At 32.9% G+C, this 222,619-nt stretch overlaps 10 protein-coding genes and 2 long non-coding RNA genes across 21 annotated transcripts; 6 read left to right on the forward strand and 6 right to left on the reverse strand.

Moving 5' to 3' along the window:
* Positions 1–565: 565 nt before the first annotated feature.
* On the forward strand, positions 566–15,528 carry LOC148605996 (serine/threonine-protein phosphatase 4 catalytic subunit). Its single transcript, XM_088543761.1, has 9 exons — positions 566–602; positions 3,449–3,496; positions 3,940–4,063; positions 4,959–5,111; positions 6,847–7,020; positions 9,166–9,292; positions 11,216–11,405; positions 11,928–12,006; positions 13,569–15,528. Exons 2-9 carry the CDS (start codon positions 3,471–3,473, stop codon positions 13,617–13,619), a joined length of 924 nt encoding a protein of 307 aa, XP_088399887.1. The 5' UTR covers positions 566–602; positions 3,449–3,470; the 3' UTR covers positions 13,620–15,528.
* A 1,317-nt stretch (positions 15,529–16,845) lies between these two features.
* On the forward strand, positions 16,846–19,791 carry LOC148605997 (small nuclear ribonucleoprotein Sm D3-like). Its single transcript, XM_088543762.1, has 2 exons — positions 16,846–17,307; positions 19,095–19,791. Exons 1-2 carry the CDS (start codon positions 16,992–16,994, stop codon positions 19,160–19,162), a joined length of 384 nt encoding a protein of 127 aa, XP_088399888.1. The 5' UTR covers positions 16,846–16,991; the 3' UTR covers positions 19,163–19,791.
* Positions 19,792–25,059: 5,268 nt separating this feature from the next.
* Positions 25,060–80,087, forward strand: LOC148605998 (phosphatidylinositol 4-kinase alpha-like). Of its 5 annotated transcripts, XM_088544471.1 has the most exons (51): positions 25,060–25,191; positions 25,981–26,097; positions 26,694–26,781; positions 27,283–27,368; positions 27,606–27,681; positions 28,454–28,480; positions 28,952–29,430; positions 29,975–30,049; positions 30,744–30,843; positions 31,234–31,425; positions 32,635–32,735; positions 33,317–33,558; positions 34,363–34,458; positions 36,892–36,993; positions 39,501–39,518; positions 41,245–41,428; positions 45,627–45,730; positions 46,508–46,718; positions 47,214–47,322; positions 47,623–47,753; positions 48,396–48,529; positions 49,081–49,163; positions 50,603–50,673; positions 51,036–51,160; positions 51,820–51,901; positions 54,332–54,367; positions 55,417–55,500; positions 55,884–56,093; positions 56,764–56,856; positions 57,589–57,673; positions 58,418–58,477; positions 59,368–59,495; positions 59,888–60,046; positions 60,411–60,562; positions 62,404–62,511; positions 62,975–63,102; positions 63,416–63,550; positions 65,366–65,434; positions 68,788–69,052; positions 69,522–69,654; positions 70,985–71,110; positions 71,472–71,525; positions 73,791–73,911; positions 74,198–74,327; positions 74,815–74,885; positions 75,041–75,113; positions 76,876–77,029; positions 77,132–77,236; positions 77,729–77,854; positions 78,323–78,603; positions 79,503–80,087. In XM_088544471.1, exons 1-51 carry the CDS (start codon positions 25,078–25,080, stop codon positions 79,726–79,728), a joined length of 6,459 nt encoding a protein of 2,152 aa, XP_088400597.1. In that variant the 5' UTR covers positions 25,060–25,077; the 3' UTR covers positions 79,729–80,087. The 5 variants fall into 5 exon arrangements, with proteins under 5 accessions (XP_088400597.1, XP_088400599.1, XP_088400598.1 ...); XM_088544473.1 differs by lacking the exon at positions 54,332–54,367; XM_088544472.1 differs by lacking the exon at positions 39,501–39,518.
* A 420-nt stretch (positions 80,088–80,507) lies between these two features.
* On the reverse strand, positions 80,508–93,502 carry LOC148605999 (uncharacterized). 2 transcript variants are annotated; one of them, XM_088544477.1, is made up of 5 exons: positions 92,818–93,502; positions 90,431–90,553; positions 89,905–90,030; positions 86,924–86,968; positions 80,509–84,034 (listed from the first exon to the last, which is right to left on the reverse strand). In XM_088544477.1, exons 4-5 carry the CDS (start codon positions 86,933–86,935, stop codon positions 82,364–82,366), a joined length of 1,683 nt encoding a protein of 560 aa, XP_088400603.1. In that variant the 5' UTR covers positions 86,936–86,968; positions 89,905–90,030; positions 90,431–90,553; positions 92,818–93,502; the 3' UTR covers positions 80,509–82,363. The 2 variants fall into 2 exon arrangements, with proteins under 2 accessions (XP_088400604.1, XP_088400603.1); XM_088544478.1 differs by lacking the exon at positions 86,924–86,968 and having other exon boundaries at positions 80,508–84,034.
* Positions 93,503–93,617: 115 nt separating this feature from the next.
* Positions 93,618–156,656, reverse strand: LOC148606000 (protein mono-ADP-ribosyltransferase PARP4-like). Of its 4 annotated transcripts, none has more exons than XM_088544467.1 (41): positions 156,165–156,656; positions 154,271–154,655; positions 153,424–153,569; positions 153,024–153,119; positions 151,826–151,996; positions 151,035–151,172; positions 150,534–150,713; positions 149,750–149,910; positions 147,786–147,914; positions 146,904–147,002; positions 145,466–145,649; positions 144,643–144,796; positions 144,082–144,212; positions 142,714–142,840; positions 142,235–142,326; positions 141,809–141,973; positions 141,223–141,345; positions 140,880–141,014; positions 139,783–139,902; positions 138,845–138,985; positions 138,276–138,463; positions 137,108–137,207; positions 136,064–136,231; positions 135,624–135,704; positions 130,506–130,586; positions 130,075–130,176; positions 129,636–129,743; positions 128,654–128,800; positions 127,848–127,935; positions 126,896–127,078; positions 126,538–126,656; positions 125,465–125,509; positions 124,240–124,392; positions 121,953–122,456; positions 105,393–105,441; positions 103,680–103,755; positions 102,730–102,907; positions 97,463–99,986; positions 96,869–96,954; positions 95,718–95,817; positions 93,618–94,507 (listed from the first exon to the last, which is right to left on the reverse strand). In XM_088544467.1, exons 2-41 carry the CDS (start codon positions 154,605–154,607, stop codon positions 94,317–94,319), a joined length of 8,100 nt encoding a protein of 2,699 aa, XP_088400593.1. In that variant the 5' UTR covers positions 154,608–154,655; positions 156,165–156,656; the 3' UTR covers positions 93,618–94,316. The 4 variants fall into 4 exon arrangements, with proteins under 4 accessions (XP_088400593.1, XP_088400594.1, XP_088400595.1 ...); XM_088544468.1 differs by having other exon boundaries at positions 156,491–156,644; XM_088544470.1 differs by lacking the exons at positions 93,618–94,507; positions 95,718–95,817; positions 96,869–96,954; ... (2 more) ...; positions 103,680–103,755; positions 105,393–105,441 and adding an exon at positions 111,479–112,481.
* On the forward strand, positions 131,236–132,086 carry LOC148606001 (uncharacterized). Its single transcript, XR_015915032.1, has 2 exons — positions 131,236–131,541; positions 132,038–132,086. It is a non-coding gene; the product is annotated as an uncharacterized LOC148606001 (long non-coding RNA).
* An 11,477-nt stretch (positions 156,657–168,133) lies between the features above and the next one.
* Positions 168,134–170,341, reverse strand: LOC148606002 (uncharacterized). Of its 2 annotated transcripts, none has more exons than XR_015915447.1 (3): positions 170,232–170,341; positions 169,019–169,193; positions 168,134–168,281 (listed from the first exon to the last, which is right to left on the reverse strand). It is a non-coding gene; the product is annotated as an uncharacterized LOC148606002 (long non-coding RNA). The 2 variants fall into 2 exon arrangements; XR_015915448.1 differs by lacking the exon at positions 170,232–170,341 and adding an exon at positions 169,944–170,028.
* A 9-nt stretch (positions 170,342–170,350) lies between these two features.
* LOC148606003 (uncharacterized) lies at positions 170,351–172,125 on the forward strand. The gene is made up of 4 exons (XM_088546738.1): positions 170,351–170,508; positions 171,012–171,174; positions 171,487–171,635; positions 171,999–172,125. The coding sequence occupies exons 1-4, from the start codon at positions 170,439–170,441 to the stop codon at positions 172,073–172,075; spliced, it is 459 nt and encodes a 152-aa protein (XP_088402864.1). The 5' UTR covers positions 170,351–170,438; the 3' UTR covers positions 172,076–172,125.
* Positions 172,126–175,204: 3,079 nt separating this feature from the next.
* Positions 175,205–177,710, reverse strand: LOC148606004 (chondroitin proteoglycan-2-like). Its single transcript, XM_088545020.1, has 4 exons — positions 177,574–177,710; positions 176,749–176,905; positions 176,225–176,370; positions 175,205–175,359 (listed from the first exon to the last, which is right to left on the reverse strand). The coding sequence occupies exons 1-4, from the start codon at positions 177,626–177,628 to the stop codon at positions 175,277–175,279; spliced, it is 441 nt and encodes a 146-aa protein (XP_088401146.1). The 5' UTR covers positions 177,629–177,710; the 3' UTR covers positions 175,205–175,276.
* A 6,221-nt stretch (positions 177,711–183,931) lies between these two features.
* On the reverse strand, positions 183,932–195,011 carry LOC148606005 (chondroitin proteoglycan 2-like). Its single transcript, XM_088543731.1, has 4 exons — positions 194,852–195,011; positions 188,445–188,598; positions 187,213–187,358; positions 183,932–184,060 (listed from the first exon to the last, which is right to left on the reverse strand). Exons 1-4 carry the CDS (start codon positions 194,889–194,891, stop codon positions 183,963–183,965), a joined length of 438 nt encoding a protein of 145 aa, XP_088399857.1. The 5' UTR covers positions 194,892–195,011; the 3' UTR covers positions 183,932–183,962.
* Positions 195,012–196,036: 1,025 nt separating this feature from the next.
* LOC148606006 (uncharacterized) lies at positions 196,037–208,984 on the reverse strand. Its single transcript, XM_088543729.1, has 6 exons — positions 208,666–208,984; positions 206,462–206,611; positions 205,759–205,862; positions 201,822–201,872; positions 200,404–200,593; positions 196,037–199,564 (listed from the first exon to the last, which is right to left on the reverse strand). Exons 1-6 carry the CDS (start codon positions 208,731–208,733, stop codon positions 199,480–199,482), a joined length of 648 nt encoding a protein of 215 aa, XP_088399855.1. The 5' UTR covers positions 208,734–208,984; the 3' UTR covers positions 196,037–199,479.
* Positions 208,985–209,185: 201 nt separating this feature from the next.
* On the forward strand, positions 209,186–217,970 carry LOC148606007 (dCTP pyrophosphatase 1-like). Its single transcript, XM_088543730.1, has 4 exons — positions 209,186–209,345; positions 213,696–213,806; positions 214,417–214,451; positions 217,765–217,970. The coding sequence occupies exons 1-4, from the start codon at positions 209,239–209,241 to the stop codon at positions 217,953–217,955; spliced, it is 444 nt and encodes a 147-aa protein (XP_088399856.1). The 5' UTR covers positions 209,186–209,238; the 3' UTR covers positions 217,956–217,970.
* Positions 217,971–222,619: the final 4,649 nt, after the last annotated feature.

Here is a 222,619-nt window from a genome sequence, read left to right on the forward strand (position 1 = left end):
ACGAAAAAAAAACTAGTAGTTTGTAGTTTAAGGATTTATATATAGCAATATATATTTAACTCATTGGATAAACGTATATGGATTGAATATCATCCATAATATTATATAGAAATATGTATTTAACTCCTTGAATAAACGTAACTATATGGATTGAATGTCATTCGTAATATCAAAATGGTGAATTCAAATCAATTAAGGATTTTAATGTTAACAATACAGCAAGCTTGTGTTTAGATACGTACGTTTGATGTTGATCCCGTTCTTTCTTTTATTTTTTGGAATTTGACTATGATTTGATCGGTACAGAATTCAAACAATCGAGATAAATTGGTTCTGTACACGAGTATTTTGCTTTACTTGAAGGTCGTTGCTGTGCGTTACTTGACAAATCTCTTGTTGGTAATAAGTTAGGGAAAATGGTTTTGTTTTTTGTTTTTATTTTGTAGAAATAATTTTTGCGTTGTTAGTGGAAGAAATATCTTGCGTATAGACGAATTTGATTTGTTTTTCTTCAAAGAGTAAGAATGAAGTCTCGGGTGGAAGTTTTTACGATGTGACGTAAGTCAAACCGGAAGTTGAACTGTGACAAGCGAGAGTGGTTGGTAAGAACAGAGCTTTTACTTGTTTTCTTTCTTTAACATTATTTCTTTTCAAGGAGATGGTTTATATTGTACGCACCCGTCATAATCTTTTTTGATAATTTCATTCGGTTATCGTTTTCATAGTCTTAGTTTTTCTAATTGTGAAATGTTTTGTTCTTCATAACTAACCACTGACGTGAATTTTAATTTCTTCATTCTTCGCTGACGCTGGGTAGATGTAGTGAGTGAAGTCACAGTGTCTCCGATCAACACCTTTGAGACACCATTTCATAAAATGTCTAGAGTTTACTTTTTTGTTAACAAGATAAATTTTAATGTTCCAGACATTTTTAAACAGCTTCGGAATGAAACAAGCCCAGAATGAGTTGACCCCCCATTCAGTGCCCATACTACCCTTATATAGCAGATTTTTAGCCATTATGAAATTAGATAGTTTGGTAAATGTCATAATTTAGCTAAAAAAATAGTTATTGTTTTTGAAGTATCATTTCTGAAGAAGGTACACTTTTACAGTTGCATGTAATAAAATTCCCTTTTACATAGTAAATAAAATGGATTTCATTTCATTTACCATTTTTGTTGAATTTGATTAAGGATAATTTTATCTGTTGGAGTCAGCAAAAGATATTCCAAACATATGAAATGATTCCTTCAATCATAAATATAAAAAAAGGAGATGTTTATTTTTCCAGTGAGAGAGTCATCCACCAAATACCAAGAGATAAAACAATATTATCTCCAAGTAAATCTACAGCACTTTGAAGTGCTATGTATCGTAAAGATTCACCCAATACAAATGAGTCCTGATATCAAGCAGGGAATAAGTAATGGAATAAAATAGTGACAGAAGTAGTTACATTGTAAGAATTTTATTTTCCAGTCAAGGACCCTCACAGGTTGCAATTTTCAACATTGCAATTTTACTAATTACATGTACATGAAAACAATAAAGAATAATGGAGAAATGCTACATGGTTCATGTAGTATGCTAGATATTTAATATTGCTTTTTATCCCTTGAATTAATAGAATGCAGATTTAATATTTAATTTTGATAAATTATACATATACATGTATATCAAAATCAAATTTTTTTTTTCAGCAGAAGTAAATAGAACCACTCAGATCATACACAGCAGGTCAAATGTATTATTGTCTTTGTCATCTGAAGTAGTACTGTTATTATAGGGATTAAATTTTGGTGCACATGTACTTACTTAGTCCTCTTCGTACCTTCTTGTGTATAAGGTCTCCACCCATCTCCACAAGTCATCCCTATCTTTGGCCAGTGCCTTTCTTTGCCCTCTCCCAGGTGTATCCTTGCACTTTAAAAAATAAAATTTCAGTTTTCCAATTATTTTTTTACTGCCACCGACTACAAAAAATGGCAAGTGCAAAATTGTAATGCATGTATCTACTTTTTAAATTAGAGTTCTGGACAATGTAAAGTTAGTGTGAAGATTGAACGAAAATGGCAGCATATTTTTCACCACTTCATTAAATTCACGTTTAAGAGTTTTAGTAGTTCAAAAACAAATTAACACTGGCTAGAGATGATAAAATCAAAATACCTTTAATTGAAAAGATTGTAAAAAGTTTCTGTACATGATTTAAGAGTTGTAAAACCTAGTGGGTTTGTATTTATTATCAATAGGATGTTGATAAAGGGGAGATGCATGTAATTGGCAGGAAAATCAAAGCTATGATGTTTTGTGTAGAAATATGCAAAAGAACTTATAAAATAACTGAGAAAATTCTTTTAAAACATCATTTGTTGTCTTTTTTTTTCTGAAGACCATTTTACCCTCCATTATCATTGAAATATTATTTTATGAACATTGTAAACAATTTTTGAATCCCAGGATGATTTTAAAGGGAAATCATAGTGAAAAAAAGACAAGTTTCATTGTCTTCCAATTTATGACATATTACTAGTTTTTAATAATATTTTTGTATGTTTAAAAACCATAAGTCAATTCAGTTTGATTAAAAGCTTTTAAAAAGGTGATGGAGACTCTCATTGTAATTGTTAAATGAAAAAAGAAGACAAATGGGGAAAAAAATTAATTTTCATTACATCTATCTGCATACTCAATTTTCTGTCCCTGAATTCTTCTTGTACTTTGAAGTTTTTTTTTTTATATTTCCTTTTTACTTAGCCTTTCCGTTACAAATGAGAATTTGTTTGTGACTAAATGATTTGTAGGTAAATACAGTAGATTAGAATTCCACTTCTAAACTATGTCAGGTTAGATAATGGAATCTTTGAAAATAAAAAAAATGTTTTTATTTAAAATATCAAAAGTAGATATACCTTTCTGGTTCCCAAATTTGAAAAAAAATTTTCTCGGCCGACCAACCCCGTTCCAGTAAAAAATCTGTAAATCAATAAATTTGGAAAAAAAACTAGCCTTGTTACTATGTCTTCTTGTTGGTATTTTTTCATGCCGCTCTTTGATATTTTCTGAGACCAACAGATCTTTATAATACAAAAAGTGTAACACAAAAGTGACTAAATTATTTTAAAATCCTAACGTAAAACCTGAAATCGTCAATTTAAACTTTCAAAATGGTGGGTATTCTCAAACCATATTTCAACCACTGCCTGATTTCAGAGGGACTGATGCTTAAAATGCTCCCTTTTGGAGTGTAATATGTCATATTATGAGACATGTGCTTTGATAAGTTGTGGTACTGCTTAGTGAAAAGGAATGCGATTTTGAGTGATGAATGCTAAAATGAGGAAGGTGAGTTATACAGGGCCTGTTATTATAAGGGGCATATTAGTTTTTTTTTTGTATGAAGTTTATGGAGTTTTTTTATATGTTCCGACTTGAATTTTTTCAGGATTTTAAAGAACAAACAGAGAATGAGTGAAATCAGTGACTTAGACCGGTAAGTCTGATCAGACTGAGGACTAAACTATTCCAACTCTGCCTCATTCTTGGTGTCTAAAATAAAACATTTCACTACCTAGATGTACTCTGTATGGTAATGATTTTGATGAGATAGGAAACACATATGTCTTTAAGTATTAAATGTCAACATAAAGACATTTAAATAAACATTGTTTTATTTTAATTACTGTAAGTTATTTCTTAAATTTGTATTTTATCAAAATTTTACACTTTCTAATAAATTCATTGTGTTTACAAGTACCTACATGTACATGTACTGTCATGTATGTCATTAACTATTCAAGTCAATAAAGAGCTAACTGTTATTTACATTGTACCCGTATTTAGTTCAAAATGGAAAAAAAAAAGTAACAATTTCAATGTTTTAACTGAATTTCATTTAGAACTTGATGTTAGTGGACATGCATTAATGTGTTACAGACAAATTGAACAGCTGAAAAGATGTGAAATCATTAAAGAAAGTGAAGTAAAAGCATTGTGTGCTAAAGCAAGAGAAATATTGGTAGAAGAAAGTAATGTTCAGAGGGTAGATTCTCCTGTCACGGTGTGTAACATTATTTTTATGTTTGGGGTACATATATTGACAGGAAGTCTGTTCTTTCAGTTTGTTACCATATCCATCCCTTTTTCCATTGTCACTCATAATTTACATACAAAAGATTATCCTGAAGTTGCAGTCCCAAAGTAAAACATAAGTTTAGAATTAAATATCCATATTTATTAACACAACAGTATTTATATTGCTAAAAAAGGGTTATTTTAATGGAACTAAGCATATTTTGTGAAATCTACTGCAGTATATTGGCAATGCTGATCATCTTAGATACAAAACTGTATAAAACAGATTAATAAATTATTTAAAATAAGAAATTAAATTGTCATTTTCATTCAAATCTTGTGAGACATGGAGAGTTTGAAAGTTAATGTAATGATAAGTCACGAAGACTCAATTGGGGTAAAATAAGGTGACATGAATGATCACCCCATGACAAAACATTGATTGACATGAATGACCAACCCATGGCAAAACATTGATATTTTTAAATGAATCTGCATGAATTGTTTCAATTCTAATTGGTCTAGTTTCTTCATGTTTATGAAAAGATACAGCCTACGTATTGCATCACATCATTATAACAACCATTGTTCAGCAAAAATCTCTTGTGACATCAGTAAAATCTATGATGTCGGAAATAAGACTATCACATGTCTATGATATTGGTCATACGTTTATCATGGCAGTGGTCTAAATACCTTTCAATGATGTCATAGTAGACTCTGTAACAATTAAACATTTGAGACAAGCATCAGAAATGATGAAACATTACCAGGATGAATAGTGCAACACTAAGATGTTTTTCTAAGCTTCAAATGTAGCACATGCAAACACTGAGTGTTAGTAAATTTTAATGCAATATTGCTTTTTAATTTGATTGTAGGTTTGTGGTGATATACATGGACAGTTTTATGATTTAAAGGAACTATTTAAAGTTGGTGGTGATGTCCCTGACACCAACTATTTATTCATTGGAGACTTTGTTGATAGAGGCTTCTATAGTGTAGAAACATTTTTACTTCTTTTAGCTTTAAAGGTAAATGAAATAACTACATCACTCAAATTGAAACACAATATTTAAAGAAAGCATATTAGGATTTATTGTGGGTATTCCAGAAATAGTGGGGAAAAAAGCTTCAAACTCTATTTAATCAAGTCTCAAAATTCATATTCAACAAAATTGATCAAAATATAACAGATCTAGTTTTCAATCTATTATCTACACTGTCTAAATTTGTTCAATATAAAAATAAGGGAGATGTGGTACATTGTATGATTGCCAATGAGATAGTCATCTACCAAGTGTCAAGCATAATAAATGTGAAATTATTCATAAAAAGACAAAAATCGACCTAATATATACAAAAAATATTAAGCAAATAACAATTAACATAAAAAACAATGACAACCAAGTTATTTTTATATACATGTTTTAAACTCATTGTTTTACCAGTATTATCAAATTATTACATTTGTGAGTTAATGAGGTTTTTATAAATCAATGTTTCTGCCCATATCCCACTTATCTTGCAAGCGGTTAATTGGGTTTTCGATCCTTCAGGATCAAAATATCTTATGTCACCGGTCTACCACTGGAACTTCCCTACTATTTCTGAACACTACACAAAAATATAGTCCAAGTGTAATTCCTTTTATTTCATTCAATACCTCTTTTATAACAAGTAAATATGTTTCATGTGATTTATCTGCTCAATAATATTCTATTATTTATACAAAAAACTTCAGATTTAGTCCTGCAACTGAAGAATTGAGGGACTCCTTTTTGGCCTTGAAAGATATTTAGTAATAAATTTACATTTAGGGAATTTATTTCTTGCAGTAATGTATCTGGAAGGATAAAATATGTTTAATATTTTCATTTTAACACATTTATAAGTCAAATTATTCATTCTATCATTAATATTTTACCAAGTATAAATGGGAAGTGAAGAGCAGCGATTTTAACCAAGTAAAATTGGTGGGAACAATTGAAATTGATAAAAGTATCTAGATTTTTAAAATCTTGTGTTTAGGAAATTATTTTCTTAAGCTGATATTGGTTTTATTTAAGTATAATTGTTATGTATGAAAATACTCTGTTAATATAGCTTTTGAATATAAATGCACATTAACTTTTGGATAGTTTACTTGAAATAGGGAAAAATGTGAAATGGAACAAAAATTTGTGAATATGTGTGAAGTTGGATCAGTAGTATAGATTGACTTTCAGTTTATTCATATTAAAAGAGGACAGTTCTTAATAGTATTTAAATGCAATGTGTGATCACAATTTTATTTAACATCATGTAATCTTTGAAATTTTTTTCATGCTACATTTTTCACAAGAATCAAAAACTGCCAGTGCTATCAGCACTTTGATTTAAATTAAACTGTTCAACCTTGGATATCATATGTAGATGTACATGAAGATAATTATTGTTCAATGCTTAGGAGGGAAGATTATAGGCACCGAATGGCAATGAGGACTTATATTTGCAGGTGGTCTGAAACATGAATGGCTTAAAATCATTCTGATCTGTTTGAAATGATGTACATGTAACTCTTAAGTGATTGAAATTTTTAATTCTTGCATATTCCTGTTGCTTCATCACCAATATAACAACATAGCACTGCGTAATCAACAAAATTTTTAGTAGAGTAGAAATGGTTATGTATGCAAGACCTAAAATCATTCTAACCTCAGAGTCTTAGTGATATCCTGTTAGTAAGTTTATTTTTTAATTAAATTGTGAATTTTTCCTGTGTTGTAGGTTAGATATCCAGATAGAATAACATTAATACGAGGTAACCATGAAAGTCGGCAAATCACACAAGTATACGGTTTTTATGATGAATGTTTACGAAAATACGGGTCCATTACTGTATGGAGATACTGCACAGAAATATTTGATTACCTGAGTCTTTCTGCAATTATTGATGGAAAGGTGAGAAATTGTGAATCATTCACAAGATCTGTTGTTTTAGTATGACTTGATGATGACCACTATCAAGTATTCTCAATGTATTCCACCGAGTGCATAATTTCTCTTGTGACGTCAGTCAATGGGGGTAATTTAGAATAAACAGTTTGTACACACCTGACATATCTTGAAATGCTGTTATTGATAAGACAAGGCATTTTGGCTTTAATTCTGGAATTATTGCATCCATTGATTATTGAAATTTTGTCATTTAAATCTTATTAAATTTTTATTGTGCATTTGAGAAAAATACTGCATTAGTTGTGTAAAAAATCTATAATCATTATTAAATGTGAGTTTTAATTATTGCAATATTTAGTCAGTTGACTCGGTTGCATGACTTTCCAGGTAATTTGATAGGGCCTAATCTAGTTGGAGAAGTGACAATGTGTCGGAAATGGGTCAAGAGAATACAAGACTGAATCTGATATCTTGAATTTTTCTTCTGTTTGGGCAACTAAAAAAAACCAAATTTTTTTTACAGTACTGAAGGTTTTTACCAGACATGTCTGTTGGTCCTTTGATATTTCGTTTTCACTGAAATGAGCACAAACTTCTCCTTGTCTTCGATGTCTAGATTAGGCCCCAAATTCACACACTTCTGTATCATATTCACACAGGTTACCACAAGTTAAGTTTATTTCTACAACATTGTTTCAATCAAAGCACCGAAGGTGCTAAAACTCAGAAGTCGCTTGGTGTGCAACCTGCAAGATAGGTTCCCGATGTTTATTTTTTAAGCAATGTGCTAGAGTGTCGGTTTGAGAATGTTTTGGTGTTGAACTCATATTTCCCTTGCAACCTGCTGCAAAACAAAAAGAAGATCTACACAAATAACGTGAAAATAAGATTATTGCATTTGTTTATGCTCTTGAGACCTTAAACTCGAAAAAAGGCTGCTGATGATGTTGATTGTGACGCTTCTTGATAAAATGATTTTGATTATAATACCATTCACAGGGCATAGTTGAAAACCAACACCACCCAAAGAGAGATAAATTGTATTGGCTTTTAACTATCTTCTTTGAAATTACTACACGGCCAATTGTAAAAAATAGTTTGGGGTCTTGATTTACCAGTTCAACAATATTTAGCAGAAAATTAACATTTAAAATGTTTGAAATATCATCTTTTGGGATATCAGTGAAATATTTAAAGTTTATAAGAGAATCGCGCATTAATTTGAAGAAATTATTTCCGTCCGTGAAGTTGTCTGCCAGAAGCCCTTTTGTCATTCTTATACTTACAGACTTTTTGTATCGCGCTAGAACTCTAACAAATAGGCTTCTGGAACAGGGTTATGTTGCTACAAGATTAAAGTCATCACTACAGAAGTTTTATTGTTGTTATCATGAACTCGTGGATCGTTATGGTGTATCCATCACCATGAAAACTGATTTATTCAACGGGTTATAGTTTTCCTTCCCTCGTTTGTCTACCCCGATCTTGACTTCTTATGAACAACTAGGCGGGTGTTTCTAGAAAAGCAGAGGACACTTACCCTACCGGTGCACCTGGTCTATGCTCCCAGTTTTTAGTGGAGTCCGAGTTGCTCATTTGCTTTTGTTACTTTGTATGTGTGATTTTGGTTGCTTTGTGTTCTTTGTTGTGTGTGTCTGTTTTCCATGTCTGGTCTTTGTCCCTGGATTACATTCTTTTGATTACCGCTATAACCTTGGTTCCCCTGATCACTCCTACAATACTCGAAGTCACTGACGTAACTTTCAAGTAAAAAGCATAGAATGATGAACAATGCAATGGTTTTTTGCAGAGTCATTGTCAGAGATTTTCTTACTGTTTTCTTTGATGTGTAATTCCAAATCTCCTGATTTCAGAATTTTTTCCCAAGCAAAACAAATATATTGAATAAGATTAAAGTGGCAATTAACAATAATTTTTTGGGCATGGATATGTCACCAGAAATTATCACTTGAAGTTCAAATTAGTTCTATTGCTATAAAATATATAACATGTATTGAAAATAACATCTCAGCAAATTTTTGCCAGGAGAAAATTTTGATAGGGAGGTCTGACACTTGAGAGTTTTTGCAGGTTAACACCATTTAAAATCACTTGACCTAGTCTCAACATCATGTCATTGTTTTACAGATATTTTGTGTTCATGGTGGACTATCACCATCTATACAGACATTAGACCAGATCCGAGCTATAGACAGGAAACAGGAAGTACCACATGATGGTCCCATGTGTGACTTACTTTGGTCAGATCCTGAAGGTACATATAAATCTAGAAGTACAGTAGAGTTCGTGTATAATGAATGTCAGGGGACTGTCTTAGTTACTTCGTTATATGCATCATTCATTATATATGAAACTTTTTTTTTTCAAAACTAGGATTATCTCCCCTTTTATTTTTTTTAAATTGGTATTATTGCTTAAGACGTAGCAATATTGATGCGCTTTGACCAACAGTAAATTAAATACAGTCCAACCTTGATGTGTTGAACTCGGATTAGTCGAAATCTCGGATAACTCTAACTAATTACAAAGTCCCACCAAAACTCCCCTTACTCCAATACAATTTTACCTCGGATGAATCGAAACTTTGGATAACTTGAGGTAATCAATCAAGCCCCTCAATAGCACTTTAAGGTTAATTAACCCTGATGTCTCGAAGTCAACTAATTAGTCGGAAAACTGATTGATTTATTACAAACCATGATTGAAGTGTGTTTTAACAACAATTAGCATGGCTTTTAAAATTAATTTGTTGACACTCATTATGGTTTGATTTGTTTATTTAATCAATTTAAAATTGCGCGTGTTATTAAAAGAAACGAATTGTATTAAGAACATGCTGGAAATTACATTAACAGTGATATAAGATATTTTGATAAAAATTTTTTTAAAAAATACAGATGAACTGCAATGGTATCTGACTATTTAATGAAACTTCAAATAGATGATAGTAAGGGTATTTCAACGACTACACTCGTTTCGCTAGTGAATTTGAAATTTTATCGTAAAAATGTAGAAAACATGGTTTGACGATACTCCTGATTGTGAATCAAACAAAGCAACATGTTATGAACTATGACGTTTTTGATGTAGAAAAAACAAAAAAGGAAATTTCACTAAAACACTTGGTGTCGTTCAGTATTTCAAACATGATAAACAACATACAAAAAATTATCTTCTGATAAGGAACTCATGACATTACGAAGTACCGTGTAAAGTGAAGTACATGTACATGTACAAGCACAACAAATGATATAAATACAGAAACAATCATTGACCAAACTACTAGTATTTCCAGTTTATCCTCGACCTTGGATTACTCGAACCTCGTATAACTCGAACATTTTTGCATAGTCCCTTCGACTTAACGAGGTTCGACTGTAATTGTTTTGTAATGTGTATTCCTTATAAATGATGAGTAAAAATGAAAACAATTGTTTTTGTTGCTGTTGTAGCTGTTTTCATACTTTCTCTTTTATCAGTGTACATACTAACCCGTCCTTTTTGTAGGGCGCCCGAGCAAGAATCTGTGTAAAGATAAGCATCGCATGGTTAAACTGTTACATAGTATTGTGCTCAGTTTCCTTTCTATTCATATTGGAATTTCAATTCATTAAAGAATTTATTTATCAAGCCTTTTCAAGTCGGCAGTAATTTACACAGTATATTCGACTGCTTGAAGTGTGAAAAACTACTGTTTTGATGGAACTACCAACAAACGTAATCATTAAATCAAAAGTGATGAAAGTTTACAATCTGGGATGCTCTTGGGCTAAATTTTTCAGTGGCTTGGGTGTCATTATTTAATTGATATTCTAATTGAGTAATAAAACAAAAATACAGGTAAGATTAGCTGGTCTTCTAACTTTGTGTTGACATTATTGAAGAATTTTCATCTTTTATTTCATATTAAATATTTTGTTTACCATAGTCAAAATTATATCATCTTTAAATAGATTAAAGATGCTTTATGTCTCCAGGACCTAAACTTTTCAAGAATTATATGCATTGAAAAATAAATTTAAAGCCTTATTTACCATGATGTAAGGATATTTGAGACGTTATTGGACAGGACTATTACAATAGATGGTCATTGTATAAAGTGAACTTATAAATTAATCAAATGATGTAGTGATCAGATAGAATTTTCTTACACAGTAAACATTGGTGTTATTTGTAGATACACAGGGTTGGGGAGTAAGTCCTAGAGGAGCTGGTTATTTATTTGGTTCAGATGTCGCAGCACAGTTTAATGAGGCCAATAATATAAACTTGATATGTCGAGCACATCAATTGGTTATGGAAGGGTACAAGTGGCATTTTAATGAAACAGTATTAACAGTCTGGTCAGCGCCCAATTATTGTTACAGGTAGATAGTTCTTTTTACTTGTGTCAAAATATGAAAAAAATTAAACAATACAGCCGATCTTCTGTCAGTTTAAGTTAGCTTTGCAAGTATCTAGTAAAAAATTGAAAAAATCTTTTTGATTTAATATTTGATCAGCCCCTATCCAAATATTGATTGATCGGTAACCATATTGTAATTTAATTTAAATTATTTTAGATTTATCGAAGTTAATGATGTCACAGTTCCAAATTAGGTTATACTAAATAACCTGGGTGGCCCAAAGAGAACCTAGCAATCCAGGGGACAAAGAATTTTTTCAATGCAAAAAGAACTTTAAGTACACACAGAAAAATGAGCAGCATGAATGTACCCTAAAAAACCAAGTGTTTGACCCAAACATAAAGGTTTAACTACTCACTCATGAACTAAATAAAATTATATGTAACTTTATGAAAGGTCGAAAGAATTTGTGTTACTTTTCATATTTTTGTCATAAAATATTGTGATAAGGCAAGTTTGTTTAATTATGTGATGTTATTATAGGTGTGGAAATGTAGCTGCTATATTAGAATTAGATGAACATTTACAGAGAGATTTTACCATATTTGAGGCAGCTCCACAGGTAAACATTCCTTACTATTCATTCAAGTACACCCTTAAAACACACACCAAGAATCATGCATGCAGTCTAGGGTTGATAGACAAATATCATTCTTGCCCTTTGTGTATATCATTCTGCTGAAATAAAACCTGTATCAAAGCCAATATCAGCAGTCACCAGAAAACTTCACTTAACCTACCCTTCATATGACAACTATGATTTTGAAGGATGCAACAAGGGCTTTATAGGAAAGAACCTGGTTTATTATTTATTGCCATAAAAAAGAAAATGACATAATTACTCTAATGTGCTTTGTGAATTGGCCTGTTGGGACTACTCTCTGACTACTCTATGACAGGATACTAGTGTTTTTTGACATAACAATGAGTAGCTAGGGAGAAGTTACATTTCATGCATTTTTTATTCACTTCTTATTTTGATTTTAATAGATATAACAGAGTTAAATAATCATGATAAAATTTATCAATCCATTCTGACTTCCATATCAGCTAATGTACATGTAACTCATTGGAGGAAGGACCTGGGTATAAATATTCTGTAAAATGTGTTTTATCCATAATTAATTTTATGTGATATTTTCCTTCCTTTAAACAAATTATTTACTCCTAGGGATTTGAGTATAACAATTTCGGTAGTATTTAAAGGATGATGTTATTTGGTTGTGAATACACTTGACACCGAAAATTTTGCATGCTCATTACAGTTTGAATTTTTTGGTGCTTCTGCTGCATGTACTTGCACAAAAACTGTCTCCTACACTAATATTAATTTAACGGGATAAATTCATTCACAACCAGATAACATACCTGTATATGTTTTAAATTGAAGCATTTGAATTCAATAATTTTTGCATATTGACATAATTATGTTCTTCCCCACTTTAAATGGGAGACATTTTGGTGTTACCAGTGGATGGAGACATGAAATGTACATTTTTGAAGGCAAAAGCAAACTTTAATTTAAAATCTGCCTATAATCATGTATCTTGATCTGTTTTAATACTCTCTGTGTTAAATGAACACCTGTCTAAACTGAATAAAACCATCATGTCATAAGGTGCTAGGTTTAGAGTTCAGTATTGTTTGTTACCGCCAAAATAAAGCAGTTTCCACTGATAATCTCCATGTGTCAAAAATTTGCTCAAATAATCCCAAGTAAGATAAACTTTTTTTCATTTGGTAGTCAAATTATAGGTTCAAAGAGTAATCAAAGGAACCAAGATTCTAGCGGAAATCAAAAAGAATGTAATCCAGGGACAAAGACCGGACATGGAAAATAGACAAAGAACATAAAATTTCACTAATTTAATGTTTATAACTTGTCTTTTTCTTGACAATCTCTATGAAATAAATAATTCAAATTTCTCAATATAGAAAATAACATATATCCCTCCCTACAAAAATGGATGGGGATAGTTTTGAAAAAGGCCAACAGTATAACTGGTGTTTGCTGTATTTTTACAATGTATAGCATCTAAAATAACTAAATGTAAACAGTTCTGCTTTATTATCTTCATTCAACATTGTGTAGTTGGTCAAACTAATTTCTATTATGTATTACAGGAGTCTAGGGGAATTCCATCTAAGAAACCACAGCCAGATTATTTCTTATGATTTAATTGGACTATAAGTTATTATGATCAGGAGAAAGAAAATTACCATAATTAACGTCAGTGGAAGTGAAGTTTTATCCAGTGAACAAAATATTATTACAGAATGGATTAACATAGTGGCAATAGAAAATTGTAAACTTGTGAAAATTTCAGATATTTATTTATCCTGAAGGAGGGCCTAATCTAGACATCAATGACTGAGATAATTTTTTTGTAAATTCTGTTTGAAAAATAACAATATACATTTTTGATTATTTAATCTATTACAAAAACTTCTCCCTGTCAAAGACAAATGGGAGAAGTGAGTACAAAAACAAAGAGAATTTTTTGCTCATTTCTCTCCCTAGATTAGACCCTGCTGAAGCCTACACAGCTAATGCTTGTTTAACAAAACTATCAGGAAAAATCATCTCTCATCATTTCTTCCTATTTTACCTCAATCATGTAGAGCTTGAAAGTTTCCTGGTAATTTCGTTGATGTAAAAAACAAATCTGATATTAATAATTGTTATGTGTTAGAGCTGATTCATTAAATAACCATTGGGCCCAAAGAATTCTTTACAAAATTGAGTATCTACTACTTGAAGTAAGTTTTAATTAACTACACATCATTCAGTCAAAATCTATTCTGATTATTAAATACACTAACAGATAAAATTTGTTACCTTCTGTTCTATACCTTGTGTGGGATAACTAACATAGAATGTATGAACTGTTTCTCTGACATTTCTATAAGCTTCTACTTGTTATTGACATCTTTGTTTTTACTGTGAAACTTGTCTAGACATTAACCTAATAGGACAGAGTAGAGGTTTGTTCTCATTGAAGATGTGCATAGGTCATCTGACTTGCAGAAATTTTCATTTCTCTCGTCATTTTTCACAATAAGAGTGACGGAGAACCAGGAGATGAATTAAATAGACTTAGTGTGGTGATTTGTAATTTAATACTTTTTATATTACTACAAGTGAGGGTTGTCTCGCTGGTACATGTCTGAAGGGTACAATTCTGTAAATGTCATCAGTTGACTGTCTCTGTAGATTTATTTGAATACTAAATTAAAAATGTCAAGATTCCAGAATGGTTGTCCATGAAATGTAAATATTTGTTTCCATCGTCATATTATTTTTCTTTTCTGATTGATGTTTAAGCTTGTAAGAATAACCTGAGTGTACTTAAAGTGACAGTCTTAATCATATTCCATAACATCTGATGTATATAATTATCTATAAAATATCATGTACATTATCCTTATGTAAAGTCCTTTCAATTTGATTATCACATCTTATGATTTTCATTTGACCAATAGTGCTATTGTCATAAAAAAATATCAACGTAATTTCATCAGTTCATCTTGAATTGTTGGCTATTTATTGATTATTGCCAAATTTTTTTTCTACTACACAAGTTAATATTTAATGAGATAATGTCTTTACATGATTACCGTGCAAATAACTTATGATATTTATGTTCACATATACACACAAATAGTTGCTCACCTCTTAAATTTATGTTTACAGTTCAGAAGGCAAAACATTGTCACTTAGAAGAGATGTCTATTCAGGAAATTATATTGCACATTGATTCTGAAGTACTGAATTTTATTTAAATATTTTTTTGTTCTACAACTCATGGTTTATGATTGTTTTAATGTATGAAATTGAACTTTGTATGTCAATAGCCAACACAATCACTGTATTTGATTGCTGTCATCATCATTATTGAATGTTGTTTTTACTCCACAAATTTTATTATTATTTTTTATTATTACACCCAGACAATAGATGTATTCTAAGGAGACTTATTGCTGATTGATGTATGAAATATTTTGTAAGATAGAGTCCTTAGTCATTGTACAGTATCATTGTCTGAAATTCACATGGTTTTAAGATTAAAGTGATTTCAATTTGTCTGTTTGTTATGATTATAAGTTGTACCTTATGTGATACGTTCAGATATATATATATATATATATAAGAGATGTGTGTCTGTCTGTCTCTCCATTACAAATAATAACTTGAAAGTGGATTTTTGTTTAAACCAAGCACAGTTGTCATGTTTTGTAAACTCAGATCTAGTTTTGATTTTCTGCACTTACCCTGTAATCTTATTTGTAAATTTAATGTTATTATATGTCACCCCCTCCTTTTCTTCCACACTTTTTGTGATTTTCAGATGCTAACTTAAAAATCAATCAAAGATTTTTTTTCTTCGAAGTTTGTACAATTATTTAGTACTAAAAATATAAATCAAGTTAGATTTTCATCATAACCCCACATTTTTTTGTTCACCAGTTTGGCTGCTTTAAACCTTTACTATCCACTCTTTATGGTTTTGATTTTTATTGCCGCACAATGTGGCAGGATATCATTTTATGTCATATTTTGGTTTAGGTTAGGTCATCCTTATTAGGTTCATAATCAGCCAGCCAAAATAACTATTTAACAAGTTTCTATTCAGAAGTTATTTTATGCCTGACAATTCTCTAGATTACTGATGCATAACAAAGCTGAATAGGCCATAAAGGATATGTGGTCTTTTACACACCAGGAGTCCTGAATATAAGGTCATATGAGATAGAAGTAAAAATGGAAAAAAAACCTGAAACATCTGATCAGTCAACCTAGAAGAACAGCAAAATAAAAAAGAAAATAGGTTACAACCATATCCTCATCCTATGACCTTTGAATCATAGAGAATCTGATTTCAGTCTAACATGAATTAGTAAAAAAATATCTCCTGTGCATAGGTATAGACTGAACATGTTGCAATTTGAGGCCCATGTGACTCAATTAATTTCTCTGTGTACCTGATGCAAATAGCTGGCAGCTAGAGTGCTAAGAATACTAAGTTTTGGAATTTACAAGATCATAAGTTGTATGACCATGTACTGATAAAATGAACAAATCTATTACAAAAACTATTCAACTTCTTTTTTTTTACTATCAAAATTGAATTTTCAGCCTCTGGCTATACATATACATGTAACTTCATATCCTTACAGGTTTTACATCCTCATATCTATAAAAAAAAATCTATTTTTCTTGGTTCATTTTTTTACCGTTTTTTAAGTAAGTTTTCAAAAATCACAAATAAACTTAATTAAAAAATAAAAATAAAAATCAATTTGAACTTTACATTTAACAGTTAAAAACACCAATAATTTTGAAATAACTATGCCAAACTGGTCGTTTCGGTTTGTTGGTGTTAGTTTTTCATAAACTGGTGTTTGGACAAACCGGAAACGACCGGTGAGCGTATGCCGCCATTGTTTTTGTTTTCAAACATTGGGCTGAGTTAAATCCAAGACATCCTTGAACTATCTGCAGATTTGTGACGTGTAAATTGTAGGAATTCGGGATAAAAAGCAAAAATGTCGATCGGAGTACCAATTAAGGTTCTTCATGAAGCGGAAGGGCACATAGTGACCTGTGAAACAACGACTGGTGAAGTATATAGGGGGAAGCTTGTTGAGGCTGAAGACAACATGAATTGCCAGATGACAGCTATTACTTGTACCTTTCGAGACGGCAGAGTTGCACAGTTAGAAAATGTGTATCTGCGCGGTAGCAAAATTCGCTTTATGATTTTACCTGACATGTTGAAAAACGCACCTATGTTTAAAAGAGTGAAAGGTGGTTCAGGAGGAGGTGCAGGAAGAGGGAAATCGGCTATCCTCCGTGCACAAGGTATATTTATATTAACTTCATGAACTTTTTTTTTAAATGCCGATTATTCAATTAACGTACAGTTTCAAAACCAACATAATAATCTTGCAGTCTTAGTTGTAGGTCTCCCATAGTCCTCGGACCCTGCAACCCTCCTTTTTTTGTTTGGATATTGATATGTCGGGTTGGGGTCAGAACGATGTGCCATACAAAAAGTTGGAGATTCAGCGGTACCGATGAGTATTGCCCTTCACAGGCTTCTAATGACTTTCAGGTTGAAATCGTGTAGGTGGTGCATGCCTAGTTCGATTCGGGATTCATTTTTTAAAGACAACATCTTGTCATTGATAATAGCAATGATGAATTCTAGTCATGTAGGCACCAGGGGCGCATTTCTTTTGCCCGAATCTGAAACATGATTCTGAATCATTTTCATGTTTCACTGTTTCTTTTACTTGAAACAGAAACATGATATCGAAACATTTGAAACATAAGTGATTGATGTTTCAAACTGAAACACAAACCGAAACTGGTCCCGATATTATTTTGCTTCGCTACCAAGCCATTTTGTTACTTTTGAAACATGTTTGTTTTGATAGAAACTGAAACATGTTACAGTTTCTCAAATGTTGTATTTTTAATCACCGAATCATGTTTCTGTTTTTTGAAACTTTGTACTGAAACATTTTTCGGATTCAGGTAAAAGAAATGCGCCCCTGGTCAAATCGACACCTGTTTTTCATTTGTCTTGTTTGATTGATTAAAAGTACAAAATCTATGTTGTAACAAAATTTGTTTATATATGCAAAAAAGACTGAAAATTAAAGAAATTGGGAAATCATATTTTTATCTTCTTCTCTGAATCCACTTTGCCCATAAAACCAAATTTAGCAGGAATAATGTCATAAACATAAGGAAATTAAGTAGACATGATCACAAGTCATTGTAAGAAGTATAATGTTCACTTCACTGTTGGTCCATAGATATAGAAGCTCTGTACAAAACAACTACTGCAGTGTTAGAAAGTTGATTTTTTGTCAACATAGACCCTTCATAATTTTACATACTGTATTTATGTACTGTACATTTCAAAGGAAATTGAGCCAATTTCACTACAGACCTGCTCTGTTTTACATAGACTTGGTCCATAGGTCTACTGCTACTGTAATTCATAGCACTATAAACATATAAACTATAGATATGGCAAAAAGACATTGCACAAATTTGTATAAGGCATATTGTTTCAATAATCAAAAGTCGTCACAATTCATCACAAGTCAGATAATGTTCACTTTTCTGTGGGCCCATAGATAACGGCACACTCCCTTAAGAGGTGACAGATGCTGATACCCCTTTCAACGTTGTTGTTCAAAAGGGCAAACACTTTATCCTGGGCTTGTCGGCTCTTCTTGCGTTAAAACATCAATTAAATATTACTTATGTTTCATTTTAATCTTTTGTGTACAGATGATTTGTTCATCTAAAAAAAGTTCAAGTGATTTGTTTGTGTAAAAAAAAGTTCAAATTTTTATTAAAACTACAAAAATTTAATTTAAGATATAAAATAAGATATTTAATAAAGTAAGTGTTGAATTGACCAAAAACTGGTGCTGATTTAACCACATGCCTATTTGACTATTTGTGTATGTGCTGAAATGACCAGGTGCCGATTTGACTTGTACCCGTAATGATTTTCCAACATATTTGGCCTCGGAAATTATGCCAATTCAAAATACTTGGGTCAGTTGACAGAAGACAACCATCTTTTTTTGTCTGAAAATCAAAGATCGTTTTTAATCTGTTTTCAGCTGCTAGAGGAGCTCGTGGACGAGGGGGTGGTGGTAGAGGTGGAGGAGGTTTCCAGAGAAGACATTAAACCCATCTTTGTTATGAGTGAACTTTAATTGAGGACAAGTTTAGAAGACTATGATCATGTCAAATTTTTGTTGTTGATACATATATGTATGTACATTCATAGGAAACTCATTGATCAAACCATTTTCATATGCAGGTTATACATAAGGATTCTATGTCATAAATCATTATTATCAATTATCTGTCATATTTTCTTCATTGTTACTGTATACCTGTATGTACATGTTAATGATTGAAAACAAATTAAGGACACCTGTGAACAATTTCACTAAAAAGTTGTCAAATCGATTGTAAGTAATGATATGATAATAACATCATTACTTAGGATCTATTTCACACTCTAGACTTATGGTGGAATTGACCACAGAAGTGTATTTCTTTTAACGAAAATAGTAAGATTATGTTTCCATTTTAAATCAATAACCCACACAATTTTGTCTTGTAAGTTATGAATCTGCATTGAAAAGACATTGTGCATTTGTATTTGAGGTTTTTTGTCACATGGAGTATCCGGTTAGGTGCTCTATGTCATCAGGATCATGATATGATGCCTGGTTTGTGTTGTATTTTCTTAATGTTTTTATGATAATGTAAGGAAATTTTCAAATAAAAAAAAGATAAGTAATGACATATCTGTCTTTCTGAAGATTGTTGCCTTGATGGCATATGTAACATTCTTCACTAACAATTGGGAGTCAAGCATATAAACCAGTAGTCCAAACTTTAAGGTTTGAAAATGGCAGTTGGACTGTGAAAATTCCACTTTTAGGCCAGTTATATCTACATCAAAAATTCTCCATTATATGATTTGGCCTGTGGATCAAAAAAGTCAACTCTGAATGCTGTCATTACATTTAAATGGGTGGAGACACTGGTATATATTACTTTGATCAGATTTAACTTTTAACCACTTTCAGACTGTGTAAATGATCAATCCTGACTGACAAAATATAAATGTTATTCAGGACCAGCAATATTTATGAATATTGCATTAGAAGTGTTGGATGGGATGAACAGGATTCTTGAAGGACCACAAGACTAAATTAAGTTTGTGGATGTATTATGGTATGTCATTTTGCAGACATTTTGTGTTTCAACAAAAATAAGAAGTGTACAGTTCTATGTGAAATTAAATCAAGAGCAGGGAAGTGAGGATTGATTTTGTAGCTTGCAAAAGTGTTAAGGATTAGGGCCCAGGAACAAGTATTTTCTTGATAGGCAGACAGTAACTTGAGTAAATGTGAATAGATATCTTTGCAATTGCACCATGAGATGCTCTATCACTAACAATTATAAGGCTGGCACTGAATTTTAGACTTGTGACCTAATCTGATGAACAGGAAGGAGATATAGAAACAATTTTTTTAAGCTCACTGGGCCATGTGAGCTACTGCCATCACTTAATATCCGTCCTTCTTGTCATCAGCTTTTTTGTAAAACTCCTTTGGACCAATTAGAACCAAAGCAGTTTTTGATCTGTTGAAAAAACATGGCATCTGTTACTAAAAATAGAACACAGGGGTACGAGTTTATCTCATATATACTGGTATCCCAAAATTGTTAGTTTTATCAGAAGTCTGACGTGGTAATGGTGTTCACCATATCTATCTGGTCAATTTTTTGTGTAAATCTGTTGAGCCATGTTGGAGTTATTGCTCTTTACAACGTTTTTTTTTTTGCAACTTGAAAAAAATCTCCCCTGAAACTCCTGGACAGAATTCAGTGCAAACTGATTTGATTCTTCAAGTGTGAGCGTTAGGAATTTTTCTCCAAGGAAAAATAAGGCCGCTTTTACAAAAGAATAGAATTTGCTTGTAAAGTCAGATGAGCAATTTAGGCTTTTAAGATCTTGCAGTTCTGTGCTGGCAGAATGAAGTCTTAGAAGTTAAACAACGTAGTCCAATACGGTATTTCACACCTGGTTGACAAGGTAATTACCTAGCGTGGGGTCATAAACTTGTCACAGCGTAAGGCCAGGTGAAATTAAGTAACTTTCGAATGACAATTTTTAACAACATTTATGTTTAAGGTGACGAAAATTTATCTGAAATACTTTCTTTTTGAATGGATTTTTTTATACACTTTTTCAAATTTTTAGTGAAGAAAACGGTCTAAAACACTTTTGTAATTTATGAAATCCTTTCGTAAATGGCGAAATGACGAGCGCTAGCTAAATCACTGCAATACCTCTGAATGAGTTATGACTATACTAAAAATTGTGAGCATGGACCAGGTGCATCGGTAGGGTAAGCGTCCTCCGTTTTGTTAGATAAGTTAGAATTGACCTTGGAGGTTTACGGGAACCATTTAGAAAATTGGAGGCAACTTCGATACTGGTCAAATAAAATCCTTTGTCAAATGCAGTTTTGTATCCAGGATTGAACCCTGTAGTCGTATCAAGATGTGCTTTGGAAGCATTTTATTCTGATATCGTATCGATTAAATATAAATCAAAACAGAAACTCCACTGAAACTAATATATGGTGAATCTTGAGCTTAATAATCAGACATTTTTTACAAAATTCATATTGAGTTTACTATATACCAGTTAAAATGTAGGTGGTATGAATGAAATACCTCGTCTAAATAAAAACTCGCCCAACAAATCAGTAAAACAGACAAAATTATAACGACGTGCAACACATATTCTAACAAGCTGCCTATTAGAATACTGTCTCTAAATAGATCCACTGCCGACCACCACGACTGTCGAGGTTATTATATAAAATCCACATCTTCGCCATTTTTCAGATTCATTCGTCTTAAAAGGAAGATAGACAGGGGCGCACACGCCGCATCCCAATTGAATTTTCATCCACTCCCCCACCCCCACATAATAAAATTGCATCGCTTCGCTCTGCCTTAAACCCCAACTCCCATCCCCAGACGTGACTTCATATTACTAAAATATTTAATTACAGTGACGGAGCCAGGACCAAATCAATAAATGTGGAAGCCTATCGTAGCATATAAAAGGGGAGGCTTTATTTTAGTTGGTTTTTATTGCAAGCATGTTGATCTCGAAACAGAAACGGCGTAGAAGGCCGATACTTGCTGACTGGGATGTTTGTCCACTATTTCCATGTTGACTGCTGCGCTTGCAGCAGACAAGCGGTTTCCGAGTTAGAGACATGTTTGATTTATCAACAAAGGAATTATAGACACATGGTATAAAGAACTGCATCCATTGCATTTGGGATTACAGCAATGAATGTATACGTTCTGTGTTATCGAAGTAGAACGTTATGAACATATAAGAATATTAAAGATATTACACTGACTGTTATGTTCGCTTTATTAATCAGGAAGCAGATAAAAGTGGAACATTACTTCAAAACAGACTATATTTATAGAAATATAAGGAGAATAGGTATGATGAACATGTCAAAGAGACAACAACTCAACCGGAATGAAAATGTCACCCCAAAGCCAATGAACGACGCGGAAACCTTCAGAAAGCTTTAAAAAAACATTCACATTACATATGGAAAAAATGTTTCAAACACATGCCAAAAAGACTGTTTAGATCACATGTAGAAAACATTAAAATTACATGAGAATAAGTTTTAAAGAAATATTTTGCAACATTCTTAGTACACAGATTTTGAAAACGTTCCTTAAACATTTCTGAAAACTGTTTTTAAGGAACATTTCAATAATATTCCTGAGACCATACAGAATCACCTAAAAAATAAATTTTGGAAAAAAAATGTGTTCAGTCCATTAAAAAACATTTTTTTAGAATATTTCAAAAACTTTGCTACCTGGGACTACTAGCTATATAATCCCTTTTGGGATTCGGTGCTGGAGATATTTTTTGTTTTGACGATTCCAAATCATCTTCCAAGTATTAGATTCAATCAGTTGATTAAATGCGTTGAAATCGTTTACACTTATAACAAGCGACAATAGAGCTTTATTCGTGTTGGTCCTAAAATTGTAGGGACTTCAATGCTAAAACGAAAGTTATAACCAAGGTTCCTAATGTGTGCAAATAAACATTAAACAAAAAAGAATCCTATCATAAGAACTAAAATTAGTGAACAGATAACAAATAATAAGAGATAACTATTGCGCTTGTCATTCATGTCAAACCAATGTAGGACTTAACACCTAATTTCTTACCTGTTGATAAGTACATCTGAATAAAGAAAATATATTGAATTAGACAAACAAAATTAGTTCAGTAGGGAAGTATCTGTGATTTATTTCAACTGTGATATATACATGAAGTTGCTACCTTGAATTAACAGAACTTGGTTTCATACATTTCCATAAAGATCTAACAAGCACGAAAGTATGTACTTCTATCTATTCAACTTTCAAAAGCACCGAGATTGTACAAAACACAGTATATCAATTTTAAGTAACAAATTTGACCTCGATTTTTTTTTACACATTTGTGTAACTTAGATCACGATAACAAACATTTGTCATTACTATTTAATTTGATATAAATTAATCATGATGCACCATGAATCAATGATAAAGTTCTACTTAACATTCACTCTGGATAAATGTGTTCAATCAATGCAAGTTCTCAGAATGTTACATTTTCTCATATCGTTGGTTTTTTAAAAGATTTAACAACCTGTATCTTAATTCAAGTTTATAGTAGTCAGATAAAAAGTTATGTTTGAATAAGATGCCGTGCAGATTTATAGTATCAATTGAGTTAATTAACTTTTTACATGTATATATTAAGCTTAAAATAAAACTATGAGGATTTAACAGGACTGATATTTCAGGTTTTGATTCAAAGTGCATGACATTTATCTTAATTTTATTTTAGTTTTGGTAGTGTTCATATTTTACGAATGTAAAATGTAAACAACTGGGGACACATTGTTCAACTATTAAAGTACAAGTCCGGAAAAAAGTCAACCAAATAATAAACAGGAGCTGGGCATTCCACTATTTCAAGTATTTAATCCATCGACATTAATCTTCATCTTGATTTTGCTAATTATCAATTACTATTTACCGACCCATATTTAACCCAATACTTAACACGAGCACGGATACGAGATCATATTTTTACATTGTTGCAATGTTCAGGCACACATTGTCAAAAATTGAAAGTTTTGCGTGTTCTGATTTAAATTCAAGAATATGGTTTTTTTTTTTTAATTTCCCTTTATTAAAATTCGCGATAATGTTTTAACTTAAAACATAACCTTGAAGTTTTTATCGAATGTTTCACAACATTCTTTATATATCAAAAAATCATCAGAACATCACATTGGAACATTTTTGTGATATGATGGATACACGTATTTCCGTAAACATTTTTATTATGGAAAAAGTGTATATTTTTTAAATGTCTTTCAAAATGTCTGCATAGTTAATTATAAAAACATTTTAAAACGCTACGAGATAAAAGTGATTAAAATGTTTTTCCTGACTTTCTGAATGGTTCATTAAAAAATTTTAAGAAAAAATTTTGGAAAATATTTTCCAGAAAAGATTTTTGATATGTTTATGTGGAGTGTTTAAAATAATAAAAAAAAAAACACCATGTAATTTTACTTAATTCTAACTCTTTACTTTATACCGAATTGTCTTTTAAATGTACTATAATGTTTTTTTTCATTCCTGGAAGTGTTTTAAAAATATTACAACAATGTTTCTGTAGATCATTTTTTAGCACCACCAATACACTTTTAAAAATGTTTTTAAAATGGTTCGTGCTTCCTGGGTGTAGATGACGTCTTTTCACATGTGTCGGAAAAAGAGATGTCGGAAACAGCCATGTTCAGGTTTAACAGAAAAAATGTTAAATTCATGTTAATATAATGCTTAGTTCAATTGATATTAAACCATAGATCTGTAATTTTATTTAGGATTAATTTAAGCTGAAACAGTCTCCCTATATTCCGGGAAATGAAAACCGAACTTGTTTAATTATAATTGTACATGTCAAGGGGAGATAACCGTGAAAAAAAAATGACAGACGAAGCCTTCTTTTCGAAAGCATTTAGACAGTTTGCAAGAGCAACAGCAGCATCAAAACCAATTTCTCCAGAAAAGGTAGTAAACATATTAATTTGCACCCTTTAAAAACACACACAGATTCAAATATCATAAAGGGTAGGGGTTAAAAATCCACATGTTACCAATCTGTCAAAACAAACCACCATAATACCTTTTTGTGTTTTTTGTGTCTATTTGGTATGATTGGTTCTTGCCTGTCATTGTTCCTGTTTCATTTGTAATTTTAGTTCGAGTTTCCTCAGACCCAGATGGTAGGTTGCAGGGCCAGAGCCCAGACGAAAACAAGGGCTTAACAATGTTTGCAAGAGACTCCCAAATCATTTATCCAATAATTAGCAGGCTTAAAAACTGAACTTTGTTCACTTTAATTCCTTGAAAAGATACATTACTTTTCTTTTATGGGATTGAATCCATGCATTAATAAATCATAAGTGTTAAGTCTCCTACTGTTGGCCCGAGGCTTCAGATATTTCATAATAAAATTAACAGTGTAATATTTGAATTTTCAGCATAAAATTGTTATAAATTACTTCATTTTTTTTGTCATAACAAATTGATCTTGAACCTGTGATGAAAACCATTTATTTACATTGTAATATTGGGAAACATTGTGTGTCATCTTTCAGAGATATTGTCTCAATGAATTTGGAATTGAGTACAAATAATGTCTGTTACTAAACATTAAACACTTTGGGAAAACTACATTGAAAACCTTGGCAAATCTGTTTTTACAAAATTCTGAGAGGGGATCTCCCAGTTTAGAATATTTGTAGGTTAATACCTATGGTAAGTTTATTATGGATTCAATGTTTATTTTTTTTTAAGATCACAAGACTCTTAGACTTATGTCCAAGAGAATCAACTAGAGGTTTTCGTTTTGACAGACGAGCCCAGGAAGCTGTTATTGCTTTAGGAATATTTTATTTGGAATCTGGACTACAGGTATATGTAGACGATGAGATACATTGTACATGTATGAATAATAGTGCTTGTGAAATTTTAGTATTGTACCAGTTGCTCATATGATACCATTGGTAAATCATGAGAATAGATAGCTAACAATTTAAATGTAAGACCAGAGATAATTCTATAACCTTTGATGTAGGAATTCTATTCTTCCATACCTCAATATCACCAAAACAGAGGTTCAGGTAAATTTCCAGCCAAGTCTACCATTAGACTAGGCCAGGATGAAATCTTGTTATACCAAAGACAATTTGTTAACAACTATATTTGTACAGTCAGACCTGTCTAAACCTTTTGATTTTGTTCTGATAGCATGGTTAGACAGGTGTTTGATTTTGTTCTGATAGCATGGTTAGACAGATGTTTGATTTACACAGCTTCATCATGAAATTGATGTGACATTAACAAACTTCTGAAAATATTTGGTTTAGGCAGTTTTCTTGTTTATTCAGGTCTCAGTTTAGACAGGTTACACTATATTAACAGTTGAACAACCCAATGTTAAAAGTTAATGACTAAGTGATATACATGTGGTTGTTTATTGAATAATACAAGTACTTGTAATGTTTCAGTTTAAGGAGAAGATTTTACCATACTTATTGAATGTATTACATGGATTGACAAAAGCGCAATGGGTAGATAAACCAGTTAGAGGTAGAAGTAAGTCCAACATTACCTATAAAACTTAAACTTGGTTTTTATTTTTTTTAATGGTAACCAAAAAAAAAGATGGAGTATTACAAAACGTTCAGAAATTTCAAAATTTAAGAGCAGAGTTGAAGAAGTTTTATGGATCTTGACAAGTTTCTGTTTGGGTTTCATTCATAATATTATTGTAAGAATTTAAGAAGTTCCAATATTCATGTTTCAAAGTACCTAATCCAAAAACAAATATGTGTTAACATCAGTGTACTGCTCCCAAATGTTTGTTTGGGCAATTTCTTTACTTATTTACATGTGATCTGTAGTAGCTGTATACAGTGTAATATAGAAATGTTTTGGTACATTTGTGTGTACAATACAGAAAATTTGGTACTTTTCGGTATTGGACGGAAAACCCATATTAAACCTGCCACGATTCTAGTTTTCAGTTCTGTAAAGACTTGTACGTTTACTATTATATTGTTTCCTTAAAAAACTTTTTTTTTTTACTTTTTACAGTTTTACCATCTGCTGAATGTTTTAGTTTTTGTTTGAACACCATTTTAAGTGATGTTGCATACTTCGACAAAGATTCTAGGGACAAGGTTAGTACTCATAATAAAATTGATAAATGTGTTTGGGAAGATAAAACTCATTTCACATGCATATTTAAATGTTTTATCGTTATGTCCATTTAATTATTTTATTGTTATGCACATTTAAGTATTAAAGCAGATAAGAACTAACATATTTTATTTTAGGAGTAACTTGGAATAAACACGAGACTAAACTGACTCCTCTTATTCTGATTTTATGAGTTTGGAAATTTTCTTTCATTTTAGATAATATCTAGTCAGTTGGACCTGATAGAAGTTTTAACATCACTATGTGAAGGATCAAAGTATGATATCCCTAAAGGTAAAAATAAAATCAGAAGTTGAAGTTTTCTTATAAGATAGGCCTGTTTCTTAAAATCAACTTGTAAGATATACAATTAACATCCATATGTTTAATCAATTTGTGGTAAGCCAAATTCAAATTGTAATAAGGCTTGACTCTATTGAAGCTTCAAAAAACAAGATTCTCATGTACATGTATGATAAAACAATTGAAATTGAGAAATGATTGTTAAATTTTTTGGTCTGTGAAATATAAATTTAATAATGTGGTGCATCCTAGATAACTTACACACTCTGTACCACTTACATTGAAGTTATTTTGAATAGACAGATAAGATGTTTAAATTGTTCCTTTATAATTTAATTTTCAATTCACAAGTAAATCAACAAACTTAATAGTGTTAATAACCTAACAACATTTAAAAATTTAAATCTATGAGATGAAACATGAACATATATCAACCAATGAGAGGAGACATTACATCCATAATTATTAACCTAATATGTACAATGTGCGTGTCAACCAATGAGAGGAGACATTACATCCAAAATTATAAACCTAACATGTACAATGTGTCTGTCAACCAATGAGAGGAGACATTACATCCAAAATTATTAACCTAATGTGTACAATGTGTCTGTCAACCAATGAGAGGAGACATTACATCCAAAATAAACCTAATATGTCAGGGCTAATGTCCTGATTCTGAGCACCATAATTTACAACATAAATACATTCAGTAATTTTATAGACATGTAATTATATAGCTTAGATTTTTAATGATTTTTAGGTTATCAAAATTCTTCCAAAACTTCAGGTAATATTGGTGTTAACAGTTGTTTATTCTGTTTATTGCAAGCTGAGCTGGTGTACTGGGTTTCTGCATGATTTGTGTCTTTTAATGTCTTTGTGTTAAGTATTTTTATTTCAGTTTTCCCAGTATTTTGTCTTTGTCCAATTGTTGCATGAGGAAGTTAATATTGTATCTTGTTTTTTGGTTCCAATAAGTTTAGTTTACTGTGATAAGGAAGAAATATTTGTTTTCAAGTTCAGAAACTTTAGGATCTATGTAAATCTAGGGAAAATACTATCAATACTATATCAATAGATGTCAAAATCAGTACAGTATGCACTTTCCATAATTAGTATTGAAAATAATAGGATCTTACACTGGACCCCTTTTCTTTTGTTCAGAATTTTGAAAGTTAAAGTCTCCATTATGAGTCTCATTTTTTTTCTGTTGTTCCATATTTGTTTAAAATTTAAGTAAGATAAATGTGTATTTCAGAGGTTCTATGTACATCTACAGTTCCCATACTTATTGGTATGACAAGAGCCCTTGGTAGGACAACAGATGATGGAACATATCTTATATCCAAGTTATACCCACCTGAGAATGTTGTTAAAGTACCAGTTTCAGTCAAGGAAGAGCCTTTGGAGAAGACATTCAGTAGTTTCAGACCAATTCTTCCTAGGACCCTTTCTTCTCACATACTAAATCTGGAGATGTCAAGCCCTAATTCTCCAACAGGACATCAGAGCTTTGATAATCTCAGCTTCAGGTCCAGGGAGAGATCTCCATCTCCCATGATTCCCCAGAAAGAGGAGAAGAAAGACAGACTTGTAGATGATACTGTGCACTACTTTAACAAGATAGGATCAAACTTTACCAGAACAAAACCATGGGGATATGAAATTATTCCTGAGCACCCAGAGGAAGAACAACTGAAATTTTCTAGTAATCATCTTCAAAGACTACTGGCTGTTGTAAGTATATATATATATAGTTACTGTTTCTCATGTGATTTGTAATTGAGATTGAAAGTTAAAGAATGTTGTGAAAGATAGATTTATAAATTGAATTGCCAGTGTTTGTCCATGTTGTAAATTGGACTAATATCACACATAAGGACGGAATCAGTTTTGTTTCATATGTGTATTCATATTTTTAGAAAACAACTTGCATTAGGTTTTTGTATACCATTATGTGTTTTTGTTTTGCTAGCTACAATTAGAAGCTGCTTTTATGACTTTTTTCACAATCGTCAAATGTAAACCATTGATAAAGAAAGCTCAAAGAAGACTTCCCATTGTTACTCAGAAATTAATATAACACAATATTACTATAGTAGGACACAGGTAATTTTTGCAGTACATGTATAATAGGTTTTCTGTACAATACTTCTGTCTGTCTTTTTCATGTAAAAACTCTTACATTACACTACTGGTATATTAATATTGCTAAATCAATGATATGTTATTTTAAAATGACTTTATTGTAATATCTTTCAATGTCATTTTCTTATTTCAGGCAAAGAGGATCCTTTCTAAAGAAATCCTTTCAAGGCTTGATTCCATGTTGACAGATTTTTATGCTGAATACTCGGTAGGTTTTGTTCCCCATCTTATGTTTAAGCTGATTGTGAATATACATTAACATGTATGAATTGTGCTTGTAAATTTTCTCCTTTAAACATGGTCATGATATTATTATTATTTGTGTTACCATGGACTGAACATCCATTGTCTTTAATTTGTGTTACCATGTACTGAACATCCATGATCTTCAATTTTTGTTACATGGACTGAACATCCGTGTTCCTTAATTTGTGTTACCATGGACTAAATATCCATTATCTTTATTTTGTGTTACCACGGACTGAACATCACTCATCTCTAATTTTTGTTACCATGGACTGAACATCCGTGATCCTTAATTTGTGTTACCATGGACTGAACATCCATGATCTTTAATTTGTGTTACCATGGACTGAACATCTGTGATCTTTAATTTGTGTTACTACGGACTGAATATCCATGATCTTTAATTTAGTATAAGTGGAAGCAGGGGGTTAAATAATGATGTAAATGGCCTGTTGAAAGGCAATAATTAACTTAAATCTCCATCAGTTACTTTGAATGTGATATGACAGTTATGTTTTTTGGTCCCATATTTTAAAACTTCATCCGAAGGTTCCTTAAGGAGTCAGCCACTTCAGTAGAACAAACAGATATAGGCAATGGGTCAATTCCAATAAACTCATAATTAATCTGATTTGATATGATGTCTTATATTGTAGCATGAGAACAGATATTCATGGTTCCCATATAAATCCTTTAGTGAGACAGTCACTTTGGTTGTTGTTACCATGCTGAGGGATGTTCTTGAGCAGGAAACAGGTTAGAAACTGAAAAATCCAGACCTAATTTTCTTTGGCATTATGACATTTTACTTTTTCAAATCCTGATTTAGCTATATGATAAAATTTTTACCGTTTATTGACTTTTGATTTACCCTTTTTTGTTCATCTTGATCTGGTCCAAACAATGCTATCTGATTATGCACGGCAGACAGTATCTTTTACAGAATCTGTTTTAGAGTGATTAAGTCTGAACATGTTATGAAAGGTTCTTTTTCTTGTCTGTCATCAAAAAGTTCAGCAACTGAAGGCAAGACATTTGTAAATGATTTATACTATAGAGAATAGTTGTTAGGTGATTATAATGTTGACTTAGTGTAGTGTTTCAGAAAACTTTCAACTTGTAGTGTGTATTATTTTCTATTTACAGATTTACCAATCAGTTTTACCTCTGAAGTCCAAGAATTTGTAAAGGATTTATACAACAGTGGTCAGATAGAAATGACTAAGAAGCATTACCATCATAGAGAAATGGACAAAGATTTTAATCCTTACCAGCTAACTGTAGCAAGCTCCGCTGCCTGTGTTGACATTCTCTTTTGGGCAATCACTGATGAATCAGGCAAGTATTTTATCTGCTGATAGAAGTAAGATCTGCAGCCAGTGTCCATATCATTGGTTTGAACTAAGAAGCAATATCCTTTATAGGAATTATGGCCCCATAAATGCTCAAGATAAAACTTCAAGGTCACAGAGTCAAATATTTGTGTTGAGATGATGCAACACCTACTGTTGTCCTTGGTTTAAATTAAACAGTACTGTTAACTTGGTAAACTAGCAATGCTTTCCATTAAAGTAGTTTGTTATGGTTCAACCCCAGTTTCATGTTCCAGTATTTATTAATTTTAAACTGGTTCTTTACAGATGACATACACAGGCAAAATTATTTCACATAATTTTCACACGAATTTTACACGATTTTCACCTGAATTGAGCAAATAAACTTAGTGCCAAAGTTCACATGAAATTTGGGTGAATTGAGCCGTCACATTTAATTCACATGAAATGTTCACATTAACCATGCAAAATGAATTTCATGTGAGATTCACATGAATTTCACTTGAAGCTCCATTACCTTGCCTTTCACCTGAAGCTTGATTAACATGAATTTCACATGAAAAATATTTGCCTGTGTACCAGACAATCCAGAAGTAGAATTAACTAAACTCAATGTATACTGGTTAACAGGCTTCGTTGAAGTAATGATTAAAAACAAGTGGTTAATAGAAAACAAGCTTGGTTAAAGTAATGATTAAAAGCAAGTGGTTAATAGAAAACAAGCATGGTTAAAGTAATGATTAAAAACAAGTTAAGCTTTTATTATTCAAGTATGATTTTTAAAAGAGTTGTAATTTGGGTCAAATACTGTAAACATTAATTTTTACTGTGTACTAAATTTCACCATTTACGTGGTGAGCAGAAAATTACGAAAAATAGTACCCTCAGAATTGGAAATGTTCATTTCGTGAAACCTTGAAAAAAATGATACCCATGAAATTTATAGATTTACATTAGTATATATGAATATGTTCACATGACAGAATCCGTGAGAATAAGCAACACGGGAAATTTACAGTAGTATCTTTCCTAATATACATCATGTTCTGGTTTCTACTTTATGAATAGTTGCTGCCTTATGTTTGCAGATTAATGGGTTTGAGTCAGATTGAAATTGATTATAACAAATGGAAAAATTTTATGCATATTAATTTTTCCCCTTATTGTTTGGTTTGATTTTTAACATGTACCTTGATATTTTTTCTATGAACAGAAGCAGAGAGTTTGTGTTTGAAGTTGACAGAGAAGATAAGTGCTAACACTGAAAGGAAATTTTTACTGGCTCATACTCCTCTGTTACTGGTGGCTTTAGAGGTTTGTTAAGGATTATTTTTAATTTTTGACCAGGTTATGCTAAATAAGCAACTTTGGAAACAGTTTATGAACAGGCATAAATTATCCCAAAATTGGTTATGTGAGTATCACTTGTTGAAAAATTAAAGACATTGCTTATAATTTAATTTTAATTAATTAAAGTCAAAATTAAGATCTATCCCTTCATCAAAGCCTTTTTTAGTATGGTATTATTTGAATTGTGGACTGTGGACTAATTGACGTTAATGACGTCACAGTACCAAGTTAGCTTGCTCAGATGAAAAATAAACAATTGAATTAAATTATATATGAATAGAAATAATATTGAACATTTTTTTCTCAATAGAAAATGTAGTGTTAAATAAAAAAAAACAAAAAAAACTCTTGATTTGAATTTATAATTAAATTGTATATCGCCTGCTTTAATTGTTGATTGCAACCAATTTCCATTTATTGTTTAAATAAAATATGACTATTTTTTTTTATTAGAGCATAAGACTTAAGATAATTGAAATAGTTACATTTATCTTCTATATGTTTATCTTTTTTACACAATATTTAAAAAAATTCAAATTTGTCAGTCATTGGGAAAACTGGCTGTGAAGTTCCCCATTCTTGCCACAAGTATGTGTACCTCACTTCGTGACTTCTTGGTAACCCCTTCACCAATACTCAGTAAGCTGAACAAGTATGCCACATCATTTGGACGAAGCAGTATCAAGATCACTGTGACAGATAGTACAAATTCACCACAGAAGTCCTCCAATAAGTTACTGAAGTCTCTGGAGAATCTTAGAGATTGTGCTATCATGAATATCAGCAAGTAAGTTAAAAGAAAAATTTCAGGAACTGTGTTACATGTATATTGAAAATAACTAAGTACATGTAATTTAGAAAGAGACCAACGAAACCTCGCAATTTAAAGGAACTTTACCCCTAAATGTAAAATAGCTTACACATCAAGACAAAAGACTAAAAGCATGGGAAATAACACATACACTGAAAATAAATCAAAGGTTATTGGTCATGTATTTCAAGTTTTTGATTGGAGCTACTGTCACCTTCTGTAACCATTAATTAAAATCCTTTTTTTTTTGTCAATTTTCCAAAGTTTCTGCTGTGTTTCAAAATTGATGTTCATATTACATGTATGTAGTGCATATTAAAAGTATGTTTGTATATAGTACAACTCAATTTTTTCACATTACTAAACTGAATTTTGCCACTTATTAAAATAAAAAAAATATTAAAAGTTTCACTAGACAATAATTTGTGCTATCTGTAATCAGTTTTTTGCCATAAGAATGAAAAAGTCCTGAGACTTTTGATATTAAGAAACTGAATTCAGAATTGATATTGTAATTTCAAATGAAATGTGCACATTCACATGTATAATAGACATTTTTAAGATGGCATACATAAAACAAGTATAAATTGTTTCAATATGATGAAATGAAAGTCCACCAGATATTTACATGTATACAGTAGAGCTAAGATAAATCTTGAAATGAAATATGTGAAGTTCTGTATCCATATGAACTCCAAAGAAATTCTCTTGAAAATAAGATGTGAATCATTTAAAAGAAAAAAAAATTCAAATTGACATTATATAATTGTTTGACCTCAGGTGTCTGAAGGCTGGAGTTAAGGAGGATCCTGAGTGTGTACAAGCTTTCTTAGCATCAATATCTAACAGGCTTTACAGAGCTGAGATGTCAGACAGGTAAACTAATAAATCTCATTGACCAGAGAGCTCATTATACCTCCTTCATTGACTGGAGAGCTCATTATACCTCCTTCATTGACCGGAGAGCTCATTATACCTCCTTCATTGACCGGAGAGCTCATTATACCTCCTTCATTGACCGGAGAGCTCATTATACCTCATACATTGACCAGATAGCTCATTATACCTCCTTCATTGACCAGAGAGCTCATTATACCTCCTTCATTGCCCAGAGCTCATCATACCTCCTTCATTGACCAGAGAGCTCATTACACCTCCTTCATTGACCAGAGAGCTCATTATACCTCATTCATTGACCAGAGAGCTCATTATATACCCACAAGTAGGTGGTTTATTAGAATCACCTTGTCTGTTGCTCATTTTGTCTCTCTGTCATAATTGTTTATTTGCACTTATCTCCCCTCTCAATGGATGGATGACTATTTATAGATAAGTCATACTTTGTAAGTGATTTTGGTTGTTGTCTTAAACGAGTGGGGGTATACCTAGCATGACAATCCATGCAACTTCATGTTCTTCAATATTGATAATTATTAATAAGTTTTATCTGTGTTTGTCTGGTTGTCAGACATCTTCCAAGGTACATGTACATATATTTGTACCTATAAATACTTTAGGAAAAAGATTGTTCTATCATATTACCAAGTACTTAATTTTTTGTAAATTTGTCTTTTTCTATCTGTCTAATTCATGCATGTATGTATTATAGATTTCGACTTTCGAGTGAATAAATTTTATCTGTAACTTTATTAGATAGGATTTAAGGATTATTTATAAATCATTTGAATATACAATATATCTATGCAGGTCTAATAATTATGTCTCCCTCCACTTTGGTGGGAAGACAAATGTTTTTGGCTTATCCATCTGTTGTCTGTCTGTGGGTCCATATGTCTGTGTGTCCGTCACAAAGTTTTTCAGCGTAACTCTTCTGAAACCACTGAACCAAATTTTACAAAACTTGGTATGTAGCAAGAACATCATATGTAATTTCATATTACCAGGAAACTTTGATGCCTTAATTTTTTAGGAGTAATGCTCCTTTGAACTTAAAATTTGCTAAACAATCCTCATAAATTACCTTGTCAGTGTAACTCCTCTGAAACTACTTAATTTTATGAAACTTGGTATGTAGCAAGAATATCATATTTACATATAGTTGTGCATATTACTAGGAAATTTTGATCCCCCATTTTTTTGTAGGAGTTATGTCCCTTTGAAATCTGAAATTTGTCAAAAATCCTCATAAGTCCAACTCCTCTGAAACTATTGAACCAAATTTTACAAAACTTGGTATGTAGCAAGAACATCATATGTAGTTGTGCATATTCCCAGGAAATTATTATACCACAATTTTTGTAGGTTTTATGCCATTTGAAATTTGAAATTTGTAAAAAAATCCTCATAATTACCTTGTCAGTTCAAGTTCTCTGAAGCTATTGTACCGGTCAGTGCAACTTCTCTGTTGCCTCTCAACAGAATTTTTTGAAGCTGCTCTGTGGACGTGGTGGATACTGCAAGTGGATCCAGTTTGCGGGACTGGGGGAAACAGTTGTTTTTGCAGACAAAAACAAATTTTAATATGTTATCTTTTTTGGCCAATTTGAATCTTCTCAATTATGTTTTATCACATTTGCTTTGATGTAAAGTATGGATATAAAGATATGAAAACATACAAATACCATATTCAGGTGTAGTTGGAAAATTTCACTATTTTCTCAAGGTTTGAAGAATAGGGAAAATAAAAGCTTGCCAAATTTGATTCCAGATATTTTACATATAATTGTAATTATGTTAAATCAGAAGATGCTAAAAAAAATCAGACAGTGAAAATTTGATATCTCTATTCATAGAGTAAATTGTAAGATTTTGGTGAAAATTACTCACTATGTGGTGGCAAATCAATTTTGGTGCTCATAGTAAATTGTAATCATAAACTGTTACTCATATTTTTATAGTCCACTCTAACTTATATTTGACTGTATGCAACACTACATTACATTCTTTAAAGTTTATCTATGTTAATTTAGTGTGTCACATACAATTAAAGAAACATCCATTTGTTTTTCTGGAAATTTTCGTGTTAGTTAGAAACAAAGATATTTACTTACCACATTTTGTTTAGTTTTCAAAGAAGTACCTTGTACATAAAGGTAAACAAGGTTTGTACAAGGAACTAAACTAGATAATGAGGTTACATGTAAGGAGGTTTAATTAAATTTATTTAGAAACTTGTTTTAATATATGGGTGTTTTGTAATGGAACAACTGATATTAGAACTTTAGCTTGGCCTGTATAGATTGTTGTGATGCTGTAGAGATATATGATAGAATGCCTTTTATTTTGAAGTTTTGCATGTTTATATTAATAGAATGTTAGCTTTGCATGATACCAATGTTATCTCTGTAGGAAAGATGGGAAATCTCCTGAAGAGCGATGGAACCAGTTGAAACTTGTTTTGAAATTTGTACGACCCACTTCAGCTGGCATTCAACGCAGCGATGTCGAGAGGCAATGCTCAATATTTAACTCAATAATCAGCTATTTTACACAAGCTTTTAATAACAGTCTGTACCATGTCTTGTATAACAGCAGGCTTGACCATCCATTTTTGCCTCTAAAGGCTATTTTAATTTTTTAGGTCCAGAAAGGCAACTTGTAGATTCTGTCAGGCTATTAAGGTCTTGGGACTGAAATTTCCTTTGATCCTTGTTTGCTTTGTGTGTGTAGATCGTTCACTAGGGAAATTCTCATTTGCTTCAGTGAATTTTTTTTCAGAAAATGATTTCAATTTAAAATCTTTTCTGATATCATGAATATTGAAGTCTGTCAAAAATTGAAAGAAAAATATTTTTTCTACTTTGGTGGTTGATAATGCCAAACTAATGTATCTGTTTCCTGCTACCCTACTTACCCAAGTTTTTGTGCCCACGTTTAACATTTTAGGGACATTTGGCTCAAGCACTGTTAAAGTCTAGATTGTTTCCCCATTAACTCAATGTAAAATGTTTTTGAAAAATAAAATAATTTCCCTACCTTCCTAACTTGTTTTTTTTCTTACTGGTAGGAGGAAACAAGACTATTATTCTTTTTTGGCCTAATATGGATAGAAGCTCCATATGAATACTTTTGAATTACTTGTAATTGTACAAGAAAAACTTAATTTTCCTTTATTATTTACCGTAAGTTAGAAATTTACTCCTGAACTTCTGGCTTTCATTGTACTTTCTGGGTTCTATTTATCATTAAACTAAACATTTCAACTGTGTAATGGCAAGAGTATGACATTACCTATATGTATGTAAGTGGTCTTATAACTAATGGTACAGACTGTATATCACATGGCAGTTGTAAACATGACAATTTACTTTCATTTTACTTTTTTTGTGAATGAACTTAAAGCAAATCCCAATTCAAGCTACTTCTAGGGTTGTTGTAGGCTGATTTTTCCCTAAACTTCAATTGTCATAAAATTTTCATGTTTACATCAAATTTATAGACTACTAACACATTGATCTACAGATTCTATAGTTCACTGGTGTTTGTGTTAATTTAGAAAGCATCTACTTATCATCTTTTTAGATACACTCTTTTATCCTGCCATGTAGTGCAGAGCTTATAGATCATGGAGTTCTCCTGTCTGTTCACAGATTTATCTTAAAATTGAAACTGTTCTCTATACAGGAATCCATTACCTAGCAACTGTGTATAAATGTACTTAGCAAACTTTGTAAAGTTATGGGTTATTTCATGGTTGTGACCTAATTGTACCAGTTAGGTCATCCATGTTTATTTGTCCTACTTTAATTTAATTGATAATCCAGAGTAACTTTTATGGAGAGTTAACACATCTCGGTTTACACGATCTAGTTGATTGGTTTTTTATACACCACTTAACGAAGTTGCGACAGGAATAATGTTTTTGACCCATCCGTCCGTCAGCCCGTTGATTTTTGGTATATAAGTTCACCATGATAAGTTACAGGTCAAGTTTAACTTTTGTTCCGCTCCGATGATTTTTACTGAAATTACGGCCTTAAACTTAGCAAAATTCACGGAAATAACAGTTTTTTGGACTTTTCTAAATGCTTGCAGATATTGACATGATTTTTGGTATATAACTTCACCATGATATGTTACAGGTCAAGTTTAACTTTCGTTCTGCTCCAATGGTTTTTACCGATATTATGGCCTTAAACTTAGCAAAATTCACAAAAATAACAGTTTTCTGGACATTTTCTAAACACTTGCAGATATCGACATAATTTTTAATACAGAAATTCAACATGATAAGTTACAGGACAAGTTTGTAGTTGGTTCTGCTCTGATGATTTTTACTGAAATTATGCGCTTGAACTTAGCAGAATTAACAGAAAAAAAGTTTTCTGGACTTTTTTTCTAAACGCTTGGAGATATTGACATGATTTTTATTACAGAAATTCAACATGATAAGTTAGAGGACAAGTTTGTAGTTGGTTCAGCTCCGATGATTTTTACCAAAATTACGCGCCTTGAACTTAGCTAAATTCACAGAAATAACCATTTTTCAGACTTATTTTTTCTAAACGCTTGCAGATTATGGCATGATTTTTGGTAATTAAGTTCACCATGATATGTTACAGGTCAAGTGTACGTTTTGTTCAGCTACGATGATATTTACTTCCGATTAACTAAAACTCGAAGAAATCACAGTCTGGAGTTTGAAACTACCATTTTGAGTAACAGAATTTAGTTAGAAGATAAAGGTCTAATGCCTAAAAAACTCTTACTCTTTTTTTTATCAGGGTCTTTCTACATGTATTTCTCTTACAAACAAATTTACTTGAGTATACAACATGGGGACGCGTGGGGTATGTGAGTGCACTCACTATGGTTCTTTAATGATGTATTGAACTTGTGATTTACTGGAGTCACATGATTACAGCAAACAATATACTGGTCATCATAATCTGCTACTTTGAGTGACAACTCCTCAAATTTACAAATAACATTATATTTTAACTTTTTTTTATATGTAGAAATGATGAAACTAAAGGGTAATTTTTATATATGTTGCTTAGCAAACGATAAAAAAGGTGAAAAAGATCATCCCAGAAAAATTCCCAATGCTAGTCTCTCTTGCCACTATAACATCAAGCAACATTTTTTTATTTTTAATTAAGGGAAATGAAGATGATTCAACTCTTTTTATTATAATAACATAATGGTGAAGGGCTTTAAGGAAATATTATCATTGAGCATTAATGACAATATTATACATTACAGTCCATTTTTTAAAAATTATGCATATAAACAAAAATACTGGTTTTTATTGGTAAAAGTAGTTATTTAATGAAGTCAAATACCAGTGCATTTGGTTTTGGACTGAACACATGTACTATGCTAGACTAACATGATTAAAGACAATACATATATTTCATAATGATTAAGAATAATATCTTCCATTTAGTTGCTGCTCATGTAATACATGTATATATCTGCATCATAGTCTAGAGTCATTACTGCCGTAGTATCATGCCTATAGCTCAGTAAATTATCTGATAGTACCATACCGATGGCTTAGTAAACTATAGTACCATACCTATAGCTTAGTATACTATATACCATACCTGTAGCTTACTAAAAGCTTTTATTTATTTCTTTGCTTTGTTTTTAGAAGTTTTGTAAAAAACAAATGATAAGAAAACCACTTATATGTCTAGCTTTGAAGTGTTTCAGTATGTGTACAGTTTTGTAATATATTCTGATATTAAAGAAAGAACAACTGTCAAGGAGATGAGTTGTTGCTTTATGCTTAGAATTATATATTCCTACAATACTATCCTACAATAAGGTGCAAAGATTTTAGCATGAATTTGTTGATATAGCCCTGCATTGAATTATACTTACTAATTGCATGTCAATTTAATGATATAACCCTGCATTGAATTATACTTACCAATACCTGTTGTTTTTGTCACCTACAATTTTAATTTCTCTTTCAAGCTTTAGTTTTTGTGAATGACAAATATTTCTATAATCATTTAGTTTTCTCTTTTGTTTATTTGCTTAATTTACATTTTTCCTGCTTTAACATAATGCCTGGATAATTACTATACATTACATTTAATATTTGTATTGTTAATGTTCATATTTTTGTGGGAGATTATTTCTGATGAAACTTTTATTGTTTGACAAACTGGCTTGTTCCAGTAGATGCTTGAGGCCTTAAGACTTGAAGGAGAACCATTGACCCTATAATAGTTGATAAATTCATTAAGACTGGGAAGGTTTAGTTTCTGTTGATTTCTAAAGACTTATAATTAGTACTCACTGTTTAGTTTGTTGATATATACATATAAATGAGGATGAGGCCAGTATTTCCTTAAATTCAACATCAGGCAAAAATAAATAGAATGGAACCCTCCCCCTAAAAACAAATAGAATGGAACCCTCCCCGTAAAAACAAATAGAATGGAACCCTCCCGCCTAAAAACAAATAGAATAGAACCCTCCCCCCTAAAAACAAATAGAATGGAACCCTCCCTCCTAAAAACAAATAGAGTGGAACCCTCCCCCTCAAAAAAGTTCTTGTTAATAGATTATTTTTTTTTTCAAAATCCCTTTAATCCAGTTAATAAGTTGAATTGACATGAAGTCTGACAGTTTAATATGTATAGGAAACAAAAATGAAATCACACAGCAAAGATATGAACATTAACAGTACTTACTTGTAGAGATGATTTATAAATTGTAACATTTATTGCCTTTATCATCTATCAGGGAGTCAACTTTGATATCAACAAACACTATTCTGACTCTGGGACACATTGCTGTAGCATTAAAGGATACTCCAAAAACATCAGATTCTGTCATGCAGATATTCCAACAGAGGTTCTGTAGTCCACCATCATCACTAGACAAACTAATTGTTGATCAGATGGGGTGTATGATAATGGCTGGCTGTGTAAGTTAACCGCAACTTTTATTGTACGGGTAATCTGTTTAAATCTTTATCTTTAATACAAAATTGTATGAACTGCATTTATATTTCTTTTTTTGCATTATTTAACCCTTTGCCTTTGAGATATTCAAACTTGTTTGTTTACCGTACGTGACGTTATTTTACGGTAACGTCACAAGCGTCACTTTTCCTTTGTTACGACATCATTAATTAAACGTTGCAGGCACCTGTTACATTGTTAATTAATTGAACGCTCTAGACAACCATGTAATCTACATGGATAAACTATCTATACCCAAAACAATTACCATGATCATTGTATATTTCTGCTTTTATCTTACATCAAGTGAAGTGTTTTTCACTAACATACAAAGACGGAAGAAAGAAACAGAAACTGAATTTAGCCATTTTTATTTTGTTCATGATTTTCTATTGCTTGACTCCTCTGTAACTGCCCCTCTGGTATGAAATCGTTCAAAACATTCCCCTATGCACAGTCCTGCATTACAATGGTTATCCGGGCACCAAGTTCTCACTTTTGCACTGCAAACTTTACAGACTTTTCTTTTTTTATCTAAAATAAAATATGACATACGGCAAACTTTTACAGACTGATTAAAAATCGCTGCATTTCCATGCACCGGGAATGTTTATATTTTAGCGCGATAGATATTTGGTTGCATCTTCTGACCGATCTTTTACCAAGTTCATCATCAGTATAATTGGGTTTTTTTTACAGACTACCGTGCTTAAAAAAAACCTGAGATATTTCATGTAACTCAAAATAAACTTGAGGTGCGAAAGGCAAGTGATGTTGTGACAAACGGATGGAGAACAAATCAGTTTTTTAAGTTATAACAAGTCATCTACTTGTGGTTTTATATATAATAATAGGGGAAAGTGTTTCTTGAAATGAAAAACGCAATTTTATCTATAACTATAGTTATTTTGCCTGAACACGGGAAATTCATATCATAAATTATAGTGTTATAATAATCATGTACCTGGGATATAATGTATAAAATGACGTTTAGTCAATCTTAATGGGATGGGGTGAACGGCTGGTCTTCCTGTTCTTTTCTTCTTAAATCCCTATCAGTTCCTGGTAAAGACTGCATGCAAACTCTAAACAACTCATTTTGCTGACAAAACCTCTGTTTTGAAGGTATTAAATTATGTAGCTGTTCACTAAAAAGAAAATGAAACACTTTGAAGTCGAGAAGAAAAATCGGCTGTTCAAATAGTGTAGATTTTATATATTTTTTTTTCTAAAGATGTAGGTGACTTTTCCGAACAAATAAACGGACAGACAGGTTATAGACTATGTAACAAAAATAGTACATGTGAACAACTTAATTAAAGATATATTTAATAAAAAGAAAAGCTGATGGGAAAAAATTTTCTAAAAAAGAAGATCAACAAAGGTAAATATGACAAAGTATTAACCAGATAATAGCGGAACTTCACATTCAAAAATCTTACCAACTATTCTTAACAAGAAGTTAATAAGAAGTTTCTTCCAGAGCTTCACAGACTTGATACTTGGATCGTATGTGTAATTTGCTGGTCAGCTAAATCTACTCCACCAATCAGTTTGTTGTACATGTAGATTACTTGTGGTATATCATGTTCTGTTCCTCTTGCGTTTGTACGATTTTCTAGTCTCTAAAATTTGAAAGAGCTATAACTTTCTGCATATATTTGCGTGGATAAAGACAGCTATGTGTAGTCATTTCAGATGATATCAGAAATATCATAAACTAACATTATTTGAAAAAAGATAATTCTATGACATACACTATAATTTATTTGGCGATTGATTTAACCAGTATTTGCTACCTGTCGATAAATATTGGAAGAAAAAAAAACTTACTTTGGAGTATACATACTAGACAAAAAGTTGACTGTCTTTCTATCACCATATCTCTGCCATAATCTGTCCTGATTGTCTTACTACATGGTCACCTTTTGCCACTTTCTTCTTTTTGAAACTTTTTGGAATTCCTATTTGAGTGTTTCTGACTGTCCCGGTTAGGTAAGTTTAATTTTCATACATAGTGCGACATAAAAGAGGGCTCGTAAATCCATTATCTACAAATATGGGGTGATTTTTCCCATAGTAAGGCTCAACTAAACTTATCACAACATCATACCCCATTCCGTGTGTGCTATTTTGTCTAGCCATATTTCTTTTCCCTAAAAAATATTGGTACATTACCAATGGAATTAAAAAGGCATATTAAAACACACAAATGCATTTTCCCATCTTTTTATGTGTAACAGCCTTTTTATTACATGGAACACTATTGTAAGAAAATGTAACGGACTGTTTTATTACTGTTTATTAATAAGTTGATTTCTACATATTATATATTTGATGTATCAAAAGTTTGATTTAAATTAAATTAAATTTAACTCTTTTTTTAATTCATGATACCTCATGATTATAAACTTAAAGAATGTACATGTCTATTAGAGACGTCTTTTCAAACTAAAAAAAACACTTTCAGAAATGGAATTCAAGAAAACGTACCAGCATAAATATCCATACTAAGAGTATAACAGTGTCAGACTCTGCCAGAACCCAGAGTTTTGGACCAAAGCAATGGGCCTTCTTTGCCGGCATGTACTGAACCGTATAGTCTCTTCCTTTGTGTCCCACCATGATTTCATCTACGGTTAAATCCCGTGCTGCATCATAATTGTCCTTCAAAGTTTTATTCAGCAAATCTAGAACTCTTCTTACTTTATGGGTAGGATCATGGTGTTGATTTCCACGCAGAATCACCAAATTATTGTCATTTGCATGAAGGCACTGCAAAATGAACTGAAATCGATCACGGTGCATAATTTTACTGAACTCTGGTGTATTATACAGCCAAGATTTCTGGTTCTTGGTCCAATACAATTCAACTGTGGGTTTGCAAATAACACCTATGGCAAGCCATAAGCCAAGGAAAGCTGACATCTCTTCTTCTGTAACATTGATCCAATCCTTCAAACGCGAGTTTGGTTTCATCTCTTCAAAACTGCTTGCAATTTTCTGATGAGTGTATCTGTCTGTTTCCTGCCCTAAAGTACCAATCACATCTTCATTTTCATCCGATGACAACCAGTTGAAATTAGCTAATGGAGTTTCGTTTCTACCCGGAGCATTCCTCTGTCCACCTTATTCTGAAAAAGGTCTAATTTCATACGGAAATTTGAAGCTGTTAGAATCTTTAACGGTCCATAGAAAGTCAATGTCAATTTCATCATCACTCTCATCTTCATTATCATCACTACTCTCCTCGATTGCACTGATGTCTGAGGTGGGATCCAAGTCGTCCCCCATATATCCCGAGAGAAAGACGCTCCTTGAGGATATGTAACGTCTTTGTTGTAGTGACGTCATAGATATATTGACATCATCATTTTTTTCGGAAAAACATTTTGATTTTATTCTACAACAACTTTTTTACCAAATGGACTTTAAATACATAGAAAATAACCATTAATGTGAAGACCTGGAAGACCACTTTGGAAAGACATATATGTCCTTAGGGCAGTCTGCCTGCATGGACATATGTGTCCCTAGGGCAGGCAAAGAGTTAAAAATCCATAATTGACTATTAATTTGATTGCTTTTGTGTGTACTGTAAAAAGCAGACTCTTATTGACAACTTTTGATCATTATACATACAAATTACTGTAAATACATAGGCCTATGTTCAGTATGTTTTTGGTACTAAATGAAATGTGTAAAAAGTTGGTCATTGGACTTAGAGATGAAAGGTTAGTTATTTTTGACAAAATATTTACAACACCCATTTGAATGAAATTCTGTAAAGAATTTCATTTTCTCACTAAAGAGACAATCATATTCTTATTTTTAGCCTTGTGAAATATCCTAAAACGTGACCTTTGTGAAATAAAACGTTTTTTGTTCTCTGGTAAAAACAAAGGAATTAATTGGCGTGCTAATCACAAGCAGAGTGGTATTAATTGGCAAACTAATCACAAAACTAATCTTAAAAGAGAGAATAAGAATCAAATATTGCTAAAAAGTGCAAGACTAGGAAAACTCTGGCACCGTCGGGTAAAACTCCAGCACCGTCTGGTAAAATATCAACTTGTAATCTTATCCTAAGGAGTCTGAGATTCTCTGTCATGCATTTTCAGTAGTTTCAGATTCTTAATGTCTTTATTGCATATTTTGCAGTCTTCACTGTACCATGAGATAATGCAGATGTTTACGACAGTCTGTGTGGAGAGTAGTGCCCCTTACAATGAGAATGTAATGGATGAAAAGATCAAAGGCTACAGGTATATATGTCTTTATGATTTACTGGGAAATATAAATATAGAAAAAAAGTAGTTCTCTGAAACAATAGAAAAAATGAAGTTTCCCTTCAATTAGTAATTTGAATTGTACTGTTTTATTAAAAGTAATTATTGATACAGAAAAAAACAAGATTGAATATTATAGTTAAAGTGATTTATAGATTTAAATATAAGTATCGTACACATGTGTTTTTTGCTTGTATGAGAATTGGAAGTTTACATGAAATGATCGGTTAGCATTGAATATAGCCCAGTTTCTGATTCAGGCACAGGGGTTCATTACTAAACCATATAGGTCATGTACATTAGAAGGCCCGGACATCTGTGAATAGTCATTGCCAGTTGTTTAATCTGCTTCCTAATCTTGTTCCCTGGTCAATATCATAAGCAACTCAAAGATCGCTACAACGTACCTCTATATACAAATGTCTATGTATGTTTTTTGGCTTGTATGAGAATGGGAAGTTTGAATTAGAAGATGAAATGATTGGTTTGCATTGAATTTATGTAATATGTAATTGAAAACATTTGGGTCATCACGGTTACAAATGAGTACACAATCATATCAAGGGAACCAAGATTTTAGTGGAAGTCACCAAGTTTTAGAGCATATTGCATTCGTGCCATTTTGGATGTTGAAGGTAAGCCAAAATCAGTGACAGAGAACATTTGATGATTAGAGACTCTGAAGACTTCAGTCTTTGATTTTATTAAGTCATTATCCATCTTAATTATTGAGATTATGTTTTATTTCCACAGACAAGTTTCTCCTCAGGTCATCAATGCGTTTGCTAACATAGCAGCCAACATACAGGGTGAGAGTGAACAGTTAGAATTACTGGTTCGTCTACTGGAACTGTTTGTACAAATGGGTCTTGAAGCCAAACGTACCAGTGAGAAAGTGTCAGGTGTAATGAAGGCATCCAATAGTGCGGGAAATCTTGGTGTACTTATTCCTGTTATTGCTGTAGTAAGTTACACCACATATTGTTTATATATATTGAAATATATATTGTTACAGCAATTTTTGTTGTTATAACAAAACCTTGAGATAGAGGGCACCACAGGCTCTGTAACGTGTGTTTGATAACTTGACCTAGTCAGAACAATCACCTTGGCATTTACAGATTTATTGTTATTTTTAAAATTGTTGTATTTTGGTTTGAAGCAGTATGGTGTTTAATGTAGATGGGCAGATTCAGATTTTCTTAATAGAAATAATACTGTTTATGCATGTATGTGGGATCTATAATAATGAAGGATTGATATGCATTTACTTGAAGCATAGCTGGCAACTAGTCAAGTGCTGAGAAATGAAATCCAGTTACAGTAATATTTTGTAAAAAATGTTATTTAAAATAATGGTAATAAAAACATATCCAACACAATTGTACAGTTGTTGATACTTAGCAATAAAACCTTTCATTATTTCATTACCCTAAATCATGTATATTTTTGTTTACAGCTGACAAGGAACATGCCAAGGATAACTGATCCCAAGCCCCGCCTACATAAGTTATTTATAGATTTCTGGCAGTATTGTGTTGTTTTCTCTTTTGCTGTTGATGACTCTCGTAAGTAGATGTTTTATTCCTAATGACCGGAGTTAAATCTACAGATTCTCTTGTGGTTATTTTTTTCTGCTCTATGACATTGGTTGACTTACTTGTGAAAATTCCTGAAAAATACAGTACTATCAGTATGATTGTAATAATCACATTTACAATACAGCTATACATATAAAATGAATAGAGGGGGCATATATGGGCCTTACAGTTCTTTGTCCTTTCAATTTCCATATTGGAGCTATTTGACTAAGTGAATGCCTTTTAAGTCTAGCACAATATGATCAATAATGTATGTTGTGTTTACAGCATTGTGGCCTCCAGAATGGTTTGAAGGAGTATGTGAGATAGCTGTCAGATCTCCTCTACTGATCTCTAAATCTCATCTGAGGTCTGAGCTCCTGTACAATGTGGCCATGAAAAATGATACAGTTACACAGGTATGTTCTACTTTGGAGAATTTCATTTACACTTGTAATAGGAATGAGCTGGATAGTTAACAAACATGGCTGTTGTATTGGGGATGATTGGTGTGATCACACCCCTCTTTTGCAATTTATGGAATATCAAACTTGTAAAAAAAATTCTCTATCATCCCACTTAGCCAGAACCTGTGGAAGATCCTCTTAAATATCTATTAACTAACTGTACATAGACTTCATGTACAAACAAACAAATTAAGCAAATAAAACCTTTCATATAGAAGTACAGCATGTTAAATCATTTCAGGAAATGAAAACAAAAATAGTGTAACATGTGTAAAGTACTATCCTAATTTTACTTACTCTACGCAATATAGGGTATAATGTTTTTGCTGTGTCTGTACGTCAGTTTTCTTTTTTCACCACAATTCCTCTCAAATTATTTAAGAAAATTGTACAAAATTGTATATGTAGTGAGAACACAATATTTAGTTGTGTACAGTTAATGGAAATTTTGATCTCTCAAATGTCTATGTCAGTAATTGATAATTGCATCCTCAGTTTGTTGAGAAATATTATCTGTTTCCTGGCTGAGAAAGCACCAGTCTATGAGATGAAAGGAAAATTTCTCAAAATAGCAGTAATATTTTGTATTTTCAGGCCGAGTTATCAGATTTGAGAAACAGTATTTGTCAGTTGTTGGATAATAATGCTGAAATATACTACTTGGTACAGAAGTTACAGTTCACACAATGTATATATCTACTGTCAGTGTTTAGACTGGAGAGCCTGAGGTATACTGTCAATTTAGAAAACATTTGGATGTTTTCTCTATGGAGTAAAATATGACTGATTTGAATTTTGAATAATTTAAACTTGCATTATAGATGCATGATTTTTCTCAATATAATTAAAGATAAATTGCTTTTGTCACATAAATGGCAATAGTTAATGCATGAAATCATTTCTAAATTTACAGTCCATATATTTAATTTTCTCTTGAGAAATTTCCTGACAGGAATCGTAAGCCTGATGTAAATTGAGAAATTTTGATATCTTGACAGCTTTTTCTTAAAGTAACATTTTTCTTCAAAGTTTTTGAACATTAAAACAGATAAATAAGAAAAAAAAGTTAAATAACCTCCAAAATAACAACATACTCATTGTAATAAAGGTACATGAGAAAAGGACTCAATGAGCTTAACTGAAACGTTTTATATACTTTAAGTTGTATTGGTATTATTTATGGCAAACAGAAGTTCATGTAGTAATACATTTCTCTTTAGTTTTCAGTTGAATATTTAGGTTGATTTAATTCTCCTATATGTACATGTATGTATTTCAGAGTGGAGTATTCCAATGAAGTAGAGTCTGTACAGGGACTGTACCAATATCTAGAAGAAAGTACAATATTCAAAGATAAAGCTGGTAATATTCTCATTTATATTATGTTGACTTTATGTAATACTGTCTATAAAATCAGGCTTTTGGTGTTAAATCTATACAAAGTACTTTTTATTATTATGATTATGATCAGGTACATAGTTTTATTCTGGTTCCAAATAAATTATTCCGAAATAGCAGTAGTTTTGAAGGTGACAGAAATATCAGGTTGATTTATTTCTCTGGAAATAAAGTACCACAGCAGGCCTTGTGAGAGGGAATGTGATGTTCTGTTCAGATGTTAAAAACTCCTGTATCACAGCAGGCCTTGTGAGAGGGAATGTGATGTTCTGTCTAGATGTTAAAAACTCCTGTATCACAGCAGGCCTTGTAAGCGGGGAATTGATGTTCTGTCCAGATGTTCAAAACTCCTGTATCACAGCAGGCCTTGTAAGCAGGGATGTGATGTTCTGTCCAGATGTTAAGAAGCAGTCTTTGTAAGAATCATGCAAAATCTGAAAAAAAGTGATACACCCCAAAAAAGGCTACATATTTTTTATTTTTGTAATTAAGTTGTTTTATGGGTCTATACTATGAAATGTGTAATTATTCATTCATATCTGCCTGCTCTTAGGAGATAATCAACATTGAAAATCCAGTAGATTCTATTGTATTTGAGTGTCATTTACAGAGTTATCTCCCTTAATTTTGAAATCTTCAGTGCATTCTATATAATTTTTATCTCCTATGAACATGGGTTATATGAATCACCACATGTAACTTTAAGTTTACTATGACATTTCAAACAAAATATCAAAAATAAAAATATGTAGGCTTTTAACCCATGAATCACATTTTGCATGATCCTTAGCTGGAGTGCTACTTAAAAACTCCTGTATCACAGCAGGCCTTGTAAGGGGGAATGTGATGTTCTGTCCAGATGTTAAAAACTCCTGTATAACAGCAGGCCTTGTAAGGGGGAATGTGATGTTCTGTCCAGATGTTAAAAGCTCCTGTATAACAGCAGGCCTTGTAAGGGGGAATGTGATGTTCTGTCCAGATGTTAAAAACTCCTGTATAACAGCAGGCCTTGTAAGGGGGAATGTGATGTTCTGTCCAGATGTTAAAAACTTGTTATTCTTGTCTTATTAATATATTGTCATAGGGGATTGTTGATGCTTTCTTTCTTTGTAGCAGTAGCTGGAATCAGAACTTATCAGAAGTACTAAAGAACAATTGGAATAATTTTCAATTTTATCCATCATTATCTTCTTTATGGGTATCAGTTTTATGGTCTGATTTATTATAATATTTTTCAAGGGGTTTTAAATAGGTTTATTATATGCTAATTCACTGTTTACAAATGCATGTACATTAATCTCTCTATTCTAATTTTTCGTGGGGGAATAGTTGATAATCTTTTATTGTTTCAGGGATATTAGAGATGTTCTAGAAAAGTTTTCGATAGATTTTTATTTTTTCAGGGATGTGGACTTGTATCAGAGCTGTTATAGACAAAGTTTTTGATAAATTTTTAGTAGCCATGAGTGAAAAGGTACACTAATGTATTGCAGTGCATGTTAAACCATTTATGGAAAAGGACCTATTTAGCTCATGGGCACATCATTTCAGAAAGGAATGCCTCACACTGAAACAACTTTACCAGATCTCTTTAAACACTTCATTAGTTGATAGACTCATGCTATATATTGATAGGATACATATTGATAGGTTTATTTGATTCTTTTATATATCACACAAATTTCATATTTGTATATTCAGAAATCAATGTATTTATCTGAACAAAAACAGCTTTATCTGGTTGAGTAGTAATTTGAAATTAGGATTTTTTTAACGTTTTACCTAATCTGATTTCCTAATGTGTTATGTGTATGAGGATTTTTTTTTGTATTTAAGCCAAAGACAGAGATTAAGGAGAGAGAACTTGATTTACTGGCTCAGTTTTTACTGGTCAAATTTAACCACATTTATAAAAGAATCAGAACAGTAGCAGATATACATCTATCAAGACTTGTTGAAAAGTAAGAATTAGGAGCGAAATTTAAGTTAGATGCTATAATTTCACTCTTGGATTTAGTTTTTTCTTTTAAAAGTAGCTGTAATTTGATTCCAATGAAAAATTCATTTTTCTCTTTACACATCGTGCACAGTAAAATCTTATTGATTTTTACTCTCACAAAAAAATCAACAATTTAATCTAATGTACGACTACATATGCCTTGTAGATTTCTCATAGATTAGAGAGTCCTTGGCTTGGAACAAGAATAATCTACCCATTTTTGTATTATGACAGAGCTTGATTATAACATCTTTTTTTTTCTACTAAAATCAACATTTTACCTGATTGTAGTACAGTTATACCAGTATCAACTAAAACCCAGGCTTTGAGTGATCAAGCCTGAGTTTCATAAAAAAAATCTCAAAATGGGGATTATCCTCAAATCCTTGAGTTTTATTTCAAGTGATTTGATTGGTGAAAACTTCCGAAAGACCTAAATTTTGACATTCTCTATGAAACCATACCCAGGACCTTATGGTATATGATTTTTATATGCCCCGCTAAAGTTGGGCAGTATGTAGTGATCAGAATGTCCTGGACTTCCGATGGTTTGTTTGTTCATCACACTTTGTATGAACTATTCCTGAACCACTTAAATGACATTTCATGATGTATTTTCAGATTTCCCCATCTATTGTGGAGTGGTACAGTACTCGGCACAATGTTTGATATACTACAGCTGTTATCCAGCTCATTAGAAGTGGTAGGTCATTATCTGTGTGGTACAGGATCAGGGCAATACAAAACTGAATAAAAGTTACATGACTTCCATGATAACTCTAATCAAAGAGTGTAAAATTAATGTTGTCAGCTGTGAATATTTTCAGATTTAAGTTATTTTATAAGGTTTGTGGCCTGAAGGGAATTACAAAATTACAATTATTTCCCTTGTTTAAATTCTCCTTTTGAAAAAAACAAAGCATTTTTAAGGGACTTTCATGGAAGGATGATTTGTATCATTATAAGTGTTATAACCATTATAAGTGTTATAACCTTTGTAAGTGTTATAAGTGTAAGTTATAAAATCGAGTATATAAGAATAGTATTATGTTTGCTGGTTTTTTTTACCTACCTTATCTCAGATTAAGGTAGGGCATGGCACAAATCTTTTACATACTAATTGTATGTGGTAATTCTACATGTATTAATGGTATGAGAAATACATGATAATAAAGTGACTGAGTTTAAGCATGACTATATTGTTGTGTATTTTAGATTTCTTACTGAATGATTGCCTGACTTTATAACTGTGTGTTTTAGATTGTTTCCTGAACAAATTGCCTTACTTTATAACTGTGTGTTTTAGATTGTTTCCTGAACAAATTGCCTTACTTTATAACTGTGTATTTTAGATTGTTTCCTGAACAAATTGCCTTACTTTATAACTGTGTGTTTTAGATTGTTTCCTGAACAAATTGCCTTACTTTATAACTGTGTGTTTTAGATTGCCTTGATTTACTGTAGAATTGCTTCTATTGTATAGACATTATTTAGATCTGTGTTAATATTGTTTTTATTTTGACTGATTTTAGGAATGGTTTTGTGTAAGATATATATAACACGATTTTGTTTTTTCTTTGGAACTAATCACACACCTGTTTTGTGCACATTTTTCTCTCCATATTTGCCATTTTATGTAAAGAGTGCTTGCAATCAGGATATTTTATAATTGAAAAAAAAAATAATGCGTCAATAAAAGTTTGGGTGTTATCAGTTATCAGTAAAAGTCATTTCAGTGAACTTCAGATGGAGTTATACAGTATCTTCCTAATTTCATTATCATAACTACCTTATCATCATTTCAATGTTATATAGGTAATCAAAGTTAATTTTATTCCTCCAACTAAGTGTGGAACATGTTTTTCACACTACGCATAACTGATAAATAGAGTTTTGTTTGAATATACTTTAACAGATTGCAAACAATCTTGACATTAAGACCGAAGTACTATGGATATTGTATTATTCTCCTCACACAGTATGGTTAATTTGAAGTGGTGTAGTGATAGCTTAGTTAAAACTTATTACTCCTAACCTGCCCCAGAATCCCTTATCCCAATAATGTTAAAGAGTTATATTAAATATGAATAAGGTTTTATGGTGATACCATTTATGGAAGGTTTAGTCATTATGAATTATTTGTTTCCTAAGAAGTGTGTGCCCTAAACTTCCCTAGCTTTGACCAAGTTGATTTTTCTGTTTCATGAAAAAATAATTTTGATAGATTGACGGTGACCCCTCTATACAGTTTGATGGACAGGTAGTCTTTTTAATTTTTAACTGTTGATAGATTGACGGTGACCCTTCTGTACAGGTTGCTGGACAGGTAGTCTGTAAATTTTTAACTATTGATAGATTGACGGTGACCCTTCTGTACAGGTTGCTGGACAGGTAGTCTGTAAATTTTTAACTATTGATAGATTGACGGTGACCCTTCTGTACAGGTTGCTGGACAGGTAGTCTGTAAATTTTAACTGTTGATAGATTGACGGTGACCCTTCTGTACAGGTTGCTGGACAGGTAGTCTGTAAATTTTAACTGTTGATAGATTGACGGTGACCCTTCTGTACAGGTTGCTGGACAGGTAGTCTGTAAATTTTAACTGTTGATAGATTGACGGTGACCCTTCTGTACAGGTTGCTGGACAGGTAGTCTGTAAATTTTTAACTGTTGATAGATTGACAGTGACCCTTCTGTACAGGTTGCTGGACAGGTAGTCTGTAAATTTTTAACTGTTGATAGATTGACGGTGACCCCTCTATACAGTTTGATGGACAGGTAGTCTTTTTAATTTTTAACTATTGATAGATTGACGGTGACCCTTCTGTACAGGTTGCTGGACAGGTAATCTGTAAATTTTTAACTGTTGATAGATTGACGGTGACCCTTCTGTACAGGTTGCTGGACAGGTAGTCTGTAAATTTTAACTATTGATAGATTGACGGTGACCCTTCTGTACAGGTTGCTGGACAGGTAATCTGTAAATTTTTAACTGTTGATAGATTGACGGTGACCCTTCTGTACAGGTTGCTGGACAGGTAGTCTTTTTAATTTTTAACTATTGATAGATTGACGGTGACCCTTCTGTACAGGTTGCTGGACAGGTAATCTGTAAATTTTTAACTATTGATAGATTGACGGTGACCCTTCTGTACAGGTTGCTGGACAGGTAATCTGTAAATTTTAACTGTTGTTTTGTCCTTTTGGTTATTTTATAGTTTTGTTGTTTACTTTTTTGTTTGTTTGTTTATCTTTTTCATTTTAAAGGTTATTGCTTTTTGAGGTTCTAACATTTAGATTTTAGATTCTATCAGTTATAAAAAGATTTGAAAGACAATACATGTATCATGAACTTATTTAAAAAAGAAATAACTTTTGAAGAATTGTGTATCAGAAGATTGATTGATTATAGAATCTTGATTTGTTTGTCTTTCTACAGCACATCTTACCCCTTAATTCAGTATGACCATTGAATTGTTGTGTGATGACTGAAAACACACATTTTATGCATCACAATAAATGGAAGATTGAATACTCCACAAAGAACATCAATTAAAGAACCCAATCAAGTGCAGAGATTGTACTATGTTATAACATATATCCATTCTATCTTTGGTTGGTTCCATACGTTGTGAGATATGATGTCTGTTTCCATTTTGTGCAACTCACACTTCATGCAACAGCGTAATGGTCATACTGAATTTTTACAGGTTGTATATGTAGAATATTCTTACTACACTTGATTGTTACTTTTATCTTTGTTGTCAAAAAGGAAAAAACAACTTTACAAATAACTAGGACCTATTACATATGATAGCCCAGTATGACAAGGCTTTCTTTACACTAGATAACAGGTTCTGTAGTAAAATGTGGGAAGCCTAGCTCCATAGTTTATGTAGTAAGAAAACTTCTGGTTAAATTAGGTAAATTATTGACGTTACATGATATGACATCAATTCATTCAGAGTTCTTACTAGATAAAACAATCTCTAATTTAGATTTGTAGTTTATGCATGTATATATTACCTTATATTACAAGCTTGCTTTAAATGTGGCTGTTTTTTTTCAAGAATCAAGAGAATGTAACATTCATGTCGTAGTAATGCGATGCTTTAATTATAACTTACAGTCACATATACAGTGTGTTATTTTATTCTGTGATTGTAAAAAAAAGAAACAAATGAAGAATTGGAGTCATTTGTTGTCTGTTCATTGTAGGACCCCAATGAAGAAGCTCCAGAATTTGATGTTCCTGGTACACCTTTCAGATTCAGAGTCAGAGATAATCTTGCTGATAGAGAGGTAAGTTTATAAAGAGAAAAGAAGCTCCAGAATTTTACATTTCTGGTACCTATTACAGATTCAGAGTCCGACATAACCTCACTGACAGAGAGGTAATGTTAAAGTTTTTTTTTAACAAGGTCACAGTAAATAACATTGTCATTGGAAATTACCAGTATTTTAGTATCACAACAGTAGTCAGATAACATCAGACAGTAAGAACCACTGATAAATGATAAAGTGGACAACAAATTTGAATATTCATCCTACGAAGGACTTATATGCGTGATTATAGTAATACAACTTTCTCATGCAATGATTCATCTGTCTCTGTACAATTTGGTCTCTTTTTAAATTGAAGGTTTTCTGTCATAAACTTGGAAGTGAAATATATTTTATTACAGAGTACAGTGAAGGATTTTGCTGCATATAGCAAACAATTACTCCAAGAATCAATGAAGTGGGCACCGAACACAACCAAGTCCCATCTGGCTCAGTATCTTCATGGTGTGGAGAACTCTAGAGAGAGCCTAAAGTACCACAGTGGTGTAGCACTGGCCATGGAGAGTGTACAGACCTATGCTGGATACAATAGAACAGCATCTCCCCTCGCAGTAAGTGTAGACTGAGGTTTCGCTTCTTACATTTCCATTATTTAACATATTTAAATGGTTTCTTTCCTAGCTTCATTGCGAATATCCATGAAAAAAGATTACTGTGAAAGTACTATTGTTCATGGCGTATCAATTTTCATGGGTAACCCAAACCACGAATTTCGGTTCGCAATGAAAAGGAGATTTCTTTTGATGTGTACACTGAAAACCTCCAAACCACAAATTCAAGAATCTATAAACTTGTGTTTCTTCCCTAATGTACAAAAATTGGTATCCACGAACTAAAGGACTTTCACAGTACTTTAAGTGCATTAGATTGGAAAGCTATGGATTTTAAAATTATTCTTTGAATGGTATGGTAGTGGCAGACATTGTCCTTAGGCAAATAATACTGAAACTTTTCTTCTAACAGCTTTAAGGCAAATCATTCACATAAGTAAACAGTATTCATACTGATTTGTATTACATTGCATATATGTTTTAAAGTACATATTTTGATGGATAGATCTATATTCAAAGGTTTGGTTTTCAAAAAGTGGGCATTTTCCCTGTATGTATAAAGAGAGACAAGCTGTTTTGTTTATACATTTTGTAAACATTCTCTCAATTTTGATCAAACATTGAAACTTCAGCTAGTACTGTTTTAGAATTCACATTCTTGTTATTTCAGTCGTCCACATTAGAAAGAAGACCAGCCAGTGTTACCAAAGATAGTTCAAGCTTCATGGCTAATCTCAATCTTAGAAGTAGATATACTGGAGAGGTTTGTAAACATTTATCATTTAAAGTTTTTTATTATACTTCCAATATTGCTATCACCTATTTTGTCAGTCCCTCTGTCTGTCCTTCATATACTTTTCGTAACAGATTTCTCAGCTTCCATGAGAGGGAATGCTTAGATATTTGGTATATTGCTTTTGTGCAATGAAATGTGTGGTGTTTTCTCTTTTCAGGTTCCTCGCTCTTCTGTTTCCTGCTTACTGATTGACTAATGATTTTTCAGATGGTACATGATGGGCATTTTTGTAACAGATTTCTCAGCTTTTATGAAAAGAAAAGCATAGATATTTGGTATTTTGCTTTTGAATGATGACTTGTAATGTGCCTCCCTTTCCTAGGTTTGACTAGAATGATTGAGTGGGGTATTCTTAGCACAATGTAGCATTGTTGGAGTTGTTTTAAACATTTAACTCAGTGGGTTATATTCTTGTATTGATTGATGCTTATTAAATGTTTTATTAATAAAACACAACAGTTTATACTGTTAACATATTAGTTTTTCTGATTTTCCTGACTTCTTCCAAGTGAACATAGACGTATCAACTTTTGTTATAAAAAAAAAATGTCAGAGGTTCACTGTGTTCAAAAATCTATTTCACTGTTACTATTTTTGAAGTTTTGTTTATCTGATCACTTTAAAATTTTAATCTGAATTATTGTCATTTTGAAAGACATTTGTCAGTGCTATGAAGTAAATTTTCTCTATGATGTAAAGGTTGCTGGAATGAAGGCGATATGTAAAGATGAACAGTTGGCTCAGTTGTTATATGGAGAACTGGAGAAGTCACTGAAGAAACAAGGTAGAACTGTTGTCCTGTGTAACAAAACGGTCTTACTCAACTGAACATGCAAATGATGTATAAAGTCATTCAAACATTGAATTCTACTTTGAAGTGAACTTATATGATTATATAGATAGCAGTGATTTATTTATTCCTTGTATAAATTTTTTTTTAATTTCACTTTTGGACTTTCTCCCTTACATACAACACCAAAATCAATTGCCGATTACAAAATTTTAAATGAATGATGAAAATAGCATGGAGAGAATCTATATAATTAATCAATTTTTTATTATGAATAACCAGATATAATTACTCTTGCCAAAAATGCATGAAGATTTAACATGCAAAACAATTTCTGCACACTCGTTAAATTTAGATGTTCTGCTGTACTTGTGGTAATATTTTTGTTATGGACTCTTTCCAATTAATTATCCCAATGTGACTGGACTGAATACTGGTATGTACCAATAAATATGACTGGACTGAATACTGTTATGTACCAATAAATGTAAAATTACTTTCATTGACTTTGAGATTTCATTGTTTGTAAAGTTTTAATAAATGAGTACCCTGACAACTTGTATTCATATCTATTGTTTTGTTGCATGTTTAACCATGCTTTACAAAAAAAGACTTCAAAATATTTCAGAACAATGTTTGTCTGTTCTTTTAGTCATGTATTTTACAAATAATACATTTCACTCTAACATGTACAATTATATATCTCATATTTCAATACACTTTAACCTTCCATTACAGAGGATGAAGCCTGTATACAAGCTCTGTTCAGAGTCTGTGCTTTCCTTGTTACAAGTAAAGGTATGTTATATATATATATAGAAATGAGATGTACAAAACCTCACTAGGAGACTCAACTCACAGTTAATAAAAACAATGAAAATACTTTGTTTACTGCCATACCACTCTCAGTGACAATCTAGTTAGGGTTGATTTTAGTAGCTCTCTAGGTAGAAATCTACATTCTTATATGGTGGTGTTGGCTTCAATCTCATCAATTTATATAAGAAAAAAAATTTGATAGCAATGCATAGTTTATCTTCCCAAACCTTCTTAGAAATCAAAAGGAGAAAGTTTGGTAAAGACCCCTTTTGGCCTCTTAATTTGGGCATTTTTGAAAATTTGATTAAAGCTAATTTCTAGGTAGTAGTAGTATAGTAAAATGGTCACAAATGCTGAATATAAGATGTTTTTGACGAGATTCATGATGTTATTCCATAAATAACAGTATGCATTTATGTGACTTTTACAAAAAAACCTTTTACTTATAAGTTTTTAGCAATTTTTAAGATGGTTTTTGTATGGAATGAAAGTGGCTACACATTTGTTGACTTAAGGTATTTCTACACATGTTGTGACTGACAATTATACACAAAATGTATGAAGCACAAGAGTCAGCATGCATGTGGCCATTGTTGAAAGAGTGAAAAACTGTGCAAAATTTGGTGTTTTCCAACCTTTTTAACAGATTTTCCTAGTCTAAGCCAAGTTTGAAGGACATATATGACTGTATGACCATAAACCAGTAAAATCAATTATAGAATACATTAAGGAGCTGGAGAAACAACATAAAATTTTCTTCATGTAGACTTTGTTTTCGTGGCCAAATTTTGCCCTTACTGAACGAACTTCTTTAATAAGGACAAACATTTTGTTGGTGAGTCATTTCTTTTTTTTGTTTTAATTTCTAGACTGCCACCGACACTTACTTCATGCTTTGTGTTGGACTGCAGTTCGACAGTTTACAAGTAAAACAATGGAGGCAGCTGTATCCTGCTGGGACTGGCTCCTCGCAGCAAGGAGAGATCTTAATATTGAGGTATAGTGGAGAAAAAAATCATAATTAGAATTGTTTAAAAATGAAATGAGAATTGATGAAAATAAGATCTGGAGTTTTAACATTATTAAGGAATAAGTCTGATAAAATAACCAATTTAAACTGCTTCACTTTAAGAAGGAATTACAACCTTGATGAATTGTAAATCACAAATTTGTGCTTTAGAATGAGTGTAAGTGGATATAAAGTCTTAGGCTTGAATTTTCTGACCGTTTTGATGCTTTTCTAATTTTAAAAATCGTCTTTATAATGAGCACACCCACTCAAACCTCCCTAATTGTCATTACTCTTATAAACTCTTTTGCTGTTTCCAATTGGTTAGACACAAAAACATCAACAAAGGGAAGTAATTGATTACTTTAATCTATTCCCAGTTTTTCTGTGAGATGTCTGCAGCCTGGCAGGTGACTATAGACAAAAAATTAGGTATATTTAGAGAAGACAAACCTGATATAGACCCTCTGGCTAAAACAGAGAATGATTTACTAGGTCCTAATTCTCCCATTGTTGGACCTCATCTCTTGTGGACACAGGTAAATATTTATACTTTTATTATTGTAAAAGAAATTTTGTTGGTCAATAATCAAGGTCTATGATACATGAAATAGAATTTTATATGAAAACTTTGTTTACCCCAATTGATTTACATGAAACTCTTACAGATAGAAGCTTGTATAAAAGGTGATGCCTCTCAACTTTGAAAGATTAGATCAAAGGTCAAGGTCATGACTGAAAAAAGAAATTTTGGCAGGGTAGACACCTGCACTGCTTTTGTTAATTGACTTTTATCATGGTTATCACTAATGTCATTTGTCTTTGTCTATAATGATATGCCTTACTTCGATTTTAGCATTTTAATTTTTTAACATTAAAACATAATTATCCATTACTTTACAGTTTTTAGCTGAAAGGATAGAGATATCTAAGTACTGTAGTAATGACCAAGTCAGTATCCTTACAGCTCTACTGAATAAATCATTGTCTATCAGTGTAGGGAAAAATCCTCCCATGATATCAAGACATCCCTCAGCAATGGGGCCTAGGATGAGGTAAGGATATCTTTGTCAGTTGGTATTGGGGAATACCAAACTACACTCAGCGACTTGTGTTTCTCTAACACTCAAGTCGGAGTTTCAAATCCATGTTAGTTGGTGAAACATGGTGTCAGTCATTTTTTTTCATCGTGAATTGTGAGTGTTACACCCACCCAGCTGGGACATTGTATATTCCAGTTGTTAATTGTGTATGGAGAACCACCGACCTGGGTGAAAAATCACCCAGCACGGTGAAGTTAATCTCATTGATCTTTGCCAACAATATCGATGTTAGTACCTGAGCTCCCAGAAAATTCATGTGGGACCCCAGAAAGGGGGTCCGGAAAACATGTGAAAATTCTTAATCCAATCGCCGAAATTGATACTAGTTGATATGTCCAGCTTTAATCCAAGCCAGTGGCACAATAAAACAGCGGTTGAGACGATTAGTATGTGGTATTATAGATTGACAAATATAACGTGAAAATTGTGAAAAAAAGACCTTTATTGTTGATACATAATTCATGACTGTTCTTTGTTGAGTAATTATAATTAATTGCAGTTCATGTGATGACCAGACACACATCAGAGACATTGTAAACAATGTGTTCATTTAAATTTCTAAAAATAGACAACTCTATATGTGTGAGGTTTGTCAAGGAATTTTTTTTATACAGGAGTAAACATTGGTCGGCATTAGTGAAAGTTCGAAACAGTTTAACAAAATTTATAATGAAAATAAAGACATATCTAGGTTGTATTTGAAATGTACTTTAAATGAGAAATTTCTCAGAGTTAAATCAAAGCATTTTAGTATGAAAACGACCAGCAGAGGATGCTGTCTCATCCTCATTTGGGCAACATCTTGTAACTTATATAATTATTACTGACAATGTTCTCAGTTCTGATCAATGGCTTATACTTTACAATTCTCATGCACACATTATCTTGGGACCTGTAATTAGTTTCTTTTATTTCTGCAAAAGTTGTTCAATTATTAAAACTATCAGAAAGTAAAAGCATCACCGGTCTGTTTTTACAAGTCTGTCACTCCAGTCAAATTACAAAAATCAATACATTCAAAGTGTTTAATTTATATTTATAAATAGTAATTATCAATTTACAAATGCAAAATTAAAATATCAAAAGATTGCATTATTACTTGATAAAAATACGAAGTAATATTTTTACATGATATCTCCCACTCATTGGACGTAACTGTAAAAAAGAACAAAAACAAACAAAAACAAAATAAAAACAACACACCAACAAATGATAAACGTACAAAATATTAAAAAAAAAGATGATGCCGAATTTTTAATCACATGACTAATTTTAATTTCTTTATCTTAACTGGAGTGTTCCGAATTACCAGAGAAATAGAAACACAATATACATCGTATCTTACAATGAATTCCCCATAATGCCTCATTGAATTTGACGACTATTTCAATATACAAATGTTCAGTGCTGGCTAGGTGGAATCTGGGTGGTAAACACTCAAAATGTTGGTGTAACACTGTGTTTCACTCAGGTCGGACTAGAGTGTTAGAGAAACAAATGTCGCCGAATGTAGTGTATATTTTACTACTCTGGTATAAAAAATGAGGCTAAAAATTTAGTGTTTGGTAGTAGCAAGGTTAAGTTCATTTTACACAAGAAATCTTACACAGGATAACAAAAAAATTACTTTTTTGTAATGGTATGAATCACTCATAATTGGGAACAGTTATCAATAACACAAAATGTTGTATGTTTTGTGACAAGGAGATACCTTACTAAACTCCACATGTAAAATTGTCTTCAAAGGGATATAGCTCTGTATGGTAACCATTGATTTTATTTAATTTTTACAGACTGCTCTGTATGGGACTGTCGTTGCTACAAGGAGATACCTTACCAAACACTACATGTAAAACTGTCCTCAGAGAAAGGATCTATGCCACAGCTCTGGATTATTTTGCGTAAGTTGGTCTAAATATTTGTCTTCCTTTTATCTCACTGACTTAAATTCTCCCTTTCAGCCCAGGTAAATGAGGAAAAAATATGGATGCATGTGACCATATTATGTACTCATGAAAATTTTACTAAAATTGCAACAACCAAATTAGCATAGGTCAAAATCCCTGGCTTTTTCCGTGTTCATTATAGTAAAAGCAACCATAATTTTAAAAAAATGGATTTCGTTGAATAAAAATTACATCTTGTTATTAATGAAAAATCTTTTTCTCGACAGTAGTTGTATTGCCTTTTGTAGCTCAAGTAATATTAAAATGATGTGTTGGATTCCCTCTTTTGTTGAGAGTCAAGAACAGATTACACACACCATAGTGTTTAATAGATATGTTTATAATTGTTTACTTTAAATGTAACCTGGCTGACAACGTTCTGTAAAAAATAGACCAGTAATTTAATCACTTTTTGCAGAAAGAGACCAGCTTTCCCATCTCACAAAGGATCAGAGCTAAGAGAGGATATTAATATACTGATCAAGTTCTTCAATCTGATGCATCAGGACAAGAAATACCTCACTCAGAGTGTTGTCCCTTTCTCAGGTATACTTATTGACAGAGGAAGGCAACACCTCACTCAGAGTATTGTCCCTTTCTTAAGTATACTTAATAATATAAGGAAGGCAACACCTCACTCAGAGTATTGTCCCTTTCTCAGGTATGCGCAATGATATGAGGAGGGCAACATCTTACTCATTTTTAGCATAATCATGCCAGTGGAAAGAAAAAAACTGTATTGAAGAGAATTTGATTTATTTAACATTACATGAAAGTAGTTTTACTGCAAATCAGAAAAAAGGAAACAAATATTTATGTAATAATGGGCATTGGCTCACAGATTTCTTGTTGTTTTTAGCTACATCAGATACAGAGCCTCCTCACTCATTAGGGTTGTCCTGGTCAGGAGGAATTACTCCAGAGAACATTACAAAATCAAAGTGGATGGTACCACTGAATGCCAGTATTGGAGGTTACTCCAAACGATCTGCTAGTATGTATCTGTCTAAATAATCAACCATAAGTAGGTTACATGTCACACTGCTTCTCTTCCTATTTCACAAATGGTGGGCTAAATATTAGTTGGTTTAATGTTTTTTTTTCAGTTATTTTTTCTCTCCTGTTAAATGTAGATCTGTAAATAGTTTTTTTATTTTTAGATGTTAGAATAGGCTAGGTCACAGACTTTCTTAGCTTTATAGTGAATTCTTCTATAGTGAAGTACATAAAATGAAGAAATATTTTTTATAGATAGTATTATTTAGTATATGTGTTTTATACCCTCCACTCAATGAGGTGGTGGTATATTGGAATCACCTTGTTGGTCCAACATTTCATTTTGCTTTAGATAAATTTCCTTTACTTTAAGTTAGATCTTGAAAGATCAATTTTTCATGCAGAACTTGGAGAATTATTGTTTTATATCACAAATAACATTTATGTATTACATTTTGATCATTAAAACATCATTGGTGTGAATTATATCCATGGATTGTTTAGTCACTTCATCTATCTAATAAGGTACTTAGTTTTCTATAATTGTCATTGACTGGATAAGAAATGCTGATTTTAGGCATGATGATTAAATGCTGTGACATATTTTAAGCCAATTAAAAAGTTTAAAAACTTCATGAACTTACATGTCTCATTGAAAAGTGTATATATTTATTATATATCAGGCTTCAGTAGCTATCAGCGCCTTAGTTTAAGTAGTGGTCCGCGTCCAAGTTTCGATGCCTATGGCAAGTATAATACTGTATTGAATGCATTGATGTGATGTGATGATTGTTAAGTATGGCCAGTTTTAGGCAAATATTGCATCTTTACAACTTTAAAATATTACTGTAAAAAATTGGTATTATATGTTATTCTGTGATGGTATTGCAAGTTTTGTGATGGAAAAAATGCCTTTCAGCTTCACAATTTTGTGCATGGTTTCTGGGAAAATTTATAATCTTTGACTTGAGCTTTAGTGTGTAATAATGTAAGAATATACTTCCTGTGATTTCTTGAAACTATGGAATTTATAATGAATATTCAAGTTCTCCCCACTTTAGTGTGTAATATCATAAAGGAAAGATGTTCAAACTGTCGTGTACCTTGCAAATAAAAATCTCCAGTGACAAAAACATTTTTCTCACACTGGTTTGGAAATGAGAAAATTGAGTAGAAATTGGACAGAAATGATAGAAGGCATAATGACCAAAAATATTAAAATGGATTGCTTTTCATCACTAGATGGAAGTTACTCAGATCAATTCACACACTTTTGTATGTATTCTCTAAGTTTTTTGTATCAACTGTTTTCGTTCGCAAGTGGGTTCAGTTATGTCAAGTAAGTATGGACATTTGTTGCCATATTGGTTGTGGTGTCTTCCTATAATTTTATTCATCCCATGGAACAAAATGGTAGCAATGTTTTTAACACATTTATTAGTTACCTTCCTTTTGATATATTTTTACCACACAGTATTATTAGAAAGGTGAAAGTTGGTATTATTACAAGGGATTAGATCAGATTGCAGAGGGAGATTTGATCTTGTTGACAGATATTTTTTTACTATCTCTCATACATAACAAGATATTCGAAAGTATCCATCAAAACATAGAGAAAGATTGTGAAGTCATCTTCATTTGAATCAATGAAAATGACATCACACACCTCACACTGCTTGTGTGGTCTTTAAAGATTGTCAGTATCAAAATTGAAAGCAACTGTTATTCTATAAATATATTACTCAAGGGGTTACACATATTTTAAAGGTGAGGTATAAAAGATAAAAAGATATGTGAATTTCGTCCATTTTAGGTCGTCCTGATTTATACTACGCCCTCAACAGGATAGCTGATTGTTCAGTTAACAAATCTTTCAACACTCGTAGGTTCTATTTACATGCATAAATCAACTAACTCCATGGTTACTAAACTGAACTTTGTTGTAGTATGGGTTACCTCCCTTGTCTTGCATGACCAGCATTTTACTGTTAATTCGACTCAGTTGTAATTGTCAATGATAACACAGATAGGCAGGGGATTGTTTATAGAATTAAGAAATGTAACATATGCAAAATTTTAAAATTTACAAAATTGCAAAGGTCTGGATAGAAATTATCAACATAGTTATAGCAAGCTTTTATGTCAAGACCTTCAGAACTGTTTTCTTTTTCTGTAAATGATTACACAGTCATGGTAATGTTTATGAAAGTGTGTAGTCAGCTGTGTTTTTTAGTATTGTCAAGTGACCTAATTGTGTTTCCTAAGGGAAAATGAAAGCACATGGCTAAGAAATGATAATCAATTTAAATGTATGCTGCACAAAATGTTTTTTATTACACTGAAGACTTGGATATGTCATAAAATTATTTCATCATTTAGAACATATAGTGAGGGTAAAGCGTCTCACCACTTTATGGCCCCAACTAGGCAGTCTATTAACAAGAGCTCTCTGACATCGTCTTGATAAGGCCAAGAATATTTTTTGCTAAGTTTCTTGATCTGCAGTAACACAAACAATAAAACCATTAAACAATATTTTTAACTGCAACAAATAGGAAAAATATTTGTGAAATAGAAGAAAAACTCAACATCAGAAAGTAAAATGATATTTCGTCTTGGATATAACAGTGATCACAATAGAATATTGTTCCTCATCTTACTGCAGTATGATTTGTGCAATATTTCAGATGCATTCAGACAAGATTTGTTGAATTACTTCAAAATTTTCTATTATTGTGTTTTTATTTAGAGGCTTGATACATTGTAACACTTTTACTTTTGCCTAAAGTAAGTTTGATTTCTTAGGGCTATGTTAACTGTCTTATTGATTTTACACCTTTGCAATTTTTTACATTGAATCCGAAAAAATGATCAATATAAATTTTAAACTTTGTTGAAATAATTAAAACGTTATCCTTTTGTTGTCTTATTAACACTTGTTTTTTTTTGCCAAGTCTCTTCACAAAAACTTTCATCAAACCTTAGATGCATAAGCAGAGGCATATAAGCCAAAAATTGATTGGTAAACAAAAACTAGTGGTACTGCTTTAGCAGTACCTGCCGTTCTAGGCACTACATCCCAGATAAGTCAGCTAATATTTCAACATTCAATCTAAAAGCCCAAAAATATCTTACTTAGTAACAAAACCTGTTATTTGTAAATGACACACACTACAAAGTTTTTTATGGCATGTAACAGCAATCTTTCAACTCTGAACATTTGGGCAAAATTTGTCATCTATTGTGGCATAAACTCTTGAGTAACTATGTGACAATGTTAGATTTACTGTGTGTCTCTCAAGTTGTTGCATATCTCTATATGTTATTATGGCTGGTTGTTTTTGTTGCATTATGATAATCAGCTTTAATTGTCCCTCTTGGCTTGTTTATTAAGTGTCAGTTCCTGTAAGAATCAGGCAGTAGGTGAAACATGGTATGAAAAACTTTTCATTTTGATAGTGTAACGAAGACTTTAAAAAATGCTAACTCAGGAATTGATAGGGAAAAAATCCTCAAATCAACTTTTAATTAAAACACACAAGACCTTCAAGGAATAAGAACATTGTGGATGGTTTTAAAGGATAAGATTTTCCATATCGTGCTGGCCCATCGAGTTACAATTTCATTGAAATGCACTTTTCATGGGCAGATAACTTTGTCAAAAACCTCATTTTTCTAAGATTTTATTGAAAAATTTCTGTGCAAAGCCAGTGATGTAGAGATAAAATAATGGTCTTTTCAAATAATGAAAGTATCCTTGAGTGATATTACATTGTCAGATCGGTGGGGTTTTGACATGCATGTTTCAAAATTCCCATATTGCCTGATTCTTACAAACACTTACACTGAAGTTCTGAATACATGTTTACACAGAAAATATAATATAGTAACATGGCTGTTAGTACTTGAATAATTCCATGCTAGGGCTGTTGAACTTTCAGTGGTCTGTCATTATTTTATTTATGCACATGTACCTAGGAAAAATTGCATCATATGTTTGCATATTTTCTTCATATGTTTTTGAACATATGGAAACATGTGTTTAGGACCAAGGAAACATAAATTATGTTCTTGAAGGTATGGAACATATGTTTTGAAAACACGAAAAAAAAAACAAATGTTGTAATTTTTCCTTTTTCTGGTATACAAAAACTTGGTTAATAGCATGAAGCTGTGTATATGGTATTTATATCAGTATAACATTATGTACTCATTGCATGAATGCTTATAGTAAGATGTGCAACATTGATAATAAGAAAATCTATAAATATATAAATATACTTTCAATTTATTTTACTTATGTTATTGACAATTATTTAAATGTGTGTCATTTGATAGATTTACTCCCAGCTGCTGTGTTTAAAGGTCATAATTGACTTTTGAAATGGTTGTGGGACTTTTATTTGAATTTGTAGGCGTTACAAACTTTTTTAAGGAGAGAATTGTGACTCATCAGTTAGACAGTAAAAAAAAAATGGAGAAAATGTAATTTTCTAATACATTTTGCCAGTGATGAAAATATTTTTTGTAATATCTATTTATTACCCGGTAATTGTCGAGAAAATGAAAAACTTATATGGCTTACACTACCTAAAAGTTCTGGCAGTGAATGGTTTGAAAGGAATCATATGGTGTAAGAAGTCAAAAATTGAATGACTGAGGTTTTTTATGGTCTTGACTACTCTTTTACTACTCTTTTTCACTACATATTCAGTAATTTTTTCATTTCAGACAAAGTAGAAATGGGAGCATTGAATGTTTTTTTGTGATTTGTTATACATATGATGTGTATCAGTATTTCATTGCAGGAAATTCTTACATTGCTATATTTAATAAATGACCTGTCTTTTCATTTTTTGTTTCTATTCTTATTTCATGATTAAATTATGTTATTGTATCAAACCATGAAAATGCACACAATTAAATAGGTACTTAAAAATGGTGAAAGCAGGTGTAGAAGCTGCTGCACTCTGCCCATCTGTTTGTTCTATAGTACATAGGGGTCCTACATTGTGTATTCTGTAAATGAAATAAATATTAAACCAATATTATTCAAATTTTGCACAGTGATTCTATGCATATTGAAGATATGCACATTATATCATGGACAAGGTTATCCATTTTTTTTTTACATTTTTAGCATATTGAACTTACCATTTTTTCATTTGCATTTTTTTAGTACATTACTTAGGGATTTTAATCAGTATTGTATGATGTCTGTCTGACTGGTTACAGGTGGTACAAGAAAGACAACAGCAACCAGCACTGGGTATGTTAAAGAGTATCTGAAGAAAAGGAACCTAATTCTGACACTTGTAGCTGCCCAGATAGAAACTATGATTACTTGGCATAATCCCCTTGATAATCCAGAGAGAAAATTCCCCGGTGACGACAAAGTCATGTTATATCTGTCTCAGCCAATCACAGAGAAGCAATGGAGGGAGTATGCTCGACTGTCTTGGGATATTTCACCATTACTAGCTGTTTATCTACCACTGAGGTGGGATGATTTTACATTTTGATGAAGAAAAATCATGCATTCATCTCCCACTAAAATCAACCAAATCAAGCCAAATCAAGAACAATAACTCTTGCAAAGTGCTAATTTTATGTACAATCTATATGTTTTTATCTCAAAAGCGCAACAACCAAATGAAAAACTAAGACTGGTCATGTGATCAGTCAATGTTTCTGAACAAGAAATAAAACTGAATTTGGTGGGTTTTTGACATGCATGAATCACCTGCTGTCTGATTTTTAGAAAGACTTCTACTTACGAACAAGAATTCTGGATTTACCTTTGTAATAATTCTTTAATTTTATCTAAAAGCATATAGTGCCATATTTATTTGTAGATACATTGTATTGGGAAGTGATCATTTCTATGTCAGATAGATTTAATAGGCATGTTAAGGTTTTAGGACTTCTGTCTGATCTTTACAATGACTTTAAATTGTTTTATTTGATAGATTTACCAACTCTGATGCAGCCAAGAGAGAAGTAAGAAGATTAGTCCGACTGAATCCTGGTGATGCTAGTCATATTCCTGAAGCTGTTCACTTCCTGGTTACAGCTCAAAGTTTAGAAGCTGAGGCACCAGAGGTCTGTATGGATAAAGGAAAACTTTTTTATCTGCCACTTTATCATTTTTCCATTGTCTTTACTGCCTGATATTTTCCGTCTCAGTTGTCATGATGCTAAAAATATCAGCAATTAATAATGACACTATAACGTCAGCAATATGTAATGACAGTATGACATCAGTAATATCTTATGACACTATGACATCAGCAATATCTAATGACAGTATGACATCAGCAATATCTAATGACAGTATGACATCAGCAATGTCTAATGACAGTATGACATCAGCAATATATAATGACATTATGACATCAGCAATATTTAATGACAGTATGACATCAGCAATATCTAATGACACTATGACATCAGCAATATCTAATGATAATATAATATCAAATTGATTGTGATGTCACTTATAAACAGAATAACATCAGTTTTGAACATCTCGACAGAACAAATCTCACCATATTGGGCACACAGTCACTATTAAATTTTGTGTCTTGACTTCAAAACTGCCCTTACTTTGTATTTCATTTGCTTTAGTATAACTGATATTTTCTACAAACCTCCGTTATAAAATATAAGAAGAATGGATATGGTGAATATGTCAAGAGACAACAACATAACTTGGATGAAAATTGTCACCCTAAGTCCACCTGTAAGTCTTCAATGTATGACGAGGAAACCCTCACACCACAGGACAGGCTGCTGCTGGCCCCCCAAAAAACATACACAGGTACAGCGAAATAGTTGTCTCTGTATACTCCAGTAACATAAAAATAAACTGATAGTGAAAACAAAACAAGACATACTAAAAATTATTTTAATTTATAATATTTAAATAGTCTTAATTTAATTTGGTTGCCAAGGGTTATTTGTTGTTTCACACAATCCAATATGCAGTTGATTTAGAGTTATCCTTCTTGTTCATGCATGCCTGGTGATAGAGGGTACTTCCTTAGTATAAATATTTTGTGAGTGTACGACCAAAGCTTTTTTCAACTGCATGTGCCGCACATTCAACAACCCACATCACATGTTGAATTCTATTCCATCCAACTTTGTAATATTTGTTGCATTGTAAAAAAAGCAGCAGTATTAATGGTATAAATAGGATCTACCTTCTCTGTCTGTATGTCTTTTTGTTCATCCGTCTTTCTCTAAATCTGTCTATCTGTCTGTCATTCATTTTGTCTTTCAATGAACTTTACCTTGTCATTCATTTTGTCTTTCATTTATTTCAGAATTCTTTGTAAGATGTCAATATTTTTGGCCTCTTTTTGTTTCAGGGGACCCTTAGAATGATGTTGTGTAATGTGGTACTATATTTGGCCTGTTCTTGTTTCAGGTGACCCATATATTGACATGGTGTAAGGTATCCCCAGTTGTTGCCCTGTCCTATTTCTCCAGGCAGTACCCTCCTCACCCTTTGACAGCACAGTTTGCTGTTAGGACCCTCAGAATACATGAACCAGTGAGTACATTACAATAATTTCATATGAATTCATTAAATACATCTTACACTTACATGGGAGTGATTCATCTCATCTGTTATATATAATCTTTTGTAGATGAATTTAGTAGACCCTTTGAATAGCATCTGCTGTGCTGAATTCATTATGAAAACTTCCATTATGAGATGACTTTTTTACTGTGTGAAATATTGTGTAATGCTTTCCTTAACCACCAGTGACATCAGATAATATGTACATAACAAATGTTATTTTACTTATTTTAATTGAAAACTAAAAAGTTACTGTACATGTGAAAAATATTACTGGTATTTTTACAGTGAGAAATTCAGTAAGCTCACCTTTATCTGATTTGTTTTCCAGGAAGCACTTATATTTTACATTCCACAGTTGGTTCAGGCTTTAAGATATGATACTGTAAGTTAACTTAACAAAGATATATTACATGGTTCTAGTCATTAAAATTATTGCTACAACTACCAAATTGCATTTTTCAAAGTACAATGAACCCTGTGTAAGCCAAACTGAATAACTCAAACATCTGTCTAAACCAGACACTTTTCCTTTTATATCTGTATAAATATATTTTGAACATTGGTAAATAGAACACCTGTCTAAACTAAACACATGTCTAAACTGAACACCTGTTTAAACTGAGCACCTGTCTAAACTGAACATCTGTCTAACTGAACACAGGTCTAAACCAAACACCTGTCTAAACTGAACACCTGTCTAAACCAAACACCTGTCTCAACTAAACACATGTCTAAACTGAACACCTGTTTAAACTGAGCACCTGTCTAAACTGAACACCTGTCTAACTGAACACAGGTCTAAACCAAACACCTGTCTAAACTGAACACCTGTCTAAACCAAACATCTGTCTAAACCAAACACCTGTCTAAACCATGTCAAGTCCACAAAAGGTTTGGTTTACACAGGTTTCACTGTGATCAAACATCATTACATACAGTAGTTATATGTTATTATATCAAGTCCCATATTCAATGTGGATCCTGAAGAATTTGAAAGATCTTTTAGAGAACCTCAATTCAAGATTATTATCATAATATAAAAGCATTAAAACCTATGATTTTTCAACACTGTATACTTCTTTTCCCCATACTCAGTTAAAATTTCAACTTAAAAACATTATACATCATTGTAAACTTCTCTAAAAAAGATACAAATACATTTGTATATCATTATTGGTAGAGATTTCTCATACTTTGTAAAAAATAATTCCAAATCATTTTCCAAAAATTTTCCAAATTGCTGGAATTTTTTATCGACAACATATTTGCCCAGTGTGGTGGGTGTATTTTTCAACAAATGGTTGGCATTCAAATGAGAACAAATTGTGCTCCTCTAATTGCTGACTTATTCCTTTACTCTTATGAGGCTGACTTTATAACTGATCTGATCTGAAAGGAAGAACATCATTTTTCTAGGTCTTTTAATCTCAGTTTCTGCTATGTAGATGACGTATTATCGTTAAAAAATCCAGGTTTCAGGGATTTGATACATTGCATTGACCCCAGAACTTGAGATAAAGGATACTACAGACACAGTGAAGTCAGCCTCATCTCTTGACCTACACTTAGAGATCCATGGTAATGGAAACTATTGACCAAACTTTACAACAAACGTGATAACTTTTCATTCAGAAATGTCAACTTTCCTTTCATCTGTGGCAACATCCCTTCAACACCTGTGTATGGAGTTTTCATATCACAACTCATGCATTATGCCAGAGCTTGCTGTAACTACACAGACTTTTTGTGTCGCACTAGACTTCTTACAATTAGGCCTCTGGAACAGGGTTATGTTGCTACAAGATTGAAGTCATCACTACAGAAGTTTTATGGTCGTTATCATGAACCTGTGGATCGTTACAGTATATCCATCTGCACTATGAAAACTGATATGTTCACTGTGTCATAGTTTTCCTTTCCTCTTTTGTCTTTTTATGAGCAACTCAGCAGGTTTTTCTAGAAAAGCAGAGGATGCTTACCCCACTGGTGCACCTGATCCATGCTCTCAGTTTTTAGTGCACTCCGAGTTGCTCATTTACTTTGTTATTTTGTATATATTATTTTATATTCTTTTTTGTGTATGTCTGTCTTCCATGTCTGATCTTTGTCCCTGGATTATATTCTTTAGATTTTCTCTAGAATCTTGGTTCCCTTGGTTACTCTTACTTTAAGATTAGCTATTTATTAGATTTTATTCTGTGTACTGCTGATCGAGATACTGGTTACACACATTCTGTGGACTGCTGAAATATACTGGTCTGCCAATTACGCACATTTTGTGGACTGCTGAGATAGACTAGTCCACCAGTAAAGTATATTCTGTGGAATGCTGAGATATACTGGTCCACCAGTTAGGTATATTCTGTGGACTGCTGAAATCTACTGGTCCACCAGTTAGGTATATTCTGTGGAGTGCTGAGATTTACTAGTCCGCCAGTTACTTCATATATTCTGTGGAATGCTGAGATATACTGGTCCACCAGTTATGTGTATTCTGTGGACTGCTGAGATATACAGATCCACCAATTACACACATGCTGTATTTTTTTGCCACTCACAGAACAGTTCAAGGCGAACTTCCAGCTAGTAGCAAGCGAAGTGTTTGATACAGCTCGTGCTTGTTGTAAATTTAATTTGATACTTTCAGATGGGTTATGTACAAGATTTCATTTTGTGGGCTTCCAAGAAATCCCAGCTACTGGCTCACCAGTTACTATGGAACATGCAGACTAATAAATTCACTGATGAAGAGTCTACCATTAAAGATAGTAAGTAGATAAGTGAATAGCCAGGTTTGTTACATATATTTATTCAGATTTCTACTGTGCAAGATGTTCCTACAAAGAGTTCAATCACTTTCAAAATTAAGAAGTTTGGCTTTTATTCCTACAGAAATACCCCAAAAATAAAAGAAATTACATTGTCTCTTTATACATGTGTTTTCCCAAAATTAATGATTTTATTTTAATTTTTGGCTTTTACACCCAAAACAAGAAGGATGTGTTTACCATGATAAACACCACCTTTAATGGAAGTTATATTCCATTTTTGTAGGCCAGATAGGTGACTTGTTGGACACATTGATGAATGACATTAAGAAATCTTTATCAGGACCAGCTTTGGAGTTTTACCAGAGAGAGTTTGAATTTTTTGATGAGATAACATCAATTTCTGGTACAATCAGGTAACTAGTTTGGGTCTTATAGACTGTAACCTATAAAATCTGAAATTTCCCCTTTTTCCAAAGATGCAATCATAGATAAGTTTTATAGTTTTGGATGACATTTTAAAAAATGTTTGTGCTATGACCTTGCTTTAACAGGCCCATGTTTTACAGATACATTATGGTATACTGCTTCTATCTGCCCATTCATGTGTTGTGCAATGAATAAAAATGCTTTGAAAGAATTTTTCATTATTGATTTTTGTATGTACAATGTTTGTCTAATTGAAGGAAAACCCCACTCATTTTTTGTTGTTGTAATTTTTCATATTTCCAAAAGATTTAAAAGACTAACACTAAATATGGTAGAATAGTTGTATCATATGCAGTGTTTATTAAAATATATATGAAAAAATGCCCGGTTTAAAACTGAGAATACTTCAAAGAGAACTTCATATCTGTAGACTAGATACAAGTCTTTATAACTATTGTGATATATATGTTTCAGACCATTCCCTAAAGGCCCTGAGAGGAAGAAAGCCTGTTTAGAAGAACTAAAGAAAGTCAAGCTACGTCCTGGTTAGATTATTTACTATGGCTTTTTTAAATGTTCATTATACATATTGTGTTCATATATTGAGTTTATATTTCCGTGTAAGAATGTGTATGTAGCTTTGTGATAAAACTTCAGCTTTTCTGCCATTCATTTCACCATTATATATGTTACATTGTAGGTTGTTATCTTCCATCAAATCCTGAAGCTATTGTTACAGAAATAGATTATAACTCTGGAACTCCAATGCAGAGGTAATCCCTGTTACTAAATACAAACCGTAACTCTGAAACTCCTATGCAGGGGTAAGTCCTGTCACTGAATATAGATTACAACTCAGGAACTCCAGTGCAGGGGTAAATCCTGTCACTAAATATAGATTATAATTCTGGAACTCAAATGCAAAGGGAAGTCCTGTTACCAAATATAGATATTAACTTGGGAACTACTTTCAGAGGTAGGCTTTTTTACTTATTGTAAATCATAACTTATAAACTCAAATCCACAGGTATGACCTTTACTCTATGTAGATAACAACTCTGGAACTCTAATGCTACTAAATATAGGTAATAACTCTTGGACCCCAAAGCCCAAAAAAAAACCCAGTTGTAGCCCATGAGTATAGATTATAACAATAGAACTCCATGAGAAAACAATTTCAGCTTCACTGCCCAGGTTTACTTACATATAGTTTTGAAAGCAGCTGACAAATTCTATAACTTCAGTGCACAGATAAATTTTGCTGTTATGATATAAATGTAAAATAATGCAATTATATTTTATCTATTCCATTTTATCTCTCCTTGATTGTTTACAGTATACAGTACGATATATGTTAAGCAATGATAAGTTGTTCAGCTGGTATCATAGGTATTACATGACAATAATAAAAGGATAAAAGTGAATAACCAAGGTGGATCATGAGTTCAGAAGAATATCATTAGGATAGGGGGGTACTTGTTACGTGGTGCAGAAGAATACCCAAATTATAAGATGGGGGTACTTGTTACGTGGTGCAGAAGAATACCCAAATTATAGGATGGGGGGTACTTGTTATGTGGTGCAGAAGAATACCCAGATTATAGGATTGGGGGGTGTGTACTTGTTACGTGGTGCAGAAGAATACCCAGATTAAAGGATTGGGGGTACTTGTTACGTGGTGCAGAAGAATACCCAAATTATAGGATGGGGGGTACTTGTTACATGGTGCAGAAGAATACCCAAATTATAGGATGGGGGTACTTGTTACGTGGTGCAGAAGAATACCCAAATTATAGGATGGGGGGTACTTGTTACATGGTGCAGAAGAATACCCAAATTATAGGATGGGGGGTACTTGTTATGTGGTGCAGAAGAATACCCAAATTATAGGATGGGGGGTACTTGTTATGTGGTGCAGAAGAATACCCAGATTATAGGATTGGAGATACTTGTTACATGCTAGAGATTAATCCTCAAGTGTCATTGGCATGAGTGATTATATGTTGGTTATTTATGATAACCCATTAATTATCCTATTTATTATATAGATTTTCTTCATAATTTATCACTATTTTCAGAATGAATTTTAAATTCTGTGATGGGGGATTTATATTCATGTTGTGACATTTAGCTGGGAGAATGATAGTAAAATTACAGAATTTTTTTCACTGTGTGAATTGATCGAAATTTATCACACCAGGAACATTCAATAAAACATTGCTATCTATTTAAAAAAAGAAATGAGTAATGAAGCTCCTTCATTAAACCAGAGAAAGGTATAAAAAAAACAAAAAAACTTGGAAACCATGAAGACGTAAATAAATGTCTTTTTATGAAGGTTAATATGATAAACAAGTTTTCCTATATGTGTATAGCATTCTTTCTTTGTTTATGAAAAAAGCATTTTAAAATCTAATAACATTCTTGCATAAACATTTACAAAATGCATGCTCTTTTTTTTTTTTTTTTTTTTTTTTTTTTGAAGAAAGTCCAATGGGAAATGACTCCAAATAAATTACTTTTTTCCTTTGACAGTGCTGCCAAGGCTCCATTCCTTGCTAACTTTAAAGTACAGCGATGCGGAGTGAACAAATTAGAAGAACTTGGTCTAGGACATAATATTAACATCAGTATGGGAAGTCAGTATTGGCAAGCTTGTATATTTAAAGTAGGAGACGACATTAGACAGGTAAAACTTGAAAGACTAAAAACAATAAATTCCTTGAAATGGAAAGGCTCTTATAACACATAAATGATATGTTTTTTCCTTCACTATTCCTTTTATTTTCAGGATACTTTGGCAATACAGTTTATAGACATGTTTAAAAATATATTTGAACAGACAGGACTGGAAATATTTCTGAAGCCATACAGAGTTGTACCAACAGCTCCTGGGGTAAGTTTAATATAATATGTCACATTATTGTCATTTAGAAAACCAGAGCCGCTGTGGATGGTTCCATAAAAGGTCTTAAAATTTTAGATTGACCCAAAGTCATAATGTCTCAATCGATACCCTTAATGTTACTGCTACACATTTTATGTATAATACAAATAAGGAACCAGTTGTTTAGTCAGCACCTTTAGTGTTTATTTTTTATACAAAAAATCATATAGAAAGCACATTTTTTCTAATGACATGTTTTCAGGTTTTTTTCCTTCAATCCTAAATATATGTTTTTCATATTCTTCTAATGTTGGTCCTAAATAAGCTTGTGTATAGCCCCAAATAAGCCTACCTAGAATTGTCAGCATGCAGTAGGTTCCCTTAGGCTCTTCCATTAAAACAAATGATTTTCTGTTGAATTCTTGTTTTCAATGGTTCACTGTTCTATCTACTGTTGCTTGTTTTAAGCAGTTTTACATGTATATTCTCTTGACTTAACAGTGTGGGGTAATAGAAGTCGTACCCGACAGTAAATCACGTGACCAAATTGGTAAAGAAACAGATATTAGTTTACATCAGTATTTCATACAGACATATGGAGAAGAATATTCATTGGAATTCCAGAATGTAAGTCATATTGTGCCAGCTGAAGTGTTGAATTACAAAATGTTAGTCATAAGTAAAGTTCTTTCACCATAATAAGATTTTCAGTGTAATATGGGGAGAACATCATAGAGTGAGTCTTTCTTTGATTGAATGACCATTACCTGACGAAATGTCTTAGGTTAGTATGACTGGATACAGTATTTTATCATGTGACTTTATTTTTCAGGCTCAACACAACTTCATTGTCAGTATGGCTGGATACAGTATTTTATCATGTTACTATTTTTTTCAGGCTCGACACAACTTCATTGTCAGTATGGCTGGATACAGTATTTTATTGTGTGACTTTATTTTTCAGGCTTGACACAACTTCATGTCAGTATGGCTGGATACAGTATTTTATCATGTGACTTTATTTTTCAGGCTCGACACAACTTAATTGTCAGTATGGCTGGATACAGTATTTTATCATGTTACTATTTTTTCCAGGCTCGACACAACTTCATTGTCAGTATGGCTGGATACAGTATTTTATCATACCTTCTACAATTCAAAGATCGACACAATGGGAACTTAATGTTGAACAAACTTGGTCACATGATTCATATAGATTTTGGCTTTATGTTCGAGAGCTCACCTGGAGGTAATCTTGGATGGGAACCAGATCTAAAACTGACGGATGAAATGGTGATGATAATGGGTGGAAACATGGAAGCTCCGCCATTCCAGTATTTCATGGAGTTATGTGTCCAGGGATATTTAGCCGTTAGGTAAGAATGAGAAGTCAATAAATTAGCCATTAAGACAGATTATGCTTAAAATTTTTTATATATAGATATGTTAGCTCTATGCAATTCAATACAGTGTAAAATACTTGGCTAAATGATGTTTTGTGAGCTTTTCAAAATCATTTTTGCAAAAATTAATTATTTAAATTGACTTCCATATAACATGCAGTATGCTCTTTTCATAGGTGATGCATTGAAAACTTTGATGATTTGTTTTAAAATACATTGAGGTAGAAGAACTGTCTACATGACATGTGTTATTGAAAAGAAGTAGATGCTTACCCTAACAATGCACCTGGTATGTGCCCCCATTAGATGCATACCCTACCAATGCACCTGGTGTGTGTGCTCCCATTAGAGTCTCATTAACTTTTGTTTCTATAGTTGTGTTATTTTAGTTACTTCAGGTTCTTTTTTTGGGTGTGTCTATGTTCTTTGTGTGGTCGTTTACCCTGATTTGTAGTCTTTGTGATTAACGTTTTATTCCTGGTTCCCTTGATTTCCCTTACATAGAGGTACCAGTCAAATGTATTGGAAAATTCAGTGTCTAGGAAATTATTAAAAATTACACGTATTTGTTACAAAATATAATGATATGAGAATATTGTGTTGGTGGTTTGTTTCATATATTTACTAAATATGCATACCCTACTATCAAGAGATAGTTTTTCTGTTTTTTTTCACATGTTTACTTTACATTTCAGGCTATACCATGAGGAAATTGTATCATTAGTGTGATTTATGTATTTACTTCACATTTCAGGCCATATCATGAGGACATTGTATTGCTTGTTTCCTTCATATATTTACTTTACATTTCAGGCCATACCATGAGGAGATTGTATCACTAGTGTGGTTTATGTATTTACTTTAAATTTCAGGCCATACCATGAGGAGATTGTATCATTAGTGTCACTGATGTTAGATACAGGACTTCCATGTTTTAGAGGGCAGACAATCAAACAATTAAAATACAGACTACAGATTGATAAAAGTAATCATGAAGCTGCAGCCTATCTGACAGGAATTATCAAGAAATGTTACTTAAGTTTCCGTTCTAAATCTTATGATATGATTCAGTGGGTACAGAACCAAATTCCATATTAATTCTGGTGTAATTGTTGGATGTCATTTAACTAATTTGGTAGAAAACCAAATACTATATTAATTCTGACATCTTGTTTGAAAGGAGTAATTTATGAAGTTTTATTATTGTTGTGAAGTGCTGTACTTATTCTGTTTCTTTTCAAGATTTGTACTTAATATTTTATTATGAATTGGTGCATTTCAATGGACCTGTGTTTTTCAGACTAAAATTCCACATTTGTAATTTAGATTTTCATTAGAAGTTCTAATATAACACTATCAAATAGATTCTAATTTTATGACAGTTTTCACTGTTCCATAAGAATTGGGTGTGCAATATATTTATTTATTTATAAAAGATAAATCAATAATTTATTGTGTGTATGATATTTCTTTTATTTGTTAAATGCCTTGTAAAACCCCACTGCAGACATACGTCTGTCCACAGTCATGAGAGGCCATTTATGTGTTGTTTTCATTTTTAATTCATTTTAAGAAGTGTCATTGTTCTGTTACCATTGATTTTATTACTTTTGTTGCTGGGGACTTTTAGAGCTTACTTAAATGTGTGTTTTCACTTACTGAAGACCATCTCTGGAATTGTTTACTATTGTGTATTTAGGTCATTTGTTACATTTCACCATATCCTTTAGTGTTTCTATTATATTAATAGTACTATAGGTAGAGACACTCTCCGAATACTTCAACAATGATCCCAGCAACACCATATTGTTGCATGTGATGGTATATGTGCTGTATATTATACATACATGTATACCTGTGCTGTTTATCATACATACATACATGTATACCTGTGCTGTTTATCATACATACATGTATACATGTGCTGTTTATCATACATACATGTATACCTGTACTGTCTATTGGATATACATGTATTATGTTGAAGTAGTTAGTTGAACCTCATAGTTAATGCTTATTATAGCCCAATGCATTGAATCAACATGATTCACAAAAGAGGACAATACAAAAAGAATTGCGAAGTCTATTCACTTCAGTGAAAAGTTCATTGCCTTTGAAATAGCCATATCCTCAAAATATGCTTTTCAAGTAAACAGACAATTGATTCTTTTTAGTCAGCAAATCAAACCCAAATTCAAATCACATTCAATATTTCAATATATAACAGAGCACAAATTGTTCATAACATCAGCTTAAAGGATTAACAATGCCACCAATCCAAACAGAACAATCTTTAAATGGTATTTACTTGCTTCAATAAATATCACACTCCTGTACTTAAATAGAAATACTAATGAGTGAAAAAAAACTTATCCAAACAATTGTATTAATAGTTGAACAACAACAAAAAGCAAGTCACACGAACATTAAGTAGTTACACAAAGGTAAGCATAAAGAAATGACATCGACCAAATGATATTAACAAATCATTAATAAACATTAAAGTAAATACAATTGTTAAACAGCTTTTGAATATTGAAGAACAACAAAATAATTAACATAAAAGGGAATTTGATGATATTTATGATCAATTTTTGGTAACATTAATGGAAAAAAATGACAATGACAATATACTCCTTATGCATGTTCTGTAGATATATCCAAACATGTTTTGGTATTAGGTATGTAAATTGGAAAATAATTTTTTTTTCACACATATATATAAGCGTCTATTCAAAGTTGAACTTACCAGTTTCAAAACAATAAAGTGTTAAAGGTGTGCATTTTTTGACGATTCATACACATTTCGGATCTAGTCTGTTTACTTGGCATAAAAAAAAATAGAAAATAGAAAAAAAAGTAGGTTCTCAATTTAAAATCTAAGACTTTACTGATCAACAGGTTTAATATTTAGAAAATACTGATAATTGTTGTATATTATATAGATGTTACATCTCTATCTTTCAATGATGTCTGTAATTAACACTAAATCTTGTAATTTTTATCCGTCCTTACCGTTTATTATGGACCTACGAACTTATTGTTAAAATAGTTATTAATTGTGGTAAAAGAGAGCCATCCTGGTGTATTTCATGGAACATTGTAATAGTATAAGATACGTACATGTACGTCAAGTCAATTAACAGTAATTCTCTACTTGTATCATATCAAAGTCCTTTTTTGTAACTATCATTATCTTATAATGTTGTAAGTGTTACTCACGTCACCATCAACCCTGTGGAAGACGGAAGGATATAATGTGTAAGTGTTACCCACATCACCATCAACCCTGTGGAAGACGTAAGGATATAATGTGAAAGTGGTACCCACATTACCATCAACCATGTGGAAGACGGAAGGACATAATGTTGTGTTACCCACATATTTGTCATTATCAACCCCGTGGAAGATGGAAGGATATGATGTGTAAGTGTTATCTACATATTTGTCACCATCAACCATGTGGAAGACGGAAAGACATTACGTATGTACGTTGAACCTTTCAAGGTCTAGTGTATAGTTAAATTTATGATTGTATCCGAATCTCATCGTTCAACATGTATTGACATTATACATAAGTTATCTACAATTAATATTTGAAAAAGTAAAGTATATAAGTGTCAGAGAGTTTGGTCAGATTTACTCCATGTCATATATTTGTTTAAATGTCAAAAGTTTGGTCAGGTTTACTCCGTGGCATATATTTGTTAAAATGTCAAAAGTTGGGTCAGGTTTACTCCATGGCATATATTCGAACCATACCCATATCATCTGTTATTACAACAAGTTCTTTTGTATGGTGATTGTAATTAACAGCAGTGGGATAATTCAAATCATTTTCCACACTCAGCAGTTGATTTGCTGATTTATCTTCAGGAAATATAGCTATTAAGTTGTGAGAACTTCGGCCAACCACTAATATGTTATTGTTGTTGTCGATGGTCAAACCTACGGGTTTCTCTAAAGTAGCTTGATCTTGATATTTAAACATGACTTTGTATTTAGAGTCAAGTACAATGACTTCGTTTGTAGTCTCTGGACACGTGTAACAAATCCTATCACGCGCAACAACCACGTGGGAATCATAAGAAACATTCCTGTCCGTTATTATATCGTTTATCGTAACCGTGTTGATGTTCAGTCGTTTTATTCCAAAGCCTGGTACGCAGAACAATATATGGTGGTCATCCTTGTAGGCGATGCCTGTAACCTTATCCCACGTGGACAATGTTTTGATCACTTTTTCCCTTGGCACATCAACAATTGATATGATTTCAGCACTGGGATGAGATATAGCTACCTGATCCTCGTTTACAGGTGTAACATCATAAGGTTCATCTCGGAATCGGATAGAAAATTTCATGGTCCTGTCTGGATTAAATAGTTTTAATTGTTTATCACTGTAACTAGTCAATGCAACCATTCCATTCGGTAAAGTACAAACACCATCTAGTACTTCTTCTACTTCTATATCATGTTCATGTCGAAGACTTATTTGATTTTTCCTTGATGCCGGATTTTGGGCTTGGTTCGGTTCACTGGGTTCGATTGTCAACGTCGTTGGTTTGATGAAAACTTTGACATCTCCTAGTAAGTTGGTACTTGGGAATAAAGTCTCTATTTCCGGTTTGTTATTCAGAAATAAGTTTATATGGTCCAGGGCTTTACTTTCAAACATTTTTTCGAGACTGTTCTTTGATTCAAAAACAAAGTTTTCCAGTTCTTTGATACATAGAAATGTTTGAGTGTTCGATGCATATTGTTTTATAGATTCAATTTGATCCAGAACTCCACTTGTCTTTGCTTCCATGGTTTGAAGTTGTTCCAGAGATTTTAAAACTTCGTTTTCATATCTTTCGACCTTAGTTTCAATATTAGTTATTGTATTCTTCTTCAACTGTTCGAGGTGGTTAATTATCTCATCTACTGTTTTCTGCAAAGCGGTTATCATTTCACCTTTCTGATTGTCGATTTCAGTTAATTTGATTTGGCATTCTTTTACGCAGTTTTGCAAGACCTGGCAAGTTCTTGTTATCTCAAGTATGACTCCATCAAAGGCGTATGAAGTTTTTACATTTGTTACGATGTCACCGAGGAAAGACACCTCTTTGCAATTCTTGTGGTTTCTTTTACGACACCCATTACATATAAGTTGATCGTGGTCTCTGCAGAAATGATCAAATCTCTCCTTGTGCTCTGGACACTTCATACTAATATTCTTGATTAAAGGAGGTAATTTGAGGTAGTTTTCATGGGATATAGTTTCATGCTCTCTAGATAATCGGCTTTGCATATGCCTTTGAAGGCAGACGTAGCAAAATGACTTTTCACAGTCTGGACACCAATCAACTGGAACATATTTTTTGTTTGTTTTCTTACATTCACCACAGACAGTCATTGCAACCTAAAATTAAATAAATATTAATCCGCCGTTAACTCTGTACGACCTCTGACGAACAACGATATAGTTTTCACGGGTATTGCAAAAATAGTAGATGTTCACCTTCTCAGCGCTTCCCGATATTTTGTCGGGATTGCTTTCTTTCTTGCTGTTGTATAGTCTATGTATTGTGCAAATTGTTCTTTGTCCTTTATCTTTGTTTGTGTGTTTTGTAGAGCGTACTGAAACCAAACTGAAAATTGCGCGTGGTTAGTCGTTATCCACTCGATCAGTCTACAAACACGACTATAAACGAATAATGATTAATATAGGGAAAAGACAGTACAACCTTTAATTGCGAATCAAAATCGTTGGATTTATTCTCCAGCTTAAAACTAGTTATTATAATAATATTACATTTAATTTCTGTTTACATTGTGGCACCTAATCATGCATACATGATGAAGCCGTAAAACAAACGTTTTGTAGGCGTATTGCGCGAAGCTTTATATCCTAATTCGAAGCAGTGTGAGAGAACTGGATTCTTTTTTCGTGTAAATATATCGACCACCACATAGCGCACACATTTTCATCAGAAACACAAGAAAATAAATAATGAGCATAAATGGGTGATAAAGTCACGGATGTTCCTTTTTTATTATCATATTCTTTAATTTTTTTATTCGTTTTAATTGCAAAACCTTGACTATCTTTTACATCTGATCGAGGAGGTGAATTTGCGATTCAATTTTAAGCGGGGACATACAGTAGAACTTTATATATCGACTGTATGTCGATATTCGCTAGAATTCGGGATTGCTCAAATACCTTCGATTTCTCCAACACAATTCAACATGTTCGGAATACCAAAAATTACTACTTTATAATCAATGAAAATGTAATTTGATTTCTCAAACTTTTTTTTTAAATATACCGTGGATTGCTACCATACAAACAGTGGTTTTTCGTTTTGCACGCATTTTTTCTTTTTAATTTAATACTTTAATTTGATTTTGTTGTCTGGTTACTATGTGTCGTCAAAACCTTGCTATAGGAATTCGTTTAAGATAAAGATTTATTTTTTATTTTCAATGTTTCAGTAGATTTTGAATGTTAAGAATGTTTTAAGATAAATATGTAAAAACCGTATTAATAATTTCAGTAGATTTTTAATGTTTCAGTAGATTTTGAATGTTTAGAATGTTTCAAGATAAATATGTAAAAACCGTATTGATAATTTCAGTTGATGTTGAATGTTTGTGTAGATTTTAAATGTATCAGTAGATTTTGGTTGATTTTTTATGTTTCAGTAGATTTTGGGAGATTTTGCATGTTTCAGTAGATTTTTAATGTTTCAGTAGATTTTTGATGTTTCAGTAGATTTGTGTTGGTTTAACATGTTTCAGTAGATTTTTGGTGTTTCAATAAATTTTGGATGTTCCAGTAAATTTTGGATGTATCAGTACATTTTGATGTATCAGTACATTTTGATGTTTCAGTAGATTTTGGATGTTTTAGTAGATTTTGGATGTACCATTGCTCGGGCGTTAAACCCCAACAATCAGTCATTCATGGATGTATCAGTACATTTGGATGTTTCAGTAGATTTTTGATGTTTCAGTAGATTTTGAATGTTTCAGTAGATCTTGAATGTTTTAGTAGATTTTGGATGTTTCAGTAGATTTTGAATGTTTTAGTAGATTTTGGATGTTTTAGTAGATTTTGAATGTTTTAGTAGATTTTGAATGTTTCAAAAGATTTTGAATGTTTTAGTAGATTTTGAATGTTTCAGTAGATTTTGAATGTTTCAAAAGATTTTGAATGTTTCAAAAGATTTTGAATGTTTTAGTAGATTTTGAATGTTTAAGTAGCTTTTGAATGTTTCAGTAGATTTTGAATGTTTTAGTAGATTTTGAATGTTTCAGAAGATTTTGAATGTTTCAGAAGATTTTGAATGTTTCAAAAGATTTTGAATGTTATAGTAGATTTTGAATGTTTCAGAAGATTTTGAATGTTTCAGAAGATTTTGAATGTTTCAAAAGATTTTGAATGTTTCAGAAGATTTTGAATGTTTCAGAAGATTTTGAATGTTTCAAAAGATTTTGAATGTTATAGTAGATTTTGAATGTTTCAGAAGATTTTGAATGTTTCAGTAGATTTTGAATGTTTCAGAAGATTTTGAATGTTTCAAAAGATTTTGAATGTTTCAGTAGATTTTGAATGTTTCAGAAGATTTTGAATGTTTCAAAAGATTTTGAATGTTTCAGAAGATTTTGAATGTTATAGTAGATTTTGAATGTTTCAGAAGATTTTGAATGTTATAGTAGATTTTGAATGTTTTTGTAGAATTTTGATGTTTCAATAGATTTTGGATGTTTCAGTAGATTTGTGTTGCTACAAGATTAAAGTCATTACTAACAAATAGGCTTCTGGAACAGGGTCATCACTACAAAAGTTTGATGGTCGTCATCATGAACTTGTGGATCGTTATGGTGTATCCATCTGCAACATGAACATTGATTCGTTCATCGGGTCATAGTTTCCCTTTCATCGTTTGTCTACCCCGGACTTGACTTTTTATGAGCAACTCGGCGGGTGTTTATAGAAAAACAGAGGACGCTTTTTAATGGAGTCCGAGTTGCTCATTTGCTATTGTTACTTTGTATGTATGGTTTTAGTTATTTTATATTCTTTGTTGTGTATGTCTGTTTTCCATGTCGGGTCTTTGCCCCTGGATTACATCCTTTTGATTACCGCTATAACCTTGGTTCCCTTGATTACTCTTTAACATGTTTCAATAGATTTTGGATGTTTCAATAGATTTTGGATGTTTCAGTAGATTTCGAATGTTTCAGAAGATTTTGAATGTTTTAGTAGATTTTGGATGGAGAATTATATTTACTAATGTCTCACCTGACTACTCATTGTGAACCACTGCCAAACCACGTTCGTCTCTACCTGGTAAACAAAGTACTTTTATCATAGAAATTTCTCAATACAAGTGTTTTAAGGCTAGAATCTTGGTTCCCTTGATTACTTTTTTTTTTAAAGAATTTACCATTCTTCAGCATGTAGTAGAATCAAGTACATAGGAAGATTAATTGTATACATGTCAAAAAGTACTAAAAACGAAAACTATCGAAATAGGAAGCCAAATCCATAATTGATTTCAAAAATTTTAGACAAATTCTATAGTTTTTACAACTTTCGTCTATTTGTATTTAAGTTTGATTACTGCATGTCAATGTTAAAGTCTGTCTTGCCTACTTCACTTCGCCTTTCCCCTTGGTTTTTTTAATTTTTTTTTGTTGTTCTTTAAATTGTTTAAATGAAATTTTTTTTCTTTTACCTATTTATAATTAACTTACAATTCACTGATGCAATACAAAACAAGTAAATCAAATGATTAGTGAATCACTCTATGAAAGTGATCATAACTTTTTATATGCATTGAAATTTCTCTTTTCTTGGCTTTTTGGAGGATTTAATTCAATGTCATTTCTTGGACATGCAAGGTTGTTTTCCCATGTAGAGCATTTAAATCTCATAAAATTTCCAAAATAAATGAATTGATTTGACAGTAAGAAGTTTCAGACGATAGCTGTACTTGATTTTACTCCCTCTATTTTTCATTGTATGATGCTATAAAAACAGAAGTTAAGTATGGCAAGATATTTTTTTATCAAATGAAAAGTGATCAAACTTCATATTATATTGTAAAGACATGCCATGTCCTTGAAGCAAGCTCCAATTCTTTATCAAGGAATTCTAATTTCAAGTCTATTACTATACTATTTCAAAATCTACTCACACGTGTAAATTCTTTAGTAATATATTAAACCATTTTATTTCTCATATCCCGATTCCATATACACAACCTATATTTTAATTCCAATTTTCTTATACACAAAAACCTATTCACAATTCCCTATTGCCCATGAAATGGGAGGAAATTAAGACTTCTTAACTTCTTTCCACATTACTCATTCATATCTGACACATTTGAATAGTTTAGTTTCATATTGTGCTTTACTCTAACCGATAAACATTTTGTAGGGTTACATATCTTCACGACATCATTTACCATTTATATATAATGGCCTGTGATGGCAATCGTAAACCTATAAATTTGTCTGCCTAGTCCAACTTTCACGTATGCCGATTTCTATTTTTATAATGCTCGTTTAGATAAGTATGACATTGGTGTCATGTTCAATTCGAAGAGTGATTCTAGACGAAAAGATAAAAGCTCCTTGCTAACCATTGCACCGTGTCAAAGCTTCAATTCAATAAGACGAGTATACTGCTAAGCCATACTTAGCAAATATATTGAATAAAAAAATAATGAAGTTCTTTGTTGTGCGTGTATTTTTTCTTCGTATAGTCTTTGTTCCACGATTATCTTCTGTTTAAAGGCGCTAATATTGTTAGCGACCTCTTGCACGCGTAATTTTGTATATGAGTTGCGTAATTACATATATTACTACATCAACTAGGTGCCATGGAACCGTCATTTCCAGCTTCATCCGAGATCAATATGTAGCTCCTAAATACCATACACATGTGTTCTACGTGTATTTTTACTTGCACGACAGTGGGAAGGAAGTTAACATTAAAAAATGAAATGATCAATTTGCATTGACTTTTTTTGTAATATAGCTGAGAAACGCCTACTCTTCGAGCTTTTTTGTTTGAAAAACATTCGGGTCATCACGGTTACGAAGTCCCCCCGTGCAGGTCAGGGTGTCAAAAGAATAGGCCTGCAGCAGCGCTAAGCTTGTCGTAAAAGGCGACTAAGTAGTGCTCAGAAGCCTAGGCAGAGGCTAGGAAGCTCTGCCCACAGAGCAACTGGGTTGTGTGCCCTAGGTGGTGGAATGGGGTACCCCTGGCGTGTTAAATGCTGGTGTTGTCAGGCTATAATACCGAAAAACTGACCGCAAACCATAGTGGTGCACCGTGTTGGTAACGAGGCCACGTTCCTCGCACGTTAAAGAACCCTACTGTGGTATTCTCCCGGAGTAGGAACCATAGGGCTCCGCCACAGGAGGCTAAATTGGCCGACCCTATCCACCTCTTCCTATTTCCTGTGGCAATCAAAATTTGTCGACCCCATTATCCTGGTGTCCCATCCCATTTTCCATTTCATCATCATTTCATGTTCATTTTATCATCCACTCCATGTTCATCGCCTGAATATAGCTGAAATATTGCTGCTCTGGCGTTAAACCCCAACAATCAATCAATCAATCAATCGGTTACGAAGTCACCCGATGTTAGAGAACATCGCAACCATTTCGAACTTACTCGAAATTTACAATCTTAGCCGATTGACGAACTGTTGCGTTACACTTCAATGTTCAAAGTCGTATCATATAAAATTCTAATGAGCTTTTAAAACCGTCACAATATAGTTCCAAAATGTCAAGTATATTTTCGAAAAATGAATACACTTGTTTTGCTAGTAATGTACAGATGTATGATGTCAAAAGATGTGAAATGGAAAAGAACATGAATCTATATTATCAATCATAATCCTTGTATAGTCTTTCTAACATCGACCTTAAATGTTCAAGTTTCAGCTCACTAATTTTTTTAATTTTTTGAACTCTGAACAAAGCCTATACATTTATCTATGCCAGGGTTTATGTTGAATAAAAAAGAAAGTCACTGATTAATGTTGCAAGCAAACCAAAATCAGTAGCAAAGAATATTTGACGATTAGCGACTTTGAAGACTTCAGTCTCTGACTTTATTACCGTTCGAATCCTGGTTCCCTTGATTTTCCTTTCACACTAGATAAAGCCAATTTGCAAAATATACACTAGGTAGAAACAATATGTAATGAGTGTAGTTGATAAAATTCATATAGAACTTACTCTTCTAGTAATACTTACAATTTCATTGATTCCTGAAAGGTATTAATACCACGAGACAATATCATCTGTTAGTATTGAAATATACTGATCTGTCATAAGTATCTACACCTGTATCATGACATTTCAAACACTAGACAGTCCAGTCTGTAAATATTGAATTAAAATAGTCTTTGTCAACTTATCTAAGAGATACGTAATATAATATTGCCATGATATTATCTAGTTGATATTTTAAAGTGTTGTTTCTAATAAGTGTCATGCATATATTATAGTATCTTTTTATGTACTTGTTATTTTGTAGTCATTTAAGATTGTTGTGTATGTCTGTTTTCCATATCTGGTCTTTGTCCCTGGTTTACATTCTTTTGATAACCGCTATAACCTTGGTACCCTTGATTACTCTTTATTACCGTACGAACCTTTGGAACTAGATAAAGTCAGTTTGCAAAATATACTATTCTGAATTAACACCAGTTAAGAACAATGTGTAGTGATTATAGTCGCTAAAAATTCACACAGAATCTACCCAACTAGTAAAACTTACATTTTCATTAATTCCTGAAGGGTACTAAAACCACGACATTACCATCTGCTAGTATTGAAATAAACTTATCTGTTTCAGAAGTATCTACTGAATTTTAACACTTCCAACACGAGACAGTCCAGCCTATAAATATTGAATTATTGAATTATTAAACTATTGACCAAACTTTACGAAAAATGTGATGACTTTTCATTCAGAATTGTCAACTTTCCTTTCATCTGTGACAACATCCCTTCGGCACCTGCGTATGTTCATATCACAACTCATACGTTATGCCAGAGCTTGCCGAAACTATGAAGACTTTTTGTATCGCGCTAGAACTCTAACAAATAGGCTTCTGGAACAGGGTTATAATGCTACAAAATTGAAGTGATCACTACAGAAGTTTTATGGTCGTCAACTCGTGGATCGTTATGATGTATGAAAACACCATGAAAACTGATTTATTCAACGGGTCATAGTTTACCTTTCCTCGTTTATCTACCCCGGACTTTTTATGAGAAACTCGGCGGGTGTTTCTAGAAAAGCAGAGGACGCTTACCCTACCGGTGCACCTGGTCCATGCTCCCAGTTTTTAGTGGAGTCCGAGTTGCTCATTTACTTTTGTTACTTTGTATGTATGATTTTAGTTACTTTATGTTCTTTGTTGTGTATGTCTGTTTTCCATGTCTGGTCTTTGTCCCTGGATTACATTCTTTTGATTACCGCTATAACCTTAGTTCCCTTGATTACTCTTTAATAAGTAATCGACTCCTTTACCTTTTTGCAAACGTAATCGCCCCGCCCTGCCGGTGCACCTAATTCATTATTTCAGTTATTTCACTTTCTTTGTTTTGTGTGTATTTGCTTTGTCTAATCGTTATCCATGGATTTAATTTTTTTAAATTACCATTCGAATCATGGTCCCCTTAATTTCCCTCTCAAGAAACGTGCTTTTGTAAAATTCGCATGAAATATTTACATGGCTTTTTAAATTATTACATACAGGTTGTCTGACGAAATAGTTCGACATTTACCAATTCATTTTTGGTCTCTGTTCCTTACCTGGTAATTAAACAGTGTTGTTTTTCGTATATCATATATGATGTAAAACGGTCGAACAATTTTAAAATCTTATGGTTAAGTACAGTTAAGGTACAATATTGTTAATCAAATTGTAAGAATTTTTAATTACTAGTATACAATAGTAGAAGCTATTCTCTAGTCCGTTTAAAATTCATATCTACACTTTAATTGTTAAACTGGTAGATTATTCACGTCTTGTTATTTGATACATTTAAATTCTCACATCGCAATTCCATATAAACAACCTGCATTCTATATCCGTTTGACATAACTAATCTGATCCGAAAGAAGGAACATCGTTTAGCTAGATCCTTTAATCTCAGTTTCTGCTATATAGATGACGTATTATCGTTAAACAATCCTAGTTTCGGGGATTTGATACATCGCATCTAAGTCCACAGAACTTGAAATAAAGGATACTACAGACGCTGTGAGGACAGCCTCATATCTTGACCTACACTTTGAGATTGATGGTGAAGTTAAACTATCGACCAAACTTGACGACAAACGTGATGACTTTTCATTCAGAATTGTCAACTTTCCTTTCATCTGTGGCAACATCCCTTCGGCACCTGCGTATGGAGTGTTCATATCACAACTCATACGTTATGCCAGAGCTTGCCGAAACTATGAAGACTTTTTGTATCGCGCTAGAAATCTTAACAAATAGGCTTCTGGAACAGGGTCATCACTACAAAAGTTTTATGGTCGTCATCATGAACCTGTGGATCGTTACAGTGTATCCATCTGCAACATGAAAATCGATTCGTTCAACGGGTCATAGTTTTCCTTTCCTCGTTTGTCTACCCCGGACTTGACTTTTTATGAGAAACTCGGCGGGTGTTTCTAGAAAAGCAGAGGGCGCTTACACTACCGGTGCACCTGGTCCATGCTCCCAGTTTTTAGTGGAGTCCGAGTTGCTCATTTGCTTTTGTTACTTTGTATGTATGGTTTTAGTTATTTTATATTCTTTGTTGTGTATGTCTGTTTTCCATGTCTGGTCTTTGTCCCTGGATTACATCCTTTTGATTACCGCTATAACCTTGGTTCCCTTGATTACTCTTTAACATGTTTCAATGGATTTTGGATTTATCAGTTCGCCTGAATATATCAGAAATATTGCTGTTCGGGCGTTAAACCCCAACCATCAATCAATCATAGACGTATCAGTACATTTGGATGTTTCAGTAGATTTTTAACGTTTATGTATATTTTTTGATGTTTCAGTAGATTTTGGATGTATCAGTACATTTGGATGTTTCAGTAGCTTTTGAATGTTTTAGTAAATTTTGGATGGAGAATTATATTTACTAATGTCTCACCTGGCTACTCATTGTGAACCACTGCCAAACCACGTTCGTCTCTACCTGGTAAACAAAGTACTTTTATCATAGAAATTTCTCAATACAAGTGTTTAAGGCTAGAATCTTGGTTCCCTTGATTACTTTTTTTAAAGAATTTACCATTCTTCAGCATGTAGTAGAATCAAGTATATAGGAAGATTAATTGTATACATGTCAAAAAGTACTAAAAACGAAAACTATCGAAATAGGAAGCCAAATCCATAATTGATTTTAAAAATTTTAGACAAATTCTATAGTTCGAGTTGCTCATTTACTTTTGTTACTTTGTATGTATGATTTTAGTTACTTTATGTTCTTCGTTGTGTATGTCTGTTTTCCATGTCTGGTCTTTGTCCCTGGATTACATTCTTTCGATTACCGCTATAACCTTGGTTCCCTTGAGGCTTGATTACTCTTTCACCGCACTCGCTTACAATGCGGAGAACGGTGGTGTACTACAAGAAGTGTGAACTGATCACCATTCTAGAACAGCTGCTCACTCCCAGTTTACAGTGGATTCGTGCTGTTTTTATGTTATGTAAGTTGTTTTTTTTTCGCCTGCTCTTCCTCTCAGGTTCTGTTTCGTTCATGGAAATACTTTGGTATTCTACATTTTTCTATCAATAAATAAGTGTAAGAACTGAATTTGTGAAAGTTTTATCCGAATTCATACAGTGGTTTCTGGGTAGTTGCAGATTAGACCTGGGGACAGACAGACAGCATGATCAATATAACCTTCCCCCTTTGAGGAAGGTAAAGGCAAAAAGAATAACGAACAGTTAAACATCTTATTACTTTAAAGTGGTATCACAGCTTTCACATAGCTTCATAAAAAAATAGTGCGATAATAATCTAAAAGCAGTTGGGGTACACATATACAAAATATATCATCAGTGATTTAATGTAAAATATTTGAAATACAATTTCTTTTTATTAAAGTTGTAAGCAATCAAACATGAATTATAGAAGTTGGGAGAGAAACAAACAATATATTTAGGCCTTATCACATTTCAATTCACAGCAAAATGCTAAATAGCATTTAGGAAATAAAAAAAAAAGTAGACTTACATTATAACTTAAAATTTAACAAATATAAATTCATTTGTATAACAACAGCTCATCACAGTAAATTGACAATATCATAACCTTAGATGTAAAACGGCTTCAATCATCTTCCAGTATCTACCAAGACAAATAGTCTGCTAAGTAAACTTTTTAAATATCAATAACAAGTTATTCAACATTAACATGATTGATTTTCTAGTTATCTTAGTGTTTAGACATATACAACAAATTTCGTATAGGAAGTGTGGACATACAGTTTGTTTCTCTAACTTCTATACTTTTCAATCATACAAGCAAAATAAAGTTTTCTGATGAAATCTTGCACATTCATTGCTATCTCAAGATCTCTAATTAAATGTGATTGTTCTTTCCATATCTGTACTAACCAATTATAAACAGGAACCAACTCTTTCCTAATTAACTTTATATTTTGCGTTTTTTTTGTCTTGTGTAAATTTAATAAGAACACCACCTTCTGTTACTGAATGGGTAAGTGTAATATCATTGAACTGATTAATATCTATATCTATGTATTCTTCTACCAGAAATATAAACACAAACACAGCTGCTAAGACTTGATGCACAGTCATCTGTGTCCTAGGTGCTAAAAAAACAACATATACTTATAGATAATAGGTGATCACAAAAAGTTTTATATCAATTATAAAAGTGGGCATAAGTATATGGGAAAAGTTAGAAATACCAAAACTTTTACACTACGGAGTTGTGTGTAGATGGGTACTGGTATGCTAAGAGATTTGTTTGGAATTCATTTGGGGAATTTTTAAAATTGTTTACACAACAACAATGACCTATTATATATGGAGTCTCCTTTTTAACAAAGAGAACAGATTGACACTATTTTTATGATCTTCCAGTGTTCTACACTGTTTTTATTGGTTGTAAGTGTACTTTCATTTTCGAGTTTCACATGTTCTGTCCTGTTTTATAGGTTGTTAGTGAAGTTTGTGTTTTTAGTTTCACATGTTCTGTCCTGTTTTTATAGGTTGTTTGTGAAGTTTGTGTTTTGAGTCTCACATGGTGTATACTGTTTTTATTGCTTCTTAGTGAAGTTTGTGTTTTGAGTCTCACATGTTCTGTCCTGTTTTTATAGGTTGTTAGTGAAGTTTGTGTTTTTAGTTTCACATGTTCTGTCCTGTTTTTATAGGTTGTTTGTGAAGTTTGTGTTTTGAGTCTCACATGTTCTGTCCTGTTTTTATAGGTTGTTAGTGAAGTTTGTGTTTTTTTAAGTTTCATATGTTCTATACTGTTTTTATTGCTTCTGAGTGAAGTTTGTGTTTGAATTTCACATGTTCTATACTGTTTTTATTGCTTCTTAGTGTAGTTCGTGTTTTGAGTTTCACATGTTATATACAGTTTTTATTGATTATTAGTGTACTTTGAGTTTTGAGTTTCACATGTGCTATACTGTTTTTATTGCTTCTTAGTGAAGTTTGTGTTTTGAGTTTCACATGTTCTATACTGTTTTTATTGATTATTAGTGTACTTTGAGTTTTGAGTTTCACATGTGCTATATTGTTTTTATAAGTTGTTAGTGAAGTTTGAGTTTTGAGTTTCACATGTTCTGTCCTGTTTTCATAGGTTGTTAGTGAAGTTTGTGTTTTGGGTTGCATATGTTCTATACTGTTTTTATTGCTTGTTAGTGAAGTTTGTGTTTTGAGTTTCACATGTTCTATACTATTTTTATTGCTTGTTAGTGAGTTTATTGTGTACCATTATTTTCTTTCCCAAAGTTATACAATGTATGTAAGGGCAGTTATATAAGTTCATAGGCCTATAAAACAATCATGTACCTAATGAGTTCAGTCCTTGTTGTGTTAAAATCTGAACTATCTTCTTATAAGACAAACCCAATTGTTCACACAGGTCTGGGGTCAAATTCCAGTACTTTCCCTATTTAAGTAAAAAAATGAAAATTACATGAACAGCTACATACAAAACAATTTCAATTTCATTTGTATTTATTTTTTCTGGGGTCAAATTCCGGTACTTTCCCTAGTGAAATTAACAGACAAACCAGAATGGAAATTACATAACAAGCTGTATACACATAAATTCACATTTTATATGCTTCTAATATTTTAAGTAGTTTCACTATAAATATACATCAAATTTTCCCTATAGATGTTGTTACCATTCATTTCAGCTTGATCCTTTGCTGTAAATCAATCTTTTTACATTTATTTCCTATAAATTTAGATAAATCTCTTATCATTCATTTCATTACAGTTATGAATAATTGACAACATTTCCTTAATATATAAATAGCAGTGATTTATCGGTTGTTTCCCTCTCAAGTTGTCAAAATATAGAGCTTCATGGAGAACAGCATGATACAACTGCAGTAGTCCAATCCTGAACAGTGGGGCAAGTGTGGACTAAATATTAGTTATTGTCACACTTCAGCATAGTATAGAACTTATAGTTCATTGTGGAGACAACATCTGGTTTGGACACAATATAGCACAAAATTTGAAAATTAATTAAAAATTTTCAAAAACAAACAAAAAATAAATAAGGTTGATTTTTATGGGTGTGGCACATCTGACCCCTTTTTACTTCAAAACGGTAAGCGATATCTGAAATCTGATTGAAAAATGCAGGAATGGATTTGCATAGGAATTCAATAAGAAGTTATATTTTTATAATAAAAATTAAAAAAAATTTTAAAAGTTGTACAGGGGCGAAGCCTAACATATTTTGTACCCCTTTAACTCCAAACTATTAAAAATAAGCCTACCCTGTAAACAATTTTGAAAGCAGAATTTCAAAAGAAGCAGATTGACATCGTTTCAAAATTAATGGATGCCAATGACGACAGGTTTATACGATTGTACAAGTGAAAAAATTTTGCCATCATATAAAAATCGCACATATACATGAGATAGTAGTAACATCATTATCAAACTAAAATTTCATACCTTAATTTTTATATATGCTTTACCTCTATTAAATCTGGAAGCTTGTCTCGTAAATTGAGTCTTTTTCGTCTTTTTACAATACCACACCATTTACCACAAAGCTTCTCATCTGCAAATATAGTTCTATTAGTTCTTAATTGTGAATTTTCAGTCTAAAAGCAAAAAAATGTTAAAAGATAAACAGCATATATAAATGCATATATAACACGAAGTTACAGTACTATAAATAACAAAACCAAGATCATTTGACACAGATGCACTACAATGGAAAGGGGAACAGTTACAAAATTACCAACTTCTATGAATGTGATATACTTATAGACAACTTATATGTGTACAACTAAATAATATGACTTAGCATAATAACTATGCACTATTCTCCTTTTTTTCTCTCTCTTTTTTTTTATTTTGAGGTCCAACCTTTGAAAGGCATTCTACTAAAACTGAGCCACCACCTTCACTGAATTCTACCACCAAAGATAATTGAAAAATACAGAGGAAAACAATAAACCTGTGTATAAATGAACAACAGATTTGTGTACAAACATTCTGAACTTAAACCTTTTTTTTCTGATAAAATACAGTTTTAATACAAAATGGTTATGAATTTCCATTACCTGATTCCTTGACAGTACTTGCATGTTCCGTTGTACTTCTCAGATCATCATCTGGTGATATATGTTTGAGTCTTTCAATTTTGTCAGCTGATTTTGATCTCCTAGATGACCTGTCCATAAGACTAGATGATTCTAATTTTCTTTCAGTTGACCTCCAATTTCTAACTCTAAACCTAGATCTGCTTCTTAGCCTTGATCTGGTTCTTTTCTGTCTTCTGCATCTTGACCATGACCTAGTTCTTGACCTCCAATCTCTACTTTCTGACCTAGATCTGTTTCCTGAAATCCACCTGTCTGCTGATCTTGATCTGGTTCTTTTCCATCTTCTGCATCTTGACCATGACCTAGTTCTTGACCTCCAGTCTCTAATTTTTGACCTAGATCTGCTTCTTGAAATCCACCGGTCTGCTGATCTTGATCTGGTTCTTTTCCGTCTTCTGCATCTTGACCATGACCTAGTTCTTGACCTCCAGTCTCTACTTTCTGACCTAGATCTGCTTCTTGAAATCCACCTGTCTGCTGATCTTGATCTGGTTCTTTTCGGTCTTCTGCATCTTGACCATGACCTAGTTCTTGACCTCCAATCTCTACTTTCTGACCTAGATCTGCTTCTTGACACTGATTTATCATCTGAGGATTTTGATCTGGATCTTGCATTCCATCTTTTGCCTTCCCTTGACCTTGAACTAATTTTTAACCTCAATCTTCTACTTTTAGTCCTAGATCTGCTTCTTGAAATTGATCTGTTATCTGCTGATCTTGTTCTTGTCTTCCATTTTCTATTTCTTGATTTTGACCTAGATCTACTTCTTGAAAGTAACCTATCACCTACTGACCTTGATCTGGTCCTTGACCAATATCTTCTTCCTCTTGACTTTGACCTACTTCTCAGTCTCAACCTCTTTCTTTTGCCTCCAGACTTTGACATGTTTTTAAACATCCTTTCTCTCGATCTAGATCGACTCATTGACCTTGATCTAAAGCTTTGGTCTCTTGATTTCGATCTATCTGATTCAAATCTATTATCTCTAAAATTTGACCTTTGTGTTATCTGTCTGACCCTGTCCTTTGACATTGACATTTTTCCTCTCATATCTCTTCCTAAAAAGCTTACATCTCCTTGAATCTCATCTCTCACTGTTCTATTTTTTGGATCAAAATGAGCTTCTTCAGTATCTAAAAGTTTCAGGTAATTACTGCTTGGATATTGTCCATCATAAAATGTGTCCTTGGTATCTAAACCAAACAACATTGGGTCAGGCTTAGGAGATATTTCATGAAAAAGATGAAAGTCTTTTCTGGTAGAGGTACTTTTTCCTTTTTCTTGACTTTCGGTCAAAGGCACTGCAGTATACTTTTGCATCTGATAAGAAGGACTGGTTGGACTGTAAGAAGGACTGGTTGGACTATAAGAAGGACTGGTTGGACTGTAAGAAGGATCTGTCGGCCTGTAAGAAGGGCTTGCTGGTCTGCAAGAAGGGTTTGTTGGCCTGTAACTTGGTTTAGTACACTGATAACTAATGTCTTGACTGTGAATTGTACCACATGGACCAGATAATAGGTAGCCTGGAGTTGCATGATTAAGCCTTATTTGACTTTGACCTAGTTGATGATATAGACCAGAAGGTTCGTAGCCTTGAGTTGCTGGATGAGGGCTTGATTGACTGTAACTTTGACCTAGTTGATGATATAGACCAGAAGATTCATAGCCTTGAGTTGCTGGATGAGGGCTTGATTGACTGTAACTTGGACCTAGTTGATGATACTGCTCATCACTAGAAGTTGTTGGTCTGTAACTGCCACTGGTAAAGGTGTCACCTGACTGATGGTTTACATTTGTTGCCTCGCTAATAATTCCAGTATCAACAGGAATCTGGACAGAATCGACATTTATATATGAACTATGCAATTGTGTGAAATCCGGTTTTTGGTGTCGTGATCCTGAGAAAACCATATTTTCAGGTCTAAAATCTGAAGCAAAATATTGATTTAATATCCTCATTGAGTCTACACCTTCATGCTCATTTACTTTATCACCATTGACATCTTGTTCAGATGGCTGCACTGATTTATTAGTCACAGTTCTCATAGCATGATTGATGTTACGTTGCAGTGAACACAGCTGAGACTGCTTGTCTTTTGAGGATGTACTGCCACTTTTTAGTGTATTATAGGGATTAAACGATTTCATTAAAATCTGTTGACATACTTCTGAATGTGGTTTGCTACTATGACTAATCTTCTGTGTTGGTTCTTGCCTTTGTTTAGACTCACTGTTTCCCATTAGTTTTAACTGTTGTAGTGGTTGCTGCTGCTGTTGCTGTTGCAGTAGTAGTTTCTCTCTCTGGTGTTCAGTTACTTGTGGCTGTTGCTGAAAAGTTTCACAAGAAAATGATGTCTGCTGGTCTACAATGTCTACCTCTGCAAGTCCAAGACCTGACTGTCCATGGAGAAATGGTAATGAAGAGCCAAACAGACTGTCCTCATCTTCCTCAGGAAGGGGAATATGTAAGGTCTTATCTAACTACAAAATAAATGATATACTTTTCATAACTTCAAATGTATCTGCCTAACAAATCATGAACAAAATGAATTGTTTTAGTCACAGAAATAACACACTTGTTCTCACACTAACCTAATTTGAAACTATTATAACTCTTCAATGCAATTAAGGTCTAACATCTACCTGGTAGAATCAGACTAACAACGGACTTGCAGCTCTTAATTACAAGTCAGTCTTCTTAAGTTTCAGATAACACACAAGACAAGAGCAATAAAATGTTCTGTAGAATGCAGCTTGATATGACCACAGTGGTTAAACCCTGAACAATTGCATTGGGGCAAGCTTAATTCAGTTCAGAATTTGAGTTGTTATCTATTGTTTGACACAAAATAAGATTCTGACACAGAATTAAACTGTCCAAAGAACTTTAAAATTTCCATTTAAACATTTTTAAAACTAATTTGGCATGATATTCCTGATTCAAAAATTAAGATTCATCTTTACCTTTAGACAAATAGGGCCTCAATTTCACAACTAATTTCCCCCGACTACAGACAAACCTGTGTATCTGGACTTTTTTCCAAATCTTGGCCTTGAAAGATTTTTAGTAATAAATTTGCTTTATTTAGTTTTTGCCAAAATGTTCCAAGATGTGTTTATCATACTTATCAGTCCAAATCTTCATCTTTTTCAACAATATTTTATAACTGACAAAGGAATTTTTAACCAAGTAAAATTAGCGAGAAATTCAAAATGAATAAGCCTCCATTTTTTTAAATCCCATGTTCATCTAGGAAATTATTTTCTTAAGCAGAGTATTTGAATGTAATTGTAATTCAATTTTTGTACAGGTTTTTAAAAACTGTGAAAAAGGCAAAATAAAACAAAATTTGAATATGAGTGTGAAGTCAGATACGGTTGAACTACATATATCCATACCTGTTGACTCACCCATATTAGGGGGGTGGGAGTCCCACAAAATCATGAAAAATTTAGAATCTCTCATATAAAAATGCAGATTTGTGGTTAAAATTATTATATATTGTGTGGAAAATACAAAGTTATTATTTTTTTTTATAAAAATATTGCTTTTATGTAAAAATCTCCCACATGAGACAGTGCCAGCTAGGGAGAATCTCCAACATGAGACAATGCCAGCTAGGAAGAATCTCCTACATGAGACAGTGCCAGTGAGAGAGAATCTCCCACATGAGACAGTGCCAGCTAGGGAGAATCTCCAACATGAGACAGTGCCAGCTAGGAAGAATCTCCAACATGAGACAGTGCCAGCTAGGGAGAATCTCCAACATGAGACAGTGCCAGCTAGGGAGAATCTCCAACATGAGACAGTGCCAGCTAGGGAGAATCTCCTACATGAGACAGTGCCAGTGAGAGAGAATCTCCCACATGAGACAGTGCCAGCTAGGGAGAATCTCCAACATGAGACAGTGCCAGTGAGGGAGAATCTCCTACATGAGACAGTGCCAGTGAGAGAGAATCTCCCACATGAGACAGTGCCAGCTAGGGAGAATCTCCAACACGAGACAGTGCCAGCTAGGAAGAATCTCCAACATGAGACAGTGCCAGTGAGGGAGAATCTCCCACATTAACTGCTATAAAGGTTATAGGTATGCATATCTCAGAAATCAGTATTAAAGATTAACATTCAGTTAAAACATTAAAACAAAACAGTTCTAAGTTATGTGGTAAATGAAAATTTATGATTACAGTATTATTTACATTTATTATTCACTTTTTTATTACCAGGTATATTCTTATAGGTGGATTCAGGAAATGGGGGAGTGCATATGCCTGCTTCTTATGAAATTGAAACAATTTCAGAGTGTCATATACTTTATGTCAAAATTTGAAAAGTACTCAGAAAGGAAATGTATATAGTTCAATAAATTTGTTTATTTAATTATTACATGTATCACTGTTAGGTGTTCACTGATTTGATTTTATCTCATGTGGTCACATAAATGAAACTACAAATATCCATAGGCACACTTAAGGTTCATCATTACCTTTTGAGAAATATGACCTCAATATAAAATGAATGCAACTTTCTATAGGGGATGCCATGCTTTAAAATTCTTCCTCAAACCTTCATTTGTTGTTAAGTCCAGATTTTAATTTTATTTGCAGCAATGAGAGAATATTATCAAACTGAATAATTGCCTGTAACATATTTACTGATTTTAAAGATATTTTAATTGATATAAAAGGAATTATATATATACACTGTATACTGTGTATTCCTCAGTAACAGTACAGAAGTTCCTGACATGGAGCAGTGACATACAGCATCAAAAACCCAGACATCTTTTAATTTCTTAGCACATATATAAGTATAATGATGACACATCATTCAAGCTTAATTGATACAGCTCTGAATTAGGATTAATAGAAATTATGCGACTCCTTTTTTGGCCTCTAATTCCTAATCAGTCACAATTCTAGTTTTCCTCTAGTATATAATTGTATGGCACTATAAGGTATAATTTCAAGATCTCAAATGTTAGTCTGGACATCAGGAAAATGTTTGTTTGTTAACTCTTTTTGCCCCTTATTCCTGAACAGTTCAAGTCACGAACCCCAAAATAAACCCCAGCCTACCTTAGGTGGTGTGGCATGTCATGGTACATTTATATAGAGATAGAATTAATTTTACTCCAGTCATTGTCCAGATATCAGGAAAATGATCCTTCAAAGCCCTTGTTTTGCCCCTTATTCATAAATGGTTCAAGTCAAAATTACTTACTAATTTGTTAATCTGTTCCTCATCAAGGTTTATCTTTGAAGGCATCAAACAAACATTTGTGACATCATGGGAAAATGTTACTTCTGGAGGCATCAGACTTATGCCTGTGGCACTAAGGGAAGTACCTCTATTTTCACTCTGCTTATAACTACTAGCTTCTTGAAGACAAGAATATTCACTACAAAGTACATAAGAATTCTTTTCATTTCCAATTTAATAACAAATGTTATTTCACTGTGTAGCATCACTCAAGAATGCTTCCTCTATTTCAAAAGACCATTATTTGATCTCTGCATCACTGGATTTGCTAAGAAATTTTGCAATAGAGAGTAAGAAATTGAGGTTTTCAACAGAGTTGTCTGCCCTTTCAATATTCATTTACAGTGCACTTAAATGAAATTATATTTTAATGCACCAACATATGGAAAATCTTTTTTCCCTTGATTTTGATTGTGCAAATAGTCATATTAGATTATCAAAATGATAGATTTTTTCATACCATGTTTCACCCATAGTTATAGTCTGAAAACTGTGAATTTCCCCCCTTAATTTATAAATTACGTCCCATAACTCTAAATCATAAATAAAAACAATTAAAATCAAAAGGGAGCTTTAATCAATATAAAGAAATTATTCTCTAAAGTTTCATTTAAATTGCTACATGTTTTTTGAATTATAGTCCAAAATAAAAAAAAATAAAAAACAATTTTTAATGAGTGAAGTCCCATAACTCAGAAACGAAAAAAATTAGAAATTTATAAAAATTGAAAGAGAGCTCACATCAATCCAAAAAAAAAATTCACGAAAGTTTTACCAAAAAAATGGCGGTAGCATTTTTGAGTTATTGTGCAATGTGTGAACCATGGACAGTAAATGGACTCCAGTATACTATAATTGGTATTGTCTTAAAAGACAGGCTTATAAAAATCATACAATAATGTTATACATACTCCATATCATTTGATGCCAAAATGGATTGTTGAAGATCTCTGTCGGGGGAAATAGATTTCATCTTTTTCTTCTTGACTGAAAAACATATTACATTTTTAACTGTACATTTTTTGGTACACTTGATTCTGACCATTAGTTCAGCTTCTCATTATAATTGACCTTAAAAACAAGTCTTTGTATGAATCAGGCAAAATGGGAAACATATCATACATCAACTGATCTGACAACATAATGGGAAACATGCATGACATACACCCATTGATCTGACAACATAATGGGAAACATGCATGACATACACCCATTGATCTGACAACATAATGGGAAACATGCATGACATACACCCATTGATCTAGCAACATCATGGGAAACATGCATGACACACATCCATTGATCTGACAACATAATGGGAAACATGCATGACATACACCCATTGATCTGACAACATAATGGGAAACATGCATGACATATATCCACATCCATTGATCTGACAACATAATGGGAAACATGCATGACATACATCAACTGATCTGACAACATAATGGGAAACATGCATGACATACATCCATTGATCTGACAACATAATGGGAAACATGCATGACATACATCCATTGATCTGACAACATAATGGGAAACATGCATGTCATACACCCATTGATCTGACAACATAATGGGAAACATGCATGACATACACCCATTGATCTGACAACATAATGGAAAACATGCATGACATATATCCACATCCATTGATCTGACAACATAATGGGAAACATGCATGTTATACACCCATTGATCTGACAACATAATGGGAAACATGCATGACATACACCCATTGATCTGACAACATAATGGGAAACATGCATGACATACACACATTGATCTGACAACATAATGGAAAACATGCATGACATACATCAACTGATCTGACAACATAATGGGAAACATGCATGACATACATCCATTGATCTGACAACATAATTTCTCTCAAGGAAGTCCTCTCTATTTAAAATGACAAATCAGTATCATTTGATATGTGTGGAAATATTTCATTTAAGGTTTTTGACTGAGTTATCTACCCTTGAAGCATTCTTTTGAAGAACATTTCAATGAAACTATACTTAATTTTACCAATATGTTGTGGAAAGGACAAGAAACATTTAATTAGCAGACCATCTAAGAATCAATCAAGAAAGGACAAGAAACATTTAATTAGCAGACCACCTAAGAATCAATCAATATGTAATTCATGGTTGGAAAGCCTATATATTTTTATTTTTGAAATTTTGTTTAAAATGTTAAAGTTAACTGAAATTGATATGTAGATTTTCATAGAACAAAATCGTTCTTTAAAGATAAAAATTATATAGAATGTAAAGTAGAATTCAAAATTTAAGGAAGATAACCCTATGAATGACACTATAACACAATAGGAATTGTTAGATTTCAATGTGGATTATCACCTAAGAGCAAACAGATTGAAATGAGTAATAATACATTTCATGATATAGACCAATAACACAACTTAATAACAAAATGTGTAACCTATTTTGGGGTGTGACACACATATAACAGAATTTGCATGATTCTTACAATGACTACTACTTAAAGCCTTTCTAAGTTAAAAATTTATTTATTGCATTTTAGGTTCTTATAAATTTGGCCGAAGTAAATTGCTCACTAAATAAATTTCTTCCTTATTTGTGGTAAAAACTTACCTTTTTGAAACAATCTATCTGAAGCTCCACTGTGTTCTTCAGCTAAGGTCTGATGTCAAAAAATAAAATGAAAAAATATCAAGACTTTCATCTTATATTAAAACTAAACCAATAGTTGTGAATATTTCAGGTATTATAACTTATGTCTGGTATATAACAAATTTGGTAGAAAATGCCTATCAGACAACCTCAGCATGCCAATAAATACAACATGAAATTGCACGTCATCATCCACGGCATACCTTGCTCACTCCTACAGGAATTGATATCGAACAGCATCCAAAATAGTTTTCAACTTATACCCCATCTATATAAAGCCACACACCAAATTTGAAATCAATTCATTCATTGCGAGTCAAGATAATTGTGACAAATTCATACAGACAGGGAGAATAAAGACGGGATAGATAAGGTTAATCCAATATACCACCCACTTATTGACTGGGGTATAAAAAGATACTTTAGCCTACTTACTTTTACTTAACCAAAATGGCCTCCATGAGAAAGAGTAATGAAGGGAACCAAGGTTATAGTGCTAATCAAAAGAATGTAATCCAGGGACAAAGACCAGACATGGAAAACAGACATACATAAAGAACATAAAGTAAATAAAATCATACGTACACAACAAAGAACATAAAGTAACTAAAATCATACATACAAAGTAGCAAAAGCAAATGAGCAACTCGGACTCGATTAAAAACTGGGAGCATGGACAAGGTGCACCAGAAGGGTAAGTGTCCTCTGCTTTTCCAGAAACACACGTCTATATCATCCTATATCAAAAACACAGGATTTTGCAAACCGATTTTGGTGTGCAATTTCAAGACTAGAATTCATTACTTTATTAGCTCTTGAAAAGTTAAAATTTGGTATGTAATGGAAGTCCATAAAAAATATGTATATTCTTATCTATAGTTATTGGTGTTTTGGGAATGGAAAATTAAAAAAAAAAAGCAACAAAATATTGACCTTCTGAAATTCATGAAGTTCAACATGGAGTCAAATATTATGGAAGTCTGTACACTAAGCAGTGTGTAAATGTCATAGAGTGAAAAAGTTGTTTATTGTACAACAATAAATAATTTCTTTCTTTGAATTTACAAGAGTTCAACTTTCCAGCCAAATCCTGTGTTTTTGATGTCACACAGCCACAGCTTGTCTGACAAATCATCCATAGGATGTCTCAGCAATCTTAATCCAATACAAACTTTAAGGTAAAATAAAATAACAAAACTGAAGGAAAATTGGGGTTTTACTGAAATACTATTTGAACAAAACAGACAATGATTTATATATTTCACAGGCATTTGGGACATGAATGATTTTGATCACCCCCTTTTTTTTCTGGAGAACAAATATTTTTGCCTGATTTGTTTCTAAGATTAAAAATTGTATAATTGTCAGTGTCTTATTCATTGGAAAATATAATAAAGTAATGCCTGGTACCATCATCTAATAAAACAATTAATAATTATCATATGGTGCTAAATTTATATAATTATCATATGGTAATTCATTCATATGATTATCATATGTTAATTTTGGTTAGGAAACATCTGCTATATTTTTGTAAAAAAAAATATGATTATCATTTAATACTATAATCATAATTAAACCATATGTAAACTGAAACACATGTTAATAATATAATGCTTGATTCATATAATAATCATATGTAACAAGCCTGTGGCACCTTTAGCAGTTTATTGTTTATTCCATCCATTAAAGATTACAGTTCTACAGGTCATACAACAGACATGACCTAGGTGTCAACAGTTCAGCTGGAGTTGCTTACCTTAAAGTTTGGTTTATGTTTTATCCCTACATGTTTTGTTTTGTTATTGCACAGTTTATTATATTTGTTTTGCAAGACCTGAGGTGGTTGATGTGTGGTATATACAGGTGTATATATAGTGGATCCTTTCTAAACCGACCATTCTTGGACTGCAAATTGTTTACAGAGGTTAAAAATAAACTAATATAAAGAGACTTTAAAAAGAGTCTGTTTCAGACTGGGTTTGGGATTTTACAAGGTTTGGTTTGAACAAGTTTCACTGTATATATTTAAGTAATGCACTGTTTCATAATATGTTCAGGTTGCACTATAATAATAAATATATAATGTTAGAACTGTCAAATTAGCGAGGCAAATTTTTGGTCGTTCCCTCCATGGGACTTGAACTCGTACCGCTGTGACATCTATGGCTACACCCCCTGCACAAAGTCCAATGCCCTAGACCACTTGGCCAGCTAGGCTATATATAAATATAGCTTTCGCTGGCTGGATCATTCCTCCTCGTAGGATTAATCAAGGGCTGTAACTTAGCACATGATGTATGGTAGTATGGAAGTGTGACCCAAGCTGTGTTATGGATATGCTGGATTAACTCCAGGGATCTAACAATAATTCTTTTTCTTTATTGAACATTTAAATATGATGCCTAAACTTTCCAATAAAATTTCACTAAAATCCAAGACACAGTTAAAAGTTTCACTTGCAAGAGAGATGTTTTAACAAACCAGGTATTTATTTTACATTAGCAATATATAATAGGGTATAAACAACTTTACATGAATATAAACTTTTTCAAAAAAGTGATTCACTGTAAGACTTTTGAACTACCTTAGATGTTTGTTGTCCGGGGCTCAGTTGCTTTAAAGATTTATCCACTGGATGAGTCTAATGTAATCTATATAAGATATCCAATGGATGAGTCTTGTAAATTTACATAAGATATCCACTGGATGAGTCTAGTACAATCTAATAAGATATCCACTGGATGTGTCTAGTAAAATTTATAACATAAGATATCCACTGGATGAGTCTAGTACAATCTAAATAAGATATCCACTGGATGTGTCTAGTGAAATTTATAAAAATTTATGTAAGATATCCATAGGATAAGTAAAATCTTTCTAAGAAATCCACTGGCTAAGTCTAGTAAATATATATATATGAGATATCCACTGGATAAGTCTAATGTAATCTATGTAAAATATCCACTGGATAAGTCTAATGCAACCTATATAAGATATCCACTAGATAAATGTAGTAAAATTTATATGAGAAATCCACTGGATGAGTATAATAAATTTTTTATGAGATAACCACTGGATGAGTCAAGTAAAATTGATATATGATATCCAATAGACAAGTCTAGTAAAATCTATACAAGGAATCTACTGGTTATGTCTAATGTAATATATATAAGATATCCATTGGATAAGTCTAGTTTAATCTATGCAAGTTATCAACTGGACAATGTTATTTGCTGGTGCATAGGTTACTTTCCCCATATCCAATCTTTTCCTATAGTAAAATCTACACCAGTTATCCATTGGGTTAATAGTTAAAAAATTCCTAAAACCTAAGTCTACTGGTCAATAAGACACCGCAAGTTTATAAATGTTGATTTTTATTGTTATTACAGATATTTGATCAATCCATAGAAAAAGACATTAAATTCACAGAAATTTCATATACATGAATGTAAAAGATAACTAGACCTACACAATGTGTAAACAGACAGACAGACATAAATACAGGACATTACTCACTCTGATTGAGTATTTTTTTATTTTAAATTTCACCCCCATAAAACCACAGGGATTTTCTTTTAAGCCTTTTGTATCTCAGGAAAACAAATCATGTACTAATTGTAGATCATCAAAAATATTTTGTTATCACACTGATAAATTCTATAGTGCTATTGTATTTGGTAAAAGTTGCCCTAAGTAGTAATATATACTGCACAAGCTTGTAGGTCTAAAAATGTAAGGTATTTGCATGAAAATTGAGAATATAAATCCATGTAAAATTTTATAGTGCATGAACTTGCGACTTAAAAATAAAATTCTATTTCCTAGTTTGAAAGGAATTACAATGGCAGATTTTGGATGCTAACTTCAAAGGAGCATAACTCCCATATATATTCAGTATCCAATCTTCCGCATACAATGCACAAATATATATATTGCGCTCCTAGTACGTCTTCAGTTCTTTTATCAATTCTGAACATTAATTTGCAAAGAGTTGGAAAAACAAAAATAAAAAGCTTTGCCGAGTGCAGCATGATACCACCGCAGCAAATTAAATTCCAAAGCCTCCCTGACACACTAAACATAGGGACTTAAAGTTTATTATGGACACAGTAAGTCAATTGGACACCATTCATTTTGTATAGCACAATATTTTGAAATTCAATTGAAAGTATATAAGTCTGCTTCAGGGTGCATTCATGAATCACTTTGTACCTCATTATCTCAAAAACAGTAAATGATAGGATTTATTTAGTAAGCATTCTATTTAAAACTCCTGTATTTAGGCTGGGATTTTTATATGAAATCCAATAAAAAATCTTTTCAAAATTGCACAAAAAACAAAAACAAGTCCATTTCTTAGGATATGGTCCCCTTTGGCCCCTTACAACTGGCATACCATCAAAGAAATCTAAAATCTGATTGAAAAATTCAGGGAGGGATTTTCATGAGAAATCTAAAATTTTCTTTTTCAAAATTGCACCAAAAATTAATAAAAAAGAATTTTTTTTATGGTGTGGCACACAATGGCCCCTTATAATTCAACAAGAGGCTCCCAGGAGCCTGAATCGCTCACCTTGTTAAACTTTGTCTTTTAAGGACAATAAATATAACAAGAAGTTGTCAAACTATTTTGACTCAAGAAGACTTTGGTAGGACTTGTCATAAGGATCATTTCAGCAATTGAAAGTTTCTATCTATTTTGGTTTTCAAGATATTGGTTGAAAACTGTAAAAAAAGAAGTCATTTTTCATCTTTCAAGGGCAATAACTCTTACAAGGAGTCCCCTGACAACTTTGATCCCTGAAGACAGTTGAAAGCCTTATAATAAGGATCATTTTAGCAATTGAAAGTTTGGCTAATCCTAACGGCTTTGGAGATATATGTGAAAAACTACTGTCTGACCACTATGTTTTATTTTTAGTAATGGTGAACATATTTTTTCACCGGAAAAAAAATCCCCAAATCAGTTCTGTGCAGGATACCCCAAGGAACATTCATACCAGGTTTGGTTCCAATTGGTCAAGTAGTGTCAGAGAAGAAGATTTTTTAAAGAGAATATTATTAATATTAATGTCAAAAAGGGCAATAACTCCAACATGGCTTAACAGATTAAAATGAAAATTTGAGCACAGATAGATCTCATCATGCTGAACACTATTAACTGTGTCACAATTTGGCTAAACCCAACAGTTTTGGAGATATATGCAAAAAATTACTGTCTGACCTCTATCTCCTATTTTTAAAATGGCTGTATGTTTTTGAACAGATCAAAAATCCCCACATCAGTTCTATGCAGAGTACCCCAAGAAATATTCATACCAAGTTTGATTCCAATTGGTCAAGTAGTGTCAGAGAAGAAGAGTTTTGAAAAACTATTAACAATGACGACAGATGCCAAGCGATGCCAATAGCTCACATGGCCTTCAGCCAGGTGAGCTAAAAAAATGTAAAAGATATCTAAAATCTGATTGAAAAAGGCAGGCAAGGATTTTCATGAGGAATTTAATAAAAAAAATTTCAAAATCAGACCAGAAATAATAAGCTATCATCAAGAAATCAGCCCCTTTCTTCTTACTTGGCTCAAGTCAACCCACAAAAATCAATCACAGTCTACTTTTTAAGGTATGGGAACTTGTAATACAATTTCAAAAAGATTCACACACTAATAATCAAGATATTTTCTGGACATCAGGGAAATGCATGGTTCTGCCTGAAAAGGTCAATTATTTACCAAGTCTGACCATTGTTGTATAGAATATTTTAGGCCACTTATTCTAAAATGGTTGGGTTCATAAGTCCAAAATCAATAAAAACCTTCCTTTTGAGGTTTGGAACCTTGTTATAAAATTTACAGATGACGACAACACCATACCAATGTCCTTGTTATAAAATTTACAGATGACGACAACACCATATCAATGTATGACTGCAATTTTTTTGCAGTTGTATAAAAAAAATCTGAAGCACTGATGAATAGACTAATGGAAGCACTAACAGGTCAAAAAAGAACTTCATTGTATATAAATAAATAACATTAAGAAGCCAGAATAATCAGATTTCATTGTACCCTGACATACAGAATTTATCAACTTGGGCAACAGATTAGTATCTGATCTCGAAACTTCCAAAAATTTTGTAAGATATGACACATTCACACATTCTTCAACCTTTGCATTATTCTAACAAACTATTTCATCTAATTATCTGGCCCAAAGGATTTGGGGTCTAGTTGAACTTTTCTTTATATTTCATTCTATTTTGCTTGCCTATAGCATCAATCATGGGTAGTTCACTATAAGTGTTTTTAATGCTATTGAAAGCAGCCATAACAGACAGATCGTACTTCAATAACAACTGTATACCACAACAAACATCATCCAACACACCTCGTTTCTCATTGATTTCACCAATAGAAACAGAGTCAGAATGTTTTTGTACCCAAATAACAATGTCATCACACTTTTTAACAATTCTCTTTCTATATTCCTCATTGATCTTAATTCTCACAACTTCATCAGTTACAAGTTTTTTCATTCTCCATGCATAATTCATTAAATCTAGCAGTTCTGACACAAGCTGACACCACAACTTATCCGAATCCTTGTTCTTCTCTGAGTTAACTATCATATGATTAATTTCAGCTGAACTCAACCTTGCCTTGTCTGTGACCGCCAGCTTGCTAGAATTACCAGTGGCCATATCACACGCAGCAATGTTCAAAATCCCATTAGCATCCAGGTCAAAGGTCACCTCCACTAAAGGCACTCCTTTAGGAGCTGGAATTATTCTTTCTAATAAGAGCTGGCCAATTAACCAATTGTCCATCACCCTTGACCTTTCACCTTCATAGATATTAATGAGCATGCTTGTCTGGTTGTCACATGATGTGGTAAATATCTGACTTCTTTTTGTTGGAATGGTTGAGTTACGTTTGATCAGAGAGTTCATCATACCAAATGTAGTTTCCACACCGAGAGACAATGGTGTAACATCAAGAAGGAGTAAGCATTGTACCATTTCTGTCTCTCTCTTCAAACATAGCCTCTAAAATGATAAATTATAGCCACTATAACGCTTCCCTGATAATTATCAGCAAGTTTTTGTAAGAATCAGGCTAACTTTGTAAGATCTGAAACATTCATGTCACTCTTAACAACATACATAGAAATGTGTCTACACCAAACCCTGAAAAAACCGAAAAACCAGTCATCACCAGACACTTATACAATCCTCTTGCGTCTATTTTAATGTATTTTGAACCTGACTAAACCAAACATCTGTCTAAATCAAGCAAATTCTACAGTTTAAAAGGGTTTCATGCAAAAATTCAACAACATCTCCCAAAGGTGTCCATGTCAAAGTGAAAGTTAAAGCTCCATTTGTGGAAATTTCTCCTGTCTTAATTCATTTTTTTAGCTTGAAATCATAATAAACTAATTCAATTCTTGTCAAAGCAATTTTCAAAAACATACTTTGGCAAATCTTCTGCTTTGAGAAAATTTTGAAAAGATCTCCTATTTTGTTGAACACCTATGGGGTAATCTCTCAGGAAAATTTTCAACAAAATGTCAGGAAATTGATCTTCGTGACAGAGCTATCTTCTCATTCATTGTTTATTTTCAATTCATTTCAATGAAATTATTTACTCATCTCATCTATATGATATAATACACCATATCTCTATCTTTAAATATATATTGATATTGGCAACAGCAAAATAACCTGTTCAGAGTTGTGGGTTCCTTTAAACTATGAAAAAATAAAACGCTTCACCCAGCAGAGCAAGATATGATCACAGCAGGTTGTTCACTTGGGGCAAGTGTGACGACAAAATTTTGACACACTTTAATGTAGGGACAGTTCATTTTTGACACAACAACTGGTTTGGATACAATACTGCACAATATTTTGAAATTAAATATAAGTAGCTGTCTTTGTAAGAATCTTGCAAAATCTGAAAAATGTGATACACCTCAAAAAAGGCTACATATTGTTATTTTTTGTAATTAAGTTGTTTTATGGGTCTGTACTATGTGTAATTATTCACTCAAATCTGCCTGCTCTTTGGAGATAATCAACATTGAAAATCCAATAGATTCTATTGTATTTGAGTATAATTTACAGAGTTATCTCCCTTACTTTTAAAATCTACATTGCAGTCTATAACTGTTATCTCCAAAGAACATGGTTAATATGAAACACTGAATGTTAATTTCTGTTAACTATGACAATTTAAACAAAATCTCAAAAATAAAAATATGTAGGTTTTTTACCCATGAATCACATTTTGCCTGATTTTTAGCTAGAGTGCTACTTAAGTAAAAGTTTTTACTTCCAGAGTGATTTCATGGACCTTTTGTACCTAATTATCACAAAAACCAAAAATAAATTATAACTATATACTCCCCATTGGTAAGTAGAAGGGTATAATAAGATGATTCTTTTATGCTGCCATGACCCCCTTAAAAATGTGTCTTTATGTTGAATACCATAAGAGATACCTGAAATCTGATTGAAAAATGGACAAGAATTTTCATAAGAAATCCATTTAAAAAACAAATAATTAAAAATAGGAACAAAAACAAAACTAGACGTTCTAAAGAGCCTCGATCCCTCACCTGAAGAATTTTCAATCATGAGTTCTTTTAAAAAAGGTCCATATACTTTTATTCATGCTATTGTTTGGTAACAGAAAGACTCTTGTTTTTTTGGTCCTAAAACATGTATAAAAATAGGAAAAAGCTATCCACCAAAAACCAAGCAATGAACAATTAAACTTCTACAGGTCATCACACGGTCTTCAAAGATGAACATAACCAATTCCATAATAAAAAAGCTGTAAAAAGCCCAAAAATAAATGAAGTGAATAAAACTATTCATAAAAGACGGAAATCAACCTAACCTATAGAAAAAAACAAATAATAATGAACATTAAGAAACAAAGCCAACCACTGGACTAGAGGTTCCTCAGGCTTGGGACAGGCACAGAGAGAAACAAAGACAACCACTGGACTAGAGGTTCCTCAGGCTTGGGACAGGCACAGACAGAAACAAAGACAACCACTGGACTAGAGGTCTGGCTTGGGACAAGCACAGAGAGAAACAGATGACCACTGGACTAGAGGTCTGGCTTGGGACAGGCACAGAGAGAAACAAAGACGACCACTGGACTAGAGGTTCCTCAGGCTTGGGACAGGCACAGAGAGAAACAGATGACCACTGGACTAGAGGTCTGGCTTGGGACAGGCACAGTGAGAAACAAAGACAACCACTGGACTAGAGGTTCCTCAGGCTTGGGACAGGCACAGAGAGAAACAAAGACAACCACTGGACTAGAGGTTCCTCAGGCTTGGGACAGGCACAGAGAGAAACAAAGACAACCACTGGACTAGAGATTCCTCAGGCTTGGGACAGGTACAGAGAGAAACAAAGACAACCACTGGACTAGAGGTCTGGTTTGGGACAGGCACAGAGAGAAACAAAGACAACCACTGGACTAGAGGTCTGGTTTGGGACAGGCACAGAGAGAAACAGGTGACCACTGGACTAGAGGTCTGGCTTGGGACAGGCACAGAGAGAAACAAAGACAACCACTGGACTAGAGGTTCCTCAGGCTTGGGACAGGCACAGAGAGAAACAAAGACAACCACTGGACTAGAGGTCTGGCTTGGGACAGGCACAGAGAGAATCAAAGACAACCACTGGACTAGAGGTCTGGCTTGGAACAAAAACAGAAACAGATGACCACTGGACTAGAGGTCTGGCTTGGGACAGGCACAGAGAGAAACAAAGACAACCACTGGACTAGAGGTCTGGCTTGGGACAAGCACAGAGAGAAACAAAGACAACCAGTGGACTAGAGGTCTGGCTTGGGACAAGCACAGAGAGAAACAAAGACAACGACTGGACTAGAGGTTCCTCAGGCTTGGGACAGGCACAGACAGAAACAAAGACAACCACTGGACTAGAGGTCTGGCTTGGGACAAGCACAGAGAGAACAAAGACAACGACTGGACTAGAGGTTCCTCAGGCTTGGGACAGGCACAGAGAGAAACAAAGACAACAACTGGACTAGAGGTTTCTCAGGCTTGGGACAGGCACAGAGAGAAACAGATGACTACTGGACTAGAGGTCTGGCTTGGGACAGGCACAGAGAGAAACAAAGACAACCACTGGACTAGAGGACAGGCAAAGAGAGAAACAAAGACAACCACTGGACTAGAGGTCTGGCTTGGGACAAGCACAGAGAGAAACAAAGACAACCACTGGACTAGAGGTCTGGCTTGGGACATCAGGTCATCACACAGTCTTCAAAGATGAACATAACCAATTCCATAATAAAAAAGCTGTAAAAGGCCCAAAAATAAATGAAGTGAATAAAACTATTCATAAAAGACGGAAATCAACATAACCTATAGAAAAAAACAAATAATAATGAACATTAAGAAACAAAGACAACACTGGACTAGAGGTTCCTCGGGCTTGGGACAGGCATAGAGAGAAACAAAGACAACCACTGGATTAGAGGTTCCTCAGGCTTGGGACAGGCACAGAGAGAAACAAAGACAACCACTGGACTAGAGGTCTGGCTTGGGACAAGCACAGAGAGAAACAGATGACCACTGGACTAGAGGTCTGGCTTGGGACAGGCACAGAGAGAAACAAAGACAACCACTGGACTAGAGGTTCCTCAGGCTTGGGACAGGCACAGACAGAAACAAAGACAACCACTGGACTAGAGGTCTGGCTTGGGACAGGCACAGAGAGAAACAGATGACCACTGGTCTAGAGGTCTGGCTTGGGACAGGCACAGAGAGAAACAAAGACAACCACTGGAATAGAGGTTTGGCTTGGGACAAGCATAGAGAGAAACAGATGACCACTGGACTAGAGGTCTGGCTTGGGACAGGCACAGAGAGAAACAAAGACAACCACTAAACTAGAGGTCTGGCTTGGGACAGGCACAGAGAGAAACAGATGACCACGACTAGAGGTCTGGCTTGGGACAGGCACAGAGAGAAACAAAGACAACCACTGGACTAGAGGTCTGGCTTGGGACAAGCACAGAGAGAAACAGATGACCACTGGACTAGAGGTCTGGCTTGGGACAAGCATAGAGAGAAACAAAGACAACCACTGGACTAGAGGTCTGGCTTGGGACAAGCACAGAGAGAACCAGATGACCACTGGACTAGAGGACTGGCTTGAGACAAGCACAGAGAGAAACATATGACCACTGGACTAGAGGTCTGGCTTGGGACAAGCAAAGAGAGAAACAAAGACAACCACTGGACTAGAGGTCTGGCTTGGGACAAGCACAGAGAGAAACAGATGACCACTGGACTAGAGGTCTGGCTTGGGACAGGCACAGAGAGAAACAAATACAACCACTGGACTAGAGGTTCCTCAGGCTTGGGACAGGCACAGAGAGAGAAACAAAGACAACCACTGGACTAGAGGTCTGGCTTGGGACAGGCACAGAGAGAAACAGATGACCACTGGTCTAGAGGTCTGGCTTGGGACAGGCACAGAGAGAAACAAAGTCTAGTCCAGTGGTCGTCTTTGTTTCTCTCTGTGCCTGTCCCAAACCAGAAACCTCTAGTCCAGTTGTCGTCTTTGTTTCTCTCTGTGCCTGTCCCAAGTCAGAAACAAAGACGACCACTGGACTAGAGGCTCCTCAGGCTTGGGACATGCACAGAGACACAAAGACATCCACTGGACTAGAGGTTCTTTGGGTTTGGGACAGGCACAGACAGAACAAAGATGACCAGTGGGCTAGAGGTTCCTGGCTTGGGACAGGCACAGAGAGAAACAAAGACGAACACTGGACTAGAGGTTCCTGGCTGGGGATAAAGTATTTGACAGGTAGAACATGTTTGTGAGCTAAACATTGTTGGCCATTACCCTAAAAAATAATCTCATTCTGACCTTTGTGGTATAAAACATTTTGCTACAATATCTTAGAGATCCATATGATTATACTTTAAATTCTTACTTTTAGTGTCTAATTCTAAAATGTTCCGATCCCATAACCCAAACAATCAACAAAATCTTCCTTTAATGGTTAGGAATATTGATTTAGAATACATCAAGATCCACCTCCTAATATTCAAGTTTTTTGCATAAAAACCAAGTGTCAACATATTACAACAGTACATACAATTGTTCAAAGCAAACTTGCTGCCACATAAAAATAGATGCTGAAACTGAACAGTTATTGTGATTACACAGAGTACATCAAAAGTAGACAAATCTTCTATTTTGAACCAAGGTTTTTGACATGGTAGAAATAAGTTAGGATCAGACTGCAGATATCCTTGAAAAAAAATTTTCTGGCCCGATTTTTTGTTTAAAGATACAATTTGGCCAGCATCTTATTGGGGCTCATACTTTACCCATAGCAAAAATAAATATCAACAGAGTGTAATGGAGCAAAAATTTGATCTGTAACTCAACAAGATACGATCACATATCAAACATCTATTTAATACCTGAAAGAAAGTGGAAAAAAGTTAGAAACTATAATTCAGAATGAAAAAAAATGATTGAAAAACTAAACAATTTGCCCCAGCTAATCCAAGTACAACAAAACCAGTTAAATGTAAAACCCATAAGTTCAATAACTCCCCTTGGAGTCTTCTATTGGTAATTACTGCGAAAGTATTATTTTGTTCGTGGGGTACCAATTTTCCTGTTTTCTTTTATTTTGTAAACCATAAAATTTGGTTCCCAAGGAAAAGAGAAATTTCCCAGTTGTTTGTATGATAGAGTTGTCAATACCACAAATTCCTGAATCGACAAATTGATCAACTACAACAACTGTTTCCCACAAATATATAAGCTACAACAACTGGTTCCCACAAATATATAAACCACAACAACTGGTTCCCATAAATAACTAAACTACAACAACTGGTTCCCACAAATATCTAAACAACAACAACTGGTTCACATATAAATAAACTACAACAACTGGTTTCCACAAATAATAGTATATGCCTTTAAATCTTCATATAATGCCCAACCTTCTATAAAAATTTCACAACATTCTCTTATGCAGTTTAGGAGGTATGTGTTGCACTTATAACATTTAATATGTAAAACCTTTAAATCAGGTTCTCTCTATTCCAACAGAAATTATATTCATTCATGCACATCCAAGTATGATGCCCATCCTTCATATAAAATTTTATCAAAATCCCAAGAGCAGTTAAGTAGCAGTTGCACTTACGACAAGTAATGTGGAAAGATGTACTGACAGACAGACAGGTGATTCTTATATACCTCTGATTGCAGGGTATAATTATTCTAAGTTAAGGGTACTTAAGCAAATGTGAAATAGACCTTTAAAACTAGCCTACTACTTTTGAATACAACAAAGCTAACACTTGCCAGAAGCTTCCATTTTCAGCATGAATTCTATCTTTTCTTCTTGTCATTTCAAGTCAAATCTGCCTCCTCTTGTTAAAGTGGAACCACAAAAAATATGTGTCCAACTGAACAGATCAATTCATAATTAGCTATGCTAAAGCTCATGATATGCCCACACCCTGTAAGTTTGCACCAAAACAGAAAGAAAACAAATGTTTTTTTTTCCATTATTTCAAATACTGTATCTCAAAAAATTCTGTTATCCTACAATGCTTAGATAAAAGGATTGTAAAGGTCTACTGTAATATTTCCACCTAAAAATGGCCATGTTAAATTTTATTGCTATCTCATTATTTTAATGCCAACTTATTGTCCCCATTGAATTAACTGATAAAACACACCAAATGCCATGTTTATATTATAAAAAGGGCATAAAAAACTTTAATCATTTAACATAACAGATAAATCTTGAAGCATAATAGGTGTACTTGGTCTTTATTACTGTGGCTGAAGTATGTTTTCAAACTTCTTTAATCATTTACTTTATGCCTTGGTAAAATTTCTCGGTTGCAAAAATAATCTAATAATATGTTCTGAACACAAAGGCAGCTTGGTATAAAAAATAAAAATGTTTTGCAGGAAGCAGTTTAATACAACTGTAGATGTTGAACCTTGAATAGTTATGGTAGGTGTGGACACCAACCTCGAATCAGTTCTGGATTTAGAATATGATTTTAGATGTTTTACTAAGGATAATATTTTGACCAGAATCAAATTGATCAAATAACTCAATAACTACCAGTTTGACTGTACATGATAATATAGACAGATAAACAGACTAAGTTATTCCAATTCACCCGAAACTTTTACTTGTGGAGGGTATGATAAATAATAATTTTTGCATTTCAAGGGCAATAACTCTAACATGAAATTGTCCAACAATTTTGACTCCATGAAGACTTTGGTAGGACTTATCATGAGGATCATTTCATCAATTGAAAAGTTTCATTCTACCTATTGAAATTTTCAAGATATTGACTGAAAACTGCAAAAAAACATAATTTTTTTGACTTTCAAGGGCAATAACTCTTATATGGAGTTGTGTGACAACTTTGATCACTGGAGATTTTTGTAGGCCTTATTATAAGAATCATTTCAGCAATTGAAAGTTTCATTCTATCTATCATAGTTTTCAAGATATAGGCTGAAAACTGTAAAAAAAAGTCATTTTTCACCTCTCAAGGACAATAACACTTACATAGAGTTGTCTGACAACTTTGATCCCTGGAGACTTTTGTAGGACTTATAATAAGGATATTCAGCAATTGAAAGATATTGTCCAAACTTAATGGTTTTGGAGATATATGCAAAAAACTACTGTAAAACCCTTATGTTCTATTTTTCAGTAAAGACAACCATGTTTTTTAAGTTTCAGGATATTGTGATTGGCAGTAAGACCCAAAAAGAGAACATTATTTTTAATTTAGATGGTAATGATATCCTCTGTAAGGATGAAGTAAATCTACTAGGTATAACATTTAATTTTAAATTGAATTTTAATAGCCATATCTCTAATATATGTAAAAAGGCATCACAACAATTAAATGTATTAAAAAGAATTGGAAATCATCTAAGTAAATTTGGTAAACTTACAATATATTATTCTTTTATACTTGCAAATTTCAACTATTGTCCATTAGTATGGCATTTTTGTAATGAAAGCTGTACAAACAAGTTAGAAAAGATTCAAGAAAGGGCTTTACGCTTTATTTATAATGATGATAAAAGTACATATGGAGAGTTGTTAATAAAGTCTAAGATGCCATCCTGAAGAGTAAGACGATTGAGATTTTTAGCTATACATGTACATAAAATAATAAACAAACTTACTCCTGTATACTTATACATGATATGATAACTGCTAAAGAAATTTCTTACTCTTTTAGGTATAGAAACTTGGTGAACATTCCAAGAATAGACACAACCAAGTATGGCCTGCACTCTGTCAGCTATGGGGCAGATAAACTGTGGAACCAACTTCCAAAAAAATTAAGAGGGGACATGGGCCTTGATCAATTTAAAAGTTTGATCAATAAGTGGGAGGGGAAAGGATGTTCTTGTTCCTTTTGCCAATAGTTTGGCTTACCCAACTGACAGATGCAACATCATTCCTTAAAATCCTTCAATATATCATTTTAATCTTGCTGGCATGCTAATTTTAATGCTTTTAGCTGCTTAGTAACATCTGCCTTTTAAATTTAGTCTGCATTGCTTTTATTTTAGTGCTTTTTTCATGTGCTTGATTACTTGCATGTTATTTATAATTTGTATGTCATGTTGATTTCAGTTAATATGTCTGTCTTGTGTTTTATTTATGTCTATTTCTTACTATTTAAGTAGTAAAAGCATATCTACATCACAGATGCTTCAGTTTCAGTTGTTTTCAAGATGTATTCAATTTTTTTAGGCAAAAAAGACCAAACTGAGAAAAATGATGTGCCACCAATTGCCTGATTTTTACACAGAATGGTACTTAAATTTCTAAGCACCCAGTAAACAATAACTATATTAAACAAGATTTTCCTTCTTACTCAAGTTATTATTTGGACATCAGGCCTAATTCTGGCTTTTTGAACCCTAAATACTTAAATACATGTAGTTCAAGTCAAAACCTAGAAAAAAAATCTCTACCTCCCTTTCATGGCATGGCATCTTGTGATATAGAAATCAATATACTTGTTATTGTCTTTACTCAAATAAACTGGCATCTAATTGCTACCTACATGAATGAATGCTTCAATTATTGTAAATTCAAAAAATAATCAGAACTTTTAATTTATTATACAGTAAGTGAAAAAGAAAATTTCTTTGAACCATTTGTAATCAAATTATTATTGAGGATATTGTTTGTATTAAATCTCCTTTGCCTGTTTGTCACTCCTTTTTCAGTTATGTAGGAGAAGTTACAAATATGCAATACGTGACAAACAATTAACCTTTATAAGCTACATTTTTTTTTTAACATTTGAGACTTTAGTGAAATTGATAAAGCATCGTTTTGATGGATGGATGAATAGATGGACGGATGGAAGGATAGATGAATGCACATATAAAACAATTGACCATTGATGGACTGTCACTCACCTCATTCAATCCTTTCTCCATATCCTTTTGTTCTCCCTCTATCTCTGGCACACTTTCCTCTATAATGTCTCTACTATCTCTAACCTGGTTTACATGTGTTCTGTGTACTTCATTTTCCTCATCCGACTCTGAACTACTGTAACAGATTGGTACACATTTTTTACGTTTCTTTTCTACCCTTGTAGCCAGACCAACCAAATCATAATCAATGCCATCATCATCATCATCATCTTCATCATCATCACTACCCAAATCATCATTATTGTCAGTAACATCATCATCATCATCACTGTATATTTGTTTTCGTGCTGCCTTGGTAGCTATCTGCTTTCCAGGAAATGAATTGTCTTTCCTTGCCACTTTACTAGCAAGACTGACTGGCTTCCCAGGTGAGCTGGCCCTTTTTTCGGTAAGAGTAGGTAGTTGACCAGGAGGTCCAAATATTTTTCTATGTGTCATAGTATGACAAGTGTCCTCAAGATTTACAACATATTTTTCTTCTGCCTATAAAGATACAGTACAATTTTAAAACATTAAATATCATCTAAGTTTATTCCTTTATTTTGAATGAATTAAATAAAACAACTTATGGCTCACTTCAACATGAATAAAAACACAAAATGCAACCTTGAACTTTGACTTTGAAATCAATTAGGTTCAAGGTTATCTTCAGGTTTATATCATATGTTAATTCTAGAGAGTTCACAAGGATGTTCTAGAGTAGAAGTTTAATTCTATGACCTTGGTAATCAGAGAGAGTTCATAGGGATGTTCTAGAGTAGAAGTTTAATTCTATGACCTTGGTAATCAGAGAGTTCATAGGGATGTTCTAGAGTAGAAGTTTAATTCTATGACCTTGGTAATCAGAGAGTTCATAGGGATGTTCTAGAGTAGAAGTTTAATTCTATGACCTTGGTAATCACTAATATTTCTAAATGATGGAAAATAAAACTGTTTATCACTTAATAATATAATGTCCCTGTATATAATTAATTTGATTGTTTATTTCTCTTCTACGCCATGAACCAACTTAGTACTGTGATGTCATTGACATCTATTGGTCCATATTCCACAATTCAAAACTAAACTTGGTCAAAGATTAAAAACAATCCATAAATAAATGAAGAGCTTCATGGAGTGCAGCGTGACAAACTCTGTTCACCTTGGGCAAGTGTGGACACAATATTAGTTTTTGACACACTTAAGCATAGGGACTTATAGTTCATTATTAACACAACAACTGGTCTAAACACAAAGTAATGGATAAGAGATGGGTCCCCTTATGTCCCATATTCACAAATGACTGTCCATTCAATTCAAAATCTAAAATAAGAGATGCACAATGGGAACATGTAATAAAGATTCTGTGAAAGTTTCATTCAATTCCAATTGGATATAAAGAAACAGTAATGGAAAAGAGGTGTTCCCCCATGTATCCGAAGGAGGAAGGCACGAATGAAGGAAGGAGAGGCACCCCTATTACTATATACCCCAACTTTGCAATTTGGGGTATAAAAAGAAATTCAAAATTGGACCAACAACAAAAAAGTTTTTTTTGTATGGCCCAAATTTACCCCTTTAACTCCAAAAGAGTACAAGAAAAACTAACCCTGTAAGATATTTTTAAAACAAAATTTTGAAAGGAATAGATTGACATCAGACTCATAAAAATTGGATCAACAACAACATTTCCTAACACTTCCCTAATGATAACACCCATTTGCTCACTTTTATCCCCTTATTTCAAAAAGAGGTGAGGCAAAACCTCAAAAACTACAGTGGCATACACCATGACACTAGGAACGATGTTATGAAATTTCGAAAAGATCAAATAAGTTTTACTCAAGTTTTCAGAAGTAAACTAAAGTTAATGGATGCCAAATACAATGAAGACAACAATGACGACAAGGTGATACCATTACACAACCAAACAAATTTTTGTGTCATATAAAAATGGGATAATTATCTATAAATGGTTAGTGACAATAATAAATCACTTGTACCCAGAAGAATGAAACTGGAAAAAGTTCTTGGTAAGCGGGAAGGTTTGCAGGTTGCCAATTTTTCCCACAATAAATTCTGCGACATATTCACTTCGAGCTTAGGTACTTAAAGCACAACTTAGCATCTTTCAAAATAAGAATTGTCAAAATTTTTGGCATACTTTTTTGCCTCAAAATCGTCAAATTTTACACCCGCTAAAATAACCTGCTATTCAGTATATCATACAACAATATCCTTCATACTTTGTACAATAAAAAAATATAAGAACAACAGAACTGCATACCTCTTCTTTTTCCTTCGAAATAATCTCATCATAATCATCATCTCTTTTTTTGTCACCTAATTCTTCATCAGCAAGATTAAGTAGTTCATCGGGTGGTCCACATACTTTCCTGTGTCTCACTATGCGACCAGTGTTAATGGACATGGCCATAGCCTATAAAGATAAAGTACTAAAAATCAGAATACATTTAAATTTGTTTATGTAAAGAAATAATTAATTATTTTACAAACTTGAGGCTCTAAAGAGCAATGTTATTTCACAGATCAAAAATCCAAACTGCATAATTAACTGGATAACCTATGGAACAATCATACTAATTTTCATTGAAATCTGTCTATAAGTTTCTGAGGTGAAGACTTTTGAAAAAAAGGTAAACGATGACAAGGACAACAACAAATGCAAAGTGATGGCAATAGTTCACAGGGCCTATGGCCAAGACAGCTAAAACACCATCTAAAGGATGGCAAAAGTTCACATGGCCTATGGCCAAGACAGCTAAAACACCACAAAAAGGATGGCAATAGTTCACATGGCCTATGGCCAATACAGCTAAAACACCACAAAAAGGATGGCAAAAGTTCACAAGGCCTATGGCCAAGACAGCTAAAACACCACAAAAAGGATGGCAAAAGTTCACAAGGCCTATGGCCAAGACAGCTAAAACACCATCTAAAGGATGGCAATAGTTCACATGGCCTATGGCCAAGACAACTAAAACTCCACCCAAAGGATGGCAAAAGTTCACAGGGCCTATGGCCAAGACAGCTAAAACACCACAAAAAGGATGGCAAAAGTTCACAAGGCCTATGGCCAAGACAGCTAAAACACCACAAAAAGGATGGCAATAGTTCACATGGCCTATGGCCAAGACAGCTAAAACACCATCTAAAGGATGGCAATAGTTCACATGGCCTATGGCCAAGACAACTAAAACTCCACCCAAAGGATGGCAAAAGTTCACATGGCCTATGGCCAAGACAGCTAAAACACCACCAAAATGATGGCAATAGTTCACATGGCCTATGGCAAAGATAGCTAAAACACCATCTAAAGGATGGCAAAAGTTCACATGGCCTATGGCAAAGATAGCTAAAACACCATCTAAAGGATGGCAATAGTTCACATGGCCTATGACCAAGACAGCTGAAACACCACCAAAAGGATGGCAATAGTTCACAGGGCCTATGGCCAAGATAGCTAAAACACCAGCAAAAGAACTACATACCCTTTCTCCATAATCATCATCATCATCACAATATTGCAGAATATCCTGAAAAATAACATAAATCACAAGTAATAAATGAAGTTATGTTTCATTAAAATTAGGACAAGTATTATAGTATGGCATGGTTTATAGTCCTGTAATATCAATTGTTGAAATGTTCCCTGTTACTTGTTAAGTCATGAAAACCATTATGAAAACTCCAAATATTTTCCCCATGTCCACCAAAAGGGGAACCTTCTCACAGAGTTTCAAATTGTGGGGCTGACTGGACAAAATCATTTTCCAGAATTATTTTGAGAAACAAAACAGATAGAGTAAATTACTAATGTTTTTTCCGGGTCAGAGACTTATCATCATTCCTTAAAAACTTTCCCATTTTTACTTGCTATTTATTATTAATATTTTCTAGAAGAGATAAGGCACAGACCATTTTATTCTTGATCTGCGATGGGCCTAGGATTTTTTGTAGGATATCAACAAAACCTTAAAAAGTATTTAAAAGGGCATCCAGGCAAACACCAGGCAGTGAGTTGCACATCTATTTCATATTGCAAATGCATTCTTTCTCTTAATTTTACTTTTTTTATTAAAAAGTAAAAGAGAAATAAATTACATAGGAAGCATTGAAATTCATTGAAAACAGGAAGTTTAACTCTTTATTTTGGTGCAAAATTTGGTTGCTTTATTAGGGAACTTTAAAATCATTTTCCAAGCATCCATTGTCGCATTAAAAACAATCTTTTTACTATCTGACATGCATATGATATAAACATTACATCAGAACAAAAAATTCAGAGTGATAAAATTAACCATGTGCCAACCATATCATAGGATCTGCCTAATTTCTACATTCTAAATTCTCCAATCCTCAAAGTTCTATTTTCAGTAATTTTAGTAACATTTACTTTTATCTGTGACCAACTGACATCAAAATAACTGTAGATATCTTCATTTGAGTTTTCATCTCTGTGAGTTTCATTCAAAAGTGGTAGTTATTCATAATGAAATAATGGGAAAAGGATGATCAACAAAAATATGAGTTCTATTCAACTGAGAACAACAAATCAACTTACAAAAGAGGATGCCATGGGCATTGGTTCAGATAGTTTTAACATTCTTTTAGGCAGCAGAGGAGCTTCAGTACCACCTCTCAGCCTGAGCACCAGAAACACTTCACTAGCGTTCTGTATTCCTAAGCAAAATATACAAGCATCATAAATTAGACAATGAGAGTATGACAAAATTTGTTAAAAATGACACAACTAATGCCTCTGGTCTTGTTTGAAAGACAATTTGTTCAAAGTACATTTTGCCAAAACTTGCTTCACATAGAAAGTCATACCCACTCATAATGTGATTTCTCATAGGTAGAAATATTGTACTAGTTTCTTAATTAAAAACCATTTAAGTTGAAACATTTTCAGAACATACCATAATCTTCCAGAGTAAAATCATCCTCAAGTTGTCTTCCCTGATAAACAAGCCTCTGACTATCAAGGGAATTCCCCTCTTTGTCCCAGATCTTGACCTTCAGATCCCTAATGGTATCAGTCCTGTTCATATCAAATTCAATAGTTCTCCCAGTAAGAGTCTTCACAAATATATTATAAGGGTCTGAAAAATAATACATACTGGATGACTAATTTTAATCGACCACTGGGTTCATTGCCAAAGGTACAACAGCAACCATTTTTTTAAATATGAAAACTTTGTTATAAGCAGACTAAACTAGTATTAAAGAAGCAAATTATATCTACTAATGTTAGAAATTGTACACTTTACTGTGGCAACAATATTTTTATTTCTCACATGTGTTGATCTGATTTTACTCAATGAACCTATTTTGGATTCAGAAATTTAGGATTACGCTGTCTATGGAAGAATAGATATCCAATAAAGATTTAATGAAAATCTATAGACACATTGCACACAGCTAAGTTACCATTTTGTTTTCTTCAAAGATCTGTTTCTAACAGCATTATAGTATGAAATCTCTTTAATCTTTAAATAGCCTCCATATATCATACAATTTGTTCTCTTGCTCAATTCTAATCAGGTGTATGATTTAAAATAAACAATCATCCTACAGCACATACTGTTTAAGTGCTTTAATTCATGGATACCAATTAATTTTGGTGTATAATGGAAGAAACAAAAGTTTGTGGATTCTTTTTTAGTGTTTTCAGTGTTCTAAAACATGTACATAACTCTACAACAAAAACATCTACAAACAAAACAATGAAGTGAAAGAGAGCTTTATTATAATTATCACTGTTAACAGCTTTGAAATGTTAATGTATACTATGTTGTTGTACATATAGATATTGAAGTCATGGATATCTATAATACCGGTACTTCCCTAAAAACAAGTTAAATACACTACCTGGACATTTTTGCTGTAAAGTTTTGACAATATCAGAGCATGCTTCACTTCCAGTCTGCTTACAAAAATTTATAACATTTTCTTTTACCTGAAATAATTCATAAATAGAGTACCTACAAAAATGCCTCAATTAGGACAACCAAAAAAGTTTTTTTGCTTCTCTTATCCTCTATTGTCTCAGAAGGTGCCTCATTACAAGTTTATTGCTCTATAAATATGTTTCTAAAATGCATCTCCCTCATTGTTAATGGCTCTAAGCAATGTGAAAAACACCTGCATCACTTTTCTTAGGCAGTAAAAATGTAAAAAAAAAATGCCTCTCACCCAGTCAAAGGTGTAAAGTTAAAGATAATTATTTTGACCATATATTTGGCTCTACATACACATGTAAATTATATTTTTTTTTTATCTTAAATGCCTGTTACCATGCACTGTGAAGAATATGTTTATCTAATAAAGTTGGAGTAACTATTATCTACATGCATTGTTGGAATAACCTTCATTTTTTATCAACATTAAAATATTGTGAATTTTATTTTGTCATGTTCTTACACTTTTTCTATTAAATCTTGATTTTTCTGGAATAGTAATCAAGGGAACCAAGACCAGATATATAAAACAGACGGACACAACATAGCACATAAAATTCCATAAAAAGAATGTATATGACAAACCCAAGTGTTGATCAAACAAGTTGTACTAGTACCAAAAACTGCTACACCACAAATGACTTTAAATGTTCCATCATAAAAATTCTGTTTTATAATTAATTCTCAGTTCATGTACTCCACAACAATAAATCTTACAGTAATCAGTAGATCTCTATTTTCTGACTGTTCAAGGTTGTCAAGGTAACCAACAAGTGAAGTGTAACATCTTTCAGCTTCCATCTGTGAAAATGACTCAGCAATAGCTGCCTTGCGTAATATTTCCTCAACAGCAACACAAGCATCCTAAATATAAAACAAAATTTTAACTGGAAAACACAAAGAACAAGCCCATTAAAAAGCATACCCTATTCTCTCAAGTGGACTCAAATTATGACCTCACAATTAATAACCGCTTTCAGAGACCTAATAGTATTTATTTTCATTTATGCACATCTGCATGTGTTGCTTAAGTTTTCTGTAAAATCAAATAAAATGTATTTATCAAACTAAAACATTTCTTCTCCTCCAATATTTTAATTCTGAAATCGAGAATTTTTCTTATTAATAGAACATTAAATTACTGCTCCCATTCAGGATTAAATCCATTAAACTGTTCAGGAAAAGTTGTACTTACAAGGTTGTAACATAAAACCCTTACAGTGAATTTTCTCCCTTTGCAGACATCAGACAATGACTATCTTAAGTCATGCACATCTACTTATGTTAATTCTTTTTCTATAATGCTTTTCTAGTTCTATGTATTTTTACCCGAAAAAATCTTCCATCATACTGACAAATTAAAAATTTTGTGTACTAATAAAATAAGTGAGAATGCCCATATCAAAGGATGATGACACATACTGTTGTTTTACAGATAAAATAGGGACCTTCATAAAAAAAAGAAAATTTAGAATGAAGTATTTGATGTATTAACAGATAAAAGAAACACAATCCTTCATTATCAGCTTTTAATTATCACATTTCTACAGTTAAAACTTTAGGAGATTTTTCACCAGAGGCTTGACTACAGAAAATATAATAATTAAATGCTTCCAAACAAAAATTTGACATACATGTAACTTTTGAAATAGTAGTAAAACATTATCAACAATATGTTTATATAGTGTATATACCATACCTTTTCCTCAAACATGTCAGCATTCTGCCATCCCATATATGGTAAAACATCTACAGTTTCCATGGCAACCAGTTCTGTTATTGATGGGCCATCTACCTTTTCTTCATTCTAAGTATGACAGGGAAGTGTTTTAGATTAAAAATTCTGAGAAAAAATTCTGCATGTTTAAAAAATCTAAACAAAAAAAGACCAACAACAAGCAGGTAAAGTTTAGAAATTAATAATTGAACAATCAATCAATTCAAATGTTTCAAAAATAACAAACTTCTTTGCAAACGTCAAGCTTCATAGGATCACTGAGTTGGAATCGTGGGATTAAAATGTTTGAAAAGATTCTGACCTGAATGAAAACGGTCAACAATGATGTGTCAATATAGAACACTATTAACACGTGTAATCTCTCTCCATCTATAAGATTGGTAAAAATAGTTTTACTCACCTTATCTCTCTCTTCCACAGCTATAAAGCTTGTATAGGGAGTAACAATGGAATATTCCTTACTCAGCCCAATAATATAGGACTTCTTTTCAATTTTCTGAACCTGAAATCCAGAAAAAATGTATTTATCAAACTAAAATATTACTTCTCCTCCAATATTTTAATTCTGAACTCATGAATTTTTTTGATAAATAAAACATTAAAACTGCAGCTGGGATTTAATTAAAACTTTTCACTTTGCTAATCAATTAAAATGTCAATGTGTTAATTTTCAGGTGTACTTATTTTTACTATTTTCTCGGTTATCAGAAAATGTAAAACATAGTACCTGCAAAATTGATATTTTACACTATATAAACCAAAATAATTTGTAGTTTTGTACTCTTTAATCTCAACATAATTCGTCTATTTCTATTCTACTATATAGTTCACCTGATCAAAGGTTGTATCACTGGAGAACACCCCGTCTTCATAATCCCTGATAACTGCCCTTGCTGTCAGCTGATGTAGCATCTGTACAATTTACATATTTCTAAATTAATGAATACCTTACAAATCATTTTTTTTTATGAATCCCGTTTTTTTTTTTTTTTGCTTCAGAATGTGTTTGATTTGCAGGAACTGCTTAACCAATACAATTTCTTTTTAAGGAGTCTCGAGGGTATAAATTTGAAATTACAGATATTTCTCAGACTTTGCACTTTGAAACCTTTTAATATATGGATTAGAAAAAGTGCAAAAAAAGTAGGGGTCACCAACCATCTAAGCTGCCTGTCCATCCCTAAAATTTAGGTCATTTTCCATATAATTCACCCAAATTTAACAAAGAATGCTAGGGCAATTCTTTTCTTCACGACCAAATATGGTAAAAAAAGATAACAACTAAATTACAGAATTTCATTACACTCTCAAATTTTAATGTATTAATAGCAAAGATCAGAAAAATGCAAAAAAATGTATCTGTCACCGTGCTTTTAAATAAAATAAATGGCAAATATTGTGTTCCCATGGCAACAGAAAGTGACATTTTTTAGTCAAAATCAGTCATTTTTTACATCGTAGTATCGCTAAATGATCACACAAGACAATATATAGGTGCATTTTATTAATCTCTTTTTGCATGTTGATTCTAACTTTTCTCATCCTGAATTAGTTCTGTAATGTTCTCAATTACAATTTTGATATTTTTCCCTTGTCCCAATAGGTATTGTTTAGTTATATTTTCATTGGTTATATCTAACATTTGATATATTTAGATGTTCTAATAATTAACCTATTCCTATGTCCTATTTCATGACCCTAGGGTACGCTTGATTTCTATTTTGGATATTGTACTTTTACTTTCATTTTTAAGTCATTTCCTGTTTCCGGGTTTGAGATTAAATGTGAACCACATAAGTCAGAGCATTGAACCAATGCGTTTTCCATCGAGATTTTTTGAGTCAATCTTTTCATGACAGACCACTATGTAAGTCTTATTATTATCTTTAATGCTTACATTTTATAGTTGCATACATATTTTTGATGGGAAAAGAGAAATTAATGATATTTTTTACACAATTGGCACACATGTTGTTTTCTTACATTTTGCCTAGATAAGCCATGCCTTTATAGTTTATGATAGGTATTTTGAGTTGTTTTCATTCCACTTGCAGTATTAATGATATTGTGACGTAAAATATGATATATCATAATTATTTATGCATCCCACATTCCCTTCACCAGTTTTGAGATATTTTGAGATACTTTGAGGGGGAGACTTTCCTGTTTGAAAAATTGATCTTACCCCTGCATCATAAAGGGAGATAATTCAAGTTTATTTCATAACACTTTTCTTTAAAATATTGTGTGATGTATTATTTGTTATATGTATTTTGATTCTGATAAATATCTTTGATATTTTGAATGTATGATAATTTTGATTGGACAATTATTTAGGAAAATCCTTTTTTGTATATTTTCAGCTTTTTACCACACACTATGTGCATTCATCAAATAAAAGTGAACTTCAAATGTTTTTTGATTGAGGCCCATAGATGGTTATCTATCTGTCTGTACCTGTCTGGCTACGAGGTGGAATAAGTTCTATATTGGTCAAATTTTAAAGGGTTTTTGTTGGAAAATCATGTTTTTTATTGAAAAATCAGAGATTTTGAGAATTGAGTCATGTTTGCATGATATCTTGAGTTTTTAATAGCTTTAAAAAAAGTTTGCATCTGGCTTGTGATTATAAACAACTTGGAAAAGGTCTTGATGGAAATATTTGAAAAAAGATTTTTGGGGGAAAACAGGTTTTTACTGAAAAATCATAGATTTTGAGAATTAAGTCCTGTTGACCTGATAACTTAAGTTTTTGATAGCTTTTAATAAAAGTTTGCATCTGGTTTGTGATTATAATCATCTTGGAGAAGGTCTTCATGGACATATTTGAATACAACATTTTTTGGAGGAAAAACATAGGTTTTTATTGAAAAATCACAGATTTTGAGAATTGAGTCCCTTTGACTTGATAACTTGAGTTTTTGATTGATTTCAATAATAGTCAGCATCTTGCTTGTGATTATATTCATCACGGAGAAGGTCTTGATCGTCATATTTTAATAAAGTGTTTTTTTTTGTTTTTTTTTTTAAATTCACAGACTTTTGTTGAAAAATCACAGGTTTGGAAAATATATGTCAAGTATATGTCACACATTTAAGTACTAGGCAGTTCTTTAATTTAACCTTTAGCTCAAACTTTTGATGATTGCCATCAATGGGGAGCTTACATAAAGTGATGTGATTTAATGATTACCATGTTCTAACCTTGGCTTTGACCACATGATCCGAAAATGTATTTTAAATTTTGTGCATTGTATTCATGTACTTTTCCTTTAATTGAGGGACTTGTATACATGTACATTGTATTTGGTTACCTCTAAACCAATGGAAACAATAAAGTGCATTGCATGTTCAATGATCATTTGCTTTATCACCTTGAGTTCCATAAAACTAAAGATGTAGATCAAGTGCCAAGGTCATCAAAATATGGTTTAGGTCACAATAGGTGCCCTTAGTTTACTTTGTAGTATTTTATTCAAATATTGAACCTGTTTGAACTCTCTACCTGCAGTAAGCAGAAGCTGTCTCTATTATAATTCTATTATAGGATAACACAATAAAATTATTTGTAGAATGTGTATGGAGTAATTCTATTAAAGGATTGCATGATAAATTGAATGTAGAATGTGTATTGAGTGATTTTATATGAGAATAAAATAATAGAATTACATATAAAATGTGTCTGGAGTGTTTTTATATCAGGATTACCTTATAAAATTGAATGTAGAATGAGTATGGAGTGACTTTATACCAGGATTACCTAATAAAATTGCATGTAGAGTGTATTGAGTGATTTCATGTAAGGATACCATAACAAAATTGCATGTAGAATGTGTATTGAGTGATTTTATATAAGGATAAAATAATAAAATTGCATTTAAAATGTGTATGAGTGTTTTTTATATCAGTACATGTATTACCAAATAAAACTGCAAGAAGAATGTGTAGGGGGTGATTTTATATCAGGAGTACCTAATCAAATTGGATGTAGAATGAGTATGGAGTAATTTTATATAAAGATTGCATGTAGAGTGTGTATTGCGTGAATTCATATAAGGGTTACAGGATAAAATTGAGAGTACAAAAAATGTATAATGAGCATGGAGTGATTTTATATAAAAATAAAATAATAAAATTGCATTTGAAATGTGTATGAGGGTTTTTATATCAGAATTGACTAATAAAATTACATGAAGAATGTTTTTATTGAGTGATTTTATATAAAGATTACATGATGAAGTTGCATTTAGAATGTGTATTGGGTGATTTCATATAAGGATTATATGATAAAATTGGATGTAGATTGTGTATAGTTTTCTTTGTATAAAGGATAACTTAATGGAATTTAATGTAGAATGTGTGAGTGGTTATTGTATGAAAGGAGTCCTCCATGAAATTTCTGGTAGATTAAGGTGGCAATTTTTTTATATAACTGAATTAATATAAAATTAGTGTTTAGTGATTTTGCATTAGGATTTCTTCATAATTGTTTGATAAAATGGCCATGGAGTGATTTAACGTAAGCACCACAAAATTAAAAATACATGTATTACTTAAAATCTTTGTTGTTACATAAAAATGTATCTATACAGTGTTCCATTGGGCCTTAGTTTTGCAACACATATGATGTGTCTGGCATATGTCTTTCAATAGGTATCAATTATTTTAATACATGTATAAGCTATATGTACACGTATATATACATGTTAATTGTATATACATCTTCATTTCATGTCAACATTAAAATTCTTTTAGAGGGTAGGGTTCAAGTAGTTTATAAAATATAACAGGCAAACTAATACCTTCACTTTAGACAAGCCTTTTTGATTCTGATAAAATGCACTGTGGTATCCCTTTGTCAGAATACTGCTTACCGCATGTAGAGTTATACAGTTGGTTGTCAATCTTCTATGACTGGTATGGCACAGAAAAGTGGCCAATAGTATTCCAGATTATATGAGGCTTTTTAAGATTGTCAAAACTCAGTGAATCTGTGTTTGGACTGTTCAAGACATAGCTGTGATTGTAAAGATACAGTTAAAACTAGTTGAGAATTAGTTGACACAACTAATAGTGGGAAATATTTACATTTGGTTGTTTCCTCACCAACATAACATTTTCGAAACGACAGGAATGTAAACAAAAAAGCTTACAATGTCATTTCTTTGAATTCGCTCTCAGTCAAGAATGACTTGTAGTAAAACTGCTGAAAAGTATACCTAGATCTACTTAGTAGTAATTCAAGACAGAAATTTACAATAGATACCAATCAAAAGCAGTTTACTTTCCTGAAAATTTAAACAGCATGGGTGCAGACATTACTGGAAGTGAAATACGACAATGACTAGATCTAATTTGAACGTACAAAAAAAAAGTTATTTTATTTATTATTCGTTGTGAAGTGATGATTTTACGACAACAGTGATGCAATTTGGAAAACGTGTGCACCACCTTGTGCAGTGGGCATCAATTTTAAGACCCGCGAGCCTCCTTAAACAAAGAAATAACATATAGATGCAGTATTAAATGTGTCAAGACATAAAATATTATCAAACTTGACTTTGGCAGGTCTAACCTTAAAATACAATTATATTTACTTTCTTCCTTTATGTAGTCATTATTTCTAATAAATTATAATAAATTTCAAATCATTCAAAATAAAGTTGTACCAGTAACCCTAAGAATCATGCAGGGTATGATTATTGGGTCAAAAGATCACATTTTTATTCTAAATACTTTTTAGCATGTTGTTAAAATACTTTAGAGTATTGAATTTCACCAAAGGACTCATACAATATGTCTTCTAGGGTCATCCCTAAAGGGAGGTAACTCTGATACTATCAACACATTCCATGACAACATTTCCCTCATATCTTTTACTTGAAGTTTCTAGAAGTAAAATCATCATCCATCAGTTAATATACATTCTGATGGTTTACTGGTAAGTACCTTTCCCTTGGTTATATTAAGTTCTGTTGTAGATACCATTGTAGAGAACTCATTCCCATCAACACAAGCACTCAACTTGGCCTAGAAAATATTATACATTATAACAGATATATACAGGTTTATCCAGTTTAATTTTCTTGTAACAGACACTCAATTTTAAGACATTTTTTTTTAATCAAAAGTAGAGACAGCATAACTCCACCTGTGAGAGTCTTTACAATTAAAAACTGATACAATATACATAAAAAAATAGATATATGGAATTTTATCGGTTCAGATGGAGACAGCATACTACAAAGAGTTTTTATGAACCTTAATTATCAAACTGACCATAGAACATATGACTGTGTACTTCAAAGGACTATAAAAACTCATATCAACCCCTAGGAATCACTGAAAAACAAATTTTACCACTTTTGAAGATTTAACTATTCTGTTACCTGTGTACAGTTAGGAACAAATCCATATATCACCTGACGGGTGCCATTAAACAGAGAAGGTATTATACTTGGAGCCTGGATAATGTTACTGTGCTTAGCATAGCATATCCACTGTATACTGACATCAGATACACCTGGTTGGCATGCCCTCTCTGTCTGACCCTCAATCTACAATACAGAACATTTATTTAACATGGTTAAAAACCATTTCCAAATGCCTCTTTTCTTCTGAAACCAGTAGTTCATAAATAGCAAAAAAAAGAAAATAAGTTAAGCAAACTAGTCTGCTTAATCAGTATGACCATTGCATTGCTGTGTGAACTGCACAGACTGAAATCAGACATTGTAACTCACGATTAGAAACCATCTGATATATCACAATGTAGTAAATTCCCAGCATTTTATTTGATTCACTAATATTTATATCTATTGTGGTGGATCGTTGGATTGTTCCATTTATCGTGAGGTACAATGTCTGTTTCCAGTTCCAGCTCACTTTACACAGCAACACAACAGTCATATTTAATTTATACTGGTTGTACATTCTTAAATGCTTATTTGTAGACATGAACTCTTTCTTTTCTTTGCAATTCTAATTTCACCAAATTTAATGCAACATGTTATGATAGTATGGAGACTGCTCCAGGATTTACAAGGTAAATATCTGAATATAAAAATATTAATATTTGAGATCTAATGATAGTTTTTGCAAAATTCATCATGTTTATCAGAGTCATACCTGTTTGGTAGAAGATTCTCCCCCTATTTCCACTGTCTTATGTTGGAGATTTTTATGTAGAGACAAATTTTTAATTTTTTATGTGAAAATTCAATAACTTATTATTTTTCACAGAAAATATATGAATTTTAACCAAAACTTCTCACAAATCTTACATTTTTTATGTGGAATATTCTAAGTTTTTCATTGATTTTGTGGGAGTCTCCAGTCTTATGTGGGAGGGTTAACAGGTAAGATCAAATTAGGTGACCTACCTTAATTATCCCACTGTTACTATAAAACTACATATCCCTGACCCTACCTACCTTTGCCTGCCAGTTAGATTTGGTCTTGTAATTGTAATACTGAAATGTCCCTCCTCCAATCGTTGCCATGGTTTTCATTAGATGCTGGTTCACAGTAGGTCTGTAAATGAGAACAATAAATGTTTCCAAAAACTGAAAATGAATTATTAAATCTCATACCAAGTAAACAATAATAACTGTATCAGGGTTAGGGGTACAAGAATATAAATACATTTGTAAATCCACTTTTTGTATTTGATATCATCCAGTGCATTGAAATTTAAGATGCTTTAAATACAGAACATTTGGATACAAATTAACTTTTTTGAATACAAATTTCAAATTGCCAGTTCGAGCTATTCCAACAAGAATTCTGTACACATTGTCATGCTAGGTATACCCCACTTGTAAGGCAATCCCATAAAACCAGAGGTGTAACCTCCACTTGTAAGGCAATCCCATAAAACCACAGGTATACCCCCCACTTGTAAGGCAATCCAATGAAACCACAGGTATACCCCCCACTAGTAAGGCAATCCCATGAAACCACAGGTATACCCCCACTTGTAAGGCAATCCCATGAAACCACAAGTATACCCCCACTCTTAAGGCAATGCCATGAAACCACAGGTATACCCCCACTTGTAAGGCAATCCCATGAAACCACAGGTATACCCCCACTTGTAAGGCAATCCCCCATGAATGTCCACTTGTATGGCAATCCCATAAAACCACAGGTATACCCCCCACTTGTAAGGCAATCCCATGAAACCACAGGTATACCCCCACTTGTAAGGCAATCCCATGAAACCACAGGTATAACCCCCACTTGTAAGGCAATCTCATGAAACCACAGGCATAACCCCCCACTTGTAAGGCAACCCCATGAAACCACAGGTATAACCCCCACTTGTAAGGCAATCCCATGAAACCACAAGTTGATAAAGGAATGCAACCAAAATTGCTTGCAATGTATGTCTTACTTATGTAATGCCACATATATTAATTCATCCATACAGATTTGTGATAATTATGGCATAATTTGGACAGACACACCAACAAACAAGGTCACAGGTTCCAAAAACATTACACACACACACACACACACACACTGAGTGGGGGTCTAATTGCAGGTTATAGGTTATAGTCATTACATCCACATAATATTCATCATCAAATTGAAGCTCACCCAACTCCTGCAGTAAATAATCTATTCTGGGGGTTCATTTTCCTAACCAATGACCGTGTCTCTTCTACACATGTCATGTGACCATCTGATATTAGAATAACACTCCTGCTGCCATCTGGAGGATAGAGTAAGAACAAGGACTGTAACAACGTAATGACAACAGTTCCTCCCTGATCTGGTTCGGCTGACTGTTTGAAAAAAAAATAAATGATTTCAAGACATATTAATTTTCATCATTACAGCTTGGTTACCATGTATTTCGAATGCTCAAATGTTTATTTCTTGTGTTATTTTTCAGCTTTCAGTCCATAACTTAAACAGCACATTTCTCATCAATATTTTTTTATATCTGACATATCAAAGTGTTAAAGAGTTCAGATTAGTTTAAACCAGACTCAAATTTTACTTATATCACACTCTACAATATGTCACTAAAAAGACATCTGTTGTCACCATTAGGGAAATTTTGTGTCTATAAATTATGACATTATCATACATGGAATAAAAAAAAACTACACCTTCACAGCAGAAATAGCAAAGTGTGTTAAAGCTGGAAATATGACACTAACCTGTACAAAGTTGATAGCTTTCTCCACAGCTGACTTGGTTTTGAGTTGAGGTGAAGGAAACAGTTCAGAGAAGGTTGTTCCAAATATTACCACATTAAAGCTTGACTGATCTGGCAACTTGGTCAAAGACAGAAGGAAAACCTGAAAAACATAACTGATTCAGAACCACATAAAGAAATCATTTTTATTGTAAAAATAGTTATAGCTTCTGTAATTTAGAAATTTTATCACTGTTCTTTCTTAATCCCTTCATGCTCTGAGAGCAACCATTTGAATGAGGTTGGTTTATCTAGAAATGCACTGAAAAATGGTTGTTTATAATTCATCAGGACCCATTATGAGTACTGGTCAATGAAAATTGCATAGAATGAAGATACAACATAAGGAAAACCTGAACATGTGATTTTTGCCTCCCTCCTTCTAATAAAAGAACCAAATTAACATGTTCTTTAAAGTTGATTACAGAGGTACAGATAAACTAGAGGATCTTGAAGAGCCTGAATTGCTCACCTGGCAAACCATGCCCTATTAACTAAGTAAAGGTATCATGCTTTGTTACCATGTTTGGGAAAAAAATGCTAAAAAAAGAGCATACATTGATGAATGCTGTAATTTCAACAGAGTACCTAAGCCACTTTAAAATGTTGGAAATGCCTTCAAAGTGTTTTTAGAACCTGACAATGACAATGGACGCCAAGTGATAAATTTGATATCTGACAGCAAGCAAAATTGCTTAAAATGAATACCCTATATATAAAAGCCACATACCAAACTAAAAATCAATCCATTCATTTGGAGCCAAAATATTTGTGACTTAGATGGACGAACAGATGGACAAGATGGTTCTAATATACCATCCACTAATTGAGCAGGGGTATAATTAACATTAAAATTTAAGCAGTTTTTGCCACAGGTTTATAGATTTAAACCATAAATACCTTTTTAGCATCTCTAGCAGCTTGTCCTTTCATGGAGTTAGACATGTCTAGAAGATATATCACTTCTTGTTGAGGGTCAAAATCTGCATCAAACTCAGGATAAAATGTCAGCATACAGGCCTGCAATTATACAACTCTGTAGTAAACACAATTAGAACAGCTCAATGAGGTCCTCTAAAACATAATCATATATATATATATACAATAATAAATGTATTTACGTGAATAGACAGTCTTCTAAATCAATTTATCATTAAAGTTTTGTGCAATTGTAAAAAAAAATTTGCATACAATATTTTTCAAAATAAATCTGAAGAATTACAACTATAGCTCTGGTTAATTTGAACAGCTGAGAAATGGTCTGTGACCTTAGTGACCTTATAAGATATTTATAATGCAGACTACATGGAAGTGTATGACATTCCCTTGTCATGATCTTTGACACTAAAACATGTCTAGTTTGATTGAAATCTACTAAAAATTGTCGTAGTGATAATACAGAATAAAAATGTGACTTTCATCCCATCTTTCTTTGAAAATCAGAAGCATTCCAGATTTACCAAAGGACTAAGTGTTTGGAGTTCCATAAAAATCAATTAAGGGAGATAGATTTTAAAGTGTTCGGAAAATGACAGATAGACACAAATTATGACATTATATTCATCAGTAAAATGTAAAAGGTGTATTGCAAAGTACCCACTCTAATATTATAGACCTAGGCTTAGTTTCATAAAAAAAATATCTCAAGTCAATAAATCCCTGAAAAAATTTCCTTTGAGCAATCTGACTAGGCAATGGCTTTTAGAAATTATATGAGAAACTGTGAAAAGTATCATGTCCAACACTGATTTTGAAAAAAAGACTTTTTCATAATCTAGCATGTAATATAGCTTGCCATTCAAAATAAGATTTACTTAGGTGGAAAGTTTTATTATTCCCTTTACTTTAAAGTCAGATTTTGGTTAGGTGGTTGAGTTGTAGCTTTTCTCAAAAGGTAATTTTACCAATATCTTTAATTTACATCCACTATTAAATTGAACTTTGACCTTTTGTTTTTTCTTTGTTAACTATTTTATACATGTTATTATGTAACTTACCTGGCTATCCTTACCCGGATGATGTTCTACCCACATTCTTGGTACATGTATTTCTGCCATGGTTACCAGTAACTGGAAACCATCGTCAAGGTGATTATTTTTTGGAAGTTCTACTACTGCTTTTGTTGCTGTTTTCTACATGAAAAAGTAAAATTAGAGTCAGTTAGGCTTCAAATAAGAGTACCCATTTAATTGGTATCAATGCACTACCTACTTTTCTGATTTTCTAAATATAAATGTACATGATGGACAAGGATTTTTTTACTACTACAAAAATTATACAGACCTTTTCCCTCCATTTATTTCTATGAAAAAAGTTGAAATCAATATTTTTATCATTCACCTTCATTTTGATTTGATGAGTTGGTGACCTTATATCTCTGATGTCAAAGGGCATCTCTATGGCAACCTGAACTGATATGTCACATCTTCCACTGTCCTTGACATTCAATGATGACAAATCAGACTGTAATTAAATTAAATCAAACAGATATAAAATTGGAATGACTACATAAACACAAGTTATTATAGGGATTTTCTATACAAATGGTTATAATTTTGTTATTTACAATTGACAAACAATTATCCTGTTTTTCATCAATATTTCCCATTATTTTGGTAAAGTTAAGTAGAGACTGAGTACTTAATGAATGACGCTAGATTCAGTACTTAATGAATGATGCTTATAGTCCCAACAATTCAAATGCTTCTACCAAATCACAAATAATTTTAGCTGATGCCAATTGAATATATTGCAAATACTCACTTTAAATTTTTTCAAAAGGAACAATACAGGATACAAGACCAGATTTTAAATTTTTGAAAAAGGCCTTCTAAAAAAAAAGCAGGATCCGAGCTATAAATGGACATTGTTTGTTAATCTAAGACACAAAATTAACAAAAACTGTTCTACATAAACTTCACTATACCTGAGTTTTCTGAGCAAGTGCAGTATCTTTAATCCATGGAGCAACAGAAGCAGGCAGATTAAATGCTACAGCCTCACTTTCAGTTTGGAGTTCTGCTATGTAGGTTATCTTGATCAGAACTCTAGCTTGTGGAGGTAGATTTCCCACACTTACAGTAAAGACATCCTGAAATACCAATCATACTATGATTGAAAGTGCTATACATGTAAAAATGAAGAAAACAGAAGATTTTTTAGTAACTTTGTGTCCAACTTATAAAGTTGGCAACTTCCTTAAACATTTTTTCTCAACATACATGTAAAGCATCCATCAAATATCTATAGCTCTATACTTAATATACATATTTTTGTGATGAATAATCAGAATTTTTTACCAGAGAAAACTTTCACAATATTATTGAGGTGGGGAAAAAACTAAAAAACCTACAGGTTCCTCTTCATCCATCAGATAGGCTCCATGGCCTTTACTAATGGCCTCTTTGTACTCTTTGTGAGCCGTCTCCTTCTCCTTTACTTCTCCTATTTATAAGAAAGAACATGCAGCATTATTTTATACAAAATGTCTTTTTTTTAATCACTTCTGTATATATAAATTGAACTCTAAAGTGGCTTTTTTCATTGGAATGTTACAGACTATATTTTTGACAGTGAATTGTCTATGTTGTATGAAACCTCCAATTATTACACTCTTTGTTATAAACATTAATGACAAAGATCTTCTTTACACACCTTAAAATATTTTTGAATTTCAAATTCACCAAGCATAGAGAGATATTCTTGCATGGTTTTTAATAACCAACAATGTTTAAGACTACAAATTGGCTTTACACTGCTATTATTTTCAATATAATATCATTTTCTTAAAGATTTACAATTTTGCAGACCATTCCTCCATCAGATACAAACCTATGATGTGTTTCCCATTGATAAAAGCTTCAAAACCACAGACAGCAGCAGTATCATCCAAAGGAAAGACATATTTAGCTTCTATTGGTTCATTGTTATCATTTTTATACTCCTGTAATATCACAACCTGGAAAAGGGAGAAGTTAAATTGCCATTAAATAACAACCTGGAAAGGGGAGACAAATTCCCATTAAATCACAACATGGAAAAGAAATAGATAAATTCCCATTAAATCACAACCTAGAAGGGGGAGATAAATTCCCATTAAATCACAACCTGGAGAAGGGAGATAAATTCCCATTGAATCACAACCTGGAAAGGGGAGATAAATCCCCGTAAAATCACAACCTGGAATGGGGAGGTAAATTCGCGCAAGATCACAAACTGGAAAGGGGAGATCAATAAAAAAAAGTGTCAAGTGATATTCATTGTAAATGTAAGTATTTCAGCATGTTAACACAGAATAAATGTAATAAAAAAAGTAAAATGCAAAGAACTTAATTGTCAACCTGAACTAAATTGCTTATCCAACTGAAATTAGCATAAGGTCATTTAACAGCTTAACAGGTCAGCACTGACATGGACAGATTAGCACTGACATGGACAGATTTTTAGAGAAATCTTTCCTGTGAATACTGACCTTAGCAACCAAGTCTATCAGATTACCTCTGACATGCATAGACTTAATAGGACCTTTCTTGTCAATACTGACCTTGGCAACCAAGTCTATCAGATTAGCACTGACATGGACAGATTTTTAGAGAAATCTTTCCTGTGAATACTGACCTTAGCAACCAAGTCTATCAGATTAGCACTGACATGGACAGATTTTTAGAGAAATCTTTCCTGTGAATACTTACCTTAGCAACCAAGTCTATCAGATTACCTCTGACATGCATAGACTTAATAGGACCTTTCTTGTCAATACTGACCTTAGCAACCAAGTCTATCAGATTAGCACTGACATGGACAAATTTAGAGAGATCTTTCCTGTGAATATTGACCTTGGCAACCAAGTCTATCAGATTAGCACTGACATGGACAGATTTTTAGAGAAATCTTTCCTGTGAATACTTACCTTAGCAACCAAGTCTATCAGATTACCTCTGACATGCATAGACTTAATAGGACCTTTCTTGTCAATACTGACCTTGGCAACCAAGTCTATCAGATTAGCACTGACATGGACAAATTTAGAGAGATCTTTCCTGTGAATATTGACCTTGGCAACCAAGTCTGTCAGATTAGCACTGACATGGACATATTTTAAAGAGATCTTTCCTGTCAATACTGACCTTAGCAACCAAGTCTATCAGATTAGCTCTGACATAGACAGATTTTAGAGAGATCTTTCCTGTGAATACTGACCTTAGCAACCAGGTCTAATAGGTTAGCTCTGACATGGACAGATTTTAGAGGTACAGATTTCTTTCCCTTGCCTATCAGTCCAGCTGTTACTTTATTTAGAGGATCTGGTACATCCTTCACATCTGATAGACCTTAAACAGACAAAATAATTCAAATAGAAATAGTATCTTTTTTGGAAGGCATGTATGTCAAACCAAAATTTCAATTGATTTTCTCACAAGAAATATAGGAAGATAAAAAAATGTAACTTTTATATATGATTATATAACTAACAAGTAAGCTTCCATACTGAAGTTTTTATGGTACTATTTTATATACATAAAGATCAAAAGCAATTACAACTGAAAAGTGAAAGTTAACTTTATAAATATAACAAGATAACAAAAAAATTATTTGAAACATTTGATGTGACTTAGCAGCACCTAGGACAGATACTAGAGAGACATACAATGATGTACGACAAAAGCTGAAATATATACATTACACTAAGATTTAAATTATGTATTAAATACATGATCATCCAGGCTAATGTATATTCACATTATATATTATAGTACATACTGATGTCTTCAGTGACCTCCATATCAGTTTCTTTTTCTAAGGTCAAGGTCAAAGACATGTCATCTAATGGCGTCACTTCGTCGCTAGGTAGACTGACCTCAACAAGGTATTTCATTCTTTGCTGTCTTGGATTGTATATTACAAACTCATCATCCTACAATGAACATTACTTCATCCTCAATAAAATGTAACTTGTACAAATAAAATACATCAAAACATTAAAGGGAGCTTCTATCCATGACAAAGACTGTCATCATACTCCCTCAGAGTGTCATTCAACTTATAGTCAACTGAGAGTATTATGTAATGACATTCTGTAAACTCTCTTCAGTTGGCATTTCTCCAAGAAAGGTAAAGCTGAGAAATACCCAGCTGGTAGTTGGACATACTCAGATCCAGTTCTTTGATCAGGTATCCTGGAAGCTGGATTCCCCTACCAACATGTTACAAACAGATCTACTAAAAGAATCCCTATAAGGAGCAGTTGTGTGATACCTGAAAGGGTAGTCAACACCATAAAAAACCCATCATCATTGTCATCAGGGAGGTTCCTATATCTAGATACCCTTAACTGTTCCCCTATACTCAGTCTGTTAACTGTTTATCTGATGTCTTGACACCTTTTAAATTGTCATATTCGTCAGGGGCTCCTTGAGGGTATATCCTATCTTCAGACACCCCTAATGGGACCCCTATAATCACCATAAAGTATATCAATTGTTTAACTGATGTCTAGACACCTGTTGAACTGTCATAAACATCAGCAATGCTCCTAGAGCATATGTCCTATCTTCAGACATCCCTAACTGACTCCTATACTCACCATAAAGTCTGTCAACTGTTTATCTGATGTCTTGACGCCTTGAACACTGTCATAACCATCAGGGGGCTCCTTAAGGGTACTGATTACTGTGGTAGAAGGATAAATCTTCCCCAGACAGACCTCACTGAGTAGTAACAACCTTGATCCATGTACTGCACTCGGATGTGAATACATTAAAGATTTGCTGTAAAAAAGAAATTTAAAAACAAACTTACAAATAAGTTTTTTGACAAATTTATGACAACTCTACTAATTATAGTTTTACAACATTTGTCCGTCAATCTCTCTGCCTAGTCAGCGGTCCACAATTCATGTAAGTGTAACTCCTCCAAAACCAGTCAATTTACAGGATGGTTTGGCATCATATCTGGGTTTGCATAAATGAACATTATCATTGAGAGAAGACTCAAACGGCAGATAATCCAACTTCATGGTTTTACATGTTGAAACCTTGTAAGAGCAACTCCTTCACTGATCAAGAGATTTTGATGGAAATTTATAGTCTGGCTGTGCATCATATGTAGATTAGCATGAAAGAATATGATTGCTGTAAGAGGACTGCAAGGGGAGATAATCCAAATTAAAAGTTTCACATGCTAAAACCTCATAAGGACAACTCCTCCTAAATTGCTTAAGATGATAAATGATAAGTCAACTTGTTTTACGAACTTTTATTATCCTGATTTAATGGGAGATATAATTCATTCCCTAAATAATAAGGGTGCACTGTACAGTAACATTTAGGCACACTGTTTCGCACACCAAGTTATCCTTGTCAAATTTTGTAAAACTTAAAATTAAAAGTTGAATTTTGGTGGATACATTGTTTAAATGTAGTTAAGCATTTATACATAGACAGATGTAATATATGTAATAGTAAACAGGTGTAATTTAAAGGAAGAATGGTATCCAGAACGCTTCATTCTGCTGCCGTATTAGGTTTTCTCCTCAGCATCAGATGGCTGATTTTCAAAATACCTTATTTTGCACGAACTTTTGGAACTAAAATTGTGAGAGATTGAATCAAAAAGGGTCTTATTTTTGTTATCCTTTTTCCACCTACTCCATGCATGCTTTCATCCTGTGGTAGTGTCCACGTGCCTGATATTTTATTAAACATAGTAAGTGGCTGTTAGTTTTGGAAAGGCATTCCTGATTTGTACTAAAACTCAGTAATATTTTTTTTAGTATGTTACCATGGCTACTGGATTTTATAACAATAATCACTAAATTACTGATAAATGACTTGAACCTCCACACACCAAGGATTTAAAAAATATGCACTTTTTTATGACAAAACACTAGAAATTTCTGTGCGGACTGCCTCAAAACAGCTTTATTTCAACAAAATGAGACCAAATTTTTCAGAAATTACCTAACTGTATTGTACTACCTAAGGTTTACATTAACAAAGAAATTTATCTAGTTGGTAATTTACCTGGCTGAGTTAGAGAAGTATATACCACTACCAAGCATTCCTCCATCTGTACGAGTTATACCATGCTCATCTTCTACAAATGCTGGCAACAACAACCCTCTGTCAAAAGATCATAAATATAGCCATGAACAAACTAACTTTAGTGAAGTTCTTATGAAGGGATAACTATATAGTCATGCAGTGAAAGATCTCAAATTTACATAAAATTGAAAGATCTAAAATTTACATAAAATTGAAAAATCTAAAATTTACATAAAATTGAAAAATCTAAAATTTACATAAAAAAGAAGCTCAATATTTGATCGGGATCATTTGAATACTGTAAACATATTAATTTGCAGTGTTCTAATTTTCCCTATTTTCATGTTGGACATAAAAAGTGCAGAAAATAGTACCTGCGAAATCAATTACTAAAACTTTATAACTGTAATCATTTTTTGAAACCTCAAAAATTGATACCCGTGAATATAATCATTTGAGAGAAAAAGTGAAAATTAGCAACCGCGAAATTAATATGTTTACAGTACCCATCAGACAATTGTTCAATGTATAGTGTCTTGACAGTGACACTTAAGCTAGGACTTTCTGGAAATTTTTCTGCTATCTGATTCTCAAACCTTTTGGTAAAATCTATGAATATCATATCAATTTGTTTTTTTTTTATGTTTGCTTTCACCTATTATAAACATTGTTAATGTCTCTGTTGACCTTTGACGTTTCAAATTAAGGTTTTTATTTCAAACATGGTCTAAACTGACATACATTTGTTGTCAGAAGACATCATTGACAGCTGCAACAAACATATTTGTATAGATGTTATAGCATTTGTTTGAATTAGAATCTCACCTAGACATGATACCTAGGAAGTTATGGAAATCTCACCTAGACAGGATACCTAGGAAGTTATGGAAACCTGAAGAATGCATCAGTAACTGTACATTTCCAACATCAGACATAAAACATATATCCTCTAGAGTTCTCTCTAACTTGTAAACATTCAAAATCTTTACACTGAAATGGAATTAATCAAACTTTTCAATCATCAGACAGTACTTATCAACCTAAAAATACTTACATGTATTTGTATACTGTAACTGTACTTATTTTGGCACTGTATTGTATTTGTTTTCTCGAATTTTACGATCAGTTATTATTCTCAAAAAAAAAAATTACTTATAAACACATTGTACATGCATTTAACCTTAAGCATATGGTAATTTTCAACATGAATGGAACTGAAATACTAGCATAAAAGTTCGAAAACCATCAATTGTGAAAATAAGAATAATTATAGTATGCTATTTGTTTAATGATGGAGATGTGAATTATTATTGTACTGCAGGTTACTTTGGAGATGTGGATTGTTACTGAACTGTAGGTTATGATGGAGATGTGGATTGTTATTGTACTGTAGGTTACTATGGAGATGTGGTAGTCATTGTACTATAGGTTACTATGGAGATGTGGATTGTTATATTACTGTAAGTTACTATAGAGATATTGATTGTTAGTGTACTTTAGGTTGCTATGGAGATGTGGATTGTTATTGTACTGCAGGTTACTATGGAGATGTGCATTGTTAGTGTACATTAGGTTACTATGGAGATGTAAATTGTTATTGAACTGAAGGTTGCTGTGGATATGTGGATTGTTACTGAACTGCATGTTACTATGGAGATATGGATTGTTAGTGTACTTTAGGTTGTTATGGAGATGTGGATTGTTGTTACTGAACTGTAGGTTATTATGGAGATATGTATTATTATTGAACTGCATATTATTATGGAGATATGGATTGTTAGTGTACTTTAGGTTATTATGAAGATCAGGATTGTTATTGTACTATAGGTTACCATGAAGATGTGGATTGTTACTGTACTTTAGGTTACTATGGAGATATGGATTGTTACTGTACTTTAGGTTACTATCAAGATGTGGATTGTTACTGTACTTTAGGTTACTATCAAGATGTGGATTGGTATAGTACTACAGGTTGATATGGAGGTGTGGATTGTTATTGTACTGCAAGTTACTATGGAGATGAGGATTGTTACTGAACTGTAGGTTATTATGGAGATATGGATTGTTACTGAACTGTAGGTTACTATGGAGATGTGGATTGTTAGTGTAGTGCAGGTTCTGTAACTTGGATTGATCTTTCCTTTAGTGATTAATATTCACATTAAGATCACATTAAGATGATAACTTGCCATGAAGTTTAAGATCTCTCTTATATCAATAATTTATGACAAAGCCAAATTTAATTAACTAGGCCATTGCAAGCATAGCATCCTTTCAGTGTGAAAACTGAACTCTTTGACTTGACCTGTGACTGGCATTGAGGCCATCAATATGGTTCTAGATATTCATAGTGATTCGAGTGTTCAAATGACTGACAGGACTGCACAGTAACATTACAATCTTTTCATAGCTTTTACGTTGGGTGGAAAATAAATTTCTTTATTAACCTTTCTTTGGTTATACCATAAAGCATGCAATTTTCATGATTTCCAAATTTTGCCTATGAATAGGGGGGGATTAAATTTTTGTGGTCTCTGTTTTTCATATCTTTAGATTTAACAGAATAAAAATTTAATGCAAGATATCTGAACTTAAAATTTTATGAGCTTTTATTATCAGGATTCCCTAAACCACAGAAAAAATAGCATAAATTAGAATCTTTTGAAAATTTACTACTAAATTGTTATTATTTTCATTTACTTTAACATGCAAGATAGAACATACACAAAAATTATATGTGTATATTTATATAATTTATATAACAAATCTAATTAGAATGCTTATAATACAGGAAAAAAAGCTGTACAGGATAGTAAATATCTTACTCAGTAGTAGTTGTTTCCACCAATTTAGTCACATGACTGAATTCATCACATGATGGATCTAACAGAGTCACATGACAACTGAGGGCTTTATATTTAGCAACAGTTGAAGCATGAGGTGACCAATCAGTTGCCTCCCCTACTCCAATGATGTCCCTGATGAGCTGGAAAAGAAACATGACATGTTTTCACATCTCCTTTGATTCTGTATGAGGATTTGTATATCTGGGTCAGGTTTAGTAAAAATACTGGTTTTTCCTAAAATCCATCCTCAAACCAAACTTCTGGCAATTTGAAAATTTGAGGATTTTAGATTTTTTATGAAACCAAACTCTTCCCAGCATACATTGTTCACATGGAAATCATATGAATTGAGCTTCACGTAAAATTTACATGAAGTGAATATGAAGTTCTTATGATAGATATGCAAACTTTGATATGAATTTCATGTACATGTAAAAACACTTTTCACACAAAATCAAATTTTCTCTGAAGAATGGCATGTTTGATCAATTAAAGTAAAAATCAAGTCATATTTTCCATGTGAACTAGATAAAGCAAAATATCAATAATAGAAATGTTATCTGACAAGATAAAAAATTAAAAACAGTTAACCAAAGACTTGGAGATCAGTTGTATCAACAAAGATAGAATCTCCTGCTGTGCTATATTCATCCTTTATTTGGTTACAAAAAACGACAAAAGTAAATTTTCATGAAAATCATAAAAAATCAAAGAACATAAAACTCTAAACAGTTCGAATATTGTTATTTCATTGTAATTCTACCTGACAAAGGTCTTGTTTAGCTGACACTTCAGACAGGGTGAGTCTCTCAGCATGTTGTTGGTTTTTATGAGGTAACGCTCCATAAAAGTCTTCAGTCAAAGATAATAGTTTCTCCATATCTGTGTTGCCATGTTTATAACACTGTTTCAGTTGGTACAGAACTGTTTCAGCCTGCGCAACCTAAAACACCCTCATTTTTAATTGCTGAAAATAACTATTTCTTTCATTATATGGATGTGATACCACTTTGGATAACTTGCAATATAAAATGAACATATTTATCTTAACACAATATGGAAGTTTCAGAATAAATGCTCTGTTGTAAACAGCTTGTTCAACCACTAAATTCAAACCCAGTTGGGGCAAGTATTTGACAACATTCAAGTTTTCAAGATATCCATGTCCTAATTCATTATAATAGACAAAGTGTTTTATGTTGTCATTTTATTTCACTTTCAAACAACTTAATCTTCATCAAAACCATATGCAGATTTTACAAACTTTTGAGGGTTTCATCAAGGCAGGAGGGGCAGATAACTCATGTTCAGCATTCTTTAGAGCCTCAGTCCACAGTAATTCTACCAATTGGCCTACAGATTTGGTTATCTCTGTTGATGTATTACACAACTCTGACAGAATCTGAAGTTTTGAAACAGTGTAGTAGAAATATATATAATACAATGACATCTGGTAATACATGTGAAATTAAGTTGCAGGCTCTATAAAAATCAGACAGGTGATTCATGCATGTCATGCAAACCCACCTTATTCACTTTTATTTCTAATTCAGAGTGTTATAGACCACATAACATGTCTTAGTTTGTCATTCAGTTATTGCACTTTGGAGATAAAAACTATATAGATAGTGTATGAAATTGGCACTTTGCAAGAGTTATTGTTCTTGATTTGGTTTGTTTGTTTGATTTTAGTAGGAGATGAAAGTACAAAATGTAAGGTTTTATCAAAAGTTTTTATCTGCATACAGAAAGGAGTATTGTTTCATAAAAAATATAGTATATGCAGACTGAAAAAGCATTGTTTGTTGGGTGGGTTTTTCTACACCAATTATCACCCCTACCATTAGCAGCCTAGGGTCAGAATGGACTGGTAATTAAAATGTAAGATAGTTAACATTTTAAAACAAACCCCTGCATCTTTTTTATATTTGTTTAGACTCATTTTCTGTTTTCTTGATGGGAAATATCTTCAATGTGAATGCATTTTGTAAAGAGTTAAAGTTTTTCGTAACTTTGCATGATTCTAATAAGAAGCTAAATACAGAAGTTTCCTACCATTCTAGCTTTTGGAGATCCCAGTTGATTACTAGAGAATGCTGGTTGAGTCAATGTAGCCATACTGTATGGGGATGATGTATACTGTCGGTATAACTGTTCATATACACTTAGGGCTTCTGCTGGTGTGTCTAAATACCACACAGTTGGGTCACATGTACAAGTGATGTTCTAAAAAATGTCAATAAATAAAAGAATAAACACATCATGAATTCTTTTTCTAATCAATGAATTATAAAAATATATGTACCCATTGTTTATCTGGCAACTTACAATGTCCTTGACCTTGCTCCACTCAATACAAAAAATCAGGAAAATATTTGTGTGATAAACTAATATTCTAAATAGTCTGCATCAAAAAACAAAATCAAATGTATATGTTATGTTACAAAGACATATTAAACTACACATACTGTGAACAGGCTCATAAAATGTATAGCCTTAACTTTCTCCATAAAAATACAAGTACATTTGTACAGAGAAAAACAAATATGTATGATTATGTAAATTTACAATAAAATGTTACAATAATATCATATAACATCACTGGCAGATTACTTGTATTACAGTTCATGCAGAAATGTGAAAAAAATGAAGAAGAAAATATATATCAAAGAAAATCTTTACCTTGGGAATTCAATCATGCAAAAAAATTCTGTAATATGTGATACACCCCAAAAAAGGCTACACATTTTTATTTTTGTTATTAAGTTGCTTTAAAGGCCTATATTATGAAATGTGTAATCATTCATTCCAATATGTCTGCTCTTAAGAGATAATTCACACTGAAAATCCAGTGGTTTCTACTGTATTTTAGTGTTATCTACCTCCATTTAGTTTGAATTTTACAGTACATTCTTTATAACTTATATCTCTTATGACCTGGGGTTATATGAAAAATCACATATTACTTTCTGCTTACTATAACATTTTAAATAAAACATCAAAAATAAAAATATGTAGGCATTCCAACCATGAATTACATTTTGCATGATTCTTAGCTAGAGTACTATTTAATAGCTTGGTGCTTCCACTAGATCATCTCCAAATCCTTGAATCCAAAAATATTTCTCTACCTTGGTGCTCTTATATGGTTATTTTTTTGATTTGGTAGCATCACTTATAACTATGAAAATTAGTACCCCAATAATACTGATGAAAATGCCAAACTTATATTGAGTAATATAGTGAACATTACTTTAACTTCATCAACAGATCCAGATTGACTGTGAAGTCTGTATTTATCTTCATCTGTCAAAACATGGATCTCTAATATCTGCAGCTTGTTCTTATTCTGAAAAAAAATATTCATGCATGTTCATAATGATCACAATCGGAATCACAAGTTGGAATGTTTTACAATGGGCTAAATCAACAATGGCAAATGTTAATAAGAGCAAAATATATTCCATAGTGAACAAGATTTGGGGCAAAACAAACCAAAATCTAGGATACTTTACATGTAATGGTATGTGTGCATTGTTGTCAATTTAAACATGAGTACTACCAAAAAGCAACTATATCAGTACTGCATTTTATATTTAAAAATAACTAAGAATTATATTAAATACAACCATATGATGAAGATTTCCACTTACTTTCAGAAGAGTCCATTTTGCTAGGACATAAGGTATATCAGGTTCGTAGGGGGCCCCTGGATCTGTATAGGTCCAACATTTTACATTGTTTAAGCTGATATTAACTTTCTTCTTTTTCTTCTTCATCAAACTCTTTTGAACTTTTCCTTTCATAAAATTTTAAAGAATTATCAATGTCATACTAAGATCTAATGAGTGACTAAAGAATTATCAATGTCATACTAAGATCTAATGTGTGACTACTGTTAGTATATGTACATGTATGTCTATAAGTCTTAGTTATCACAATACCTGCATCTGTCAGAAGCCAAACCATTTGATCTTTCAACTTCTACCGTAGTTTTATCCATCAACAAATTAAGTTGACCTCGCTCTCACTTTTCTCTTTTGTCTACCCTGTACATGACTTTTATGAGGAGATGTTGCTAGAGGACACTTACCTGGTGTTCCTATTTTTAGTAGTTTAGGTTGCTTATTTACATTTGTTTCTTATATGTGTGTGATATTTTGGTTATTTTATGTTCTTTGTTGTGTGTGCATCTCTTTTCCTTGTCTTATCATTATACCTGGATTATGATCTTTTTAATCACCATTCTAATCCCAGATCCCTTGATCTGCCTTTTACACACACAAGGTAAATGTCAATTAGAAGCCTAGTTCTTCACCTAACTGATGGTGGGTGAAAAGTAAAAATGGTGGGCATTTATCAAATGCCTGGATAAATCAAAGTAAATTTATAAAGTATTTTTTCCACTTTTAGGGAAAAAAATAGCATAAAAAGACATGTCTGTAAATGTACTAGTTATATATTCAATACTGTAATGTAAAACAGTTATTGATATCTTACCCACTATTTTTCCTTTCTTAAAATCATCATTTTCAGACAATCCAGCAATAATAAATTTATCCTTAGATAAAAGCTTCTTCTTAGCTAAGCATTCATCAATGAAATCACTCTTTAATAAAGGTATATAATATTTCTTGCACTGTCTAATCTTAAAACTGGTCTTTGTTGTGATCTCCTCAAACAAAATGACAAATGACACCTTCTTTGTGACAATGTACGATAACATCCCTCCATTTCCTGTGATCTTCCTCTTCCACATCATTTTGTCTTTGAAAGACATTCTAGATGGTAACTCCAACACTACAGTGCAGTTATGAAATACACCTATTTCTCCCATTTTATATGCAAAGATTAAATCACTCTATCCTCATGTATACAAGTATATCTAAAAATATAAAAAAGTGCAAGTTTGATAGAATTTTTCATTAAGTGGAATTTTCTTTTGTCAATGTGCATTTTAACCTTATTAAAACACACAAACTTAAATATCCAAATATTTCTGAGAGTCATATCATGCTCTCCTCATTGTTCTAGTAAGGATTTGAAAAGGGCAGGGTGCAAGTCAGAAAAAGGCCAATTTTACATGTAAATGTCATTGATAAAAGGGCAATTATTTTAGGTAGTACAATACTGTTACTGTTAGGTCATTTCTGAAAATTTTGTCTCATTTTGTTGAAATAAAGCTGAAATAATGAGGCAGTCTGCACAGAAATTTCTAGTGTTTTGTCATTAAAAAGTGCATATTATTGAAATCCTTGGTGTGTGGAGGTTCAAGTCATTTATAAGTAATTTAATGGTTATTGTTATAATTATTCCAGCAGCCATGGTAACATACTGAAAAAAATATTACTGAGTTTTAATACAAATCAGGGGTGCCTTTCCAAAACAAACAGCCAAATACTATGTTTTATAAAATATCAGGCACTTAGACACTACCACAGGATGAACGCATGCATGGAGTAGGTGGAAAAAGGGTAACAAAAATAAGACCCTTTTCGATTCATTCTCTAACAATTTTAGTTCCAAAAGATCGTGCGAAATAGGGTATTTTGAATATCAGTCATCTGATGCTCAGGAGAGAACGTAATACAGCAGGGGACTGAAACGTTCAGAATACCATTCTCCATTTAAATTACACCTGTAAACATTACATATATTACATCTGTCTATGTATAAATGCTTAACTACATTTAAACAATATATCAGCCAAATTTCAACTTTTAATTTTAGTTTTATAAAATTTGACAAGGGTAACTTGGTGTGCAAAAGAGTGCACCTTAATGTAACTGTATAGTGCACCCTTAGCCTCGTAATCAATTAGCACATAACTCGGACACAATGGTAAAATCAAGTTTCAATTAAAATAGAGTAATATTTAAATTCATTACTTTCGGCACAATCTTCTCTCTTTGACTTTAAAATTTTCAGGTCATTATATGTACAAATATTTTCCAGCTGAATTAAGGTATTTAGGGAACATTGTTTTATATTTTCAATAAAACAGTTTTCAAAACATTTTCACATGGTTACATTAAGTATTAAGTGAAAATAATTCAAAACTTTAAATCATTTCTTCAATGCACTAAACAGATCTATTGTTGACTTTATTCATGGAAGAATAATGATATTTGCTGGTATTTCAATTGAAGAAAATGCAGAGAAAAAAACAAATTTCATGATTAAAAACAGCAGAGTGCCCGAGAAACCGCAAAAAAAAGCAGCATGTGTCACCAAAAAGGGCATGGGCATCAATTAAAAAGGGTGGGCACTGCACCTTGTTCAAGCGAAGTAGCTAGACCACTGCTCTCCTTTTTCACATCCCTTTTTTCCCCACTGTATGGACTCAAAATTAAAAATTACCAAATGACATGCATTTGACTCTTGATACATGTACCTTGACAGCCCAGTCTCTGTGGGTCGCCAGATCAGAGAAAGCCTCTAGGCATACTGAATCTCCAAAGGAATTACATAAAGCAGTCTGTACTTTTATTACTGAGACTGTCACAATAGCTGGCACTTGTTTCAGGCAATTCGAGTTTGCCACACAGATCTTCAAATTCACCCCCCACTACCCTTAGAAACAACTGCCTCGGGAGATTAGTTAGACAAATAAGGTCGACTACAAAATTTAATACATGCGCATAGCCCGATAGGAATATTAATATACATATAGCACTTTTAGCTACTATCAGTCTATTGTGTTGATAATTGTGTGTTTACCGCTATGACAAAAACAATGAATAATTTCAACCCATGTTTTCAGTCTTATGTGATGTCATGGCAATTGCAAACATCGCATTTCAAGTAGTATATAAGTATATACTGTTTCTTCGTGGAGCCGGTGGAGGGGCAAAACAAACTACATGTAAGCACTATTTTTAGAAACAAATATAATTGTGAAATCCACCTCGGAATATGTATTATTCCGAATATTGTTTATAAAAATCAAAGAACTCATGTACTGAATCAATTAATATCAATTTTATGCCACAAGTAATCGTCAAATTGCAAAAATAGGGATAAGATATATTAAAGGAAAGAACCAGGATCGACTTCAAACGTAATACACAAGCTTCTTATTGTGAATTGTTAGTATAGAACTCTGATTTAAATTTTTATTAGGAATGAAACATTCTTTTGATTACCGCTATAACCATTGATTACTCTTTGATCTTCGATTTAACTTAATTCATAAATTATTCATCAGAGAGAACCATGATGTGTCTAACTTTAAATGTGGTAATGGTTTTATTTCTGATACATCGAAAAAAATCCACAAGAGGCAGATAATGTACCGTCTAATGCATATTTTTTTTGAACTGAATTTTTAGAATTAATTATCCTTTTTATATTATGGACATTTCTACAGCGTTTTTGATAAAAAAAAAGGTTTAAGTAGATATAATTTCATCTATGAGCTCCACAATTAACATTTGCATTTATTTGGCAACTTCAAATCTATAAATGATATATCTTCATACACACTAGTTAGTGGTCTGAAATAACCCCCGTGCGCCTCACTCATCAACCAAAATATGATTTTCAGGTACACTTATACCTCCCATTTACGAATCTTTTTGTCGCCAAAAAATAAACTGAAGCATTTTTGTAATTTTTTGATTACTTGTTATACCTCTTTGAGGCAAAAATCCATTTTTTACGTTTTATTTTATTCTTCGAACTTCTTCTATCTACAAAACGAAGTAAACTGACATTGAAACCGAAAAATATAAGCCTGAAATGAGTAGATAAGTTTGATTCATCGATAATTAGAACAATACCAAACATGTCTATTGTTCACCCTTTATAAGCGAAAAAAATAACATTTCGGTTTATGTTGAGTTATTTTTTTTCATGGGTAGGTGTGACAATTGTTCACCTCACTTGACTTAGAAAAGACCAATTATTTATTACTTGGGCTTATTTGAAATCTAACTTAAGTCGTTATATAAATTTAGATTTAGTGTACCACACAAAAGCTTGTTTACACTATGGTATTATGAAAAAAAAGGAAATAACGGGTGATACAGAAGAAATTCTGAAATTCTGAAAATTCCCTTTTTGAGTTTTTAGTAATTGTCACCACGAAGGGAAAATCTAAGCGCATGAACTGGTCAGATATGTTGGGTACCTCATCATCTTAATTATAAATGCCTAAAAATACGAGTTTTATTGTGCCGGTATGCTGTGAATGAGAATTTTGTTTGATACTGAGACCAGTTTTCTAGGGGCAGGGGTAATATTTTTAACATTTAATGAAAATTCTTTCTTGAAAAATAGTTTTACTTGATTTATTCATGTAGACAATTACATAACCTATCGAATGGAACCTAATTTTAGACGTTTTATTTGAGCAATAACTTGTAGAGTCGAATTTATGTTACTTTTACGGAAAAATCGAGAATCCCATTTTTTTGTTTTCAGGTAAAGTATGACTATACGAAAATCGCCATTAAAAGAACCCCAGAAGTATTTATTGATATAGTACAAGTATGGACACAGATTGGTATTGCCCGAAGAGCAAATTTGAACATACATGCATACGTTTTGTCTTTAATGTGTTTGCATTGTCTAGAAAACTCCTCCATTTATTGATATCAATAATTTAATTGTCGATATATATCCATTAACATATGTTACTATATATTATTATTATTATTACAAAACATTTAAATAGTGCATTATATGATACAATTACTCTAAGCGCTTTACATAAATTAAAATCACAATTAAGAATGCAAAAATGTACAAAATAAAATATCAGAACTTAAAAAATGATAAAAATAATATTATGGATGCATAAAAAAAAATTATATTATATATTTACACAGACCAATTAAAATGAACCATAAGCAAAAATCAAAATCAAGAAAGAGTAATCAAGGGAACCAAGTTTATAGCGGTAATCAAAAGAATGTAATCCAGGGACAAAGACCAGACATGGAAAACAGACATACACAACAAAGAACATAAAGTAACTAAAATCGTACATACAAAGTAACAAAAGTAAATGAGCAACTCGGACTCCACTAAAAACTGGGAGCATGGACCAGGTGCACCAGTAGGGTAAGCGTGCTCTGCTTTTCTAGAAACACCCGCCGAGTTGCTCATAAAAAGTCAAGTCCGGGGTAGACAAACGAGGAAAGGAAAACTATGATCCGTTGAATAAATCAGTTTTCATGGTGCTGATGGATACACCATAACGATCCACGAGTTCATGATGACGACCGTAAAACTTCTGTAGTCTTCAAGAAACTTCAAGAAGCCATTAATAAAAATGATATGGAAACCGTCATACAAAATTAAAAATTAAAAATATAATGATTCAGATAAAAATGAATAAAATGTATGTTATCTAAAAAGCAAGTTTAAAAAGATGAGTCTTGAGATCTTTTTTTAAAACGTCCAGGGAATTCACATTTCGTAGTTTGGAGGGCAAGCTGTTCCATAAAGTGGCCGCATATTTATCAAAACGTCTCTCTCCGTAGGATTTAGTTCTTACTTTCGGCACTTGTAGTAGGTTGCTATTTTCAGAACGCAAGGTTCGTACAGGTCTATAAACAGATATAAGTTCTTGGAGATATGTTGGTGCTTTTTCATGTAGATCTTTGAAAACATACATTAAGATCTTGTACTGACAACGAAACTCGATCGGAAGCCAGTGGAGCGCAACAAGAACAGGTGTGATATGTTCATGCTTTATCGTTTTTGTCACTAGTCTTGCAGCGGTATTTTGTATTCGCTGAAGCTTCGTTATAATCCCTGCATTAACACCATACAATATAGCATTGTCGTAATCCAGCCGAAAAGTTACTTACCAACAGACTAAAGTTTTACAGTCGTCCTCTGTTATATGAGATCGAATACGACTAATATTACACATATGATAGAAACACGATCTGCTGATGGCACTTGATTGATTTTCCATACTCAAGGTATTGTTAAAGAGGACACCAAGATTTTTAACACATGGTACGTCAGTCAGTATTGCCCCATCAAAAGCAAGCAGAAAGTTGGTTAAACGATTTTTCGGAAAGAAAATGATAACTTCAGTTTTGTCTTTGTTCAGTTTAAGTAAATTAGAGCTCATCCATGCACTTATATCGGAAAGACATCGCTCTAATTTCGCAGACACCTCGGACCAGTCATCAAGAGGCTTTATTATCAAATACACCTAGGTATCTTCAGCATATCCGTGATCCGACATGTTGTGACGCCTGCAAATCTCGCCCAGCGGTTTGGCAAACATGCAGTAAAATTTAGGCCCCAATACGAGCCTTGAGGCAAACCAAATTGAAGTGTCTTATCATCAGAGAGAACATTACCAACGGCTACACATTGAGTTCTATTAGATAAGCAAGAGCAAATCCATCGAAGAGCACTGCCAGAATATGCAAATTCAAGTCTTTTGAATAGAATGTCGTGATCATTAACGGCAAAAGCTGCAGATAAATCGAGCATGAGAAGAACTGTATAGCAGTTGTTGTCCAAAGCAGTTGTTATGTCATGATGGACCCGTATGAGAGCGGTCTCGGTTGAATAATAAGCTTTATAAGCTGATTGTAGTCGATCAGTGATCGTCGTTGTTTGATTCCACACGACGCTCAATTTGAGATGCAACTACCTTCTCGACAGCTTTCGATATGAAAGGTAGGTTTGAAACAGGCCGAAAGTTTTTTTAAAACCTCTTTGTCTAGATCCGGTTTTTTCAGCTGTGGTCGTACTATAGCCCTTTTAAATGTTGATGGCAAGGTTGCGTCGGATAGCGATTTATTCACTATGCTTTTGATGGATCTAAACATGGCTTAATTAAGAAAGTTGGCATCGGGTCTAATTCTCATGATTTACTTGGAGCAGATCTTACGAATTTCTTCGCAAAATGTCGGTGGAAACGAAGTTAGTGTTTCGCTTGTAAATTCGATGTCAGCTCGAAGAACATCATCATCAATTTTCTTTCACTAAGTTCTTTACGGATAGTTTCAATTTTTCCAAGAAAGAATTCTCCAAATTTATTTGCCAAGTCTTCTTCACTCGTGTGCGATGGAAGGATAGTTTCTCGCTTATTTCCCATTAGATGGTTCGTTAGTTTGTAAAGCTCTTTTTGATCGTTTCCAATTTCCTCGATCTTGTTTGAATAATAATAATATCTACTGACATAAAAAAAATAGGGAACAAATTCCACAGTGGCTTGCCATAACCATAAGACAAGTCATATACACATGACAATGCTTCTTTCTTGAAGGTATACTTGCATGGATGTGTTGAACCTGATATGTCATGTTAAGGATTGACCATTTCACTTTATGTACGTTAGGTAAAATTTCGGACTCTCAGTTTTTGGTTTTTTTAGATTAACAGAAACCAACAGTGTGGTATGTGTCGGTTACATGGATGGCCGAAATTTGAAAACGGAAGAGGCCATAAACTAAAAATTAAATAGGAGTATTCCTTTAGTGGTTTGTAAAATCATATCAAAATTTCATAACTATTGATCAACCATAACTAAAGTCATCGCATGAAAACCAAGTGATATGGACGACGACACGGACGCCGCCGACGATGACGCCGGTGTGAGCACCATACCAATATACGATCGCGATTTTTTTGGCAGTGACACTATTATATATATATAGGCAGATTCGGAATTTGGCATGCTTCATTTCAATTCCTTAAAAAGCCTGTCATTCACTCTTCCTTAGGACCAAATTAGTAGTCAGTGTGTGTGTGAGACTTGCTAAGAATTCACATATATACTTATGAAAGGTCTTTGTTTTTACATTAGTCCTAGTTAAACAGTTCTCTATATCAAAAGAGAATAAAACTGCAAAACTGTAAAGTTTTCCAACTTACAGTCATGAAAATTCTTATGAATCAAAATTAAAATACCGGTATATGAAGGACTTTAAGGCTAAATCCATCGATACTGGCTCACGGTTAACACTTCAAAATCAATATTTCAACTAATTCTTGTATCAAACAATTTTATCAAATTCTAAATAGCCTGAAAAATGTTTCCTATACTATAATACTTGTTCTGCAGCTGTATAAAATATGTCTAGAGGCACTGCCAGTTTTATTTGGTTTCAGAACCAACATACCAAGTATGTACATTCAGTACCTCACAACATTGTCATTAACTTTAGAATCTCCCTTTTCATTAAATCCCGTAAGTCTTCTTCACAATTTAACAAAACTTAGTTACGTGAGGAGTAGTGATGCCTTGATACTTAATAAAACCCTAAATGTTTAAGTATGAATGTGTTTAAAAGTATATTTTTATGTATATGTACAAACTTTACTTTATTGGCAGGAAGTAAAAAAAAAAGGAAAATGGCGCAAATAAAAATCATATTAAGAGTTGTCAGTACACGCATTCTGACATGTACATATATAGCAAAACTAAAAATCGTTGGAGCTCCACGGGAATATACTTACTTGGACACTGTACTTTTACGTGTACATAATGCCTATAAGTATAATGTAGATCGAGTCCCCGAAACTTCATGTTACTGTAATGGGCAGCTAATTGGATTACCCCAACTCAACAGATTCCTCAATGCAATGTGTTTTGCAACAAAATAGCTTGCCAGACAACCTTTAGCACTGCTGGAGTAATAAATAGACCATTTTATTAGGCCTAAAAATATGTTATGTTTCCGGTCACCCTACCGACCCTCTTTTAGACCCTCTACCCAAAAGCTTTTATTTGTTATTTTGAAAAAAGTAATTATAAAGTTTGCCGATTGTCTTTCAGAAAAAAGTAGAAAATTAAGCCATAGATGTTTTTTTTTCTATCCTAGATGGAAAAACAAAAAGAAATATTGATTGTTTATATTTAGATTCGATTGTAAACACACGTGCCGTGAGTGTGCTCTTGGTCGTGGATAATACATTGGAGATTTCTCATCTATTGACTAGCGTGCACCATTAAGTTGACCTACATTTCTGTCTTACATGCACTTGGAAGCGTTGATTTTATCCCAAAAGTATTTTGATGGGTCAAAGATTCAGCAAATGCTGTTGGCTGTACAATATACAGCGTACAAATTACAAATTGGATCATTATGTCACGGATCGACATCAAACGACGTGATAATGAACGAATTTAACGAATGAACGTGGTCACATGACAACTAATTTCCCCATTTCCCCGAGTACACCATGATTCCTCATACTTTGTAAGAAATAATTCCAAATCATCTTCCAGATGAACAGAGAAAAATGTTTACAAAATGCTAGATGCCGTCGAGGACTATGCAAGAAAATGGATAAAACGAGAACTAGAAGACATTGATTCTCTGTCAGAATGGTTAAATTCTGTGAGGTCTTTAATTTTGAAACGAATGAAAGTTTTAAGTAGGTCAATGAGTGCCAAGGCTACATCGGTTTTCAAAGACCCCGATGTAGCAAAAACATTGTCTACTATACATGACAAATATGTTGTCGTACCAGCAGACAAAGCCCAAAACAACATTGTTTTTGTCTGCAAAACGTTTTACATCCAGTGTTTATTATCAGAGGTAGACGTAGAAAATAAGACCTATACTGCTACCACACTCTCCAAAGAAGAGATTGTGGAAAACCATAAATCTGTGCTTTCCTCTTTTGGTCTCTCTACCAAGGACGATGATTGTGATTTACCGTCTATGTACTGGATTCCTAAACTCCACAAGAATCCATACAAACAACGTTTCATAGCTGGATCTGCAAAATGTAATATGTTCGAGTTGCTCATTTGTTCTTGTTACTTTGTATGTATGATTTTAGTTACTTTATATTCTTTGTTGGGTGTGTCTGTTTTTCATGTCTGGTCTTTGTCCCTGGATTACATTCTTTTGATTACCGCTATAACCTTGGTTCCCTTGATTACTCTTTCACATTCACGGGTATGACCATGCCCCGGGATTGTGTGAACGCTTCAGTGCTTTACACCGTCCGTGAGAGACCCCAGATGATAGCCAAGGGCGTTAATACCCCCCCCCCCGTCCGTCATGCATTACAAATACCACATGAGTGCAAGCCGGGTCTAACAGTATTGAGAATATATGATAGCACGAAAACGAAAATTAAACCAAATATAGGAATAGTCAGCTGATGGTCGGCGTCACTCATACTGTGCAAAATGATTGGCTAACAGTGTGTTACGAAAGAATTTTGGGGATTTTAGTGGAACAAGTTCATTCAAATTCAATTAAAGTGTTCTATTACTTATTTCCTGCGTGATAGGAACAGAAAAGCGGCCAGACATTTTGAACACTGAAAACAACTTTAGTTTGTTTGTTGGGGTTTAACGCCCGAGCAGCAATATTTCAGCTATATTCAGGCGATGACCATGAAATGATGATGAAATAAAAAATGGGTCGGGACAAAAGGACAATGGGGTCGAGCAATTTTGAGCAATTTTGATTGCCATTGGAAATAGGGAGAAGTGGGTAGGTTCGGGCAATTTAGCCTCCTGTGGCGGAGCCCTATGGTTCCTACTCCGGGAGAATACCACAGTAGAGTATTTTAACGTGCGAGGAACGTGGCATCTTTCCCAACACGGTGCACCACTATGGTTTGCGGTCAGGTTTTCCGTGTCATAGCCTGACAACCCCAGACACGACAGGGGTACCCCATTGCATTCTGGTTTACTTTCAAAAGACCAACGAGTAATCTTCTAGCAGAAATTATTATAATGGCAAAATTAAAATGTAACGTAATTCACAGAAACAACTTAAGTTTCACTGATATTGTAACGTCACATGAAAGAGTAATCAAGGGAACCAAGATTATAGGGAAGTCAAAAGAATGTAATCCAGGGATAAAGACAAGATCTGGAAAACAGACAAACACAACAAAGAACATAAAGTAACTACCTAAGATAATACATACAAAGTAATAAAAGTAAATGAGCAACTCGGACTAAAAACTGGGAGCATGGACCAGGTGCACCGGTAGGGTAATCGTCCTCTGCTTTTCTAAAAACATCCGCCGAGCTGCTCATAAAAAGTAAAGTCCAGGGTAGACAAAAGTAGAAAGGAAAACTATGATACCTTGAACAAATTAGTTTTCATGGTGCAGATGAATACACCATTATGATAACGATTTACGATTTCACGATGACGACCATAAAACATTTGTAGTGATGACTTCAAACTTGTAGCAACATAACCCTGCTCCAGAAGCCTAACTGTAAGAAGTCTAGCGCGATACAAAAAGTCTACGTAGTTACGGCAAGCTCTGGCATAACGTATGAGTTGTGATATGAAAACTCCATACGCAGGCTGAAGGGATGTTGCCGGAGATGAAAGGAAAGTTGACAGTTCTGAATGAAAAGTCATCACGTTTGTCGTAAAGTTTGGTCAATAGTTTTCATTTACCATCGATCTATACGTGTAGGTATGAAGATATGAGGCTGACTTCACAGTGCCTGTAGTATCCTTTATCTCAAGTTATTTGGGGTAGATGCAATGTATCAAATCTCCGAAACTATGATTGTTTAAAGATACTACGTCATCTATATAACTGAGAAATAGAAATTGATCGTTGGTATATGCTTAAAGTTGCATCATAAAATATTTTATTGTAGCTATGCATGAGTTCAATATATATTCCTTGTTTTCAAGTGATCTGAATAAACAAAAACAAAAACTAATTTATCTATATCAGTTCACGAAGAAGCATACATATTTGTTTTTGTGATTACTTAAATTCTTGCAATGATTAAATCGTTTTTGAATGGCATTTGTTTTTCGAAAGTTATCCCTATCTTTGTTTAGCATTAATTTAATGTTTCTCACGAAAAGTTGTCATGTTAAACAATCTTCTGTAAACCAAAATACACAGTTTATGAAACGGTGAATTACGTTACAATGTTGTGAATTACGTTACACCGCAATATATACCAATGCTTCATTTATATATCATACATAGCAATATACTATTGTCATAACATCTATACATGCATTCTCCGTTTCTAAATGAAATTAACTAAAAATCAATAATATCTAAATAATTGCACTTAACAGAAATTAAGGATAGTTACGACTAGAGGGAATGTTTACATCAGGAACGCCCAAATATAATTGTTCCCGCGTCACAACTTCCATTCTAAAGATGCCGTATGATAGGCGATGTCACTGATAATGATCAATATTTAATTTGTTCCGAGAACAGTGCTTTTTATCCGTTTAAAAGAAATTACCGTAACGTAATACACGGTAACGTAATTCACGGATTTGTACTTTACCAAGAATGTGAAAAATCCGTTTAAGAGTCATTTATGACTGACATTGGTGTATGTATAAATAAGAATATGGAAAATTTGTTATCACTATTAACAGATGCAAGAGACACCGTAACGTAATTCACAATTACATACACATTCGGAAAAAGGATAAAAATCATGTATATTTTCAATAAAAACATTATCCTTTACGTGTGAATAATTCATTTTCATCTTGTTTATAATTTTATTGTATTTGTTTGCTCACATAGACTTACCGTATGTGTCAGTTACATTTGCATTACAGCTCTAGCAAAATTGTAACGTAATTCACTCTGTATCATGGGACATCCGTATTTTGTGGCAACAATTTTTTTATTCTAGAAAACTTATTTGGCGTTCTTCATTTGGAGTATTTATATCTTTCTATGCATTTTTAAAGGGAACCCTAGTTTGTGACAGAAGGTTTTTGTCGATTGAGTCTTAGATATTTATCGTCTTTGTTCAGTGAACACTGTTTTTACAATCTGTTATAACCCTGATAGTAATTTAAAGCCAAAACTATCCCAGGAAATAGCTTGTTGTCTTTTGAAATAGCTTAATGTGACTACAAAAATTAGCTTTGGCACACTTTAACTGAATTTGAGTGGGTTTATTTCCACACAGACAGTCGAATTGTCTGCTCGAAGCAACGATGTCCTACCTTTATAATGCACAAAATAAAGGCTGTAATGGATATATGGATAGACTTTTTCAACTTTATTTCTATAGTGTTATTTAACTAAATTGAAAATACATGTACCAAGTAATCCATTTTTTACTGAAGCATAAATACTCTAGGGGTTTTAACATGGAAAAATGTCAATTTGAGCGAATTTTTTGTTTAAATATACTGCCACAGGAAGGTTAGACGCTCAAACAATTGAGTCACAAAATCTTTGGTTTTTTATCCAAACTTGTACAAATATAGGCTTATATTGAAAAAGAATTCGAGTATATTCTTTGGCGACAAATTGATTCGGTAAAGGGAGGTATAAAGGCACCTAAAATCACCACGAAGCTGATGAGTTTGCACTGATGTACTATACCTGCTTTTCCGTAATTTGTAGATTCTTTCTGCTGCCTCTTGTTTACATAACTTCTGCCTTAGTGTCTGTCTCAATGTACTGTTTGATTTACCCAAACCATTATATTTATTTAGTTTTGCGTGACAAACCAATTGATATAATTATAACAAGATATGAAGAAACCGAACAAAAACAGTATGTTCTGTAGCATTCACGCTCGGAGCACTGTTACATGGTTTTATACAAACCAATCTAAAACTTTATTGCATGTGTATATAACAGTGGTCAGACTGACTAAAGACAGATAGCATTAATGATATTACGAGTTGCAACGATTCTGCAGAGAGTAATAAATGTATAGCAATTCACTTTATCTTGAACTATTGAACTTTAAGTAAACACTACATGTTTCTCATTGCATTTGGACAAAATAAATATGTGAAAATGTCAGTGTACATCTTGTAATGTTTACTTAAAGGTCAAGATAAAGGTTAATTTTATGATTTATTACTCTCTGCAGAACCGTTGGAAATCGTAATGACATTAATGGCTATCTTTCTTTTTTGACGGTCCTTGCCGGTAGCATGGATCGCCTTTCATCTTTCTTCAGGTCATATATATATATATTGTAATGAATGGTATGTAATGTTGTGAAGTAGAGGAGTTTTAAGGCTTACTACTTGTGCTTGATCCAACTGCAGCTATAGTACTGACATTATAAAGTATGTTTACCTCCTTCACATCATTGTAGGTATAATTCGGTCATTTTTATACACCTTATCAAAATAAAAACAAAAAATGATATTACATACAATATCTTAAATATAATTCCACAATGATAAATAGATAGTTAATCTTTAATTACCCACAAAATTGAAGAAAATTGTAGTAAACTAAAGATATGTGTTTCCTTCAATGATAAGATGCATAGGGCGAAGTGTTGCCTTTTGCATTTTCCGACAAACTGTTTATCAAAATAAATGAAACATGACATCATATCCTTTGTAAAGGATAATCATTTTGACATACAGCCTTGCTTTGTTTGTAAAAGTTGCAAATTTTCTGTAATTGTTTTAAAAATAACGAAAATGAACTGAAAAGCTTCTTATTAGTGGTTCACGATCCTTGCTCCATTCACGACCAAGCTGTACTATTTAAGTTATATCATCAATCTGTTTACGCTCATTTCCCTCTCTTGACAGTTGATAGTGTGAAGCGGTGTACATACGTAGTTTACCTATAAAAAGTAAAAGAAATAGGAGTCATATAATGTTAATACAATGTAACTATAATCCTATCCATGTTGGTGGAAAATAGTCTATATAGTTGTCACTAAAAGCTTTTCGGCATTGGATGCCAATATCAACAGAGTACTTAGCCTCCAGAGTTAACCACCCAGGCCACCAACTAAAGCTTCTAATTGTTATTATATCTGGCCGTAAAGGGTTACAGTAGCAAGTTCAACAGATGCTGAGTTGTCATGAATATACTCTACGATGATGACCTTTGGCATATTCTGTTGTTGAGTCCGTTTGTATCGACAAGAAAAATCGTATTATCATATTTGCTTATGTAATAGTTGACTGTAAATACTGTTTTGCTGCCAAATTATAACCAATTATAATTATATTATAATTATAATAGTTTTTTTGACGATCACCACGTTGCACAGGTACACAAAGGTATACGTTGTCTAATTAGTTATAATTCTATATTTGTAATTAACATATTTTCCTAAAAATATTTTCGACTGCTATTTTATGTGGCTGCGACTGAAATGTGTCTTGTTCTCTAATTAAAAAAAAACACTGATAATATTGTAAAAAGTTCTGTAAACTAACTGAAGACACAGGTTCAAAATCAAGGAGAGATTTTTCAAACATTGCACTATGTTTTACATTTGAACAATACTTAGATACCGGGATACCTTGAGGTACAACAGAAGTGTTGAATGTTTTATAAAGATATCCATACCTTTGGTGATTGCGATTGACGTCCTTAAAACGGTGGGTAGATAGAAAAAGATTTGTTTAATTGTTTTGTAATTTTCCAAGGATACACTATTAGATGATTATTTTCTTCTGACCATGCACAAAATTCAAAGATCAGCACAATCATTATTAATCCACACCAATAATAACTCTGTAGGCTAAAAATAAGAAAATAAAAAAGACTATTGAGTAGTAGTGAATTACGAAGCGAGCTAACTTTTTTCAAACATATCTAAAATAATTTCTTGATGTCTTTAAAATTAGCTGATTTATGAAAGAGTAATCAAGGGAACCAAGGTTATCGCGGTAATCAAAAGAATATAATTCAGGGACAAAGACCAGACATGGAAAACAGACATACACAACAAAGAACATAAAGTAACTAAAATCGTACATAAAAAGTAATAAAAGTAAATGAGCAACTCGGACTCCACTAAAAACTGGGAGCATGGACCAGGTGCACCGGTAGGGTAATCGTCCTCTGCTTTTCTAGAAACACCTGCCGAGTTGCTCATAAAAAGTAAAGTCCGGTGTAGACAAACGAGGGGAGGAAAACTATGAAAATACGACATCTTGCATAACAGGTAAGCATTGAATACATACCCCAAATGAATATAAAAAAAGTACTTCAGAGATCCAGAAATTATTTTCGTATGATACGTTATTCAGTTATATCTTCAGTGACTTGCCCCATGTTTGAAAAGTTCCGGGCATGTGAAAGTGATTTACTAAGTTGTTTAGTAGTTTTTATATAATAAATAATCGGATTAAATTGATTCTTCTCTGTTGACCATACCCTGAATTCCAGGACGAATACTATTGTTTAAAGACCACAACAAGCAGCATGTGATATAAAACACACAACAAATAATAAGAGACATATTGCAATTATGTATTTAACAGCTTACAAAACAAGAAACAAACAAAAAATTCCAGGAATCAGAACATTTTATAAGAGAAACAACAATAAACAACCACACAGTTCAGTATATAGAGCTTCCGGCCCTAATTCACAGGAAACGCGCAGTAATTCAGATCGTTCTGAAAATTCGTTCAGGAGGGAGGAAGGACCTGATCTTTTTTAAAAAGTTGTTCCAGGAACGGGGGAGTTAGGCTATTATTTTTTACCTACAATTTATCACACAGGTATACAAAATAGAGAATTTATGAAATAATAAAGTGGATGAGAATAATACCAGGATATATTCGTTGTCTCTTTCTTGTACCTTTATCCCACTATAACTTATGATAAGGGTCATTCCCTCTTTGGATCGGCCTTTGCCTGACTATTCTTGTCCATGTCATTTTAAAGTGAATCAGAAATGCTTTAAGCATGTGTATAATAGGTACACGTTTACGCGTAAATTCCGACCTCAAATGACCTTTCTTATCACGTTCTATTAATGGCGTCTCACAATATAATAACAATGGACTATACACCAATTATTCTTATATTCTTTGTATACTGCTTTGGTAAGTCTAAATACTTGTGGTATTTTCTTGGATTCTTGGACTCGTCTGAAGCCCAGTCGAGGTACTTTTTAACTCGATGTTTATTCTAGGCATCTATGTCATCAGTTTATTGATAAGTCTTTGAAAGTCTTACGGAGTTTCCTAGAATATCTTGGGCGGTCTTTCATTCCAAAATCAGGGATAGAATGTTCTTATGCAGACGAGTATTTGTTCAATTATTTAGCCCATTTGGAGTTCAGTACCTCACTTAGATTTAAATAACCGATTTTATGAAAGATTTTACTTTCTAATCTACCACTAACAATTGAAAAAGTTAAGCATGAAAAGTTACTATCGTTAAACAGTTCACACTCTAAATTCAATTGAAGTTCCAAGGTAAATATTTTCAGATAAGACCCATGCAGTCGTACCTGTTCTCCGTTATGTATTTTTAATATAAGTATTGGACTATTGCGCAGTATGAACTATTGACAACTTTTACTGACTATCACTTTACCTTTTAGAGCTATCATGTTCAGCTGACTGTACTGGAAAACCAAACGGCAGATATCAAATAGACTGCGAGTCTTACTACGTCTGTGCCAACGGAACATCTCAAGTTCACAACTGCCCAACACCTCCTGCAGAAAACATTGTCTTCAATAATGTGTCAAAAATATGTGACAAGTAAGAATTAACCTTGAACGCATCATTGAAGTTGTATTTTTAAAGCCTAGAGTAACTCATTCAGTAAGATCTACTGTATTATTTTAGTTACTTTACGTTCTTTGTCGTGTTCATCTGTTTTCCATGCCTGGTCGTTGTCCCTTGATTACATTCTTTTGATTTCCGCTAGAATCTTGGTTACTTTGGTTACTCTTTGTAAATATCCTCTTGCTCTATGTGGACACCTGATTCGGAAATAAAAGATGCATTATGTTATATTATACTTTTCTTGAACAAATGAGTTCTGATCAATACGTACATTTTCCACCGTAGGCCTAGTAACGTAGGACCATCTTGTAGTAATTTCCATTACGACTGTACTAATAAAGGCGACGGGGATTATGCCGATACTAACTCACATTGCCAGCGGTTTGCTGTTTGTTATAATGGAAAGTTACAGGGATTTCAGCACTGTGCTGGTGGTAAGTACAATACCTTTGTTTCAAATCATATTTATGATGCTTTTATTGCATTATCGAACTAGGGGCGAATGTTTTAGACTCTAGTCACCTAAAACCAACACACCCCATGATTTTACTGACGTTGAGAGTAAAGTCGTGGGAGTTAAAACAAATAGACGATACATGTACGAAACAAGAAAAGACAGAAAAGTCAGCACAAATCATACAAAAGATCTAAAACGCAGCGACCTCCTCTAAAACGATTACATTGAATATATGCATCTGTGTATTATATGTTCATTGACTTGCATTTCTATATTGTTTAATGACAACAAGTGGAAATATAAAGTTATTGTTGAATTTTTATTTAATCTTTTTTTTCAGATTTGGTTTTTGATGAAATAAATCAAACGTGTAATTGGAAGGAAAACGTTGCTCCACCATGCGGAACCAAAGTTTAAGACAATTTGTTAAAACAGATCATCATTTCAGTGAAAAGTTTGAAACTTCATTATGTTCTTTCATAGATAATAAGCAAAAAATTAAAATATCAACAATCACTGGCAATTAAAGCAAAGATACACACACAAACACACACACACGTACAGTGTTTATCTAAAATGATGTTATGTGGTCAATGATTCTTTTTCCAAAATGAAAAGCAAGCAAGATTTTTCAAGTGAAGTCAAATTAAGAATACAAAATGTTAAATAAAAAAGAATACATAACCCAACAAAGAAAAACACAAGCGTCTATATTGTAATAAATTCTCAAAATGTGATCAAACTTGGACTCAATTCCTCGATCGTAATAATTCTTAAAACGAAGACTAAAAGCGGTAGCTCAATGAAAAAAATTAGTATCCAAGAAAAAAACTTTAAATGTATACACTTTTCTTTTGGCATTCTTAACAACTTAAATTAAAACCAAATTTTAAACGGATATAGTCTATATTAAATGACGGAGTAGATAATTAGGTGGTACCAAGACAAGCCTTTCATGGGACATACTGTTTTTTTGACATACTGCTTTGTGTCACGTCGAAAAATCTACATGTTGATATTTATAGTTTAAATCTTTGAGCATCGCTACACACGACAGTTATCAAGATATTGAGCAAACTGTTGGTATAATGAATCCCATCAATCGTAAAAAGAACAAAACAATTGGACCAAATACAAAAAAGCGGTGAATGTAGGAGAAATCAAGGGAACCAAGATTATAGCGGTAATCAAAAGAATGTAATCAAAGGACAAAGACCAGACATGGAAAACAGACATACACAAAAAAGAACATAAAGTAACTAAATCATTCATACAAAGTAACAAAAAGAAATGAGCAACTCGAAGTCCACTAAAAACTGCGAGCATGGACCAGGTGCACCGGTAGGGTAAGCGCCCTCTGCTTTTCTAGAAACACCCGCCAAGTTGCTCATAAAAAGTAAAGTCCGGGGTAGACAAACGAGGAAAGGAAAACTATGATCCGTTGAATAAATCAGTTTTCATGGTGCTGATGGATACACCATAACGATCCACGAGTTCATGATGACGATCATAAAACTTCTGTAGTGACGACTTCAATCTTGTAGCAACATAACCCTGTTCCAGAAGCCTATTTGTTAGAGTTCTAGCGCGATACAAAAAGTCTGGGTAGTTTCGGCAAGCTCTGGCATAACGTATGAGTTGTGAGAAGAACACTCCATACGCAGGTGTTGAAGGGATGTTGCCACAGATGAAAGGAAAGTTGACAACATTGAATGAAAAGTCATCACGTTTGTCGTAAAGTTTGGTCAATAGTTTTCCTTTACCGTCGAGTCCTAAGTGTAGGTCAAGATATGAGGCTGACTTCACAGTGTCAGTAATATTCTTTATCTCAAGTTCTTTGAGGGTAGATGCGATGTATCAAATCCTCGAAATTAGGATTGTTTAAAGATAATACGTCGTCTATATAGCGGAAACTGAGATTAAAGGATCTAGCCAAACGATATTCTTTCTTTCTGATCAGTTTTTTGTTTTTTTTAGTTTTCTAGTTTTTTGGTTTTTGTTTTGTTTTGTTTTTGTTTTGTTTTGTTTTGTTTTGTTTGTTTTTGGTTTTTGCTTTGTTTTTTTTTGTGAGAGTCTGTCTGTATTCATCTGAGACGAGACGCCATCAGTTGCATTTTATCATCAATTTTAGTTAAAAAGGAACCATGTGGATATTAACAATATAATTAAGCTGGATCAAGAAATATATTTCACCAAAAATGTTTGGAATTGATACATTATTAACCAATGGAAAGTACAGACGGAAAACAGAGGCTGATTCAACAACCAATCAACGCTAACAATCCTAGAAACAGCTATTGTTGTGGTGACATTGAAAGCTAGGTGAATGTGTTTAGATAATGTTGTCCTTATGCCAAAAAAGATAGGTCACCATAAATATACTTCAGATCCATGGGTGGCCATGAGTTGACATTTTTTATCCCAGTGGGTTCGTTGTCTCTTTAACATATTCACCATTTCCATTCTCGTTACGCGTATACATATATGATAGCAAATACACAAATACCAATCATATATTTGGCAAATTTCGATATGGTAGCTATACATGTGTTTCAAGAGGTAACCTATCACTAGTATAAATCAAATATATAAGATTTAAATCCAAAATTATTGTATATAAGAAGTACTCAAAACCAAAACCATCTAAATAGGAAACCAAATCCTTCACTTAGAGGTTCCACCATGTACAATACAAGGAATGAAGCCTCAGTGTTTAGCTACTTTGAAATTTTGATATTTTAATAAAAATCTGATATAATTCGGGGTCAGACAAGACTGACTCATGGGTTGGTGAATACTCTTGGAGACCTTTGGTCCACCAGCAAATAACGGAGTGAAATGGGATGGTGCTTCGGAAGCTCAGCATGTCCCACTCCATTGAAGTAAACATCCTCGCGTTTGTCACATAGGTTTCCATTTCATATGTGAGATTAATATTAAAAGGAGATTATTTATATATGATACTAGATTTCTACAACGGAAACTAAAATTAAGGGACTGAGCTAATCACTCCTATTTTTCAGTTGTAGTCCCTGTAAAATATAGAACCATATAATTTATAGAGTGGGTCACTATTTGTTCCCATATTTATTTTAATGATCCGACTAATCACCTGTCCTCCAATCTCGGCAAATATATATTGTCAACCATACATCGGAGTAGAAGTTCTTGTAAAAAATCAATTTCACAATCCACATCTTCAGTTTTTATATGTAATCTATATTCGGTTCGCTACATTGTGGGATTAGACCGGCCTTGGTTCCTGTGTTTCACATTCAGGCCATGTACAGGTAGATAGGACAAAAGTAGTCTCTATATAAGGACAATATCGTATAACATTACTCCTGTTTCTAGAATTTCATGGATGATTTGACATGCCACTTGAGAACACATCGAGAAAATGTGTGATGAAAGTTTACATTTCGGTATTTGCTTTACAAGATTAACGCTTACCCTACCTATGATTACTCTTTTGACCAAAACTGAAAGCAAAAAATGCATTAAAACAAATCATGATCAAACTAAAATACAACAAAACAAAACACATAAATTTTTATACATTTTCTTTCCATAAAACATTGGTTCTCTAAAGATATCTATGTTTTGGTCATATATATTTTATCCTGTTGAGTGAGTTCCACACGGAGGTGCCACATTCGCTGGCCAGTTACAAATCTGCTGAGATGGATCGAATACCAGTCCTTCAAGATAGAGAAAATTGTTGCATGGTTCTTCAATAACAAATATCTTTATGCTTTAAGATTTTTACTTTTTTTCTTGTCCGATACCCTTCCTTACAATTAACGTTTTCTCCTAGATGTTGTCCGAGTTACTTGATTACCTCTTTTGTCCTAATAGTAAGATGTTGTCCGAGTTACGTGATTACCTCTTTTGTCCTAGTAGTAGATGTTGTCCGACTTGATTACCTATTTTGGTTGTTGTTTTGCTGATATTATTATTTTTTTCACTTCTTTTTAAACTTTTGATGTCTCGATTGGACAGTAACGTCAAGCTTATGTTCAGGGGTGACATTTTACTAATTTTTTACTCAATTTTACTGCCTTTTTTAGCACACGGAACACGTTCTAACAATGTGATTCAAAGTTGGCACAAAAATAATAGAGCGCTATCATAGTTCATTTATATTCATTACAGTAATTTTAAGTTAGTTTACTGTCATTACAGTAATTATAAGTTAGTTAACTTTCATTACAGTAATTAGAAATAAATTTACCGTCATTAAATTTTTTAGAAGTTAGTTTTGCAGTAATTTTGTAAGTAAATGTACCCTCAATACAGTGATTGTAAATTTATTTACTCCATTGCAGTGATTGTAAGTTAGTTCACCCTCATTACAGAGATTGTAAGTTTGTTTACCTTCATCAAAGTGAGTGTAAGTTAGTTTACCTTCATAACAGCAATTGTAAATTATGTTACATTCATTATAGTAATTGTAAGTTAATTTACCCTAATTACACGTGTTGTGCTGATTGAAAGTTAGTTTACCTTCTTTACAGTAATGGTAAGTTTGTTTACCTTAATTACTTGAATTGTAAGTTTGTTTACCTGCATTACAGTGATTGTGACCAAAGAACACTCCTCCGCTACAGGTGTAATATGATTTACAGTTATTGAACATATCTGGGTACCTTCCGTCAGGGGTATTTGTGCAATCTTCTATCTGGCCGCAAGGCAAGCCAACATTTGCAGGGCTAGAATATGAAAAGAAAGTAATGCTGCGATTGAAAAATAGAGATACTACTATACTCAATTTTACACATTATTAATGAGTGTATATAACAAGTTTTAAAATACATTTTCATTGCATGACAGGACGACTACATAAATTAAAAGACGCAATTAGCACAGAGAAAGTTCAGGCTATGTATTTATTGGATATTAATCAAAGATATTTTAATAATTCTAATGCATAAAAAAGTAAAGTACAAAACAAGAATTTTAAATTTTTGAACCTCCTATTTGTTCAATTTTTAAATAAAATTTGTGCAAAATGTTAGCAAAATAAAGCAAATGATTACTTTTCCAAAGACCTACAATCGTTAGTAGTAATATTAAGGTATTATACATACTCATCGCACTTTTTCGTAACGTTGTTGTAGACTGTATTGGTATTAGGTGGATCAGGACAATTGATAATCGTAGCCACACCTCCTACACATGACAGGTAAGATCGACATCCTATTTCATAGTTACCATCAGCTTTATCAGAACAGTCTCCTGTCAGGCCTTAATAAAAAGCATATTAAAAATTATCTCATACATTTATCGTCATAGAGCACGGGAAACGTTATTGCTAGATCAATCTACATAAATACGAGTACGAGGTCACCAAAAATAGAAAATCCCCAAACGATGCAGAGCCGGGAACACCAAAACAAGAGGAAATCTCCAATCTTAACAAGGCCATAAACACTTAAAGGACAACAGACAACTGTGAACGAATGGTAAAATACAAAGTACTACAAAAGTTAAAAAAACAACAAAAAGATATTTCGGATATATTTTGCCATTTCTGCATACTTTATTTACATCTTTATAATATGTGATGTAAACACCTGATGACACTCCTGTTTCTAAGGGAGTTCATAATGCCATTTCTTTGGTTTTTTGTGTTATGTCTTGTTTTCAATATCTTGAGTTTTATATGTAATATGTTTTATTCAGTACGCTACATTATGTATGTAGATCGTCTTTGTTTCCTGTTTTCATGTCCGGGCCATGCTTATTTTTGAATTCTGGTATATTTGAATTATTCCAATGCTGACGCTTCGGTATTTTTTTTGCCGATATTTAGTGACATCGTTTCCTTCTTTCTTCCACTACTGAAGCTTCACCATTTTTTGCCGACATTTTCACTATGATGTATCAATTTAAACGTAGATAAACTGACTTACCGGATGCTAAACAGATAGACAGCAGTAAAAATACGAAAACAGTAAACGATGACATTGTTCTTCACGAGCTGCGTTCTTATCTCCTTTGAAAGTCATAATTTATGTCATAGTAAGAGTTAAACCAGAACTATGTGTTATAATAGTGCACTTATCTTGGCTACAGTGCAAATATGTAAAATCATGGTATTGTTAGGGTCAAAGATCTATCGTTAGTAAATTGTGACAAGTCATAAATAGTTCATAATATCGGCAAAATATATTATACCGAGGCATAAAAAGAGATATCAGAATTCAAAGATATGGCGAAGAACACGTACTATCTACATACACAATGTAGAAAACAAAGGTGACTTTAGATGCTCTGGAAATGGAAGCATGTCCTCTTTCGCAGCAGTCAGACGTCATTTATCCCTTTGCAGGTCAGTAGATCTGCCTAAGGTGGATTTAGATCGTTTGAAACAAGTGTTCCAAATTTTGGAGAAAATTTACTCATATATATTTTTTGCATAAGGCTAGTCGGTGCCTAAGTCGTGAAATCTTAAGATAGCTTTTCTCGCATCTGTACAATAAAAATTTCATACTGGACATCAACCACACTAAACTTATTAAGTGATGATAACAAAAAAAGGCTGAACAACCCCTGTCTGTCTTTGAATCTTATTTGAGAGTATCCTTCCTCTACTTGGAAGTCAGTGTACAAATCAGTTCTAAAAAGATTTTAGATATTTTGATTGGCATAAATAATATCTCAAAGCAGTATTAGTTTTGTTTGGAGTCTACATCATTACCAAACAATAACCATCAGAACACAATAGTAATGACTATATGTTTAGATGTGAATTATCCACTTTTTTTTGGCGTCAGAAAATTTACATTCTGAAAATGTAACAGTCCTTTTACAAAACCAAGATTACCATAATATTTACGATACATATATATTTTCTCCAATGATAGCTACATCAATTGGTGGAAATTTAGACACCGTAAAAGAGCTGCCTTAATATCATGCTGATCCTAACTTTGGTCACAGAATTAGGTGAACTATATGAGGTAATCGCAGTGTATTACATGTTTTATAGCCCCCTTTTTAACGTTTGAAATTTCCGATTAGTGTCGCTTTTATATACTGCTCTGCCAAGGAGATACATTACATTTAGTTAGAATTCTGCTAATGTGTGGAACTGATCATTGCAAAATCGGGCTATCGGAGAAGGATCTAGAATTTCCAATAATGTTGGCTTCCTGTCTGCAAAATCTTTAGTTAGTTAAGTGATTAATCGAATGTGATACTTAGTACTCGTTGTGGGTTTAGCCCGCTATAAAAAAAACCGTTTTCAACTTTATTTTCGGAAATCCCTCAGTCATGTCTATAGTTTGACTATTCCGTTTGACTATTGTTCGGAATTTGCCGAACAGTTTGGTAGTTTTGCTATCATTTTCTATTGATTATGAGACAGTCCGATATTTCCTTTTTCCTTTTAAGAACGACGCAAATCTAATCTTCATGATTGATTTAAAACAGTTTTCTACTAAACATCATTGCATATTACTTAAATAGTTTATCTGCAAAACTGGAATTGCAGGGAAGACGAGTAATGTAGATGCCATAAACCCCGTTATTCATATCTTCATGACCATCACAAAATTGAAGAGCCATTAATTAACATGGTTCAGATGTTAATGTGTGTAATGAAGATGGCACCGAATACATTGTGGTTAATATTTACCTCGTTTCGATATTGTTAAAACACTGTGCAGATATCATTATTACAACAAAACAAAACAGAACCATTATTTGGCTTTGTGTTGGAATGGTAATATCATGATTGTTGCAAATGATAATTACATCCAGTGGATGACGTTTTCATCAAAATTTGATTTATTGCATGGGCTTGAAACCATATAAAACATTTAACAGTTAAATAGTTAATCAGGTAATTTAACCGGTGTGCAGAAATAGCTCTGGAAAACTATACTGCATACCGGGTTTTGTTTTGTTGATTTCCCGACTTTACACAAGGTTGCACTATACAGATGCGATTACGGTGCATTGTTTCGTACACAAAGTTGACTCGGTCTAATTTTTTAAAAAAAACTTTAAAATAAAAGTTGAAATTTGCTGGAAATATTGATTGTGGGTAGTAGAGCATTCGTACATAAAACTTGTGAAGGTAAAGAGGTGTAAAATACATGTTTTAAGCTATCCGGAAAAATTCTGGTTCTTATCGGATAGCTAAAACAGTATACAGCCTTAGGCTTATGACAAACAGAATCCGGGATTTACTTTTCATACTTTTAGCCTTAAATGCCATATTAGATACTAACAAATTAGTTGTTAGGCTACAATTCCACAACAATAGCACTTTTAGGAGGTCAAAGGACGCCACTTTCTTGTTTTGAGTGGTTTTAATTTTTTTAATTATAAAGATAGCCCATTTCATGAAATACATAAATACAGCTATTGTAAGGTTGGAATGCACTGAATCTGATGGAGGTGGGAAAGTGTTAAATTGCCTATAGAATCAATATCTATTCTCCAATTTCAATAAATTTGGTATTTTTGTAATTTTCATATACAGAGCTTTCCTTCCAAAAAGTACAAAATATTTACATCTTATAAAGAATCCTTCTCCTTAAGGTTGCACTATATAGATGCGATTGAGGTGCACTTTTTCGTACTCAAAGTTGACTCGGTCTAATTTTTTAACACTTTAAAGTCAAAGTTGAAACTTGCTGGAAATATTGATTGTGGATAGTAGAGCATTCGTAAATAAATAGATGCAAAACTTGTGATAATAAAGAGGTGTAAAATATCCGATAAGATTCGAGTCCACGCCGAATTAGGTTCTCTTCTCTGCATCAACTGACTGCTTTTCAAAAAAAGCAAAAAACTGTAAGAATAAAAATCATAAAACAATGAGCAGGCAAAAGTACACTTATTTTTTGCTTTTTTTTTACAATAATACATGTGTGGACACAGACTGGTATTGCCCGAGGGGCAAGTATGGACGCAGACTGGTATTGCCTGAAGAGCAAATTTGAACGTTCATACGTTTTGTCTGGAATGTCTAGAAAACTCCTCCATTAATTAATATCAATAATTGAATTATGCGTATGTTGATATATATCCATTAACATATGTTACCAAATGTCTACTGACATCAATAAATGGGGGAACAAATTCTACAATGGCTTGCCATAACCATAAGACAAGTCATATACATATAACAATGCTTCTTTCTTGAAGGTGTACTTGCATGGATGTGTTGAACTTGATGTATCATGTTAAGGATTGACCATTTCACTTTGTGTTACTTTATTTTTTTGTTGTGTATGTCGGTTTTCCATGTCTGGTCTTTGTCCCTGGATTACATTCTTTTGATTACCGCTATAACCATGGTTCCATTGATTACTCTTTCACTTTATGTACGTTAGCTTGGTAAAATTCTAGACTCTCATTTTTTTTTTAATTAACAGAAACCAACAGTGTGGTATCTGCCAGTTACAGGGATGGCCCTAATTTGAAAACGATTGGGGTTATAAACTCAAAATTAAGTAGGAGCATTTCATTAGTAGTCAGTAAAATCATATAAAAAATTTCATAACAATTGATTTACCATAACTAAAGTCATCGCACGAAAACCAAGTGAATATGGACGATGACGAGACGGATGCCGCCGACGATTACGCTGCTGCCAGCACCACACCAATATACGACCGCATTTTTTTTACATATATAGGGTCTTTGTTTTACATTAGTCCTAGTTCAATAGTTCTTTATCAAAAGATGATAAAACTGCAAAACTGTTAAATTTTCCCACTTACAGTCATGTACTCATCAGAAAACATTCAAAATTCTTATAAATCAAAATTACAATATCGGTATATGAAGGACTTAAAGGCTAAATTCATCGATCATGGCTCACAGTTAGCACTTCAAAATCAATATTTCAACTAAATCTTGTATCAAACAATTTTATCAACTTCTAAATACCTGAACAATGTTTTCTATACTATAGTACTTGTTTTGCAGTTGTATAAAATACATGCAGAGGCACTGCCAGTATTATTTGGTTTCAGAACCAACATAACGCGTAGTACATTCAGTACTTCACAACACTGTCATTAACATTAGAATCTCTACTTCATTCAATCTTGTAAATCTTCTTCACAATTTAACAAAACTTAATTATTTTTATTTGTGTAGTATTAATGAATTGATACTTAATACAATCCCCACCCTTTTAACAAATGTTCAACTATGAATGTGACTAAAATTATAGTTTTATGTACATGTACAAACTTCACTTTATTTAGCACGAAGTCATAAACAAAAAATGGTTAAATTAAAAATCATATTAAGAGTTGTCAGTTCATGCAGTCTGACATACATATTTAGCAAAACTATAAACCGTTGAAGCTCCTCGGGAATGTACTTACATGGACATTGTACTTTTACGTGAACGTAATGTCTATATATATAATGTAGAGTCCCCTAAACTTCATGTTACAGTAATGAGCAGCTAATTGGACTACCCCAACTCAACAGATTCTTCAATGCCATGTGTTTTGCAACAAAATAGCTTGCCAGGCACGGCTGGAGTAATAAATAGACCATCCTGTTAGGCCTAAAAATATGTTATGTTTCCGGTCACCCTACCGACCCTCCTTCAGACCCCCTACCCATATGTTTTTATCTGTTAGTTTGGGAAAAAAATAATAAAGTCTGCCGATTATCTTTCACAAAAAGGTAGTAAATAAAGCCTTAGATTTTTTCTTTCCTAGATGGAGAAACAAAGAGAATATTGGTTGCTTATATTAAGAATCGATTGTAAACACAAATGCCGTGAGTGTGCTCTCGCTCGTGGATAATACCTTTTGGGATTCGGCACTTGAAATAATATTTTTTTTACCACCACCGTAAAAAAAATAATATATCTAGCACCGAATCCCAAAAGGGATTAGGCCGTGGACTAAGTCAATTAGTTTTGCATATTTGGTCAATTGTATTCTAAGTTTGGTGTCACTATGACTTATTCCATTTAAAAAAAATAAATAACAATAAATCCCTACCTACCGACCCGACAAAATTTTAGAGTTGTGATCGGAAACTTAACATTATTTTTCGGCCTTGGAGATTACTCTGCAATTTACTGGCATGCACCATTAAGTTGACTTACCTTTCTGTCTTACATGCACTTAGAAGTGTTGATTTTATCCCAAAAAGTATTTTGCTGGGTCAAAAATTCAGCAAATGTTATAGGCCGTGGAACACTAGGTCACGGATCGACATTAAATCACGTGATAATGCATTAAATGAATTTAATGAATGAAAGTGGTCACATGACTAATTTCCCCGAATACACCATGACCCACGTTCACGGGTATGACTATATCCGGGGACTGTGTAAACGCGCCAATGCTTTACACCGTCAGTGAGAGACCCCAAATGATAGTCAAGGGCGTTAAGAAATCCTTCTGTCCGTCATGTATTACAAATATCACGTATGAATGCAAACCAGGTCTAACAGTATTGAGTGTATATGTTAGCACGAAAACGAAAATTAAACCAAATATAGGAACAGTCAGCAGATGGTCTGCGTCTCTCATATCGTGCAAATGATTGGCTAAGACTGTGTTACGAAAGGTGTGGCGTGATTGGATTGAACTGTTCAGGTCAAATTGTTTGAGAGTGTACAGTTAGCGAGCGTCGTTTATTTGATAGAGTTATAGTAGTATCCACGTCAATCTGCCACTATTTTCCTTTTATGTGTCATTTGCATATTGTTCATTCAAATATTTTCATCAATCATGGCGGATGAATATTCTATGTATCATCCTCGTTTGCATATTACTGCTTTGGTTATTTGGACGAATGGTTTTATCCAATTACAAGTGGTGAACACAACGCAAAATAGTTTTTACAGGGAAAAATAGTTGAATTCGATATAGCTTTATTTGCACAATTAGTCATAAATTATCTGCAGTGACCTATCTATAGAGTGGAACCTAAGCAGTTAAACTCTATATATCTGAGAAGCAATGAGTATACGGCAGTGATTTCACGATAATGGGTTTCTGCTAATTGATTGTTAAAAATATTTATAAGGAGATGTCAATAGGCAACACTGGTATACTTTCTAAGGAGATATCAGGAGGCAACGAAAGGGAGATACCAAAAGGCGGCACCAATATGCTTTATAAGGATCCTTGTCAGAAAGCATCCACTGTATTGTATAACGACAAACTATTAAGCAACACTGGAATATTTCGTAAGGAGTAGCAAGCAGGTAATATCAGAATATTCTGTAAGGAGATTCTATTAAGAAACACAAGTATATGTAATGAGAAGACCAGCAAGAAATATCAGTTTATTTTTAATAATTTATTTATCCATGCCTGACAGTTGTCGGATGCCATGTTCCGCAGGGTGGGGGTACATTCCTTGGCCAGTTACATGTCTGAAGTTTTTGGTCAAATACTAAACCTTAAAATATAGAATAAAGATACATAAATACTAATGAAGAAAGCATAAAAAACCGTTATCCATCTCTAAATTCAAGTCTCAATAAGGTATTATCTAATTTGTTAGTACTGTTAGACAGTCATGTATATTATCTAATTTGTTCGGTACTGTTAGACAGTCATGTATATTATCTAATTTGTTCGATACTGTTAGACAGACATGTATACTATCAAATTTGTCCAGGACTGTTAGACAGTCATGTATAATTTGTCCAGTACTGTTAGACAGTCATGTATAATTTGTCCAGTACTGTTAGACAGTCATGTATATTATCTAATTTGTTCGGTACTGTTAGACAGACATGTATACTATCAAATTTGTCCAGGACTGTTAGACAGTCATGTATAATTTGTCCAGTACTGTTAGACAGTCATGTATAATTTGTCCAGTACTGTTAGACAGTCATGTATATTTTGTCCAGTACTGTTAAACAGTCATGTATATTATCTAATTTGTTCGATACTGTTAGACAGTCATGTATATTATCTAATTTGTCCAGTACTGTTAGACAGTCATGTATATTATCTAATTTGTTCGGTACTGTTAGACAGACATGTATACTATCAAATTTGTCCAGGACTGTTAGACAGTCATGTATAATTTGTCCAGTACTGTTAGACAGTCATGTATAATTTGTACAGTACTGTTAAACAGTCATGTGTATTATCTAATTTGTTCGATACTGTTAGACAGTCATGTATATTATCTCATTTGTCCAGTACTGTTAGACAGTCATGTATAATTTGTCCAGTACTGTTAGACAGTCATGTATAATTTGTCCAGTACTGTTAGACAGTCATGTATATTATCTAATTTGTTCGGTACTGTTAGACAGACATGTATACTATCAAATTTGTCCAGGACTGTTAGACAGTCATGTATAATTTGTCCAGTACTGTTAGACAGTCATGTATAATTTGTCCAGTACTGTTAAACAGTCATGTATATTATCTAATTTGTTCGATACTGTTAGACAGTCATGTATATTATCTCATTTGTCCAGTACTGTTAGACAGTCATGTATAATTTGTCCAGTACTGTTAGACAGTCATGTATATTATCTAATTTGTTCGGTACTGTTAGACAGTCATGTATATTATATCATTTGTCCGGTACTGTTAGACATTCATGTATATTATCTAATTTGTTCGGTACTGTTAGACAGTCATGCATATTATCTAATTTGTCCAGTACTGTTAAACAGTCATGTATATTATCTAATTTGTTCGATACTGTTAGACAGTCATGTATATTATATCATTTGTCCGGTACTGTTAGACATTCATGTATATTATCTAATTTGTTCGGTACTGTTAGACAGTCATGCATATTATCTAATTTGTCCAGTACTGTTAAACAGTCATGTATATTATCTAATTTGTTCGGTACTGTTAGACAGTCATGTATATTATATCATTTGTCCGGTACTGTTAGACAGTCATGTATAATTTGTCCAGTACTGTTAGACAGTCATGTATGATTTGTTCAGTACTGTTAGATGTATATTTTAATCTTATTAAATGTTTGATTTAGATTTAATTGATTTTCGTTGCTAGTTTACTGTCGGTAAGATGGCGATTAGTGCCTGAAGCGTATATATTTTGGGTCGTTGTATATTGCATAATCCTGAACGGGTTCACTGCATTGCATATATACTTTTATTCGATGAATAGACCCTTTTATGGTAATTTGGTGAGCATGCTCAATTTACACTTCCGCGAGATAGGGATTTGGTAGAACAAAAGAATTTTCATATGCATGCACATCTACTAGCCCACCGTTAGCACAAAAGGGTCTATTCTATTATTCTTATTTGTTTTAGCCCCAAACTATGACATTGCAAACCCGTTTTTCATAGAATGTTATCATTTTATAAATTCTGAGAAAAGGAGACTTATTTTGAACTCAAACTGAAAGTGAAGGGGCAAACGAAAATAGTTTGTTTGTCTTTTTTTCTGAAAATGCTTGATAAATCAAAGACTGAAGTCTTTAAAGTCGCCAATCGTCAATTATGCAGTGTCACTGATTTTGGCTAACTTTCAACATCTGAAATGATACAAATGCGATATGCTAAAAAAACCGGGGGACTTCCGCTAAAATCTTGGTTCCGTTGATATTATTGCGTACCCTTTCGTACCAGTTATGACCCGAATGTTCTCAATCATCCGGAACACGGTAAAACAACTGGCAATGGCTATATATAGATATCGGTGTCCTGATAATATAAATGACCTTTATATAATTAATTGTAAGAATAATCAAGGGAACCAAGGTTATAGCGATATTCAAAAGAATGTAATCCAGGGACAAAGACCAGACAAGGAAAACAGACATAGACAACAAAGGACATAAAGTAAATAAAATCATACATACAAAGTAACAGAAGCAAATGAGCAACTCGGACTCCACTAAAAACTGGGAGCATGGACCAAATGCACGAACGAACGCCTGTGTTTGAATCGGAAACTGGGTAATACTCAAATTCAATGTTAACCGATCATTTAATCTTCTAATGTAAACTCTTATGCTGCTGGTAATGAATATTCATAAATATCGAGGCGTGCTGATGTATATGACCTATATAGTCTTGGAACATGCCTCAATGTCTGAATCGGAAGCTTGGTAATGTTCAAAGCTAATCGATCTTTTCTTTGCTGTGTGTGTCTGTTTTCCATGTCTGGTCTTTGAGCCTGGATTACATTCTTTTGATTACCCTATAACCTTGGTTCCCTTAATTACTCTTTCATGTAAACTTCCCGTTCTCGTACAAGCAAGAAACACGCATAGAACACACGTGTATGATACTTAAGAGGTACGCTTTTATGTCGAATGAAGCAAGGAATATGACGCTATTGCGATAAACACGGCGAGGATCCGCAGTATTACGTGACGTATGACAACATATTTATGCAAATCATATGCGAATATTAAGTACTGATATTACGAGTGAAAGAAGTCGCTAACAATATTAGCGACTTAAAAAGAATGACTAAACTTCTAATTTTGCCCATACAGTTCCCGAATTGCTTAAAAACTGCTAAAGCTAAAACTAATCATTATACATTTTGTTCAAACATAGGAGGTTTCCTTCATCTGGATTATATGAATTTTACCTGGTGTACAAGAATTATGTCCGAAGAATGTGCCAAACTGACAAGTGTAGTAGGTTATACAGTGGTCAAAGAGATCTGGATACCGTCCATCAGATAACCCAGAACAGTCTTGTCTCTTACCGCATGGTAAACCAACATTATTCGGTCTATAATAGAATGAAGGTATTGACACTTTCGTGTTAGCTACAAGGTAGTCGATGAGCATGCTTCATAATGAAAATTATTTTGTTCTACCACAGGCCATCCTCGCGGACGTATTTATCATGCATACTTGACGACTATCCTGCAGTTAACTACAGTTTTACAATATTTTTTTTAATAATATATAGAAAATCATAATGAGAACATGTAGTGAATTGAATATAAAGGTTTTAATATGTACAATAATATATATATAACAAATAAAAGTGTGTTAGGGTTAAGGTTCTAGTCTTTCGACACATATGTCAATTGATCGATAAACAAACCTAAAATATTATTATTATTATTATTATTATTATTATTATACAATACATATAAAGCGCCTATCTAATACAAAAATTACTCTAAACGCTGTACATAAAATAGATATAAGTTACAAATAAAGACAATTTCCCTTGAATACTAAAACATGGATGTTTCATCAGGGTAGAATATGTTCATAGGATCAGAAAGTAAAACTATGGACATCATAGTTAGACTGAAGAACAGAATACAAATCCGGGAACCAAAACTAGACCAAGAAAACAGTTATAAACACAAATTAATTACAATTAATTACACACAAAAAAAAAAAAAAATAAATGAGCAACCTTGACGCCGCTAAAAACTGGGAGTTTGTCCCATATACATCCATATGATAAGCATTTTTTTTCTATAAACAGTTTCTCCTTTTTCTTTTTTAAGCCAATAAAGTTTTAAATGGTGATGATCTGAGTAGTCAGCACTTGGGTATTTTGAGTATATACGTTATCAAAGGTGTTGATGCATGCAAACTATATATACAAAAGAAAAAAAATATTTAAACGATGTTTGGATTTGGAACGTAAACAAGAAAACAAACACAAAACAAAACAACACAAAACAAAATACACACATACTTACTTCTGAATGTTGTATTTTATATGATGCATGCACCTACACATCTCTTTAAGGACTCGCCGCTATGTTAAAACATAATTTACAAATTCATACTATCAAACAGTTTGCCAATTCTCCTTATGTTTATTAGAAATACAAGTGTATATACTTACGAATCACATCGCTTAGTGATATTATTGTAGACAGTGTTTATGTTGGGTGGATCAGGACAATTGTGGACTGTGGCAACACCATTAGTACAGATCAGGTATGATCTACAACCGATTTCATAGTTACCATCCGATCTACCGTTGCAATCGGCTGACTCTAAAAATCAAGACAATTTTTTAGGCTTCTTGAACAGAGTTTTGTTGCTACAAGATTGAAGTCGTCACTGCAGAAGTTTCGAGGTCGTCATGAACTCGTGGATCGTTACGCTATATCTGTCTAAGAACCGATTTGTTCAACGTGCCATAGCTTAAATTTCCTCTGTCGTCTATCCCAGATTTGACTTTTTGTGAGCAGCTCGGTGGGTGTTTCTAGAAAAGAAGAGGACGCTTACACTACCGGACACCTGGTCCTTACTTCCAGTTGTTAGTGGAGTCCGAGTTGCTCATATATTTTTGTTGCTTTGAACGTATTATTATGGTTATTTCATGTATTTAGTTTTCCATCTTGGTTCCCTTGATTACTCTTTTAAATAGTGTCATCCAACCTATAATAATAGAAAAACAGTTTGGACAATTTTAACGGTAGATCACTCCTTTGTGTAGATTTTTATAATATTACTCATTATGTAGGTAAAGATGGTGGATGACATACTTCAAAATTTTGATTTATAAAACATAGGTATGCGAATTTGTTTGAAGTTATTGAGTCCATCTAACACTGGTTTCTTACAAGATTTTATATCATTGTAAAGGAGTTTCTCGGTAACAATTCAATTCTAGCCTAAAGATTTTTTAAAGAATTTCCAATAAGAAAACTTCTCCATGAAAAAATGATTTGTTTAATGTGTCATAGTTCTCCTTTCCTTTTTCGTCTACCCCGGATTTGACTTTTTATGATCAACTCGGCAGGTGTTTCTAGAAAAGCAGAGGACGCTTGCCTTACCGGTGCAACTGGTCTATGTTCCACGCTAATTCAATTTTGTTACTTAAGCTTTGTATGTATTATTTTAGTTACTTTATGTTCTTTGTTGTGTCTGTCTGTTTTCCATGTCTGGTCTTTGTCCCTGGATTACATTTTTTTTTTATTTCCGCTAGAATTTTGGTTCCCTTGGTTACTCTCTTATTCTTAATGATTAATTAGGAGAAGGTAAATGATAAATGGGTTATAGATTTTGGTTAAAGAATTATTTTCTCCTACTATAGATCGATGACAAAAAATGCACGTGACATTAAATCCATCTCGAGGTGTGTTAAATTCTGCGAAAGTTTTTGCGATTGTTTCTATTTTTTCATTTGAGAAGCCGATTATCCATCAACCTTTTTTAAAATTTTTGAATGAAACTATTTTTCCATATTCTATAGTAAAATTAGGATTATGACATGCTCGCTATACTCGCGTGTTAAAATGATAATATACTAGAAATGATTTAAACCATTTATGTATAAAATTGTAATTAATTTAATTTAAAAAGAAACAATAGTTTATTTGTTGCAGAATTCAACAGTATTTAAATTGCTGGAAATGTACAGTTTTGTTGGTAATGGTAAGATCATAATGAATGAAGCAACATTTAATGGACAACCATTTAATTTGAGAAGTTGAGGGGAAAAGGGGGGTTGGTAAATTTTGCATCTTTTTTGGCGGAAGAATAAGTTTTCTCCATTTTTAGGGCAATGATTTTCATAAAAGATCAGCAACAAGGCCATTTAAAAAAAAGATGTTTTCCCCTACCCAACCTACCCATATGAAATTCGCCCCACCAAAAATATATTACAATTTCAGCTTCTGCTGCAGAAAAACTGGTATAAGGATAATCAAACTTAAATAGAAAAAACATAAAAATGCTAAAAAAGGTCTTCAACTCTTAAAAACTTAAAAAACTGATGTGACCATTAGGTGTCAAGATCCTTACAATATTTGTAGATGCTAACAGTGCAGATGAAAATTGTATTCAAGGTAAAATCACTGACATGCCCTTCAATCAATGTGCATTCTGTAAGTGACTTTTCATCTATCCCTGACAATTTGGATGTGCAAAATAAATGTGTTTTTACAGAACCAAAATGGCAGGTCGTCTATTGCCTTAAATGGTTATATCGGAAAGATTCTTTTGGTTATTTTCAATGCAACCTTTTTCATAATCTTATGATACATTTTATAGAATCAATATCCTTGTTGAAAAAAAGATTTTGCCTACTTTCTTAAAATAATATTCTCTAGGAAAAAACACATAATTTCAAATGTGATCCAAAATACATGTATTTAAAATACCTCTCCCTTGACAAGTTGGTATTATACAGTGACTAGGTGTTTGTCTGTCAGTCTGTTCGTAACATGTGAGGGTGCCCATCTTTTATACACAACTCCTGAACAACTGAATCAAATTTCTTAAAACTTTGTTACATAATGTAGATGTGCACCTCTTAGATTTTGATTTGAATGATACATGTATATGGGGTTTTCCATAGCAAAACATCAACTTTGCCATTATTCAGCAAGGATGGTTACCATCTCTTATCTGAAACTCTTCTTAGTCTGTTGTATAGATGTTTTTGAATGTTTTTGAATTTCTGAATGAAATTTCATGAAATTTTCACAGAATCTTCATTACATAACTTAGATATGTATACCTAGATACATTAGCTAGGGATGGACTAGGGGTTTCCATCCTTTAGCTGTGACACCTTGACAACTGAATCAAATTTCATGAAACTTTCACATTATGTGAATGTTTACCTCTTTATTTTAGATTTAGATCTAAATGACTTTTACATTTTTAAATAACATGTAACATTTTAAGCCCATTGCAATGTCAGTAAAACTTGCAGTTGTTTATATACAGACTTAAACAATAACAACTACGCAAGTAATAACTTTCTCTGTAAAAATGCAACCATTTTTCTAATGTATTACCAAGTTTTCATGATACAGAAGTTACAGTCCTTGAATTTTAAAAATTTCATAGAAATAATAGTTTTCTGGACTTTTTTTTCTAAACGCTTGCAGATGTTTTTTTCAAATACATGTACATCTTCTTTAAGGTCCAGTATGTGGACATAAGGTTCTTCAATTTCACATATGATAAACTATGTAATGATGAATTTATTCACTGAATATGTAGTTGTTTCTTTGGTATGGATATAATTTCCTTGCCAAAAATTTGACCAGAAGGTGACCAAAAAATAAACAATTTGACAACATCCGAATATTGGTAAATTTCAAACAATTTTTCTGTCCTTTCAATAATTATCAGACGTCTTTATGTTTCCTCTTTTGTAATGGACTGAAGTCTCAAAATTCAAAATAAAATCATTCAACACTTCAAGATTAATTTTCAGTTGTATTTTAGGCCAATTAGATCCTTTATTCCCCCTTTTCCTTTTACACAAACGAAGGCCATAGTAAGCAAATATGCATGAGAAAAATATTGTAATCTGATTTAATCGTAGAAATTTAATTTGACCCTAACTCTAAACATTGAATCAGGGGTTATCTTTGCATACTCCAGCTTGCTTGTTATTTGTACCTAAATTTAATGTCTTATACGCTTTCAATCCATAATTTATTGAATATACAAGAAAACATAGGATTTATACATTTTATAGAAATACAGCTGTTTAACATAAGTCAAACAATCACGAAACAGTTGCTGTACAGTAGTAAAGTGCATAACGACCAAAGTCATTTTTTTATTACGATGAACCAGCGAGCGTCCACAGCAGTGGGTTTTCTTGTCCATAGCCAGAATGTCAAAAGAAGTTTGTTTCTTCTAGTGTTCTTGAAAGGCACATTTTGAAAGGATCCCATCAGTATATTAAATTGTCAGGAACAGATGTAGTAAAACAAATGTGGGTTGACAAATACAACACAATTGGTAGTTTAATACAAGACAGTAATTGGGCAATCTTGTGTCTCATGTTTCACAGAAGATGCTGTTGATGAAGGATGGGCTTTAAAGAACAATTCGGTTTTCTCCCAAAATGAAAACTTTCTTGAAAACCATTTATGATGAAGGTGAAAAAACAAGGAAGCGCCCATATGATGATATTTGTGAGAGGTTAAGGAAGCAAAGAGGGGATAATAGTTCAAAAAAGTTTTCCCCACATGAATGGCTATCTGTTAGCCAAATTAAAAGCTTGTTTGCAAGTTTTACATCTAGTTAGGCAACATTCAAGGCAGGACATCCCACCTGTTGCAGATTTTGTAGCAGAAGAAATTGAAAATGTAAATGACATTGAACTAAAGAATGTTTTGCCTGAAATAGAGAGTTTAGAAATACAGGAGAACTTGTTTGACTTAACTGATAAGATTTGTCTACAGATCTTGACTAATTTCATGTACCGGGAGATAATTGAATTGTCACAATCACAAAAGCATCATTGACTTGACTGGTGTTGTAAAAATTTATACATTTTTGCATTATATAGGACCCCACACCAAGGGTGCTGTGTTCTATAGTTTTCATCTTGTCTGTCTGTCAGTGCATTGGTCTGTTGTTCTTTAATTTTTTTGTAGACAAAACTATTTAAAAAAAAAAAACATGGTATAAATATGGATTTTTACACATACATGTTAATGTATGTTAAGGAGTTACATTGGACATGTCAATTTATGATTTAGAAAAAAAAAGTTTGTTTTTATCAAAATATAATGAGCTTCATTTCTCCCCTTTCATTTGTGTATTTGTTTGTGAGTTAATTTTAACTTAAATCCAACTACTTGTTACAATGATGTAATAGATCTGTTATGGAAATTGTTACTCCATGATAACTTGATACCTAGCAGACCAAAACCGCCCACTTTAGTATACATGGGCAACCCCTATTGTCTGCTTTAATTTTAGTGTAAACATTATTTTATTAAAGAAAGAATATGTCAGCATAATAATGAACACATTCGGGATTGGAAAACAAGTGACACAGCACTTTTATAAATTCCTTTCCTGTGCTTTAATTTTGGTCTCGCCTGCGACGAAAGATGTGGAAGGCGAGACTTGGGTTTGCTTTTCTGGCGACGGTGGCAACAGGGACGGCGTTACAAATTTAACATTAAGTTTTCTGACAAGTTCATTTAAACATGAACCCTTTATGCTAAATCAATGATATTTAGTGATTTGTTTGATTTGTATTTTGTGTTGTGAAGAAATGGTGTGTTTTTAGCGTTGTCTGAAAAACGCAAAATTTCATCATTTCATGTCTGTGTTAGATATACAAGAACATGAGTGCCCACTTTTTATTCTTAAATTAGTTTGTACTATACCTTAATGTTGCAATACCATGTAGTTTAATCTGCTGTCAACAATGGATGAGATCTTATCACCTTCTTAAAATTTGTTGTATTTTCATCATCCCCCCCCAAAAAAAACCCAGGATATATGATTATCTCACTTTGCTAGACTACTCCTAGAACTTTATTCTTTCATTTTAATAATGTGTTATATCTATTTTACAATCAAACTTACTGATTATAAAAGATTTATGCACTTGATTTGTATCCTGCTCTCTATTTTTCAACTTCAGTATTGTCAAAAAAACCTGAATTACCTTTCAGAAAAACTGGTTCCCTCTCTAACAAACTCCATTACTCCTTACAGAAAAAGATTCCAGTTGAAATATTATTGGTGAATTCTTATAATACTAAGGTTTCAATTATCAGAATGTTTCATCCTGATTTGAAGACCCCCTTGTAGCAGATAATACATGGTTCTATGATAGATGGGGTGTTAAATAATAAAGACAAATAATAAATTACAATTGAGGATTATATATGGGATTATTTACATGGAATATGGTTGGGGACAATAGACATTCCGATAGTCGACAAGTGTGTGGCGGAAATGCCGAACCTTTAAACAGTGCTCTTTTGAGTCAGACTTTTTGCAGCTGTATAAATCATTTTTATCACCATGTAATCCACGATTTAGTGACCGAGTTGAAAATAAAGGGCAGTATAGACGCATAGACGTTACAAGCTTTCTGAATGAATAACATATTTCGTTTATCATCTCATCGTCGAAATTTTGCTGTGACGCAATGACTTCAATGCCAGTAGTGCACACTTATCCTGCTTCGCTGGTTATTTATAGTATGTGTCACGTGATTGTGGTTTTTTTTTCTTCGTAGACAGATTCTTAATATCCTAACGAGAAGAATCCTTCACTTTTATGGCTAGCCAAACCTCCCATGAAGTCATAATTGGTGGAAAGAGTTAACTAGGTAAAAAGTGGAAATCAAAAGAATGTAATCCAGGGACAAAGACCAGAGAGTGGAAACAGACACACACAACCAAGAACATAAATATGATATGTAATAAGCGGAACTTACTGCATATATCAGCACCATCTCAGTGGAGTTAATTTTTATGGAAAGTTCCATATCAAACTTTCAATCCAGCAGTATGATTAACTTACCTGCAAAGGGGATAGCAAGAAGAAAAATGGCGAATAGCATGTCGTCTGCTGGACAGTCTAGATAGTATGAATGAATTAGTTATCTTTGTACTCTTATCACTAACTTGAGTAGGTCAAAAATTACGTCTTCCTTACAGAGATAAGATTCTCTGGAAATTCAAGTGATTTCATACACGTAATGTTTCTGATATCGTGGAGAAGTGCATATAACGCATTGAAGGTAAATTCGGTACCATAGGAAATACTTGGGCCATTTTCATCGTTATTCATATAGACTGAAATAAAGATATTTTCGTTTTATCTCTAAGAGGGACTTACAATCCAAAATCAATTATGTGCTTAAAGTTCCTGTCAGCACTATGTACGATGGTTGGGTTTTGTCTTAAGTAATTCGGTATACCTAGTTTTGCTTTTGACCATCAGTTCCATGACATGGTCCACTCGTTCTATGATCTTCAAATTACAATTAAAATTGGTCATGGTGACTGACGTTTAATGGCAGCAAGCATAAATATATCTATAGATCTAAGGCTTTTCTCTCACAAGCCCCAAGAACCATGTGAGTTGAAAAAAACAAGGTCGTAAAATATTTCATGACTAAACAATAAAATGCTCTGAAGGGTATGACGTATGTCTTTGTATCATATGTTCGTGTTATTTTTATTTTTACGTATTTGAATTATCCCACTTGTGATGCTTTGGTATATTTTTGTCAATATATATCTAATAATTAAGATCGAGCTGTGCAATTGGTTTGATATACATGCCGTATTCTTTCTATTGAAATAGGCGCTTGTTTGATCAAGCAAGGGTGAAACAATCAATTATAGATTAAAACAAATATAGCATCGTACCTCTTATAATGCAAAATTAATAATTACCAGTAGTGCAGGCATCTGAGACAAACGTGCAGAAAAAATGTTTTGTCGTCTTCTACAAAATTGGTTACAAAGATTTAAAAGCATTATAAAACGTAATTTAACTATTGGACAACATACAAAAATACCACTCATATTAATATTGAAAGTTTTGATAAGTTGTACACTATTAATCAGATGGAACCTGGTTTCTTTAGAGTTAGTTATATGAGTAAGTCTCTGCATGTCTTTGTTCCCAATGTAGACATGTATGATCACAATTGGATCAGAAACGGCAAATGCTAGTATATCTAGATAAATGAATAAATATCTTTTTGATGATTTTATCAAATTTTCAAAATAAAATTGAAAAAATGAGCAATAGTTAAACAAATTGTGCTGTCCCACAATCAATACAATTAATGTACAGTGATAATGAAAATAGTAACAAGTAATCCTCTATAAAGTGGACTCTACAAAAATATAATAACTTTAATTTAGATCTCTGATTAAACTGGCAAATGTGCAACATATGTTTAGGACCAGTATGGTAAATTTGCTATTGTGTGGTTTACGTTCTTAGGCTCTTAATTTTTAATTTTTGATGAACTATATCTATGTTGTTTTATTCATTTATATTTATTTTGATATAATCATTTAATATGCTCAAATTCGTATTTCATGATTCTTATTTAATATTTTTTTGATATAATCTTATATAAACTTATATCTGAAAATATTATCTTGTATAAAGACATTTGGTTGCAATTACATGTACACATAGCATAAATCGCTTTGAGATTCATTCTGCACATACTAGTTACATTCTCTAAATAAATGATTTGATAGAGTGCAGCATTTTTTTCTATTAAAACAGCTTCTTGTAAAATACTGCATAAAGAGAAGAACAAACAATTAGATTGTAACAAATAAAGCAGCGTAACTCTTACAACAGTATTGATTACAGTACCAGTGGAGCACACATCTGATTACAATATTGATTACAGTACCAGTGGAGCAGACATCTGATTACAGTATTGATTACAGTACCAGTGGAGCAGACATCTGATTACAGTATTGTTTACAGTACCAGTGGAGCAGACATCTGAGAGAACTTGTAGTAAAAATGTTTTCTCCTACCAAAAAATGTATACAAAGATTTCAAGGCATATTTAAACAGAATATATTTATAAGACATCATACTTCACAAAATACAAAATCACCACTCATAATAATATTGAATGTTTCGGCATGTTGTACACTATATATAAGATGTAACTTGGTTTCTTGACAGTTAGTAAGGCTATGAATGTCCTTTTTTTCAATTTGTAGGCAATAAGGTTAAATTATATTTTCAATATAAATTTCCAGGATACAGATTTGACAACCACGACTAGACAAGTAAACAATCTCAGATTATATTGCACTAACATTTGATTACAGATACAATCAAACTTGTAAGCAAGAACTTAAGTTAATGAAGGGTGTTCTACAAACAAAATTTATAGTAAATATACATCTCCTTGATGAGGTTTCTTCCCAAATTACAGAGAAAACTCATTTTCATCTATTGATTCAAAATACTGAAAAAAAACTTAAGCCAACACATTAGTTGGGAAACCAGCCAGAGATTAATAGGATATATCCTATTTATCATATGGATTTTCTTCACAATTTATTGATATTTTCAATATGAACTTTGAACTCTGTGATTGGCGGATTGATATCAAAGTTGTGACGTTTTGGGGGAGAAAGCACGAGAGTGAAATTACCGAATTTATTTCACAGTGTGAATTATCGAAATTTATTACACTGGGAACATTCAATAAAACGCTGCTACCTATATAATGAAAGTGGACATTTACCAACAACACTCTGTACTATAAACATAACTTTCAACAAAGACACACAGTTGTTGCAAAAAATTGAAAAAAAATCATACATCTAACGAATAAATGTGCAAAAATATATAAATATCTTTTTCAAGACTTGCATATCAAAATAATAAGTCTCTTTAATGACTAGTCTAACATAACTCATTTGATAAATGAGTGATCATATATTGTGACATCATCTAACCTAAAGTTCCCACACGCTATTATACCAATGGTCAACTTTGAAAACTCAAATGTTTGCGCAATAAATAAGATGAAGTGAAATATAAAAAATAGTCTGACTACAACAAAACAGTACTTTCGTTTTAAATGTACTTTCTCTGGAAAAAATACTGTTTATTGAGTACCAATTTCACAGTTTTGTTGATAGAAACTAAAGATCCCCAAAATACAGGATATGGAATTTAAAAAAGGCATTAAAATTGATACCCATGAAAAAATCACCTTCAAAGTAAAAGATGTGTTTTCATTTCAATCAAATCAAACACAGATATGTTAATTTCATAAGTTTAACATGAATAAATCAAGCTGAAATTAGCAAATGTACATGTGTTGTCATTTATTGACCTTTAATAAAATAAAATGAACACAGATAAGACATATTGTGAACATTGAATTACAACAAAAATAGACATATCAAATTCCTCAACACAAATACAATTAAGTAAAAATTTGACAATTATCATTCAATCCATATACAATACAATGTATGAGTGTCATGGTGATTGAGAATATACTATTGCAGGAATGTGTAATACTACAGATAAAATTGCACCACTGAGTGACAAAGGGTTAATGCTAAAGGATCAGTATTTATTGTGTTCAAGATAGCACCAAAAAATCAACATCTGTAACAAAATGCCTGCACCATGACATCAAATTTAAAGAAATTCTAAATTGCCCTCTGAAATATTTGTACAATTACGTTGATTTATAGAATACACTGTTGTCACCATAAATTAGCAAATCAGTTTCTATGACAGAGTTCGTGCCAAATTATATTTCCAAGTAACTTTCAAGGAAGACTTCAACATATGTACGTTTTTTTTTTATATCAAATCAAAAGGAATTTAATGATAAAGACAGATGAAGCTGAGAAAAAAGACCTTTTTTACCCTAAAAAATGTGTCACATCATTATCATGATTTACATTGCTTACTGTTCCTTGTAGTATAAACCCAATAAAAGAGTCTGGATAAGTTGTACAAAGTTAGGCAAAGTTACATGGCAAAAATATTTCCAGAAAATTTCTGACAATATTAAACATTAACATGCAATTTAATACCCTAAAAAAGCATACCTGAATACCTGAATACCTGAATACCTGAATACTCACATCAATGATTTACAGCTGCCCTGAAAATCACTACTCCACCCCATTTAAATGGTACTGTGCCCCACTCATCTTTAATGGCATTAAAAAAATCAGTCTGGGGTCAGGTAAGTTTACCTCAGGAAAGTAATTAGTTATACCATTGAATACTTCCCTAAAGTACCATATCATATGGTGAGTTAATTAGGCTGGTGTAAAATTTGGCGATTTTAAGGCAAAAGGTACAATGTTTATGAATTATTTTAGTGAAAGCTAAGTGGTGTATTTAGTACTTAAGCCCAGATAAAATATTTTGTGGAATTATTTTGGCGTTTTTAGACAAAGCACTAAAATAAGCCAAAATTGGCATCCTGCGAAAATTATCTGCAATAAGTATTCTTGTACTTATTGAACAATGGCCATCAAATAACTTTGATAAAATTACTTTGCTTATCGTAACAATACAACAACAAGAAATGATTTTTGAAGAAACAAACTACAGAAAGACCCTATCCAGACTCTGAACAATTAATGAGAATCAAGATAAATACAGTGTTAAAATCATCACATTGCTGTATTTAACATTTGTTGTCCTGCCTCGTCTCTATCTGTTTCTATTGGAGCCTTATTCTTTGCTTGTCTTTTTCTCCTACAATTCAAATTTACATCAGTATTAAATCACTTAAGTATCAAATTATCAAAAACCAAAGAAACTGTGTAAATTCACATCAGAGAGACACATTTAATTAAGAGTTTAAAGCAATATTAGCAGGTTTGGTAGGTTGTGGAAGTAATAGTGAAACTCTTTAACTTTATAAAAAAAAATAAAATAATTTTCATGAACAATTGTTGAAATGACATAAGTTAAATACAAGCTGTATAATAATTTGAACCTTTCACTATTACACAGTAAATCTGACATATGAATGATACAGTGCAAATGTCATCTTGCAACTTCAACTACAAAAATCTGCCTTGTGAACTTTATGGTACTAAACAACTGTACAAAGTTTCCAATGGACAAATTGATAAATGGAAGGTCAGACACAAACACAACTTTTTGGAGGGTATCACATGATATCTCACCACTTTGTGTGGAGGGTATCACATTATACCTCACCACTTTGTGTGGAAGGTATCATGACACTTCACCACTTTGTGTGGAGGGTATCACATTATACCTCACCACTTTGTGTGGAAGGTATCATGACACCTCACCACTTTGTGTGGAGGGTATCACATTATACCTCACCACTTTGTGTGGAGGGTATCACAACACCTCGCCACTTTGTGTGGCAGGGTACAAAAACTAAAAAATATTACACTTGAGATGTTTAAAGTCTAATGTAAACAAACCTTTTACGGACACCTATTACAGTAAAAACCTAAAGTAAACAGACCTTTTACGGACACCTATGACGGTAAAAACCTAAAGTAAACAAATGTTTTACGGACACCTATTACGGTAAAAACCTAAAGTAAACAGACCTTTTACGGACACCTATAACAGTAAATGCAACAACTACTACAAGAAATACAATGGCACAAGCTGCCCCTGCTAGAGCCCCTCTCGAAATGCCAAGTCCCTCCTCCTTTTCATCAACTTTCTGGGCTTCTTTTAGTGGCTTTGGTTTAGATGATGTGGTTGGTATGTCTTCTTTGTTGACATAAACTACATCTGAATAAAAGAAACAATATTTTCAGATTAACAGGAAGGTTCAACGTCACTTCAAGCCATTTCATATTGTATCAAGAAACTTTTATTTGACAAGTTCGCTGTAATTTACTGTGTGATGAACACGTAACTACAGTAAATGCATTAAACTTTGCTATTATCACGGTGAACAGAAAAGTGTGAATAATAGTGCTTGCAAATTTGATTTTTAACACTATATAAAGCTTATCATTTTATTTAAATTGAAAAAATGAATAGCCATGAATATGTTCAGTTGACGGAATCTGCTAAAATTAGCTACCAGAAAAAATGAATACATTTACAGAATGTCACAAAGTCAAATCTTACAAAATTTTGTGAGGGTTTATGTTCTTTCATCCCCCCCCACAGAAAATTAGTGCAAAGAAGTTTAAGTAATTTTCCCTCTGTCATAAATCTAAAATGTAATTACTAAGAGACAATTTTGTTGTTATTTGTGTAAAAGCAAATTCCTTAAGTACTATCTATTGGTCATAGTGATCTTTCATTACTTGTTTTCCTATCTCCTTTATTTTAAAAATCTGATTATCTCTCTTGCAGAACAATTTAAAGACCCAAAATAAATTTAATAAATGGCAGACAGATTTTGAAACTTCATTTGGTTATTTCTTTCATATTATGTTAACAAAGTCCTTAATATTGCTCTTTTATTATTTTCAACAGTGACCTTGAACTTAGCTATAGAAATAAAACAATTTTTATTTTCATTAGAATCCCATTTTTTCTTTGGATATAGGTTTCCACTGTCAGTTTCAGTCCTGACTCTTTGTTAGCCATAAATACTGTAAGATTTTTCATAAGATTGTCAATGCCAAAAATGAAATATGCTGAGTTGCCCTGTTTTGGTCATGTGACAAACAAAAATTCCTGATATATGCAATAGCACATTAGGTCAAGTTAAAGTAAAACATTATTTCAACCAAATTTGCTACCATTTCTTTGGCATGTCCATTTTGTCACTAGGAGTAGTTGTTCACCTGACCTGAAACACTGGTAAATCCAAGGGGTTCAAGGAACTCCTCTTTTGTTGAAAAATTTGATTAATTTCTTTCAAAATTAGGGCAAAAATAGCACGAAACTCCTCCTTTCTATAATATCTATACCTGTGCTTGCCTATAGATATATGTACATGCATTATAGGTATGAACTTTTCACCCTTCATTTGAATGTTGATTTAGATAGAATTTATTACCTGTATCATTCTCTTTTAATGCAACCCACTTTGGATCAGCTATTTCTAAACCTAAAATACAAAGGCAAATATAGATTAACTTTAAAGTTATTTACAATCACCAGACAGGCTTGAAACAGAATCATGCAAATAAACAAGAGGCTCTCAACAGCCTGAATCACTCACCTGGTTTATAGCTTTAAATAGCTGAATACATCCAAAACCTAAATATGGTCAAACCAATTTTGCACATATGATATTTGTCATGATACTGAACATTTAAACATTAACCATGATTCTACTTATGTTAACTGAATAACATGCTAAAAGTGCAAAAAATCATTAAAAAAAATCAAATCAACAGATATTTCCAAAATTTGCATATTCATAAATCTTTACATACGTTTACATATATATATTTTTTATTAGAATTTATTATCAATCTGCTATTGTTTTGTTAACAACAGGCAAAAACAGAGAAAATGGTTAAAATGACAATTTCTGGGGCTATAATTCCAAGACATTTAAACAGACTTTTCTAAAATATACACCAATACTAGATAATGAAATACTGAACATTTCATGGATTTACGTTAATCTTCAATCTGCTTTTGTTTTCTAAATAATAGATAAAAGGAGTTAACATAAAAAAATAACACTTTCAAGGGCAATAACTCCAAGAAGGGTCAAAAGATTTTTTCTCAAATGTGCACCAATAATAGATATTAAAATACTGAACATTTCATTAATTTATGTTAATCGTCAGTCTGGTTTTGTTTTCTAAATGATAGGCACAAACTGATAAAAACGTCGAAAATAACACTTTCAAGGGCCATAACTCCAAGAAGGGTCAAAAGATTTTTCTCAAATTTGCACCAATAATAGATATTGAAATGCTGAACATTTTATCAATTTACCTTAATCATCAGTCTGCTTTTGTTTTCTAAATAATAGGCAAAAACTACCAAAAAAGGGCAATTACTCCATAATTAATGTAGTATATCGATTATCTTGAAATTTTCAGGGAAGATAATCTCATCGAGTCAAAGAGCCTAAGAAGTCTCAGGTTTTTTCTATCTGTTATAGTTTTTGAGATACAAACAAAAATACCCCTATGTTCTATTTTAAGTATTGGCAGCCAAGTTTTTTGGTGAAGGACCATAAGGGATACAATTTTGAGAGAAAAATATTTCAAGAATGATTATCACCAAGTGTTATCAAAATCTGTTCAGTGATTTCTGAGAAGATTTAAAAAAAAAATTTAACGACAGAAGACGATGACGACACAGATGAAGGATGCCAAGTGATGAGAAAAGCTCACATGGCCTTATGGGCCGGGTGAGCTAAAACGGGGAATAAGGTAATAATATTTATCAACTATCTAAACAGCTTAAAATTGCTCAGAAATTGACATTTATGGTCAATACACCAATAAGAGTTCTATCATAAGTTGAGAAGATAATAGAATATGTAATAACAATTCAGCTAATTTAATTCAAAAATATTTTCCCACTATGTTCACAATTTACACATTATTTTCTACATTGACAACATCCTTTATTTTTTTTATTGTTCTCAAATCACTCACAGATCATCAATAGATGCAATAATCCAACAAAAAAACAAGAGGCTCCCAGTAGCCTGAATCGCTCACCCTGTTGAATTTTGCCTTTCAAAAGGCAATAAATTAAACAAGAGTTGTCCAACAATTTTGACTCAAGAAGTCTTTGGAAGGACTAATCACAAGATCTTTTCAACAATTGAAAGTTTCTTTTGATCTATCATAGTTTTCAAGATATTGATTGAAAACTATTAAAAAAAGTCATTTTTCCCCTTTCAAGGGCAAGAACTCTTACAAAGAGTCTGAAGACTTTTGTAGTCCTAATAACATGAATCATTTCAGCTATTTAAAGAATTTGGAAAAACCTAACTGTTTTGGAGAAATATATGAAAAACTACTGTCTGACCCCTATGTTCTACTTTTAGTAATAGCGGCCATGTTTTTCGACGAATCAAAAATCCCCAAAGTTCTATGCAGTATACCCCAAGAAACATTCACATCAAGTTTGGTTTCAATTGGTCAACTAGTGTCAGAGAAGAAGATTTTTGAAAGAAATAACATTAAAAATAGCAAAAATTGTTAAATAAGGACAATAACTCCAACATGGCATAACGGATTAAAACCAAAATTTGACCACAGATAGATCTCATCATATTGAACACTTTTACCTAGTCAGAATTCAGATAAACCTATTGGTTTAGAAGATATATGTGAAAAACTACTGTCTGACCCCTATGTTCTATTTTTAGTAAAGGTGGCCATGTGACGAAACATATATCCCCACATCAGTTCCATGCAGGATACCCCAAGGAACATTCATACCAAGTTTGGTTCTAATTAGTAAAGTAGTTTCAGAGGAGAAGAGTTTTGCAATAGCTCACATGGCCTTTAGGCAGATGAGCTAAAAATTGAGAAAAAAAATATGGACTGATTGCCTTCCACATCATACTTAGCTGGACCTGTACTTATCATCAGTTATTTCAAAGGCCAATAAATTATGTTAAAAGACAACTTCAATATTGCTACTTTAAATAGTACAAACACTTCAAATATAAAGGACAAAGTCTGTTTATAATCAAGTAATTCTATCTTAACTACACTCATATTACCAGTACCCGGGTATATCTGATTTTTGTGACTAGCAATCAGATACCATACCAAAGATCCATCCATATCAACTGTTATGTGATTTTAAACATGTAAACATTGTCTTGATACACAAGCATACTAAAACCTGTATATCACTTTGATACACATGCTTAGTAAAACCTGTATATCACTTTGATATACATGCTTAGTAAAACCTGTATATCACTTTGATACACATGCATACTAAAACCTGTACATCACTTTGATACACATGCGTACTAAAACCTGTATATCACTTTGATATACATGCTTAGTAAAACCTGTACATCACTTTGATACACATGTGTACTAAAACCTGTACATCACTTTGATACACATGCGTACTAAAACTTGTACATCACTTTGATACACATGTTTACTAAAGCCAGTATATCACTTCGATACACAAGCTTACTAAAACCTGTATATCACTTACACGTGCTTAGTAAAACCTGTGTATCACTTTGATATATATGCTTAGTAAAACCTGTGTATCACTTTGATACACATGCTTACTAAAACCTGTATATCACTTTGATACACATGCGTACTAAAACCTGTATATCACTTTGATACACATGCTTACTAAAACCTGTATATCACTTTGATATACATGCGTACTAAAACCTGTATATCACTTTGATACACATGCGTACTAAAACCTGTATATCACTTTGATACACATGCGTACTAAAACCTGTTCCATTTAGGACTCACAACAGACATACATGCACTTACTTATAAATGTTCCATTAAATGCCTTTATATAAAGCCAGAGATTTTGTTCCTTGATTTAAAAGCAGCCCAAACCCTTTATTTTTGGGAAATTATTGCTTAATTTTCAAGACATTGGAAAAATATGGTACAGGGGACAGAAACGTGTCATATGCCAATCTGGACCAGAAAACTGATACTGAACTGATAAATACAATGCACTTACTCCCAATATTCATTAGATTACAACCTGCCGAAAAAACATTCCCCAGAAGTGAATTAAGTACCAAGCCAAAAAATCATGTCTCAGGGAATTTTCATTGCCTTCTTTACCTGGTTTTCAAAAAAATTATGCCTGACAATTAGGGATTTTCCTCCCTTTGGAAAAATATCTTCAATATTTTGGGAAAAGTCTCCAGGGGAAACAGCCAATATTCAGCTGCAATAAAAGAGTAACAAAATCACAGAAATCCCTCGCAACATATACACTTACACATGTCCCTTTAGGAACCTCTATAAATCCCCCACTACACAAATGTACATACATGTACTTACTTATACATGTTCCATTAGGAGCCTCTACAAAGCCATCACAACAGACATACACAGTAGAGTACAGATACTGTGTAAGGTTACTATTCTTGTCACATATATCCTTCCTTGGAAAAACAAAATATGAAAATGCTTTGATAAAAATGGCACTAAAATGTATTGGATAAGCCCTCCAGATTCTGTTTATTAAGTGCACCAAAATTCCCTCCTTTCCAGGAGTGTATCACTCTATCCTGATTTTCTGGCTTACCGGTAATCATTATTAACTAGACTTACATTCATAATAATTGGTCACATGAACAGATTTTTTTCCAACAAAACATATGCAGAATATTTGGTCTTAAGTTATAAGTTATAATTATAATTAATCAAATTGGCACTAGAATTTTAGTTGAGTATTGCAATTACTGTTTTGACAATCAACTCACTTCATTTTCTTAAGTCCATCTTAAAATGCATAAGACTGATACAGATTGTAATTTTTTTCCATTAACTTCAACAAAAATGATAATGAATCTTTACATTCAAAATTTCTATTAATAGTTTGCCTTCCTACTCCAGGCTCAATGTTCATGGATGTCAATGTGTACATTGTAACAAAATATTTTTTCAATATTACATGTAATATTTTTATGAGTCCACATTGTTGTCATTGAATGCAACAAGCAATAATATGGACCTCGACATAAAGGAAAAGATTACATACTTGTAAAATGTACATAGATCTAAGCTAAACCAACCACATCTAGCTTTATAGGACTGTATACATGGTCCACTTTCATACATGGTGGCTATTTTCTCTGTTCTCTGGATCTTAGTACATTTGTGGTCTGAACTTACATCATCAACCTTTGCTCTAAAACATAATAAAAATTGTCAGGGCACAGAACTTGAAATAACATGGTTGCACACCCGGTTGCACACTAGGTACACGTGTCCATGTATATCCCCAATCATATAGCAACCCCACAAAACCTAAAGTTGATACAAGTAAAATCTGTCTAAACTGATCCCTGAATAATCCAAAACCCTGTAACTTTTAGAATTCCCTTTAACTACATGTATCAACTGTAATGTATTTTGTATGTTGCAAACTGAACATCTGTATATACATGTTAGTCCAAAGGGGTTTGGTTAAGACAGGTTTCAATGCATTAGACAGCAACAAAATTTGCTTACAATCTAGAGCTCCATCTATTTAAAGCCACATTTGAAATCAATCCGTCAATTACAGTTTATAATTGTATAGTCATGTAATTGTGACAGAGTTATATGTACATGTATATTGTACATCAGAAGGAATGATGGCACCCACTTGTCGAATGAGTTGCAATACTGTATCAAACCTTAAACAGATAATAAGTTATTCACATTTTATCTCCTAATAGTACACCCTTTGGAACTTGCAGTCCCAACACTGAACATAAAGTTTCCATGGGGCTGTGTGTGTTCAGCAATAGAGTAGCCCGGTTCTTTACAGGAAAATTGAGGATTAAAGTATTCATTAGTGTAACACATTGTTATTACATCATGTACATACAAATGTAAATGAACATCAACAATTAATTGTATAACTACATGTATATTTTTTTTGTTGTAAAATGTACATGTACATGTAACATCAATGAATTTCTGAAATTTATATTATACATGTACATGTGAATCCAAGTACTTATACAGACTACATATCACCTTTAAATATCTTAGAATGAGTAGTTTAATTTCTATGGAACACTTCTATAAAAGATCATACTGATTAGAATTTTTCTAAAATACATACATTGTACATGTACAAATGTACATGTAGCTGCAACAGTAAGTCATACAATGTAAATACTATCCACATATCTGTTAACCTTTTGAATGCTCAAAGAGGGAGACCTCCCTCTCTTCAGGAGATTTAGCATGACAACCTTTTTGCAGAAAAGAAACTGATAATTTTGCTAGAATCCAAGTACAAAGACTAGACAAAAAATAAAGCCTATAATAATTTCATAAATCTACTAAGGTTTTCTAATAAAAAATTGACTAATTAGCACAACAATAGGATTAATTATCATGATTATTTGTCACAAACAATTGTAAAAGATTAATTATTTTTTGAGTGTTTATTTACAAATGTACATCGATTTAATAAGCCATTTAGAATATAATTAGTGCAATATTTCTACTAAGAGGGAGATTTTTTGAGGAAGAAATTTGTGTAAGAGGGAGATTTGTGTCTCCCATGTGGGAGATTTTCTCAAAGAGGCAGACTGACCCAAAGAGAGGGAGTCTCCCTCAAGAGAGAGGGCTAACAGGTGTAAAAAATGTATGTATCCGTATGAAAACGTATCCTGTGGATATTTTTTCACATTGTTAAAAAATATCCTGCATACTACTTAATATTTAAATTGTTGTGGAAAACACATTACATAAAAACTATCTGAATCATGAACACCTACAAACAAAACAGCGTGAACTATTTCTACAACCAAAAAAAAAAAACAAAAAAAAACCAAGCCCCACTTTATTACATACACACGTACAAATGTACAATAATAGTACCCTATGTACTATGTTCAGTCATCAATTATAAATATGATTGTGTATGAAAACAATACAAGCCTTGGAAAACATTCAACTATTATAAAAAATATACGGATTGAATTTGAATTATTAGAATTTTTTCAGTGGAGAGTATTTCACACAGTGTAATATTGGATGTAACACCACAAATAAAATAAAACTTTCAGGATCAATGCAATTTCGCTACACATCCAAAAATTTTTAGTGTACATGTGATCTTTGGAGGAATATTTATTACAAGGCCTACTTGTAGTTGTAAGAAAATAAAGAGACACGAATGTTTCAAAAATAGTACTTTTATGAGACAAAAAAGAAGTATTGAACAGGAATACAAATTCTTACCCTTCTACAACTGACAAAACGAAACAGATCAATACAACATATGATAAAATATCCTTAATTGTCTCCATTGTTTGTCAGAATTTCTTTTAAAAAGTTGAAAAGTTTATAAATCAATCATGAAATGAACTGTAACTGATGTTTTTTAACGAATGGATTCCATCACCGTTTATGCATATTCGCTGTCACATAGTAACATTCACAAACATCAGACACATGCATCGCTTGTTGTAGATAATTGTCATCTGATCACAAAATAAACTAGAATTTTGGACTTTAACCCGATGGCGTCATTCTCTTCTACTTTCACTTTAACAGGATGTAAACAAAGGAGAAATATTTTATGCCTAAAATCTAGTTGACATCCCGATTTGCAAAGAAGTAATAAAACAGTATCTTCTAGAAATAGTTAAGCTAAAACGACAAAAAGATAAAAAATTTGAAATATTTCAAATTCAGATGCAATATTAAGTGCTGTAGCTGTATATCACAGGTTTTAAATTGTATATTAAAAAATCGGGATTGGCATCCATCCCTTAGACAATTTTTGATGCACGTGCTCACTCTACTTTCACAATGACTGAAAAAAGGAACTGTGGCGATCAACTTGAGAAATCCATCAGCGACAGTGATGGGATTCCATGTTGTGCAAAGTTTAGCCAGAAACCATCTCTAGAGGAAATGTAAAGTTTCATTTAATTCAAAACTTTACTTCACTTTCTAATCACTGTGCTATATGTTGTAATTTATACACTTAACTTGTTGACGAATGTTGTTGATTGAGAGATCTTTCTACATACTGCACTAGATGGAAGTTGAAAATATATTTCTAAAACAAAAGTTATGATATTCAGACTTCAGTAAAGGGAAAACAAATTTATCTTCATATAAATTTACTGTAAATTATCAAAAAATAGAAGTTGTTGAAAAATACAAATATTTAGGAATTATTTTAACTTTTAATGGCAATTTAAAACATGATGCTGCAGATCATATGTGCAGTAAAGAATTAAAAGCAATTTTTAATCTTTAAACTAAAATTCTTGACTTTGACTTAGCTGGAGTTAAATTAAAATTAAAACTGTTTGATACTCTTATCAGACCTATTATAACTCGCGGATCAGAGATCTGGATTGGTGATTTTACACAGAAGGAACTTAAAAGCGATAATCTTCCATTTGAGAATATCTACAACAGGTTCTGCAAATATTTACTCGATGTACATAAAAAATCATCTAATTTTGCTTCTAGATGTGCATTAGGTAGAACACCCATTTTGGGTTATATAAGTACACTGGTTCTTAAGTATTTTACATGATTTAATCAACTTCCATCTAGCAGAATAGTCAAAGACGCTTTTGAAGGACAAAAATCTTAATATTCTTTTATTAAAAATACTGCTAAACAGATGAATATAAATTTAGACAAATTATCAGATAAAGGGATTTCATACAAAATAAATAATTATTATCAGAAATAAATTTAAGATCATTGAAGATCAACTAGAATTCTTAAAAAAACATGGTTCTAAACTGTAATTTTAAATTCAATATTATCTTGATTTTGATTTACCAAAATCAATAGTAAATAACTTAGCAAAATTTCTTTAATGAATTTCAAATGAAGATTTTCAAATGGGTCACTGTCTTTTAAGTGACAAAATATTCTCCAAACTTCACTACAATATAAAAAAAATGGTAATATTAAGCAATCAAAAAGTTTTTCAAATAATTTACATAGGTTGTTTAAAATTATAGTTTTCTTTACTTTGAAAAAAGCTTATCGAGCTTATTCCATTAAGTGTTTATGGTTAAATTGAATTTTCCATTATATCTTAGTACTATTCCTAAATAGCAATATTGTTTTACTGTTTCAATAATATTATTATTATTATATCCTAAACTTATTTAAGAATGTCCTTCCATATAACTCCAGATTTATTTGCATTCACTTGAACATTCCAGTTTGAGTAAAAAAGAAATAGTTCATCAAGAACATTTTTTAACCCTTCTTAATTTTCTGATAACAATACAATGTCATCGGTATACATGAGGATATTAATAGATACATCACCAATGACAACTGGATTTGTTGAAACATTATTACATGTAGTTAAGTTTTTTTTTAACTCATCTACAAAGAAATTGAATAAAATAGGACTCAAGACATCGCCCTGTTTAACACCGTGTTCTGATTTAAATGGTAGACTGACTCCATTGAAAAACTTAATTTTTCCTGTTGTATCAGTTTTTGTTTGTTTGTTTGTTGGGGTTTAACGTCCGAGCAGCAATATTTCAGCTATATTCAGACGATGAACATGAAATTTTGATTGCCACTGGAAATAGGGAGAGATGGGTAGGGTCGGGCAATTTAGCCTCCTGTGGCGGAGCCCTATGGTTCCTACTCCGGGAGAATACCACAGTAGGGTTCTTTAACGTGCGAGGAACGTGGCATCTTTCCCAACACGGTGCACCACTATGGTTTGCGGTCAGGTTTTCCATATTAGAGCCTGACAACCACAGCATGTAACACGCCAGGGGTACCCCATTCCACCACCTGGGGCACACATCCCAGTTGCTCTGTGGGCAGAGCGCCCTAGTCCCCGGCTAGGGTTCTGAGCACTATTTAGTCGCCTTTTACGACAAGCTTAGCGCTGCTGCAGGCCTATTCTTTTAACACCCGGACCTGCATGGGGACTGTTGTATCAGAATATATTATAAATCAGTTTTCAGGGTGCAGATGGATACACCATAACGATCCACGAATTCATTATGACGACCAAGAATTTCTGTAGTGATGACTTCAATCTTGTAGCAACATAACCCTGTTCCAGAAGACTATTTGTTAGAGTTCTAGTGCGATACAAAAAGTCTGCGTAGTTTCGGCAAGCTGTGGCATAACGTATGAGTTGTGATATGAACTAATCAAATTATTGTTATTAAAAAGATAAAGACCAGACATGGAAAACAGAAATACACAACAAAGAACATAAAGTAACTTAAATCGTACATACAAAGGTACAAAAGCAAATGAGCAACCTGGACTCCACTAAAAACTGGGAGCATGAACCAGGTGCACTGATAGGGCAAGCATCCTCTGCTTTTCTAGAAACACCCGCCGAGTTGCTCATAAAAAGTCAAGTCCGAGGTAGAAGAAAAAGGAAAGGAAAACTATGGCAGGTTGAATAAATCAGTTTTCATGGTGCAGATGGATACACCGTAAGGATCCACAAGGTCATGATGATGACCATAAAACTTTTGTAGTGATGACTTCAATCTTGTAGCAACATAACCCTGCTCCAAAAACCTATTTGTTAGAATTCTTACCCGATAAAAAAAGTCTGGGTAGTCTTGGCAAGCTCTGGCATAACGTACGAGTTGTGATTTGAACACTCCATATACAGGTACTGAAGGAATGTTGCCACAGATGAAAGGTAAGTTGACAATTTTGAATGAAAAGTCATCACGTTTGTCGTTAAGTTTGGTCGATAGTTTTCCTTTACCATCGATTCCTAAGTGTTGGTCAAGATATGAGGCTGACTATGTGTCTGTAGTATCTTTTATCTCAAGTTCTTTGGGGTAAATGCGATGTATCAAATCCCTAAAATTAGGATTGTTTAAAGATAATACGTCATCCATATAGTGGAAACTGAGATTAAAGGATGTAGCCAAGTAATTTACCAAGATTAGAGCTGATAGAAATTGCTCTATAATTTCCTAAGTCAAAGGTGGCTCCCTTTTTTATGAAGGAGTACCAGAAAGGATTCATTCCAAATTTTGAGGAACTTCCCAGTCTTAAAAATCAAATTGAACAACTTATGCAGTGGTTGGATTAAAACTGGTATTGCTCTTTCAACCATTTCATTAGATATAAGATCTGCAGATGCACTTTTACCATTTTTGAGTGATCCAATTGCTTTAAGGATTTCATCAGTAGTGATTTCCTCATTGTGATTCACATCATTGAAAATTTTTACTTTCATAAAAAACAAAAGGATATTTTCTTGGAACTTGCCTGATGTATTCAGGTTTTTGTAAAATTGAATAAAGTCATTCTGTGGCAGATTCTCTGCAGACTGATTTCTTTTACATGAATCTTTGTCAAGCTTATTTATGATGTTCCAAAATTCTTTGGGATTTTTCTCAGTGTAATCATGCATCTTTTTTTGTAAATTTGACTTTTGTAGTTTTTTCTCCTCAATTTTACATAGTCTTCTATATCTGGATCTAAATGAATGAACTTTTTTCTACACTTCGAGGGAATTTGTTAACTAGTTTTGTATAATTTTTGAATGTATGTGGAAGCTATTTACTAGAGTCTGAGAAGCAAGGTTTTCTTTTGGTTCTTTTTTTTTTATTACAAATTGGAATTATTTTAACAAGTTTTGCTGACTTTTTGGCATTTTCATTCAGGATTGAATTAAATTCATTGACACCACTGTCAACATCTATGAAATCGTGAATTAAAAAAATTTCTAATTTTATTTTACTTTCTGTACTGTTGATATTTTTTTCATATTTTTTAAGTGCATCTGCAGACAAAATTAATTTTTCTGGGAGGGGATCCAGCTGGCATTGGTTGATGGTCTGTGTGTTGAAACAAGTGTATAAATTGCAACATATAGCAGTGATTAGAAAGTAAAGTAAAGTTTTGGACTTCAAAATTTCCTATAATATTCAACAATTCTTGTGAGGTTAACATGTAGTCAACTACACTACAACCATTATAAGTGATACATGTAAAGTTACCTTGAAGATCCCCAATGGTTCTTCCATTTAATATTCTAAGGCCTGATTCTCTGCATAAATTTATCAGGTATTTTCCACTGTGAGTTTGTGATCTATAATGTTTTCTATCTTTTGTATCTTTTGAGGTATTATATCTGCACTTTTTTTAAGATAGCAGCAATCATCCAAAGCCCAAATTTGTTCTTTCCTAGAACTGATCTATCTTTTTGAAAACTGGTGTTAATTATCACATCATGACATTGTTTATGTTTTTGTTTTTTTTTTAATTAAGCATTTATTTTGTAGAAGAGCTTTGCAGGAACAGTTCGTCAATGAAAGAAATTGGGACCAGTATCATACTCCTAGAAATCTTCTGATGGCCATGATTGGAGAAGTTGGTGAACTTGCAGAAATTTTGTAAGGGAGACCACTTTATTTTAGAGATGCAGCTAAAAAATCCTTGAAAGGATACTATTGATTATATAAACCATTGTCTAGCCCTTACTGATTTAACATAAATACTTCAATTTTCCAAATAAATAACCAAGTCTCATAGAATGCATGACAGTACACACAGTTTTCATGCTTATAACTACTGGTATTATGTCTATTTGGTGTTTTGTCATGATCATTTATTTTAAATGTGTTGGTACAATAAAATATTTGTAATTGTATTTGTATTTCTCAAGCAATATAAAGAAAAATTGGTTCATAGATTTTTATTTTAATTTGTAATACAACACATTTCTGACATTCACTCAGATTCTTAAAAGAAAATGAAGAGCTCCAAACATTTTTCTTCTTAATCTAAAAAACAAAAGCTCCCATTATGTGTCAATAGAACCATGTCTCACTTATTATTTCCACCTTGTAAATAAATGTAAGGGGCTTTTTAGACAAAAATGTTAATAATCTTGTCATTTATGGTTTTATTTATGATTTGAAGATAGACAGATCTGTACCATATTATTGATCAAACATCTAACTTATTGTAGCTTTCTAACTGTGCTATATTTTTTTTTTACAGTCAATGGAAAGGAGAAGTCAAACAGGGCCTCCCAGGTAAGGCCTAATATAAAAATTCGTTTATTTATCAGACCTACCTAAAACCTCCCAGGTAAGGCCTAATATAAGAATTAATTTGTTTATCAGACCCACCCAAAACCTCCCAGGTAAGGCCTAATATAAGAATTAATTTGTTTATCAGACCCACCCAATACCTCTCAGATAAGGCCTAATATAAGTCCCAAAACATTTACTTTTACTTTGTTTATCAAGGAAACTGATGAAGTAATTCTAAGTAATACACTTTAGGCTGAACAAAATAGATACATATACAATATTATGAGTAATACCTAGTAAAAATGGATGAACCAAGAAAGGCATTGAAACACATTTTTTTTTATGTCCTTAAATGTTGAACTTATTTTATATTCTTTCTTAACATTCAAACGTGTTGAAAGATTTGTGACAATTTATTTGGAACGTAGAAGTATGAAATTTTTTTTTCTATGCATTTGAACTGTAAAACCTATTTTTAATATATTTGTAAGCTCACATTTAATCAGGAGGAGGAATGACTCTTTTTTTTAACAGAAGGCATCATTTTCTAAAGCATGTCTGCTGTAGATGGGAATCTAGTTTATTTACTTGGTATGTTTTGGTATTAGATCTTTTCCAGATCAAGTTGGAGTTATAATACACTGCTATCAATCTAAATGGGTGCCGTAGTTTTCCACTAGTTTTAAACCTACATGTATGAATGAGTGTCATGTGGCTGCATTTTTATGCCCTTTTTCATCTCACTTTGCCCATATCTGTTTTATTCAGCATTTTGATTCTACCCTCCCCCAAAAAGGTTGACCTTTTGGATACTCCAGCAGCGCTAGAGATTGTCTGGCAAGCTATATATATATATATATATATATATATTCTCCGACTTGCTGCAGAATTCCAATCGCTTACATTGTAGGAGTAACCATTTGCAGTAGCAGATTCAGAAATTTATTAACTGACTGTTCTTGCAAACTCTCTATTCAGATATGGTCCTTCTGGTCGCGTCGTTACGGGAGATATAACCATCATCGAAAACGAATCTGCATCCTCCATCACAAAAACGTTACCAACAAAATTCCCCTAGATTTCAAAGACAAATCCATACCAATTATTTCATATTCCTATACTTCACCCATTGCATCCAAAATTTTCAATTATAAAAGGCTATTGCAGAACCTCGAGATTGAGGACTTCAAGGCTAAACCACCTGACTGTTCTTGCAAAACCTCTCCATTCAAATATGGTCCTTCTGGTCACGTCGTTACCGGAGATTTAACCATTATCGAAAACGAATCTGCGTGATATCCTTTCTAAAGGTCCCAAGTACCGTAAACCACACTCCATAAATTGGAATTATAACTTTAAAGTTCTTATGGATGCCGTCGAGGACTATGCAAGAAAATGGATAAAACGAGAACAAGAAGACATTAATTCTCTGTCAGAGTGGTTAAAGGCCGTGAGGTCTTTAATTTTGAAACGAATTAAGTAGGTCAATGAGTGTCAAGGCTACATCAGTTTTCAAAGACCCCGATGTAGCAAAAACATTGTCTACTATACATGACAAATATGTTGTCGTACCAGCAGACAAAGCCCAAAACAACATTGTTTTTGTCTGCAAAACGTTTTACATCCAATGTTTACTATCAGAGGTAGACGTAGAAAATAATAGCAGTGATAAGACCTATACTGCTACCACTCTCTCCAAAGAAGAGATTGTGGAAAACCATAAATCTGTGCTATCCTCTTTTGGTCTCTCTACCAAGGACGATGATTGTGATTTACCGTCTATGTACTGGATTCCTAAACTTCACAAGACTCCATACAAACAACGTTTCATAGCTGGATCTGCAAAATGTACCACCAAACCTCTCTCAAAACTTCTATACTCACAACTGTCAAAGAAGGTGTGCAGTCCTACAACATCCTTGTTACTCCCGTTGTGGTATTAATTCAATGTGGATCCTGAAAAATTCGAAAGATCTTTTGGAGACAATCAGTTCAAGACAATTATCTGAATATAATAGCATTAAAACCTATGATTTTTCAACACTGTATACTTCCATTCCCCATACTCAATTAAAATCCCGACTTAAAAACATTATACATCTTTGTTTTTCCAAAAAAGATGGTACACCTAGATAGAAATATATAGTTCTTGGTAGAGATTCCTCATACTTTGTAAGAAATAATTCCAAATCATCTTCCAAATATACAGAGGAAGATGTTTACAAAATGCTGGAATTTGTAATCGACAACATATTTGTCCAGTGTGGTGGACGTGTTTTTCAACAAATGGTAGGCATTCCAATGGGAACAAATTGTGCTCCTTTACTTGCTGACCTATTCCTTCACTCTTATGAGGCTGATTTTATAGCTGATCTGATCAGTAAGAAAGAATATCGTTTGGCTAGATCCTTTAATCTTAGTTTCTGCTATATAGATGACGTACTATCTTTAAACAATCCTAATTTCGGGGATTTGATACTTCGCATTTATCCAAAAGAACTTGAGATAAAGGATACTACATTCACTGTGAAGTCAGCCTCATATCTTGACCTACACTTAGAAATCGATGGTAAAGGAAAAATATTGACCAAACTTAACGACAAACTTGATGACTTCATTCAGAATTGTCAACTTTCCTTTCATCTGTGGCAACATCCCTTTAGCACCTGCGTATGGAGTGTTCAAATCACAACTCATACGTTATGCCAGAGCTTGCCGAAACTACGCAGACTTTTTGTATCACGCTAGTAGAACTCTAACAAATAGGCTTGTGGAACAAGGTTATGTTGCTACAAGATTGAAGTCATCACTACAGAAGTTTTATGGTTTTATTTATCATGAATTCGTGGATCGATATTATGTATCCATCTGCATCAAGAAAACTGATTTATTCAACGGTCATAGATTTCCTTTTCTTGTTTGTCTACCCCGGACTTTTTATGAGCAACTCGGCCGGTGTTTTTAGAAAAGCAAAGGACGCTTATCCTACTGGTGCACCTGGTCCATGTTCCCAGTTTTTAGTGGAGTCCGAATTGCTCATTTGCTATTGTTACTTTGTATGTATGATTTTAGTTATTTTATACTCTTTGTTGTGTATGTCGGTTTTCCATGTCTTGTCTTTATCCCTGGATTACATTCGTTTGATTACTGCTGTAACTTTGGTTCCCTTGATTACTCTTTGATATGCTTAATGTGGGTTGAGGATCTGATCCAAGAATTCATAAATGGGGTATCCAGGCTTTCAGTGATTATTTTTCCCAAATTTTGCATAAAAATAATACCCATTTTTCCAATACCTCATTTACCATTGCAGATTTTACAGCAGAAGAAAAGAAACATGTCGGCCAGGAAATGAGTGACATTTTAATATACCTTGTGCGGATGGCTGATAAATGTGATATTGACCTCCCTGCAGCTGTTCTACAGAAATTTGAACAGAATAAACAGAAGTACCCAGTCAGTAAAGTTTATGGGAAAAGTGATAAATATACGGCATATCAATAAATTTTATCTAGTCCATTTATGTTGTTGATTATTATTGCTATTTTGCTCTTTCGGATTATGTTTTTCATAAGGTAAGAATATAAATTCAAATATTTTACTGTCGTGTAAACATATTAATGTTTGTGACAAACAATAGCCAACAACAAAGTTAATCACAAATCATACAATAATGTCAAATGTAAGTATAAGACTATATTCAAAGTAGTACATGAAAAAAGTTATGCTTCTTCTACCCTCAGTTCTAATGACTGTTTAAAAAAGCACAAGTAAATTTCATATGTTCCTTAGAGGAGGGAGTAAGTAGTTAAGATACAGTCATATCTTCAAATTTCCAATTTTAATCTTGTAGAAGTTTATGTCTTAAGTGTTCTTATAAATTACATTCTATAAAGAAGTGTTATTCAGTTTCAATAACCTTGCAATGCTTACATAGTCGGTTTTCCCTATGAATTTTGTTTTGAAATATATCCCCCTCTCTATTTCAAGATTGTGGTCGCTTAATCAAAATTTTGTAAAACATTTTTTTGTGTGTAGAAGTCACGAAAGTTGAAATAAAATTCTTTATCAACGCTTAATTTTATATTTTTAAGTAGTGACAGTTTGTTATTTTCATTATAGCTTTTTAATTTATTTTCAATAAGTAATCTATATTTCTCTTCTACAGATCTTTTTAAATGGATCTTTACAGGATTGACGTCTTTAAGGTTTTTACATTTTTTAATTTCTTGCCAGATATTATATTCCTTAAATATTTTTTTTATATATGTATACCAGGAATATGTTCCCGAACTTTCTAGGATTTCTTCTAGAAGAGGATTAATGTTTTCAGTGTGGAGCCAAATATACAAGAGACTGAGACAGAATAAAATGTTCAATAGGTAGACAACCTAGTTCGCCTGTTGCCGCAACATTTGATGCAGACTTTTTTATGCCTAATATAAATTTACAAAAATTCAAGTGAACTTTTTCAAATGGGGTTTTATCAATAAATGAAAATAAGTCGACAGGATTTCCATTCTTTTTTACTCTATTGATGGCCCTATGTAGGGCTAAGTACCCATCCATAAATGAAACTTCTGAATTGTTAAGATAGGGTGTACAAGTTTATCAAGGAGATTTTTTGATACTTCTATAGGGATATTTCCAAGACTAGCAGTTTTAGCTTTAATAGAGAATAAAACTTTTCTTCCTTTTCTTGCTAGATCTTCTAGATTGTGAAGTAAATTCCCATTATTCTTTAAAAGGGACCCTAGAAATTTATATTCAGTTACATTCTGTAATGTTTTGCCTTTATAACTCACATTTATATAAGCTATTATGTTGGATGACTTTCTGTTTTCTCTGTATTTTCTCTATATTAAGTGAGTTTCCATTTCACAGAAAAAAAGACTAAATTGATTCATATTTTGTCTAAAAACTTCCAATGCAAGAAATGGCTTTGGTGGTTTGACTCTTGCTCGTCTGACAGCTGAAGCATCTCGGACCCGGCCAGCGAAAGCTATATTTTTATAGCCTAGCTGTCCGAGTGGTCTAAGGCGCTGGACTTTGTGCAGGCGGTGTTGCCATAGATGTCACAGCAGTACGAGTTCGAGTCCCGCGGAGGGAACGACCAAAAATCTGCATCGCAAATTTGACAGTTGACAGTTCTAACATCGTTGGGAATTTTGTATATATATATATATATAGATATAATCAAGTCTAAACTACACCTCAACTCTAGAATCGATGCAAGGCTATATAAAAGTATAATTTTCATGAACCGAGTGATACTTCCTCCTAAGTAAATCTAGAGCGCTAGAGCGCGAACATTAGCACATGATGTAACTGAATAGGACAACATCTGATGGAATCGAGTAAGACAATAGAGGATCTGTTACAGTATGCAAATACAGCCACACCAAGTATATAATACATATAAGAAGTCTAGTGGGGTGAGGCAACTCTACCATCTTACTTGCTAGTACATTAATGCATTAATTTTAATTTATTTAATGAATAAATGCGGTCAAAAGAGAACTAATTTCCCCGAATACACAATGACCCACATTCACGGGTTTGACTATGCGTGGGGACTGTGTAAACGCTTTGATGCTTTACACCGTCCGCGAGAGACCCCAAACGGCAGCCTAAGACGTTATGAAACACCTCAGTCCGTCATGTATTACACATGAGTGCAAACTGAGTCTATCAGTATGTAGTATATATGTTATTACGAAAACGAAAATTAAACCAATTATAGGAACAGTCAGCTGATTGTTAGCGTCACTCATATCGTGCAATGATTGGCTTACACTGTGTTTATATCCACAAAGACAGTCCAATTATCTCCTAGAAGCAACGATGTTCTAGCTTTATAATGCACGAAATGAAGGATGTAACGTTAACGGATATACGGAAAGTGCTATCATTTTCAACATAATTGTTATAGTGTTATTTAATTATTTAAAACTATATGCTCGTTTTTTGAATGATCCTGAGAAATTCTAAAGATCTAAAGAAACTCATTGCTCGATTATTGTAATCGGTATATAATAGCATGCATACCTATGATTTTTCAGCACTTTATACAATTTTCGACGGATAAGAAGTCATGGTCATCGCCAGAATACATCACCCAAGATGCATGATGTCTCCATTGATGGTCTTCCTTTCATACAAAAACCTCTTGGACTTCTCATTCGAACTAAACTCTATTTTATACCTCTAACTAAACTACACACCTTTACAAAACAAGTCTTGCACTCCTATTGCTTAACCTACGTCATCGTTATACGGACGTGTGGCCATCATTTTGGATATTGGTTTCTTCAGACTTTTTAAACCAGTTCGTGTTAAAGGTCAAGATGAAGAAACATTTTCCCAAATAACTTGAGATAAAGGATACTACAGACACTGTGAAGTCAGCCTCATATCTAGTACTACACTTAGAGATCGATAACAAAGGAAAATTATTGACCAAACTATACGACAAACGCGATTACTTTTCATTCCGTATTGTCAACTTTCCTTTCATCTGTGGCAACATAACCTTCAGCACCTGCGTATGGAGTTTTCATATCACAACTCATACGGTATGCCAGATCTTGCCATAATTATGCAGACGTTTTGTATCGCGATAAACCTTTTTTTTCTAGAATTTGGCTTCTAGAGCATGGTTATGTTGGTAATTACAAGATTGAAGTCATCAATTTTGTATCGCGATAAACTTTTTTTTCTAGAATTTGGCTTCTAGAGCATGGTTATGTTGGTAATTACAAGATTGAAGTCATCACTACAGAAGTTTTATTGTCGTCATAATGAACTCGTGTATCGTTACGGAGTATCCATCTGCACCATGAGAACCGATTTGTTCAACGTGTCCCAGTTTTCTTTTCCATTTTCGTCTACCCCGGACTTGACTTTTTTATGAGCAGCTCGGCGGGTGCTGTAGTTCTACAAAAGTAAAGGACGCTTATCCTACCGTCTCACCTGGTCCATGCTTTTAGTTTTTAGTGGAGTCCGAGCTACTCATTTACTTTTGTTGCTTTCTACGTGTTATTTCATACACTGGTGTTTGTCCCTGGAATACATTCTTTTGATTTCGCTAGAATTTTGGTTCCCTTGATTACTCTTTCCCCGACACTCAGTTGAAATCCGACCTCAAACGTATTATACATCTTTGTTACACTAAAAAACAGATGGGACACCCAAATTTGTATTACTTTGTAGAAATTCTTCAAAGTTTATAAAGAACGATTCCAAATCATTGTCTAAAATACCGAAGATGTCAAATGGTGGAATGTTTTATTCACTTCGTAATTGTCCAGAAAGGGTGGACTTTCCTTTCAACAGGCTATCGGCATTCCAACGAAAACAAATTGTGTTCCACTTCTCAGTGACGTATTTTTTTACTCTTACTATGCTTCACTTAGATGATCTTATCCAAATTTAAATATGCAGATCCTTGGATCTCACTTTCCGCTAATTGTTGTCTTTAAACAGACCTAGTCTCGGTAATTTTATACACTGCGCATCTACCCGAAAGAACTTGGCATAAATGACACTTAAAACACTATGAGGGTCGAACAACGTCACATCTTGACCTACTCTTAAAAATCTATAGAAAAAGAAAACTAATGTCCAAACTATACGACAAATGCGATACCATCATTCCGTACTATCAACTTTCCTTTCGTCTGGCAACACTCCTTCAGTATCTTCATATCATATGTCATAATTTTCCTTCCCTCTTTCGTTTATCCCAATATAGTGATTTTTGTCCCTCGTTTGTCTACCCCGAACTTGACTTTTTATGAGCAACTCGGCGGGTGTTTCTAGAAAAGCAGAGGACGCTTACCCTACCGGTGCACCTGGTCCATGCTCCCATTTTTAGTAGAGTCCGAGTTTCTCATTTGCTTTTGTTACTTTGTATATATGATTTTAGTTACTTTATGTTCTTTGTTGTGTATGTCTGTTTTTCATGTCTGGTCTTTGTCCCTGGATTACATTGTTTTGATTACCGCTATAACCTTGGTTCCCTTGATTACTCTTTTAAAACACCCCGTTAAGTTTTATAACAATGCTGCAAGTGGTTTAGGAGGAGTTGGGGACAATGCATCAGACCAAGTTTTACTGAAAAACGTCTGAGTTCAACAGCCATCATTGCTACAATTTTTGTCAAAACA

This window comes from Perna viridis, chromosome 9, assembly GCF_037379345.1.
Source record: "Perna viridis isolate PV_CMFRI_1.1 ecotype Kerala chromosome 9, ASM3737934v1, whole genome shotgun sequence".
In the NCBI taxonomy this organism is placed as follows: Eukaryota; Metazoa; Mollusca; class Bivalvia; order Mytilida; family Mytilidae; genus Perna; species Perna viridis.

Coding starts and splice junctions, on each gene's coding strand:
- LOC148605996 (XM_088543761.1), top strand. CDS start 3,471: ATGAGTGAAATCAGTGACTTAGACCG. Junction 4,064..4,958: donor GGGTAGATTCTCCTGTCACG/GTGTGTAACATT, acceptor ATTTGATTGTAG/GTTTGTGGTGATATACATGG. Junction 7,021..9,165: donor CTGCAATTATTGATGGAAAG/GTGAGAAATTGT, acceptor ATTGTTTTACAG/ATATTTTGTGTTCATGGTGG.
- LOC148605997 (XM_088543762.1), top strand. CDS start 16,992: ATGTCGATCGGAGTACCAATTAAGGTTCTTCATGAAGCGGAAGGGCAC. Junction 17,308..19,094: donor GGCTATCCTCCGTGCACAAG/GTATATTTATAT, acceptor ATCTGTTTTCAG/CTGCTAGAGGAGCTCGTGGA.
- LOC148605998 (XM_088544471.1), top strand. CDS start 25,078: ATGTCAAGGGGAGATAACCGTGAAAAAAAAATGACAGACGAAGCCTTC. Junction 27,369..27,605: donor ACAAAGATTCTAGGGACAAG/GTTAGTACTCAT, acceptor CTTTCATTTTAG/ATAATATCTAGTCAGTTGGA. Junction 62,512..62,974: donor ACAGCTCTGGATTATTTTGC/GTAAGTTGGTCT, acceptor CACTTTTTGCAG/AAAGAGACCAGCTTTCCCAT.
- LOC148606000 (XM_088544467.1), bottom strand. CDS start 154,607: ATGGGAGAAATAGGTGTATTTCATAACTGCACTGTAGTGTTGGAGTTA. Junction 139,903..140,879: donor ATCCGGGTAAGGATAGCCAG/GTAAGTTACATA, acceptor GTATAATTGCAG/GCCTGTATGCTGACATTTTA. Junction 137,208..138,275: donor TTATTTACTGCAGGAGTTGG/GTGAGCTTCAAT, acceptor TCTCATTTACAG/ACCTACTGTGAACCAGCATC.
- LOC148606003 (XM_088546738.1), top strand. CDS start 170,439: ATGGCGTCTCACAATATAATAACAATGGACTATACACCAATTATTCTT. Junction 171,175..171,486: donor GTGTCAAAAATATGTGACAA/GTAAGAATTAAC, acceptor TTTCCACCGTAG/GCCTAGTAACGTAGGACCAT. Junction 171,636..171,998: donor ATTTCAGCACTGTGCTGGTG/GTAAGTACAATA, acceptor CTTTTTTTTCAG/ATTTGGTTTTTGATGAAATA.
- LOC148606004 (XM_088545020.1), bottom strand. CDS start 177,628: ATGTCATCGTTTACTGTTTTCGTATTTTTACTGCTGTCTATCTGTTTA. Junction 176,906..177,573: donor GTCTATCTGTTTAGCATCCG/GTAAGTCAGTTT, acceptor CTTTTTATTAAG/GCCTGACAGGAGACTGTTCT. Junction 176,371..176,748: donor GTTACGAAAAAGTGCGATGA/GTATGTATAATA, acceptor TTCATATTCTAG/CCCTGCAAATGTTGGCTTGC.
- LOC148606005 (XM_088543731.1), bottom strand. CDS start 194,891: ATGCTATTCGCCATTTTTCTTCTTGCTATCCCCTTTGCAG. Junction 188,599..194,851: donor TCTTGCTATCCCCTTTGCAG/GTAAGTTAATCA, acceptor CTTGATTTTTAG/AGTCAGCCGATTGCAACGGT. Junction 187,359..188,444: donor ATCACTAAGCGATGTGATTC/GTAAGTATATAC, acceptor ATTCTATTATAG/ACCGAATAATGTTGGTTTAC.
- LOC148606006 (XM_088543729.1), bottom strand. CDS start 208,733: ATGGAGACAATTAAGGATATTTTATCATATGTTGTATTGATCTGTTTC. Junction 206,612..208,665: donor GTTTTGTCAGTTGTAGAAGG/GTAAGAATTTGT, acceptor ATTATGTTTTAG/AGCAAAGGTTGATGATGTAA. Junction 200,594..201,821: donor ATTAAAAGAGAATGATACAG/GTAATAAATTCT, acceptor TCTTTTATTCAG/ATGTAGTTTATGTCAACAAA.
- LOC148606007 (XM_088543730.1), top strand. CDS start 209,239: ATGACTGAAAAAAGGAACTGTGGCGATCAACTTGAGAAATCCATCAGC. Junction 209,346..213,695: donor AAACCATCTCTAGAGGAAAT/GTAAAGTTTCAT, acceptor TTTATTTTGTAG/AAGAGCTTTGCAGGAACAGT. Junction 213,807..214,416: donor GGTGAACTTGCAGAAATTTT/GTAAGGGAGACC, acceptor TTTTTTTTACAG/TCAATGGAAAGGAGAAGTCA.